We start from the raw sequence: 285,280 nt of genomic DNA, 5'->3' as shown, positions 1-285,280 counted from the left end.
TTATTTAATAAGCCGGGGTTTGTTTGTTTTTTTGTGGCAAATCTTGAAATGTAACACTTCCTGCCGCTCTAAAGCATCTTTCTCTCCACATACTGCAGAAGCTGTGTACTTGTGTGCACATCTGGCCATGTTCCCAGTGAAGGCCTGCCTCATTACCCAGTGTCCCTCTGTGCTGTCATGTCTGAAAGGAGGCCTTTGCTTTAATGTATAATACATCACTTGATCTCTGTTTCTGATATTGCTGCTGACAGGAGAGTGTGAAGGAGAAGCTGGTGCCAAAAGATGCTCTCTTTGGGATAACGGGTTCTGAGCTGCTTCTGAGCTGCAGCAGCAACAACAAAACATGTCTTGCATTGTTCCTGTGTGTTACATTGTCAGAATGAGTTCACTTGTTTTATTTTTGGCTCCAGAAAACAAAAAGACCCTGACCATCACTCTTTAACTGTCAGATTGTCGTATTCAACTTTCACGTATTGAAAGTGAAATTAAACATTACTATCAGGCAGGGATACTGATTGGCTGCAGGCTCTCGCAGAAACCAGGCCAGTCTCTCCCTAGCGGCAATATAGTAAGATTTGAAGCTTATGAATCAACAGAGAGTTAAATGTCTGTGCTCTACATTTTTTTATGATTTCTTTCAAAGTAAATGTATGTATGTATGTATGTTAGTACTTATTCCTGTTTAAAGGAACTTTGAACTCTGAATATTCTTTACGAAAAAACTGTTTTTTCTTGCCTGTCATCTCACAATGCCCACAATGACTTGCCTCTTGGCTGGATCCTTTGACCAACTGATATTAGACTGAAAATATATTTCTGTTGGTCACAGTACTTCATACTGTGGTTTTCTGAATCACACATAGCCTGAACAAAAAGTGAGCAGTTCAAAATGGTCTGCTGTGTCTTCCAGGTGAGAAAATGACTCTGAGCATCTCCGTTTTGCTGTCTCTAACTGTGTTCCTGCTGGTCATTGTGGAGCTCATCCCCTCCACCTCCAGCGCTGTACCCCTCATTGGAAAGTACATGCTCTTCACCATGGTGTTTGTCATTGCTTCTATCATTATCACTGTCATTGTCATCAACACCCACCACCGCTCTCCAAGCACCCACACCATGCCAGACTGGGTCCGCAAGGTGAGAAAAAGAACTTTTAGCTGTTAAGCTCTTCTTTCTTCTGTGTTTTACTGCCATCTGGTGGTAACTGGCTCAACATACCTGTATTTTCATGTTTTCTATGTGTGCTTTATTAACCAGTGGAAATAAAACCTTTTTTCTATTTTTCTCCAATAGGTTTTCATAGAAACTATTCCAAACCTTATGTTCTTCTCAACTATGAAACGACCGGCGAAAGAAAAGCAAAATAAACCAGTCTATACTGCAGAGTTTGACATCTCAGAAATCTCCGGCAACCAGGCCACTGCTGTGCATTACCAGTCACCTTTGACCAAGAATCCTGACGTCCGCAGTGCCATTGAAGGAGTCAAGTACATTGCAGAGACTATGAAATCCGATGAAGAGTCCAACAATGTAAAATCACTCTTTCATTTTAAAAACTTTGTGACATTCTGCTTTGATTCTTCTGTATGTTTTGATGATTGTCGTCTCCTCTTTCTTTTCTTTTCAGGCGGCTGAAGAGTGGAAATTTGTGGCCATGGTCCTGGATCACATTCTGCTGTGTGTTTTTATGGGGGTGTGCCTCATAGGCACATTAGGTGTGTTTGCAGGCCGCCTCATTGAGCTAAGCACATACGAAGCGTGAAAAATCCTTCCTCTACAAGTGACTAAAGGCAGCTGTGCTCTGTAAAGGCTAACACATGGGTGTGGAACAGCAAAACCAAATGATCAAGCATGGTTCTTCCTTCAATCAAATCCTAATTGTTTTAATAAATGATTCTTAAATCATTTGACTTTAGAATTCAAGACTTTATGATGAACTATAATTTAAATGCATCCTATATTAATTCATGAGCCTTTTATCATCTCGGTTTTCATAGGTTTTTAGGAAAATGTTTCTTTTACTCACTAATATTTGACTTTTTTCCTTTTGCAGTTAAGTTTGTACATGTGTGACACCCATTTTTAGTTTATTAAAAAAGATTGAACATTTGTGAGAGTCTGACTTTTTTGCTTGCCATACTTTTCTAGTAACACTTTCCAAATAGGAGCATAAACGTTGATGACGATGAATGAATGGTTAATTGTTCTTTTTGTCCGTAAACATGTGAAGAACATATTGAATTTTAACTAATATATCAAGATTTCTCTGTTTAAAATATTTTTCTGGTTTTTATTTGCTTTCATGTTTGTAAAAGTAATTTTTTTTTAGAGTTCCTTCCTAACCAAAAATTTATAACTTTGCTCTGTTCTCAGATTTTTACTTAAGTAAAATACATTTTACACTCATCTGTGCAAAATACTTTGAAACTGTGTTGGTAGATCAGGGATCTGCAACCTTTAACACTAAGCAAGCCAAATGGGCCACTTTCTTTTTAACCAAAACATACCTAGAGCTGCAAGGTTCCACCTCATACTGTAAGAAAAAAAAAAATGTTTATATTTTTTGTGGCCACTATACCATTCTCTTTTTTAAATGTTTTTTTGAAAAATTTACAATAAACAAAGTATGATGATATATAAGAAAAATAAGATACACAAATAAAATCCTCTTGCTGCAGATTTACTTGAAACTTAGAGAAGGTCCAGTCAAACATCTCTCAGAATATTTGCTTTGAACTTATTCTGATAATAAACCACTCTTACTGCAGATTAAACCTTTTACCATAATTTACTTAGTTTTCTGATGTGTTTAAAATCTAAACATAAAGGACCACTTGACAAAAACAAATTAACCAAAAATTACATGAAATTGTTGGCATTGAAGCCAGAGAGCCACAATGGAGAGATAAAAGATCTGTATGTGGCTCTGTAGCCACAAATTACAGACATGAGATGGATAACTCAACTCCAGTATGCAAGGAAAAAGGTTTAATTGCTCAGGATGTCTTGGAGCTGAAACAAGTGTAGTGATTCCATCTTCCCACTAATAGGTGGCGACACCCAACATGACGAGGGATGAGAGACGGCGTTAACTAAAACGGACTGAGAAAGGCGGAACAGTCTGTTGCTAGGCAACTCACCCACACTGAAGGGTGGGTGGACCCTAGTATGTAAAGCTGGCTGTCTTTGAGGTGAGATGAATGTTGAGGTCATAAAAGCACACAACTTGAACTTTTCAGCTCTAAATATGACTGTCAGTAACATATCTGATGATCCAAATGCAAAAAGCTACATTTCTGCCAGCAAACCCTTCAGTTTGTTTTTTTTCTCTTGGCTAGCAGGTTTTAACAAAGATACTTAGAGATAAAAACTTCAGGCAAAGTGATCCCAGAGATGGAAGGAATTTGCGGTTGCTGGTTTTGTGTTCTGTGTGCTCAAAGTGCAAACCACCGGGCTGATTTTAACTAAAGTCTTTACTTGTTATGTCAGTTAGTCAGTAAATCATCATTTCCTTTACATTTTCCTTATTTGTTCTGTCCAGCAGCTGAACAAAGACATAGGCAGAGAATCTTGTGTTTTGGACTGATTCTTTTATGTTTATATTAGGTTCTGTTTCATACAAATATGTATTTTGTTTCATTGTTGTTAATTCTTTCCCCCAGTTATTTGTTTTTGTTTTGCCTCAGATTTGATCAATTCTCAGAACTTCGAATTCTCAGTTTTTATTATTATTTCTGCTTCATCCTTATTAGTTATAGATCTTTTATTCCCCCACTTTTACCATTGAATTTTATCATTCTCTTTATTCTTCAAACCTCAAATCTTGTTACAAAAATGTCTCCCTTTTGTTCTTTGAGTAACCTTCATTACTTCAATCTTTCATGCTATAGTATATTATGGAGAAAAAAGTCTTCCTTAAAGCATGTAGTCTTTTTTTCTTTAATAAAATGTATTATTATTACTACTACTGATTTATTAATATTTATTATGTACTTTTTATTTATTGAGGATATATCCTTAACTACTTTCGCACACTTTCTGACTAACACGGTCCGTTAGGAGTTATAAGTTTAGTAGCTTCCACCACAATTTTCCTAAATGTTTCTTAGATCCTCCATATTTTGAGTCACATCCATCCTCAAAGGCTATTTTTCTCACATATAATTAATGATCTCTTCTGCAGTTGCAACTCTTGGGCTGCACCCTATTCTCACAGTTGTAATATTTATGGGTTTTCTCCATCTGGGACATTTCTTTATCCTTTATATGAGGCATGAGCGTCCAAAGCTGAAACATCTCCAAGGCTTTGGCACATACTCCCTCACTGAAAATGACAAATAACCTGAGAGTCTGTTCAGCAAAAGTACACTTTCAGAGTCTTTTTTTAATACTATCTCTGAATATTTGAAGCTTCCTTTCAAAAGGACCTATTTACCTTTCTGAATTCTGCTTTGCCTGCTTTTTTTAAGCTTTTTACCAAATTCTATGTCCATACTGTCTTCACTCTCTCAAACAACTAATTTACCCCTCTCCATCACAGTACACCCAGACCTACCTGGCTACTTAAGTACAACTTATTTGGAAAATGAACAATATGTACATACTAATAACATAGTTACGGCAAGTCACATATGGAGATCCACATGACCTGAAAAATGGTCCAATTCTTTATATTTTATGTGAGTGATATTGTGTAGAAGAAAAAAAAATTATAAATGAAACTATGAAACTAAATTGTGTGTTTCCAGCAGCTAATTCTGAAAAAAACTAAAAAAGCCTGAATATTTTGTTTGATGTAAACAAACTATCAAAAACAGATTAGGATTTTTTAAGATTTTAAATAAACCAATAAATGAATAAAGGACTAAGTATGTATGTCAATTTGGAGTGGTAATTGAGTGTAACTACCAAAAAACAAAATATTAAAAATCCTTAAAGGGGAAGTCCCTATAGCTTCCATGTTTCATCTTGATCTTAAATCATAAAAGTTTGAATGTATGTTTTTGCAAAATATTAATTTTACATAACAGATCTGGACTGAATTGTAATAAAACAATAGTATTTATTAGGCTTCATGCTGGTGTTTTTCGTCTTTTTGACATTTTAGAATGTATGTTAACATCATACATGTCCCTCAGCTGGGACTTCTTGCTGTGAAGCAAGAGCACTAACCACTGCTTCATCGTGCATCCCATCACTAGCCTCTCTTCTTTTTTTTTGTTTTTTGCCCCACAATAATAATGCAGGTATACTTTATACTTAGATATTTGCTGTTTTTACTTTTGTGGGAGACAATCTGCTTAATACAGCCTTAAATCTGAGGTTCTGTCCACTCTTTTGGCAGGCTAGATAATTTGATGGTGATTAGGGAAATGATAAAGTTATTGTCTTGAGTAATTGACAGTACTTCACCTCACAAAGAGAAGGTTAAAATGCCTCTGGTTTCTTATTAAGGATGTAATGGCTGACTCTCAGCCATTCCTTTAGTTTTGACAAAATTACAAAACATTAATTATTTTGCAAAATACATGGTCGATGGGACAGAAGATGCTTTCTTTTAGCGCTTGAATAAGGAATGCAGCCTCAAATGACTCAAACTGGACTAACATAGAAGTCAATTTTATTTTGACAGTCACAGCTTTATTAAAATACACTAAAAGTGTTGTTACCAAAGACTTTCAATGGTCAATTGGCAGAGTCGCTTATATGATTTCACAACTGACTATTTTTAAAGTTTCCAGGTATGCAAAGCTCTTTATAGACTTGATGAGATCATTGACAAGACAGAGGGCCGGTGGGTCTGGGCCATCATCAACTTGCATAAATTTGGTTCTATCCAGTTAACTTGGAGATCAAACTTCTTTGCTTCTTCCCTGTAAATGCCCAGAGCATTTTTTTAAGGGGCTAATGGATGTGCTGAGATGGTGTCGTCAGCATACTCCAGGTCAGGATGCATACACATGACAGTTAAAGTCTTACATAGAGCATTACCAGTGTGACATAACCAAATTCTGTGAATGAAATATACTATGAAGAACAATGTTAGCATATTTTCTTTTTGTTGAAAGTCATTTATGGGGTACTTATTCTTTTCTCAGCTTTGTTTTTGGAGAACAAAATCAGCAAATTTGCCTTTACAACTTCAGGTGTTGTATTTAAAATGTTGTGTTCTGAATGTAGTTCAAGTCATTTTACTTTGGTCTCTCTGTCAAAGGAACATTTACATTTATTAAACAAAACAAAGTCCATCCATCTGCTGTCTGTGCTTAATTTGTCCTTGTTCGAGTCCCAGGTGCAAATCCAGAAGCTATTTGGCAAAGGTAAGGCATACACCCTACATGTTGCCAGCCCATCACAGGGATATGAACTGAGGCAAACAACCACACTTGCTCATGTCCACTCTCCAAGAAGCAATTGGCTTTCTCCAATCAGTCCATGTTATTTGGCTTTGGGAGAAGGCCGGAGCACCTGGAGCAAACCATGCAATGGGAGAACATGCAAACTCGACGCAGAAATTATCCAGACAGCAGGATCCGAGCCAAGGTCTCCCTGCTCTGAGGCGATGATGCGCACCAAAACATGACAATCACACACTCCAAAGAATAGAGGAACATTCAGACTTTGATGTATAATTTTTACCTTGAAAAATAAAAACAAAGCAAAAAGAGCACAATTAAGACATTTTACCAAGTCTTTAAGTTGTTTAACAAATTCTTCTCACCGATCTCCACAGAAGTGGACTTAGTGTGGCTCTTGAGAACAAATAGTCATCTTTGTAGTAACTTGTCTTTTCCTTAAACAATTTTTAAGTGCAACCCACATATTTTTACTGCTAAAATACAGAAAGTCACGAGGATGTCTCAAATAGAGAAGTTAATGTTAAGCAATCTGTTTAGAAAATTTCCAACTACCTTCTGTTTTTTGCTGCAGGGCATATAACCTGTTTTTTCGCTCACTAAGGCAATTATCACAGTTGTTTACAGGTCTAAAGAAGGGGTCTGCAATCTGAGGCACCAGAGCCACATGCGGCTCTTTTATACTTCATTGTGCCGCTTTGGCTTTAAAGAAAAAATGCTCATGATTTAAATAAAGTATAGGCTTGTCAGTTAAATTTTGTCATCTCAATAATCCTTTTTTTAATGAGATGACCTAAAAATAGTTTTTTTTTTAAATTCCTTTTTTAACCACAGTTAAAATTACAATAAATTAAGAGACCCACTCAACAAACCTTGAAAATGCACAAGTAACCAAAATGATGGTTGAAGTTACTGTCAGATTTGTTTAAATCTCATATTCTTATCTTCTGTTGCACAATAGTACCTAGTTTTTGTTCAGAAGCAAAGTTCTTAAATTCGAGAATTGCAATGACGCATCAGGAGAGGGACTCTGTTGATAGTGTTTTATTTTGAAAGGAATTTATATTTGTTCCTGTCAGAAAAAAATAAATCAAACCTGTTAAAGCCGAAAGGGAAACAACAACAACAACAACAACATGTAATGAAAAAATATAACTTTTATTATTACTAAAAAATATTTAAAAGCTTCAGGTTATAAAAGAATGGTTTAATGGACACAAAAAGAAAGTGTATTTTTATGTAAAAAACCAGCTTGAACTTTTCAGCTCTAAATGGCTCGTTTAGACTCTTGGTTTTCTTTTTAGCGTTTAGAAAAAAAAATTTAAGTTAAGGGATAAAAACATCTTTACAGTTGTGTTGTCCTGAGCTCAGTGATAATGCAGGCAAACTCAAAAAATCATTCGGTGTCATAACATCCAACAAGCTCCGCCCATCTCTTTCCCCCTCATCCGTGATTGGTCAGAAGGTGTTGGCAAATCGGTTGTGAAAGCCGCTGGGCGGGGCATCGAGCATGTGCTTCCTGCGCACTAGAGAGCGCATTATCCCCCCCTCTGCTATCAGAGTGTGGCGTCGGAGCAGACGTGAGTGTTCGGTGCTGCGTGGTGGTTTATCTGCGTCCTTGAGGCTAAAGTGCACCTTTAGCATTCTTTAATTTGAATGCAAGCGAACAATGACCGACGGAGCGGACATTAGAGTGCGCAGTCTCAGAGGTGAGAGTGCCTTTTATTTACAAAACCCAAACTGTGTGGTTCAAAACTTGTTTACAATACTTTCAATTTGACATGTTAGGATAAAAACGTTAGGGGCTTTTAAATCTAAACAATATAACCTCCTAAACTCCTCTCATAGATAGAATAGACTTGTAGTTTATAGAGTGGATAAGATGTAACTGCCATCTGCTTTCTTCCGCTTTCTGGCTGCCTCTGTTTCCAGCTCTGTCATTATTATGACCTCAAACCAGAAGTGAAACCACTGAAAAACACCTGCAGGATGGAGGGCCAGAGCATCCTCCACAACCTTTCATTCAGGGTGGAGGAGATGTCAGACCCTCTGCCCTCCACCATGTCCATAGACAAGCTGCTCCCAGCTCTCCTGGAGTGCTTTGGGATCATCCTGTGTGGGTACATCGCAGGCAGGACCAACATCATCACAAGCACCCAAGCCAAAGGACTGGGAAATTTTGTGTCCAAGTTTGCCCTCCCGGCCCTGCTGTTCAAGAACATGGTGCTGCTGGACTTCAATGACGTCATCTGGCCCTTCCTCTGGAGCATCCTCATCGCCAAAGTCTCTGTGTTTTGCCTCGTGTGTGTTCTCACCCTGATAGTTGCCAATCCTGACAGTCGGTACAGCAAGGCCGGGCTCTTCTCTATATTTGCTACCCAAAGCAATGACTTCGCCCTGGGGTATCCAATAGGTGTGCTTTTTTTATCCTTCCTTCTTTACATTCTCTCCGTATATGCATTATCCCAAGCCCTTTACTGAACTAAATGCATTGTTCGTAGCAGCGTAAACAATCACTGCTTTCAAGGCCCTTTTTACGAGCTTTTTATCAGAGCTTGGGCACACAAAAAAGACAAACAAGAATGTGGTACAGTCTATGTATTAATGAGTAACAAGCCCTCTGAATGTGTTTGAATAAGGCTCAAATATAAAAACAACTGGAAAGGACCCACTCTGATGCAAACTGTGTTTTTGGTGTTGGATAGATTTTGGTGTTAGATGGATAGATGGATAGATAGCATTTCCGAGTATTTTTTTATTCAAATTGTTGTGAATCAGGGGCATCCACTTAGATAGATAGCATTTCCGAGTATTTCTTCATTCAAATTGTTTGTTGTGAATCAGGAGCATCCACTTGTAGGCAACTAGATCCATTTAGGCCTTTGTTTTCCTCGCCATCTGGGTCAGATTTGTACGGCTGGATTGCTCGCCATTTTTGTTGCACCGCTAATGTTAGGTTGGGAGTGTGCCTGTAAGCTAGCAGGAGAGAGTATAAACAAAGGGATGGTGAGAAATGGGGGTGGGCTTACTCCGCAACCAGGGGTCCCGCTGACAACTCAGGGGGGCAAATTTTTAAAGAACTACTGGCGCTCTGTTTTTACTTTTGTGGGAGACGATGCTTAATACAGCCTTTAAGCTGCATTTATGTCCACCCTATTAACAAACCGGTGTCCTAAAAGAAAGACACAATTTTGGCTTAAATTGGCAAAATCATAATTAAAGGCCACTGGAAACACTTTTAAAATAGATCAAAAGATGATTGGAGTAAGACTTTTATTGACTGATCCCTCAGCTTCTAAATCTTCTTGATTTATTTTAGAATCTATAACTGGAACTTCATATCTCACCGGAGTGTGTCATTGTGCTTTTATAACAGGGCAAGACTCAGAAAACAAACATGAAAGCTTTTCCACACAGCAATATTTATTAATCATTAATGAAGTTGAAAATGTTTTCTTTTTCCAGAACAGAAATCTTTTTCATTTTCACCTTTACTCTTTTTCCTGGTGTTTGTGTCCTGATGCAGCCTGCCCCCCAGCACTAAATGATGTTTACACTGCGGTGTTTTGGTAGAACATGCAAATGACCACATCCTTCTCTTTGGCTGGTCCCTTTTAATGGTCACCTCAACTAATCATCCGCCTCCATCTGACCTTCTCTTTATCCTCCTTGCTCAGACCAACCATTCTCATGTCCATCTTCACTACATCCACAAGCCTCCACTTTGGTCTTCCTCTAAGTCTTTTTCCTGGTAGTTCCAACCTCGGGCTCCTTTTAACCAACAAAATCACTGTTCCTCCTCTTGATGTGTCCAAGCCATTTCAAACTACTTCCCTGTCCCTCTGATGTTTTCACTCCTGAATCTATCACTCCCTAAGAGAACTTCAACATCTTTAGTTCAACTTCCCCCAGCTCTGCCTCCTGTCTTTTTCTCAGAACCACTGCCACTAAACCGGGGGGGTCAAAAACCAGGCCTCAAGGGCCGACGCCTGTTTTTTTTTTTTTTTTAAATCCTGCCTTATCTGCTGCTGATTACCTGATGTGTTTAGCCAATAAGGAGCTTCAATAGCAGGTTGGTTGGGTCCCCAGTCAGGATAAAAATACAGGCTTGTGTCAGGAAGGACATCTAGCGTAAGAATTTCTGCTAAACTACCGGTGTGAATCAATGAAAACAGATTGGCTGTGTCGAACACAAAAGGGATATGCCGAAAGGTGAAGAACAATGATAGGTTGATTGGAAATCATGTTGGACACCGGACCTTGAGGCCTGGATTGTGACTCCCCGCTCTAAACCAGCAACATGGCTGCTCTCATGTACCTTTCCTTTTATTCTTGCTCACGCTCTTGACGCTCTTGTCACACTTAAAACTTTCCTCCACCCATTGTAGTCTGCTTGCACACCCCTCTTTAACTCTTCCCTACACTCTCTGATGCTCTGGACTGTTGACCTTAAGTGCCTAAAGTCCACCCTCACCTTCTTCTCCTCTGCTCCTTGTAACCTCACTGTTCCACTTTTGTCTTTGCTGGATAATAAATCCTATTTTAATTTGAAAGAATGCTTTTAGAGGCATCCTTTAGTCATTATTTTCTTTTGTTTTTTTTTACTTTTACAACCTATTTTAAACTAATGCCTTTTTTTTTTACTCTCAGTTGAAGCCCTCTACCAGACCACACATCCAGAGTATCTCCAGTACATCTACCTGGTTGCACCTGTGTCCCTGATGCTCCTGAACCCCATCGGCTTTGCGCTCTGTGAGGTCCAGAAGTGGAAGAATCATGAAAACCACGAGCAGCACAACAAATTATGCATCCTGGGACTTGTAGTTCTGCAGGTTTTGAAGAACCCGATTGTGTTCATGGTTGTCATTGGGATTATCGCCCACTTTGTCCTGCACCAAACAATCCCCCCTTTCATGGCTGAGTTTGTAGACGGCCTGGCCAACTCCTTTGGGGGAGCAGCTCTGTTCTACCTTGGTTTGACCATGGTGGGCCAGTTGAGGAAATTAACCAGATCCACGGTTGTGACACTGATATTACTTACTACAGCAAAACTGTAAGTACAAAAATTCAAGTTTGAACTAATTTACATCTTTTTTTAAAGACCTACTCCGATGATAATGGTGCTTTTGATGTTTTTAACATGTTCCTGTGGCACTTATGCTGATAGAAAAAATTAAGCTTAAAATTACTTATGTGAGTATTTATTTATTAAAATAGTTGTTAATCAGGAGCAAATGGAACACATTTAGTTTGAAAAAGACCTTTTTTGTGATGTAGAGAATATGCTGGGTGGGAACACAGGCTCCCTGCTCTGCTCCATTCTGATACATTCACTTGTAGGTGACTAGATCTCCGCATGTCTTTGTTTTCCTGGTCCGAGCTGGCAGGAATGGGGAGGGGAAGGGGGGACGAGGTTTCCACAAGACAACGTTCCTGCCCACAACTTGAAGGCGAATTTTTAATGAACTACTGCTGCTCTGCAGAAACTATCTCCAAGAAAATTACCCTTTTTTTTTTTGCTAAAAACGTCATAACTCTAATTAAAAAAACACTGGGAACACTTTTGAAATGCCTGTAGATCAAAAGATGATTGGGTTGGGTCTTTAAGAAATGTATTTTACTGTATTTGCATGTTAAAAAGGGTGACAGGATGTTAAAGTTTAAGATTACTCAGCAGTTGCATAACAGCTTTACGTGACTTGTTCAGTTGCACTATATTTCACAACATTATCCAGAATTTCAAATTGAGGCTTCTGAGCTAATTCTCTTGAATTTCAGGCTGTTGATGCCTCTCATCTGCAAGGATATGGTGGATCTGCTGGACAACAACAGCACGGATGCTGCGAACCAATCCAGCCTGTCCGATTTCGCTTTCCTTTACGGAGTCTTCCCCACGGCTCCAAGTGTGGCCATCTATGCTGTTTATTATAATGCAGAACTGCAAGTGGTGAGTTGGATATCATCCTTCATGTCACCTGTTGCTGACTTACCACAGTACTTTTAAAAGAACATTTCTTTTTCTAATAGGTGACCTCTGGGATGGTGATCAGCACTTTTCTCTCAGCGCCTATCATGTATCTTTCGGCCTGGTTGCTGACGGTGCGCAAGATGGATCCCCAGCTGTTGATGAATTCCTTACAGACAGTCAGCTTCAATATGAGCATTGTTAGCCTATTCGCACTGGTGAGTCAGAATGTAAAAGTTCACAATGGCTGGCATAGACTTGTTTTCCAGGTTTTCGCAACTGTCAAAACTCTTTTAACCTGTTGTCTTTATCTCTCTGAGTTCACACCCATCTAACTTTATATTGGTTTAAAGCCAGATTCTCTTCGATGTCATGACTTATGCATTGATTTTCCAAATATTTTTGTAATACTGAGATATACAGGAAAGCTGTGAAGAAAAAGGAAAAGTCTGGATGAGCAGATTGTTGAAGTCATTATAACAGATCTTTTGTAAAAGCACAGTAATAAACAGGATGTGCAGCTTTGCAGACACTTCTATAAATGTGCGTTCTTCCTTATTCTTGGTAACACCATACTTTAAATTCCTGAAATGATACTATTTGCCGTGAATAATGAGCAGTGTTTCATTTTTTCAAACAGTTGTTCAGTGTTTTTTTATTTTGAACTACGTCATTTTTCTTTAAATTTTGCAGGCCATAGGTTATGAAGAATCTGATAATAACGTCGAGTATTTCTGCTGAACATCTCTGCTGTGTTTTATGTCTCATCATTTCATAGCTTTTTGTTTTTCTCATAGGTGTGGACAATTGCTGTCATGTTTTTAAGTAAGAAATACAAGAGGCTACCTCACATGTTCACTGTCAACCTGTTTCTGGCACAGGTAAAAAAGAAATCTGCCTATTTTCTGTGAAACAAAATGAAAATGTATGTTGACGACTTCACATGAATCATATGAATATTTGCTCTCCTGGGTTTTAGTTGCTAACTTGCATTGGGATGATTCAGTGGAACTTTGTGGTGAAAGAAGGAAACTTCATCGGGCAGATTCTGACTTTCACCCTGTTATGCACCTCCCTCTACAGTACTTACATGTGGCCAGGTATGCACACGTCCACTCCCAACAATCAAGCTCTCCTGAACTAGTGGAGCTGTGCTGATGTTTTCTATGTGTGATCTCAATGTTTATTGTGTCAGGGTTGATTGCGCTCTCAGTTCTGCTCACGAAAAAGCACGATGACCTGAAAGGATCATCTGGCTTGTTGGTCATTGCCGGCTGGGGGTAAGTCACTTGGTTAATAAAAGACTAAAGTCATACTTTTTTATTTTGTAAGCCATAACTTTTTAATTGCCAATGCATTATGTGTTTAGTTTTTGTTTGTACATCTGAACTATCCCTTACATATTGTTTATTTTATTGTATCATTATTGTTTTTTAATTCAAACAGAAATCAGAATAAGCGCAAGAGTTTAAAATAGAAAGTTAAAACAAAACAATGTGCTTGAAAAGGGGTGGAGAAAATCTAGTATGATCCCACCCCTTTTTACAACACCTTAAGTTGTGCATATTTCTATTTACAGTTTCTGTACAGAAGTGACATTTGATTATTTGTTTTTTGCTTTTATTGATCATTTCTAGCCTTGTAAAGTTCCATCAGTTTTTTGAACACATGTAAAAGTTTGCTTTGCTTTTGCTTTTTTAAACCTTCAACCTGTTCCATAAATCCACACCATAAATTGATAAGCACATTTTCTTTTTTGTAGTACGAATGCACTGCCTTTGAAGTTCAGCTGTTTTCTTAAATCCTAACCTCCATCTCTGTCCTTGAACATTTGTTGTATGTTTTCCAGAAAGGACGTTATTTCTGGCTTTATACATGATGAGTGCTGTTTTAAGTTTCACTAGTTCCCATAATTTCAATGAACAGGACTTTAAAAACAGTGCATTCATAATTCACCCAATGAACTATTCATATAACCTTTCTTAGTAAGATGAACAAAGACTGTTGTATTTCCCCAAACTTCTACGCTGTATTGTAAATATGGTAGTATTATGGATGAATATATTAGTAAACGTGCTTTGTGACTGAGTGTGTGACGCCTTTTTCCCAACACTGCTATGCTTTTAGCAAGTTTAGCTCTGACTTGCTTTATTTGTGGCCTCCAGCTTATTTTGTGTAATTTCGTAATTACTCAATTTCAGTCACTCTTTCCAAAACATGATTATCGATGGCAGCTTTTATTTCTAAATCTGCAGGAATATGGGGATTTCCAAAAATCATGAGTTTTGTTTTGTTAGCATTGAGTGAGAGTTTATTTATGTCAAACTATTGTTTTAGTTTCCCTAACTCTGTATTTACTATATTTAAACCTCCCCTGAGATTCTCTCCTGTACACATTGTACTTCTGTCTTCGGCTTTGACAAATATAAATTCTGTTTTTTTGCTGAACCTTTCTACGGCAGGATTCCATGTATTGTTACTGCTGCTCTGCTCTGCTCTGGTCAGAAACTGCCCAATACTATTGATCCCCTTTACTTCTATGGTAAAGAACAGGTAACAAAACCAACTAAATCTTCTTACTCCATAGCAGTGATTAGGAGTCACCTAAAGTTCTGCCGGATGTGTTTGTTTTCCATCAGATCATTTGCACCACGCTTGTCGTGAGTTTCAGCATTCTTCTTGGAGGAAGCTCTCTTGTGTGTCTCAGTAGAGGAAGCTGGACCCGAAATGTGCCAAGTGAAGAGGGAAACTCTGTGCTTAACTCCACAGAGGATCGTGTGGTTGAAGTCGAAGCAGAAAACCAGAATCTGATTGAACCAGCAACCCCATCTGGAGGAGTCAGAGGTACTTGGGTTTAAGCCTATAACAGTTGTGTTCCTTTAACACAGCAGACACATGCCAGAAAAGAAGCAAATTCAAACTGTTATTGTTCTCTGATGTATGCTTTTTGTCTGTTGCTTCTGTGAACCAATTCTGTAGAAAAAAGAACATGATAGAAGTTGTTTGTCATCATTAAGAAGAGGAAGCAGTTTAAGTCAACTCTTTGTTGCACAAACAGAAATGTTGTATCATAAAAGCTGCAAAAGAGTGCTTGAGTAGAACGTAATCCTATTTTTCTCAACTCAAGTTGATATTTTGTCTTTTTTGAGCTTGCATTGAAACAAAGCATGAAAATAAAGACGAAGAACTTTCCGTTTTGATACTTTATCAGAGTGCCTCGGCTGTGACTGTTCTCCACTCCCGCCCATGCCAGACATGATCATCAGCACAAATGTGACCGGCAGCACAAACGCAGGTGCGGCTTTTCTATTCGTCATCTCACCATTTGTTTCGATTAGAGAATCAAACTGCAGGCTTTTTAGAAATGGTGGTTTTAACATCTGCCTGCTGGATGTCTGTTCTGTCGCCCCCCTCAGTTCAGTGTGGGAACTGCTGCGAGTCAACCGACTGTCTTCTCGGTAAAATGGAGGAGTTCCAGCAGGTTGGAGATAAACAAGTGGTCCGCCATGTCCTCCTGTGTTTGCTTCTGACTGTGAACCTGCTGGCTGTAAGTAAATCAACTGCATTCTTTCACGCAGGTCTTCACAAACCAGATCCGATGCAAATAGATTGCAAATTCCTGCCCCTGTAACAAGTGTCTCTTGTGTCCTGAAATGACAGAACCTTTCCACTTGCATATGGCTGCTCTGCAACCATGCTCCCGGGAGACTCTACTTGGAGTTACTGTTTTTCTGTGCAATAGTCAATTATGGTCAGGTGAGTGTTTCAGCCGCTTGGATTCCTAAATCACTATTACAATATTTCAGATGTAGATAATTGTTCCCAAAGAGGAAAATGTATCCGCAGTGTTTTCAGCATGCAGCCGCTATTTACCCAAAATCCCAAAAACCTGTGTTGTTTTCTAGGGCAAAGTCTCTGCAGGATGGAAGTAGTACATTAGAAATTTACCTCTGAATTGTATATCTGTTTATATGCTGGCTTACAACCCCCCACCCAACTATACCGGTGCAACAAAAATGGTGAACAATATTGGAGCTATTCAGCTTTGAGCTTTTTAAGCCAGAAGCCAGCTCGGACGAAAAAAACGAAACACGGATCAAACGTCTACAAGTGATTGCATTAGAGTGGAGCGGAGCAGGAAGCTTCTGGCCCACCCACTGCTAAAAGCTTTTTCAAACAGCCTTTTTTTTTCTTCTGCTCCTGATTCACAACAATTTGAATAAAGAAACACTCATAAATGCAATTTTAAGCTTCATTTTCTTTATACAAGTCCTCCATCCTGAGAAAAATGCTAGAAGAACATGTTAAAATGATCATTTTCATCAGTTTGGTTTTCAACTACAGCCTGCCTCTTCCTCTGCACCACCTGTCCTTCAGGATGTTAACCTGACTTCTTACTTTTAGCTTACAGAGCTGATCTGATTGATGCTGCTGTCTGGGAATATGACTGAGTTGTGTTTTCTCATCCAGCATCACAATCATAGCTTTTGTTTTTTCTGTTCACAGGGATTTCTCTCCTTTGCACTTTTTGGGTTAGACAAGCATTTGATTTTACTCCCATTCAAGAGGTAAAGAGCATTTATGCTGAACCCAAATATAAGACCTCATTCAGATCCCTGATTTACTTTGTGTACTCCACAGAGCATAATAATATTTGTGCTGTTTTTGTTTTGTTTTCTCTGCTACTGTTGCCCAGGTTTTTCACTCGATGGTTTAGGAGGAAGCAAAAACAGCAGCCGGATTTACCCGATGACATCAGGATGACCTGCACCCAGTTCACCAAATACCACAAGCAACAGTGCTGCTGTGACATCGTTAAGAATCAAAGGTGAGCTAATGTGGCTTACGGCTGATTTAGCACAGATCCTTTAAGGACACATTCTTCCATTACCCACAGTAAATAAACACCTTGAAAGTAAATCTTAAAATGACTAGTTTGCGACTAAGTGACTTCATCAAGACTCACTTTAGGCTTTAGATTGTGGACAATCATTACATAATACTGACTGCTTTTTTTACTACATTTTTCTCAGTTTGAGTGTTTAAAGCTTGTTATTTAAATGCATTCTCACACTTGTCTATCTGCAGGATTGAAAGTTGTGTGATCTTCATTATAACAAAGTCTTAAATCAAACTTTATTTGTAGACCACGTTTGCGACTGATGTCACATAAAGTGCTTAACATTAAATTATCTTCCAATTTTAGAAAACCAAAAGAAAAATTAAACAGCGCATACAATGCCCACACCACCCCCCCCACCCCGACACACATGCAGACAACATAATGCACAAAATAATTCGGATCGCCTGCATGTCTCATTTTGTACTCTCAATCTTCATCTCATTATTTGCATGTCCCACTTTTCTCTCTTTACTCTTGAGTCCCAGTTTTGAAGGAGGACACTGATCGTCTCATGTGTTGAATCCGGCATTTATGGCAACCTGAGCACTTAAATCCATGACCATTTTGTGCAGAGGACAAGTGCAACAGCAGCCTTCCGTTCAGTTCAGTTCAGTCAAGTTAGAGACTCACTAAGGGAAAAAAGTAATATTTTTAATTATAAATTTCAATGAGGTTGTTTTTAATCCGAATGAACTTGGATTCCTTTCATGAAATGATCAGTGTCATCCTGAATGTGATCCGTTTCTGCTGTAACAGCTGAGAGCCATAATTTTTTCATTTATCCTTTTAATGTTTTTTTCATTTTCTGTGTTTTACATTCATGAAAAACGAATTTCAGCATTAAGTCGACGCTAGTGTTTCTTATTGAATTTCTAGATTAACAGTAGTGAGAACCAAAGCTGAACTTTTTGAAGAATTGTACACAAAGCTTCAAGCTAACTATCTCTGGTTTGCCTGGTCTGTCCATCTGCTCCAGTGGTTTTTCTAGAGGGCTCTGCCGAATATTACGGTACTCTGAACCAGAGAAGCATTACTGGATGTGAATGATGGGTTGTGTTTCAGGTGTGGGAGGAAAACAGTGATGAAGTGTTTCCTTGGCTGTGAGTTCGTGGATTGGCTGCTGCAGGTGGGCTTGGCTCAGGACCGCGGCGAAGCAGTGCTCTATGGGACACAGCTCCAGCAGGGAGGCGTGCTTCAGCACATCAAGGATGAATTCAGCTTCCAAGACAGTCCGCTATACTTTTACTTCATTTCATGAAACCAAAGTAAAACATAACATTTCTTTCATCTCAGAAGGCTTAGTGTTTCATTAAAAAAGGAGACCAGGAGATTTTAGTGGGAGGTGTTTTCAGAAGTTGAGAAAGGAAATACTCCCCTGGGAGTTGTGCATTTGTCCAAGGACACATCTATTCAACAAGTTTCCTTTTTTAAACCACAATACTTTGTTTATTTGACATTGTAGGACTTTACACCTGTGGTTGCCTCACTTTCAACAGCCAATGAGCTGTTACATGTGCACACAGCCAACTGTGTTATCAGAGCATCAAAGCCGTTTATTTTAAGGTGGATGCCAGATCTCTGTATTAGCAGGTATCTTACAGCATTAAAAAATGAACATAGATTTTGCTCATTAGTACACTGGATAAAATGAGGGATTATTAGTCCTTCAAAATACCCAAAAGGTCATCAATAATGCAATGGTTTTGCATGTCTTGTATGCAGTCAGTGCATGACTTATTCTTCATTTAAGTGCTAACGGGTAAGAGATTATGCACAAAAAAGTACTTGAAGTATTTAGGGAAGAAAGCAGTTTTCTTTCTTCTGAATCCATGGTTTCTAAGACAAAGGAAGGCTGGGATTTTTCTATTGACAGCTTCTTCTTTTTTTGGTTTTTGTTTGCAAGGCTGCCTTTCTACTAATGTGGTGTGATGCATTTTTGGAGATTTTTGTAATTAAACATTACTAAACATACTTGCAGACGTGTGAACTGTTGACAAGGGAAATTTCATAAATGTTTAATTATAAGATACTTATCATTTCATAACTTATGGCAAAAATTGCACACAGTCGCATTTTGAGACAGAAAAACATGACAGAGGCCTGCAGTATTTGTGGCTTCATAACATTTTTAGTTAAATTATTATGATTTTAATTATTTCTTTGCATTTACTGCCTAAATGTGGTAGAAAATAAGCCTATAGACATACGGTAGGTACTCCCTACTATAGAATTTGTGTTTTGTACTGCGTAACTATTACACTGTGATTAAAAAAACACTGGAGAAATTGCGCCAAAACTGCACAATCACCACAATGCAGCAGCTAAAACGCATTAAAATAATAGAGCATAGAAATGTTAACGGGAACTGTGCCTTCCAAGTAAAACAGGAAACAAAAACCATCTATCTCAGATTGTTATTGTTTTTGTTTCTTGTACATAAGGGAAATGTATGGTCTAACACCCGTGTTTGTGGCTGAGTCTTCATGGCGAACATGCACAAATGTGGATAACCAAAGGTTTCACATCCTTTTTAACATGAAATATATGTAAGAACTACTGTTGATCAGCCTTTTTTTTTCTTTAAAAAGAGAATGCTGCTGTATTTTTTTCTAACAAACAACAAAAAAGTGAATGCAAAAATAATTTCTCTAGCTTTTGTGAAATAAAATATTTTATTAATTCACAATTTGGTGCAGAGTCTTTTTTTTTTTTACAAAGTGGACATTTGTTTCAAACTATATGTATTTATCAATCTTCAAAAATTATGTTACAAAATAAATTTGTTGTTGGAACATTTCTGGTCAGTAGTTCATGTCTTAAACAACAGGACTCATTTGATTTAAAAAAAAGAAGAGTATTCATGTTGTCTAGAGTAAGACTTACTTAAATTTGTTGTTTTTATTCAAAATTGTGTTTAGGTTTTACAGATTTTTTTATTTTATTTTGATCGAACTTTAACTCAAAGCTAAAATATGAAGCTACATACAGTTTAGGTCATGCTTATGTCATGTTAAAAAGCTCAACTTTTGCTGTACAGAGAAATCTCCTTCTGAACAGACAGGGAGAAAAGGTCCACCAGAAGGTCCGGCTCATCAACGCTGCGTGACAAGATTCCCTCCATTTCTTTCAAGCTTTCCTTCTCCAGCTGCCTCATGCCTTCTATGATCTTCTGTCCTCTGTCCTATAAAGAAAAAAAAACTATATAACATATTCATTCTGGTAACATGTAAGACTGAATTAAACTGTGAAACCTTGTGGGTGTCAATGATGGCAGCCACCAGTTCATGTTTGACAAACAGTGGGTGTTTTCGGTCAGGCTTGCTCTGAAAGCGAGGTTTCTTTTTTACAGGATCATCTGGACCAAATCTGGGGGAGGAAGTCTCCTTCAGTAGATGAGCATTTTCCACGAAGATGAATGGTTTAAATACAGACCTAAAATTTTAAAGCATAAATTCAAATGCATTAACTTGTCTTTATTTCAGTGAATTCTGAACAAATCCTGAAGTTCAGTGTGGGACCTTTCAGGATCTGGAGTTCCAGTGAAATAGTGAACCGCTGGAAGAGCCGGATCAGTGGGGACCACAGACACCATACTTCCTGTTGTCATGAACATTCCCTCCATGTTTATGCCACTGTCTTTATCCCTCAGGATTTGCATCATAACTTCTGCAGTGATGTGACCTTCAAAAGGAAATGCGATCATTTAAACCTTTTTTTCCCCCAAAGTCACTCCAATGTTGCCGTATTGACTGCAGAAACCCACCGTTCCTTTGTTCCAACAGTTTCTTTCCCTCACAGTATCGGCTTCCAGCAGACTCGATTCTGGCTGTGGTCAAATAGGAGTAGACTGTGGCAAAGTTGAACCCAGTCTTTCCGTCCCACCAGCCATTGCTTCGGGCATACTCCCGCATTCCTGGATGCTCCTTGTCGATCTTGGTGGTAATGCAATACTGGTTTGAGATGTTGCGATTTCCACCTTCACAAAAAATTACATTTCTCAAAAAATCTTATTTTTTTCAATAAGAAAATAATTCAGTTCTTATTGTTTTTTAGCATAATATACAGACAATTGTTACCAAGAGCACAAATTTTATTATAGAAAGGATTTTAATCTTTTATATATTTTGTAAGAAATGCAAGTCCTGTAACATGTCAAATTATAGGAAGGACAAGTTATGATCTGTTATTCTGTTTTCATTTCCTTGTGGTAATTTAGTTTTATATGTTTAATATATTGTTCTTCAACTGTTTTATATACTTTAGATCAGTGTTTTTCAACCAGTGTGCCGCGGCACACTAGTGCGCCGTGGGAGATGGTCAAGTGTGCCGTGGGAAATTGTCCTCATTAACTGATCTAAAAACATTTCCCATCTCCAGGATTTCAGCTCTCTGTTCATCCAAACAGGCCCTGATAAAACACTGAGGAGTTAGGAATATAAAAGATGTAAAATACATTTTCTTTACGTTTATTTTATTTTATTAAAGACATTTTGATAAGAATGACTGTACAGTACCGCGATTCAGCTGCACCTTCGGCTGTATTTTGGAAAAGTCCCGTCCCTTTAACTGTCTCCACCAATCATTCTTGGGGAGCTTAATCACATGTCATCAGTCTGACCAATCAGAACTGGTTAAAGTCTTCACTTCCTTGTCCCGATTTAGCTCGTAAAGTCGCTCAGTTCTAACAAAAATAGCAGCTAAAGCTCGTCTTTAGCGGTGTAGCTTTGCACAGAATCCGGTATCAGACCGTGGAACAAGTGAACAAAACAATGAAGCTCCGAAAACCGATCTCCAGCCGTTTTATGCACTACATCTCCCATGATGCATTGGGTCATGAGATTGACAGCGCACAAGGAGATCTGTTGTTAAACGTCTTGAAACAACGAACACACATCAATCTGTTTTTAAATCTTCTAACTTAACTTTTATTGCATTTTTTAGAAAAAAAAACAGCTGCAGTTTCCAGCTATTTCTGTAACAATTATCTCAAAAATGCATGTGAGATTGCGGAGGGACTGTAGATCAATACAGACTATGAGTTTCTCCTTTTTTTTTTTTTTTTTGGATGCTGGTGTGCCGCGGGATTTTTTTTAAGGTTAAAGTGTGCCGTGGCTCAGAAAAGGTTGAAAAACACTGCTTTAGATCATTTGTTGAAAATCTGTTTTGTTTTTTTACGTTCTGCCGTTTATATCAATATTTCCTTAAACACATCAGTTTTTCCCTTCTTTGAATAATAAATATAGTTAGAAGCCTTTGCCACAAATATAATTCTCAAAGTGAAACATGGTGGAGGGAGCCTGGAGCTGTTTCTTCTGTTTTTGGCAAATGGAACCTTGTCTAGGTGCACCTAGAATAAGAAAGAAGAGGGCTTGTTCTGATGTTTTGGAGAAGGAAAAATAAATTTGTAGGTAACTCCCTGTGGGTCGTAGCTAGTTTGTAGTTTAATCAAAACAAATTTACTCAACACTTTATTGTCTGGATTTTTTCATTAATAAAAATCTGTTTTCTAACATGAAAACTCGTACTGTGGTCAAAATGCAAAAAGTTAGTGAAGTACTGTGAGTAAATATGATTCTAACAAAGTTTGTCAACTTTAGTAGGAAAAACTGTAACTGATTACACATAGATGGCAGCTGTTATATTTACTATCTGTTAAAAAGACAAAGAAGATAAATATTACTCCACTTGTGCCATTTGGTGGTAAACATATTCTGTTAAATCAGAAAATGAAGACAAAAAGGCATGAAATTTGCTTAAAAAATAGCCAATTAACATCCTAAGAGACAACCAATGCCAGTATGTAACTTTAAATCCCCTAAATTCAATTTTAATAAAATTAATTAATAGGAAGTTTGGTAGTCAGTGAGTGTAAGTAGACTAAATGTGATGGTTTAAAACAATAGACAGGCTATGTTAAAACGCTAAATACCAGGCTTAGAGGATATATATATATATCCCAATATTTTGGCTTTTTGTTTATTTTGGGTTTTAAAAAAAAAACTATTCACAAAGTGAAAAGAATAAATATGAAAAACGTCGGCTCTTCCGAAGGTTTTAGGTACCCGCACATCTTGTTACCTTGAATTTTCTCTGCTGCCCAGTACGTCCCAGATGTTTCCAACAGCCAAGCCTCAACCCTGTCTGATATGAGGAAGCTGTTGTGATAGGTGAAGCTACATTCATCCTCCAAGCATGATCCTCCCTGACCGTACTTCTCCAGCAGCTCAGTTATAACAGTCACAGCTTTCTCAGCTGTATCAGCTCTTTCAAGTCCAAGCCTGTATGATAGAAACATATATAAAATGAATACTGACACTTCTAATGAGTGTGATAAAGAATCTGCAGGGGGGTTTACCTGACTAGATCCATACCAAGAAGAGCTTCTTCACCATCAGCACTCTCTCTGCCCCACACTGCCTCATTTCCAATGCACACTTGATGTTCATTTGCTCCCATCTCAGCTCCCCATAACCATGCCGGTTTGCTCAACACGACTGCATAAGTGTGGGCAACCTGCTCAATCTCTATATATGTACACTTTTGAAAAACAAAAACAGTCAGAATAAAAAATTGTTACAGATTGCAATTGTCTCTGAAATGCAGTTCTACTGTGACAGGCTTTGTATGGGATGTACCTCAACTTTCTCCTCTGCTGCATAATCTTTGGCAGGAAAATACACAACCTCCTGCACTTCATCACTGGGTCTGTCTGAGTTTTTCCCAAAGATGATGTATGGCCCTTCAGTTGAAGGAGGTAGAGCAACAAAGGTATCGCAGGAAGATGGCAGCATTTTAACTTTAGATAGCTGAAATATAACAGTGTATTAGTAAACCTGTACCCCATACATGATTAATTTCATATTTTTGCTAACATTGTATTTAATAGCTGGATTATCCGGGAAAAACACATTGGAATGTCATAAAAGTTGGATTCAATGCAAAATACTGTCCTTCTGTTACTCTAAAATAGCTTAACTTACCAGTTTCTCTAGAAGAGGTCAGTATCAGTTTCCATTCCTGCACGATTTCATATATGACAACGTCCAACCGGAAGCAGTATTATCACGTGACTGAAACGAAGTCAGTGCTTTATTAGGAAATCAACGTTATAAACTGGAACAAAAAATTTATTTTTTCAATTTAAAGAGCTCAAAAAAATTATGTTACGCTATAGGGAATATTATTTAGTTTTTTTTAATATGGTTTTTAGGATTTTGTAAATGTCAATTACATTTGGATCCTTTTGATTGCTTAAAATGATTCGGCGGATATGAAGTCTCAACACAATGCTGACTTCGAGTTGTCCTCGTTGTTTACCTGTACTGGTTCCGTAGCCAGGCTTCATTATCTGAAAAAGAACGGGTAAAACCTCAACAACTGAACTGGAATCATGGGGAAGTCTTTCGCAAATTATATGTGTAAAAAGGATTTCCATCCTGCTTCAAAATCTAACATTAAAAAGGCAAGTCCAACTTTAATATAAGCTTTTCCTGTTTACGAGGCCAGAGGATTAGCTACTACTAGCCGAGCTAACTTGCTACTGGCAGAACAAGCTAACCAAACATTGATAAAATTTGCTACGAGCTTGTTTTATATTTACTTTATGATTACTATTATTATTAAATGTAGTTGTTAACTTTTTTTTTTTTTGCTTTATGTATTTGTTATATTTTCGGTTCACTAATCGTCAGAAATATATACGTACTAGCTGCTAATATAATTATGCCTATTATTAGCTAATACTAATAATAGCTTACAGCTGAAAAAGCTACGTTTTAAAACGCACCTGTTCAAAAATTCGTGCAGACTTATACATGTCTGTGTTTTACGTTATTATGTCCTATAAGATTGCTTTTATCCTAAAAAAAAATCGCGACACTTTGGATTTACTTGCGTTCGTTCAGTTCAGTTTCTTTATTTATTTCAAACACAGTGGTTTAAGACATAAGACAATACAGTGTTGTTGAAGAGAAATCTTTTCTGATCTCACCCTTTGTTACAGCACCTGACCTGATGTGCATAATTCAGGTTTCAGATATGTACAAAACATATGTAATTTGACCAGTGCTTTTATAAAAAATTGCTGTAAGATTAGATTGTATAACTTAGTTTATTTTATGATATTTAAGTAATCGCGGAATACCAATAAATTAGCTCTATTTTGGTCCTGCTTTTGTGATATAGTGAAGTCCCAGTACAGAGGTTTAGGGAGTTCTGCCTTAGCATGTTAAGACAATTGCATCCTAATACCCACTCTCTTTCTTTGTGTTTTTTTTTTTTTACTTTTAGGTATGGATGGCCGAACAAAAACTCACTTTCGATAAGCGGAAGCAAGAGGATCTAATGCAGGCATATTTGAAAGAGCAGGAAACATACAACAACAGGTCAGGTTAAAGCCTTATTGACTTCCAGAACTGGCTTTAAGCTGCTTTTGTTGTGCAGTTTGGTTTGATTTTATAACAGCACAAAACTAATAAATTTTTCAGATAAGATTGTATTTTCTCTGATTGTAGGTTGTTAATGGGAGATGATCGTGTTAAAAATGGCCTCAATTTCATGTATGAAGCTCCACCAGGCGCTTCCAAAGGTAAATGATCTTCCACATTTGTCAATATGTTTGTCAATTTTTTAATTGAATATTTCTTTGACATCTTATGTTTAACATGTACATTTCTGTTCTTTTTGCTGCTCTTCGCACATTTTACTGACTTGAAGAGGAGACAAAAGAGGTAAAGTTAACAAAAATCTTTATCAACTCACTTATTAGACAGAGGGGAATAATTCTAACCAAGTAATTCCAAGTGATTTTCACCTAAACATTAACAATCCACTTTTTGGTTTATTTTGTCATTGATAATTGTTTATTCAATAGCTGCACACAATTCTATCTGGCTTGTTTAAAAAAAGTGTGTTTCTGCAATAGTCATGACCAGACTGCAGCTGAAGAAAAACTCCTTAACAGCCTGTAAACATTTAAATACTGACTGTAACATCCCATTTAAAAAATACTTAAGACTAAAACAAACAAAATAATTAATTCAATATCTTTTTAGAGGCCAGGTTGAATGAAAAAAATGAAATGAATCTTGTTAAAGGAGCAAAATTTTGTCTTTTGTTCAGAAAAGTTTGAAGAGAATAGTGGCTACAGATAAATGTTTCATTCACAATAAGAAGGAATTAGATCATTTCCCCTTTGTATGTAGAAATCCACACTGTTAAACTACCCTATTTATGACCGATCACTCTTGTTTTCACCTTTATGACTAAAAAAAATTATCACAGTTTTGCTGTATAAAAATATTCTGCAAGTTCAGGGTTGTTTGAAGTTGTAATACATAACTATCTAGAAATGGATTGGCGTTATTCATGTCTGAAAGGCTTTCAGTTTCTAGAAGATGATCTAATGCAGATCCAGCTGCCATATTTTGTGTTCTCTTCAGACATTTTTTTATTATTATATTGCCCAGGTTATGGTGGTATATTGTCTTTAATCTTGCCTCAATTTAGATTGTTTTTCTTTTTTTAAATGCAAAATGTATACATCTTTTTTGAGTTTGCCCTCGTAGGACAAACAAAATCTATAATGTTAAAGATAATCTTATGTCCATATTTCTGCTTCTCAGGAGGGTCAGGAGGAATGCAAGTTTGAGTGGCAGAAGACTGCTCCCCGAGAGAAGTAAGTTCTAGATTCTGACACATTTTTTTAGAGGTTGCTTCAAGACTTGAGTTTTTGGTCATTTTATATTTTCATTGTATGTTTTAAGATGTATTCATGACCAGTTTTGGGGAGGGGGAATCAGCCTGGTTGCATATTTTATTTGCCAGGTCATAAAATTATCTTAAATCTATTAGATAAAGATGGCAAATCATTAATATGATATTTATAGTAAAGTATATTAAAATGCTTCAGGAAAATCATGAATCTGTCCTACGTGTTATCAGGATCCAGCATAGGTAGTCTCATTCAGTCTACTTCCGTGTCTTGGAACCAACAAACCAATTGAATGTGTACGAATGTCCCAGTTATGGTCAGAGCAGCCGTAGGCCTGTACTGGCAGCCACGCCTTTGTCAGTCTGCCCCAGGCCAGCTCTGGCTACACCAGTAGCTTATCATCACCAAGTATAAATGAGGAGTGAATCAATAATGGACGCTTTGTAAGTGCTTTGAGCGTCTGGAAAAGCACAGAAAAATCCAATCCATTATTATTAATATTATTATTAATATTATTATTATAACAATCCCACATAATAGAATAGTCATTGCCTTCTTGGAAAGGTTCTCTCCCCTTTAAACGGTAAAGCTGTTAATTCAACAAACCAATTACAGAGCAACCTTCTCTTCCTGATTGAGGTTCCTGAAAAGGCGATTTTCAAAGCGATGTTAGAGTTCTCACTTTAAACAAAGTTCTTAAGGTCTTTTGTGTTGAGTACTTGTTGCTTCAAAGGAACAGCTCTGTGACACAAACCTTGATAGCGGCAGAGGCTGCTGGAATTCTCCTGATCAGCATTTTCTTATCACGGACAATGAATCATGCTGGACACACTTAAAGATAAGGTAGCAAGAAAACACTTCCTGATCTTTTTCTTCTGTACACGAGAACCAGGGCCCAGCATCTGTCCCCCTCTGTGTGTTTTTTTTAATATTTCCACTGCTTTATTGTGTCAGATCACAAGTTGGAGGTATGTTAGTGGGTCACTGCTATGCTCAAGATGATTGACAGCTAACACCACCAGCTAATCTCACATGTTTCACTGCTGCACCTTTTGACTTTCATAGTTTTACACAAGCACTATGCTGCTTTTTGGTAGCGTTAATGTACTCATTATTTGATTATTATCCTGATTGGAAATGTTTGATATTATTTTTGACATTATTATTGGGGGGGAAATATCCTCCCATTCAGTTTTTTTTGCTGCTTTGTTTCCACCTACTGAAAATTAAAGTTGGTTAATTAATTAATTAATTAACTTATTTTTAAGGTCTTTTTAAGAACTTGTTAGTTTTACAGTGTAGTCTGTCCGTTCTTTAAGTTGATTAAACCAACATGTTCCCTGTTTATTTTTATAGATATGCAAAAGATGACATGAATATTAGAGATCAGCCATTTGGAATCCAGGTGAGTGAAGATTTATTCCTATTTTTTAACTGCTTTGTTACACAGGCAAACTGCACATTTGCTCTTTTGATTCAATTATCTTAGTCAACTCCTCTTTTTACGGAAAGAAAAAATCAAACAAATAAATAAACCCTGCTGCAGTTTCTTTCTTTTTGGTCTGGAAATACGATCTAAACTAAATGTAGTGAATAGAAACTTGTTTATTTTCTGTTAAATTTGTGAATTAAGTTTAGAGTTTTTGGTTGACTGTTGGTACTAATAATGCAAAAATAAGAAATATAAAATTAAAAAATGTAATAATTTGTCTTTTTTCCATTGGCTTTAGGCTTTAAGTATCTTAGAAAAAGTATTTTAAAAATAAAAATAAATAAAGTATTTACTTTTTTTGTAAATGAAAAGCTTGAAATCCTTCTTACCTTCTGATGCACTCAATTATTAATATTTATCTAAAAACTCAAACTTGTAAATTAACTGCAAACACTAACAATTCACCCTAAATCAAACCAAATGTGAAATCTCAGCCTTCAACACTGAGAGAGCCATTGAGGCTGATTATTCTGACCAAAACCCAGCAGGAACTGCTTAAAAAAATACAACAGTGCTTTTTATTTATGGTACTTTTAGGAGAAATGTAATTGAACTAAACACAGCAAAATAAAAACAAAGTAGCTCTTTTTCTTGAATCTGATGTTTTGCATTTGACAAAGGCTGTATCAAGTTCCTTTCAAAATATGACACTTTTTGCATATAGAATCATCCCGCTGCAGCAAATTTACTAATGAAAATTTTTAAACAATACAATCCAAAAAAGGACATTTTCTTCTGTCATTTCATTACCTACTACTCCTAACCTCAATATATATGGCTTCAATGGTTTAGGATCCAGTAGTAAAAGTATATAAATTACATACAAACATATATCTTTTCCAAGATATATACATATATACAAGAGCAACTAAACAATGTTATGCAGCTTTATGTGCTTTACATGAAAATAATAGTTTTGGTGTTTTTAACATGTTTCCATGGCATTTTTCTCACGACGGCGAATATATTCAAAGGAAAGTATGTTTAAAATTGCATTTCTGAGTATTTCTCTATTCAAATCATTGTGAATCAGGAGCAGAAGAAATAATGCAACTTGGAAAAAGCTTGTAGGTGTAGAAGCTACAATCAGTGGGCCAAAAGGACATAATCATAATTAAAAGCACTGGAAACGTGTTTAAAATGGATCACAAGATCTATGTACATGATCTATGCATTAGATCACAAAATAAAAAAGATGATACTTTGCTTATTTCACTTATCCCCTATCATGAATCTAACTTCAGCGATAAATGAAGGAACACTGTACTTGAGTTTAGAATATTTTTTTCCTCCTTATTAATCCCAAGAATCTATATTTACAGCATAGTTTTGGGGCCAGCATGAAAAAAGAAATGCATATATGAATTATGAGAAGTCACAATTTTACCATGGAAATTTTGTTTTTTCATGAATTAAACATTATATTTTCCCTCTTCAACCAAACATTATTTGTGTGTGTGTTGTAAACAATTGAGAGAAATAGGATGGACACCACACTGCTCAAGAATCGCTCCTTTGGCTTTTTTGTGATGTACAGCTTTATTTTAACAGTTTTGTGCCTTCATTCCCATAAAATGTAGACTTATTTCCCCTCATGAACTTTTTTCAAATATTTCTTTTTCTGTATGGTGGCCCTTATACTCTGTCGTATATTATGACGTTATTTCTACAACCTTTTTATTCAACAATTGAATAATTTTTTTAATTCATTTTTTATTTTAAAGGTGCGCAATGTCAGATGCATCAAGTGTCACAAATGGGGCCACGTGAACACAGACAGAGAGTGTCCTCTGTACGGACTGTCAGGCATCAACGCCAGCTCCATGGCGTCTGAGGAGGAAGCAGGTACCATTTTATGTGCTCAAGTATTCTTTTTTTTTTCTCTCATCAGTATAAATGGACCTTCAAACAAATGTTCTTATAAACAGGTTTTATTTTAAAAGCATCAAATGAAGCATACAGAATCCTTAAAGCATGCTCAGGGTTTTTACTTGCATCTGGTGGTGGTGCAGGGCTAGAGCGGTCGACCTCTGGTTGAAAGATCACAGGTTCAGTTCGCACTCTGCATGTCCGTGTGTCGACGTGTCCTTGAGCAAGACACTGAACGCCACGTTGCTCCTGGTGGTTAGAAGTTGGCGCCAGCGTTTGGCAGCAGAGCCTCCATTATTGGTTGAATGTGGGTGAATGGGACTGTAAAGCGCTTTGGGCCTTCTAAGAAGGTAGTGCTGCGCTTTACAAGTACACGCCGTTTACCATGTGCTTTCTGAAAACGCACGTATGGTGTGACTATTTGTGGTAAGAATGTGAATCCGTGGTTGGCGGGGGTCAGCGGAGCAGCTTTTTTTTTGTCTTCCACACATGCTGTGGCTCGTTTACCTCTGCATCATTCCTCTCAGGCTCCAGCTAAAGCTCACAGCCTTCAGCTGATTCCAAGTTCTGCAATCAGCGAGCTGAGTAGTAAAGTGATAATGTTTACCCTGGGAGAGTCCAGTCAGTGGGGATGATGATGGAGTGCCGTAATGGTTCCCCTCCTGTGCCGGGAGAAAAAAAATGTAATTATTGTGTATTCTGATTCCCCTAACTGCTGCTTTGGCAGTGAACGATATTGTATGATTTGCTCAGCCGGAAGTGGAGTGAGTTGATTTGGTGTCCCATTCTGTTAACAAAGCCGCCTTTGGAATTCCCGCCGTGGAGATAGTGGATGGTATACATCCCACATCAATGGGACTCTTAGGGTGTGATTTGTGCCAACAGGTCCGTCGATGCACCCCTCCGAGTTAATGGCGGAGATGCGAAACAGTGGGTTTGCCCTCAAAAAATGTGTCCTTGATACCAACTCTATTGTTTGCGATTCTACACAGGTAATTGTCTGTCTCACACTGTCATCGTTGTGCGAATATGATGATACACAAACGCACATCTACACAAAAATGTACCCAACAAAGAAAGGGAAGTTTTGTTAGGTTCTCAGGCTTCATGAAATATGCTTAGTTTTTAATAAACGTTATTTTAAACATCTATAATAACTCTAATTCACCAAAAGTCTTTCTTTTTTCTTTTTAGCAATATGTTGCCAGTGATGAAGAAGACGATCCAGAAGTGGAATTTTTGAAGTCATTAACCACTAAACAGAAGCAAAAGCTCCTCAGGTAAACAGGATTTCATTTCAGTCTTGCAAATTCTCAGATATTTGTACATTTTAGTTTTTAAGGCTTAAGGAGAAAATGTTTATGTCCAACATGAATGTTCTCATTGTTTTTATGTGTGCTGATTTTTCAAATATAAAAAAAAAGTTTACTTCTTTGCTGTTTTGCAGAAAACTTGATCGGCTTGATAAGAAAAAGAAAAAGAAGAGCAAAAAACAGAAGAAGAAAAGCAAAAGAAAGCACAAGAAGAAGCAGGAGAGCAGTGATGGCTCAAGCAGCTCCTCTGATGACAGCAGCAGTGACAGTGGCTCAGATTCAGGCGCTCACCGAAAATCCAAGAGCCAAAAGAGGAAGAAGAACAAGAAAGAAGAGTCCTGTCGGGATAACAGCTCTGAGAGCGAGCGGCGAGTCAAGAGTCACAAAAAGGCCTCCTCTCGCAGGAGCAGGTCAGCAAGCCCTCACACCGGACAGAAGGAGCCGAAAGAGGACTCTGGAGATTACAGACAAAGAGGAGTGGAAAGGGGAAGGAGCAGGAGTAGAAATCGCAGTCCCAAGAACAAGAACACTCCAGAGGGAGGTCAAGATGGAGGGAGACGCAGCAGCAGGGACAGGCAGAGACCCTCCAGCTCCAGGGCGGACCCGGACCGAAGCAGAAGCCGCGAGAGGGGCAGGGAGGGCCGAGGTAGACAGAGGCGTCAGAGTGAAGACGAGAAGAACAGATGGGAGGCAGAAGAAAGGAGAGGCAAAACAGCTGACAGGAGGAGCAGAGAGAGGAGAGAAGAACGAGAGGGAAGAGGAAGAAGTAGGAGCCGAAGTGGGGATAGAAGCAAAGAGCGAGTCAAAAGAAAACCCTAATACGTTCAAAGTTTTTTTTTTTTTTAGCTTTAGTCAGTTTTTAAAATGCCTGCAGCTCCTGTTTAAAATGTAAAAACTGTTGTTATCCTTTTCCTCCACTAGAGGGAAGCAGTAGACAGAAAATCTGCAGAGCGCCCTGCCGCTTGTTTGTCCTGTGAGAGAACGGGTTCACATTTATTACTATTGGAAGCAATTTTCCACTGATCAGTTGATGGAAAAATATTGGAGTCATTTTCAGTCAGTTGCTCACAAACATTTCCTGATGCTGTTTTGTCTTTCCCTGTACATAGAGGATGCTGCTTCATAAAGCATCTGAAAAATGTGAAAACTGAATTCAAAATGTAAAGAAAAAGAAAAAAAAATATTTTTGTTCTTAAATTTTTTTTAATGCTGCAATATTTATCATCCTGTATGAAATAAAAGTCAGTTTAATTTGGAAAACACTTAAGAAGATTTTTACCGGACTGTTAAATTGTGTGTTATAAAACATTTACACCAAATATATATAATTTTTGTTTTCAGACATTTCATTTTTAAATTTTGATTTTTTTTTGTGATATAGTTGTTAGGTTTCTAATTTCCATTACATTTTGTTGGCCTAATTCCAGAATGCGCGTCATTTCAATGCGCACTTTTGCGGCTCCAATTAGAATATTTAAAAAAAAAGTTTAATGCATACAATTTAACAAACATTGTAGAAACTAAAAAAAATTTAAATAATTTTAAATCCCTCTTAGATATTTAAAGGAAATATATCATTAAAAAAAATCAAATACATTTTAACAATATTTAATAGTAATTGGTTGAAAAAATTATTTTTTGTTTTTTTTTATTCAGAATTTTTCCAAAATAAAGTCGCATATTGTTGATTTATATATATCAAAAAAGGAAGTTAAACATATTGACTTTTTCTTATCCTTCGTAATTCTGCCTTTGCTTTTTCTCCGTTTTTCTATTGCATATGTCTAACAATTGCAGGCCGAAAGTCATTGTTTCTAACTGACATTTTCCCTAAAATCGCTGTGGCACAAAAGGAAATGACAATAATTTCCCTCGATTGCCTTTTGGTCAATTTAACATCATCCTTAAGACGGGAAGGGGGAGGGAAAAAAGGCTGTCTGGATGCTTTTCCATGACGTATTCCCACTCCTGGATCCACGCTGTAATTATTCCCGGCTTTTTCTTTAGGACTCGGACGCTGCGCTGGGTGCGCACAAAGAAGTCAGAGAGCATCCTTGAACCCTTTCAGTGCGGGGCCACTGATATTCAAATAACACGCAGGCACCATTTGACTGCGCCACGCAAGGAGCATTTCAAATTCTGCATTTGCATTTGACTCTTTGCCCCTTCTTTGACTGAAGTTTCTAAAAAAAAAAAAAAAACCCTGTTCCTGTATCTATGTGTGCGCTTTCTGGCGCAGAGAAAGCAACCGTGTCCTCCTCCTTAGCCCATCGATTGGTATGCAAATGAAAGCAGTTAATTTGGACAATTAGAATAAATATTCGGGGACCTTTTGTCAGCGAACCCCCTTGGAAACCCCCCGATAAAGTGAGACCGAACAAAAGATGTCTCGCAGATTAATTAGATATTTGATAAGACACGAATCCCTAATCGCAAATACAAGACACATGGGGCTGCAATGTGCTCCAAGTCATAATTAATACCATTTAACAAGATTTTCATTTGGGCATGAAATGTCTTTTCCGGAGCATTAAACATTGATTTATTCCAGGGTGGGGGCAATGAGAAAATGTAAGGACTTTTTTTTTAATGAAAAATAATTTTTAGAATTAAAAAAATAAAGAAAAATATGAATTCTGCACACAAACAGCCTTTACAGACCTTTTAATTACGATAAAACGAAAGTCTTATACGTATGACTTTATACAGGTAAACATTTATATATAGATATTTTTTTAGCAAAAGAAATAAAATGATTAACCGAAATGTGAAAAAGCCGGGTACATACATATCCACAAAGTGCGTCGAAAAGGAACCTCCCTGATTTCCAGGATAACAACACCAATAAAAACAATCAGAGCCTAACATTTACATGAAAAAACACGCAGGTGAGTCGTTAATTTACAAGATGAGACTGTCCCAATAGAGTCTTCAAACATCCATTTCAAGCTACCTTAAAAAAATCCTGAAGGCCCACAGCTTTTATTTTTTCTTCAGATGAATTTACGAATGAACTGCGCACGGCTGTGGAGAATATCTGTTCTGTAGTTTGTGAAATCCTTTCTGGAAATATTTTTCCTCCTGTGTTTTCACTCAAATAGAACCCGTTTTCGTGTCTTTTTGCATCTTTGATTCTTATTTTGTTTGGGGGTAGCAGCCTCATGGCTCGTCGTGCGGGGACGGATCCTTCACACTGATCCTGGGGTTCACCCCCTCCAGTATAAGTTCAGGGGACTCGGACCTCGGGGTCTCCAGGTTACTGGTGTCGGTGTCGCTGTCGCTGCCCTTTTTGCCTCCTCCGCCCGCCGTGTGCGTCTTGATGTGCTTGCTCAGGTGGTCGCTCCGCATGAAGCGCTTGTTGCACACGGGGCAGGCGAAGCGTTTCTCGCCGGTGTGGGTGCGCAGGTGTCTCTGGAGCTCGTCGGAGCGCGTGAAGCGTTTGCCGCAGAAAAGCCAGTTGCAAACGAAAGGCCGCTCGCCGGTGTGCCACCTCAGGTGCGCTTTGAGGTGAGACGTCTTCCCGTAGACTTTACCGCAGCCGGGGATGTGGCAGCTGTGGAGTCCCTTTCTGCGCAGGCTGGCCCCCGCGGGCCCCAGCCGCTCGGCCTCTTGGCAGTTCGGACAGTCACATGTTGCTCTGCCGGAGTAACGCCTGGATGACCTCGAAGAGCTACTTATTCCTGAGCTGCCTCCGGAAATCATTGCATTGGCGGCAGAAGCGTCTGTGTACGTGGGGATGACTGTTTTGAAGCCGTCCTGCGTTAACAGGTGCTGGCTGGTGGACAACAGGTGAGACGCAGACGGGCTGATCCCAGTGGAGCTGAACGCCGAATGGGTCAGCGACGAGAAGTCCGGGTTGTAGCCGCTCAGCTGGGAGTGGATGGCCTGGGGCGTCCCGGAGTGCAGGGAGGTCTGGAGGGTGCCGGCGGGATTCTGCACATCCAGCCACGAGCCGGGATTCGTGTGGACATCCCACCACGATGACGCGCCGTTTGCCACTTCACCGGAGATGGTTGAGTGGAAACCGGACTTGTACCACGACTCATAGGGGTGCGCCATCCCCACCCGCGGGTACAGAGTCTCTGCTGATGTGTGAACTTTGGAGATGAACGCTGACTGGCCGGATTCCTGCGTCGTGACGCTCGCGGAGTTGGAAAACAGACCGCTGTATTCTGTGGAAAACGCAGAGGAGGTCGGGGAAGTGGAGGCTAAGCAGAAGGCGCTGTTGCCCGTGCCGCTGGTCGGTGTTAGTCCTGTTGACGCGCGGCTCGTCGAGACAGTAAAACCGGGGAGACTGGATCCCAAGTTGCAGCTCGAGGAGGATCTTTTCCACGGATGAAATCCACCCTTTGAGAAGGCGCTGGAGTCGGGTAAAGTTGTGAGAGGACTGGTGTTGCCAATTTTGTTGCAGGTTGCAGCCAGCATCGCTAGAGGTGTCGTTCCAAATCGCGGCTCTTCCTGTGAAAATACGCATAAAAATTTACAATCAGGCGCCACTGGGTGGTTTTTATTCCGACACAGAAGCAGGAGTTGAAATGAAAACAGAAAGTCCAAGTTTTTCTTGAACTTTGCGCATAGATTTTTCATGAAGAAGAATTTGTGAACACAAAGTAGTTTAAATCGTTTAACGACTCAATAAATGACTCAGTAAGGAGGACAACAAAGTTTGAAAAGCCTTTGTTAACTTAGAGATGAACAATCAAAGTGTTGGATTGTGTGAGCAACACCTGGATTGTCAAGTTCTGACACCCTATCAGAAACACTTTACAAAAGAAATGCGCAGATTTTGTTCTAAAAGAAAGCAGAAAACAACGACTCAAAAGTGCAACTTTTGTGCGTAAAATGTGAAAGTCGGACTTACCCCAAGTATAGACGTAGCCATATCCAGGGTATGTGCTGCGATGAAAGTTTTCGCGGTGTCACTGCTGAATGCCTCCAATTTGACTCCGATTGATCGGATTGACTTAGACACACGCGTTTTCCTCTCCTGGCTCGCAGCTCCCAGCACTACCTAGTTGTAGCAAGCGTGTTCTTTGAAGTACAGCTGGAGAGGAAGCGCAGCCAATCTAATAGCTGCATACTTGGCTGGGGTTTTGAAGTCAGCCAATGAGAACGTCGACCGCAGACAGAAACACCAAAAACCCTGCCGTCAATCACGCGCCTCGCAGCCTCTCCTCAGACTCAAACACAAGGCACGATTTTATATTTTTTACGCATATAGTTATATTTTATCTGTTCCTAAACGAAGTTGCAATGAATCTTTTCATTACAGAATTGAGTTCAGACTTCACATCTCCGCGAGGTAAGCTTTTCGCGCATTTTAATGTCTGTGGATTGTGGCCGCACTTCTTAGCTCCAGGGTTGGACACTTCGGTGTCTAGAAAACGGGCTACACGGCACGGAAACACGATTTTATTATAAACACCCCACACCAGACACAAGATTAGAAGTTTTTAACATGGATCTTTATGTTTGTTTTGTTTTGTCGGTGCGTAATGGAGACGGCGCACTTTACGCGCGGTCGGAACCAGCAGAAGTGCAGGGCTTTGCTCCATCTAACATGATGTAAGCGTCATCGTGTTTATACTGGTGAATGAAGGCTGGATGAAGTTTTGGCAGACCATGCGGCGCGAGGCCTGAGAGCGCGCAACAAGCGCACATCGGCTGTGTAAAGCGGTTGTTCCTGAATGCGCAGTAGTGGGCAAAAAGCAAAAAAGGCCTGCGTGTTGGGACACGTGCCCTTCCACACGCCTCTGCTTACCTGTTGCAGCAGAGCAGGTGAGGGGTCAGTTAATTACATTGTTCCGTGATCAGCGCACAAAGCGGATCTCCTTTTACTACAATAAAGGCCGCCAATGAGATTTTCTTCTATTTCAATTCTACAGCAGCCGCGAGACGCTTTTTAATTAAATAGTGGACTCCAAAGGAGACAACGTTTGTTCACCAATTCCTAATTCCCCTACCCTCCACCCCTATTCTGAGTAGCCTATCACAATTCAATAAGCCATCATATTCCTCAGTTTGTTAAAACGCTTGAAGATAATAGCACAATGTAAAATTGACCTGCTCTGATGTGATTCATCATCCCTTTTAAAGTTAAAGCAATTTTCCAGAGAACGGCTTTGGTCGAAAGATGTGCATCACACTATTCAAAAACCGGGCAAATGGTGCTCTATAATAGCGCACGGATGCTGCCTGTAAACACAGACGCAATTTGTTCAAATACTTTTTTTTTTCTTTTAAAGCTCCACCTTTAGAAGGGGCGATAAAATCAGTCTCATCAGCATCTAAACGCTGCCAGGAATATTGAATCATTTCTGCAATCATGACAATTTGGGTGAGTGCTGTTAGCGGTATTAACAGTCCTTTTTTTCCAGATAAGCAGGGTTGATTGTTGCAGGAAAAAATCAGTTAATTCGAGTTTAAGGAAACTGAAATGCATTTGAACTCAGTGTAATTCGCTCATTAGAAATAACACCGCGATTTTCAGTTTACTTCAATTATTTTGAGGGGAACTGAAAATAATATTAGTGAGGCGTGGGCACAGGTGATTTTATTTTAGTCTTGATATAAAGAATAAAGTGACCAAATAAATTATTTAAAAAGTTAAATGTTCTTTAATAAAGTAAACTTTACATCGAATCATTTATTTGTTTTAGGCTTGTCACCGTTTTTCTTTTTTTTTAAAGACTGGAGAACATAATACTTCCTTGTCATTCAAGTGAAAATTCTCAGCTGAATCTGTCACCCCGAACTCTATTCCTGAGTACTTCTCCGTGGCAATTAGAAGCCTATTACAAGCCATTAGATTGATCAATGTACCTTAAACAATGGGTATGATTTATTTGGTCGAACAAAACGCTCTGCATATTGTGAGGGGTCTAAGTGGGGGTGCATCCATCAACAAAAGATAAATGATTAATTTAGACCTATTCATTTAAATTCTTCCTGGAAAAAAAAGCCACCCTCACTTGCCTCAAATCTGGAGCCTCGTTTTCTGCAGGTTGAACCAGACCTGCTGCTGGATTGTGGCGACGGGTTCTGGTTATGCCCCTGTGTACTTTAATTTGTACGACTGTGGAGGGAAGTTTATTTGAGGATGTTTAACTAATTGTTGTAATTTCGTGCGCTCATGTGGCTACACCTGTTTCTCTCTAAAGGGGGTTGGAGTAAACCGTGTGTGAAAGGGTGGCGCGCATTGACTCTGTGGTGCTGAAGCTGCACATTTACAGCTGTCTTGTATCCCAGAAAATGGGTATTTAGATCATGCCCAAAAAGATTTAGATCAACCCTTTTTGCTTTATTTGATGTTCTTGACATGGCGATGTCTGCCTTTAGTGCTCCATTTAAATTGTTTTTCTTCCTTTTTCTTAATGGTTGATATAAAATTGGATTTCATTTAAAGGCAGAGTTTGAGGATGATAAGATTCGCCAGTAGATATGCTCAACATAAATTCATGTAAATAGTAAATGTAGGATTATTGTTTATAAATAAGAGGAAGAGTTGTCTTCCAAAGTTCTCCTGCGCATTTTTACGCAGCAGTCCTTTTGAGGGAGATCTGCTATAGCCGCTCATCTGCCTTATTCCTTGATCCCATCCACAGCTAAATTTGGAGGTGCAGGTCAACCCCCTAGCTCACAGTGTCAACTTACGGGTTTCAGAAGCTGCGCGTTCTATTTTGAGATCCTGCAGAGTGCGTGGTCGCTCAAGAGTGCAGGCTGCTGGTTCCATCCGAGCAAATTTCCTCAGCTCATTATCAGCAAATAAATGTCCTTTGGCTGAGTTTGTGGCTTGCAGCGGAAGTTTAAAAAGGAACATGGCTCCAAAAAAGGTGTTTTGTCAAAAGAGGACGGTTCAGACTGCGTTGATTATGTAATGGCGAGCGCAGAGGCTGACCCCAGGCGTTTCGTTTGCTTTGTCGCATGCAGGCAAAGGGGGATGCACTGAAACCGCCACCGCTGATCGGAAGGTTCGGCACCTCACTGAAGATTGGAATCGTCGGCCTGCCTAATGTTGGGTAAGGGTCCCTGTTTGGACAGTTCAATAATAAGCCGCACGTGCTTGATCCTCCCTCTTTCCTTTTTTTATTTCTTTTTTTCCCTCTTTTCAATGACACATGAATAAATGGAAGGTGAGAAAACTTTCATCTGATAACTCGTGACTTTCTTAAGATTTTTGGTGGAAGAGATTCTTATAGATGTCAACCTTAAATAAATGTTATCAAACATTTTAATTACAGCTCATGAATTAGAGCTCCTGAAATATGTCATTTTTCATGGACATTAACTATATAACTTTCACAAATTTGATCATCCCAACACATAGTTTTAATAATATTTCATAGACAAATTAAAGTGTTGTTGCAGGTTTGATAGGAAATCACTGATTCTGTTTCTGTTCCTGAAGTTATGACTGAAAGATCCATCAACGACTGAGCAGCTTCCCACAAAAATAAAGATTTATTTTCTCTCCATTGCCTCTGATTGTTGCAGAAAGCACAACAGAATGCATCAACAACCCATATCCATTTTTTTGCCGCTGCTTATCACTTCTCTGTCAGAGAATTTGCTGCAGCAACAGCTCTGTGGGGGGATTACACTGACACGTTTCTGTCTTATGCTTCTAATGAGTTAAAAGGCTCACATGCCGTGTACAGATCAGAAAAGCTCACTTTGTCAGCGTCCAACCTCCTCTGACACATTAAAGCATTGTTGAGGAAAGATTACTCGGCGAACCGGTAGGTCTGTAGTCCTTTTCTGCGAAACAGTAGTTGGGTTAAACCCCTCAAAAAGCCACAAATAGATGGTGAGATGCTAATTTGTCCAAATAAAGATGGTGTTTTAACTCACTTGTCAGAATTCAGAGGATGTCATTCTAAGACGTGTTAACCCAAACATCAGCGGTTTTCTTTGAGACCAAGAAGATGATGTGATTTTGTTTACATCTTTTTTTTGTAAGGATTACTACAAAATGTTCCACTCTCTACTGTCCAGTGTTTTGATTTCTCCCAGTTTCAACCAGCTTTCTCAAGTCAAATTCACTGAGGCTGTGGCCTGCCATGCTGCATTTGTGTCAAAGTAGAACTTGTCAAGCCTCCTGTGGTTTCTTTATGAATGAACTGTGTTCAGATGCCAGCCAGCTGTTAGCTGGGTGTAACTTAACATGCTGCACACTAAGGAGCTGGATGGCTGCAGTTCTTTTGCTCATTTGTTGAAAAGATTGTGTGTTTAGTCACCTTACAGAAACACACCAAAAGACCCCGCTGGTAATGAGTTCAGTTCTGCACACGGGAGCCTTTAGCATCAGGTTCATTAGATTCACAGAATTAAGTCCAAAACTGTCTGTCTTTATTTTTTTAGGACTTTTTACATAAATACCTAATTAAAATTTATATTCAGGGGTTTGAATGGATGCATCTTTTAGGAAAAAAATTTTACAGTCTCACAGTGACAATGAATCAGTCAAGTTGCACAAAGATAACCAAGATGATAAAGATTAATGAGGCATTTGAGCAGAAAAGCAAAGACATTCACTTTCCAGTCTGGAAAAAATAAATTGAAAAAGGTCTGTTGGTCTCACAGTTTTGAACATCGGAAACATGCATGATTGTTGTGTTAAAAAGTCAATTTTATCCATTTTAAAAACATGAAATATATATTTAAACAATGCAACAAAGCAATCAGAAATTCATATTCAGTCAACATGAGATTTCAGAACAATGGCATCCACAAATAATCTGAGATTTTAGAACAACAAATGCTGTACTATTATCGTATGATTTTACAAGTGTAAAATCATACGATTCATGTCAAATGTGGAATGAAAGCTCACCTTTGTATTTAATATGTAAATCAGAGGTCATGTCTGACTTTGCAGTCATGTGACCTGTTGCCCTGTTGTTTGTTTTAAGCCCCCCACATTTTAATTTTCAAAAGAGTCAATCAGTCCCCAATGTTGCAGTTCCTCAAAGGACCACTAGAGATTGGGAGCAATTACCCACTGACTCCCATGTTTTAAAATTCAACTTTTACAATCAAAGAAAACGTAGAGTGCATCAGGTTTAAAAATGTTTCAGGTGTTCTTTACTTCATTATACATTCTACTAACATTTATATTTAAAATCTGTTTAATTTTTTATTAAATCTCAAGTTCCTGCATGATTTGGGGCATGTTATTTTGATTAGCAGTTGCATGGACCCAGGGAAGGTTTTAAATAAAACTTTTACTTTACTTTTTGTGCAATCTGCCATTTTTAGAACATTGTTGAGGTAGATAAACCCCAGTTAATATCGCCTTTCCATAAGGCGTCATTGCTTTGACTCCTCTTCTGATCCAAAACGGTTTCCATTTTTTTACTTCTACAGGTAATATTCAGCATCCTTTTACCCAAAAGGAAGTATTACTTACCAAATGATGCTCAACCTCCTCACATCATAAAATCTCAGCATGATGGACATCAGTGGGTTTTTTGAGACCATTGCTTTAGCAGGTGTGACATCTTTGGCATCAAACGTCTGCTTTCATTAAAGAGCTGTAGCTTGATGACGATCAGCGAATCAAGCAGCAATCAAGCGACTTTTTCCCCCCTAATTCCTATAGAAACATTAAAGATGTGCTCATGTTTCACTCTGCTTCACAGTTTGATGTGTAGGTTAAAAATTTTGAGCAGCGTAGCTACTATGCACATACATATCTATAGATGTTTTTCAGCAAATCAACCAACATTCAAGTGTACATTTTCCTATAGCGTATGTATTAAAATACACATTTATTCTGAGTGTAACAGAAATGTCTTTCCAAACATTTTGAGTGAAATAGCGAAAGGTTTGAGCATTTGAGCTGACTTTTTCTGGCTGCAATCACAACCAAATTGCTCAGGTCTTGAAAGAAATGGTTTGATTAGCTTCATGAATTAACACCAGGACTTTAGAGGTCAGAGGCAGAGATTATAGGGTTTAGTAAACGTCAAGCGGATTAACATGAAGATGGAAAATCCTGGATTATAGTTGAGTGATACAATTGATTGTGTTGGTATGTTTTAAGTATTCAAAGCTTTCCTCATTAATCTATTTAAAAAACCCAGCATGATGCAGCTTTTTATTGATTGTTTTCATCTCCATATGATAACATTGAAGTGTATAATTGGCATTATCGTGTTCTGTAGCTTAATTTTAACCCCTCCCCCCCAAAAAAAATATTTTTGAGTGAATTTTACAAACTTTTCTATGGAAGCTTATGCTCATCACATCAAACCGCTAGACTCCAACCCAGCACTTTCAGGTGATTTGACCTCACCGCTGCTTTTATTTCCAGGAAGTCAACCTTTTTCAATGTGCTGACAAAGAGTGAGGCTGCTGCTGAAAATTTCCCCTTCTGCACCATTGACCCAAATGAAAGCAGAGTGCCCATTCCAGATGAACGCTATGATTTCCTCTGCCAATTCCACAAACCTGCCAGGTATGGGGTCTCATCCTTCACACAATATTCACACCTCACATTTGTAGTCTGGGATGGTCCTTTCCCTATATGGTAAGAAAAATCACATAACAGTGTTCACATCTATCTCTTTTGTGCGATAGGATCATATACAATTGCTGATCCTTTTGTTGAAGAAAACTATCAAACACGTGGTCATCATACATGTTTGTAAAGGTTGTTTAAACAGACTGAACGGAAATTTCTTTAGTGCTTCTCTCCTCATGAGGGAAAAATCTGTAGGAACAGATCTACTTTAACATAAAGTTGCAAACAGAAACACATATTGAAAAGAAGATTTTTTTGAGATTTTTATTAGCATTTGGCCTACTATGTATGCCCCTTTGGAGGACAGGCCACTCAACAAGTAACGATTTTCATACAAATAAAGAATATAGCAATCTAGCAAGTACAGTAAAAGAAACCTTTTGAGACATCACCAAAAGTTTGACGGTGGATAGCAACAAAAATACTTATATGCTATGTTTACACCGGCCTCTGAAATCCTCACAAGCAATCACATTTAATGAAAAGTCTATAAACGCGCAAAAATGCAAGTTTCTGGCTTTTATGTTCAGAACTCTCATGTTCACACCACGTTACACAAGTTTCTATGACGCTTTTAAAGCCAAACCTGGTTGAACTTTGACCAATCATGGACTCAGATTTGGTAGTGACGTATGGATGGCGTTTCTAATAATTTACAGAAGTGCCAATTGTTTGAAAATTGATCTTGGTACCCAATACATCGATTGCAAGTGTATCACAGGCGATCAAAAATAAATGAACAAAAAAAGAAAAATGATTTAACAAAATTCGCTGTCAGCCAATCACTTAGCTGACACGAAGAACGGCTAATTAAACATCCTTTTATCTCTGAGACATACGTTAGTGCATGTGCCTATTTAACTAAACTAAATGCGACGTTCTACTAGCAGATAGAGTTTTGAATGAAGAAATACTCAGAAATACAATTCTGAGCTTAATTTTCCAAATACATGTCCTCCATTATAAAAAAAATGCCACAAGAACACGTAAAAAACACCCAAAAAACAAAATTTTAATCACAAAAGTTCTTTAAAATGTCAAGATGCTGACTATGTCATGGTCAGGTGACCAAGATAATTTACTGAACAGCAAGAGATGAAGCCACGACAAACCACCACCTCTGCTCACTCCATGATCAGCTTGAAATAAAACTTTAATTCACAGTGTTGGAAGAGGCAGAATCATGAGGGGACAAATGTGCACATGCACGAGGAGAGCATGCAAACTGCGCACAGCGAAAAAAAAACCCCAGCTGGGATTTGAGCCGGGAGCCGTCTTGCTGTGAAGCAACAGCGCTAAATACCACTACTCTGCGCCGTGACAAATGGCTGATAATGGACTGTACTTATAAAGCACTTTTCCATTCTTGTTGATCACTCAGAGCACAGTACAGTATTAGCACTGTAGCGCTGACTTATCAAAGAAAGAATTTAAAGCATAGCCAAAAGGGTAAAATGCATAACAGCATAAATATTAAGCACAAAAAAGCGAACAGTTCAGTAAAATGTGCACCATAAAAAATCCTGTAAATCTCTGTAGTAACTTTGAACAGGTTTGTATACAGGAAACAACACAAAATCAACTTGAATGAGAAAAGATAGCACTTAAGTTCCTCCTTGGTGTGGGAATTTTGTAATATGACTCCACAGATCTGCCTTCATCAGCAGAGAAGTGCACTGTTGTTTGTTCTGTGTGCCTGATATGATTGTGTGAAGATAAAGCTGTGATGAGCGCGCACTCGACTCTTCCAATATTGGCTTGCCAATATTAAGACACTCTTCATCTTGATTTTGTTTGTACTCATAGTGTAGAAAATATGTCTTGTTTTTTTTCCGTTTTTTTCCTCATAATTCCAACTAGCATCCAAAACTCAGCAACACTTGTTGATTAAGTTTTACTTATAAGACTGTAATGAGTAGGAGATGTAATAGGGAAGGTATGGGTGACGTTGTTCCTTTTTCATAAGAGTCATAGTAAATCCACAAAGTACATGTTTTTGCCCATGATTATAACAGCTGGTTAAAGACCCACTCCAATGAAAATGCTGTTTTTGGTGTATTTATTTTTCTGATTCTAGAGGACATATATAAAGAAAATTAAGCTCACAACTTTGTTTCTAAGAATAGAAAATACGCGGGGCAGGCCACAAGTTCTCTGCTTTGCTCCATTCGAATGCATCCACTTGTAGACGATTAGATCCGTGGACGTCTTTGTTTTCCTCCTCTGAACTGTTATCTGGATAGCTCCAAAATTGCTCGCCATTTTTGTTCCACCAGTAATGTTAGGTTGGGGGTATGTGGGGCTGTAAGCTAGAGGAAAAGAATGTAAACAGACAACTCAGTTGAGGACGATGGGAAGGGAGGGTGTGGTTGCTCCATACCAGCACTGCTGCCCACAACTCAGAGGTGAAATTCTAAGGATTTACTGCCGCTCTACAGAAACTATATTCTAGAAAACGACACTTTCTTTTAAATTTTGGCTAAAAACAGCAAATTCATAATTAAAAGACAACCAGAACGCTTTTGCTTAGAATATAGTTGGAGTGGGTCCATAAGGAAAAAGTCTGGTATTCTAAGCTGTGAGTTGATTTTAACAGTAATGATGATTATAAAAAGAAAAAAGCATTATTTAGATCTTTGTGTTTGTATTGTCTCCTGGCTTTATTTGAGAGAAAGCAGTTATTTGGGCCGCATTCCGTATGCCACTCAGAAAATCACATCAGCATGAGGTAAACACATACACACCAAATGACTAATGTTCAAATATTACCAGCTTTCCGCTGACCCCATGGTTTCCCAAAGAGCAAAACTGAGTGTTTACACTGACTGTAGATATATAATTGAGTAATTACAACAGACTCTAAAATTAGGCTTCTGAGGCACAATAAAGTGTAATAAATTAAAGGTGTCTGTATAAAGTGAACGAGCAGAGCCACCTCAAAATGTCACACATCCCTGGGACTCCACCATCCACCATGACCTCCATAGTAAACAAAGCAAAAGACGGAGATCTTGGCTGGAAATACATTAAATTGTATGTGAGAAGCTATTTAAGTGGCCCATAAGCAAACAGCTGATGCTGGATAAAGACTGTACTAACTACAATACAAAGAAAGACAAAAGAAGAAAACGATTATAACTTTCACAATTGATAAAAGTTAGATTTAACGTGAGATAAGGAAATGCTAAGTGATGCTCTCAATCAGGGATTAAAGGTAATTTCTTAAACATAAAATAAAAAAGATAATCACTTCTGTGGTCCTTATCAGGACAGAAGTTTCTTATCTTGAATGATCTTTTAATTAATACCAAAGCATTGTCCAATCACATATAATTTAAAGTGAGAAGTAAAGGAAATAAAACTTTTAGATGCTTTTTTAGAGACTTACTCTGAAGAAAATAGTTTTGTTTTTGTTTTTTTACTTTTTCTTCTAGCATTTTTCTTTTGATAGAGGACATATATAAAGAAAATTAAGCTAAAAACTGCATTTCAGAGTATTTCTTTATTCAGATCATTATGAATTATTGGCTGACAAAAAAGGATGTCATGATCTTAATTGAAAGACTGCTAAAAACGCTTATAAAAAAGGGACTTAAAAAATGTTTTTTCTCTATTTTTACAGCAAGGTACCAGCATTCCTCAATGTGGTTGACATTGCTGGCCTGGTGAAAGGAGCCCACGTGGGCCAAGGCCTTGGAAATGCCTTCCTGTCCCACATCAGTGCCTGTGACGGCATCTTCCACATGACACGTGAGCTATTTGATGCATTTCCCCACAGAGATTATATCACAAATGGAATAAACCACTACAAATGTGTGCAAAGTCCTTTGATACGGTGTGAGGAAGCGATTCCATGAGCAACATTTGGTCCTGCAGAGACTATGCAGCCAGAATTTTCACAGCAGATGATATAGTTTCAGTGAGTTTTGTTTGTGTGGTCGCTACCAAGATCAACATGACGCTTTAAATGAATGAAGTCAGACCAAACCTCACATTCCTACTGGGAGGCACTGTGACTGTGGTTCAGGCTTCTCACAATCAATGTCACAATGTGAGGTTTGGAAACACCACTTGTAGGAAGGAGCAGCACTCTTTATTATGGTATTCTTCTGCTTTAAAGGAGGTATATCCACACATAAATTACATTTACTGTGAAGACGTTTTTTTTTTGACAGACTAATGAATTTCTGTTTAAATCAACATTTTTAATTAGCTTTATTTGCTATAAATGCAGACATTTCCGCTTCAGGTGAAGGGCTTTCTCTTTAACAAAATGTTACACATTTGAGTAATTAAAAAACATCAGGTGAAGGAAATAGGACTCTTTAAAAAGTAGATGCTGAATTAGTTTGCTGCTTGTGTGTTGTCATTGACTTCTCGACCGTGTGAAAAGAGCTGTGATTACTTGGTGAGTCAGTGGAGGAAGGTACAGAGCAGGGAGATAAAAAGAGGTACGGCTATTTTTCATTCATTGTGTCAGAGTTATCTTTGTGTATCACAAACCGATTTCGTCTGTTGGAGTGCAGTTTTCTTGTTGCTGTTCTGCACATGTAGGAGAAAACGATGATATCTTAAGCACTAACACGGCCATTTGAGTTTCTACATAACATTTAGGAATATTCACCTCTGATTGGTTGATTGTAAAGCAGAGGCTGTGTAGTTTCTTGAAAACCTCCAGAAGCTCCAGCACAGTAAAAGCAGCAAAGACACATTAGCTCATTTGATCAAGAACAATTGAGAAAGATTATTTAAAAAAAAAAATGGATCACTTATGGCTAATAGGAGGACAAGTTTTTCAATGTTCACTTTAAGGTCCGATCAAAGTTTTTGGTATATTAATAATATTATTATTACTTCTATTACTATTACTATATTTTATAGTACAGAAAAAGTCAACTCAACACACTTTTTACACAATTTTGCTTAATATAAAACACAACAACATTTATTTAACCTCCATTCCCTTGATGTTAATTCAAAGTGCACCCAGAAGAGTGGACTGTTCCCGTCTTTTTGTGGATGCTGTGTAAATTTCATCATTATGGAACCAAAAGGGGTCAAACTGGTGGCATCACTTGTGCTTGAAACATTGGATGTGTAAAAAATGTGGCAGAACAAACATTGCTTCTGTCACAGCGAGGATGAAACAAGGCTGATCCTGTGCTTATGTTTGACAACCTGAACACTCTTCAATCACTGTGACCAAGATCTCTTCTAACGAGAAGTAGAAGACAGTTAGACAGTCCTGAGACTTGCTGTGAGGAAACCCTGAATCCTCTCTCAGTTTATTAGAATTGGACCGAATGAGCTTGATGTCACCCATAGAAAATAGTTTACTTCATGCTCCAACCAAAGGAAGTCAGTTCAGTCACCTTTTTTGTTCATGATACAAACCCCGTCGTGTTGGAGCCAGGCAATCCAAGTGGGTCTGAGTCACAGTTTCCGTGGCAGCCACTCTCGCAAATCAGAAGTAAGCTGGTTGGAATGGCCACACCCCTACTGCTTGAAAGCAGACTCAGGACAATCTGTCAATCAAACATTGTGAAAACTTGTCGTGAGTCCACATACATTTTTTGACACATCTGATCGCGTCAGTTCATAACATAAAAACCTTGCACTACAGAAAAAATATCATGAAAAAAATAGAATTAGCAAAAACCTCTTAAAGAAAAGTATCAGATCAAAAATTGTTGTTCTGACAAATATAATGAATAAGTAAAGCTGTTTGTTTCTAAATGGAGGTCTGTGGGATATTGGCTTCTTAGGGCCAGTGGGTACATCCTTCTTGGTAACGTGAGGAGGGAGGGTTACTCAGTCCAGTTATCATTTACAGTCAATGAATGGTCTTGACTTGATGACTGTGTGCTGCACTGTGGAGAACATTAGTGGGTGTTTTCTTGTGTGTGCGCCTTTCTCCTGTCTCATTCTGTGAAACAGAAGACACAGTTTTAAAAAAAACAAAAAACAAATTTTAAGTCCACTTTGACATCAATCTAAGTGGGAAATAGAGGAACCTTTGCCGTTCATTGTGAAATCTTTTCTGCAGTTATAAATACTGCATGAAAAGTAGAGAACTAAAAAAAACTGTCAGTTTCATATACAAAGTTTTATTACATAGTCTCTTTGCTTACATCTTAAATCACTGCAGTTTCTTTGGGTTGTGGTGCTCAGTCTTGCCCATACAAACAGCAGGCGTTCCACCTCTGTGTCGCCTCTGTGAATATCTCTGGAGGCGTCACAGAGATGGAACGAAACTCGCCGTTCTGAGTCTCACACAGAACAAAGTCGACAGCAGCTCCAGACTCCATTTTGCTAAGCATTAAAAGTTTCAGCTGGAGTCACAGTAAAGTAAATAAGTGTGATTAGTTTATTTACACAGAGATAGCCTCCCAAAAAAATTAGAAAGCAAAGATGCTTCCTAACATTCATCAGGACTTTCAGGCTCACTTTAGCCTTTTTTTCTTCCTTTCTCTGCACAAAGCAGACACCAACGGGGTGATTATGTTGTAGTTTATTTTGAAAAACAATAAATCTCACATAATATTTTATTGTATGTTGTTATTTTTACATTCATACATAATAGGTGAATTTATTGAGATGGATTTTCTTATTTGTTTTGGTACAAAGGAGCATTTTGTGTAATATATCCTATTTTATGTATGTGCACAATTCAAACGGGTGTATGCGCAGCTTTTCCTGGCATGCCAGTGCTTTCTCTCTGGTGAAGTTCTTAGAAACAATGTGGCTTGTTTCACAAGTTAACTGTTCCACATAGCCACTTTTGTTTCCCTAATTATGCCAATCTATGCAGAGTGCCACAGAGAAGCCACTGCTTTTATACAGCTTAATTATATGCTTGTGGGATCACACTTTTTGTGTCTTGAGTGGTATATTCTTTTGTCTGAAAGTTCAGAGCTGCTGTATGCTGAAAGAGTTTCCTTAACAGCTCGCTGCTGCTGTTGTGAGATTGCTTTTTGCCAAATGGAACTAAAGCAATCGAATCTTAATTTTTTTTTCTTATGAATTTAGTGTTCTTTTTTCGCGATTGTCCGCTGCGAATACTTCTCTGGAAATACACACATTGGATTTTCCTCTCAATCTGTTTTGCACATCTTGAAGTTTTCATCCCATAATGATTTTGAAAATCTTGCATCCACAAAAGATTTGCTGTCAACGACGTGTTGAAAACCTGTTTAAGAGCTTGATGACATCCTGAATTATCTCAGATGGGCTAAACCCTCACGGTGCTCCAGCAGTGAAAGCGGGTGGAACCTCACTGTCTGAGACAAGACAGAGACACGTTCTACTTCACCTACTACTCTGTTTCTCACAAGCAGCTCTGCCAGCTCACCTGGCCTTATTCCCAGATGTTTCCAGCAATTAGATGACTGAACGCTCACACAGTGCCCCTAAATCACTGCTGGAAACCGTGGTTCACGGTTAATGAGGACTTATTTATGCTTGCACGACACTCCGCAAGAATCTCGCCTTAAGATATCACGACTTTTCATCTTAAGGGACTTTCTGTCATTGTGGCTGTCTGGTATTTTGGGCTTTGACTTTTCTCTCACTGTGACATTCATGCTGTCAGCACATGCATTCCTGGTTAAGTCAGTGCCCCGCCTGACAGAACTGTTCCTGCATTTATGAGCAGAAACATGTTGTACATTCATTGAAGCTCTTGCCTGATCATTTTTAACTAATTAGTTTGCTTTTCTTGTGTGCTTATCCGTTAATCAATAGTTCTCTGTTTTGCTCCAAACCAAACTCCTGTGGTTTGGAACTGGCAGTTGGACAAATCCAACATCTAAAGATGCCACATTGCACAGTTGGTTGTTGTTATCAAACCAAGTTAATTTTCTGTTTTATTTAATCTTTTGCTTAAAATAAAATAGTCTATTTTGTTCAAATTAAGTTGATTCTGTTTGCAAAGATACTATTGTCCGGACGTGGATCAGTAAAGCCAGTTTGTCACAAGGGAGTCCATTAAATTAGCACCTAACCAATAAAATAATACATTTGTAAAAGATTTAATTACCTCAATTAATCCAGAACATTACAACCAAGAAATATAATGAGGATCATCTAAAAAAACAGACATTATAATTTTTTTCTTTTCAGCAAATTCATATTTTCTGAGGAGCAAATAAAAGCTGTAGATACCAAAATTCAGAATACTTTTTTCAAAGGGTTAGGGTTAGGGTTAGTAACTGGTTTGGGTTCTACACATGCAATCAGTTTTTCTACACCAAAAGAACAACAAAAGTTGCTTCTTTATTTTCTGTTTTACTGCACCGTTCAGATGCCGTCCTACATTTCACTAATTGCTTTTTAACCACAGGCATTACAAGCGAACCGGATTGACTATTTAGACAGGTGTGATTTACGGCTGGTTTTCCTCCTCACTGACGCCAGCGATGCTTTGATATCACTCATCGGCTTACAAGTCGTCAAATCTGACAAAGGTCCAAAACACCTCAGGCAGCCCTGCTGCTCTTGTCAATGACTAAAAATTGCAGACTGCTGTTTCCTTTGTTGAAGCAGTCGATGACGTTCTTATATGTGTAAAGTCAAACTTGTGATTATATGATGAAGGTATACAATTCCTTGAAGGAAACCAAAGCTCTGTGTTTTTTCTGAAAACAGAACATTTTGCTCTTGCTATCTAAATTTATTTCACAGCCTTATTCTGATGTATGAAAGATCAAATCCATATCCATGATTGGTCAAAAGTCAAAAGACTGGTTTAACTTACAGCGTGCGTTCAATGGCCACCCTTTTGTATGTAGAGCCCGAAAACAGACTTAAACATGTGCAGTGACAGGTGAATGCATGAGGTTTATACTCAGATGCCTGAAATGCACATATATGCGCATTTACAAAGTGAATTAATTGGTAGCAGTCTCAAGAAAGTGCTTTTCCGAGCGTGGTTTGAACGTAGCATTACTTGTTAGTACTTGCTAAAGGTACACTATAGTGTTTGTGTGTAATGCACACACGAATCAATGCATGTGATTCATCTGAAAGTATCAATGCAAGGAGCAGTAAAAAATAGAGATTAATTCAGGATTTTCTTTATAGATAAAAACATGGGGAAAAAATTAACTTTAACAGTTGTTTCCTCCTCTAGAAGGTCTTCCTCATCAGACAGTGGACAGAAATAATAGCTATACATCAAGTCACACTGCTATCTAAATTTAATGTTTCTTGTTTCAAACAATACAATGTTGTGTAAAAAGGTGTTACAGTATACGTTCTACCCCCTACAGATTCTGTTACAGGCTGAAGCTTTTTGACAAAGTTTCTTTCTTTGCAGAAGCCTTTAAAATCATGTTTAAAATCATGTTAGCGAAAGAAAAAGGAAAAACATTGGTAAACAGAATAATTTCCAATACACCGATTAAAATTAAATCCATGTTGTTTTTTATTGACTGTCGAACTTCCAAATGATCCTCTGATACACAGCTACGCCTCCCTCTAAAAATAAAACACCTCCCACCAAAATTAGGAAGAATGAAAAGATATATACACATCCCAGAGTCACTGCATTTCTGAACTGTTCTCTTTACTAAAAGAGATGAGAGGTCTGGAATGTTTATAGGTAAACTTCAACTATGAAATATTTAATAAAATAATGCATGTTATCAAATTTAAAGATTTTTAAACAATTTAATTGCAGAAAATGAATTCAGCAACTTCAAAACAAGCAAAAAATCTGGTTACCGCAGATCTGTTTTCTTTTAAGAAGCTCTCCCATCCTCCACTTGATACCTTTATTAATAACAACAGTTAGAACTGGTTATCTGAATAAAATACACCTGGCCACGCACGGAAATAATTGGATGGCATTCTATATCATGAATAAGACCAAAAGCGCCGTCGAAGGTTGGGATGAACCAATCTACAATAAGAAAACAGTTTGGAGAGACGAGATCGACTGTTGGAGCAACCATCCGAAAATGGAAGGAAAACAAGATCACTGACAATCTCCCTCTAGCAGGAGCTCCAAGTAAAATCTCATCTGGTGGGGTACAAATGATACGGTGAGGAAACAGCCCAGAACTACACGGGGGAACTGGTCAACGAGATGAAGATAGTTGAAACCACAGTTACAATGGTTACCATAACCCAAAATGTCCAAATGGATTCAAATCCTGCAGTTCTCCAAAGATCCCCCTGATTAAAACAGCACATGTCCAGACCTGTCTATAGTTTACCAGAGACCATCTGGATGATCCAGAGGATGATTGGGAGAATGTCATGTGGTCAACTGAGACCAAAACAGAACTCCCTTCCAACAGAACTACGGTTGGAAGGGAAAGAATGCTAACTTGCATCCCCAAAACACCATACCCACTGTGAAGCATGGGGGCAGAAACATCGTGCTTTAGAGCTAATTTTTTGCTAAGTGGAAAGGACAGCAAATCTGTAGTAAAGGAAAACATGAATAAGGCCATGTATGATTAAATGTTGGGCCAATACCTCCTTCCATCAGTGAGAACACTGAGGAGGAAATGGGCCCAGATCTTCCATCATGGCAATGATCTGAAACATATTTCATGAAACAAAGGAATGAAATGTAAACAGCATTTCAAGGTTCTGGAGTGGTGTAGCCAGTCTCTGGACTTCAATCCAGTAGAGAATCTGTGGAGAGAGTTGAAAGTCTGTGTTGCTCAATGACAACCCCAAAACATCACAGCTCTTAAGAAGATCTGCATGGAGGAATGGACCAAAATAGCAACAACAGTGTGAGGAAAACTGCTAAAGGAAGTGTTTAACCTCTGTCATTGTTAATCCGGGTTACATTACAAAGTATTGAGGTGAACCTTTGTTACTGACCAAACACTTATATATCACAACATTTTACAAATGAACACAAAAAAATCAAATGTGGTGATTTTCTGGATTCTTTTATTACAGAAGTGCATCTACGATGAACATAACAGAACTCTCTCTTCAATTTGGGCAGCTTGCAGAATTGATGACTGACAAATTTGGCCTCACTGGATGCTCCCTTTGAGATTTTTTTTAATGCAAAGTTTAAACCTTTTTTGTTTCTTCCTTTTTTCGATTTAGTTGAGTTTTTTTTAAAAGTAGACTTCTCAAGTTTACGTCATCTTCACCATCCTCTTTTTTGCTTTTTTGCTTTAATTTTTCTGCAAAAAAAGCAAAAAAGAACAAAACACCACCCGTTCTTATAAGTGTACTTTTTTAAAGTGATGAAGTTTTTAAATTGTATCAGAGTTGTTAAACAAGAAATAAGAATTTCCTTTATATCTGCCTTTGTGACCATTTGAAATTGTTTGCTTAATTTCCCCAGGTTTTATTTTATTCTTGGCTCAAAAACAAAACGAGTCAGAAAACAATCTGGTCCACACTACACTTTATGATTTCTTTTGTTTATGCTGCTCACTGTTTTTATTTAATACTCCAGCTGTTATGTCTCAATCATTTCCTTTTGGGTGTTTTGAGTCTGTGCCGAGGTGCTGTCACAGCATTTCAATTAGCATTTTTGCTCCAGTGAGTATGGAGAGTTTTTGTCAGCCTCCACTCATCGTCAATGATTAGAGAAAAACGTCCGTCTTGACTGGAGATCACCACAGCTCCAGATAACATGCTTGGTGATTGAAGGTCGCAATATTTTGAATTCTAATGGCCATGCAAGATGAATTGCCTGAAATAGACTGTAAAATCTTTCTGCCCCCCCCCCCCCTCCCCCCTTTTTGCTTGCTCGTCATGAAAAGAACCAGTGGGAACGGTAGGACCAGATGATCATAGAATTATTGGATGGTGATTCTACACCCTTCAAAAAGGGAGTTGCTATGGAGATCTCGTTCCAAACGGGGAAATGATTCACCTTTGAAAGGCTGGAGGGCCTGAAAGCTGAACACATCATTGTTCAGGTGGCGGTTGGTTAGGAAATTGGTGGTGTCTGTGCAATCAGCAGCGCAATAGCAGTTAGCTATCTGAAAAGGTTTGTTCTCTGAATGATGTGGGACAACAGTGCTCTGCATATGACAGTTCCTTTCACACCAGGCACTCCTTCTCAGCAGTTTAACAAAGTATGGAATGACAGAGGTGAAGCTAATGATAAGGGAATTAATACCGTGTTTTCACTCTGCTGTCACTTCAGGAAAACCACAGACTTCCCATGATGTTCAACTTCCATCTAAAAACAGGTCAGGCTTGCCTGAGCAAATCACTTTTACATATGGAGGTTTTTTTTATTTTTTACGAGAGGGAAATCCAACATGCTGGAAGGATGCACCTTAAAAAGTCAGTCTAGTATGAGATCCACCCTTTGAGGTACTTATATTCATGGGATCAAAAACTGTGATTTGAGTGAGAATGATTTTTTTGAAAGATGGGATCATGAAGAAGACTTGAGTGTATCTCTAAAGGGCTCAAACCCACCATTTTTTGGTGTCAAACTGCTTTCAGGAGCCAATGTATTTGCCGTAATTGACACACACACAGAAACAAGGCTGCATATTGCACAAACTCTGTTACAGAAGAAGTATGCCACAAATTGCAGCCAATTTCACAAATCCAAAAAGAAAAATGAATGTCGAGCAGATAAATCCTGAATGAACATAAATACCTTTATGTGTGTTGCCAGTGTTTTTGTCCCAGGAAGACATCCATAATGTGCTCTTCCTGACAGACTCATAAAATAGCTTTTACGGCTCTGAATACCAGGAGAATTGCGGCACTGAGTTTGCATGAACATTTTAAAAGCAGCTTTAGGAATGCAACTTCTTTAGATGTGCACTCATCCATCCAGCATGTGAAAACACGCACAGGAAGCAAGAAGTCAATGAATACTGTAATTTAACTGAATTATGTTGACCACATATCCTCCCAGGTAGCAACTTCAGAGAAGACAGCTGAATAGCTGTTGATCTCGACTTGTCTTCACGGGCACCTGACAAGATATATACATATATATATATATATATATGTATCTATATCTCTATATCTATCTATATCTTTATCTATATCTATACATATATACATATATATATATATATATATATATATATATATATATATATATATATATATATTAAACTCAAGATAAATGTCTCTTTTTTATTTTCTATTACTTTGAAGCATTTAGACGTTTCTGGATTTTCATCAATACACCTGCCTGCAGTGCTGCCATAATCTTATTTGCCTAATACTTAACCAAGCCACTGAATATGTGCTGTCGCCAGAGACTAAACCTATTGTTCTACTATAAAAGAGTTGCACTTGTTAATATTGTCTTCATACATGTCTGCATACACTGTTTGAATTGAGGCAATAAAGTCTGAATCAGCTAAGTGTCCTATTCCACCTTTTTCCGTCTTTTCTTGCGTGTGTCTTTGTGTGGCACCACAGTCTCATAGGAATCGCCATGGCGGCAACCGGCTTTGACCCTGCCGCTGAAGGCCTAATTGTGAAGATTGCTTCATCAGATTTCTCTCTTCTCTTTTTCTGTATCCATTTGTTGTCCAGCTTTAAAGCCCTGAATAGGAAGGTGGTAAAGTGGATGTGAGTGTTAAATTAAGCACAATGAATTGAGGAAAATTACCTTGGAACGAGAGGACTAAATAGTGAGTGCTCAGCTGTGTCTGCTTTAAATGTCGAGGTTTTTATTTTTAGCTGTTTAATAGCTAATAAAAAGCCACAGAATATTTAAAAGCAGTTGAAAGAAATTGGATCTACTTTAAAACTTTTTTAAAAATTCAGAAATTTTATTAATGTTTCAACTGTTAACATTTAATACCAAGAATAGTTTATTAATGGTGTAACTCTTTCAGAAACTTCTTATTATTCATCAAACAAAACTGATGCATGCTTGTTAAAAGCAATGCATCAAACATGTTTATCCTAATTGTGCTTAATGTATATGCATTCCACTAACAAAATGATTACTTTGCATTATATCTTCTGAGCTCATGCAGACACAATAGCAAATTTTCATCCCAATCAGTGCTGAACAGGGAGCTGCTAAATTGGAGCAGCAAAACAATAATTCCACTGATTAGCCCCTTTCTGTGTGGCGTAAGTGAACTGTTTATACTGTGGAGTACCTCTGCAAGAGGAGAAGAACCAAAACAGCCTGATTAGGCAAAGACTAATTGAATAAGTTTATTTCACCATGAGGACAACTCCAAGGATGACAGCTTGCACAAAAAGTCTGCAGCTAATGTTGATTTGCATGAGTAATAAGGTGCATGACAGCTGTCTGTCATTTTTTATGTTTAGATAGATTGTGAAACCAGACATTTTATCTTGCGTAATCTGGCAAACAACGTTCAAAGAATTCATCTTTTGCAATCTGCAGTGAGGAAAATGTCTTGCTGTTTGTTTAAGACATGCTGGTTCATGCAAAAAGCTTCCTTATTGCTCAACACGGCTGCAGTGATAAATCTGAACCACATAAACATAAACAGGACTGAGAAGGCAGATAGTCTTCAAAGGCACTGAAACAACTTTACCAGATTTTATCAAAACACTCTGCACGTTACTCGTGGATAAAGATATATGTCTGTGTAATGAGTGGATGGGTGGTTTTCATAGCCAGTGCCCAGTGGATTTGTAATTTTTCTGAAGCAAAAACTTCTCACTAATGCTTTGTATCACAAATGTGCCTACTGTGTTGAGGGCTTTAAAAGCTTTTTTATTTTATTACAGAATAAAACATGTTTATTAAAAAAAAAACAAAAGCTTCAGAAAAGGTTTTAAGCGAATTATTAATTACATTTAAGATGCCCTCTAGCTGCTGCGCTTAGAGCACCAATCCAAAGCTACACCACCCTTGGCAATGCGCATTTAAGCAGCCGCTTACAACAAAAGGTTGATATAAATGTGTGTTTCGAGCTTCCAGGTTCGCAAAATATTGCGTTCATGCGTAACTGTGCAAGTTTCTGTGACCATTTTCGGGCTTTTCATTCAGCCATTAAATGCTCATTGCAACTTAAACCAATTAAATTATTTCATTTATCATTTATTCAATCATCTTCTAATCTGTTTTGTCCCTTTCTGGGTCACGGGGCTGCCGTAACCTATCCCAGCCACTTGTGGGCGAAGCCAGGGGACACCCTGGACAGGTTGGCAGTCTGTCGCAGGGCCACAATCACATACCCATGCACTGTCACATCTACACCTATGGACAAGTCAGAGTAACCAGTCAACCTTTGAAGCATGTTTCTGGATGGTGGGAGGAAGCTGGAGTCCCTGGAGAAAGCCGACGCATGCACGGGGAGAATATGCAAACTCCACACAGAAAGGTGCCCCATTGGTGTTCTGTTTCAGTTCCCCCCGGCCGGGACTTGAACCAGGGGCCTTCTTGCAAGAGCTCCAACTAATGCGCCACCTTGCAGCCCAATTGAGTTCAATTTTGTTAATATAGCCCATCACAACAATAGTTATCTCAATGGGCTTCATACCTGTAATGTATGAGAACACAAAATCAGTCATACAATTCAATAGGTAATTGCTAAACTAAACTAAACAGACTAAGCCAAACTGCATCCCTGGCCTTAGACCGTCCTTCTTGGTAAGGAAAAACTCCTAAAAATTCCCAGGGGGGAAAAAGAGGAAACCTCTGGGATGTCCACATGAAGGAGGGGTCCTCTCCCAGGACTGACAGGCGATGAACCAGAACTCTTAGAAATGAAGTAGCTTATCTAACTCTACAACTAAATGTTTAAATAGTGTAGATGGACTTCATCCAAGGTCTAACTTTGACCTACTAGGAACTTGGATTTGGTAGTGACGTATGGATGCCGTCCTTTTTAACATATGGAAGTGCCAACATTTTAAAAATTAATCATGGAGGAGAAATTAATAATTTTTGTTTGTGCCCGGCTAAAATTATATGACACCAAGCCTATCATACATCGGAATAGAGTTGTTAAGAAAAAGCCTGGAGCAAGATTGGCGAGATTTACACCGCTTTGACATTTCGCACCAAGCTCCAACTGTAGGTGGCAAACAAGCGCTAGTCAACAGTAGCAAAAGAAAAAGAAGAAGCCCTTCCCTGCTTGTACAGTGTGAATACGATGGGCTAAATGAGTCATATGCCGTGGTGTCCATAGCTTGAGACAGATTTATGTGTCTCAAAATGACAAAACAAGCCACACTTAAAGTGCTGATTTCAACTACCATAATTATTAAACAAAAGAATTTCATTTCAAACATATAGTCACGATTTCTGCTCTCAAACAAAGTGCTAAACTGTTGTAGGACTCAAAAGGAGACACCCAGAAACAGACAATACCAAGGTATACTTTGAACTTTTTGTTTCTATGTTGTTTTCTTCCACACGTGTGTTATTGTTGTCTTTAATCTTGACCAGGTCTTCTTTGAAAAAGTGATTCTTTATCACTAAAGGTATATCAGGTAGAATGCAAGTTTACTAAAAAAAACAAAAAATGATTGATTACACTAAAACATCTCATTAAAACAATGTAGAAAGATCTCAGCACAACAGAAAGATAGAGATTAATGATTCCTCCTTTTCTTGAAGTGCCATCACACAGGAAAAATCTGCTGTAATAAAAGCTAAAAGCGTTCCCTTTGGGAGTGCAGCTTCTTTCAGTTTCCTAACTGATGTCTGGCACAGCTTAACAAGTAACCACCAGGGCCTTGTTTCACAAGCAAATTCTCTCCAGAGCTTAATGGTCCAACTTTACAACAAAAAATAAAGACACTTGCAGATTGGTACAAGAAACTTGAATCTTTGGTTTAATTTATTCTTTCAACAACTGTACTAAGGATGTTTTTGATTTTGATTCGTTATAATTCTATAGGTATTGCCTCAAGTGCCACTCTGATCATTCTTTACATGCTCTCCCGCTAGCTTATAATCCCAACCTAACATGACCAATATTTGAGCTATTCGGCTGTACAATTTTGAGCCAGATTCAGCTCAGACTAGGAAAACAAAGTCACACATGGCTCTATTTGTCTGCAAGTGGATCCATCAGAATGGAGTGGACCAGGGAGCTTGTGGCTTGCCGCTGTAGGTCCTAAGTCACATCTACAAGCTTTTTCTGACATCATTTGTTTTTTGTCTGCTCCTGATTCACAACAATTTGATAAAAGAAGTGCTTGAAAATGCAATGTTGAGCTATATTTTCTTCATGCAGGTCCTTCACCATGAGAAAAACGCTACAAGAACATTAAAACCATCATTTTCATAAAAGTGGGTCCTTAATATAAAATATGTCAAAGAATTCAAACTAAGTAGAATAAATGAGGAAGTCTTCCAAATTTGTTAGTGTCAGAAGTCAGAGCTCTGTCTCCCCCTCTGGTCACCAGCAGGAACTGTCTCCAGAGTACCAAATGCACTACATCTCCCAGCAGCGCCTGCACACAGTTCCTGGATGCCACACACCTGACTCTCATTGGCAATCACTCACAGTACATTTAGGCACTGTACTTAGCTTCACTCAGTGTGAAGCACCGTTTGTCCCACTCTGCCTGCATTAACCAAGTGTTATATCTGAAACTGATTTCCTGAACCTGTTTTGTCTTTGACTCCGTTTGTCTGCCACCTTACCTGTGTCTTGCCTGAGTCCTGACTACTCCTATTTCTTCTCTGATGCTCCCATGCTCGTTATTGACCTTTGCCTGCCTGACCCTGGTTTAGCTTTGTGGTCATTTAGCTGAGCTATTAAACCTGCTGCATTTGGAACCAGTTGTCTGCCTGTTCTTAATAATAATAATAATAATTGATACTTTATTTATCCCACAATGGGGAAATTCTTCTCCGCATTTTGACCCATCCCCTGGGGGGAGCGGTGAGCTGCAGACTAGCCGCGCTCGGGGGCAACAGCTGGCTGGGGAGAGCGGGGATCGATCCGCCAACTCTTCGGTTGTTGGACGACCTGCTCTACCGCCTGAGTAAATAATGAAAAAATAATGAATGAATGACAACAATGAATGAAAAAACAAAGGACAAATCCATAAAGTACAACAAATTCCATAAAGTACAACTTTTTCTGCAGTGCAATGTGATGTTCTATTTAACATGAGTCTAGTAGGTCAGGTTCTAATTATTGATTAAAATGACCAAAACATCATGGTGTCACATGTAGTTACCAATAATGAATACTGGTCACAGTTATTAATCACCATGTTTCTGTGTGTGTCATTGCTCCAACTCACCTAGATGTTATCTTGCAGGGCGTCACCTGTCAACAGTTCTTCAGACACTCAGGTGTCAACAGGTGAATGTGAATTCATCGGCTCCACAGTGCACATTCCAGACATTTTCCTGGACGCTGTGGAGCCACGGAAAGAGAGTCATCGTCCTCCTAAAGTCATTTTTACTGTGCAATGCTGTGACACATCATACGTTTTTCTGTCTTGAGTTATTGACGCAATTAGCAAACTATCATAAACGCCCTGAGGTTCAAAGCTTTTGCATCTAGCTGTGTCAAACGGAGAAGTTAAACAATGTATCGCTTGGACTTAAAAGGAGTAGATTTAACAAAAACATCTGATGTTCAATCAAAATAATTAAACATGATATGCACAATTTGGAGATTCTGATTAAAAAAAGGTTTAAAAAAATGTATAAAGTCAAACAAATATAATAGAGTTAGGCTTGGGTTTTCAGGGGTATGATAATGTAATTTAAAAATCTCCTTGTCAGTGTTCACTAATACGGAAGAGGATGAAAATGAAAAAAAGGAAAAGAAAAAGGGCATAGAAAATTCTGACTTCTTTCTCAGAATTCTGAGAATAAAGTCAGAATTTTCTTTGCCCTTCTCTTTCTTTCTCCACGGCCCTAATCCTCTTCCGTACACTAAACATTTGATATATTTGGACTTATTAATTGATTGCTGCTCATTTTACAGTTTTACTTCTCCTTTTCTCCCTTTTATGTACTATATTCATTTATTTCCAATTGGAGGGCTTAATCAAAACTTTTAAAACACTAATATCATTCATTTTTCATTAAAATTGTGAAACTAATAATCAGGAACATTCAGAAAAATAATCCACCACAGCTGTTCATGTTAAGGGTATCAGTGGCATTTGACAGATGTACACCAGACCCCCCCCCCCCCGTCTCTACTCCCCTTTTATCCCCATCCACCCACCCTGACTACTAGAAGGAGTCCTTAGAGCTGCTGGTTGCTAAATGGTCCGCTTCAGAGCCTCATTACCTAATCATGAGCACAGCCACAGTTAAAATGCAAATGATTAGGAGAAGGCTGTCTTTCATTTGTGAATTGGGACATTTTTTCCCTTTCATGATGCAGCATTTTATTTTGAAATGGAGAAGGAGAAAAGGCATGGCCAGATGCTCTGCACATCACGCACACTTGTCACACAGCCCCAGTTTTTTTCTGCACTTCAAGCCATTTACTTTGACACCTGCAGCTGGTTTCTTAGATTTCTGACACTTGAACACCAGAAAGAGGAGGGAGGGTCCTTTGCTTATATTTGTTATGACTTTTCTAGGGCTCCTGCGGTGCCGTTTAATGTGAATGTTTATTTTCTCCATGTTCTCACCAAAAGCTAATGATTTTCTAGCTCTGAATCCCATGTATTTCAGTTTTTTTTTTTTTTATGTGAAAACGTCAATGTCATTGATTCGGCTGCTCTGATCCTGTAGTGTATGCAGTCACAAACGATTCTTAAAAACGGTGTTTGGTGTCGTTGGGGATTTGCTCTATGGTTGTGTCCTTTATCTGCAGGTGCTTTCGAGGATGAGGATATCATCCACGTTGAGGGGACAGTGGACCCGGTGAGAGACATGGAGATCATCCACGAGGAGCTTCGGATGAAGGATGAGGAGATGATCAGCCCCATTATCGACAAGCTGGAGAAGACAGCCATTAGAGGCGGTGACAAGAAACTCAAACCAGAATATGTGAGTCAATGTCCCAGCAGGCCCTTTGCTCCCCCTCACAGTAAGCCACAAATAATTACCCTCCCACACACATGGCCAAGAAAGAAAAAAAAAGTGTTTTTTTTTTTTTTTTAAATCTTCCTCCAATAGGTCTCCCCCCTCCCCCTGGCCTATTTTTCCCTCTCTGAGATTGAAAGTGATCAGGGGTCAGGGGTTTTCTGCTGTAGAATCATTAATAGAGAGTTACTTATTCAGCTGCTGACCCTGGGTCACAGCTCTGGGCTAATGAAAGTGTTTCTACACAGCTCTTTTCATCTAAAGTAATACTCAAATCATGGCACAGCTCTTGCTCATGCTTATACTCCTACAGCAGCTTGAGAAATTGTTTAAGGCCATGCAGTTGGTGACATATATGCCTATACCTCGCTGTGAATACCATAAATGTTTGGAATATTGTTTGACAGAGTATTATTTCTCTGTCCTCAGAGGTGCAGGGCAAAATAGAGGGTAAGCGGAGGAGAGAAAAAAAAAACACCCTGCTGGATGTCAGATCAAAATATATGTCTTTTCACACATATTCAGATGGATGTATTGTTACTGTAATGAGGCTGAGGGGCCAGCTTTGGCAAATGTTACACAATGGCTTTCCATCAGTGAAGCAGTATAGGATATCAGTCAGCATGCAAGGAGGGCCGGGGCTTTCACATGAAGCAGCATGCCCAATTTCAGGCCCCAACACACTGAGGCTCTGACCACTCATTACGCTAACGAGAGACGCTATTTCACCTGCTGCAGACGCCCCTGTGACTGTTTGGTTCCCTTCAGACCCCCCCCCCCCCCTTCCTTCCTTACAGCAAGCAGCACTTCCCAGCACCCCTGTAGCCCCAAAGACACAAGCCATTCAGGCGAGGCAGGTGGCCGCTTATGCCCATAATTGCTAACAATTTTAGGCAATGAATAAAAATAATCTACATTACTTGTCAAAGGTTGTGCACGCGTCTGCAAGTGTGGATCTATAGTAGACCTCTTTCCATGGCAAAGAATGCCTGCTATCAAAGGATCCACTAAGCTTTTACATTGGAGGCATTGTGTGATTGTCTCCCAGGTTGAGTCTTGCGTTCCACATGCTTATCTGTAGGCAGGCTGAAAAACAAACGTTTATTTTCATACCTTTATTTTTAGAATGAATGTATCAGGAAATGTGCATTTTAAAGACACAAGCTGGAGTTTTTTTGTTTGTTTGCTTTGCTCGGGAGGGCAAATGAAAGGAAAACTGCACACATTTTTCCTCTTTGCCTGTCTTTAAAAACTGAAGAATTTAGCTACATGCATCCCAGATAAAGTTTTAGGGATTAAAGCAGATTCTATCAGATTAGATTAAAAATTTGAATGAATGGGGATAAGCTGCAGTGCTGCTTGTTCTTATTTTGTGAGTGCTTGCTGCGAAACTAAAAAAGTGATAGAAATTTGTATATATAAATCAACAGAAAAAAGCTGGAAAGTTGCAGTTTTAGACCCTTGTCTTTAGAGTCTTGTCCTTTTAAAATATATTTCTACAAGTAAGGCTAGACAAGAAGTGTCCCCATGGGTTAGACCAGGGGTCGGGAACCTATGGCTCGCGAGCCATATATGGCTCTTTTGATGGTCACATGTGGCTCGCAGACAAATCCTTAATTATACTTTTTTTTTTTCATTAGACCAGTCCTTCTCGGGCGCGATGCAATGCCAGAGGCGCGCAGTAGTAGCGGTGCTTGGAGAAAAAACTATCAGTTTACTGTTATCTATTATTTCACAGAGTTTGTACCACCCGGAAACCTTTGAATTGCCTCCCTGAGGAAGAGCGCGCAGTTTTGGGGACGGGATGTGTGAGGAAGAAAGCAGAGGGGGTGGGGGGTGGGGGGGGACCGGCAGCAGGTGAATCGCGCAGAGATGGTAAAAACGTAAACCTGCTGCCCGTCACTCCTGCAGCGTGGGTGTGTGTTTGGTTCTATGTCTGTCTCACATCTAAAGAACATTCAGACCTACGATCACGTTTAAAGTCTCAACGCCTGCATGAAGCAGAAACTCACCACGGATCAACCAGACTAGACCATCAGCAAAACTACCACGAGAAATACTCATCATTTATTAGCAACAGTATAACAATGTTATTAAAAAGAATCCACAGAGTTATTGGACTTTAAAAATGTTGAAATTACATCAAATGCACACATTCATTTGTATATTTAGTTTTAAACAAATTGTCGCGGACTGAGTTGGATGGCTGTTGGGCCGCGTTAAAAGTCTGGAGTTCATTGAACGCGTCAAGCAGAGATCTGATTGGCCCTCAGTTCTGTCGCTCAGCCTGTTGTTAGGTAGTTTGGACCAATGGGGTTCAGCTATGGGCCGAATAAGGGAAATGGGAGGGCTGACGCGGCAGGAGCGAATATAAAGTTGGGAGAAGCGCTCTCGTGTCGGCGGGAGAGATTCAGGAGTTGCTGAATTAATTGTACGGCGTTTGTTGCGGTCTACAGTAACCAGAATAAAGAACCCTAAAAGAGGTTAAGTCTCCGTGCCTCAGTGTGGGAAAGGGACACTACATTATTGTATGGCTCTTTCGAAATTACATTTAAAAATATGTGGCATTTATGGCTCTCTTGGCCAAAAAGGTTCCCGACCCCTGGGTTAGACTGACTAGTAAATAAAAAAAAGGGGATAGATGACTGTGTTATTTTGGGATAAGTGAGTGAATAAAATGAATGAAAAATAAGTTGCTAGTTTGAGTTTTAAAAGCACTAAAAGGCGAAAACAATCCTCTGTTAAACTACTATTATATTCAATTTGTTGAACGTTTTGAGAGATCAAAATGGATTCTATTGTTTGATGTGAGTTAATGCTAAATGTGTGCACGTGCAGGGTACAAAGCTCATATGTATGCACAGTTGTAAATCCATTTTGCCAGCGCTGTGTTTACATCGTTTTTATCCGAATGAATCCTCCAAATCCCTTTGCCCACAAAACAATAATAAGAAACCGGCCCACCAGCGGCGCTTCATGGTGGCTAGCGTATGTGTTTGACCCCTGTGGGACCTATCTGCCTTTTATTAACACCTGCCTGTTAGACGAGCACTGCACGGCGGCTGCGAGCTGATGAGGGAAACCTGGAGCGGGTTCAGCCTGTGTCACCGGCCGTTTGCTGTTTCCATTTCACAGATGATTAATCTCTCTGTGAAGACTTGGGCCGGCGCGGGCGGAGTGTATGCAGCTCTTCCTGCGCTCTCTCCCGCTGGCTGCACTCTGGCTGCCTGACTAAAAGGCCTTTAGAATTCCTGTGGAGAGAGATGTGCAGAGAGTGAATGCAGCTGGCTGGGGGTCAGTGTGTGGAGCTTTTTCTGCCATTGTGTAATTGAGGCTCTGGCAGGATTTTTTTCCTCAGTTCTTTCAAAAGAGAGTATGATTGTGAAGTGCTGCAAGGGTTTGAGGAGGGAAAAGAGGCAAGGGGAGTGCTGCACGGGGTGGGGGAGTTTTTATATGAAGGGGGAGGTCAAGTTGACAGGAACAAAAAGAATGTGTTCCGCTAATTTCTCTGGGGCTGGATCAACAATAATAGGCTCAATTTCTTTATTACAAATTTTATAACTACTTCCCTCCCATTTTCCCACCCTTTTCCGCTTCCAGATCCTGTCAAGACCCAGTCCTGCCTGTGGTCTCAGCCCACAAGTGCATCGGTAATGAATGAGGCATACATTGCTGGAAGTGCACAATATTTTCAGAAACAGTAAATAATTAACCCCTTTACCTCACAAGTGCTCATCAGCATGACTAGATCCCACAAAGTGCGGAAAAAAGGGCCAATAATTTACACCTCAACTTCAATTTTTCCTGACCCTTTTCATTACACACGAGTATTAATGTATATATCTGAGACACCCCCAGGGAGAATTTTGTCAGGATTTGGAGAGGGGAAGGGGGTCTTGTTCATGCCATCCCCGTCAAAGCCAGGCCACTCCTGCCTGAATGGGAGCAAGAGCCATTGTTCCTTTTGGCATCAGGATGCCATGCATTTAGGAAATAATTACCCCATACCCTGCTGGGTTTATTCGTTTTCATCTCCTTTAATAGCTTCTTGTTCGTTCTATTTTCACCCCAAACAGGACATAATGTGCAAAATAAAGGGCTGGGTAGTGGATGAAAAGAAGCACGTCCGTTACTACCCCGACTGGAACGACAAGGAGGTAAGACTTTGATGTTTCTGTCATCTTGATCAGTATGATCACCTCTTTGCCTTAAAACTTAAAATTTTCTGTCTCGTTCAAGCAGAATCCAAATGTGCATAACTTTTTTTTTTTTGGTTATACACTTTTTTAAAAGAGAGGCCTAATCAGAAAAAAAAAACACTAATTATAAAAAGAAAATCAATAGAAAATAATAGCATTTAAAAATCATTTTTACTTATAATAAGATATCAAAATCTAGAAACACTGTTCCACACAAGTATTCCAAAAGCGAAGAAAGTTGACTGTAAGAAAGAATTACTTCAAAATAAATGTTATACAACCCAGTAATAAGTATGTTTTGCTAGTTGAAAGCAAATTGTTTGTATCTTTTGAGTTTGAGTGTGGTTCATTTTGATTACAGTGACTAAAAGCGTCATGAGTGGAAATTAGTCATTTTTAGAACAAAATGAGTAGATGATCTTAGTACAAGTTGGCCCATCTGAATAAAGTCTCAGAAAATCCAAAACCAGCACTTAAAACCTAGATCTCCCTTATTGTTTTCAATATAATGACAATTAATGCAAAACTTGTCTACATTTATTGAACTTTAAGGTAATATCATCGAAACTGAACCAAAAATTACAGTGAAATTTGAGTTTTTTGGAGTCTTAAATCAAGTTTTTCTATTGTCAGCAGTTTGGAGCAAAAGGATTTTGACTCATTTTAATGATAATTTCCTTATTTCTAGATCCTAGCTCTTAATGAAACAAAAGATTGCGCTGATTTTGGGAAAATCTTGGAAAGGTGTGGAGCAAAGATGAGCTAAAACAACTCGATATCTGGTCAAATATGATGACTGTCTAAAAAAAAATTTTTAAATCTTTGCAAGGATCAAATAGTTTGTAATGTAATAATAATATTTAGGCAATGTTTATGGTAAGTTATGGATTCACAGAGTCGTGTTTTTTCCACAGATTGAAGTTCTGAACAAATTTTTGTTCCTGACATCAAAGCCGATGATCTACCTTGTTAATCTCTCCGAGAGAGACTACATAAGGAGGAAGAATAAATGGTGAGTCCTTAAAAGACAGGCTGGCACTGATTTGCAGCACTCACCAATCATCACCACAATTTCTCACATTAATTTACGAAGGAAAGTCATGTTAAATTCCTGCGCTCACTACCACACTAGATCTGCAAAACCCAAAGCTACAAGAAAAGGTTTTTTGCCAGCCCCTGTGTTTTCATGTTCTGGCATGTGAGGCTGGCTGTGATCTCCTGCTGGCAGAAACGGTCATATCTTTGAGAGAGGGATCTGCCTGGAGGTGGCACTAAGTAAACTTGAACACAACATTCAGCTTGTGCACTTCATTAACTCGCATATGGTTTTCATTTTCCATCAAACTTTCTGATTTCCATAGGAAATCAAAGACGAGGACAGGCAGTGACAACAAGAACAAACGTGAACATCTGAAGCCCAACCAGGGATAAATATCGTCTGGGGGCGACCAGTGAATCACGGAGACAGATGCCGTCTGAAACGCTTTGCTCTAAATATTTGTAATTTTTGTTTTTACCCTCGCGTGTTGACGGTGTTGCTTTACGAGCGTGTCTTTACAGCTATGAAACTCCCACGTTCAGCAACACTTCTGAGGCCGTCTTGATGTCAAGACACATGTGCACGCTTTCTGTTAAAGAAGTTCACAGAACTTTCTTTACTAGAGCAGATTCTCCTTTAAAAACTGAAGATTCTATAGCTCTTTGCCTTCAGGGATCTAGAAGGATCATAATAGGATTGAATTAGGTATATCTATGTGACCTACTTTTGTAGCTATTTACTGTCAATAACAGTAGTTTTCCAATTGCGTTCACACTTGCACTGTCATGTTTGTTTTATTCTTTTACTTGGCAGCATTGTGTTATTAGAGAGGTTGTTTACCTGTGCCTGTTTGCTGAAAATCTTCCTGTCACAAAAAGTAAGACTGTCAGACGGAGGGAGGAGGAAATGCTCATAAATCAAATGATTCATGACGAGTGGAGCATCCGTCATCAGTAGGAAAAGATGTTTTTTTTCTCTCTGTGCGTGCGTGTTTGACTGCAAGAAATGCCATAAATCTTAGTGTGTTTTACGCAGACAAACAGGGGTGCTCAGGTGTCCCGAGGGCTGCGCCATGAACAATGCCGACATCAAAGTGTTGATGTTTGACAAGTGATGAGTCACTTCCCTTGTCCAGAGAGGAGCTCACACCTGTATAGAGATGATTACAGGTAGATCTCGCTGGCCCTAATTGTACAATAAATGCTGCTCTCAGCCCTAATGGCACCTAGTCTGCTGCAGAGACGCCAGACTGCCATTTGGCTGTCGCCATGCCTCCGTGTTTTTCCACCAGTTGAGATGATGATATGGTTAAAGACTATTTAAAGCAAACAGAAAGACAAATTGCAATCTCATCTTGAATGTGTTAGGGAAAAGACGGGGAATTGTAGAGTTAGGCAAATAAACCGTTTTCACCTGTTTCACCTGTTTTCCGTTCAGGCCTTTTTCAGCTGTTCACCTCCCTGATTTGTTCTTTTTCTAGAGCTGTACTGTTCATGAAAACATTCTGCACAGCAGGATTCAAGTTATTGTTGGTACTTTTTGTAGGAACCACCAGAAATGTAAATACCATTGGATATTTTTTCATTATAAGCACCTAATAAGAGGTTATAACGACAATTATGGTGACACAGCTCCACCCTTTAACACCCAGGAATGATTGCATTTGCCTTAAAAAAACACTGTGGGCCTGTTTGGAGTATGGGAACCACATACCAAGCTGCCCTTGTTTAGACAAGAATACACAGTATTAGCTTTAGCAAGCCATCATTAATGGAGGGATCAGACGAGGAGCAAGTCCTCCTTTCATCCTCAGGTTCTCTGCTGGAGACAGAACATCATTTACTGTTGAGAGGAGCACATGGATCCAATCCTGTGCAGTGCATGTGTATGAGAATGCGTACATGTGCATGTTTGAAGTCTGTTTCAGAGGCGACTCCATGCTCATTTGGATGCTGGTGTAATTGCGGTGTGGAGATCAAAGGCACGCCGGCCGAGTGATGTTGCAGAGGAGACTTTACCACACAACCCTCTCCGCTGTGCAGAGGGGGGCCGCCTGCTGCTTACCGCTCCCTTCTCCCCTCTAGCCATGCACTGCCCCCTGCACATCCCCGCTCGTAAAAAATGATTAAGGTTGCATTTGTCATGTGTTATGACTGAGAGGCATTGCGTGATAGGGAATGGCATCTAGAAGAGTCTATCAAGAGGCTTTCTGCTCTTTTTCCAGCATCACTGAGCTGGCTGGAAGACTAGTTTTCTCCTCGCCACAGGCTGTAGTTAGTTTGGTGGAGAAGGTCGTTAAAGCACAGTTGATGCATTTTCGCCTGTCATGCAGAGTATTGTTTAACATGAGGCTCAGCTGACTTTTAATTTTATTTAAAGGTTAATTAAAGGTATACTTTCAATTTTCTTCTGAAAAAAGAGAGGAAGAGTCCTCTTAGTAATGGCAAAAAGCACGCGAGTACACTCCAGCTACATATATGTTGTGCTGTTTTTCTTCCTTTTTACTTTTGTCACCTCTTTTTTTCCTACATTGTGCATTACAGTAAATTGGTGCCTCTTAAGTAGATGAGTTGACCTTTAAGGAAACCAGCAAGCGTGACCTGTCAGTGAATGCCTTTGCCAAGTGGGTTCTCCTGGTGAGTGTATGATCTGCAGGGTACCACGGCTTGGAGCTTTTATAAACTCTGTGATGGCCTGGGTTTGTTTGTCTGTCTGCCTCATGTCATTGTCTGGCTGTGGTGCAGGACTGAACATCTTTCTTTTTTTAGCTTGTACACATTTAGAAGAGTTTTCAAATTGATTCTGGGATTTATCTCTTTCAGCATCTCATGCTCATTCATCTTTGTTGCATTAGGAAGGCTTGTCTCTTCATGTCTTACATCAGGAATCCACAACAATCACAAGGCAAAGCCTGTCTTCCACTCAGCCCAAACTGACATTTATATTTAGATTTATCATTTCATTTTTTTAAATCCATTTTGGTAAAGTTTTGGTTGTGCGATTCTGTTAAAAAAAAAACATGATCAGGTTCTTTTCTGGTTTTAATATTTAGTTTTGTTTTCTTATTTAATATAATTGTTCCAAGAATTCAAATCTTTTTTTTTCTTTACAGCAATAATTTAGGCATTAAACCCTCCCTAAAAATATGTTTCAATTTCACCTTTTCATCTATCTTGCAAGCACGTCTTGAAAGACGAAAACCTTATCATCTTTAATTGCAAAAAAGATGAAAATTAAATTTTTTTCTCATTAGAAACTTAAACAAATTTTCAATAATAATAAAGATTTACCATATAAATACACCTGTTTTATCCAATCAAAATGTGGATTCTTGTTTTAAGTGTTCCAACAATAAAGTGTATTTTACTGTTTTGTAAATGAATGCATTAGATATGCAGACAGTAATACATACTTTGACCTGTGCATTATGAACAATATGACATAAATCACAAATTTGAAGCAAAGCTGTTAAAGCTTAAAAATAATGAGAAAGTCAAGTTTTTCCAGAGTTTCATTCTCAATTGTGCCTGTAGGGGGAGCTTTACAGTTAAAGAAAAGGAAGCTGCAGCATAACAGTTTGAACTCTGGATTTCAGCAGGAATCTGTCCTGAAACCTTTGCATCAAGCACCTCACCTTTTTTAACCTCCAGTTTTATTAGTTACGAAAATGTTCCTTTTTTCTGACGTGTCTCTAAGCAGTAACCCCCTTCTATCAACATCTGATCACATCTTATTTTTTTAATTTGTGCACTATCATCCTTCTGGTTTGTGAGAAATGTTTTGTCTGTCCTAAAAGAAGCTTTTAGCCAGCTTTCAATGGGAGAAAACTACTGGAACAGCTGTATAATAAAACTGAAACAGATGTAAAGTCCTGTCAGCCCAGTTAACCCCGCCATCGACTCTCCACGGTCCAGGTAATGAAAGGACACAGCTGACATTTACCACGCCACTCTTTGTCTTTGATGTGTTTTGTTGTGCAGACACAGTTCTGTTAGTCTAACTAATTAGACAAAGCCTAAAACGGGCCGAGGGCTTTTTCTGACTTTTTTTCTGTCATTATGACGACAGAAGCGACTTCTAAGTCCAGTTTAGTTAATGACTTCCCTCTTTTTTTGTCACACTGAAGTCTGGGAAAAGGTGAGTGAAACCCCTACAAAGCACCTTTGCAGGTTCTTCTACGGCTACGCTGAGAAGGTTTTACCTGTTAAGACTGCAGTTTGGGGTTTTTATGATGCAAGGAGTTGGGGTATGTCTGTCGATCCATTTTCACTGTTTTGTGCTTTTATATTCCTCTGATGAGGTTAAGACCATGCAGACATGTCACAGTAAGTAGCCTGCAGCCTCTGTCGCCCTAATGAGACAAATAAATGAATTTAGTGTTGCCACATACAGCTCCTGAAAGCTTATTATCAGGATTATAGTTGAAGTGATATGAATAGGGGAGAAGAAGAAAAAAGATGTCGGATTGGAAGGGGGCATGGTTGGCTGATGTTACATGTGTCCTTGATTACCTTCCTTCTGCTTTTATTCTAATAAGTGGCATTCTTTGTTCTCCTTAGGACAGCTAGACAGTCTGACACACGATGAGAATAAATATTGCATGTGGCAGACATTAAGCTGTCATCCTGGAAAAAAGAAGAGATGGAGAAATCCGTGTGGTGTTCTTCAGCACTACACTTTGCCTGCTCTTGTCACAATTGTCACATCTTGATGACTCCCCCCTCTCCCTACCCCAGCCCCCTTATTTTCTCTCGCCTAGTGAACTGTCGTGAATGACAGGATACCCCATATAGAGAATTATTTTGGGTGATGCAAAGTGTACCCCCCAGCCCCCCTCAGCAGCCCCATAAACAGCCTTGTTGCTTTGATTATGTCATTTCAAGAACTATTTTGTGAAGACAAAACAGGGACTCTTGGTGGCTGTGGTTTCATCGGCTTTAAAAGCCGATGAAACAAGATTTAAAAGATTTAATGGGTGCAGTTATCAAAGAAAGGAAAGTTGTTTTAAAAAGCTTGTTACCAGCACACCGTCAAGGTTTGTTTGAGGGCTGATGTAAGATGATGCTCTTAATTAAAGCTGCTCCCATTGTGCGTGCACCACGTTCTGTTTCCTCCAGCTCGTGGTAATTGCTTTGAAGGCAGAAAGACGTTGATGATATTGGCGATGGTGTGTGCGTATGTGTCAGATCCTTCCGGCTCCTTCCTGAAAGGCTGATGTGTAGCGCTTTTCCGTACGGCTGTGGCCACAGGGAGCAGAGAGCGTCTGCACTCTTGTCGCTCAGGAGCTCTCCACTGGGAGGTTGAAAAGCATCCCACAGAGCCCCCCCGACGCCCCAGTCTCAAAAGGCAACATTAGCTCATACCTCTCATTTTTCTCCTTTTCCAGAGGAAACTAAAAGGCGTTGGGGTTAGAGGATGTGTGTCGGAGCCTTCTTACCCCCAAACCTGCTCACCTCTGCAGTCAAATAGAGAGGACTTTGTGTTTATGAGGATGACACCACACTGGTCAAAATATGACAAATAGCTTGGCTGCATCTTTTCTGCAGTGCGAAGCCTTTTAGCATTGGCCAATCAATCAATCAAAGCATTTTGATCTATCATCTGAGTTTCTGATTGATTTTGAATGGACAGGTTAATTGGGAGGCCATTTTTTACTAAATATAAAGCACTTCATGGTTTCTTCCTCCATGGAAAAAAAATACTGATGCAATAGAATAGAATAGAATAGAATACATGTGACAACTCTACAGAAATGTTGAATTTGACTTTCGACCAATTGTGCTGGACTGCAAAAAGAAGCAGCCTAAAAGAAGAAAAAGAACAGTGATCTTAAGAAAAAATCGCCCGAAAATAGTAAAATGATCTGTCCATGCAGGAAGTCATTTTTAGTTTACAAGAAAATTTAAAATATCTAAATCTGGAAACAAGGAGTTCCACACAAGCATTCATAAAGAGAAAAATAAGCTAAAAACTAAAATTCAAGATAAAATTATTTAAATTAAATGTTATACAGCCCAATAATAAGTATATGTTTTCTCGTCCTATGCAAATTGTTTTATATTTTTGGAGCTAATTGTAGTTCATTTTGATTACAGTGACTAAAAACTATAGTGTAATAAGTGGAAATGAATCATTTTAGAACAAAGTGTTATTAAGTCGGTCCATCTTAATAAATCCTTATAAAATAGAATAAAAATGCACTTATTCCTAGAACATAAATCTCCCCATTTGTTTCTAAAGTAATGACAAATGCCCAACTAACTTGCCAACCTTTATTGAACTTTAAAGTAACAAAGTTTATTTTGCAGTGATATTTTAGCCTGTAGTTTATTTTGCAGTTAACAGGCCCCCTAAAAAACTCATTAAATCCAAATATTATTATAATAACTGCTGTGTTTATTATTTGCCTCATCGTCGAGGAAACCAGTAATTTATTGTATGTTAATAGGATTAGATTTTTTATATAAAGCCCATTTAGAAGGCTGCAGTTCATTTATAAAGCATCCGGGTTTTTTATTTTATCCAGAACAAGCATGAAAAAGGGCTGTAGGGCTGTACATTATTTTGTGACGGTGTTTAAAGTCCCACTCCAATCATCTTACAATCTATGGTAAAGATGTTGGTCTTATAATTATTATTATGCCGTTTTTAGCCAAAATTTTTAAAAAATACTGGATATGGTTTCTGCAGAGCGGCAGGAGTTCATTAGAAATTCACCTATGAATTGTGGGAGCGGGACTGTAACCCTCCAATGATGTCCCATCATTCCTTTGTTTACTCACTCTACCGCTATCTTACAGCCCCTTACAACCCCACCCTAACGTTACCGGTGCAACAAAAATGCTGTGCAGCATCGGAGCTATCCAGCCGTACAGTTTTAAGCCAGATTCCAGCTAAGATGGGGAAAACAAAGAGGTTAATGGATCTATTTGTTTTCAAGTGGAGCCATTGGAATGGAGCAGCGCAGGGAACTTGTGGCCCGCCGACTGTAGTATTTTATGTAACCCTAAAAGTTTATTAAATTGGTATTTTTTCATCGACTATTGATTCACCTGGATTTGAATAAAGAAATACTCAGCAATGCAGTTTTCTTCTTAATTGTCTTTATATGTGCCTTACGTCATGTGAAAAACGGCACAAGAAAAACACCAAATACACAATTGTCATTGGAGTGGGTCTTTAACACCGTTTCTCTCAGGTTAATGCATCTACCGGCACCTTAAAATGTACATGTTTATAGCCAAGACAATAATTAGATTTTTCTTAATTTCAGGGAAACATACTAGTAACTACTTAGGTTTACCTCAGGTTTCATTCAGTTGCCTCTGAATGGAGCACTGAAACTGGAGGTGGTCACACCTTTTTTATGGGCTTAACTTACTTGGTACTCATTAATAAAAGCACCTGAGTGTATGTTAAACTCCAACTGGTATTATTGTCTCAGGTAGCAGGTCCTGTTCTTTCGAAAACCCTTTTGTTTTCTCCTCCTGAGCTGTTTATGCAGATCAAAGCTGTGACAAATCCCAGGGAGGCCCCGGGCAAACGCAGGAGCTATCCTCCCTCAGAATTCCCACACAGACGGCCTCCAAACAGCAAACCCGTTGGGCCGAACCATGAAACCCGAGTTAGCATAGGCTAGCTCCTCTGCAGTAGGTGGCAGCGTTTATTCTTTTTTTTTAATTAGCTGCATGATCTATCAAGTTTGGAGTTCTCAGAACCACTGTCTCAGTTTTGAGTCCAAAGCTATGGCAAGCCTTTGCAAGGAAGGGACCAGGGATGCCACCAGAGCTTATGCAGCAACCAAAACAGCTTTATTTTGGACTCTGGCACTGATCAACTGCTGTGCAATGAGGAGGCACATAGGTAAACTTGGGTCGAATTTGAATTCTGTCCCTACCCCTACGGCTTCTCCCTACATTTAGCCCTCCAAACGGAGAGATATGGAAATCTTAAGATTGTGAAACAAGTGAAGAAATGTGTTTCTCATCCCTCCCACAAATGTGCCACGTAGTTATCCCTACTAGCGGAGGGAAAACCTGCCCCAAGCTAGTCCCTACCACTCCTCCATGAAAAGCATTTCGGACACCACCACAGCTTTAAATGCCTCCACAACTGGAGAGGTAGGGAGAAGCCGTTGGGGCAGGGAAAGAATTTGAAATCGGCAATAGGCCCTGCTTTAGAGAGCCCAGTTCACCTGAAAAGTTAAATTTTTTGACGGTTTGCTTATTATTTTGGAAGTTTTTTACCCAACATTCAGATTTTCCCAATCAAAGAAAAAGTTAAATTTGAAGCTTTTAGGAAATCACACGTCATCTTTTGCTCCAAGAGACATTTAGAATTCCTCTCACACTGACTTGTTTTACCATAAATACATAATCTATGCGTATTTCAGATTTATAAAAGTTTGATTAAAGTATGTGTTCAAAAGCAGTTTTTTTCTCTTTGATATGAAATCAAAAACCAAAAAAAAAGAAAAACACACACACACATCTGGCTTTCTTTGAGCCTTCACGCTGGTGAATGATTAGCAGAAATAATGTCCCTGTCACCCTTAATCACATTAAAACGTGGTTAACATTTAATTTTTCCCACTTGATATGCAAAAATTTCCACTTGATTTGCATTAAAGGCCATTGGAATTCCATTATAAAAAGAATAAAAATTTCAGGCATCATTTGTTCAGAGAGGGAAATGAAGACCAGAAAGTGCTGAATCTTTCTATTAACCAGGCAGTCAGAGATGGTACTTAGAGCAGGGACATAATGGGAGACTGACAAGACACATGCACTCATCCACGATCCCTCTTATTCATAAGTTGAGACTCGTAAAAGCTTTTGAAAGTTGTCCCACAAAACAATATGGATCTATTTTCTTTAAATCAGTGGCAGAAACAAAAATCCCGCTTTCTTAAAACTTTGGATGAGATATTATGCAGATCTAATGGTGACATGCCTCGATGCACACAAAGGCGCTTCGAGAAAACACATTTACTCACACGGAGTGACCAAAAGAAAAAGGGAAACTGTCACATAAAGCACCGGATGATGAGGCACAAGCATGTTTGTCACTCAAATAATTGGAAGACGTATAAATACATATTGCCGAGCAGCACTGGGAGGCGGCGGTGACGCTTGCAGAATTGGTTTTGGAAGTCGTGTTGACGGAGAATCAAAGCTCTTAATTGACAGTGCTTTGTTTCTGGAGTTGAGGGAAGGGGGTGTTTTCACGTTCCCATGGCAAGGTGTTTGTCTGGTCCCGTGTCACTCAGTGCAAAGACCCAGAGACCCTAGCGCTCATTTGCAGCTCACATTCTCCATCTCGGCTTCATATTATTAAAATCATCCCTCAGCCTTCTACCAATAGCCTCTTTGTTACTCGGCTGGCTTGGCTCAGCTCTGTCAAGTCTTCACCAATTACAGTCTCAGGTACAATGGTCTATTCAAACGATCACAGCCCTTGACTGGTGTGGAGAGAGTGATTTCTGAATCATTATTCAGCCGCCTGTAGAGAACGTAATACCTGACGAATGCAAATAATGTGCCACCAAACAGACATCTGTGCTGCTAAAAGTGACAAACTATGGCTGTTATTATCTCAGATTGGATTTTTCTCCTCTTGGAGTGCCTTCCATCTCTTGTGCTTTCAGGCTTTCTGGACTATTTTGCTTGGTAGGACTTTGGTTGCCACCTTATTGTTGCAGCAACCAGACATCAGCCCTCCACACATGATGTGAACAGAAAAGAAAATATGAGGCTATGGCTCTTAATAGGTGTTCATCTGGTCAGAGAAACAAACTGACATATGTTACATTTCAGACTTTTGCTGAGAATATTCAATTGCCTTCGTCCCCGTCATGCCTTACGTATTGATAATCATTAGGTAGTGGTAGTGATGCGGTGCTGCAGATGATAAAGCAGCGACATAGTTATCGAAGCAGATGTTGAGGTGGCTTGGATCCTCCCTGTTTTTGATTCCTACAGGCTTTAAACAGGAAACTCGGATTACACATAATGACAGGGACCCCTCAGAATCAATCTAGCCCAGGAGCCGGCGTGTGAAAATGGATTTGTCTGATGCAGTTTCTTTGCTGTCTGTCCAATCCCAGCCTCTGAGCTAATCTCATAATTGCCCTAACCCCCTTGTATTGTTCTGACTGAGAGTTTGCCATTAAATGTGAGGATATCTTTGTCCTGCAATGTCAGGTGTCCTGCTGAACAGGAGGGAAAGAAACTCAGGCTGTTGAGAGAATGACAAAGACGTTTAATCGCTTTTTCTTTTTTCCTTCCGTACAACTGCAGTTCAAATGTCAGGGTTGTAGCTTTGGCAGAATGATATATGTGTTTACACTAGGATAGATTTGATCAAATTTTGATAAACAAATTTGTTTCTAATTTGAAAATTCTAATTTGTTCTCCTTATGTGGAACACTGTACTTTAGTCAATTTTTTATTTACAGACAACAAAATTAATAATAAATACATTTTGTGTGTTGTTTTTTATGTGAGAAGACAGGTGAATTTGTTTTTTAGTCAAGTAAATCTGTAGATTTTACTTGATGATAAAATAAAACCATACAAGTTTTTTCTGTTTAATGGAAATGTTCAAAGCGGTTTTTGGATGGAATTTAGGACTGTAACTTTATTTTATTTAACTTTCTAAAGGTACCAGTACATGAGAATTTAAAGGGGGACTATGGCTTTGATCTGTTCTTTTTTCAAGACATTATCTTCATGTTTTTCCATTCACTTTTGTGTAAATTACAGAATTTTGTGATTAGCAAAATTACTTGTTCTGAATTTTCTAATGGTTCTGTCACTAAATTATGTTGCGAACAATTTTTTTCTTGAAAAAAGAATTCTTGGTAAAACCATTTTTCTTACCTTATTGTCAGATCAGATTTTTTTCGTGCTTATTTAAAAAAAGTCTGCCAATGGGATCCCAATCTTGGCCTTTTTTTAAAGGGCCTGTTTTTGCAGTGAGCATTTAAACTGACACTCAGGCTTAAAGAATAACAATACGGGTCATCCATCAGTGTTCAATTGTTACAACTGCTCTGAAATTGCAGATCCAAGAAAATCCACAAAAATAACGAACCACATTCATTTTGTCCCCTATAATATGAGAGGGCACTCCAATGAAAGACTCTTAAAAAGACTTTTTGACAGCAGGGCCGGATATAGGAATGGGCAAGGGGGTGTAACGCCCCCCTAAATGCTGTGACTGCTCCCACCAAATGTCATGGCCGACACCCCCCCCCCAATACACACACACAAACAGTGTGTCAGTAAGAGCGTTTAACATAAAATGTATTAGACATATCAAATAGATCAAGGAGAAGATAGATATATGAATAGATTAACTGATATGATTTTAGTTTAGTTTTGTTAGCATCTTAGGGGGGGATATGACACCCCAAATTCCCCATTTTTCTATCTGCACCCAATATTGTGGCTGGCTAAATCTGGGCCTGTTTGACAGCATGCATACAATGCTTCTGACAGAGATTTTGATGAGCACATCCACAAGTGTGGAGAAAAAACATGCAGCAACTCTTTCATTTCATTATTAGGTAACTACAATGTGAAAAATATTTTACATTTAGCTGCTGTATTTGTTAAAGGTATAAAACTTGAAAAAAAAATGTTTTTCTCTACCGTCATGTTAAATGGGTTGTGTGTCTGAGTTTTATGTACATAAACCTGCTGAGAAACAGCTTTTAAACTGAGTCATGCCAGATTGTTCTTTAATCTTTTACTGTTTAATAAATCAAATCAAATCAAAAACACGTGTGGCTCTTTAAGTAAAAAATGTACGTGAAATATTTTCAAACAGACAAAGCAGAATCCTGCAGGTTCTCCGCTTCCAACCAGCAAGCTCCTTCTCTGCTGATCGCTTTGTGGCTGCTGTTTCCCATCAGGTTGGTGAAAATTAAGGAGTGGGTGGACAGCCACGATCCCGGAGCCTTGGTCATCCCCTTTAGTGGAAACCTGGAGAGCAAGCTACAGGACATGAGTGAAGAGGAGAGACACAAGTACTGCACGGAGCAGAAGACGCAGAGGTTAATTAGCATTCAGTCTCCCTTCACTTTATTATCAGCTGTGTCCTATGCACTCCTTTAATTGCATGTGGTGATAGAATAATAAATGGCAGAGTAATTACCATTATAAAGCAAAGGATCCCTCTTCTTACTGAACAACTCAGTCAAAGGGTTTTCCTCTAAATTAAGTTTTTAACCGTCATCTGTCATCTGTAGGTATAATTATAACCTGGCCATTTTGGGGTTCATTGTTCTCGCGTGAAAAACCTCTTTAGAGAGCAAAATTATGACAGCAGAGGTATTATTCCCCCCCACCCTGACTCCCAACACAGAGTGAAGCAACGGGTTAAATTTAAAAAAAATGTTTGATGAGTCTTCCAGCATTCTAATTAATCACAGAAACCATTGGAGAGTTGAGCGTGTGAAACAAAGTGACCCATCTCGTTCTTTTATTGAGTTTTTAGGAATGAATGGCATCTTTCAGCTGGTGTCTTCAGGGATCAGTGGCGGTAAAAAACACTAAAATGGTTTGAATTTGTCTTTTGCCAGCGCACTCAACAAAATCATCAAGACGGGCTACGCCGCCCTGCAGCTGGAGTACTTCTTCACCACCGGGCCAGATGAGGTCCGTGCGTGGACCATACGGGTAAGAACCACCCGCAGACTGTGCACGCAGACACAAACAAACACACACAGACAACATCCCATGTTCCACCCTGCTGGCATCTTCCCTGATATCGCACACTTTCAACTTTGTCATGGTTGTGCTTTAGCCAGTCATTACAGACCAAGGATAACTTCAATTACTGCTGAGCTGCTGAACGGTGAAAGTGGGGGCTACATTGATTGAGGAGGGCAACAATTGATTTTGCCCATTACGTCCATGAGAATGTTTCCATCCTGTGCAGATCTGCCTGTCCTCCTCCTGCCGCTGGAGATAAGGAGGCTGCGTATTGTGCCTGCCTAATCTGTGTGACGGAGGTTGTCTGTGCCAAAATTGATGTTGCTTTTCATTCGACTGTTTGTGGGCTTTGCTGGGGGCTCCTCCTCCCAGTGTGTCTCAGTTTACTGAGCCCAGCCCGCCAAGACTTTGTGCAATAGGATCACAGGATTTACATCAATACAAATGTTAGCTTTGCATGTTGGTATTGTGTTTTTCTTTTTGAGCAGGTAAAAATGCAGATGTAATTAGGTATTTCAATGAGCTTCATTCTAGAAATGCACATAAGTGGATTAAAGTAACTTCTGAATAACTTAAAGAAGGAGAAGGGGCTTCTTATAGCAAACCATTTCCACTCTTTCAACCAATTTTAAATCAGACTTTTACAATAAAGAGCTTTTTGATTCTATAACTGTGACATTTCCATTTGCAAATAGAGTTGAATTATGGAAAGGCTTTGCAATTTTCCAAAGTGGGATCTATTCAAAGAACTTGTCAGCAAGCAGAAGGTTATTGTTTTGTTCTCTGAAAAGAAGTCTGTTCAATGTTCACTTTTCAATGGGATCAAAAGCTTTAAATAAGTAAAGTCTTTTTTTTTCATTTTTGGAAGCTTCTGCAAAAATGTAAAATACTGTTTGAATTGGGAAATAAAGTTCATAATTTCTCTAAACTTCTGTACATTGATGCATAGATGTGGTTTTTTTCAGTGATAGGTTCTTTTTCATGACTTTCACAGTGTTCTGTATTTTTTGTCTCGTAGTTTGTCTCAGTTTGCAATGAGCAAATGCAACTAGAAAAAAGTAAAAGCATAAAAACGAAATACTTCTTGCTGTTGTCGACATTTAGGTTAAATTAGAAGACATTAAACAGTTTATATGAACACTACCAATTTTTTTAAAGCTCAAGTTTGATTCAATCTAAAAAAAAAAAGTAATTGTAACTATTTATTGACCAACATTTTTTAAAAACAAACAAGAATTTTAATTAAAAAAACACAAGATGTAAGTTTTGACCTTTTGTTGGGTACATTTCAGCTTTATAGGTGTATTAGTCACAAAAAGGTATTTTTTATCCATTCTGTACGGCTGCCCTGAAGTTTAAATCACACCAACAAATCACTCAATGCAAAAACATTTTAAAGATCACAACGACAACTAAAAAAGCAAAAAAAATAATTAAATTTTAGAAATCAAAACAAAGTTCCAGATACCAAAACACAATTTCAAAAAAATGAAACAAAATAAAAATGAAACGTTTCAGAAAACTAAATTAACTGAAATGCTAAAAAAACTAAGCACAGCAAGAAACCAGAATACGTAGGTATACTATGGGACATCTCTGATTGGATGATGACATTTGCCGACCTTTTAAGTGAAAGTTATCTGGCATAAAGCGATGTTGGATATCTTCATCCAATCCTTATTATTCCATAGAAGGTCTACTGACCTTTTCTGGTATCTCATTGTGTTTTGTTTTAATAACATTTCATTTCTGGAAATTACTGATGAAACATTTTTTTATTTATTTGTTTTGCTTTTTTATTTGTCGTTGTGATATTTAATCTGTTTATGCGTCTGGTGATTTGCCAATGTGATTGGCACATCAAGGCCACCGTAGTTTTGTCGTTCAGCAGCATCATAAAATGCCAAGTATTAATCAGTCCATGTACATTCGGTTCATTTTAAAATTTTGCGAAATATTAGTATCTTTTCTGCTTCATAACATTTCCAAGTGTCTGTGTTTGCTTTGTTCATCATGATCGGTGTTTATGAAAAGTCCTAAAACACCTCAGTGGCATCCAAAGGAGTCTAGTCCTTCGCAACGTAAATAATTACAGCCATCCTTGATTGTGTGTGAGGGGCATTCAGTCAGGTAAGCATCAGTGAGTAACTATATTAAGCCAATACATCTTGCATTGTAAAAACTGCGCTCAGCAATGTCTGCTCCTAAGTCCTTTAACATGCTTTATTAGGCAGCCTCGAGGTGACCATTATCTATCAGCCTGCTCTGCATAGCTCTTAACTGGGACAATGTGGCTCTCTTGTAACGCTCTATATGAAAAAAAAAAATCCCACCCTAATCTATTTTTTTCTCTGCAGATAGACAAACCTTGATGCTGATTAATGGTCGTTAAACTCACAAGTACTCCGTCAGTGAGATTGCAAATAGATGGTAATGCATTAGAGTCATTAAATACGCATCATTCTTGTGGAATGAAATATGTTGACCCCAACTTGATTATATACATAATTAAAACTGCTCAACAGCTTCCTGAGCAAGGAGCTGCTGCGAGCAGGTCGACAGGCAGGAGTCGTAATGATGCACAGCAGCCACGTCACTCTTTTGGGTCATTTGTCATTTCTGCACAGCTTTTTTTTTTTTTAAGTGTGTGCATATAAATAGCACATTTTATCAGTCAGCAGTTATGCTTTAAAGGGCACAAGAAAGTTTTAAGCACAACTTAGAAAATGTTTTTTAGACATATATATGTATTAAAAGTGCATTTCCTTCTAAAAGCAAGTTAAAAATATAGCATACAGCCTGTTTTTCCCTTGTTATGCATTAAAAATCTGCCAATTGAAATGGTAAATTTGTCTTGGTAAGATTTCTTAAAAGTGGTTGTGATGTCCTGCCTTTTTATGACAAATGTAACTTTTGAAATTAGCAATAAACACTCTGGTAATTGGACATATTTTATAATAAATGTGTTTTGCTTTAAAAAAGAGTTTTATATATTTAACGTAGGTGTATTTTTAGCTTTCCTCCCCAAATATATCTTATTTCAAGCTCTACAACAGTCCAATTTATTTCTAGACCATAATCATCTTGAATTAAGATTAGAATTTCCTGTTAGAATACCTTTTTTTAAAGAATTTTATATAAACTATGATTACTTTCAAACATTGTGTCCTGTTGTTATAAGTCAAATTTAACTTTTCAATTTTCTTAAATCAAGCACGTTTTTTTCTTGAAACAAGAATTTGTCTACAAATAAAACAATTGCTTCAAAATGCCAATTCTGAAAATGTGTGTTTTTAACATGTTCTTGACACATTTATTTGATGTTGGAGGACATATATTAAGAAAATTAAGCTCAAAATTTAATTTCAGAGTATTTCTTTATTCAGATCTTGGTGAATCAGAAGCAGACAAAAAAACGCCCTTGTGTATTTGTGACGTAGAAGCTACAACCATCAGGCCACAAGCTCCGCTCGATTCTGATGCATCCACTCGCAGACCGATAGATTCATGTTCGTCCACATATTCCTCGTCTGAGCTGGCATCTGGCTCAAAACTGTACAGCTGGCTAGCTCCAGTATTGCTCCCCATTTTTGTTGCACCGCTAATGTTAGGTTAAGGGTATGAAGGGCTGTAAGCCAGTGGAAGAGAGTGTAAACAGATGGATGATGGGAAGTGGGGCCAGTAATACTTCGCGCTACCAGTCCCGCCCACAACTTAGAGGGGAATTTCAAATCAACCGCTGCTGCTCCTAGAAAGTGACCCAGGTTTTTGGATTTTGCACAATCATATTTAAAAAACCACTGGGACTGTGGATAAGATTAAAAAAAAGATAAGATCAGAACAATTTGTTACATCTCACTTAAATGTAGGAAGTTTGTTTTGTCTTATTTTAAATGTAATACTATATTTAAACTAGTCAAAAATCTTTGGTGTCACTTCGGGTTTTTGCAGTGCATTTGACTAAAAACCAATGGGCAATATTGCATAAGGTTGACTAACCAAATGCTGGTGGTGTGACAATAGTAAAGCCTGTTGCAGTGAGCTCTATACCACCCTGGTCTCTTGCTGCAACATTAGGTCTTCTTGCTGTCATGACCAGAGAGCTGAGCAGCGACCCACAATGAGACAAGATTGCCTGGACAGAAATCAATACCACCACGGAATGGGAATCAGAAGGCATTGATAGCAGCGCTGGGTCCTTATCTGTGTCCAGACTGCCCCTACCGGGGCACAGCTGAGTGGAAAGCTATCCAGAAATCAGGAGCGAAGCAAGAATGCTCCCACCTGAAAACACCCCCAGAGTGATCTCAGGGCTATCAGCCTATCAAACACCATGTCGCTTGCATGCTGTAATCCATCTTCTCCAAAACAATTCATTTGTCCTTTCCTTTCCTTCCTCATGACAGAAAGGAACTAAGGCTCCGCAGGCTGCAGGGAAGATCCACACCGACTTTGAGAAGGGCTTCATTATGGCTGAAGTAATGAAATTCCAGGATTTTAAAGAGGAAGGCAGCGAGAGCGCTGTCAAGGTGAGCAGTCAGAGTGCCAGAGGAGATGAGGGGAAGTCTCCTGTGATCAGTGGAGCTGACAGACACCACACAGCTCCAACTGAAAACTGCTCTTCACCTTTACTCAGGGGAAGAAATTACTGCACACACTCCAGCACCACTCCTGACAAGCCAGCTGGCTCTGACTCTAAACACTGCCATTGTGCTCCAGCTGTGCATATCTTTATCACAATGTGTCTTAACTGGCTGATAGTCGTTCCTGCTTGTGGCTCAGACAGAGGAGGCACTTCTCTGCGCATTTGTCAGAGCGACACACTGTTAGCTTGGAGCTATGTCTGGCCAAACCCCAAGCCGCTGTGCAGTGACGGCAATATGAAGAGGCAAGTTAAATAAAGTGTGAAATTCCTCAAATAAGGACGACTTCATGGATGGGCTGCACAGAAATATGATGTACATATCTTTTTATTATGGCAAGAGTTTGTTTTGACCTTTTGCCTGTGCTGTGGATTGTTCATGTGCACACTCCTGTCAAATGTAATAATTGATTTCATGGCAAAATTGTGGAGACAATAACCGGGCCACAAAATGCATTAAAGAGCCCCCCTCCCTCTGTAAAATGTTGACGCAGAGTCAAAAATCCACTATTAAAAACACTGTTTTCTGGAAAGCCAATTGACATCGCAGTTAATTAATTTAAAGTATCTTACTTGTCTGTGCTTGCTCTTAGGAGGAGTAGCTTTAAGCCGTATGTACCCACATACACAATGAGCTAATGTAATTATCGTGACACAAAGGCCCCTTGAGGCCCAGAGTGGAAGGAAGCACTAAAAAAACATTTAAACCTCCTTACTATTCATAAATATTTGATGCTCAATGCAGCAGCTTAGTATTGTCCCCACCCCTCACAAGCTGCTGACGGCGAATAAAATGAGTTGGCCTCTAGGGGGTTCCAGCGTTGTTATCCGAGGTTCAGATCTGAGTGTCGGGTCCTTACTGCATGCTCTCCTGCTAATCCCCTTTTGGAGCCTCAGAAGAAAAAGAAGCATTTCTAACTGTGGCATTAAGGTCTAGGCTGTTTAATGCCAGTTGTGGGAATAGGCTGCCTGCATAGGGCCGCAGTATACGGGGATATCACATTATTAGTAATCATATCTGCTTAAGCCAAGGTTGCTGCTCCAGATGGCTGCTTTCAAGTGCAAATGAACCAGTTAGACATGTCTGGTTTAATACATACTCAGGAATCACAAATAGCCATTGATTTTTTTTTTCTCTGTCGCACTCTCCATCCAGTGTTTCTGGTGGTATTGAGCTTGGATTAAATGGTCTCCTGAGCCTTTAAAGGGACATCGATTCTTCTAATTAATTGTGCACCGTGCAGAACCAGAATGCATAAACCTGTCTTTATTAGCACTTCAAGTCAATTATTTTGAGTTTGCAGAGAGAGAGAGAGAACAAACACTTACTGTATACAAGAGAAATGTTAGAACTTATTTAGTTTCCTTGGGAAGTTTCATAATGCTGTAATCAAGACTCATTAACATTTTGAGCTTGTGCACATGAAACTGAAATGGGCAGAAGAGAGGATTACTCACTCAGTGGGAATTCAGGCCCCCCATGAGCAAACATGCCCACGTCCGCGTGTATATGTGTGTGTCCAGAAGAGACAGAAAATAACGTGTGCAAGTGCAGTTTGGTTATGGCAGAAAGAAATAGCGGTATTTGAATATGTTATAACTATCAATTAAAATAAAAGGTTTTATTTAGGATATAATTTTGCTTTTCTGTTGTCCTACAGGCGGCTGGGAAATACAGACAACAGGGAAGAAATTACATCGTTGAAGACGGAGACATCATCTTTTTTAAATTTAATGCACCAAATGCACCAAAAAAGAAGTGACAGTTTGATTTATTCTGTCTTTATTTATTTGCATCTTTCTTCCTTTTGGGGGGAAGAGCTGAGACACCTCTCCACTTTCCACCTTTTTGGTTGCCCACCTGTCAGTTCTCATCCCTCTGGTGCCAAAGCACTGGTTCCGTATGGTTCTGACAGCAAGCTATTTAAGCCCAGGACTGGCCCCCCCACTCCAGAACCGCAGCAACATTTGAAGAAGCGTATTACTCTCTAGATACTTCATTAATCTCCATCACAGGTGCCAGCAGTGACACAGCTGACAGTGGGAACAATGCCACCTGCTCCTCTCTCTGTTCTGCAGATAATATGTGTTTTACAGTAGGCCAGATGTCTACACTCAATAAAACATTTGACAAAACCAGCTTGTGTGTGTTTTGGGATGTCTGTATTGAGAGGGAGACTGCATGGGGACAGCGATAGCAGTCCTGCCGACCACTGATTAGAGAATTAAAACACATAACTGACACTGACTGTATGCTAAAAAGGGGACAAGTACAATTAGATATATTTTAATGATGCTGATTTTGGAAGGACAGAGGCAGCAGGCAGCAATCTTTGCCAAAAAGTAGCCAATTAAAATGATTAATTGTAAAGGCACTGCACAATTCTTTCACTGTTTTCCTGTATTATTGAATATGCTTGCCCTCATCCCAACTCCCTGTTATCTTTCTATGGGAAAACAAACAAGATACATATTCATTAACATCTTCTTTTCTCCAAAAAGGATATATTGTTAGATATTCAGTATAGGATGAAAATAGAAGTTGACATAGTCTACAACTACAACCAAAAACGATTTCTGTTGTCTGAAGTGGTGTTTTGCTCTCCCCTATACTTTACGTGAAAGTGTTTGTGAAGCATTTATGCTGATGGAATTGCACGGCGGCAGCTCCAGAGTGAGATTGTGTTCTTGCCGGGAGTCCGGACAAAACAGCTGTAGATCAGCAGCGCTTTGCTGAATGTCTTGTAGCCATTAAGACTGTGGAGGAGGGAAAAAATGCCCATTTGATGAGAACACAAAGATTGAATAAAAATGGTCATTTCACCCAGAAAATATTGCATATCCACATTTTGAATAGGACGGTTTACAGAGCCTGTGCCAACTTTTTGAATGCACTGTGTTTGTGAGAGAAATCAGGTGGATTATAGTCTTTAAGGTTTAGGATCAATGGCAAAGTGTTGGTGTTTATTGTCATTTTTTAAAAAAAAAACAGACAATTGTGTACATCTGCACCAAATAACAATAAGCATTTTTTTATTGCTTTCCGTAAACCACTAATTCTAATCAAAGGTCCCAGCTCTCATTGGCTTTATAGACTTTTTCTACAGGCCTCGGCTGCTTTCTCTAAGTGAAACCATATTCTTCCTATCTCAAACACAATGGCTGCATGAGACAAAACTGTTTTTGCATTCCTCTCTTGGTGTTGGTGGTGTTGGCCAACCTAAACCCAACAAAGAAGATTGTTCATCCGCTGTATATTTGAGGCTCTGGGATATGGGTTCTTTCCAGTGGTCTGGGTTTTTAAGAATTTTGTTTTTCATAGAGTGTCAGTAAATCTTCTTTGAAAAAGTAATAAAGTTATTTACAGTCATAATGCTCTTTTTTTTAAAAAAGAGTCTCCTCAAGCGGTGTCAGTGCTGAATATCAAAAATGTTACTGTCAAGAAAGAGACGAGGTTTTACAAGATGACTCCCGACATCAAGAAATATATTTAACGATGAGGTGACTTAGGTAGGTTTAAACACAATCGCAAGCGGACACATGAACTCACAACGGGGAAGAGAATCTGTGGACGTCTTCTGTCATCGTCATCAATCAAGTGGTGCCACTCCGCCCCGAGGCAAACCACAGAGGCATCACACCATGAAACAGCGCAGAGCAGAAAGTTGGCTTTAAAACACACCCAAAAAGACAGACCTCTGCCTGCTGTCGTAAATTACACACTCACCAAAAGACCTTTAAAGAAATCATTAAAAAAAAAAGAGAATGTGTGAATTACAGCAAACAAACGTGGCGTTTTTCCTAGACGCAAGGGACTGGATTGGGAAATGCAAGTTCTTACAAACACACTGTATGGTGTTATTACAAAGATGAAATGCTCTCTATTTTGGTTGACAATGAAAGTGTTGCAATATACTGAAATGGTTGCTATTGTGTTTTAACTCTCGCTGACACTTAAATTCAGCACAAGGAAAAGTCAACAGAACCAGGACTTGACAAAAATAACACCTAATGTTCACACTTCATGGTTTATGCAACACGTTCCTCACACACAGAGATATATTATGGCAGCACAACATTGTGTTTGTTTGTTTTTTACTGTCAAAGGGATGACATATTCTCATTAGATAAAAGAATGCCATAAACAGTCAAAAAGTAAGTAAAGACATAGATGTTTCTACATGATTCTTTCAAATGTTTACTGAAATCATGAATGAATGTTTTCTGAAGATCATCAATCATTACTAGGCCCTGGATTTTGTCACTTCAAGAGAATCTATCTGATCAGAACCGGATTTAAAACACTGTAAAACTATCAAATGAATGAACTCAGTAAGGGTGGGATTATATAAACTTGCTTCTTCCCACTCCTTTTCAAGCAATAAATCAAACTCTACTCATACTTCAGTTAATGATCACTGTATTTAATTAAGCAAATGTGAATTAAGTGATGTTTTTGTTTTGTTTTCTGTCTTTTAAATCTATGCATTTCATCATTTCTGTAATGAGTTTGCTAAATATGTGTAAATTCTTTATTGCGTTGACTACAATGCTTGAAATAAATCAAGAAAATAAAAATAAAAATCAAATGTATATGATCAAATGTAACAAAGAGATTTAAAGGTTGTGATTACATGGATGTCTTTTTCACAAATATGTTTTTTTTACTAAACTTTCTTGCTTATTGCTAAACTTTACATGTCTAGAAATAAAAAAAAATTTTTTACTAAAACATTCTAACTTCTAGTCCCTTGATAAACCTTGTGTGCCCTTTACTGATTGTGAATATCTCTGCAAGAGTTAATAAAGGTTGTCCAGATGAATGATGAAACCTATCAGCGTGTAATAAGATTAAAAATCGATTTCCATTCAATTGATAGTTATTAATCTGATTTGCAAAACATTACACTGGTATGCTGAGTAGTTCAGTTCAAGATAGAACTAATTAAAAAAAAAGTACGAGAAAAGTCCATTTTGCAAACATGGGATGTTTATTGTGTGCAATAGGAAAGCGTTTTTGCCAATCACCGCAAGCTCCACAGAGAGGTGGGTGTGTTTATGTTGGCCTGGGCGCGGTGCTGGCAGCACAGACTCTTCCTGGAAGGGGCTGTTCCTCCCTTATCTACATCCCAATGTGAGAACCCACTCGTTTTCGTGGGTTGGGATGGGCTGGTGCTCCAAGTGCAGGTTTTCAGAGGAATACTTAGAAATGCATGAACGGATCAAAATACCGCTTTTGGGTTGTTTAGAGTAAGGAATGGACATTTTACTACAACTGCAAGCTCAAAAGGTTTATTTGATATAGGCCCTTTATTACGTAAAATGGTCAAATAACATATCAACAGAACCAATTCTAAAAGTTCTGCAGCATGTTGGGTTTGTTTTACTTAATAATAACATATTTAAAGTCTGTCTTAAATTAAATTTGTGTTTTTTAACCAGTGTGTTGCGGTACACCGTGTGCCATGAGAGATTGTGAGGTGTGTGGGAAATTAACATGAAAGAAATGTAAAATAAAACGTATGTACCTTTGTTTATTTTTCTCTGGGGATTGGATGAAAGCTGATCCATGATTTGTGACATATGCAACCAGAAAATCAGACAAAAAAACAATTATGAAGCCTCCAGAGTTTTGGGGTTTTCTAAACCAGACTTTTATTTATGAAAAAGACCATGACGGGATTTGAATTCTAGTTCTTGCCTTAGTTTGGTGTTTTTCTTGCATCTTTATTCCTTGGGTGTGCGAGTCTACACTTTCTAAATAAACTGAATTGAACTGAACGGAATTAAAGTGTTGTGGATTACATTTTCTTGCAATAATCTTATATGTGGGGGATTTTATACATTTTTCTTTTGTTGCTAAAATAAATAATTGACACCATTAAGATATTAAAGATAAGAGGCTCTAGATTCGGGGAACTCCAAATCAAATTTTTGTCTGATTTGACCAGTTATTTTGTAAATACAGAGAAACAGCAAGCTTCTAAGGATTCCTGAAGGCCTCTAAGTTAGACCCTTAATTGCATGAATCTTGAACAGTATTTATATACATGTCTTTAACAAATAAAGAGGATTCCCAAAGGCACACTTGGAGTCATAACTTTCTCAGTAAAACAGAGACAACCTTCCCCTGCTGTGAGTTCAAAAAGTGCATTAAAAACAATCTTCTAAAAACCTAAAATATCATTTGCTGCAAGAAAGTGTTTGGCTTTTGCATTAAAGACAGATAACAAGTAAGTCTACACAGTTTTAACTGAAATTTAAAATAGTTTACAGAAGCCCTCTGCATAAACTTGTTTTAGGAGATTTTCTGATGCGTTTTGCTTTATGCGTTTTTGCTTTTTAAAACTATGAGAAAAAAAAGGATTTAAAAATCTCCTTGGCTATTGTGGGTATTGTACATTGAGGATTCTGCTCTTGGATTTTTGTGACCTTTCTTAGGTTTTAGTCATGCTCTGTTTTCCTTGTCAGTCTCCCCAGGTTAAGGAAAGGTTGATCATCCACAGCTGTCTTAATTGAGTTAATTATCTTCAGTGTATTTAAGTTTCTACCCCCCCCCCCCAGTTGTTCATTGTCTGGTCATTAGCTTTGTCACTTTTTTGCATTTTGGGGGCATTCTTGGTGTTGTCATTCAATGGGTTCCTCCAATTTGTGCTACTCTTGACAGAACTTTATCATTTAAAACTAAAAACATTATTTTATAAGGTGGATTTATTACGTCTTAATAATCTAAGTCTTGGGCATTTAAAAAATGTAAAACTCAAATGGAACATTCTGTTTTAACACCCAATGTAATTTTAACATCTACTACTGAAAACAGATTTTAAACCATATGCTTTTTGTTTGGAAATAAATGCAACACATTCAGACTTATAAACTAACACAATTTTCAGCTCAACAGTGTATAACTTTTAATTGTTACTATTTTAGACAAAAATTGAACGAATGTTTCTATTTCAAGTGCTTCAGAGTTGGCACTTGCAGGTATTTGTTATTCTGTCCACACTTCTCCATGCTGCACCACTTTCAATTTTCTCTCTGTCCCATTACAGTGCCTCCAGTAGGGCCGTTTCTCTCTGTGGGGTCACTCTTGTGGACTGGCCTTCATGAAAACAACTGTCAGTATGTTAATATCAAACACTAACAGCCATTGTGGACTCACTCGGATATCTATACATTTCTGCAATGTGTCATTGCAGCATTGTCAACTTCTAAAATTCCCCCTCAACATGGTTGTGACATAAAAAAAGAATTTTCTGCATTTAACTTATTTTTTGTTAGTGTAAAATTGTATTTTTGTCACTTCTTTTTGAAGATAAACAGTACGCACAACGTGTGTCTATGCAGTGGGTCTTTATATCAGACACTGAATCTTTATAGGTGCGCTTAAACTCCCACGGAGAAATTGTTGAGAAAACTTCACAGATTCCTCTTATGAGGTGGAGAACACAGTCTGTCAATACATTCTGATTCACTTTGTGCACAGCTTCTGCTGGAGACAACATTCTCTGCCTAAAGACAAACATAATGGAAGTTTCATGTCTGTGTAGGCCACTGCATCCATCACCAAGCTGCATTTGTATTGCTTTTAAGATATTTAACTTTTCCCTTTAACTCGGAGGTCTTTGTAGAAATTGTTGATTCGTTTCCAAGGACTCCTGGAGTAAGACAGACGCAGCTGCAAGGTTTTTCTAAAGCTGTTTCCATTGGCCTCTGTTTACCTGACACTTGGATTGACAGCAGAGTGATTGGAAATATCCACCATTCACTGCAGTGAGCTCCTGAGTGCATGGAAAGTGCTTTTGTAGTCTGGCTGTAATGGGCCAAGTTTGAATTGAAGGTTGGGAAAAATAGCCTCACTGCAGTCGCGCACCGTGAGGAACTGACACACCACAAATAATACTCAGAAGTGGGGCTCTGATAAAATCACCACCACAGAACAGATACAATAGCGCAGAGGGTCTCATTTCAATTCACTTTCACAATGTTGTAATGTGCACAGTCAGATGGAGACGAGAAAAATCCACTCATACACATTCTGGTCAACAGTGCAACTGTGGAGAAGCACAAAAATTGGTTTTATTTTTAATTAAAAACATAAAAAAACAATACACTTAAAACAGACAATAGATAACAGAATAAAAACTACTGTTGGTTTTCTTCATTATGTTGGAATTTAATCTGGTGTATTCAGCGGCTGTTTTAAAATGTTTTTTAAATCAAGCTTAATTATAAAGTTTTGCCATTTATACATACGTATGCACTGTATAGTTTATATTTGTATGTATGTAAATTTTAAACTTCCTGCTCTTTTGAATATTAATTTAACATGAACAGTCAAATAAATCCATCTATATATTTTTGAGGATTAATCTTAAATTTACTCTGATTAATATCATAAGTGTAACCAAAAATGTAAAATTTAAAACTTTCTCAGTGATGTACTCCGTGAACAAGTAAACGTACCTTTCTGAGTAAATAGGGTTAAATAATTTGTATTAAAAAAATATCACAAATGAAACGCAATTTTAGCAAAGTACAGTATTCGTTTTGCCCCTCAATGTAACCAAGGTTGCTTCCACCAAAAATGATTGGCAGGTCAAGTGACCAATAATAGTACAGGAAGAGAAAGTGATAACCAATCAGCTTCAAACAGAACGGTGGGATTTCCTGTGTGTGACGCAAATACTCCAGGCAACAGTGGAGGCCCCACCCTTTGTGTTGCTTACAGTCCGTCAATCAAAGTTCAACAAAATCTGACGGATATCCCGCATTTTAGATCGTATAAAGTCTATTTAATCCGCCGGTCATGTTCTCGAGCTTGTGACCACCTGGACCCTGCGTTTTAAAACAAGTCAAGCAATGACTGGTATGTCATGTCTATTATTCCTCACCTACGTAAGGCTAGCGAGCTATGTATGTCGGGCATCATTTGGCTAATTTAGCTCGCTAGCAGGCTAGTATTGAAGTTGGTCGGTGAGACCGCTAATCATCGCTGGCTAACTTAGCATTTTGTAGCCAACACTCGTTAGCGGAGCTAGTAAGGTTAGCTTTTTAAGGTCTCTAACTTGTCAACTCTCCTCTCATTCACTTCAGTTAGTGACTATTAGTGTGACTTTGCTGTTTTGGGGATATTTGCGTTTTTGTACTTGTAGTTGTGTAGTAGTTCATGATGAAAGCTTTGCGGCGCGCGCCTGAGCTGTACGCGTCTCAGGTATGTTTAATTGACATTAACGTTGGTATTTTTTTCTCACCTTGGCTAACGGACTCTCTATTTTCACGTCTCAGCTCCAGAACAGCCGCTGAAGGCCGATGATATGGCTGCCTTGGATGCTGATGGAAGCCAGAACGACTTTGTACAGGAGGAGGAAGACAGGGGGAACCAGGTAAGACCCCCAAGACGCTTGTGTCAGAGCAGCCCATGTTGTGATTTGTTACCTACAAAAAGTTCATGTATCCGAAACTTGGAGGAAGATTACAACCTAAAGCATCACAAGCTCCATTCTTCAAAACCATTCTAGTTGTTTTGGGATACATCTGACAAGTCAAACAAGACTTAAACTTATTAAAATAGTCAGTCGTTTGGCCTAAGTGGTTCATCTTAGAAAGTCATATGATTTCCCACATCTAAGACGAGTCCCCTTCTTTATAGTCGTGACTATTTATCACCAATTTCCTTTAAAGCTGCACAATATATAAAAGGACATTCAACCTTCACCCTCTACTGGACTCAACGTGGGTCACATTCATGGGAATGGGCAGATGCGCAAATGTCAACAGAGGTGGAAGTCAGCCCCTATGTTATTTCTAAAACCATTTCAATGGAACTCAAGTTCTCTTATCATGGAGTTTGACATTATTTTGAATTACTGATATTTTTGATAACAGTTCAGTCTATGTGATTAAATCTGGATTTAGTGAACTTCACACATAGTTTGATGATGTTTTAACAAACAAATGTTTGGGTCTGATGTCTTTGACCTCCAAAATTGACATTTGCATTTTAAAATGTAAAGGCTGTTTTATGATAAATAGCCATCCTATTTTGTGACCAGAAAAAACAAGTCACCAAAACAGAATATATATGTTCTCACATGATAAATCCAATTAATGCATCATAGAAAAATTCAATGTAAAAAAACGTAGTTGGTTTCAGGAACAGACGTAGAAAGATTTTTAGACAACTATTGTGAGGGATTGCCAAACTAAACATGTTTCCATTTAATCTTTAATTTTTTCTGATTTTCTATCCGCTTGCTGCCTGTCTTCTTGTACCACACAAATACACACACACACACACATATATCCTATGTGTATTTTTAATTTTTTCTAATACATTAGTCCCTGGTTATAATGCGGATAACTTTTGGCGGCCTCACAGTAACAATTTGCAGATTAACAAAAACATTTTTTTGGTTTTGTGTTGTTTTGTTTACTAGACATTGCGTTCTGCATCCTGATTGGCTGTAGACTACTGTCAATCAATCTCCTCCACACCTTTCTTTTGTACTGTACAGAATGCGTTCATATTGCAAAGGTGATCCTTGTCTGTCTGAAAAAAAGTGCATAAAGTTTGTAGAGACACATTTTACAAGATAAAATCATCTATAAGAACTGCAAATTTAAAAAAGAATATATGAATTTGTTGATTTCGCCTTTTGAGTGTTATTTTTAGAACATAATTCCAGCGATAAACGAGTGAGGATTGTATTCCTGTCAGCTACATATGCAACAATTCCATTTAAATAGATCCACTTTGTGTCCACTGCGTTTGTTCAACTATCTCAGTCTCACTATCTACAGATAATATTCTATATGAACGGGCTGCTTAATACTGACAATGGGCATCGGATGTCTCTAAACCATGCAATGTTGCTGTTCTCACCATCATCTTGTGAATGTTATTTTACATTTACTGACAATCTTACTACTATTTAGAATTTTTCTGCTTTACATGTACCAGCCTTTTTGCCTGACTTGTAAACGGTAAAAGGAAAAGAGCTAAATGTTCTGTATTATTGCATTTAAAGACAGTTACATCTCAAGCATGGAGTGGTAGACTTAAATCCTGCTGTTCTCTTGTTTTCAGTCAATATCTGTACATTTTAAAAGCTGAAAACGAAATATTCAACATAGTCCCTGAACTTTGCTGCATTTCTATTATCCAGTCTTTCGATGCGAGATGAGCCAGTAAAACTTTCCACTGTCTGTCCATCCGTCCAGAGGTCTTCTAGATGCTCTTTCATTCTTTATCAGCTGTGTACTCCTTAACATAAATGATTTTATTAAGTCTTAGGGTTGGAAAAAATACTCAGCAAAGCCGACAAACAGTTTTACTGGAAAAGTCTAAAGAAGTCACACGATTTTACAAAAACTCAGGTGTGTATTAAAATTCAGTGGGGTATTTCCACATATCAAAGCTTTTTTATGTATTTGTTATTTTTCAATGTAATATTTTATTCTTCTTTTGTGTTCCCAGTCCTATAACTTGCAATATTAAACACAATGAATGCTTTAATACTTTGGGTCACTGGGGCATTGGTGTGCATTTCTTTCCTTGTTTTGCAAAAGAAAGCAAAAACTTTCATTTCTGTCCTCTTTGTTCCTAAATGAATACTTTTATTTTTTGCATAATTGTTAAAATATTCCTCTTTTTCTTTTTCAAGCCGTCCGATCCATCTGCACAGCTCACTGGAACAGACAGGTGGCAGGTGGTAACCCCCACCACAACAGCAAAGGATGACTCTGGAATTATACAGATCCAAAGTCAGGGAATCTTAACGTCAAACGGACAGTATGTTCTTCCTCTCCAAAATCTACAAAGTCAACCAATCTTCGTGACGTCGGGAAGGGACGCCTCCTCTGCCAATTCAGTGCCTAACATTCAGTATCAAGTAATTCCTCAGATCCAGACGGCAGACGGGCAGCTGAGCTTCTCCGCGTCCAGCGTGGAGGCTCAGAGTTTGACTCAGGACGCCACAGGGCAGATTCAGATCTTGACTGACGGCAGCCAGAGTCTGGGTGTGGCCACATCTGCAAGCATCCTCAACAACAATCAGAACCTCCTTTCACAGACTGGTAATGTGCAGCAAATCCAAGGGGTTTCTGTTGGCAGCTCCACTTTCACCAACCAGGGCCATGTTGTTACCAGTGTGCCTGTGGGCTTGCCCGGGAATATTACCTTCCTTCCTATTAACAGCGTTGACTTGGACTCCCTTGGCCTTTCGGGGGCTCAGACTATAGCAACAGGAGTTACTGCTGACGGCCAGCTGATTATGGCGAGCCAGCCTGCAGAGAGCTCGGAGAGCCTGGCCAAGCCAGAGGACCACCTCTCACAGACACTACCAGCAAGTGACTCGAATGCAAACTCTGAGATGTTTGGCTCCTCATCTTCATCTCAGCTGCATGCTTCAGCAAATGAGAATGATCTGCTGACACAGGACAGTTCTGCAGGTCAGACCGACTCCTCTGCTGCTATTGAAGAAAGTTATGCTCAACAGAACCAGGAGCAGAGCGTGCAGGTGTCTTCAGCCCAGCCGGTCCTCCAGCTTCAGCAGGTGCCTCTTCAGACCACCAACGGTCAGGTGGTCCAGTCCATAGCATCAGCAGGCGGGCAGAATCTCCAAAATGTCCAGCTGATCAACCCGGGGACCTTCATCATTCAAGCTCAAACGGTCACACCATCCGGTCAGATACAGTGGCAGACCTTCCAGGTCCAGGGAGTTCAGAACCTCCAGAACCTCCAGCTGCCCACCACGCCACCCCAGCAGATAACCCTGGCACCTATGCAGACCCTGTCTCTGGGAAACATCAGTGCAGGGCAGATTCCCAACCTACAGACGGTCACCGTCAATTCAATGGGCCAGCAGGAGGGAAACCAGGGCGCCGCTGCAGGTACTATGGCTTTTTACCATTATCCGCTTCAACCAGCAGGTTTTTACATGTCTACTTACCTCTAATATTTTTTTAAAGTGAATTTGGTAGAGCTTTTTTATTTTATTCAAGCCCTTGTCAATTACATCACATCTATATCAAAATCAGAATTACTTTATTGATCCCACATGTGGGAAATTTGTTCGTTACCATAGCCAATGGTTATTGTAGAGCTGAATTTCCGGTATCTGGCAGTTTTGGAGCGGAGCTGTCTGAGCCTCTTAGAGAAGGAGCGGAGCTGTTTGTCCAGAACCGGGTGAAGAGGATGGTCTGGGTTGTCCATAATGGATAAGATCTTGTTTAGTGACCTCCTCTGCATCACTGCTTCAAATGATTCCAGTTTGCAGCCAATGACAGAACCCGCCTTCCCGATCAGCTTGTTCAGTGTTTTGGCGTCACTGACTGCAATGCTGCTTCCCCAGCAGACCACAGAGGAGAACACGACTGGTAGAAGATCTCCAGCATCTTGCTGCACACGTTAAAGGAACTCAGCTTCCTTAGGAAGTAGAGTCTGCTGCAGGCCTTTTTGTATACAGCAGTGCTGTGGCTCCTCCAGCCTCCTCCTATATTCATTATTATGTGCCATTGCTGTATTAATTCCCGTTTTCTCTGCTAATTAAATTTGCTTAAAACAAGTTAAATTTGAAGAGAAGCTAAGGAAAGCACAACTTTAAAAATCTAATCAAACATTTTTGTATACATTCGTTAATTCATTTTTTGTTTAGTTTTACATAATTGGAGCTGTCAAAGCACATTATTGAAATGCCTCATTGGAACATTTTTATTGGAAAAGTCCACATGACTTGCTTGATTAGCCGCTTTCGAACAGCAGTCACTCTTTATTTGTGCTAAACCTGTTCTTGTTCAGCCGCCTCGGTCCCCCCGTTTGTAATTCATACAGCATAAACAAAGGCTCAGCGATGGATCAGCATGCTCTCGCAAACAGCTAACCGCTTTATGGAATAAGTTGAGTGGCGTAATTGCCGTCACAACGTCGTGCTTCAGCCGCTGGGTTACACTTCCCACACATTCCGCCCTGTAACTTCCTCTGTAGACACGCGATCTGAAACTGCAGAGATGCTGAGCAAGGCTTTGGTTTGAGCGTCCTCCACAGAAGCTGGTGGTTTGGATGACGCAGACATGGGGATGTCCTTTTGGGGACTGCTTTGACCTGCTTCACTGAGCTGGGCTACACAGTTCAGACCAGGATGGTGCAGTTGCAGGAAAATTGGATCAAAGCCCCCATTAAGTCTCACTTTTCAATGGTACGATTAATGTTTTTATGAGCGATGCAAGAATTCACTTACCCCACAATTTGGTTTGAACCTCAACTTTTGGGTCAAGGTTTTGTTTCGTCTTGATGAAGGATTTGTGTATTATAAAACAACAACAAAAAAACTAAAAATACAAAAAAATATATATTTTAAATTTCTAATAAGTACTTGAAACTAAAAAAACACCTTTCAGTTGGCTTATGCCAGACATGTCCAAAGTCCAGCCCGTGGGCCATATGCGACCTGCTTTAAATGTTTAACGGCCTGCAGGCTTCTGTCATAAAGTCAACATCATGTGACCCCCACTTTCTAACAGCTCACATTTCTTAATTGTGATTGGCTAAATTACGTTGTAAGTTGTCATAAATCTGTGGCTATTTGACCTTAAGAGCCAATCGAAAAGAACAGATTCAGTGGTTTCACTGCTCAAAACCACAATGGTTTGTAGTTCTGAATAAGATAACTGTTTGTGTTATTTTCCTGTTCACATAATTTAAATGGAGATGTTTACAGTGAGCATTTATGGGTGAAAAATTTACAACATTTCATATGAACCCAGATTGTTGACTAAAGTTTTTTTTCTTTATTTAATTTCTGGCTTCCAAATATGAAATTCGCAGTAATTTTAGTAAAACATGTGTTTAGGTATAATTCTGTTCTTTTTGTGAAGAAGTAAAACATTAAAAAAAGAAAATCAATTGTTTATTTGTATTTAATGTTTCTATAAGGGTTCAAAGATGGTCGGCCCTCAAACATTTTCACCTCACCAAATCTGGACCAAGTTTGGACAGCTCTGGCTTACACTAAACCTACACAAAACAATATTAAATGTATTAAATTGAGCACACCACACGTGTTTGACATTTTCAACGTCAACTATGGAAACATAAGCTGTAGGGAGGAGTCACTTGCACGTGATTCAGTTTGGTTTTAAACTGGGAATTTTGACAGCCGATCACCACTGCTCCAGTGTTCTTAAGTGTTTTTGTCTCCAAATCCTAATCTGCACATCAACATTAAAAAGTCTGGATATTGATGTGAAAGCTTTTTGTTATTATTTTTTTTAGGCAATTAATTTACAAAAACAGGGGGGGGAAACTATATTCTGTTTTGGGTGAACCTCCTTTAATACTCCTGTTTTCTACAGTGGGAGGTTTAGACGATAGTTATGTGTGTGTGTCAAAACCAAACCAAGCTTTGGAAGCCCAAAAGCTAAACCAGCACTGTTCAATAAGATGCAAATCAGGTTATTGGGATTTCCAACGTAACTTTGCATCGCAAAACTTAAAAGTTGAAAGCTGCAAGGAGGTGTTGGTCTCATAAAAGTTAGCAATCGTCTCTTTCTTGGGGTTTTTGGCTCTTACTTTGGGGTTACTTAGAGCTCGGGTTGCTTTTATGATTTATTTTCAGACATTCAGATCAAGGAGGAGCCGGACTCCCGAGACTGGCTCGGCACAGACTCCACACTGAACCCAAGCGATCTGTCCAACCTTCACGCCAGGCTTGTAGATGACGATGACCAGCTTGGCCAAGAAGGCAAGCGGCTGCGCAGAGTGGCGTGTACCTGTCCAAACTGTAAAGACTCAGGTGGCAGGTAAGAAACCCGTCTGATTGCGTTACTAGCTCACATAGTCGTGGAAAAGGAGAAACGGGAAATATGTATGTCTGTGTTCCTCAGAGGATCCGGCACAGGGAAGAAGAAGCAGCACATCTGCCACATTGTGGGCTGTGGGAAAGTTTATGGAAAGACATCACACCTGCGAGCACACCTGCGCTGGCATTCTGGGGAGCGACCTTTTGTCTGCAGCTGGATGTTCTGTGGGAAGAGGTTCACACGCAGCGATGAGCTGCAGAGGCACCGGAGAACACACACTGGTACCCGTCCTTTTTACTGGTGTTTACGTGGCAACGCATCAATTAAAAACCAGCAAATCATGTTAATTTATTCCTGCAAAGGCTGCTTAACTGGCCTGATTATTGCATCCATGCCTTAACGTACTAAATTGATTAACATGCGAGGCATACTTGTGGGCAGCAGAGCATTGTTGCTGTAGAAACGGTAGTTCAGCTTTTCCAGATTCTTTGGAGTTAAGATGCTTTTCATCCTCCAGTAATACTTGGTACAATTTAAAATTTGATCTGATAGAGATGAAACAAAAATTGTGCAAATTGTGATTTGCAAACAAATTGTAAGGATTTCTTTTTCTTTTAATTTCAGATTTATCAAGAGAGAATAATATTCGGATAATCTGCAGAATAAAATATTAAATTTTACTCAAAGAAAATCAAAGGTACACAAAGACAACAGAGGACTTAGACTGAATTCATGACTACAAAAAATAGAATAACTGATGGAAACATTTTTGCTGAAATGTTCATTAAAGACTTGTTTAGTGTATTCACATCTTGATTCTATTGCGTATGTTTTTCTTTTACTGAGGGGGAAGTAAGCAGGAAAGATGCTTCTGGTTAACTCAACTATTCAGTCATTTCTACTTTTCCTCTTGTTTTTTTATCTGGACTCCTGCGAGAAACTAATTTAAAAGATCAAATTAATGCAGAGGTTGAGTGGTTGTGACTGTTTTCTCTGTAGGGGAAAGAAAGAAAAAATGCAAGTAATTAAATATAATATCAATGTAATTAATCACTTTCACGGAATAAATTCAGTTTGACTGACAGCTACAGGATATTTAACTAAAAAAGGCACGAACTAGACAGTACATAAGTATATACCAATAAATGTGACTCTTATTTTGGCGGGGTGTGGGTTAAGCAGCCATCTGTCAGTTGGTTGGGGTTCAAATCCTCGAAATAGTCATTGCGTTCCTGGGAAAAACACTTAATCCTACACTTCCTCCAATTATATTTCGGTTCAAATGCTAACACAGAGTAAATCTGTTTTAATGAGGCGACTTAGGCTGGAAAAATGCAAAATGCTGAAAACGACAAAAAACATCAACTTTATATGAGAACTAGACCAAGTAAGTGTGACATCACCCATTCAGAATGGCTTACTTCCAGCTCCAACCATAGGAAGTAAATTCAGTAACCATTTTTTCCTTATGTGGACACCGCCGTGTTGGAGGCAGACGTCGTGAGTAAGCACTTGGTTAGTCTCGGATTCATCGCATCTATGGCAACCACTCCTGCCATTCACGAGTGAGCTTGTTAGAAGTCCACACCACAATCACTGAAGGCGGGCTCAGGAGAATCTGTCAGTCGAAGCATTTTGAAGGTTGAATGTGGGCGGGGGCAGCAGGTACCACATTCATTTATTGAGAGAGAAAATGTGGGGCGGGGGTAGCAGAGCTAGAATAGTCATTCTGGCAAATAAAATGGCTGAGTAATAGCTGTTTATTTCTTAAAGAAAGTCTTTAGAAGACTTTGGGATTTTGTGTTTCTTGAAGCCGGCACGTACTTCCTGTTTGGAACGCCAGGGGGGAGGGGTCAGTCAGTCAGTCCATTTCTCATCTACAATCAATGGCGTCAACCCCTTGAGATCGTTTTAAAACAGACTTTAATGCACTTTTCCCTGTTGAGACAGGCTTCCAGAAGAGCATTATCAAACATATATATCTTATACATACTATAAGATCCGTAAAAAAATTCAATATAGTTTGTTTTATTTTTTATTTTTATCATTCTGACCTTTTTATTTTGTAGTAACAACTTTTTTTGTAGGAGCACCTCGTGACAGCAGGAACACTTTTCTAGCAGTATTCCCTTCTTCTACTGGATAAATTCCAGCAGATATTTGCCAGTCTGAAGAAAAATAATGTGGCACATTTTTATGGGGTCAAATGTAAGACTTCTGTTTTTATTTTATTTTATTAAATCTCTAGGCTCTGTGGTCACAGCACAGCCACGTCTTAAAAACATGTCCTTGTTAATGCAGTTAGTAATAAGGACTAAGAAATCCAGCTTAAAAACCGGGAACAACATAATTATATGTGAATCTGATGGCTTAATGGCAGGACAGACCATTAGAAAGGATGCATTCACTTCATCCTGATATTGTTTTGCTCCACCATGTCATTGGCAGAGTGAGGCCTCTGACAAGTTAAGCTATAGTAGCGTTTCATTACGCTGTCAGCTGCAACTGTTGGCCATTGCAGTTACCTTTTCAAGAGGATCTTTAATCTTTTTAGCCTTCACTTAAAAATGATTGTATTTAGTTTTGCCAAACTGGCTCTGGGCTCCTCCATTAAAAAATACAATTTTTAACAAGACAGATTAGTTTAACAACAAAATCTTTCAGGTTGAACTTTTGAACTCCATTTATCTGCTTTTTGTGCAGAAATCTGAAGCCGAAATCCGACATCAAACTTTTGCAAACTCTTTTTCTCCCCTTTTTTCTGGCAGGCGAGAAGAAGTTCGTCTGCCCAGAATGTTCCAAGCGCTTCATGCGGAGCGACCACCTGGCGAAACACATCAAAACCCATCAGAACAAAAAAGGCGTGAACTCTGGCGGCGCCGTGGTGGCCTCGATGGAATCGGCAGGTTCCTCCGACAGCATCATCACCACGGCAGGCGGGACCACCCTCATCCTCGCCAACATCCAGCAGAGCTCCAACAACGCCCAGGACATCCTGGCCAACGCAGAGATCCCCCTGCAGCTCGTCACCAAGGTATCAGCCAGCGAAGTCATGGAGTGATCAGAGCTCCACGCATGAACTTCTCATACTGTATACTTCTACCTACATTTTTACTGAAGTTTTGAAGGAAAAATATAAATATATATATATATATATTTTAACACAGACGGTCATTTCATGTATTCTTAGTTTTCTCTGAGGAAAACAAAGGTTAGTGGAGACTAAAAGGTAGGAAAAGACATTGCAGTAAACACAAGGAAATGCCTTATTTTGTACAATAATGTGAACTTGGAAATGTAGGTTTTCAGTTCAAGTCAGATGTTCGTTCTGTCTTCTTTTTCCTAAAAAGAAAATTATTAATTTGGGTTAAATTCTTTGTTATATTTTAACCCAAGTTTTTGTGTTTTCTGGTAAATGAACCTAAACAGCAAATCATCTTTTATTAAGCTCAAGTAAAGTCTTTTTGTTTTTTGAATTTTTTTAATGGTTTCCGCTCACAAAGCTCCTCTTACCTTCAGTCTGTTTTTATGAATTTGTTTACTGTTTTTTGAAGGTAAAATTGGAGGGAAAAAACAACAACAACAAAAAAACAATCAAATGTTTTGTAATTTCTGTAGAACGTATGCTGTTGATATGGCGCATTGTTTGCTTATTCAATATTTTTCGACTGAACTGCTATTTATAGTAGGCTTTACAGAGACAATGCGTTTGTGATAATAAGGGGTCTGAAATATTTCAAAGCTCGCCACTATGTGTAATTCAAATGTGTTCTTTTGTACCCTTTTTGAGATTTTCCAAACAAAACTGGTACCATGTTGTAATATAGTGAAGAAAAAGCCATCGCTTTGGCTGGAATTGCCAAATTTGATCCACAACTCAGGGTCTTGTGACTGCGTTGCTACGAGCGGAGTAATCGACATTCGTAGCCTCTTTGGCCATGGTGGGTTTCTAATTTTTCTTTTTTTTCTAAATGGTTGTAAAAAATGATAACCCTGTCGTCATTTTACTTTGACACATCACGTTTTATTTATGAATGACGAGCCTGTGTTTGTGTTGGAAAATTTCCACAATTGTTTAGGTTTAGGTAATCCTATCAATTAAAAAGAAAAGATACTCAGATGTGGTACTAATTTTAGCGGCACTGTTCTCATCACTTTAATCAGTGTTCCCCCTTTTTTATATTAAAGTACTAAACTGTTATACCTATTGTTAGCAAATACACATCTTTTTTTGGGGTCGTTTTTCACTTTAACCGTGTTACATTCCCCCTTCTTAACCATGTTATGACCTGTTCATCTCCAAATTGTTCAAGAGCAAAAACAGAATCTTGTTTTTTTTTGTTGTTTTTTTGGGTTTTCTTGACAGTTTTGTACTGTGTTAAAATGCCACCTCTACACCCATCCAGCCCTCTGCCAGAGGTTTCTGACTCAATCATCCTTAAACCTACGGCATCTTTTTATTCTTTGCTCAACTTTGAACGTTTTGTCTTTTCTCAATTTTCTGTATAAATATGTCGATATATAACATCAATATAAATCTTTGTTACACCTGGATGTCCTTTCATGTTTGTGTCATTCTGAATTGTATGAATATTTTATGATATTTGACTTCAAAACAACCAAACGTTTTAAACAAAAGGAGATTACATTGTGCGTTCTCTTGAAAAGCTTTTCAGTGGACAGTTTGTCTCCTCTGTGCACTTTACAGTTGGGGTTAGTAGTCCAGTAGATGTCACTACAGCCAAGGGAGCAGGAACAAGATGATGTGTGATCCTTTGACCTTTTTATTTTATTTTATTTTTTTGAGTGGTCGCTATGAAGATGGATCCAAAGTTGGAAATAATCCAGGTTCTCTGCTGCTGGATGCTAATCTCCTGCTTCATGATTGAATCCCAGGTGCAATCAGCTCCTTTTTATTGGTTTGTAAATTATAATTCTTAAAAATGAATAATCACCACTATGTTTTATTTTGAAATTTTTCCAGATCAGGATTTATCAAAAAATTTATGACATGTTTTTTAATGCCCTTTTTATGATAATTACAGCAGAAATTCCTTTTTTTCACTGTTTTTTTTTTGGCTGCGTTTTTAGTTGCTGAAAAGTGAACGTATAAATGTTGCCCATATATTTTTAAAAGGCTTTTCCGCTTTGTGAGTCCTTTCATTTGCATAATTTAATGAATCAAATTCATTGTAATGCAATACCAAGCTCACCAGGAACATAGAATGACAGTTTGAGTTAATGAAATGTGTTAACGGTATCATTTACTTGTATGTTAATTAGCCCAATTAATTTCCCTTGCTTGGTAATCTGAATATTGTAATAATCCTTGCTCCCCTGCAGGAATGAAATCGATGAGACTCTGAGCTTTTGGGACGCTGGGAGGGAGGATTTTTCTCACTTGTGTATTGTTGGAGGTCGAGTCTGGAGTTGAAATGTTTTCAGGTCTGAGATTCGGTTAAATATCAGAAATGCAGATGAGGCCTAAAAAACAATTTAGAAATATGCATAACTTTGTTTGCTGGTTAATGGAGAGCAAAAGTTCTTGAAAGCAACAACTTGCTCCTGGAGGAGACGGACCGCATGACCGCTGAACCCGATGTTGTCCTTTCACCTGGAAATAAGAGCAAGAAAACTTTGTCAGCAAAGTATTTTTGCTGCTTAGTGTCTCTTTTTGCACACCATTCTCCATAGATTGAAGAAAGCGACGGCATAAAATTGCATCTTCTAGAAGAAATCTAGTCAAATGTATAAAATCAACTCATTTTTAAAAGGGAAACATTTTTTGACTTAGATTTACAATGCAGGTTGTTTTGATTTCAACATTTTTTATTCTTTGAATTGCCGTGTAATTACACGTGGTGCTTTCCTTTCCAATCCCCAGGTATAAATACATTTTTAAAAAAGTTATTCAGGAGAGTCGGACTGTAATCATGCGGTTATGTTTTCGACTGCATCTGTAGTAGAATTGATAAATGCTATTTGGATTATGGTTTTTAACCGTTGGAAGGTAATGTGAACTGTTGGCAGTAATGACTTATTTCATTATGCCGCCTCAAATATAAGAGGGACTGCTTCGTCCACAGCCATGCCCAATTTTTACTGTTTTTCGCCCAGTTTTTGAAGGATAGGCCTGCAATTTTTGCAAAATGACTATTATTTGCCGTTCTGGAGGAATCAACAACTTGAAAGTACAGTGTGCGATGAATTGTTGTGCTTAGGCTGCTGCATTCATTTACAATATGTCTTCTTTTCCAAAGCCGCTAACCAAATTTTAAAGCAAAAAATGTCGTCCTTTTATTCTCTTACAGATACGAGCTGCAAGTCTGCTAAAGTGGAAAGCACTTACCGTCCAGGCTAATGCTTTTGTTTACAGCGGGGTACTTCCTGTGCATTTCTTTTAAGCATTAGTTTGAGAAAAGCATCAGAAAATAATAATAATGAGAAAAAAGTTTGATCGTCTTGGCTCTGCCATATTCTTGCCCTTGATCAGCTGCAGAAGTCAGACAACACCCCAGATCGTTTTCCCCCAGCCAAGGAAACGCAGCGTGAGACAACTCAATAACCTGATATTCTCTATCTTCTGAATGTGGCCAATTTAGCAGAAGGTCAGCGACTTTCTTGCTTCTTTTTTTTCCCCTTCTTCTTTTTCATACACCACAGACTATTAGGTGACCTCCTTCTGGAGCCCCAGCACGACCAGAGAAGATATAAGTTAGTGTCACGACAAAAAGTGCTCAACAGAACTGGATTCCTCAAGGTGAACGGACATCTAAACAACTCATGCAAACCCTATTCTCGTAGATGATGATCAAATTTAGCCTGTTTTTAGTTGTAATTATTCATATCAGAGTGGATTTTAGCTTTAAAAAGCTGCACTGCAGTGAGGATCACTGATTTCCACCATTATTTTTAATGCTGAGGTCACCTTCATTGCTTTAAATCAAACCCTTAGTCCTGGGAAATTATGGTCTGGCTATGTCCTATTTCAAGAGGGAGGATCTTAGATCAGAGCTATCCTTACCGGCTTCATTTTCAAATTTCCTCTTCCCGCTGTTTTGCATTTATGCCACAAATGTTTTTTTTTCCTATTTATTTTTAGATCCAACTGTGAAAATTGAGTCGACAACAAAGATGCACCTTCTTCAGAATTTCCTGCATTACGGAGCTGCACTCAGACGCTGTGTGTGTCTGCTTTAGCGGGATGGCAATTGCATAAAATTACATTACGGATCTATGAGAAGATTAGCAGGGATAATTTTCCGCCAATCCTCTCAGCAGTCATATAGTTTTCATTCTGTCTGAAACAGCTCTCTCCATTGTGCACCTCAAGGTCAGACGTTTTCAACTTCCCTGGATGCGAGTGGGGGCCGAAACTGCCGGCACACGCTCAATATTTTGTATTTTTGTGACAAGAGCTGGCCTTCAACCCATTTAGAACGATTTGAGATCTGAAAGGAAACGTTTTATATCTGAAAATGTACATTAAATGGTGTCAACAACATCCCGGAGGTCAGAGTAGAGTCCCCATGGAGACTAAATCTGGCTGCTGCGCACAGAAGGCTCAGCCCCCCCCTTCCTCTCTGAGTGGCGTCTCTGAGATGGCTCTCAGTTTCTCTCGTCATGTCTCTGGCAGCTTTGACACAAGTAATATGCATGCAGGCTGACAGAGGCTGGGATGCGCGACAGAGACAATGATGTACATATCATTTTCCTCGGTGACTGATTGAAGACTGTAATCTGTGCCGGACTTTCCCTCTGATTACAGACGTCTCAGGGCAAAACAAGGACTCTGAGCTGCCAATGGGCACTGTGCTCATCCAGGGCTTTCAGCCTTCAAGAGTACTGAAGTCCGCCTTTAAGGTGAGCTCAAGTTTGGTCCCATTTACACTATTGTTACAAGTGTCGGATAGAATGCATCTGCTAGATAGTGGTCAGATGCTGACAGTCTGGAAATGACAAACACAGATATGTGTCTTGACGCCCAAGGTCATCCTACTTCAAGTGCAGCCACAGGTTTTTAGTGCAACTTCCAGAGAAACACGAATTTTACATTTCCCTCTTCTCGTGTTTTGCTGCTCAACAGACCAATACTAACTTTTTCCACCAAGATCTGTCATGGAATTGTAGAATGAAACACACCAATATTTAAAATCCCCCTTTTTTTTCTTTTTTTTTGCATTACATGTAGTGCAACAATCTCACACCTGATCTGCTCTCCACCTGGCTGTGTAACCTTGCAAGGTGCACTTGTGTCTTTACGTGGGGCCTAACACATTTCCCTGTTGACAATGGGTCAATCTTTTACTGAAGGTACCTAGCCCATTACAAGGTTGGTCTCTAGGGAGAAGGTAATGGGTTCTGGGCAATTGACCAACCTGCCATGCTTTAGTGCACCTGCACTGAGTAAGAGCTGTCATCATTACTACTTCCTCTAACGTTCCTGCGCACCAACCCAGACACTCCCACTTTCAGCAATATTTCACTTTGGTGGATTATTTTCATTTTACATGCATCCTTCCAAGTGGAAGTAGGCCTAAAATCCAGAGCATTAAGATGATATCTAACAGGCACTTGAGGCCCTGAATAGTCTCCAAAATTCTTACCAGCGATGTTTCAACATGAACTTCTGATATTGGAGCTCAATCTTTGCAAAAACGGAAAAAAGTAAGAAAATGATTCATACTTCACATTTAAAAAAAAAAAGCTTGAAAAGTGAGTCTTTATTCATTCCAAAGACATGTATCCTTTATTTAATTTGGATTGTTCAAAAGTGATTGCCAGACTGTATTGTCTGAAAATATTCATTAGGTAGTTCTTTGAATAGTTCATCAAAGTGAATCAAGAAAAATAACAAGGTCCTGCATTAGTTAGTTAATCAAGACTTGCTGCAGAAAAGCACCTTAAATTAAATTTTTCATTATTACATTCCTTTAGTGTTGCACATTCAAATGAGTGCCGCCAAAACACAGACAGTGGAGGAATCAGAATCGTGGAGGTCAAAAACATCACACACATGCTGATTACCGTAGCCTCTGAAATCTGGACTAATCAACTTCTGTGCCACGGTAATTGTGCTTTACTTACATTAAAAGCAAAAAAACACAAGCATTGCACTAACTTGCATCATATAATGTCAACTGGACCTCTACAGTAAGCTTAAAAAATGAATTTAGTATGTTAAAGTGAGTCCTCTATAATCATTTTTATTAATACATTTTATTTAGATTTCATTTTTAACATTTAAAGCAATCACAATTTTTTCTCTCAAAAGAAAAATAGATAAGGGATTAACTTTATTGCCACCTCTACCTTAAAAATGTAAATCATGTTTTTTCCATTATTAGGGCTGCACGATATGAGGATATTAGTGATCGATATTGCCATGACGATTTAACTTGCGATACATGAACAAATGACAAAAAAAATATATAATTTAAAAAAGTAATAAACAGGGTCCATCTGATTGGTCAGCAACTTGAGAGGGTCCATTCAATTGGTCAAATGCAAAAAGGAATTCATTTGATTTGTTAAATGGTAAATGGCGTATAGTTGTAAAGCACTTTTCTACCTTCTTCAAAAGCCCAAAGCGCATTGCAGTCACAGTCCCATTCACACACACATTCATACACTGATGGCTTCACCAGAGTTCAGTGTCTTGCCCAAAGACACTTCGAGACAGGAATTGAACCTGCAATCTCCCAATCAGAGGTCTATCCCCCTACCGCTGCATTTAAATACTTTAAGCTGCCATAAGACTTTTTTTAGTACATTTTAGCACCTTCTAGGTGATTTCAGCACCATCTGCCACTGCTAGGACTATATTAACAAATCCAGCTCAACATGGTAAACCTTATAGCTTAATGCTTTTCAAGTTTCAAATGAGCATGCTTCGCAATGTTTTATTTAAAAAATTGTTTGATTTAAATAAGACTTCTCATGATTTATTGTTCCAAATTTGATGAAAATGCTCTGTACCAGCAAACTGTCAAAAGAGGCTTCTATAAAGGTCTTTAGAATGGCTAATTATAAAATAATTTACTTAACTTCAAGAAAAAATGTAGTTTAGTCGACACACTACTACTACAGTTTGGTTTAAATTAGTATTATTATTATTATTTTTTTTTTATTACACAGAAACCTATGTTGTGACCGAGTTCCTTTACTCCTCACTACATAGCTATCTAGTGTGTTTGCTATTTTTTACAGCTTTCCGGATCCGGATCTACAATTCCAAAAACGAGTGCCTTAGAAATCTCCCAGAAGTATCTACCAAAATCCAGTCTGTATTAATGCCCACTAGATTGAGGAATATTGACCACAATGCATTGGGTTTGAGCAATATCTGCGGGGGAATAAAAGTATTTAAATGTATTTTTTTTTGTAACTATTAACATTTTCATCATTAGAACACAGTGGATTCCTTAATAGTCTTTGTAAAATGCTCATATTGAATAGGTTTTTACTTTGTGAATTTGGTAACATCACATTTGCCATTAAAAAAAAAAAAAAGTTGTGCGCATATAGCTTAAATTGCTTTTAAAATGCAGGGCACTAGATAGTCCCGCATGATATAGTTTTTTAGTAGTTGGCGATTACGGATGAAATTCAGACATGGCCCTAGTTTTCTAGTACGAGCAAGCATTCTCAGATGATGTTTTAGCTGCCTGTATTCACTTAGCTTCCTTTCCATATAGTAATTACCTTTTTTCTACTTTTTCTCACAGCAGTGAATGGGCAAAAACAATCCCTCATTGCTTTTTTGTTAGTTTTTTTCCGTTTTGGCCTGTTTAATAGTTTCTTTTTTTTCTGAACAGTATCTTTGTTTTTGCTGTGATGGTGGGTCTCAGCCACCATAGTTGGCGAGTAGTAAGGGAATTCGGACTTAGGCTAACATAAATTGACTTTCTTTGCTAAAATAAATTTGACTTTCTAATTAACATAGTTTTTTTAGTTGACATAAATTAGCCGTCTTTGCTAACGTATGTTTGACTTTCGAGCTAACATTGACTAGCTTTTTTGTTTTTTGTTTTTTTGTGTTGCGTTTCTTGCAGTTCAATTGAATAAACTAAATGAGGCAATGGTAAAGTAATTAAATCGTTCCTCTTAAATTTAACTGACGTGTGTTTTAAGGGGCAAAGCAAAGGTAAGAAATATTTGGATTGCTAAAAACTGTATTAATTAAGCTGCAAACCCTTTTTTCACTGTACTAGACAAGTATATTTCACTGATCCAACATGTCTTCTACGTTGTGGTCATGCCAAATATTCTAGAACCTAATTGATAAACTGAAAGCAATGGAAAACGTTATCGAGATAAAATGCTAAAGAATTAATATTTGAATCAAAAATGAGCAAAAAACTCAGATGCAGACTTGCATCAACAGTTCTTGACTTGGAGATGCTTTACCCTCAGTTTTCACTTCCTCCTCCCACTCATGTCTTATATCAGTATTTGTTGGATCCAAAACGACCAGCCTTGAAAATGAAGGAGAGGAACTTTACATTGTGCCAGAAAAAGGAATGGAAATTGCGGGCAGTGTCAGATAATTGAGCTTGTCGTAAGAGACATGTTAATAACAGATGGAGATGCAGAAGACTTGTCACTCCGTACCCTGGGTGACAGACTCTCTCTGCTGTTGATGAGCTGTTTTAGAAGGGAAATTGTTCCACGCAAACACCATCGTTATTACAAGCTGGCAAGCTGTTCGCCTGTGTACCCAATTCTGTTCGAACTGACAGAATCCAATTGACCGGCACATATTCATGCACTTTATTTTCTTTATTCTCACCAACAATGCAGATAATTACTGCACCAAAGACTGAAAATAGAATTTCACAGTGTCCCAGAAAACAATGCCGGAGCTGTCTCAGCAACATGTCTCCTGAAATTGCTGTGACTGGGAGTCTTACTGTAAGTCAAGCAGGAATCCAATATTACTTGTCAACTTAAAATCCACTGGAATCATCTTGACACGTCTCTGTTCTAAAGCACAATAAAATAACTTGTGGTTTTCAGACTACTGAAAAATAATACTACATGTAAACCGTTATTCAATAAGACATCAACAATGACTGTTGTGTTATTGCTCAACCTGTTTTCGTAGAGTGTCCTGTCATTGGTGAGCGCGCTCAGTTACCATCAGTCACCATTTCACATTTTTATCTCTGGTTAAAAAGAGAACCATCAATGACTTTGAACAAAAAATCTCCCAACCGCTTCAAATACAGTATCAACATTTGAACTTGACTTGTCATTGGTAAGCTCCACTTTAGGCTTCTGTAGCAATCAATGGGAGACTGATCATGTCCTTTGTCTTGTGGCCTCTAATGGTTGCTAATCAAGTGCCAGTTGAAGGGTACCTTATGTTTAGTAAATGTCGGATTTTTGGGACTGTTAAATTTGTCACTGTTTTAATTTTTCTTATGCAGAAACTTAAGTAAAGACATTGAAATGGTAGCTTATCAAAAGTTCTTTATTGTCCTACTTTTAAGTTTTGTCATTATTTTGCGATTTAGTTCACAAACGTACCCTGTTTTCATTTACTATCACTTAAATCATGACATGTATATTTTTTGTAACTTGCGCCTCAAATACTATATATTAAACATAAAAGCTAAATAAAGGTACCAATCTTGGAAATATGTTGGGGCACTTCAAGATTTCAAAATTGTAATTTGAAAGATTTTTTGTTTAAAATCAACTTAAAAAGCTACTTTGGTTTGGTCATAAGGTTCGTCTCACCTAATGTTCGTGTCTGTGTTTGGATCATCGATCTACAATTACCCTGAAGTGCCAAATACTTCAACAAATCACTTGAAGCAAATACATTTTAAAGATCGGAGCGAAAATTAAACAGCAAAAAAAAAACAATAAAAACATTACATTTTGGAAATCAAAAAAGAATTCCAGAAACCAGAACACAATTACCAAAAAACTGAAAACAAAAGTAATTTCCAGAAATAAATAGATTAAATGTTAAAAATACAGAACACAAATAGGAATAGGAATAGGAATAGGAAATCAGACGAAATCCAAAACTGATGACGTTTAAGTTTGGACTTTTTCCAATGCGCTTTTCAATCCTTTTTTTTTTTTTTTTTTACAGAAACCATAAAAGGTAGGTATTATGCAACATCACTGATTTTATGATGACGTTTGTCCATCATTTCAACCAAAAGTTCTTTGGCATGAAGTGATACTGGATGTGGTCCAAACTTTTGTTAGTATGCAGACATTGAAGACACATTGAAAAAAAATAAAACTCAAACATCGTCATCTGATCAGCAATGTCCTATAGTACCTACCTTTTCCGGTTTCTTATTGTGTTTTGTTTTTTTTAACTTGTCCTGTCCAACAGCTGGGCAAACAGATGAGAGCTGAAGGCCTCTTGTGTTGGACATATTTTACTTTAGCAACAGGGGTTATGAATCTTCTGACAAACCAGAGGTATGTCTGAATAACCCCCTTTTGTAATCGAGGCCAAACTTTATTCATTTTAATCATATTTGAAAATCTTTTGTATTGGACTGGACGGAAAAGGAAAGAAGGGAAGAAGAGAGAGGGATGTTAGGGGGGGGGGGGGGGGTGTAAAACCATGAAGCAGCATAAAGCAACAAGCTACTGGATGTTTATCATTACGGTAAGGTTCAGATGTAATACTTGTGTTTCGTTTTTAACATTTCATTTTGATTTCTGGAATGTATTTTTGTTATCTGATGGTTCATTCGAATTTTCTTTCATTTGTTAGTAATTGTGTTTTGTTTTTTAAAATGTAATGTTTTTTATTTATTTATTTATTTTTTAATTGTTGATGTGATCTTTAAAACATTTTTGATTGTGTGATTTGTTGGTGTGCTTTGCACTTCAGAGCCAACGTATCAATACCATTGAGTTATTGCAACCAATGCAAATGGGACTTTTGTCTACACAGCTTAAATTACACAATATGCAGAAAGTTTTTCCCAGGAGTCGGAGAACATCTGCTGAGTTTGTGTCCCTCTGCCACCTCCAGCAAATCTCATTAATAGGGCTCCTTTACTGTTGCCATGTCAGCGTGTCTTGTATTTTTCTGAACTTTAACTTTGTTGTGACTCCCACTGTATGATGGGTGGGGGGATGATGTGTGGCGGCCATGCTTGGGTATAGGGACAGTGCAGCGCCGCCGTCCAACAAGTCGTGCGTTATCTGAGGGAAATGTGTCCGTCCAGAGGTGGGGGCGTCTTTGTGTTGTCAACCAGGCCACCTCTCAGCCTTTGTGCCAGTAACAAGCTCAGCTCAGGCTCCAACGAAGCGAGAAATTGTAAACTCTCCGAAGAGGCCGAGTGAAGAGATAAGGGCTCAGTGTTTGCTGGCAATGCGCATGGGGATGAATCTGATACGGCCGAGTCCCACACCAGAATGGGAGTGATGATACCTCCCCTTCTATGGAGAGTTATGTTCAATCCCCTTTACCAGTGTATTCACTTGCAAATATTCCTGTCACCATTAATATGTATTAACATCCTTCACACACTGTTCAATACAGATTTATCAGACTTTTTTTTTTCTTCCTCCTGCTCTGTCATCTCTGCTCTTGAGCCACGTCGTTCTGCACACTGAAAGGACCAGCATGTGCTGCTGATGTTCGAGCATAGCAGAGATACTGCAGACGCTCCTCAGAGCATGCTGCCGTGGCATGTTTTTTTTTTCTTTCAAATCTTTGCTTTATATTAGAAAAATATTGCCGATTATATGTAACTCAGAAACCTATTGTCATCTGATATATGCTTACAGTAAAAACCTCACTAAATATTCTACATTTAAACATAAAAAAACAAGAAAAATGTGCGCATTTTTCATTTTTATGTGTACTATCTTTATTTACTTTTCAGGAATCATTAAAATAATAATATATTTATGTTTAAGATTATGTTTAATCTATGCTTTAAAATCATTTGTTATACTTTCCATATTTTCCCATCTCATTTTGTTCAATTAAAAATAAGTGTGATATTCAAATACATTTTTTGTATTTTTGCTTTAGTTCTTTACACATTTAAAAATAATTAATTTGTTGTATATTGTAACAGGGAAAGCTGGATTTGTGGATTTTTTTTCTCGGTGGTTTAATCCAGACAAAGCCCCGAGAAGCTCATTACAGCCTGGTGAGGCCTTAAGTCTTTGCTGTCTGCATTAAAGCAGCCAAGAAGTGTCTGTCAGCTTCCTGGCAGAGCCCAAATCAAGCTGTCAATTACTGGACGAGTTTATGGAAATTACATGTTTGTTAACATGCTGGAAAAATGTGTTCTGGGCTTGAGCAGCGTGTGTTCAGAGAAACAATTTTGCTCTGAAATCACCTTTCAAATGGATGAAGGTGATCTTCATCCGATCACAGATATGAGAGGTGTTTTTAGCCGCCCCGTCTTGGTGTTTCTGTGGAAAAACCCAAACAGAAGACACGGGTCTAAGTCAGTGAGGAAGTTTAAAAGTCACAGCATATTATTATTCATATCATAAATCTTTTGTTGTTTTGGCAGCACAATTTGCTCAATTTTTTATGTATCTTTCACCTCCAGCTGTTGAAAACCAACACTCCTCATTGTGTTTAACACACCTAAATTTCAATTTTAGCTTAAAAAAATGAATCTCTCCACTCATATGTTCTGTCTTCATGTCAAAACATTAATTGAGGAGAAAAAAATGTGTATAGCTTCACTTTAAATTGATTTGTGAAAATGTGTCCTCAAAAGGAAGCCCCCTCTCTACAATTCAGCGTAATGTCTCCGAGGAGATGTTTAATGTCAATTTCCGCTCCGATTTTCTCCCACATAAAGGCCTTGATTTCAGCCTCCCAATGATCATGAAATTGAGCCAATCGACATGCATGTCTCGGGTGTCTGGTCGAGCTCATCTTAGACAAGGTAATTTTGCCAGAGCAATTACCATTGTAATGTATTCCAAAGTCGGGGCATTTGCTGCTGCTTAGGTGAGCCGCTGACGGCATGTTTTGATTTTTAAGCAATTGTGCTTTTCACTCCAAGATCACGCCACGGTTTGCGTCTCTCCTGATATAAAAAAGAAAAATCCTTGTTGATTCCATTATTTCACATTAACATCAGACTAGGAGCCATGTTGAAATGCAGCAGCGAGTTCTGGTGAGCTGTAAATAAAGATGGGCTGGTGGGTGAAGAAAAATCCAGGCGTAAAACCTCTGCGGGCCCCTGTGGACCTCACATTACCCGTCATGAATGATGACAGCGTCCCGGAGAACGTTGCGTGTTGGACTGTCATCACACAATTACTCTCACTATCACTGGCCCTACATCTCCATGTAATTGTTGTGGCACGCTTAACAGTTCGGGTTGTGTTCTCAGTCATTGGTGCTTAAACGCCGCCACAGTTTGGTTTATCAGAAGATGACGATTTCTGCAGCTGTCCTCTGAGGGCCTGTCAAACAGCATTTTGTTCTACGGGAGAAGTTGTCATATTCCTTTGTTGGCTGCCGAAAGAGCATCTTTGAGTGCATCTGTGAAGATTCTCAGTCACCCAGGTCTGCTTCAGGCAGGATTTCTGTTCATCTGGACTCCAAAGGGTTGATTAACTGTGTTGGTAAGGCATTGATTTCAGATGAAAAGTTATGAACCGGATAATAATAAATCCTGTAATAAAATGGTTACGGGTGAACAGGGGTGGGATTATATAAGTTACCTTCCTTCCACTCCCTTTCAAGCAATATTTATAAAAATGTCTAATTATCCTAAGTTTGACACGTCTTTGAATGAATGTATGAATGCTTATTGTATTGTTTTGTCCATTATTTATTGATTGCTTGAAATAAACCATTTCAAATAAAAAATAATCAAAAATTAAGGAGACGTCTCGCTGCTCATCCCAGTAGTTTCTTTAATACTAGCCACTCGGAGGGGCAACAGAACATCGTCTACATCCACCTACTCAGTCTCTGAACTCATCAGTCGGTTTGCCAGTGACATCGGCTGTTTACAATTTTGTAGGAGTTTGTCTAGTTTTCATTCATAAACTAACATGAGGGTTTCGAAAACACTTTTAGCTGTGAAATTTTTTTGTTTAAATCCAAAACATCAAGAGGTAGTGCCATCCCTTAAAATAAATCCTTAAAATATTGTAAATAGTTTAGTCGAGCTTCGCCTGTTCTTTAAGACATTTTAAAATATATTTTAAACCAGTTCTTGCTTGATTCATACATTTCAATTTTGTCTCTACATGTTGTACCTTTGTTAAAGACATAAAAACTATTTAATCCCAGTTTTGGTGATTTTGTGGTAAAAGAAATATTCAAAATTTACTGCTAGTAATTGACTTACTTGTGAAATTACTGTGTGTATAATGAAAATGTCTGTAAAAAAGAAGCTGGGGCTGTATTAAAAAGTATCAAGAAAAAATATCAAGACTTATCACAAAAAACACTTTTAAAGATAAATTAATAGATCAAACTGTAAAGTAGTAAAAATGCTCAAAAAGACTTAAAAAATGGCTACAGAACAGAATTATTGTATTTTGTCGATAAAAAATACTACTAGGTTGTTCAGTTATCATTTCTGAAGGTTCTGTGTTTTTAAAGAGTAGCAACTGCAGTATATTTATTTTGGAGTCTCTGAAATCATTTTGTAACACTTTTTAGCTCATGTTTATTTTTCTTTTTGTCCTTTTCCTTATTGATTTTCATATGCATACTTATGCATACAGTTTTCTTCAAAAAAGCTGCCTTATCCTGCTATTGTAATAATCCTAATAAAAAAACTCTGTGCCTGAAGCAACAAAACAGGCCCTAACCATTATCCTCCCACCACCATTATCCTTCCACCACCATGCTCCCTTCTTTGTTTTATTGTAGCCAGAATAAAAGTAGAAACCCACCTGCACAGCCCGAGCAGATTAAATCGCTTTAGGATCATTAGATGTATTTCTAGATCTCCTGCTGTTAGGAGGACTTATTGCCACTACAATGTTTTCCTATTGAGTTACAGATGCTGTGTTGAAAAGGTTGAATGTAGAACTAATCATTCAGGAATAGTTCTTTATGTCAATTATGAAGCGTGTCTGACATGAGTAGCTATACAAATCCACATATAAGGCTTACTATAAACTTTACTGTCTTTTACTTACCGGTCCTTTATTGTCAAACCAGGGAGTTTATGTCGCAGCTCCTGCGGCTGCTGTTGGGTGTACGACGCCGTACACCCTGGACGAGTCGCCAGTCCGTCACAGGGCAACACAATCACCCACAATCACCCACACACACTCACACACGCCCCCTAATAAATCCTTGTTTTTCAAATGTTCTGCACCAAATTTTGACATAATAAATAATTTGTCTAATCTAGTAATACCTAACTGACTAGGTCCTGAGTCAGTAACTGGTTGATAGGTTTAAAAAAAAAAAGAATATTTTGAAAAATTTAAAAAGATCCCTTTGGATAGATTTAATACTTCATACTTCTTTTTTAGGATTTATAAAATTATAAAATTGCTATTTCGTCTTTGTAGATTCAACTGTTTGCATGTCTGGAAACGATCCAAACCTGCAGGCCGGCGCCTGAGAGCAGATTGAGTTTAACAAGCCAGATGGGTTGTAATCGTCTGATCAATCCAGTGTTTGTGAGCTTTTATGCCTTTTCTTATGATTTGTTTGTCTTCCGTGCTATTTCCTCTGCTCAGCTGCCTTCCCTTGGGGAGTGCCTGAGTTGGAAAAGCTCGCTGTCTGACCGCCTTCGTTTTTCCTCCCGATGTAGAGTCACATTTTCCTGCTTTTTCAGGCTGGAGATGTTCTTTAGTCCATCTTTAATTAGGTTCATCAGAGCAGGATTAGCGAGAACTCCCTTTGTCTTAAACTTCAAACATATAGAAGGTATAGGCAGCTGTTTAAACTTTTATGAGACGAAGGCATTGTTATTTTCATGACTCAAGGAACAGCAGGCATTCTTTCCAATCAAAACTTGAGAGTTGGTTGCTGCTCAGACGTGAAGAGGTTAACCCTTCACATTCGGAGGCCCGTGGCTGGTTTTCTTGCTCTCCTTTACTTTATCACAGTAATTGACTCTCTTTCATGGCACTTGTGTTTCTTTTCATAGGTATATAATGCACTGGATAGATGCTCAACATGCTCAATCACACAGAACTAATTTGACTGTATTGTTTGACAAGGGTTTTCTTGGGGCTTGGTGTGAGGGAAATGCAATCTACGAACAATTATGTAATTTTCTGAAACCAGTGTGGGGCAGGTAAGAAGCATTTTAGATTTCTACAGGTTAAATGTAATGACCACTTTTAAGTACTGAATTGCAGAGTTTGGAGATTTCTTTTTTTTTTTAACTGAAACTTTTTTTCCCCTCTTTCTTAAAAAAAGGTGAAATATTGCAAAGAGTTCTAACCTGCGATGTCCGTACTTGTGTCTTCATCAAGCTGAAGGCAGAATCCGCTCACAACCGTGTGACACGTGGACTCGATTTAACGTCAATTCCCCTCCACATCAGTGGGGTAACTTTAAAAAATGGGTTTGGTGAAAGATCCTGAAAGTGCAGCAGCATATCTGAAGCAGTGAAGTAAAAGAGAAGAGCTCAAGGTTGCGGAGGACTGAAACCCATCTTGAGCTCCGTCGTTGGAACCCCCCTGTTGGATTTTTATCGCCCCGGTATTTGTTCTCGGCGTCAAATTAACAGCCATCCTTGTGCCATTCAGTTTCCTTTCCCGAAGACAAGGCTTAAATTTGGTCTAACTGTCTGAATTTACAACTCTTCTATTTTTCACACAACAGAATCGATAGAAGGAGCGAAGAGGAGAAGATAAAAATTTATGATGTCTTGCAATTTAATGGTTGAAAAGATGCAATTTGAAAGATCATAAATTGTGAAGGAGCTCATGCTTCATTGCACTTGATTCAGTGCTTGCTGTTAGAACTTGATTTGCGAGTGTCTGCAAAGTGTGATTAACGAGGCGATCAATGTGCAGCGCAGCACACTATGGCACTCCTAATGCTCTTCATTAGAATAAATAAAATAAATTGACTGCAGCTCTATGAAAACTCTGTAATGGTTAAAAATCAAAGAATGTCATCCCCCCCCCCGGCTACGATTTAGCTTCTCCCGGGCTGCATCCACCTTGATGGCCTGACAGTCGCGTCTCTGAACCGGCAGGAGCCCCCAAAGGAGCTCACCGGGACAGAAGTGAAAGCGAGCGGCGTGTCGGCGGGGGCCTCGTGCTACCGCTTAGCTTGACTCTTCGTCAAAAATTAAAAGCTGAATGCTTTTATTTCCCTTGTAGAGACATTAAAATGTATTCCACTTGGTCTGATGTTTTCTTTCTAGACGGCTCCTTTCGGGTTGGGCGGGTTGGGCGGTCGGACTTGGCTCCACCTGGACCATTGTCCTTCGCCATTACTGTTGGATTGTCCTCAGCGCGAGCTGTCACGCAGTCACTTAACGCAGCCACTCAATTGATTTCTGGCCGCATCGGCCGTGTAGTTGTTCAAATCAATTAAGTAACCAAGCAACGAAATGAATTTGTAAATAAAGCAGCATCGATGTTTTCATCTTTCTCCATTAAAAGCAAATTATCCACTTGAAGGTTTGCTAGATGATGACATCTTGTCTCTTTGTCTCTTGTGGGATTATTAAACGATTATCCTGCATGTAAAAAAATAAGAGACAGCGCTGATTCGATTTATGTTACAGGCTTCCTGATGGTCTTGTGACCCCGGAGCTTGATGGAGTCCATAAGGTCAGTCACCTTGTAGCTTTCTCCCTGCTAAACATCCTCTAAGGTCCCATTTGATTTTGTCTGTAAAACACCAGTTCTTATAAGTGAACTGCAGAGCGTTTCTCCTTTAAGCCTGTGTTTTTTAATATGCTTTTAGAGGGTTCGTTTATAAAACTTTATTGATCCCGTCGTTTTAGGAAAACTCAATTGTTGCAGCAGCTCTGCGGATCAGCAGCAAAGGTGCAAAGACAAATAAAATGTGCAAAACAACTAAAGATGATGCAAAAAAAAAAACTATTGTATACACAAAAAAGAAGTCAGAGTTATACAAATCTTAAAAAACTCTCGTAAAAGTGTAACTGACTTCTGTGTTTGAGCAGTTTTTTTTCTGTATTCTGGCTCTTTATGTCTGTTTTTATTGTTCACACCTGGCTTTAGTTAATCCACAAACCTGCTGCTGGTTTGGACCTCCTTTAGATTACTCGAATAGGTTATTAGAAGCTGCTCCATCAGTCTATTTGAAGTCCCAATGGTTAAAGGATGTGGTTTTGCCATGCCTTTGGGTCCCGGTCTTATTTAGTATTTAGTTGCCTTTGTTTTAATCCTTTTTTGTGTGTTTTTGTTTATGGAAATGTTTTGATTTATTAATCTTTCTGCTCGAACTCCAGACTCTGGTTTTCTGTATGTGTCCCCACAGTAACCTCCGATTACCTGAAGCAAACTGATTGACTTAATTATATTTAAAAATAAAATAGTCAAATTTTCAATGAATAACTTTGGAAAAATGTGAATATTTTGATTTAAAAAGTTCAAAATGAATAAATGAGGCAACAGAGGAGTGAATTTTTAAAGGTAATGTAATGGATAAAAAGTGTGAAAATTCAGGAAGAAAATTGTTTTGGGGAATTTCAGGGATGGTTACTCAGTAAATTAATTCAAAGGTGACTTTTCTGCTAATAAAATAATGTAGGATTTTGTTAATTTTGCCTCTAAACATAAATACGGATCTTAAGTTAAAATCCTGAAAACATTTTCAAAATCATCAAATTTCATTAGGTTAAACCTTAAAAATGACAAGTGTTTATGCATTTATATAAATAAAACCTTGTCACAACAGTTCCCGTTCCCTCATTGTCCAGTTGGTCAGTATGTTCTGTTTCTCTTTTCTCGTCTAGGGACGGCTCTACCTGTCCGTAGTGGGAGGAGCATCTCTCGTCTCCTGTTTGTTGCAGATTTTGGCTGCAGGTGGGGTCAAGTTTCATAACATGGTAGCCACTGATAGATTTCATGAGAGAGTACTGGATGCCCAAAAGTAATTATGGCTGCAACCCGATATTTGTGTTGTTTTGTTCTCTTGGTGATTTCCCCAGGTGTGTCTTTTCAAATGCAGGACAATGTGTGCAGTCATTTTTATATTTGTGTTTTCCACCATCAGCCAGAAGACTGCTAATAATCCACCAAGGCTGTGTGGTTTTTCTTTTCCTTCTGAAAGGTAAAGTGTAAGCAGCCAAATAGGAGGGTCAGCGCAGAAACAAAACAGATCAAGTTTTCTTGTTTTGCAACTGTGTTTAGCTTTGAGCTGAATGTGTTCACCAATAAAAGACGGCACATTTTCTGATTAAAAATCCCGCTGCATGGATAAACAAATGCTCAATTCATTATGTACATTCATTATGTATTGTACATGATTTCCAAAATCCTATTCAAATAATCTTTAATCATCTAAAAGTAAACTGAAATATTTTCTTTGTCATTTGAATTTTGTGGCTTTACGTTTAAGAGGATTTAAAACTTAAAGAAAAATTTAAACTGTGGGAGTTTTACTGTTTATTGACAGGTAACTTTTATTTTCCTGTCTTTCTATTAAAATGTGCTTTTATTTTTATCCAGAAAAAAGCTGTTTTAGTTTTTGCTGATTGCATTTTACAAAAGATGCAGAAAATAACCTCATTAGAAAAACTAAGTATTGGTTTGCTGCTTTTATACAGAAACTCTATGATGATTTCTTTACATCTGAATATGCTAATATAATATAGTTAATCAAATAAAATAGTGTATAAATGATATGGTCGTATGGTTTGTGCCCGCTCACCATTCCTTTCCTCACCATTTATTTCTGCCTGCTGATGCTCTGTCAATGCATGAGATGCAATTGCACTTTTTAAAATAATAATTTCACTATTTTGATGTAAAGCTTTGTTTTATTTTACACCTTTGCACGAATGTTTTTTTCTTGTATTTTTATTTTGAAAATGTTCATATGGATAAACAAAATGTTCACACGAAAGCTAATTCAATCCTAACAAATGTGTTGTTGAAGGTTGTTTGTGGTTCAGTTCAGCCAGTAGGAGAGGTGTAAAAGTAAAACTGGCACAGTAGACTTTAGAAATTAAGAAATTCTTCATAAAATAAAAATGAGTACTTTGTGTTAAAGTTGTACCACTGATTACAAATATTTCCAAAAGCTGTTTGGTTTCTCCCTGTTTACAGTTTTCCTCTGGTTTCTGCTGCTCTCCTCCCTGCACGGAAGCTGCGTCCGCCGTCGCTTTGTGCTTCATAACAGCACAAATTCATTGATTTGAAACTTTGGCATCACACTCCTCATCACGCTGCAGAACAAAGAGCCGGGAGGGGGCACATGGCAGTGGAGCTGTGAATAGACCTCATCAGTGAGGGTGAGGGTTCACATCCTTATATTAGTTGTATTGCAGTCACCCTTCCTGACCTAAGGCAAATAAGCCACTCAGTGCAATTATTTGCAATCACTAAAGGTGGGATTCATTATAAAAGATTTTTTTTCTTGCTTGCTTCAACATAATTTCCTATTGTTCGTGTAAAAACTGGTAACCAGAAGAGCATTTCAAGAGTTATCGAGCAGCGAAGGCTATTTTATTTATTTTTTTCCCTACCGCCTCAAGTCTGAATAAACTTTAAAATTGTGAGATAAAACTCAGCATTATTGTGCACTGACCCTTGCTGGGGGAGAAAATGGTAGGCTTCTGGAGCACATTATATTGGACATGATTTGTAAATATGAGCTTTTGTAAAGCAGCACAATGCCTGATCATGAATATTTCAGCAGTTACACATTTTGTGCTTTTGTAATACTTGTGTAATGTATAATGCCGCCAGCATGGGGTCTCTGATCAGGGATACTTCATCTGAAAGAAAATCTTCTTTGATCAGATGAACAATCACTCCAAACTTTTCTTGGCTGTTTATCATCTGTATTTATTTGATTACAATTTCAAAAAAAAAAAAAAAAAAAGCTTGGTTTTCTTTGGCCTCTGATGCCAAATATAGGACTAATTAGCATCTCCCTCACGCTGCTATACATTTTTTCGCTCTGCGTATTTCAGCCTTCTAGATAGTAATGCAATTAACCAAAACACTTTTCTTTTCCTGCACAAAATTGCTGTATTAGATGTAATTAGAGGCTGAATGTTGGATCAAACTTATGGAATCCATCCATTAAAGCTCCTCAGAACTTCTTTAAGTAGCTAGAGTGTGCATCTGTGCTTTGTGTACAGTAACACAAATATGCAAATCATTTGTTGGAGACTTGGAACATTATTGGTCTCTGTGATTGTCTCCCTGCATCCTAATGAGAGCTCCTCGTTCTGATTGGATCTGAGTTCTTCTGTCCGCTTCTCAGCTGTTTGCTGGCTAAACAACAAACAGCAAACAGAGAGAGTTGCACTAAAAGGACAGTGACTAAGCAGACATGCACCCAGTTTGAATAACGTAATGTTTGTTGAGGTTGAGTTTTAAGATGCAACTCTTTAAAGAAAGAAAACCAGGGATCTTGTCCGAGTCTGAAATATTTATATATATATACATAAATATTTATGTATATATATATATAATATGTTTATCGAAGACACTTGGAATTTAACAATAGAGATATCGAAATCCCATCCAATAATAATAGACAGAGTGGACCTGTGAAGGGGGCCTGTTCTGTTCTGTCAGACTCAAAATAAAACACAAAAGCCACTCTACACAGTAAACGTAAACAGCTTTTTGAAACAAAACTCAAAAATTCAAAAGCAGTAAGCTAAATGTACAGGTATTGCTGACATTTTGCTAAATGCTGAGAAACATTAGAGTAGATTGTTTCCAGCCCTGCTGAGGAAAAACAGAAAGTTCAGGGTAACAAAAAAGATGAGGATGATGAAAGAATTCAAACTCATTTTTGCTGATTTATTAGTCTTACATCTAGACTGACTTTAAGATTGTTACTTTTTTTTAATTATATCTGATCACATATTAAAGTACATATTAATGCAATGGTGATACTAGTCCTTTTTTTATGTAAAAAGGTCTTAAATAGAGCTATACAGGAAAAAAGTCTTTTCTTTTTTGAAGTTGCTGTATAGGTTGTTATTCCCTAAATAGTTTCAACATAGAATACTGCAAATATCTACAGATAATTTGTGAATAAATATATAATTTTGGCATAAAAGATGCAATAAAAATACCTTTTAAAAATACTAGACCATGAATGAATGTGTGTGAAAATTAACAGTCAGATGTTCTTTTGCTCAAAAGTAGCTCCATCTAAATAAAAAAAAACGTTTTTACTATATGATTCAATTATTTTTACTGAACATCATTCAAATACGAGAATCACATTTCCACCTAATCTAAATAAATCATTTGATCAAAATCCTAATATTTGAATTCTACTTACTGAAGTAGCACTGATTTATTTTGATGGACTTTCGGGTTCCAACATGATGCAAAACGAAACCTGTCGAATATATACGGTTGGAAAAAAAAGCAGTGTTTCCCTAAAACCAATTTTTCTCCATGCAGAGTAAGATCTAAATATTTACTTGGTCAAAGATTTGACAGGTATCACAACACCAATGAACATACATCATTCTTGAGTGAGAAGGATCATATCTTCTAACATAATACAGAAAGGCCGGATTGTTTTTAGCTTCTTCAGTTAAAAAAATAATGGCAGTCATCTCAGTAGTTCATGTATATGGGGAAGTGTGACATCACAGACCCAGATCATAGCAGAGTAATCCAGACAGATTATTATAGAGGTGGAGTCTGAGGAGGATGGTGGTTGTTCCTTTTCTGCCCCTTGAAAGCTTCAAAGACGTTCAAGACACAGAAAGAGCAGTTTTTCTGTTGTTTAGTAGATCATAAAGATATAATGTAAATTCAAACTTGTAAATTCAAACCTAAGACTTGGATCATAAAGGAAATCCTCATTTAGGTTGGAATTAAAGGCTTAGTCCCCCTCCGATCATCTTTTGATTTATTTTGAAAACGTTTCCAGTGGTCTTTTAATTATGATTATTTTTAGCCAAAATCCAGAAACCTGTCTTTTTTTTACGACGTTTTGCATAACTGTAGGATTTCATCAGAAATTCGCCTCTCATTTTTTATTCCCCTCCCCGTTGCTGAGAGTTCTCTGTTTACACTCTCTCCCGCTATCTTACAGCCCCTTACACCCCCAACCTACCATTAAATGTGCATCAAAAATGGTGAGCAGTGTCTGAGTTTTGAACCCAGATTCCAGCTCGGACGAAGAAAACAAAGACGTAAACGGATAAATTTGTCTGCAAGTGGATGCATCAGAATGGAGCTCGCTTCCCCCAAGTGTATTTTCTACGGCACAAATACGACCTCTTTCAAACGCCAATTTTTCATCTGCTCCTGATTCACAATGATTTTAATAAAAAAAATACTCAGAAATGCAAATTTAGTTTAATTTTCTGAATGTATGTCCTCCATCATGAGTGAAAAACACCAAAACTCACTTTTCATTGGAGTAGGTCTTTAAGGAAACGTTACCCGTGTCTTTCTTTTTTTTTTTTGGATTCCACAGAGCTTTGCCTTTGTTTCATATTTGCCCTTCCTTGTAAAAAAAAAAAAAAAATCTTTAGTAAACAGCCTCCACTGAGCGAGGAAACAGCTGAACCAGCTCCGGCTGCCGTTTTAAAATCCTGAGAGTTTGAGGACTTGTCCTGGCATCTGTGCAAAAAGCGGTGGCAGTTCGATGCGTCACAATCGCCTCTGATAAGTTACAATGGAAATAAATAATTCATGCTGGAGGAAATGAGTCTAATTAGCAGGCAGTTTGGGTTCTTTGATAAAGCAGAGGACTAATTCTGAGAAGGGCAGGAAGCTCTGTCATCAGTCAGCCCTGAACAGATTAGCATCTATTATGAATGAGGGACGGGCAGCCTGGTGAAACCAAGTGTGTCCGAGACACAAACTTAATAACTCTTGTGATGGGACGAACTTCACCGCGCCCCCCACCCCACCCCCCACCCAGCTCTTCAACAGCCCCACCTCTTTTTCCCTCTCATCACTCAACACCCTCATCCTGCAGGTTTTTGTGTGCAGGTAGCAGAGACTCGCCCCTCTGTCCATCACTGCGACAGCTGGGAAAATACATTGGTTATGTGGCGCATTAGAAGAGCGTCCGTGGCGTTTAACGGCACGCTTGAACACAGTAGGGATCTGGTGCAATTTTTCCCTTCCTTTTTAGATCAAACCACAGCAAATCTGTATAAGACCCACAGCAATGGAAAGGTTGTTTTTAACACATTCTCATGACATTTTTATCATGATAGAAGACGTAGTGTATGCAAAGAAAATTAAGTATTTCTGAGTATTTCTTTATTCAAATAATTGAGAATCAGGAACAGACGTAAAATGCTGTTGAGGTCATTTGTGGGCGGGTCACCAGCTCCCTGCTATGCTCCATTCTGTTGCATCCACTTGTAGACGGCTGGATCCATGGACAACTTTGTTTTCCTCATCTGAGCTGACATCTGGCTCAAAACTGGAGCGCTCCAAAATCGCTCGTCATTATTTTGGACCGGTAATGTTGGCTTGGGGGCTGTGAGGGGGCTGTCAGTTAGCGGGAGGGAGTGTGGGAAGGGGATGCAGGCTGTCCCGCCCACAACTCTGAGGCGAATTTCTAATAAAGTGCTACCCCTCTGCAGTTTCTTTTTAATTTATGCTAAAAACGGCATAATCCTAATTAAAAGACCACTGGGAACGCTTTCAAAATCACTCAAAAGACGATCAGAGTGAGTCTTCAATAGATTTTATCCTCACAATCAGCAAACTTGCAGCCATTGTTGCAGTAAAAAAAAAAAAATTTCTTGCAAGAACAGCACAATTGAGAACAATTAGGACTGAAACATTGGTGACAAGTAAAGGTCCTAGTATCAGGGGGACAGGTGGGGGCGTGGCGGTGCTGTCACACCCCACAAAGAGGAAGATAACCAAAAAAAAAAAAGCTAATAATGACACTTAATGAGCTTGATTGAGTTGATTTGTTATGGAAAAGTGAGGCCGATGGATTGATTTGAATAGGTAGAGAAGACTATTAGAGCTCTGCTCCTCAAAGGGGTTGCGGAGGAAAAATAAAGACCCCGAATGGAATCTCATGAGAAATATTGAAGATAATTAGATAGATTTCCTTCTAACATACACGGTTCACTCAAGGACACGGCGGCTGAATGATGAATTCTTCGTATGCTCTGAAGAAATGGCTGATTATTTTCATGTTTCCAACAAGTGCAATATGTTCATACAGTATATGAATGTGGCTGAATGCTATAATGGGCGCAGTAATGACTGCCAGATAATTATCCCTCCCACTCAGACTTGACGGCTGCTGAATTTCTTTCATTTCACCACATAATTGTCTGTGATTGAGCGGCAGATTTTATATACTTTGTGTTCCTCCAAGCAAAGTTGACTTTCCCCGATGATGGTGGCAGATATCATGAGGCCTGACAAGCCCCCCCCCCATAAACAACAAGCAGTGGTGAACAAAGTTCTCCTGCCTTTTTTTTTTTATGTCTCTGCCAATTTTCCCTGGAAAGCCACAGAAAGTCAAATGAAGGGAAGTTTAATTAAGTAAGAACCAGTTGAGGAAGATTTCCAATCATGATCCTTAGAATGAGCGCATTCAGTGCATTCATCTCCAGGCGATGTGCTCTCTCTTTATCCAAGTGTGTTCTGGATTCTCCAGAGGGACTCCAGCTAATTGAATACATTAAAGCGCAGAGCCCGGAGGCTTTATTTATTTTTCTACTTTAGTCAGACTTGTTTAAAGGAGACCAACTGCTGCCGTCAGGCCCCCTTCTAGAGTTTAAATGGTCTCTGGACTGGGAGTGGTTAGAGCGGTTAGAGACGAGATCCAATGTTATCCTACACCGACCTTATTTACAGATAGTCGAGTTTGTGCGCTTGGCACTCATTCAAATGGGAGTCTATGGTGGTTCAATCCAAAAAGAAAACATTTTTTACGTTTATCTGTTTCCAATTTGTATTTTATATTGAGTTGGAAGGGAATTAGTGGAGTTTTTTTTTACTAAAATAATTAACTTTTTTTGGTAAATGTGCAAGTTTTCAACTGAAGTGTATTTCATTCAAAATATAAAAACTTGTGTTTTTTTTCACATTTGTCTAAAGATCAAATGATACAACTTTTCATATCCCTTGCTCTGTTAAAATTACCAATTCATGCAAAACTTCTTAAAAATATTCGGTTAAAGCAAAAGATTTGATTGGGACCTCATATTAATGCTGTTTAAAGTAAAACTCTGCTGTTCCTGAGTCTGGATGAAGCAGGAGCCGCTGCTTTGAAATGACAGAGTTTACTCTGTAATAAGCGACCTGACGGCCGGACCTCTGGGGTTTGAACGCCATGTGATGTGTGAAATTCAGACGGTGGCATTCTTCCCAGAGGGCAGCGGGATCAGATCCCCGGACGATACTCATTAGTCAACGTGCTCCTCACCTCCTTTGTCACATTTATCACCGCCACACAGAAAATTTACTCGCACAAGCACATTATATGCTCATTAATAACCTGGTACAACATTCATCTTGCAGAAAGGAAATTAATTCCCCTGCTCTCATGCACTTGTTCATTTTAATGTCAAATGTCAGAAATCGTTTTCTTTGTTTGGCTAAGCCGGTTCCAAATGTCCCTTCAATCATAGTTTTTTTTTTTTAAAGGCAATGGGGCCTTTTTCCATTTGGTATTGTTGCTCTGCAGGGATGTTCAGTAAATATTATGAAAACTTTCCTTTTCTCATAATCTTAAAAACTTTGCAGACAAAAAAAAACATTTCAACATCAACTTAAGACATTTAATCTGAATACCTGGATGTTTCCACCAAAAAAAAAAAAAAGACCAAAGTGAGACTAAAAATGAACAAGATAATTAAGAGCCGGACATTTATTGAGCAGGACTGCACTCGATGAATAAAGATTCATGCTTGAGTCCCGAATTTAAATTTTTACAGAAAATGTGCCCGATGTAGGCAGCTTTTAATCACCTTACTGACAGGAATAACTGCTTTCATTTAACCTTGACTGAAGATCGTGAATTCTAAAGCATTTAATTGGATACATCATTTAGCAGAATGAACAGAGCAAATTTTCACCAATTCAAAGGCTCAGATTGACAGACAGTGGCAGTAAGACCCACCACAATTAAAGCTGATCTGTATTCAGTGGCCCTGTCAACCATCGCCATTAGTGATGTGACTGTTTGATCATCTCTGCAGAGAAACTTTGCTGAACTTCACCTTGTTTTGAAAGGACGAGACGTAGCATGAAAGATGATGGGGTTGAGGAAGCAGTGGGTGGGGGGCTCTAACAGATAGCACACACACCCTTCTCGGACCAAAGCTCTCTTGGATGCACGCCCCTGGTTGCAAAAAAAAATTTCTTTAAATGGACGTTAATGGGACAAAAGAAAACAGTGCAACTCTCACGTCATTATGTTGATCATCTCCAGCAGCGGCTTAATTGAAATGTTTCAAAATCAGGAAATAACGACGCCGTCTTTTCTCCAAATGTAGAAAGTAATGGCTTTGTCTCGTCACTCTCAGCAGACAATTGCCCCAATGATGTGAAAAACTGTGTCAAGTGCTTCACGGCGAAATGTGCGCCAGACACTTAATTGTTTTCCTGCCTTTGACTTCTGAGAGAACAAATTCAATCTGTGTGCCAGACAGCTCCTCTGTGACTGCATCTAACCAGCCAAAGCATGTTTGCTTAAGGAAACCAGCCCCAAGGTCACGTTTCTCATTTTGCAATTACAATGTTCTTGAAACCCCATAAAATATATTGTGTTATTTAAATGAACATAGCTTTGGGATGTTTCTAATAAGCATATCCCTCTCCAAGTGCAGTCTGGAGACTCCTGAGGGAAAGGCCTGAAGGGATTCTCCAAAATTATAGATTCACTTTGTCCTTTTTTTCTTCTTCTTTTGACCCACAATTCTGTCAGAGGAGAATAGAACGTCTCTTCTGGGGTCATCAGGCAGACATCTTTATAGTTATACCATGAAACTTCATTCCCCCCATCATTGTAAACATTTTTGTTGTATGAGATGAGATGCAGATTCACTGCAACTTTAACGGCGGGAGTAAACGAGGCAAATTAACGGGATCTCAAATCTGCATAAGATCACTCACCAAATGCTCCTCAAAGCAAACACTTTTATGGCGTCCTCGTGAGAAAAAATCATCCCCCTGATCTTGCAGCTGATGACAGACGCTGACGTGTTGCAGCTGGAGTTGATCAACGTCAACATTTTCCGAGCTGAGGAAAGCCATGTTAAGGGAAATGCAGAGGCCAAATCACATCCACTCGACTGTTGTTCATTCTGCGCCGCCACAACACAAACCATGTGTGCTGCTTTTTAAGTGGGGAAATAATCTTAAGATTACAGAGTGGTTTCTGGTGCTAATTGTCTAAGAGCTGTTTTTCTTTTGCTCCCATTAATTCTCCCCTCAAGAGCTCGCCCCAAATGTTGTTTTTTATTTATTTATTTATTTATTTTTATGGGAGTTAGTCAAAGTGTTAGCTGTGAAGAGATTATCTGATGGCAAAAGTAATGAGGGAGACACCCTTTCTGCACGTTTGAAGCAGGACAGTCGTGACGGCAGACTTGAAGTGCTGTGAGGAGTAGTCTACTTTGGAGGAGAAGCACTCTGCCTGTTGATGTGCCGTTTGCTCAGCGAGGGGAGAAAAAGCCCAAATGACAAAAAAAAATAAAAGTAAAAGACAACTTCCACTATTCGATAAGCCGTGCTGCACTCAACCACATGCACATGAGAGTCTGAAAGAAGAGAGACCTCAACCCTGAACATGAAGCTGCACAGATCTGCCCGTCATCCCTTTGCAAAAAGTACTTCAAGTTTGTTTTATTAGGTATACTCATATATATATGTAAATAATACCGGTTTAACAGGAATCTGGAAACTTCACCTGCACTGTTCAGTATCCAGGTATTTATCTCTGAGTCACACTGGTTGAATTTTTAGCAAAAGATGTCCTGGATCAATTTTAGGTCAGTGAATCTGATCATTAAAAATTAACTAATATTGGCTATGAATCGTATCAGCAACCATGAAAAAAATGGTCAAATGAATTGTTACACGCCTAAAGAATAGATATAGTAAGTCAATTAGCCCATGTAGGAAGTATACAAACTGAATACTTCTTTAGACCAAACTGGAACAATATATAGATAGTATATAAAAAGTTAACTTTCAAGTATACCCTCACGCTTTTAGTATAAACTAAATATATTTGTAGTAAAATTAAAAAGACCAATTTTTGCTAAGGACTGAAACCAGCTTTAATTTATGACCAAAAATGCATTTTTAAACTCACTTCTGTGGCGCAGAAAAAGTTTTTTTTAACCTTCCACAACACACGAGCTGCTTTATTAACTTCAGCAAGTTTGATTCCCATTTCTTTTCTCGTTCACTCCCACATTTCCTCCCCTGTAATGCTGCTGAATAGGTCAATCATCTAAGAAAGGGGGAAAAAAAGTAAATAAATAATAAGGGTGGAGGCTGTTGAGGTTGGTGGGAGGTGGGGAAAAAGAAAAGTGCCACTATCCATTTATCCCACCCTCAGTTCACCTCACAACCCAGCAGAGGCCGCGCGGACCGGTAATGGCGGCGCGGAGCAGAGCAGCGTGCGACCGTGCTTTCAACGTTGATTGATATTGTTGGGTTTAAGGCTATAATATTAAAGGCACGGTGCATTGTAAAGGCCCCCCACGGGAGATTTGGAAATTCTTTGCAATGAGACAAAAAGGGTACACCCTAAGCATCACACTGGCAAAGAAAGTCGGTAAACACACTGCTGGATAATAGACCAGCTATCAAAAAAAAAATGGCAGTCTGTCATTTTGAATAGACTCATAGTGCCACAGTGTGTGGTCAGCGGAGACTTCAAACTTTCAGCTTTAACATGCTCTCCTCTTCATCAGTGCGCTTTTATAAAAGTTGAGAAGAAGTGACCTCAGTCATGAGTGCAGATTGAGAGGTCATTATGTGGATTTCAAGTGTTACTGATTTGTTTTCACAACGTTTCTCTGTGGATCCAGACCAGTGAAAGTCATCCAGAGGCTCATGTCCGCTACCCCGTGTCCTGGATTCATGGCCTGCAATGAATCCTCCATCGAAGGCTCTGAAGGAGAGAGTTAATGGAGTAAAAATTAATGAAGCACGTGAGCACCGCCATTTCTGGGCTGTGGGCTCCTCCATGCCCCATTTATAATGGATGATCCCAATAAAATCAATCCAATGTACCAGTTCCTACCGAGGGTAAGAATAGATTTTGCAGATTACACTTATGATCATAATCAACCCTCCACTTTCTGCCAGTTCTGACACTCCGAGCAGCTTCTGAACTCCTTCAGCTTTTACGTTTCAACCCCCCCTCTCCATGCACAGACAGTCCTGTCTGGGTATTTATCTCTGATGCTCCCACCCTTCTGCCATAAATAGTCCCCGAAAGTTTCCGTCACACCTAAGAAGACTTTTTAACCTCGTTTTATTCGATCAAGTTATATATGTGCAAGTTAACGTCTCTACCACTATAGTTTTAGGAGACTTGCTGAAAGTTGCTTCAAAGCAAAGTGGACAGAGTAACCTGTATTAGAGCTCCCCCTTCAGGCAACAAGGAGAACTGTTCATTAAAATGTGAAACTGACTTGCAGGAAAGCATCAGCGTTTCGAGCTTATCCAACCATAATCAATGATAATTTTTTACAATAGGCATTTTCAGTCTTTTTAGCATCAATTCTCACTGATTTTGGAAAAAACTGTACCCAAAAAAGAAGCTGTGTGACTTATAATAATTTGAATTCTGAATTCTAAAACCCCTACACCTTTAAATGTATGTTTTCTCCAAACTTGTCGTCAAAAGTTTGTTTATTATATTCGAATTGTGTCTTGCTAAATTGTGCATGACACAATTAAGCATAATTTGCACCGCGTCAGATCTGCTTTGTCTTTTTCCTCTTTTCAGGTTTGCCAGCTGTGCTGGAACCGAACAACTCTGCCATGCAGCAGCCCCAAGCAGTGCACCATATTAACATTCATAATTACAGTTTAGGATATTTACTAAACGCCTGACCTCTACCCCACCCACCCCCACTGGAGATGCAGCAGATCCAGTTCAGAAATGAACCCACTTTCGGACACTGAGGAACTGTATTGCCGAGTCGAGCCGCCTGATGTGCTTTCCCCTCCACCTCCATGAACAATTCTGTATTTATAATGTCATCTTATCACACTCCCCTTGAAGGCAGCAGCAAGTGCACTTATGCCTTCCTTTGTTAGGGTGAGTTGGCAATTTCCTGTGAGATGGAGCAACTGCAGGCAGCCCTTTTCTTTGATAATGTCCCTGACACCTGGACGAAACTGCTGTTTCCATCACTTTCCAGGCTGGAACAGGAGGAAAGGGACATGTCATAAGCCTTCTGCCTCCCAGAGTCACTCACTATGCATTTAACAGCACTCTCCTCACTGTACTTTACAGGATGTAGAGGTCAGAGCCAGTGGGGGATTCGTGTGTGGAAAGTCTTCTTGCTGAGCTGCATCAAAAACGGGAGCAGATGCTGCGCCTCCTCTGTTCTTTTAAATGTTTTGTCTCTTATTTTCACATTTTTTTTCCAAGCATCATGATGCATTCGGATAATAAAGTGGTCTTACATGAGGGTACCATGTTTTACCTTGCAAAGCTGGTTGTTAAGCAGTGAGCCTGAAAGGGGTGTTTATTACCCCGACCTGACAGATTGATTCTAAATTATAATTAATCAGTTGATTTTGACCCTTGGATTGTGATTGTGCCCTGTGAGTTTCATTTATTCAGCTTTTTTTCTTCTCCTGGCTTTACTACAATCACTGTAAACCTGCAGGACTCTTGAGCAAATTAACAGTCTTTATGCTACCCTGCAGCCATAATGAAAATATCAGTCAATCAAAACCCATAATATGCTGCGAAATTCTGCCTCATATCTCTGGAGCTGCATACAAATTGAATGTGCAGAACGAGTTACCCTGCAGTACTCGAGGAAAGTCATATTTAAAAGCCCCACTGCACCGGCTGTGTCTTTCTGTATCGCCTTCGAAGCAGGGCATGCAGGGAAATGGGGTCCATCTGAGACCCGTCTGCATGTCCAGTGATGCACAGCTGCTGGCTGTGCGGCCGCAGTCGGAGCTGCATGCTGCTGCTCACTCTGCCGTGGAACACGGGGGCACTTCAGCCCCCCAGACCCTCCTCACAGGTACCCCGCAGCCCACCACCCTGCACTACTCATTTACTGCTACACTGGTTTTCATAATTAGCGCCGCAAGGCCTCATTAAATCTGCTTTAATGAATAAATATTGTATTTCATAGCCTGATTACCAGATCAGCTCAATGCTTCTATGTTGTAAACAATTACTTCCCTAAATATTCATCACCCCAAAGTGGATGATCATTGGTATTTAGCACAGGACTAGTACCTTCAAGTGCGTCTTTATTATACTAATAATAGTTTGGGGATTTTTTTTTCTCGCAAGGAGCAAAAAAAGAGGCATTATAAATTATAATGCATATTTTTAGTAATTTAGCTCATCAATATTTGGTGAATAATGCACCTCTACAAGAAATCCAAAATGACAAAAAAAAAGATCACAAAATTGTAATTTCATTGGAATATCAAGACTTCTGATGTGTTTCTAATCTTCTCAGGGGTGGACATCCCAGAAAGTTCACCCAGAGGTCAAAGCGTTCATTGCTAAAAGGTGCTGAACTGTAAAAAGACCAGGAGATAAATGTCAGACTCTATTAGTTAGTGTGTTAAATATTACTGGTCATGACAGCTGCTGGTGAAAGACTGGCTTGTTGGCAGAGATTTCAAAGAGGAAAACCTCTTTCCTTGTAAAAACAAACAGAAAAAGAAACAACTGTTAAGGATGGTGGTAGAGAGATGATGATATGGGCTGAACTTGCAATTGTTTGTGCTGAATTTAATGTTGCATGAGCAATGAAAACAGGCGGAACGCTTGCTTCATGTTCCTGTTCACCTTTTTGATTTAGCTCAAGACCTGCTGGTCAGATGATTTGGATGTTTGTTTGGGTTTGAATAAAAAACCTTATATGTGAATTTTTCCTTTTCATAATATTTTTTTAACAGGAAAATAAGGAAAATATTCCACAACACAATCTTGTCTCTTTTATTGTTTTCTTTCTGAGGAGCTGCACAATCACAAAAGCACCTGAGCCATCCTTTATTTAATCAACTTTTAAGTGTAAAAAGCGTCCATGAGTCTTTGACTTAGACATTTATATTTAGAATATTGGGGATCACAGCATCATTTATGGTCTTAAAGGCCTGTGTTACCTGCTACCGCTGCATGTTTACTCACGAGCTACTCAAGTGTCGAAATACTCTTATTTTGAAAGATTTGACACTCTTTCAGATTAAAAGTTGGAATTTGTCTTGCTTACTTTTTTAAACATGAACAAAGAAATATGAGCTATTCCTGGTCCAAAGGTTTGGTCTCAAATTAAAACATCGACGATGTCCAATTATGAATATTCATACATTTACAAGTACAATAAATGCGTAAAGGATAAATAAATAACCTGTTAAATGTTATTTCACCACATATTTGATTCTAAGAAAAATAACTCTGAAAGCAGGTCTGTATGAATGTCCAACAGTATGAATTACAAATGAGACACAACTCAGAAATGTCAAAATAATCTTAGTGTTTCCATCTGCAGACGTCTTGATCTTTTAATTTTAAAATCCTTCCACAGAGGAGACTTTCTACTGAAATTTCCAACCTTAAACAACAAAAACCCTTCATTTCAGAAAACAAGTCAGCCTTAACAAGCTGAATTCATTAAAACATTAAAAGTTTCAGTTTTGGTGATTTTCAGATGTTTGTTTTCCAATTTTGCCCTGTGAAGAACTGGCGAACTGTCCAGGGGTGACCCTGCCTTCCCCTTTCAGTGGCGAGGATAGGCTCCAGCAACACCATGGCCCCAAATGGGGATTCTGGATCCAACTTTTATTGAGCTCAGCCGTTAGCTCGGCAGCCAATTGAACATAAAAATTCCTGTTTTTACATCGTTTCTTTATGTATTTCCAGGGTTTCCATGCAGGGTTTTGCAGAAAAATGGATGATCTACTCAACAGAGAAGTTCAGTAGATCATCCATTTTTCTGCGAAAGAGCAGGTAATACCATTACATTAAAAAACGTATGAAGACAACTGCTTCTTTGTGTAAGTTGTATCTGGTTACCTTGTGCATTTTTTTGGCGAGGCTGCTAGATTATCTGTGGTTTTTTTTAAGAAAATAACATTTATTTACAGTTTTTGATTCTCTTTCTCCTCTCATGAGGATTTCTAGTCCTCCCTCTGTCCTGGAGTCAAGTTAAATAAGAGCAAGAACTCTATCCTGCACTTTTGAACTCTTTAATGCAAAAATGTCAACAGCAGACTCAAAACTTCATCTGAAATATTTTACAGAATTATAAACAAAACCGTTTGATCAAGATCAGGTCGAAGCAAGAACATCTCAAAGGTCACTGCCCCGTCGGCTGGAATGGAGGAGCCGATTTCTCCGTGGGCCATAACTCTACCTGCACTCTGATAGCACCTTCAACCAGAGAACGGCGGAAAATGAGCCGGAGAGACTGGAGCAGAGCGAGAACGTGCTTAAAACGGGATCAAATGATTTACAGGTATGAGATTCCCATTAAAGTCTGCTAATTGTTTCCACACCATTAGTGACAGTTATCTAATGAAGGATATTTAAGCAGGCGCTGTAGTATATCACAGCTCTGGATTTAGTGGAGGGAATCGGTGGCCCTCACTTTGTGCCCTTTTCAAACACCCCCCCATATTACCATATTACAGTAGTCAGATTACTGCTCTATCACCAGATTCTTTTTTTTTTTTTTTTGAGGAAAATCAACTTCAGGGCTGCATGGTTGCACTCTCGCCTCTTACAGCAAGAAAGCCTAGTTCAAATCCCAGCTATGTGGCTTTTCTCCGGGCCCTCAGGCTTCCTCCCATCATCCTAAATGTATAAGGCTTGATTGGTGACTTTCAAATTGTCCCTAGGTCTGACAGTGCGTGGGTGTGTGTGACCCTGCGACAGGCTGGCGACCTGTCCACCTTCGCCAAACAGTAGCCAGGTAAGGCTCCGGTGACCCTGTGACCCCAAAAGCGATAAAGCGGGTTTAAGAAAAAAAAGGATGGATGAAAATCAATTTGTATGGTTTGTAAGTAAAGATAATCTCAAAACGTGTCCTCTGGAGGATGATTGGAGTCATTACATTTAAAACAATGTAAACAAAGGCTTTCCTAAAAATGCCTGAAGCTGCAGAAATAATATGAAGGGATATTTACAAGCATCTTGGAATAATAAGAACTTTTTTAGGTAAAACTCAGATCGCAGAGCAGATCAGACATTTTTTAAGTCGGTATGCTTTTTCATCTCAACTTCTCAGCTGTAATGTGAGATTTAGGCCAAAAAATGGAACGATCAATAGGATCATAAAACACAAGTTGAAGAGGAAAAATGCCAGACGGCTTCCTTAAAATGTCAGTTGTCTTTAAACAAAAAGCTTTTTTTGTGTGACGGCGGTTCAGGTTCAGGTTCTTCAGCGGCCCGTCTGGGTTTCACTCACTGCTTTCCATTTCCAGTTCTCTTTTCAAGCTGCAACAGAAACAACAATTATCACTCTCAGATTTTCCAAACATGATTTTCTTTTTTAAATAAATGGTCAGAGATACTTTTTTTATTACCTTTTCAAGTAGGCGTGCACATTGTCGTAACCGTGGTATTTAGCCAGGTAAACCAGCACTCCTGTGGCGCAGCGGCCCTCCCGTGCACGACAGAAGCTGCAGTTACAGATGCCTCTGCAGGGGGGGCACTGCCAGTCCTGCAAAAATTAAACAACTTGGTTACATTTCGTGCATTTTATCACTAGAGAGGGCCCAATCTGATCACATAATCGGAAATTAGGCCAATCACGATTTAAGATCGGATGCTGCATCCCGGTCAAGCTTATGATTTCAGATAAACATTCTACTAGAAGTAAGCATGTGATGAACGGAGCGCAACATTTTATTGCTGTGAATTGCAGCAGAATACAGCAGTAGTTTGAGCAGAACTAGGACCAAACCAGTTCAGTAAAGCTAACGAAGTATTCACAGACTCAAAAACTCTTTTAATAAAAGGTATAAAAATGGCAGAAAGTGTTTGTCTTAACCCAAACAATTACGGTGGCCGACGGGGCTCACACTACATACAGAAGAAACAACGCAACGGCATTACTGGCAGCACGACATAAACCGCAGCACGAAGAAAATGACGGAAAAAGAGGAAATGAGGACATTTTTTTTTCCTACCGGCAAAAAAAATAATAATTCAGTTTCAAACTATTCAGTACGACAGTTTTAGGGCCACCAAAGAAAAAAGGTAAAATTATCTAGTATCTAGTGAGAAAACACCCTATTCAAGTCCAAATATCACATAGTTCTCAGGAGTGCCGAATAGTTTGAAACAGAATTTTTGTTTTTTGCAGGTAGGAAAAAAAGTCCTCATTTTCTCTTTTTCCGTCATTTCCGTTGTGCTGCGGTTTATGTTGTGCTGCCAGTAATGCCGTTGCGTTGTTTCTTCTGTATGTAGTGTGAGCCCTGTCGGCCACCGTAAACAATAGACTCCAAAGGCTTTAAAAAAAATGTTTTATGAGTGGTTAGATGGCTTTCAAGGGAGCGTCTACAAAGTGCAAGCTCAGAGAAAGAGTGGGAGAAAAATTCTTAATCTCTCAAAAACAACTAAAGAAATACCCATAAATACTCATTGTCATATTTATGCTGCATCAATAATTCTAGAAGAAAGTGATTTTAAATATTTAATGAAGATATTACGCCATTAACAATTGATGGTTGCACTATTTTTGCTTAATTGTTTCAAGGTGCTACAGAGAAGTGCTCGGTTTAATCGTGAAATGATAAATAATGTTTAAAAAATTCTAATCAGAGGTACCTGAATCTTTTTTTACTAAATGTGTTTGTTTTTTTTAATTTGTTACAAAGTCAGATCAGTATTCTTAAAATCAAATGGTTCTGGATCGGATCAGGGCCACAAAACCTGATTGGGGCAGCCCTCCTTTTGACAAATGCTCAACCCCCCTCTTTGCCCTTACAGGATTCAGCAGAGCATCCCGGACTTCCTCTCCATAGCGGTTCCGAAGACACGGGCCACAGAACTGCCCCCTCACACCGACACACTCCGGGTTACGGCAGTTTGTTTTGGTGTCGGTGGTCTTCTGTCGACACTGGTGACAAGTGGATCCCTGACAACCAATGACAACAACAAAAAATGACCACAAGTTTCCCGCGGTTACACAACCTGCAGGTGTGCGAGGGCAGACTCACAGTGGAGCTGTTGTAGACCTTCTCCCGCACGTTGTGGCAGATGTTCTGCAGTTCCACCTCGCTGATTTCCTCGACGGGCCGCACCACATGAGGGATGGCCTTGGTGCCGTTGTAGGACCGCCGGCGAGGCTGCAAGAGACGACAAAAGCTGTGAGCGGTTTGTGAAACGATTCGACTCTTTCCAAAACACTAGAGGTGTCGCTTACAGGCTCGTCCACTTCCTCGTAGTAGCGACTTTTGCGGATCAGGCTGTACTTGTCTTCAGACTCTTCCTCCGGAGGCGGGGTGGGGGGTCCGTCCACCAGAGAGCGGGAGCGTGTGTGGGGGCGGGATGTGCGCTCTGGATTTCTCCTAAAAGCTCTTGGAGTTCCTGAAGGCGTTCGAGGTGCACGTCTGGGCTAAATAACGTAATAAAATGACGAATTAATAAGAATCCTGGAGCTTCGTTTAGAAATGAAAGATTAAAATTAAAGACCCACTCAGGTGAAAATTGTGTTTTTAAGATGTTGTAAAGAAAATTCAGCTTAGAAATGCATTTCTGAATATTTCTTTGTTGAAATCGATGTATAGGCAAACAAAATAAGGCAAAAATCATATTTGTTACTTAGATAATACACTTTATGTCTTTATTTTCAACATCTGAGGTGGCCTCTGCCTCTAAACTGTACGATTGGATAGCTCCAATATTCCTCGCCATTTTTTTTTTGCATCAGTAATGTTAGGTTGGGGGTGTGAGGGACTGTAAGCTAGCAGGAGAGCCCTCAGCAACGGGAAGAGGAAAGGGGGACGGGCTTGCTTCTAGCCAACACTCACAAGTTTTGGGGATTTTGGCTAAAAACGCCATAACCATAATTAAAAAACAGCTGGGAACGCTTTTAAAATAGATTAAAAGATGATTGGAGGGACTTTAAGAGGATTTGGAATTCTGTTAAATACCGTTGTTGATGCTGAAAGTCCCAGTCGTCCATCAGAAAAAATTCCAGGCACCTTTTTTAGCTCTGCCATGAGTTTTGCCAGCTGTAAACAACAAGTGGGAACAATTTGAATTCAAATATTCACCTTTTATTGTTGTAGGTAAAATACTCTGGTTAAACAAAAGGTGGGGACTGTACCATTTCCTTGTTCTCCTTGATATTCAGAGCTCTCTTGTTCATGAAGTTCTCCTCTTCTCCCTCGGAGTCCGATTCCTGCTCCCCAGCCTGAGGCAAAGGTTCAGATGCGGGCCTCTTCCTGTCCGACCTCTTCGCAGGAAAAGTCAAGGCAACCTTCAGGACGTTTGATCTTCGGCCTCTTCCTGAAGGTTTTACACTCTGAGGTGAGAAAAAGAAAGAACTCGGTTAAAAGATTCCACAAAAATCCTGTTAAAACGACGCTGCGAATGCAAATCCTACTATTTTCTGCATCTGCCTGCTGATCACGTTCTCCTCAAAACCACTGCAGGTGTCCTCCTCTGAGGAGACTCCAGGCATCTTGGGCTTCTCCGCAGTCCTCCTCGTCGGTCTCAGGCGGCTTCTCTGTCAAACATACGCCCCGGCTGCATAAGTCACAAGCAATCGGCAGGTAAACAGATGTCATCCAACTATTTACTGGGGTGGTACCGTATTGGCGAAGCCTCCATCAGAGCCAAAGCTGTCGCAGCTGTCGTCTGAGGAAGAGGAGGAGGTCTCCATTGGAACCAGAGGGACACTACGGAAGCCCCTTAGACTCATCCTGGTGGCAGAAGGCTGGACTGCAACTTTCTGTGATTAACAAGCAGGAACTTTAGGATATTTATTACAGAGCAGAACCCTTATGTGCACATAACAGTGTAGTATCACACTAGTATAATACTTTGATAACAATTGTTTTCAAAGCTGAATATTAAAAAAACTCTTTTATTATAATTTTAACATAAGAAAAGTACTTTAAAACAGTAAAACTCTAATGCAATATGTAGTTTTCTATAAGGGTGGTGTATTTCCTGCATTTATGTTGTTTCAGAAACGTCTGGGCGTGGCTTAGGTTTTGCTCATTTTGACTAAAACCTCGAAAAAAACGACAAAATGAATAAAAGCACTACGCCTGCGCAGTAACCACACAGAACATGCACATTTGACGTCCTTACCTTGGAGCGGGTTACAGGCATTTTCACGAGAGATCGGGTCCCACGAAGACACGTGAACACGCCGTGCAGAGGCTCTGCAGTGAACAAAGTGGGAGCTGGAGCTGCCTGCGCGCACACGTAGCCCGTTCATTTCCCGCGCCATCGGAAAGTCCTGGAAGGTCCATAAAAACGTTCACGCAAATACTATAAGGATTTGTTGCGAAATTGTCTAAACAAAGTTGGAAACACAGCTCAAGAAATTTAAATAGCCTAGATATTATTTTCATCATTTTTCAGCGCATTAAAAACGTTACTGATTGTGTTAATATTTTATCTATCTTTCACTTTCTGACTCTTGGCGCGAACGTTTTGCTGATTCATTTGCATACAAGGCGGGTAATTTGGTCATTCTTTTCCAGATCTTATCAAAGTCCTCCTTTCTGGTTCAGGTTGATGGCCTTTCCACCTTAAATGGCTCTCACACACAAATACTTTTCACCAAAAACGAGCCTCCAAGGATCCAAAGTTTGGTGGTTCTCTAATCACAAGCTGTGTTTAAACTGTGCCAGAAAGAACAAAAAAAAAAAAAAAACACATAAGAAGGGGAACTTTTAACTTTACAAAATCCTCACAGAGTATTTTTCAAGAGAAATGGAAACATAGACTTATTGAATCTCATCTTTTGTTTCAGCCAATTGTCCAGAATGTGAAAACACATGATGTCTAATTATCCTAAGTTCTTGGCTCCTCATCCTCAAGAGGCAGAGCTCCAAAGTACTTCACAAGTCCCACTTAATTTTGTATAACTTTATACTTTGTTACATAGGATTTTTGGATGTCTTTGACAGCCAAAAGTTGATTTGTTGCTTGAACTTAAATCTTTGATTGCAGAGTTGATCAAACTTCCATGTCAACTTAAGATCCATTTTAGTAAAGTAAAAGATGTCCCTCATAAAGTGTCTTCTGATCAGGACAATCTTAGAAAACCTTTATTTTTACACCTCAATAATAGTTAACCAAGATAGCAACTAGACTAGTTAATAAGTAATTGTTGCAGGTTGTGAAATAGACAGACAGACAGATGGATATTTCCAAAAGTGGTTGTAATAAAAGGGAGCAGCATCAGGATGACACACCCAATAATATACTTTCTATAACTCATAGTTTACTTAAGTGTGTTTTTCAAATGTTCTTGTTGCATTGTTTTGATGATTGAGGACATATGTAAAGAATATTACGCTTACAATTGCATTTCTGTGCATATATTTATTCAAATCATTGTCAGAGTAGACGAAAAATGCGTTTTTAAATATTGTATTTGTTATGTAAAAAAAAAAGTCCTGGGCAGGGCACAAGCTCCCTGCTCCACTTCATTCTGATGCATTCACCTGTAGACAAATAGATCCAAGTACGACTTTGTTTTTCTTGTCCAAGCTGTCATCTGGCTCAAAACTAAGTGGCTTCAGAATTGTTTGTCGTTCTTGTTGCACCTGCTTGTCCTCTGGCATCTATTGTTCCGGGGCCTTCCAGCTTTCTGGCCTGGTGCGCCCACGTTGGGTGCATTGGACTCCGCGGTTGGGGGGGCTGTGGGGCAGGAGGTGCCGGAGATGAGTTGTACTCGTGCTGCTTAGATGCTGAAACCTCAGTCAACGGATGTCGCCTTCTGGGTTTTCCCTTCTTTAGCTTTTTATAATCATGTGTCTTTTATTTGTGTTTGTGTATTTTATTGTGAAGGGCTTAATTTATTTTTTATTTTCATTTCACGTGTGAGGATTGATGTTTTTGTGTTCTTGCTTGTTTTTATGTACAGCACCTTGAGCTGTTCTTTTTCATGAAAGGTGCTATAGAAAAAATATTAATTTGAATTTGTATTTAATGTTAGGTTGAGGTCATTAGAGGCTGTTAGCTAGTAGGAGAGCATGTAAACAGAGAGCTCTCAGCAACAGGGAGGTGAGGGGTTGCTCCACTCAAACAGTCACACAACTCGGAAGCAAATTTCTGATGAAACTGTGTCTGCAGAAACTATGTCCTAGAAATTGACAGTTTTTTTTATTTTTTATTTATTATTTTGGCTAAAATAATCATAATTGAAAGACCACAGGGAACACTTTGAAAATAGATCAGAGTTGGTCTTTAGGGACTGGGGGAATTTAGAATATCTTAACGTGGGACCTGTTTCTCTCTTCTCTCTGTTTCTAAGAAATTGGACTCCAATCGGTTTGGTCCCTTTTCATGTTTCCAAAATAAAAAACTTATAGTCAACACCACAACAAATTGTTAAAAAACAGCAGGCATCAAAAACTTAAATGGTAGACATATGGCTTAGGCCTGTTAAAGCTTCCTATTATGTTAGCTCTCTGTTACCATGCATTTTGGTAACATGACAGTATTTGAAATCATCTATAAAACACAGTAAAACCATTGGTTATCCTCTAAATAGTTTTTGATCTCTTGGTTAGCTTCTTATCCCTGAAATTATTTATGCTTCTGTTTTTGGTCTGGGCTTTATTAGTCTTTTATAAGCACATATCTGAATTTCAATGAAGTCCCTCAAAATGACCACATTGATAAATTACAGATTGCTGTATTGCCATACTATCACTAAAGAGCATTACATCACACCTCTTTTATACTTTGCTTAATTTAACATGATTAAAAATAGTAACATTTATGGTGTTGGGGTCAGCTTTGACCCATATACATGAGATTTAAGTATAAAGAATTTATGTTTTTGTCATTTACAAAACTTGAAAATAAATATGAATGAATGATCAAGCGAAACAAGTTAGAAAAAAAACACAAGATCTGCAAGAGTAAAGAAACTATTTGATTTTATTGAGAGAAAGGTTATTGACAAAGTCAAAAGGCCTTAAACCAAGAAACAAATTGTTTGGTACTTTTAATGTTTTTAAAACATTTAAATGATATGGGATAATGTAACTGTTCATTTAATTATGACTTCTTTTTACGCATGACCTTCCACGCCGCCACCGGTGAGACGCACCCAAAGCCCATAATGCCCATGCATCAATCCAACCATGAATTTAGAAACTTCATTAAATGAAGAGGATGAACTTTGAGAGGAACTTTTGTTGTAAGCAAAAAGAGATTTTAATTAATAAAGCAGCTGAGGGGAATATGTAAACATTTCCTTGATAAAAGTGAATAAATAGAGAAGTCATCAAAGACAATAAAGCTTTCAATAAAACCTGCAACATTTCTGTAGAGAACAGGAAGTGGACACGATTCAAGCACCAAGTGAAACAAAAACTTTTTCCTTTGTTGACATTTTTTGAGTTATTTTGCTCCCTGTAGAGTGTGAGCTCCATGTCCCGTATAAGAATGTAACGGATAAGTGTTTGTACACATAGAATGATAAATAGACTCTGAGAATAAAATCTTTAAAATAATCTAAAAAGAGCAAACTTTCTTTTTTTTTTACACAAATAAAATAGTTTTCTGTAGCATGATCAAAATAATGTTTAAGTATGAGATTGGAAAATAGTGGTTTATAAAAGTGTAAATTGCATTTTTAGGAAAGGGGAGGTCCTTAAGTTCTCCCCCCGGCCCCACGCCCTCCTCTGCTGCCCCTTCGAGCAGGTCGACCTTTGGCTGGTTTGTTGTCCGGACGTTGTACTTTTTTTGGGCGCTCCACTTTGATCCAGCCTCCATCGCTGGCTTTGCCTACCTCCTGTTCCTCGCTGGGGTTTGCCGTCACAGACAGTATCCCTGGGATTATGGGTGGGGGGTTCTGTGAGGAGAAACTGTAACTGTTGGAGCGAGGCCTGCCTGGCTGCTGTGGGCTTCTGCCAGTTTTATTTTGAACGTAGCCTCCTCTATTACCAGTCCATGCGTTCCCTCTGTTCTGCCTCCCCCCCATGGCAAACGCATTGCCGAAGTAGCTGCTTTTGTGGCGGTTGTAGATTGCAGCGGCACTGCGGGGGCGCTCTCTTTCTAAGGTGCTTTCGGACGTAGTGCTGGAGGGACTGCTGCCCTTTGACCCCAGGCTGATGGGTGAGAGTTTGGCCGATAAGCTGGCGGTTGGCGAAGAGCTGCGAGAGTCCGACCAAGGGGTGGCATGGAGGCGGTTTGGAGAGCGCCGCACCGCCGCGGCGTAAGAAGACTCTTGACTTTCATGTGCAGAGAGGAACTGAGGAAGCGTGCGGGCGTCAGAACTGGTCAGAGGAGTGGTCTTCTGCTGTGAATTCTGGGTCATCATCTGTCTCTGCCTGACATTGTGCATCCAGTTGGGATCAATATCTGAAAAAGAGGCCACATGGCGTTTTGTTTCGGCAGGAATAGCCACCAGTAGCTCGTCAAAAGCTGTCTGGGTACCTGAATGTGTTTTTTCGCTGGCATTCCAGTCGTTGTGAGCTGCGGCCGTCTCAATCACCAGCTCCACGGTCTTGATCTCATCCTGCCCACCACTGTGACTCCACTCCACCGAGCAGCTGTGTCTAGTACTCTTTGGTGACTTGACATCATTCTAAAGCGTTAAAAAAAAAATCAGGTCGAGTGACATTTAGTATTGAAGGGTATAATTATCCCAAAAGGTTCCAGGATTTTTGTGGATGGATGTAGATTTGCCTTGTTTTGTCCCTCTCGCTGAAATGACTCACCTCGTAATTAACTGTGTAGTCCAGTCTCTGGTTGTGCTGTAACCCAACGATCCATTTGTCCATCACAAACGGTGGCTGCAGCGTAAAACCATCAGAACGTTAGAAATCAGCCTGTGACAGGTGGAAAAGTTAGGCTTTGTCAAGTCAGATCACAGCACCGATATTATTTAGCAACAAAAAAAAAAAAGAAAGAAGAGGAAGAGTGCTTGTAAAGCTGTTTACTGACAATTGCCCCAGCAATACCTTAGTCATCCTCATGACCTCCACATCCTTTCTGTTGGCATTAAAGGTGACGTCTTTGATGTACGTTACTGCAATTTCATCTCCATCCAGCTCCAGGTACACTTTCCACTTGCAGTCCTTAAAAAAGAAAAAGAAAAGCGATCAGGTTAACGGAGTTAGATCAGGCATTCAGCGGAAAAGTGTGGAAAGTTTCACCTCATTCTGTGAAGTTGCTTTTTGCAGCAACACAAACCAAGAGCACAACCTACAGGTAGTTTAACGGCACTAGCAGGTTATTGGGTGGCAAGTCAGAGCAAGCAAAGAACTGAAAACAAGGCACTTTTATCAAAAGTGTGCAAAAAAAACTGTAATTGGATGGAAATGTAATGAACTGATCCTAAAGAAAGATTTATGACGATAGTTTCTTTAAGATTTAAAACCTTTGATGTTGCCTAAAAGGATTATGGGTAAGGCTCTTGCTTTTAATGTGAAGAAGACATAATTGTTCGTTTCTCATGAAGTGATGCAGACTAAATACATCAACCTGGGAGGCTTAAATCTGAAGAATTCTCCAGCCCTCTTCTTCTGCATGCTGAATGCTGACAAGGCTGTAATGATTCCTCCGATTCCTCAGAGCCGGAGCCACATGTCACTGCTTAGCCACGCTGGGGTTCATGGCACAGGCCAATCCATTGTGTAGGGATCACACAGAGAGACATCAGAGGAGTGGCAGGAACACACTCGTCCGAGGAGCCTTCGACCTCCCTTTCATCTCCCCCGGGGGGCTGGAGGCGGCTCAAAGAGGGAAGCTCCAGCAAGCCTCTGGCTCAGAAACACACCAGTGGCCCCGTGCTGGCCTGGTGTCGGCCCTGGACGGTCACACCGGGGATCCCAGGTCCACGCTGGTCTAATCTCTCCAGCAGAAACAATGTCTGGTAATGATGCCTACAACCCGAGTGCGTCTAATGACAACTCATACATAATTCAGCACCTTTCACTTGGCTGCACGGTGATATCCTCATTAGTAGGGGACCCTCAGTGGCTGTCAGATGGTGTCCGCACAATCGCAGGCCCTCATTTTGTCTTTGAGAAGTGCAGCTGCTTCCATGACATCGCCAGCAAAGAGGGGCAATGGGAAAAAAAAATGCAGTGCGGGTTTGTTTTATTTAGTGCAAAAAACCTTCCAGTTTGTAAAAACAAGGCTGACACGGAACCTGACACCAGGCAGGGGAAAATAATTAGCTCTCATTTTCTCAGCCTCCTGTTTCCTTCTCCCCGCTGTGTTTTCTACCCACTAAACCACCACATGTCAGAAGAAATGGGAGGCAATTAGCAGGCTCGTTTCAGCCCTGCCGAACACACTGAAAGAGGACTATTTATGATGGGACAATGAACAGCTGAAAGATTAAATAACGTTTGCCTTTTAAAAGAAAATGACTTCTGGCTAAATGGGCTATTTTTGATTAAATTCAAACAGCAAGTGAAGAGCCACCCTTTTCTCCACAGTTTGAGAGTCTAACAAAGAGCTGCGAGCGAGTCGAGGTGGATGTGAAACAAGACTGAGAATGAAATGTTTATTTATTTATTTTTTCTTTTGGGGGGGCTTAATACATGTCTAGTGATGCCTTCATAGCCAGAATAACAGGCACTGTCATAAATCCTCAAACGGCTTCAGCAGCAGCAGCGGCTGACAGAAAGTATCCACTATTAGCAGGATGTTCAAAGCAGCCCGTGCACTTCTTTGTGATATTCATTAATTGTGGGTTTCACAGAGCCCACGAAGAGCGGCGTCAGATGCTCACAGCTGCAGCGTATGCTGCAGTCGCAGTCTCAAGAGTGCCTCTGCAAAACTTACTGAGGCTCCTGCTCCTGGTTTCCAGTGGTATCCAAACACCAACTCCAGATTCACTGTTTTACTCTGCTCCACCTCCTTCTCCAGCTCATCCTGAGGGTAAGAGAATCGATAAAGGACCTTTGTGTGGGCCAAACAAAAACATCTATAAAAAGGTGTCATACCTTCAAGAGTGGAGGGAAGTGGACGAAACCAAGATAATCGTTGGTTAGCTTTTCTATTTCAGCCTGTTGGACAGAAATTTCTCCATAAATTTCACGTAATAAACCGGTTAAGATCACCTCCTGTAAAATGGAAGTTAAAGACCCACTCCAGTGAAAATTGTGTTTATAATAATATCTTCTTGTGACCTTTTTTCTGATGATGGAGGACACTAGGCCTGCACAAAAAATCGCAAACTTAAAGCTTTGGCCATATCAAGCTGTGCAATATGCATATTGCAAAGGACAATTGCGATAAATGGTTACCTTAAATGGGCTTTAAGTGTTTAACAAATCAAATAAATCCCTTTATGCATTTGACCAATCAGATGGAGCCCTTTTATGATAGATGCTCACCTCCCATGTAGACTAGAGTTGATTCATATTTAAATTAAACTGTTGCAGTGAAAGGGAAATTATGTTTTTAGTTGTTTTGCTATTTGTTCATGTATTGCAAGTTATATCGTCATCGCAATATTGATCATTAATATCCCAAAATGTGAATTTTCCTCATATTGTGCAGCCCTAAAGGACATATATTAAGAAAATTAATATCAAAAATGGATTTCTGAGTATTTCCTAATTCAAATTGTTGTGAATCAGAAGCAGCTGATAAAAAACGGCGCCAGTAATGTTAGGCTGGGTGTGTGAGGGGCTGGAAGCTAGCTGGATGACATGTAAACATAGAGCTCTCAGTAACAGGGAGGGGGAGATTGCTCCACACCAACAGTGCCGCCCACAACTCGGAGGCAATTTTTTAATGAACTTCTGTATAAACTATATCCTAAAAATCAACACGGGCTTTTTGATTTGAGTGGGTGCTTCAACAATAGATCAAAAGATGATCAGAGTGGGTGTTTAAAGGAGCTGCATTGCATGCATTTGTTTACCTTCAGGTGCATGGCGTGGCCTTTGGACTTAACCCCCATATCCCGCATGTCACCATCAGTGAGGAGCAGCAGGCGTTTTCCTGTGATGTGATTATCTTTAAAGAGGTCCGCGTAGCGCTGCATGTCGTATGTACCGACCCCTGAAACACAAAAAGTGCTCCAACTAACCAGTTTTTTTATTATCATTTGTGAACTATTGTGGACGGGGAGGGGGGGGGGGCACATACCTGTGCCAAAAACCTGCTGCATCCAGAAATACTGAAACACAGAAGCAGCAATGCCTTCCATTGAGTAAAATCAATGTTTTCATGCAAATCTGTGTAAATACGACAATGATACTGACCACCTGCTCCTCTGTCCAGGTATATATGTCCAGAGTGGGCAGCAGCTGCAGAGAAGGAGACATTTAAGTCAAAACAGTAGATTATAAATGACTGTTGACAGTATTAGTGTCCTATTATAATGGATCCTAATCCTAATCCCAATTTCAGCAGCAATCCAAATGTAAAATAAATATTTGCTTTCTGTGTCTTTACACACAATTTTCTTCCAAGTTGTAAAGCTTCAGAAATTTTGTTTCATAAATTTTCACATCAGTGGAAAAAAAATCAAACATGATAAATTCAAATAATTTGAAAAAAATCCTTTATTGCTCATTAAATGCAATCAGGCATATATTTGCAAGCTAGAATAAAGATTTCCTGATTGTGATCATGATGTCTAATGACAGAAATAATGAAATGGAAAATTGGGGAAAAGATGAGTAAATGAATGAGTGATTTTCCTTCTCTGTCATCTTTCTGCTGCATCCCGTCGCGGCTCAGATTCTAAACTACTCATCAGCCGCGGTCGACAGACTCCACCATACATTCAAGCAGGGGATGCTGCATTGAAAAGCTGCTCGTCTGTAGCGGTAAACAGACTCAACTTCACCGGCGTAATTTCAAATTACACATTTCAATTTTGAAAAAGTATATTTAAAAATACAATAGTAATATTTACTTATATCAAATGCACATATAAATCTTTAAAAATGAAAGACATAGTTTCATTCCGTGTAGCAAATGTGTTAAAATGAAAGATTTATAATACCCTTTTCTGTTGTTATCACTTAGGGTTAAGGTGGGTTGTCATTAATTTTGCTAGTTATTGCTATTAACCTGAATATAGATACAATGGCACTGGTACAGAATCCACTAGAAAGAAAAACAGTACAAACTTAGCACTTTCTCTTTGGACAGGTGCTGAATATTGTTGTGAAGCATAAAATATGTGCTTCAACCTTATTCCAATAATAAAAACAGCTTATAGCAAACTTTTTTTAAAACCAAAATTCAGCTCAATAGTTCATATTTATGCTTTATGAACAAATAAGGAAAGACAATTAGGCTATTCATGTTGTGTTTGCTGACAGACAACCTCAACCACAAATTCATAAATTATCGGAAGTTTAAATAAATTTTCACAAAGGGACCCATATGTCATCAGATTTACAGTGGATGGGTAAAGGAGTCACATGTGGCTCCAGAGCATCAGGTTACAAAACTAATCAGAAAGAATTAAACTAAAAATGCAAAATGATTTTAGAATTTTTAAAGTTAAGGTGGTAAAAAGCACATTTTTAAAGCATTAATTAATTGTAATTCTTTTAATTCTATAAATATATTGCCACATTTATTCTCAGCTTACTTTTTGTGTAAGTAAATCAAAATAATCAAAACTAGCTCTTTAATCTATTTTAGATTCATTTCTTTTTACTAAAACAGACCCCCCCCCCACGCTTCAGGTGTCTGGGTTTGACAAATCCAAACAAAGGTAGGAATCTGTTGCATTAAGTGTGATTTGTCTGGGACTTGATAACACATGAGTGGAGATGAGGTTTAAAGCTGAAGTATCACAGCTAATGAGCAACAATACAGGGATACAGAGGATTACACCCTCATGAGACTGACTGATTACAGACAGCAAAGGGAGCAGTTTAATGGGCCGTGAGCATGTCCTTCCCCCAGACAAAGCCTAACACCTAAGTGAGCACAAACACTAATGCAATTTTCGCCGCTGCAACATGCAGGTCTGGAGGGTAATTTCTAGTTAGGACCCTCTTTATGTATATTTAACTCATTTCTTTGCCATCCTAAGGGGAAAACCTGTGCTCACAAGCCGCCAAACGGTGGCTTGAGAGTATGGGGATGTTTTAAAATCGAGGTGAGATAGAAAAAAAAAAGTCGTTTTCCATCCTGGTAAGAGACTGCGTTTCAACTGCACTCCACCACATCCAGAACAAATTGGCCAATCTTAATGTCAGCAAAATGTCACTTCATCATAAAAGCCCGGCCTTCTCCATGCAGCTGGCTCCCAAAGCTCTTTCTTCACAGCATGGCACCATACATCCCAACAGCAGGCTTACAGTAGATGACATCCATAATATCCCCAGGTGGAGGGTTTCAAATATATTTGATAATTGTGACTTGTGGCCCTGTGCAGCATGCAGCCATTACTGGATGTGCTCCATGCAAGTGTGACAAAGTACTAGCTAATGAAAGTCCATGACAATTAACAACAGGACTTAACAAGCGGTTGTGCTTCCCCTTCGGCACATCCACATGAACTGGGACGGTGGATGCAGCTGCTGCAGCCGCAGACTTTCACCCCCAGCATCCCAGGCGCTGATTTTGTGTCCAGCTGACACGCTTTGACCTGGAGGAGGTCTGCTGGCCCAGCCTGTCGGCCTGCATGTCAGAGAGCAGCAAACATGTCCTCAACCCCCATTTACCAACTCATTACTGGATGTTATGATCCAACATGAAACGGTGCTCTGTTTGATCCCTCGCAACGATACGACAACTTTGCTGTTTTTTTTTTTTCCCTGCATGCAATTGGGAGTGAGGAGGCACAGACAAGAGGAGACCAAGGACAGAGAAGAGGGAAAGAGGAGGTGGGACAGGTTTTGATGCAGACATTTGGAAATGGTCACACAAAAAAAACCAACAATTTGAAGTGTACCAGTAGTAAAGAACTATTTGATTTAAATTATTCAAGAGAACAATAGAGAAATATTAGATTAAGCAATACACTTATTGAAAGATTTCCAATTCTAATATTATGCTAGTTAGTAAAATCAATCTAAATCAAAGTGATCTTAAAGATCTGTTCATGAAAATCATCTTTTTGCCGTTTTTATAATGTTTTGGTAGCATTAAGGTTAAGATTTCTAAGTATTTCTTTATCCAAATCATTGTGAATTGGTTGCAGATGAAAAAATTCCGTTGGAAAAAGCTTGTCGATGGGACAAAGGACCTACAACGGCAAGCCACAAGCTCTCTGCTCCATTTTGATTCATCCACTTGTAGACAAACCGATCCATGTGCATCTTAGTTTTCCTCGTCTGAGCTGGCATTTGGCTAGAAAATGTACAGCTGTAAGCTAGCAGGAGAGTATAAGCAAAGAGATGATGGGAAATGGGGGAAGGCTTTCTCTGTACCAATGGTTTCGCCTACAATTTACAGGGGAATTTCTAATGAACTACTGCCGCTCTGCAGATACTACTGTATATCTAAGAAAATAACACCGTTTTTTTTTTTTTTTTGGCTAAAAAATGGCATCATCATAACTAAAGGACCACTTGAAACACTTTTAGAACTTATAGAAAGATGGTGGGATTTCAAACACGCAAACTAGACAAAAATATGTATTAATGACACTTTTTATTCTTTTCATTTATTGACATGCTCACTTTTTGTCTGATCTCTTCCTCTTATTTTTGTGTTGTTTTGGGGTAATAATCATAAAGTTGTGTGTTTGCAAAAAAAACACACAAAAACAAATATGAAACAGAAAGCTGCATTTGAATGCGAAAAAACGGATTCTTGAGATTCAGTTCAACCTCATTTGGCATCTCGATGCAAACCGCGCATGTAAACGCAGCGCCGACATGTGTCTCCACAGACCATAATGTTCCAAAACATGCATCCCTTTGCTTTTTGTCACGCACCTCCTCATTTTCATTTAGCAGCTTGTCGCTTCTCCCCTTGATGTCCTTGAGAAGCGGGAGATGCGACAGGCCGCCACCCTCCACTCAACAGCTCGGCTTGGAGGTGAAGGTGGACCAAAGTGAAGAGGGAGTAACTCACCGGGCTGTTGGACTGCTCGATGAGTTTGCGTTCCCACATCTTTAGGCGCCTCTCTCGCTGCTTCAGCTCCTGCTCTTTACTGCTCAGGTCTCTCTCCAGTTTCTTCAGCCTCTCAAGTGTCGCTTCAATCTCGCACCTTCACACAGAAACATTTAAACACCTGAAACGCTTTGATTTTTCCAGTGAAATGCCAAATCACATCGGCTGGTTTTTATTTGTATTTTGCTCTTTTGCTGTCTAAAGTGATCCTAAAGTTCTTCATGTCTGCTGCAGTAACATGAAGTAATTGCGTTCTTTCAGAGGCAAACAGAAAAGTGCAAATTGATTTGAAAAAAACTAGTTCCTCTTTCCCGATTTTGCTCAACATCCCTTAAAGTAAATATCTTCTTTGGACAAATCAACAATGTAGAATCAGTCAACCCTAAAATGTATTGAAGTAAAGCTTCAAATTTTTTCAATGAGCGAATAATACCCAGAATTCCCAGCTACACAAAAGTTGCTGTTTAAAAAAATATAATTGAAAGTGTTTTTAGCATTAGGTCATAACTTAAACAGTTATGCAAGCTTTAGCAAAAAACATCCATCCATCCATCCATCCATCCATCCATCCATCCATCCATCCATCCATCCATCCATCCATCCATTCATTCATTCTTCCATCCATCCATGCATATACTGACACACATGTATCACAGTTTAGGACAGTAATGATTTCAAATCCAAGAAAAATATATTTCTATGGACAAATATTAGAACCAGCAGAGCTTCAGAGCAGTGACGTCTTATTATGGAGACATTATTTTGTCCAGCAGGGGGAGCAGCATTTTAAAAAAAAAGAAAAAAAAAGAAAGGTTTTCATATTCCTGTAAAAACATACAGCCCAGACAGGAACTTCAAGGCTTGTTTTTCCAGATCTTCCACTTCCTGTCTTGAAGTTTCCTACGTTAAACTTGGAAGTTGCGTTTTAACTTTGATCTGTTTGTCAACTGCTGAGAATTCTTGATTCTCTAAACAGCATGCTCAGTAATCTGTCAGCTCATAGTTTAGAATTTGTTAAATATTATTTTTAGTCCACGAAACATTTTCAAGTGGAAGAAAAATCAAGCCAGTTTGAATGACCTGCACTGCACAGAATCCTATTTTGGCTGAAGCAAATATCTGCTTGTTTAACTATCAGCCAAGCGGATCAGACTAAAAGCCTCTTCATTCTCTGGCTCCTGACAGACGTCTTGAGATCTCTGTCGGTTTTTCTGGGTTTGAAACTCCCTCTGACCTGCTCCACCTGCAGATGGCTGCCTGGACAGGATTTCAGCAGCACGACTTCTGAGGAAATAAGCCCTGGTGGCGCAGACAAGGCCCACAGACAAGCATACGGAGAATAAAGTGACAGCTGAGACTCAGGCTGTGCCGAACATCATCAAACCTCCAGCTGCTCAAACAGGCCAATTAAACACTTCTACTTGAAAAAGATAGTGATTATTTTTAGGATCTTATGGGTAAAGGGAGGAAGTATATCCAGATGGATCATTCTTTGGGGGTTGTCGTGTCTTTATGAAGCTATCAGTGTAATTATTAAGGATCTATATGCACAATCTGAACTTCTTTTCTGTGCTTCGTGGGCCCCGTCAGTCACATTTCCACATCATTCTTTCAAAACCGTTGCACATTTCCTAAGGCTGAGGCAGTTTAGTGGTGAGAAAATGGGGATATAAATACATTTGCTGGCTGCAGAGAGTAGCGGATCCCGTTACCTCCATTCAGCCTTGTTGTGAAGGAAAGAGTTGCACTGTTGAGGAAGTTTTGTGTCTTTAGACATGGACTCCAAAGTGGAGAGGATGTGCTTGAAAATCGGCCGCTCCTGCATCAAGGTAAAACAAAAAAAACATCTTCTGTCCATGCTAATTGAAATGAAAACACACATAGGGGTCGTTGCAGGTTTGACTCACTCTTGGCTCCGTTAACCAGCATTTTCTCATGAGCTCAGCAAAGCTGACAGGGCAGCTGCTCGGGATGGTTAACCTCTGCAAAAACACAAAAACAAAACACTCTTTAGTTCCTCATCCAGTGCAGTAGTAATGTCAATGATAGATATCAAAAACCTGATCGAGCATTGAGAGTAACAGCAGCATCGCTGGAAAACCACAGATACAGACATGTTCATGATGATAAAAAAGGTATAAAATCAATCAAGAAGTAAATAATCGGTTTCTGGCAAACTTTGTTAGTTTCTCTTCCTGTTGTTGTACAAAAAGACGTCCAATCACAAGCATGCTTCTCACAAGTTGGGTTGATTACAGCTGGCTAAGCATGAACCACAGTGAGTAATGTGTGCGCTAGACTTTTGATCATTCTTTTTTTCACAGCACTTCAAACAACACCTGACACAATTTTTTTATCTGCAAAGAACAAAATAATCTAAAACCCTGAAATGCCAGGTTTTCGTGTATAAAGCTGTTATGCTGCAGACGTTTTGTTTTTTGTTGCTTGAAAAATAAGTGCCAGTAAGAAAAAAAAAGTTTCTTTGTTAAAAGGCATTTTTATTTAAAATGTTAAATGACAACCGAATGATAATAAATATATAGATTGTAATAATTTAGGAATCGTATCCCCACAAAGTTCGTTGAATCTTTTATGTATCAACTGGCGGTCCATATTTCGTGACACACATCGGTTCATGTGAGGCGGAAAACATACACACCCTTGACGCACAGGATTGTGGGAGTTTTGGCTCCTCTGAATCCCAGGTGAGAATGACTGTTTAAATGTATACTTTAAGACAAAATTAAGTAAGGACTGAAGAAAGTTTTAGAAATAAAAACTGGACAGAAAGTGTCAGCTGATTAGTGGATTCTGTGAAGCCACCAGAAAACAAGTTATCTTGTGTCTTCTTCTGCTTTTATAAATAAAAAATAAAAGCAGCATATCTCACCTGTCTTATTATGCAAGATATAGAAAAGCATTGTATTTATAATGTCTTTTAAGTACAAGAATGACAAAGTTTACTTTCATATTTCAAAAAGCTGTTAACCTTTCTGATTTGAGTTTAAGGACATTTTCTAAAAAATGATCTAAACAGACACCTGCAAAAAGCTCCACTCTGTTATGCTGATATTATTTTTCTGTTTTCTGAAACAGTTCATTAACCAACAGCAACCACACTTATGTCCACAGTATATTATGATATTATTCATTATTTAATTCAAACCAATGAAAGTGAGGAGAAGCAAAGAAAGACCCAAGCTGGGATTTTAACCGAGATCCGCCTTGGCTATTCACGTCCATTGTCATTCTTTTTTTTTTTTACAACAGAAATGATTGATCTCCAGCACGACAAGAGAGGTCATTTCTTTGACCTGCTTTAAACTTTACGTGAAAACCACCTCGTTCTTCTCCACCACCAGCCAGGCCACCTGCAGACCTTCCAGCCCGTTGAAGGGGATCTCTCGAGTGAGCATCTCCCAAAGAACCTGAAACACAAGTCAGAAGTTAAAATTAGACGCCTGTCTTTTCAAAAGAAACATTTTTTCTAAGTGAAGTATACCATCTTATAATCCCCCCCAAACTCTCACAGGTTTAAAGCAAATCTTATCAAGTCCAGCTGCTGTGGAGAGCTGCAACATCTGTCCCTTGAAGAGGACACAAATTCAAACAGCTATCGTTTTTAAGAAGCCTCATAGAGGAGTCTTTCTGCAGTTTTGCATGAATTAGTTCAGTAAAAACCAGAAACTATAAGTGTGCTGTATGTTTGCTACAACACTAAATAGAAATAGGCAGTTTCAGAAGTTCCTGTTTGTATGGGCAGGATCCATGGAAGCAAGCATTAACATCAACAAAGATGAATCCAAGAGATGCCGCATAAAAAATAAAGATATTACATTTGTGATAACAAGAAGTCTGCGTAACGGTCACATGTTTTAAATATGCAGCTTGATCATTTGGATTTCATCAGATTAAGCAGATCAGAGAGAAACACTTGCAGGCGTTTGGGATAATTTACTATCTTACTTTTTGTTAAAAAATGTTTCTATAATCTATATTTTAACTTTGTCTGAGTGCATTAATGTCTTACAAACTATGTGCAGTCTAAAATGTTCACTTTAGAGCTGATGTACAACACTTTAGCGGTCATTTTTAGACAATTATCAAAGCTATTAAGCGCTAATTGAAAGCAAACAATCATGATTAGATATTAAAGGTTTGTCAAAAGTCATAAAACACCTTTAACAGTTTAGGTTAGTAGAGGAAATTTACCGATTTTTTTTCTAAGAAAACTTCCAAATGCATTCAGAAACTTTTAAGAGCAAAAAACAAACCTTTGTAGAGGGTCCACTCCTGAAAAGGTCAAATGTTTTTGTTCACTTAAGCAAAAGAAAAAGAGGCGATGGTGCCTGAGAGCTATGAAGAACTTAAGTGCAATTTCCTGCAAATGTATTCGCCCCAATTTCAGGGGCTCTTTTTCCTTATGTAAGTTGGACTTTTAAGTTTAGACTGACTGTTCAGTTTGATTTTTTTTCTTTGGAAGATGAGTTCTTTCCCACATTTTCAATCAAATTTGTTTTTTTGTAAGTTAAAATAAATGTACTTTAATCAAATTTGATGTATTTATTTGCAAAATATGTTGGTAATTGCCCTGCGACCTGTCCAGGGTGTCCCCTGCCTTCGCCCACAAGTGGCCAGGATAGGCTCCAGCAGCCCCATGACCGCGGAAGGGACAAAAACGGGTTTAGAAGGAATGAATGAATTTTGGTAATGAAATCAGATTTTGGTAAATATTTGAGGTTTTTTTTTAGACGTTCATCCCGTTCCACATTTCTGACCTCAACGGTCAACTGCAGACGATGAGTGTTAAAACTTTATGCAAAGTTTTTACAAATATTTAAATTTTTTTTAAATAAAATCTGCTCTTAATCAAATCCACAATTTAAGATGACTTATTTCAGCTCCGCACTGTGAGCATAATTTGAGCTCATAATTCAAACAGGATATAAAACGCTCACCTACAATAATTAACAATTAATATTTAAATGATAGAAGCTGAAGGATATTCCCTTTTGCAGACTGTCGCAGCTTTTTCAGTAAACGCGGAGGCAATAATGGCGTTCTGCAGCTTTTCATGTTAGACGGCTCTTCAGTATTGAATGCGTGGCCATCCTTTGCCACTCACCACTCCATAGGAGAACGCGTCACAGGTCTCAGACACAGGGAGGCTCTGGATCACCTCTGGAGCCATCCAGGGAAACGTGCCCACCAGGGACATGTGTGTAGTGTGGGTCAGGAACTTGGAGGCCCCAAAATCACAGATCTGCAAGGAATCACCATCAAGAACTTTAACACAAACTTCTTTGTCTAGTGAGACGTTCTTTGGAATTAAAGTAACTAAACTCGGTTAAATTAAAAACCCACCTTCAGAATTTTGTCCGCAGTTACAACAACTTAAAAAAAGGGAGAAAATGAGATAAAACTGACTTTTAAAATCAACATCACAATGTTCAGTCGGAAAATAAAGGAGCTGCGGCGTATAACAAACATGTTACCATTTCTGGATTTAAGGTCTCTGTGGATGACTTTGACTGGGGCCTCTGAGTGTAAATAATGCATTCCTGAAGCAGAACATGAGCAGAGGATCAGAACATCACAAACACAACTCATCACAACAAAGCAGAAACAGGGAACAACAAGTAACATTCTTTACTGCTTATGAACTCATTAGCGTGTGAAGAGCAAACCTCCTGAAACATTTTATTAAAGTCCCACTCTGATCATCTTTTTACCTAAGTGTCACCATGTGGTCTTTTAATTATGATTTTGACATTTTTAGCCAAAATTGAAATAAACGTGTTATTTTATAGGACAAAGTATCTGCAGAGTGGCAATTTCAGAAATTTGCGTGAGAGTTGTGGACGGGACTGTTAGTGTGGAGCCCCCCCGCACCCATTCCCTTCCCAGTTGCTGAGAGCTCTCTATTTACATGCTCTCCTGCTAGCTTACACACTTCCCCATCCTGACAATAACAAAAGATGGCGAGCAATATTGGAGTTGTACAGTTTTGAGCCACATGCTCAGATGAGGAAACCAAAGACGTACATGGATCTAGTCGGCTACAAGTGGATGCAACAGAATAGAAAACACCCAAAGCACTATTTTATCAGAGTGGGTCTTTAACACCTCCTGAAAAGAAAAAAAAGTTTTCACTGTTTAGCAAATGGAAAGCAAAAGTATCAGCAACAAGGTATGCAAAATCCTTGAAGGGGAAAAAGGAAAAATGCAACAAAACCTGTTAGATATATTTATTTTTACATCACATCCCTCTAGAAGAACAGCTGCCACGTTAGAGTTCTACTCTGTCTTTTCATCATAAATTTCAAAATTACCTCGAGCGATTTCTGCAGCCCACGTCATGATCTGTCCAATGTCCATCTCCTCGCTCTCCTCACTGGAGAGGTAATCATAAAGGGAGCCACCACTTGCATATTCTGAGGAGCAAAAAAAAAAACAAGTTACTGGAGGGAAACTAATTATTAAGATATATACACATGTGCTTGGATGGCTCAGTTTGTGTGTAGGACGTGGGAAACCGGGGTTGGCTTCCCAGGGGGCGCAATGAACTTCATCCAGGGGGGGTCCTCAGGAAAGACCCTTTGCGCTACTGCCTAACTATTTAGCCACAAGGGGGCCCAAGTACGGGTCCCCCTGTGCCGGCCCCCAGTCCGGGTAAAATCAGGAAGGGCATCCGGCGTAAAACTCTCTTCCAAAACCACCAGTGAAAGCTGATTCGCTGTGGCAACCCCTGAAGGGATATACCCAAAGGTGAAGAAGAAATGCGGTTTGATCTGTGTGCAAAAGAATGAGGAAACACAGCAAAGGAACATTTCCACTAAACAAAAAAACAGAAGCTATGCCAGTAAGTTTCTTGAATTAAGAACAAAAGAGCAGCAGCTTGAACAGCAGGAAGACTCTGTTTGTGTATAATAACCTAATCATATCCCACTGCAGTCATGTAAACTTACACAGGCGCCAAGACCGACGCCAAATTACCATCATAAAAGACATCTTTTTTTTTTTTTCATTTTGATCACCGTAAGCCTGGATTTTATGCGAGTCTTGTGCAGACAGCAGGCCAGCAGAAATGAAAACCGGTGCAGCGGATTTCTCCGCCACCGTGCACCTGTGCGCTTCTGCACTTTGCACCTAGAAAGTCCCACATTCCAGGAACAACATGACAGCGCCGCGGGTTGTAAATTCTTATCCAGCCTCTGATTTAAAGAAGAGACGGAACTCTAACTGGCAGACAATAAATCACCACCATTCATTAGTTTATGAAACTGCTGAGTCACTGCAAATATTACCAAAGTCCAGCAGGTGGATGAAGACAAACAAATGTCCAACAAGAAAGAAAAACCTGCCCAGATTGATGCTTTGGGTCAACATAGTGAGAAACTTTATGACAGAGCTCAAAATGACCATAAACACTTTGAATTTAATTAGATTCTGTCTTCACAAATAAAAGAACACCCAGCTGCTGCATCATGGAGACAAAACACATCACAAGATTTTGTCCAAATGTATATTTGACTGAGTTTGGCCAAAAAATGGTCAAATGGAAAACCAGCTTTACAGCATTTTCTGTTGTCAGATGTCAACTATGTATTTCCTGAGTTTGATTATCCTTGTTGTACATGAAGGTTTTTTTTATGTGTAAATAAATAAACAAAAAAGAAATAAACAAATAAAAAGCTGCTTTTTGAGCGTTTTAGAGAAGATCGCCTGGGATCTGCTTCTCCTGCATGTTAAGGTCACATTCCCATTCATTCTTGGGTATTTTCGTCCACAGTCCCCTAAATGTTTTCACAGAGATCTGCACCTTTCAAAGAGAAACAAAGCTTTGTTTGACGTTTGGTCCAAAATGTTCATTTCACAGATTTTCACATCAAATCAACTTTAAACGATAACAATTTCAAACCCAGTTTGTGTGAAATGTACGTATCTTTACACAATGTCGTAACTGAAAACATTATACCGTATTTTCTGGACTATAAGTCACTCCGGAGTATAAATCGCACCAGCCCAAAAATGCATTATAAAGTAGAAAAAACACAGATAAGTCGCATTTTGACGGGAAATTTATTTGACAAAATCTGGGACCAAGAACTAATAAGTTCCACAACCTCATATGACATAATCATAGCAGACTGTTTATCTCATAATTTCACAGTAATTCTTTCTCATATTTATTTATTTATTCCTTTCATGAAGCATCATTGGCCAACTAATACTCTGTTTTCATCCTGTATTTGTAGAATATAGTCATTTTTATTGCATTTCTGAATCTATGAAATCATTGGAAAATAGAATATTATGTTCTTAGCCTTCAAGATCTTACTGTAAAAAAAGTTTGCTGATTCTCTGAGTCACTTAACATACTCTTAACACTTAACATACCTCATACATCAAATTGACCCAGGAACATCATCTCTGTACCTCAAAAATGAACATAACAGGAGGGTTAACAATGTATTTATTTCAATTTATTTCTAATATAAGTCGCTGTGGAGTATAAGTCGCACCCCTTGCCAAACTATGAAAAAAAGGGCGACTTATAGTCCGGAAAATACGGTAATGATGGAAACATAAAGATGGAACAGAGCATCACTTTTAAGTTTTGATTTCTGAAAATATCTCAACAAGCAAAACCGGCCGATTGTTTTTTTAAAAAGTGGTTTCCTTTTTCTTTCCTAATCTTTGCCTTTCTTCCTTTTATTTTTTTTGTTGGGGTCGTTGCTGTTTTGATTTTAGGCTGATGGTCTTCAGACGTATTTACGAGCGAAAAGGCCACCACTGTGTTGTTGTTTTTTAGCAGCTTTCTAGCTAACTTTTAAGCAAAAGCTTGATTGGTCGATTATTTATTAAAGGCCACACCTATTCAGGCTTTTCAGGTTGCCTATGTTTTCTACCCATTTTATAATCTGGTGGATTAAAAAAAAACAACCCACAAATGCCTTTCTGAGTGTCTGTCAGAAACACTCCTTGTTTGCATTGAAAAGCTCTCCAATAATCTGCAGCTTGTGTCAACAGATTCTTTCACTAATCTTCTCATGTAGCCATGTGATACACATGTTATAACAGATAAAAATGTTTCAACAAAGGCATCAGAATGTATAAACTTACCAGTGACAATTCCATAGTTGGGGGCTTCAACAATCGCACCGTAAAACTGGATGATGTTTCGATGACTGAGGATGCTGAGGATTTCAGCCTGAGCAACAAACCAAAGCACATTTTACTGTAATAATTAAGAATCCAAGTCAATATGATTGCTAGTACAAATGAAATGAGCTCATTTGTAACCACACTTAAATTCTGATGATACAGAAAGAAACATTATAGTCAAAAAAAGATTATAACTGCATATATAGTATATGCTGTAACATCATGTGGTAATGGGTTAAAAAAATTACACAGTATTTACACAATTAAACAATTACGCTCAGTAAAAAATAAGAAATTTTAGAAAAATATCTCCTAACTAGCATGCAGAATTTCTGCAAAGTTGTTAAGCTGCTTTGCCTTTTGTGGCCCTAAAGAAACAAAAAAAGCTAACTGGAACATTTAGATAAATAGCTAAAAGCACAGAAGTGAACCAAGAAAACATCATTTTATAAAAATATTATGTCTACAACAAATGAATGATTTAAACACTGTTCTGCAAGTAGAAAACTCAATGTTGAGCTCAGTCCTACTCATATAACCTCTGACAGAAGTATTCAGCAGGATTTATGTGTATTTCAAACCATAAAACGCACTTAAAATCCTTTATTTTCTCGAAAATCGACTGTGCACTTTACAATCTGCTGTGCCTTGTGAATTCATTTTGGTTTCTTTACTGAACACAATACAATTTTATGCCTAATGTGGTGCTTAAAAAATGTTTTAGTACAATGTGGTAAATTATGGCGCATTGCAGCTATCAAATTACCGTAGTACAATGTATTGTGTTTCAACTAATAAACTTTGACTAATAAAAAAACTTTGACTAATAAACTTTAACTTATCTGACTAATTATTGTGCTTAATGTGCCTCATAACCCGGTGTGCCTTACTTAAGAAAGTACATCAGCTCTAATGGTAAAAAAATACCTGAATTTTTTACGCATAATCTGATTAAAGAGAGCGTTTTTACATTTTGTCTTGAATATGCTCACAAACATCATAACAGTCACAAAGCTAAAAAACAATAACACTTTATTTTAGCCTTACAACCAGCCTTAAAAGCATTAATGATCTTTTCTACTATCACCAAACGCCAGTTTCAGCTAAACTGTATAGACAATGATCCGTTCTTCTAAAGTCACACTGATATCTCCTGCTTTGTTCTTTGTGGAAGGAAGGTGCCAGCTTTCTTTCTTTCAGGAGGATGTGGAAACAAAAGCAGCTAAAATGTGTTTAAATCTAGAGGCTAAAGCACGTGAGCGTGATCTGATATTATAGTGAACCTTTAAAAGCCTTTCGGTGTCTTTTCAGTCCATGTTGAGCTGATCAAAAGTGGAGCACATGTAAAGATCTATTAAGACATAATTATTGTACAAAGGAACTCACGTGGAACGTTTACTGAATAAAAAAAAAAGAACCTGTGGGACTGAGTTCATTACATTGTAACAAAACACTGTAATTAAAGGAACAACTAGTTCAAAGTGAGAGGATCACATTCTCGTTTTAACATTTTCACTGAACAATCTTCTCTTTGTCATTGAGTGAAAATGAATGAATATCAGTGACCTTTTCACAATTTCATAAAGAAAACCATTTTCTGAGCACATTCGGGCCGACAACTCTAAGACATGTTCCTTCAAAACAAGAGCCTTCCTTTTATAAGGATTCTAGATGGGTGGGGGGGTGGGGGCTGTAGTATGTGCTTTCATTTAACAATAATGTGTTGTTGTTTTTTTTTTTTCGTTTTTCCGACTGGAGGAGTTTATAATGACCACACGTGAAGGGCAAAGAAGTCGCCACATCCAACAAAAATAGGGTAGCAATTAAAATGATTACCACTCTGACAATTAAAAAAAGTATACGAACAGCCCCAGCAATCACGGCTCCTACCTCGTTTTCAATCTTCAGCAATTTTTTCACCGCCACCTCTTTGTCCCGGGAGACCCACTTGGCTCGATACACGCTTCCGAAGCTGCCGCCGCCACAGTTCTCGAAGAAGTGGATGTCACCGAAGTTGATCTGCACGAAAGAAACGCTGGGAGACGACATCTCATAATGGCAGCTTCAACTCAGCCTCTGAGGAGGGGGGGGGGGGTCACTAGGGGGGGGGGAGAAAAAAAAAGTCACTCAACAAAGTCCATCCAAGTTGTCGGTGCAACAGCAGCCCGACTGCACCCGCCTGATCCTACAAGTCAGTTTATCTTTGAGTTGTTCCTCATTTTCCACCTCCAGCCCTTATCAGTGACAACAAGCTCAGGCTCCAGCCAATGCGTGCACACACATATGATGCAGTGACCTGCAGGATCTACTGCTGTGCTTGGTTTAAGCACTGCACATGTGACATCACGCATGTGATGGTCGCAAAAGAAAAAAAATAAGAGATCAAGTCATCATAGCAGTCCGATGTGTGGAAACCCTTTGAATTTGGCTACGATCATAGAGTGTGGTATCATGTTCTCATAATGTTCCCTTTGGATTCTTTTGATGTGGAAAAACAGTAGGAAACTGAAATGTGAATGGATTATCCACTGATACTTGTTTACTTGTTTCTTTGTACTCATATTTAATTTTGATTATCTTGAAAGAAAAACAAGGAATCTGGAAAACTTCAGCTGCACTGTTCAGTATCCAGATATTTATCTCTGAGTCCCACTGGTGATGAAAGATGTCCTGGATCGATTTTAGGTCAGTGATTTGGATCGATCAAAATGAACCAATATCGATTATGAATCATACTAGCAAATAAAAACTATGATATGAATTGAATCGTTGTGCAAATTAACTGTTAAACCCCTTAATTCAGTTGAACTCCCAAAGTAAATGTTACAATAAAAGAGTTTTTAATAACTACATCATTTCATTTTTGTTTAAAGTCACAATTATCTTTTGATATATTGTAAAAGCATTCCCAGTGCTCTTTTAACTGCGATTTTGCCCTTTTTCAGCCAAAATCAAAAAAGCTGTGTGGTTTTCTAGGACGTAGTTCCTGCAGAGCGGCAGAAATTTGCATCATCATCTTTACACTCTCTCCTGCTAGTTTACAGTCCCTCACAACCGCAAGCTCACAGTACAGGGGTAAAAAAATGGCGGTGCCATCCAGCTGTACAGTTTTGAGCCAGATGCCAGCTCAGACGAGGAAAACGTACATGGATCTAATCGTCTGCAGGTGGATGCATCGGAATGGAGTGGAGCATGAGGCCTGCCCATTGTAGCACCTATGTCAGAGCTGCAAGCTTTTTCCAAACACATTATTTTTCATCTGCTCCTGCTTCACAACGATTTGTAATAAAGAAATACTAAGAAAGGCGGTTTTAATCTTAAATTTGTCCCCCATCATTAGAAAAAAGCTACGAGAAAATGTTAAAAACACGATTGAAGAAAGTCAAACTGATGAAGAGAACAAAAATGCTTAAAATTGGAAATCAAATTTGGTGTGAAAAAAATATTTATAGGCCATAGTGGCCCTAACACCAAATGTACCAAATCCACCCCAACTGATCATCACACCTCCTGTTTGTCCACCGCAAAAATAAAAGCATCTAGTAAAAAAAAAAAAGGAGGAGGAGTGTGTGTGGGGGGATCCATCATTAAAGGAAATTGTAGCTCTGTTATTGTTCCTGGGTTTTCCATTTACAGCAGAGCAATTACGGCTTTTAAAAGCCAACAGCCTCGGTCTTCATTGGGATTACTATCCATCACACTAAGAAATGCCTCCATTGTCGCAGAGGGGAGCCGCTGCTTTCAGCTGATTTACTTGTATTCATGCTATACTTAGCTACAAAGCAATTTGCTAAGTTGCAGAGAGCAACCCCCCCCCCCCCCCCCCTCATTCTGTCTGACCACTCAAGAAACCAGGGTTACTTGGATATGCCCCCCCCCGCCCCCTCCTGTCAGTGTTGCTGCCTCTCATCATCTAACAGCAAACAACGCTCAACAATGAGACCTGATGGCCACTTCAGAAAGCTCAGGTTGTTGTAATCAGATCTGAACGGAAAGTCTGCGTCTGCATTAAAACATAATGTGACACCAAAAACATAAAAGTTACGCTTTGTTTACAACAGGATTATGACTGTGGTTTAAGCATATTTAGCTTCAGACGACAGGCGTCACGCGCGCGCGCACGTAGCTTTAGCAATACAATGAATGAGTTGAATTATGTAGCTAAATAGTTTTATTAGACCGCGTTCTATACATACATACCACCATAGAGTAAAGGTTCGGCTTTCGGAGTAGCACGTTGTGGGTTCCGTTCACGCCGGGCATGAGCCTGACCTCGAAAAGCGACTGCAGTTCCGGAAAGTCACGTGTGGAGTCTCCCTTTTTTTCTCTGCTCTCCCAGTGAAGTTTCGCTTGTTGCATAGTTTGAGCAACAAGCTGTTTTATGCTGTGTGGCAGTTTTCCGGCTGCAGTTCCCCTCCAATTTGAAGGCAACAGCTCCCCCTGCTGGATGAACGTTGAACAACCCCACATGGCACTTGAGCCACACCACAGAGGAAGTTTTTTTAACCCCTCCCATATTTCAAAGTAATATGCACTTTGTCAATTGACAGTTTTGCAGTTGATTTTGCTTTAATTTCATTTTTTTTAATTGTAATACTGAATTGTAATTTTTCTTGTTTGAAATATAAATTGTGAAGCACATTTTGATATTGCAAGCCTGAGTTAGTCATTAACACGTCAATTGCAAAAGGCATTTTCATATTGCATGATCAAATTGCAAATTGAACTGTCAATTGAGAATTACATATTACTTTGAATCATGGATGAAAACATGTCCATTCCCAATAAAAAACACCCCTGTGTCTAAAAGGATAATTTCAATGCAGCAAATGTAGTAGTGAAATGTCAGTAGTGATTTCCTAAAAAATAGTTTAATTTAATGTGCAAGATAGCCAGTTTTTATTGTATACAAATTAGTTATTAATCAGCAAAACAGCAATCTGGTCTATACCCATGTAGATGAATTCAATATTTGTAGCATTTACTATTTTGGCAATATTAAACAAATTCTGGAAACAAAAACTTATAGCAAAATTTTAATAAATATATTGGGTCCTGTTGTTATTTATGTGTTTAAGGAACAATGAGATTTTAATTTTTACACAAGTTTCCTCAAAAGGGGAGGAAAAAATACACATTTTGTTATTCCATTAAGAAAAGGTTTGCCCAAGACAGACATTAGTTTTTCTCCTTACATTTTCTCCTATTGTTTCAAATATTGTAATTCCTCTCATCTTGGTGTAGAAAAATGTAAAAAATAAAAGGAAAAATATATACATATTTATATAAAAGCAAAACATGAAAAAGAAAACTTAATCCAGTACACTAATACATCTAAAAAATTGTATGTGATACAAAAAAATCAACAACTTTAGATACTTTTTAAAAGAATTGGGTTCACATAAATAATCATTACAGTCATCCATTTGCAAAAGTCATCTTAAATATAATAAGCCAGTTACAGCACAAAAAAAAAAGGAAGAATATGTACAAATATTATTTGGTAAAAGATTCAAAACACTTGAAAATGAGTAACATTGAGATTTAGAATTTTGCAAGCATCATGTACTCAACATCACAATTCCCATCCTTCAATAAGATCTTTGTCTTTTTCGAGGTTTGCTGGAGTTTGAGATGGTTTCTGTGTTGCCCCAATATGAGAGGTACTTCATCCGGCAACAATTACTGTTGTTGAAAATCCCAAATTACAGTAATAAAAGACTTAAATAGTCAGCCAACAGCTTTTGAAACAATATGTCATTATCTGGTGCCTCATTAGGTCCTCCATGTGATTGGAGTAAATTCATAATAATCTGAGCACATGTCATGTTGTGAAGCAGCATTAGAGGGTAATATTTCTGTCCCTGAGTGGTTTCAAGACCTGCGGGGCTCAAGTCCATGAGACAGCTGAGTTAATATCCTTTGGTTGTCAATCACGTTGAACTGACGAACATAGGTCCAAACATCTGGGTGGTGCTTGCTGGGCAGTGGTGCATCTTCACCTATTTCGTTTTTAAAGATTGGAGGGGTTGGACAAAAATAATGAGGTGAAACATGGACAAATCTGAAATATTTTATATACAAACACCTTTTCTTACAAACACATCTCTGCAGTTTTGACCAATCTTTATCGCGGAACTTACTGAATGTCTGACTCCTGCAGTATCTCACAATCTTCACCGTCTTGGCTATCATCCGCTGTGAGACAGAAAGCCGCAATCAGCATCAAATTCTCGCTGCTAAAGACAAATCGCACCGACTGAAGGACGACGATCTTGACCTGAAAAAAACTTACCATTTTCTCAAAATTGACCAAATTGTCAATAAATGTTTTATTGCCCTCGTGGGTGAATGTCATGTCTGTAAGAAACAAGAAAAAGAGAACACCAATTTTGGAAAAGATGTTGAAACTGTTTTTGGAAAAACATCCAATAAAAACACGTCAAAGTTTCAGCCAAGGGCCATTGAGATCAATGTGCGCATCTGTGTGGTTTCTGTTGTGTCTCACTTATTCTTACAGTTAGGTCTAAAATGCAAACGAAAAGTAAACGTTTTCTTAGATAAACATTTTGGGAAAGTATGGAGGTTTAAAGTTAGTGTCAAAAAAGTTTTTTATGCTTGTTTCTAAACTGTTTGAGCAACTACAGGATTCTTTTATTTTGAAACGGCATAAAGAGCTTTTCACCAAAGGAAAGCTGAAATATATATATATATATTTTTAAAAAATGCAGAACAGATTTGTACTGGGCCTGCTTTTGCTCTTTTAATAGTTAACTCTTAGTAATCTCTGAAGTCACCGGTGAGTTTGCTAATCACATTGGTTGTTCGCAGTGATGTAGAAATGAAACCGACCACCCAATCAGTATAGTTTTCATTTAAAATCATAGTAGATCTACTACTATGATGGAATCGACCTGGATGAATGAGAGTCTTCATAGACATTTTTCATTTAAAATTTACAGTGGACGTTTTAAAAAGTTATTAGTTTCAATATTTTTGGTTTAAAACAAGCATAACAAGAACTATATGACACATAATAGTTGCAATAAATAATCCATTGGAATAAACCCCTAGAAAATAGTCTAGTGGAAGTTAACCTGTTTTTTTAAGCCATTTTTCACACTATTTTGAACTTATCTTTCCTTTGTTTTTGGATTTATACATTTTCATTTTGTCTCTGCACGTCTTATATTTTTAATACAACATAAAAAACAGTTTAAGCTAAATTTACGAGATTTTGCAGGACAAATTGACAACATGTTCTACCCAGAATTGAGTTTTTATGGACAGTTCCAGGTTCGTCGTGGAAATATTAATGAACAACATCTGTAAAGTGAAAAAAGACAATAGGGTTGTACTAAAAAATGATATCAAACAGGATTGTCTGTTATTAACTTTACCTGTTACTAGTTCTAATTATTAGTAATCAATAATTTAGAAACAGACTACTTTACATCTTCTATTTTTCAATTCAGGTTTTTTCTAATAACAAGTGGGCCATAACACCTATAAATGACCTTCACTGGAAATGGCTTTCACCTTTGATCAGCAGAGGCATGAAAGGAATGACGGGAGGCTCCAGCTTTGAGAAAATCAGACGATATGAGCGGTGGTTCCTCGATGGATCCTGCAAAACAATTGCATTGCTAAGACACTGTCCTAAACACATCACAGCACAAATTAAACCTAAGCAAACATTTTCCCGCAGTATCCAGAACATAAAACACATCTATTCAAATACATATTCTCTAAAAGTAAAAACTTTCAGACAAGGTTTCTTAGCTTACCATTAAGTTCTCAAATTCTCCGTAAAATTTTTTGAATTTGCTGGGAAGTTTCTGCAGAAACAAAGAGCAAAAAGTTGCCAACTGGCAGTGAAAGAGGGAGCAGAAAAATCCACAGGTACCCACCTCCCAGGTCTGACTCAGTCTGCTCACTGCTGGGTTACTCAATCCCATGATAATGGCAAAGAACGCATTTAGATTCTTGTAATCTTTACAGCTAAAACATAAATGCAAAAAAAAAAAGTAATTTAATAATGGCACAAACAAAGCAACAAACCGGGGCTGCAGAAAAATACTTACTGAGCAGCAATCTTGATGAACTTTTTAAGGAGCTGCACTCTCTTGCTGATTTGAGAACACAGGCAGATCTCTGTTATCACCCAGAACTGAATTTCATTAAACCTCCTCAGGAATAAGTCCAGATTCACGCTGGTCTTATTGATGTGTTGCCTTCCAAATGTGTGGTAGATAAGCTCCAGCTGCCAAAAACATAATCGATGTGTAGGAATAATTCATTTTGTTCACATAAAATCTACCTGTTTTTTTCAGATACTTTTATTACTACTACTACTACTACTACTACTACTACTACTAATAATAATAATAATAATCCCCAGAGTTATTACCTCATGTACACAGTGGAAAAGCTCCCAATCGTATGAGGTCAAGTGGTAAGCCACATCCTTGGAGCTCATCAGCTCAAAGCTGCTTAATGACCCAGAAGAAGGACCCCCCTGCTCAGATAAAGGAGTCTAAAAAGGAAATCAAAAAAAGAAAAGAAAAAGGTTTGTGCTAAATCTACCAAAATACAAAAATGCGGCTAACATGTACAAAAAAAGCTACAGTATATCTATTTCTAATATGTTGCACATGTTTAATATATGGAGAGCAAAAAGAAGTGAGAGTTACGACGATATGCAAGAAAAAATTGGGGTTGTTTAAAATTTAAAATTTTATTTTCTGTTGTGATTTGAACACACCAGAGAATCCAGCTGGTCCCTCCGACAGGCAAAGAGACGTCCGTTTACACTGAGCGTGGAGAAAACGGACACATCGTTTGGCTTGAAGATGGTTTTCTCTGTAGAAAAAAGTACAACAAAAAAAATCAAGGAAAACTTATGGACAAATGTAGTTTATCAAATAATTGTGTACATGTCTGTTTAGAAAAAAAGAGGTTTTGGTTATGTTAGATTAAGATCTATGCCAATAATTTCAACAATAATGATGAAAAGAAAAAGTAAAATATTGTTCAGGTATTAGGTTAATAAACACAAGCTTTCTCTTTTTTAACAAGCCTCATGTGTATATGGATACCTTTGCTTATGGTGAACCAAATATATTTACCGGTAAACAAATTCTCAGACAGTAAAATATTTTATGTGCAGAAAGGATCAATAATGATTTGGTGAGCTTTAGCAAGATACTGCGTTTTGATTTTCCACAACAGATTTGGATTTGCAAGTTTAGTTGTCTTATCTTGAGGATTAAGACTTCAGTTGTGCTTCAAATGATAAAGCTGATATTTTTTAGAGATAAAAAAAACTGAAACGTTTATTAAAACCTTTCTAAAGAAGGCAGGAAAGCGCCAGAAGCCAAACATTTTTGCTGTTTTAATCACACAAAAAGACTGAATGCAGTCTACAGTTTACTGGTTTGACCACCTAAAAACTGGTGGCCTTCTCACCTCCAGCTGAGCTCAGGTGGACCAAGTTCAGTTCCTCCACCGACCCCAGCTTATCAGCAACAGCACTGATCACCTCTTGGACCGAAGCGGCCACAGGGACTCTGATGGTGGTGTACGTGTGGTCACAGCAGTAGACTTTGAACAGAACTGAAGGTTTGAGCCACATGAAGTTATGATCACAGAGAAAAATCCTGTCACTGGTCCGATCATGCAGAGAGTTTACCTACTTTCATCACTGCCCCTGATAGGTTGGCGTTTTTGTGGCTTCTCTTCTCCCAAACTGAACTGCCGCAGGAAGACTTTGTGCTGTGGGAGAATTCAGCAAATCCAGGTTCTCAAATATATATCAAAGAAAAAAAAACACGAGATGTTTGATAAATCAAAAACAGGAACATTTTTGACCTACCTTTTTCTGGGAGGCCATGGCAGCTTCAGCACTTTAGAGAAAAATCATAAATCAAACTTTAACTACCAAGTTTAATGATCACTGCTAGATATTCAGAAGTCATGATTCTGAATGTTTACAACAGCAGAAATTCTGATTCTTGTCATCATGTTCAGTGTTTTTCAACCAAGGGACACTTTTCTTGGATAAAAAAATTCAAGACACAACACCAACCAAAATGTAAAAAAAAAAGAAACCCTGATCAAAGTGTCCTGCAAATGAATCGAAAAAACTCAAAGAAAAATGTATTTTATGATTTTTCACATCTCTAACAAGATGAACACATAGCAGTTGATATTTAGGTTTATATTTCAGACAAATTGTGAATTAATGGTACGAGCTCCAAACTTGGTATGGACGTACCCCTCTTTCAGAAAATCGTTAGCCACGAGAAAAATCCAAAATGGCAGCCATACACACTCAATTGTTACAAAAATATTCAATGTCTGTTTGCCCCAGTCTCAATAAAAAAGGGGCTGTTCATGCACAGTCTTTAAACTTGAGGGGTACCTATAAAATACTGTTAAATATGTATTAAATATATAGTATATATATTTAAAATCTTGGCACACTGGTTGAAAAAGACTGATCTAGAAGACCAAATGTGTGCATACCAGCGCTTTACAACTCTTTCCAGTTCTGTCAGCTGATCCCCAAGGGCTGGAAGCCACGTGGCATCATTAGATGCAGAAATAAGAGATTCCTAAGCGAAACATGGTGATTTGTGAGAGCAAGGACATCTCTACATGAGGGCAAATGGGCAAAATGTTGTGTTAAAATAATGCACCGGCATAATTTAAACATCTCTGCTGCTGTTCTATTTATTTCCCTTTCATAACAGAAGGTTTGGACTGACCTGAAGGAAGGCCACGTCTTCCTGTTGCAGCTGGTCATCATGAACTGTAGCCCACTTCATGATCATGCAGATGACTCTGCGTTTGTTGTTCAGTGCGTAGTCCAGCTTCTCCTGCTCTGAGCCCTGAGAGGCCTGGGCATGGTAGCTGCACGTCAATTTAAGGACCAAAACAAATCAAGTCTCTGATTTCAGACAGATTTCATTAAAGGGGAGAAGCCCGGCGCCGTAAAAGGATACTGTGCTCTCAACAATGGACACAACTGGCTGTTTGGTACGAAGACACAGTGCATTAGCACAAAGTCATCTAAAGCTGAGTCTGTGACGAGAAACAGAAGCTCAAGTTAAAGACCCATGTTCCAAGAATACATCAAAGAGACATTTGAACACATGGCCCCATCTCTGTCACCTCTGCAGGTGAGCTAAAGCCATATGCACCCACATAGATGGAGTAATTAGATCAGCTCTGTGATGTTTGGCTAATTATAGATAAGAGCAAATGGGTGAGTGCAGAGCAGTCTGCAGAGGACAGAGGAGGAAGAGCCTTCACCAGCTCATATTGAACATGAACAAAGTGACATTCTGGTGGGGACGTGTTCAACAGTACCTGATTCGGTGAACTGCAAATCCAAGCGCATCATTTTGAGAAGATGTTCCAAAATCTTCTCAGGCGTCCCGGACATCACCCTGTATCTGTGGAAACCAAGGAGCAGAACACACCCTTGACTAATCAAGCAAAGCTGGCTCATAATGCTTAATGGCACTGCTATGGCCCTTGACTGATTTGTTTTACTCCAGCTTGTCTGTGATTGCTTCATTTTTTAACAATCATATTTACAATCAGTGCTCTCGGGCAGCTGAAGATGAAGGGACAAGTAGTAGAAGAGGAGCCATAAAAAACAGAAGAGAGAAATGAATGGGGGGGGGGGTCTTGTATTTGAAGGTGAATGAACACAATCCAGTTTTGGTTGTTTTTATTACTTGATAACAGCATGACAAGAGGGAGGCCCTGTCCTTTCTTCTCATGGGGCAGAATCTAGTTTTGACACTCTCCTGTGTGAAGAGTGGAGTTGATTAGAGGGCAACTCTGAACAAGTAATTGTGACTTGCCAGGCCTTCTTTTCCCCTCAGGAGTCAGGCCATCATTACCATTAATAGGTCTGTGTGTATTACAGCTGCTGCGGTACAGTGACAGACGCCTCTAATAGGATAACGCTCATCTGTTGCAGAGCACCGGGCTCCTCTGGTTGCAGGACTAGCAGCAGGTTTTCCTTCTGCTCATCCCATTGATGTCAATGTGTTTTATGAGGGGTGATTTCACATAGGTTTCTTAAATTACAGAAAGAAAAAAACATTGAAGAGGCTGTCAGTCAAGAAATGACCAGTTGTTTTAAAGTAAATAGTATGTTTTGCTCATTCATCACAAAGTGCCGAGTGGTTTTAACGTCAAGAAATTGAGACTGTGATGTTTAAATTTAAAATAGGTCTTAAAACAGCTTTGTCTGATGCGTACATTTGGTGTGTTTGTAAATTTACTTGTAATGGACTGCAGAGGATCCGTCGGCGGAGTTTCGAGCGCTGCCCAGAGTCTTTTCCAGCACCAGGACATCCTGACCGTGCTCCTCAAGACGCACAGTGTTTGCCTCCACATCCTTCACACAAACACATAAAAACAAGTGTTCAGAAGAAGGTTAATGAGGACCTCATTTCAGACACAAAAAAAAATGTATGTACAAAAATTGAGAAAGGCTTTAAAAGTTACATTCATTTTCTTTCCATTTTTTTGGAAATGAAATAAACCACTTCCATTTTCATTTTCAAAATAATAAAATAAAAATCTGCAATTTTTAATTGCAAACACTCTAAAGTGTTAAACTTATTTTTTCCTGGCAAGACATTAAAAAAATTCTTAGAAACATCAACATTAAGCAGTTTTTTTATGTACGTTTTTCACATAATTGTAAATTATGTGCAGCACGTCCATTTTCCATCTAAGAAAAGGTTTTAGCCCTTCTTTCTACAAAGATTGGCTGAAAACCATTACTCTGTTTCAAACCATTAAGCTTCTACCACCGTGCTTCACAGAGATTTTGGTTTTTGTACTTGTATGTTGTTTGTGTTTAGTTTTTGTGATGTGTTCTTCTGCATTATGGCAAAAAGTTACAAATTGTTTTGTCTTTAAAGCGTGGTGGTTTGTTTAGATGCAGTTTCAAGCTCCAAATAACCCAATATGACATCATTGTATCAGAAAAACACCGGAAATGTGCCATGTGGTCCATTTACTCTGTGGCTTATCCTGCAAAATGTTCACTGTAGCGAAAAAATGGGTCTGGGTTCTTATGGGTTAAAACACTTTTTTTTAAATTAACTTCTATTGCCTTAAACATAAAATACAGGATTCTAATTGAAACTGTCAAAGTCTGAGATAAAAATATATATTTTTTGTGTATTCAGACCTTTGTAAAACTACTTTGCTATTTTAGAATTTTCCCAAATGTTTTCCACAAGTAAAACAATCTTTTATCCTGATGAAAAATAAAACATTAAATTATGAGGAATTTATCTTCATAGACATTTGGTGGTGGTGGCTGCCACTTACCTTCCTTATTCTTTTTTCTTGAATTAGTGTGTCTATATTTCTGCTCTTTTTCTGTATTATTAGCTACTTTTTTATCTCACAGTAATACTGTTTCATTTTTTTTTAATGCCTAAAAGGTTTTTATGAAACTGGTGGTCTATGATCCACGTTTCCACATTTAACACAGACGCTCAGTTTAGTTAAAACATCAAAAATGTGTTTTTTTAATAATGAAACTTTGAATTCACTGTTAATAAACCCACAAAACCAACCTTTTATCATCACATTCAATATTTGATGGAATGATGGACGGTGGGTCGAACTCAGACAACTTCTAAGTCTTTTTTTCCTTCTGCTGTCAGTTCAGTTGCTATGGTGACAAATAAATTTCCCACGTGTGGGAACAGTGGGATCAATAAAGTATCTCTGATTCTGATTCTGATTCAGCGCCACAACTCTTCTGTGGCATCACCGTGAGTTCACCAGCAGGGGGCGATGGTGCTTCTCAGATTCGAATGAACCGCTTGCATTAACCTGAAACTCACCCGTAAAATCCTGTTAAAGTCCTCCTTGTCCACTCTCAGGAAATGACAGTTGTCCTCTCGCAGGACAATGGAGGCAGCGCGTGGCGCATCATTCACAAGGGCCAGCTTCCCAAAGTCATCTCCTTCATGCAGAGTGCAGACAACACCCTGTGGGCAGTGATCAGTTAATGACACACTTATAGGCATTTCAAAACAGAAGAAAAACTCACTTTCCCATAGATGACAACGTCGACAGAGCCCTTTAAAATAATGTACCATGATGTACCCTCATCTCCTTGGTTGAACACTAAAAAAAAAACGTTAAAAAATATTGTTTGGATTTGATTGTAATAAATGTATTGACGCCTTTGCCGCTCACTCCCATACTTACACACAGTTCCTGCCTTTGCGTGGGACTCAAAGATAAGAACTCCTGCCAGCTCCCTCTTTACCTGCACCAGCCACATGGACAGATTGTGAAAGATGAGTTTTATCACAACCAGAGGAACAACCAGAGGAACATGCACAGTGGTGTGTCACCCTCTTATGGATATGGAGGACTCACAGTGGTCGACAGATGAGATAAGGCCTTGATGTTGAGCAGCTCTTCATAAATGATCTCCAAGTCATCTGCTGCTCGGTCAGATGATCTAGAAAACAAAAAGGGAGTCAAGAGACTGCCGTGCCACCACAATGCTTTGTTTTGCCTTTGTAAGAGCTCATGCGGAGACATACGGTTTCCTCAGAATCATCCGCAGGTGAGCATCAGGTCCAGTCTGAGACAGGAAAAGCAGGGCCTCCTGCAGCTCCTCCTGGCTCTCCCCCTTCTCTTCTTCGCTAGGTAAAGGAGCATCCTCCCTCTCATCCTCAAGGAAACGGTAGAAAAGATACTTGTCCTGGAAGTTCATCTCCTGCTCCACTGCAGTGATCACAGCACAGACAGCAGTTCTTCCAATGCAAACCCTTGATTTAAATGTTTGCGGGTGCAGGCCCTCTCACCATGATTGAGAACACCTTCTTCCAGCAGCACCTGCCACATGCCCACAGCCTGAGGACGGGAGTGGACGCACGAGCTTTGCTGCATCAACCAGTCCACCAACTCAGTCCCCACACAGCATTGCCTGCAAACACACTTTATTTATGTTTTGTGTATTTGGAAATTCATCCGAAGCTGTTTTTAAACTTGGAGAACCCAAAAAACAATTTATGTCTGGACCTTTAAAGTTCATTTGACTGTATTTTTAAATTTTGGGTAGCAGCAATTACAATTGTCATTTTATATATATATATATATATATAACAAAGCAAACTGTTGAAAAATCTGGTTCATTTTTATATTGATCTTTCATGTGACATTTGATTCACGTTGTAATGGAAAATGTTGATTTGTCATGAGACTATCATAATTTAATAACAAGTAAACATAAAAGAGTGATAAGTAAGCAATGAAGTAAGCAGACATTGTACTGATATGGATATGTTTTGGTTGTTGCTTGAGAAAAAAACTTTGCTGGATACTTGTACCAAAAAGAGCTTTTTCCTATGACTTTAAAAAACCTAACACATTCATTCACGTAAAGATTTGTATTAAAAACATTGTTTCTTTTATATGCAAAAATATATCAGTGAGGGTACAGAACAAAAATGTTGTTGTTTGGAAAGGTGTGGTAGCAATAATATCAGTGCTATTGCTTGGCTAGGAAAACTTTCTTTTCTAGAAAATGTGTAGTAAGCCATTTACTGTGACATTACATTCACGTGAACATACTTTTTTATCTAGCTTTGTGCATTTTCCTCCTCTAATATTGTAGTTCTGGTAGTTTCCAAAGTCATTATCTGTCAGCTCCCAGCTAACCTGTATGTCTTCAGGTGGAACTTTCTGTCTCGGATCATGTGAGGTGCCTTGGAGAGGATGGCGTTCCGCAGAATCTTCCCGGCATGTAGGATCTTCTCTGACAGAGTCTGAGCACATGCAGAGGCTGAATCACATCTCATTTGAAAAAGTCTTTCTCGAGCCAAACACACACTGGAAATATGCTGTTTCCTACCTGAGACATGCATTTAGGCTGAGGTTTGGCTGGACTCTCAATGAGAGACTTCTGCAATGAAACGCAAAGAGCTAAATTTGTCTCAAGACAATGGTTTCCTGTAGAACACAACAGTCTAGTTTAATTACCGGTTGGAGAAATAGTGGTAAGAAGATTTAATTACATTTATTGAGGCTCTCATTGTTGTAAACTGCTGGACAGCCCAATTTCCCTGCTTGGAGTCAAATTAAGTTTTTGTTACTTTCCATTCTATTCTATTCAAAATGCCGAATTTAAACTGTTGACTTTGAATCACCAGCTTCAAGCGCTCTGGAATTTTTCCTTTTTGCATTTCTTCTGAGTCACTTCCTTCTGAGCCTCAGCCGAAGCATCAATTTGCTCCAAAGGCACACAGATCATTTCAAAATCTGCAATACTGTCATTTTTTTTTTTTACCTCTTTTATTGGTTTCATGTCTCCCACTGAGGCAGGAAAAATCTATATTTGTGATTTAAAGTGCAGCATGTCTCAGAAAGCAGAGCAGTTTCGTGGAGATTTTAAAGCCTCATGTTTAAGTTTTCAGTTTGTATGCTAAATTGGATTAGCACTGCATTTGTTTGTTATGTAACAGGAAAACAACTAAAGATTTCTCATTTTGACATCGCAAATGTGCTGCGAATGAAACACAATGCTAAGTGACCATAAATCTGCTTCACTGCCTCGTTATCATGCAGGAAATCACAGCCGAAAAAAACAGAGAGAGGAACTGGGATGGAGACAGAAAGTCCTGTCCCTTTGTTTAAACTTTCTTTTTTAGTGAAAGGTTTTCAAACGTAACGACACATTTGAGCTTCATTTTATCATGTTTTGTGCTGTAAAAACCAGAAAAAAGAAACAAAAGTTTGTTTCGCCTCTTTTGTGGGCTTTTGTGTTCGATATTGTCGGCAGACTTACTTTATTTGGATGTTTGGAAAGTGGAACAAAGGGGATGTTTTCCTTATCAGGGATTCCTGGTTAAATAAAAAATACATAAAAAACACTCAAACATGTTAAACAGAAAATTATCAGAAAAACAATGAATCAACAAACCTACAGGTGAGAATCATAAGCTATTAAAAATTAAAATGTTGAAAAGAAAGAGCCAAATTCTAGTCCACAAATATTCCCTGCATATTTTGAATTAATTCACATTTTTTTCATAATTTTTGACTGTTAACACAAGTTACTTAAGCATACAGTATGTTTCAAACACCAAAGTAAATGCCATCTAGAGATAGTTGTTGCTCTCTTTTCTTTTCATTTCTGAATCTCCTTCTTGACAAAACTTGGTCCTTAATTTCAATTTTAGCAAATGCAAATACATGATGACCTGATATACTGTAGCTGGTGGAAAATTTAACAAATCTCTTACGGAGATTGTTTTTCAATATCAATGTGCTTCAAACTGCAGATGTAGACCAAAATAAATAAAGTGAAGTTATGTCATACTGTGTATCTCCAGTAAGAAATAAAAAGCAGTCCATAGCTTGAAGAGTGAGTCATAAAACTACTGGAAAATGTGGTGTCAGTAGGGGAAAAGCAGCATAAAAGGGCCCATCAGTGTTCAGAGGTCTAATAATGGATTGACTTGGTAAATAATACCGCCTCGAAATGGGAACCTTTTATAATTACAAGACATTCTTAGATGGTTTAGTCTGATCTCAACTGTGTGATGTTAAAGCAAAGACCTGAGACTGTATTTCTGGGTCATCCACATTTTTTACAAAGAGGGCCAGATTTGGTGAAGGTGGAAATATGTGAGATCCAAACATTCAGCCTGACATTATTTTTACTATTTTAAAAACATTACATTTAAATGAACTAATGAACTTTTTTTTTTTGGAAATAGCATACTTTTCATTTCTTCCCACAAATACATCTGGATATGATTTTACCAAAATCACTGTCAATTTGTCAAGTTTTTGCACCGTTCATTCCTAGTTAGCTGGTCGTACATTGCATCTGGCAGTGCCTCTTCAGAGTAATTATGAAAACGTAATGTAGCCAACCCAAATTAAGAAATCATGCACAGTTTTTATAAAGTTCTGGGGGTTGCTTATTTGTTAATTTTATGAAAGAAGCCTGCGGGACGGTGGACATTTAAAAAAGGGCTGCCCTTGCCCCACAGGCTGGACTTTGAACATGCCTGCTGTGTTTGGGCCTTTCTGTTTGGTTATTTGACTTTATTTTCTGTCCTGATTTTCCCACTTTCTTGTTCACAACAAGGTTGAGTTGACCCCCCGCATCCGCTTATAGTTTTAATAATTCCCTCGCCATGCATTAATTTTCAGTTGCCAGACATTTTGTCTCTCTTGTCTCCTTCGTTCTTACTTTTACAAGCATTTGTGTTTTTTTAAGTTACATCTTTGTGTCATCCTTTGTGTTGTTTTGCATTTTCAGATTCTTGTGACAACTGTGCACTTTTTTCAGCGACGCTATTGGTTTTTGGTGGCGTTCTGTTTGGAGGTTTCCCCCTGTCGGTCACACCTGGTTCAGGTTGATGATCAGACACAGCTGTTTTCATTTCTCTTAATTACCCTCTCTTTCTGGTTTTCAGCTTTTCATTGTTAGGTTACTTCTAGATTGGTTCTTGATTTTTTAAAGAAGTACTAGTTTGCTGAAAGAATATAGTCAATATAGTGTTGTCTTTTCTTCTGTTTTTTTTTGCAGTTGTGTTTGGTAATCCCCCACTGCTGCTCACACTCCTGCACAGTAGGTGGTGGAAATGCACCCTGACGTTGGCGCCACCTGTTGTTTTAACAAGAGGATTGTCAGGTCATTTTTATGCCACCTTTTGTTTTTGTGTCCTGCGTAGGTTAATGTACTAAACATTTAATGTTCTGCCTTTTCTCCTGCATTTTGAGTCCTCATCGGTCACAGTAAGGCTGTGTCCAAGCATGTCTGTGGTCCAAGCTCACTACTATTCCCTGTTTGGTAGGGGTGCCCGAATCTGCGATTTCAAAATCCAGCCTACTGAAAAATTCCTCAAAGTCTCTGCAACAAACCAGTTTGAACAATATATTTGCAAATATAGACCACAATGCATTGCTTCTGAAAAACTCATCAGTTGACTGAATGTGTGTGAACATATTTTTATAAACCATCCAAGTTTACTTTATCATAACACAGTGGATTCATAAATATATTTTTTATTTTATTTTCTTATTTATCAGGTTTTTATTTTGAGAAGTCTGTGACATCATACTTGCATTTGAAAAAAAAAGAAAAAGAAAAGTAATGTGTCTGAATTGCATTAAACTCCCGTACTAAATAGCCTTTTAGGATTAGGGAGTGAATTCAGACACGGCATCAATTTCAGTTTGCAGTTGTCAAAACTGCTTCCATCTCAGTTATTTGCTTCTCTGTATGTTGGTTTACAGTGATGGACAGTGCGAAGCTTCATGAAACTACAAACCAGTTGAACCAAATGTGTCCACATGGCAAAGCAAAGTCCAAAACTCCTTTGTGCTTTGTGGTTCCAGGTGAGAATGACACTGCATTTGACAAACACATTCTTGGTGTAATTTTACGAACTTCTTCTATTTTGTTGCTGTGACAGTTATTTATATTTCCAGAGCTTCAGGCTAACACAAAGACAGGAGAAGGACGTCACTGACACTGATGTAAGCTATCAAAGCTATACGTCGGTTACATGTACAATAAACAACCGTTCTTTTTTGATTTCTTAAGATGTCAAATTTTTCAAAGGAACATTTTGTTAGAATACCCTGATGTCCTTTATCCAATGACAGTGATGCTTTGCAGCTTCACCAGCAATGACATTGAAGGGGAAAAAGAGGTGCGAGAACAAAAAATATTTTTTAGCCTCTTAAATTTATTTATTGGGGGATAAAAAATTAACAATTTTATGTCAGAAAATGGCTCAAGACTAAACGGTTAAATCAAACGTTGACGTGATGACAGTCCTAAAAAACAAAAGACTTCTAGACCCTGAACATGTTTTCTGCAGAAGTCTGTGGTTTTAACCACCAAGTCCAGTAAGGTCACCAGCGAAACCAAAAATAGATAAATAAATAAAGAATGGTATTCTAACAAAAAGATAAGCATCAGCAATATAGATATGCATTTTGAAAATAAATTTGTAGCCACGCATTGTCTGTGCTGACTCTGATGTTATCATAGTCATGCACAGTGTCAAAACTGTCTTGTATATTATTACACTTCTTTTTTACTTGCGTCTCTTTTGTAAATACTGCTGGCGATGCTTGAAGTTCTCCCAAAGGGATACATAAAGTCAATATAATCTAATCAGTTTAGCTGCATACAAGCTTAGCCTTTTGACCGAAAAACACAAACTTTTCTTTTTTATCTCGTTTTTTTTTCTCAGCCGAACTGTTTGACACAGCCACACTTTGTTTGTACAACGGAGTTTTGGCTGTGTCAAATGCACTTTGTCAAGAGCAAAGTGTTAAAAGGTGAAAAGTCTGGGCTACAGCAAAGAGAAGTGTTGAAAACATGTTTAATTTATAGAAACCCAGCGGTTAGACTGCTGGAGATTTGCTGCACATCAGGAGGAATAGGCTCCGCCAGCATAATTTATAAACCCTGAATAGCTGACATGACAAAAATTCTGTCAATCAGTAGCAAAAAGCAGATTGTCTTAGAATGTATGTTAAAGATTTTTGAATATTTAAAAAGCAAAATTTGTACCAAAAGAGAAGAGAAAAGGGAATGAATAGTTTCTGAACGATCATTAAATTTGTATGACCAGCTGCTAAATCAGCAGATTTTATATTCCCTCTGCACACTACTGTTCGTGTTTTTTATGGGACGTAAATTTAAAGTAAGTCAAAAAGAGTTTTACTGAATAAAACAAAAATTGTATTCAGTTAAGTTACAGCAGAGAAGCATAAAAAAATAAGAAGGTGTAAGTCAGGGGAAGGTCACAACACCAAGTCTGCTTCATATGAACTGTGTAGATGCATTTAGGTTCAGATTTTTAAGTTATGATAATTACGCAGCATAATTAAAAAACGTACTTCTTTTAAACAAGTTAGTTTAAGCTCTATTATAGATTTGAATGTGTCAGTCTACCTGGCATGAAAGATATACGAAATCAGCTCAAAGAAAGGAAAAAAGAAAGAAGAGAAAAATTGCAGCTTCACTGAGATCCCTTACAAGAAAGAAAAACACTTACTGTCTGAGCCACAGGTGCTTTCCATCACACCATAAGGTGGAACGAGTAATCCGGCCATGCAATAGTAGAATTTCTACCACAAAAAAAAGACAATGTTGAAAACGTTACTTACACCTCTAAACAGCTCTAGGACATATAACACCATGTAAATAATCTATGATAGAACATTGAGTTTGCATTACAGGGATGAGCAAGAATAGTAGGAAAAAACATATTTGTTCTGACATTTTACAATCCAACATGAAGCACAGAATCCAAAAAACAAAACGTTCAATTTTAAGTCATTAGGTGCTAAAGGTTTTTTTATCACCCTAAAAGTCAACAAAGAGGAAAGTAAAAACGTTCAAGTAACATTTTCTAAAGTGCGCGTCCACTTGTGCTGTTTTCTTAGCATTTTTCATAACGCTTAACAAGATATTTTATTATATCAAACTCGTGTGCACATGAAGTAAAATATTGATGCAGCTGTAATGAATAGTCAACTAATTTACTCTTAAAAGTTTGTCAATGCAAACACTTTTTTTCAATCTTGTACCATTTTGTGTTTTGAGGTGAGAATGTACTGAAACAGGACAGTCTTGTAATAAACTATTACCGTACTTTTCACAGCAACTCAATAAACGTAATAATAAAGTAGAAGAGCAGTAGAAAATCTCAATTAATTTACAATTTCTTTGAATCTGATGGCATCCTTTTATGAAAGTACTTCATAACAGATTGTGAGATTTGATCTGAGGTGTGTTTCAGTGTCTTTAAATAATGTTTTTGTGGAAAATATATAATAATAATAATAATAATAAAAGAGAGTCCAACACACATCCGCATCTCTACATAAGGCATAAATTTAAAAAGAAAACCCGATATAAATATAAAGATTGGACAGCAATGCACAGGACCAATGACAGACCTGAAAAACCCATAACACCACACAAGAATGAACATTATTTATATTTTGCACCTTTCTTTGTGTCCCTACAAAAGCCTCCTGGCTTACATTAGTTCTCTTTATGATGCAGTAGCCTTGTGGAGAAATAAAATCCGTCGCATCCTTGTCCTCCAATATGAGCCAAAGTCAGCAGGAGTTTGTGGTGTTTGTTGACATTTCATCCGCATTACTCATAGCATGCAAACGTTAGCAGGGGTCAGAGACTGATGATCAGAGAGAGGGGATGGAGTAAAAAATGCTCTTGTTAAAAAGATAAAATAAAATCCTTCACTTGTAGAGGTTAAATTTGATTTAATGGCCATTTTTTTCTGTGGATTTGTAATGTTTTCTTGTCAAGGGTTTGATTGAGCAATAATATTCACCATTGTTCTGACATTGTGCAAAATGCAGAAATCCACAGGGCAAATGAAGCGAGACAATGTTGCCATGCCTGCAGTTTACTGCTGCTGTGACATGCAGCACAGATATTACGTAACACACAGAGTACTGCACTCCCACATTCATGCAAATGCAATGCTTTTGATGCTCACGTGTCAACAGAGAGGTGGTTAGTTGTTGAAATTATAGTTGTGTGTCTTGACTTTGTGGGGCTGCTGACAGGCCGATTCAAACTGTTAGAATGACTGTAGAAGGCAACCAAGGGAATTTCTAGAGAGAATGTTAGACTTTATTTGTGCTAAATACCCCAACAGCAATGAATTTTTTAAAGAGACTCTCCAATGAAAATGGGGTTTTGGGTGATTTTAACATGTTTTTGTTGCGGGAAATGCAATGTAGTAAGAAATATATTTGAGTATGAGTATTACTTTATTTAAATCGTTGTGAATCAAGAACAGACAATAAAATGCAGTTTGGAAAAGAGTAAATTTATGAAAATACGCTGGGCAGGCCACAATCTGCTCTGAGCTCTCAGCAACAGGGGGGGGGGGTTATTCTGAGTTTATACTGTGTTTATACCACAACTTGGAGGCGAATTTCTAATAAACTATTGCAGCTCTGCAGAAACTATGTTCCTTTTTTAGTGTTTAGTTTGCGCCTCCACAAAGCTCTCCACTTCCATTTCAAGTGTTTGACCGATCACAGAATGGTATCAATTTCAGCCCGAGCGATGTGATTAAAACAACCCCATATTTGAGTCTTTGAAACCAAACTTACACTGCTGTACCAGAGACAAAATTTCCTGTTTTTTTTTTAGAGAACAAACCCTTTTTAAACCAGTTTTGCAAAGCTGTTTAACAAATATCCAAATAGGCAGGTGAGAGAGGGACTTTAGGTGGACACGCCCTAAAACCCCCAGCTACAAACAGAGCTGTAAATGCATGCTTCACAGTGGACCTTAGTAGTTCAAACATTTTCTTTAAGCTTTTGAAAAGCCGAAAGTCGTTAAAGTGAATATGCACCTATGTATGGTGCACAAATTCTTGTGTCGTTTTCATCAACGCTTAGTCAGCAGCTCGTTTTTCAGGTATTTTGTGAGGACAGAATTTGTATTTTACCTCTCCTTTCTTTCTTGCAAAAAAATTAAATAATTCAGCAACTTCTATAAATGTCTAAAAAGCATTGCAATTGCAACATCTACATCAATAAAGATCACAGGTTTGTTGAGAAGATTCATGACTTAAAATACATCTGTGATAAAAAAAAAAACAACACCAAATCGTCATTTGCTGCATGCAGATAAGCCATAGATCAATAAAAAGTCAATCGTGGGTCACTCAGGATCAGGCTTGATGATCTCTGCTTAAGTGAGGTCAAAGTTAAGGCAAGAATCCTATTTTTTCCCTAATGGCAATGTACTCAAAGGTCTCATTTAAATGAAATTCGTCTCTCTGAGGTCATGTTATCGCTTTAGCGGTGCTTTAGAGAACCACTCTCGGAGTCAAAACTCTGTGTCTTCAGCATTTTCCAATGAGCATCAACTTGAATGAGAACCTTTCCGGATTCTATACTAATGAATTTAGTCAGACCTTTAAATGTTACTTAAGAATAATTTATTCATGCAAAATAAAAAACTATACATTTAATCAATGCAAACGTGTTACAACAGTTAGATCACTAATCCTGTCAATCTTTCCAGACAATTGAAGGATTTAGGATTAGCGAGATGCACTTAAACAGAGGAGCACATGATCAAATGAACTCAAGCTCTCTGAACCAACAGAGCTGAGTTCCCTGAGGGGCAGAGCCCAGCATGCAGGATGCAAGTGTTGCTTTAGAGGATTAGCACCACTGTCAGGTGAGGAAAGAGCACTCCACCTTGTTCTTAACAATGATAATTCTGGCATTATGACAAAGAAACTTTCACACAATGCTGTTAAATATCAGATATTTATCAATTTTTATTGCATTGTTTTCTTTAAAAAAACCTTTAGCTCTTACTTTTTATTTAAAAGAAAAAAATTCATGTCATTGAGCAATGTACGACATAATGAAAGCAAACAAAAGGTGGATCATTTTCACAGATAAAAACAGTGTGGAGTTTCAGGGATTTCTTTTTGCTTCTCTGAATCATGACAAATAACAGAAATGCAAAGTGGTTAGATTTCATCATTTTTAAAGCAAATCACTAAAAACTAAGATGAACTAAACACAACATATGTAAAACATACAAAATAAATAAAATAATCTTTTAGTTTGATCAGTTGAAAGAAGTATTTTATACGACTTAAGGTGCATAAAAATATATTATTTTTACAATCAAATGCCATCAAAGCAGGTATTTTCAGTTTGTTGGACAGAACAGATCAGAAACTACTGAACGTGTGAGGTAGGCTTTGGTATTATAGAGACAGAAGCCCTTAAAACAACCTTTAAATTGATTTAAAATGTCACAGACGTTATTTTATCCCTTTATTTATTAGATTGACAGCTTTGATTTTTATTTTAACCTTTGTGACTACGTTTACAGTCTTTCTTTGTTTTATAAATCCTGAGAATCACCTGTTTCCATCATCTGAATTTATAAACGAAATAATCCATTTTTCTCCATCAGTTATTGTCAATCTTACATAATGGGAGTATGAAGCCATTTGTTAGTTTTAGTTCCGCAAACATTTACACTTATTTTATCATCAGTAACTTGAGGCACTTAAATAAATCTGTTTATTCCACAGATCTTCTATCTTTTAAAGAATGAAAAATTGTTCATTGTGATATGTCTATTTTTCTGCACATGCGGTTTATACAGATATGACAGATATGATTTTGCTGTCATCTCTTATTGCTGCCTTTTGGCTCTGGTTGAACAACATCTCTTGTCTTTTATAGAATGTTTAAATGTAGATTTGCCTTGCAGATGGTTTTTAATGTTGTCAAATTACACAACAGATGAAAACAGAGTCTTGTGTCATCTTACTTTTGGTGCAAAAGCAGATCGATGCCACTGTTTTCCAAGTTCTATCTCTGTTAGCTCAGTTCAATCTGTGTCTCAGAGTTTAACGCTTGAGTACATGCATTGCAAACCATCACTGTGCTTGAATGCACGCCTGTGAATGCATGCCTGTACTTCAAACCATTTGCTGCATAATATTACATAAACAGGATTATAAAATCTTGATTTTTTTTAAAAGATAAATCTGAATAATTTACATTTAACTTTGTTCAACCAAGAAAAAAAGGACATGGCTAAGACATTAAAATCAGTTTTTAAGAAACTTGTAAAAACTCATCTAACATATTTCTTAGTAAAAGACTAATGCAACATTTGCTTCTGACCTTTTAACTACAAATGCATGCATAAGTAGTGCAGAAGAGATTACCTAAAGATCGTGTTTGTGTCCCATAAAGCCTGTTTTTGTAGAAAAATCTGGAGGATCCTCCAAACCACTTAATCCAAGCGTTATCAAACTCTCAGAGCGTGTGCTTCCAGTTTTTCTACTCCAAGAGACTCACGCTGGTCCACAGGTCCAACATGATGCAGCTGGGCCTTGGAGCCACTCTGGGAGCAGAGTGAGCAGACTGTGCCAGCCCGCCAGCTCTGCAGAGCGCTGCTCAGCTGCTGACTTCTTCTGAGCAGCAGTTGCTAGGTGATTTCTCAGAGCATGCTCAGTCTCTGCCCCTCCCTTTGTCTGTCACAAACCCAGGTTAATCGGTACACACAAGCCAGAAGATCTGCAGCTTTTACAACGTCCAAACACACCAAGGGTCCTGCCTAAGAGACTGATTGTTACTGAAAACCAATAATAAAGAAGTGGGATTTTAGAATGTTCTGGGCTTGCAGCTGTTTAAGGAAATATTAAGTTAAAATGAAGATTTTTAATACAAACAAACGTAATAAAAATTATTTTGATTTTGTAATGCAACAGCTTATGGATGTGTCAGCCATAAAAGTGCTTTGCTTTCAGAAGAATAAATTAACTCACTTTTATTTTTAGTTTTTATCTTCTACATACCTTTTTCCACCTAAACGTAACTATAAATAATGGAGAAATTATGCACATCACCTGTAAGCATAATTTACAAATAATGTATATACATAATATGCATGTTTAAGACTTTATATCTATATTAATCACAAAAAAGCATAGATTGAATTGTCAAATAAAAAGTCAAATTTTAAAAAAGACAATTAAAGTTACTCAATCAGTCAATGGATGAAATATCAGGGGGAATTTTTTTTTTTTTTTTTAAATAAAAGATGTGTAACTTAATATATGTTTTAAGGTGAAAATGTGTCCACACAAACAGCTGAAAAACTCCTCCTTAAAACATAGTGTTAGGATTCACTTATAAACTCCTGATCCAAGGGGCCATTTCTCTGTCACTCAGGAAGTTCAGTACAGCAGTCTCCTCAGTCTCTGATAAATAACAAGGTTAGCGATAAGACCACTCGCTCTATGTCCTTGAGAGGAAGAGTAAACCAATGCAGTCTTCCTGCTTTAAGAGGAGGAGGGTGATGAAAGGTTTTACGTCTTTATCTCTGCTTCATATTTGGACAGATGTTGTTAAAAAAAAGAGTAGTTTTAACATTATTACATCTATATAACATTATATAGATTGATTATTTGAAGATTTTTTTTCTGTTTTCTTTTAAACCTTAAATGAACAATGATATTATTTTGGACACATAGAGTAGAAACAAATTGCAAAATCATCCTAAAAGTATCCTAAGTTTGACACATATTTGTCTGAAAGATAAAACTGCTTGTTGTATTGTTTTGTGCATTATTCTTGCTTTAAGTGCTTGAAACAAACCATTTCAAACAAATCAAATTCAAATCAAAATGGCTATACTGATGAAAAACAACAGCTCTATTCCTCCACAACTTTTATAAGAAAATCTGTAGGAGAGACCAAGACACCGTCAGATTTCTTTGCCTGACATCTATTTATTGACTCTTACTAAAGTCTGACAGGAGAGGAAACACGTCAACAGCAACAAGTTTAACTGGACATTATCTGGGGTCAGATTATTAAAATACCCCTCAAAAAGGCTGTTGTTTGTATAATTATTACTCAATAAAGGATATGACCACATGGTTTTCTTTATTATTGTTTCTTTTAACAGAAATATTAAAACTGTATTGATTTCAGCCTCTCAAGGCTGCATTATAACTCTAAAATAAAACTAACCAAAACCAGCCTTGTATTTTAATCTTTTAAGTTAAAACAGTCTGCATGTTTAATGTAGAAAAGTGCTGCTTGAAGAGAATCAAACTTCTGCTTCAGTCACTCCAAGTCTCCAAGAAGTTAATTTTGAAGTTGCAGAGCTCAAGGCTTCAAATCTGGAATTTGTAATTACTGTATAAAGTTGGATTAGATTTGACATGTTGCCATCCACAGACATACACGTCTGATATGATAAAGATCAGTCCACAGTTAAGACTTGCATGGATATCCCTTTATTCAATAGACTTCGGTTTAGACTCCGAAAATATACTTGTTTTTTTTCTGACCAACCCCTCACCCGGCGCTCAGAGGGCATGCTGCATCTCTGCTGCTTCCTGTTCATCATCCGTCTCCACTGACGGCCCATAAGGCTGCTTCCACAGACACACACCAAACTCTCTCCATTTGCCATCCAACAGACAAAACCCAATCACATGAAATGCAGTGTCATTAAAAACATACAGAACAATCAGAAAAAAAGAAAAAAAAAACCTTCCCACAGTGCTTTACAAGATGTCATATTAGGGTAAAAAAACAGAATCCTGCGGAGGTCACACAAAGGTCAGAACCTGCTGCAGCACAGCTTCCTTACACGCCAAAAACCACAAATTACAATTGTGTTGTTTCAGTAAAAGCGACCATCGGAAGCAGGAAACAAAAGGTTAGCCTGGGCTGATGATCAGCACATCTGAGCTGTGGTCAGCCCCCCCCACCCTTGCATGCTGCGTTTGGCTCATGTCTGCTCTGTTAAACAAACACCCGGCTGTGCACTCCCAGACTCTGAATCCAGCCTCTGTCACGTGCAGAGCCGCAGAAAGCTGCTGCCGTAGTATTTGCAAGAGTTAGCAACATGAGGAAAACCTTTTTTAAATGTCATGCATGAGATATTCAGGTAAGGCAGTTATCAATGTGCTTTGGTTGCACAAATAATAGAATCAGTCACTTATTTACTTCTAAAAATTGTCTCAATTTTCATTTGAAAGGAAACTGAGGGAATCTGCAGTGATGTAAAGACACATAAGAGGACCTGGTGCTTCATTAGAGTAATCCAGCATGAAAACACTTGTGCAACAACATGGCGTGCAAACGGCTTTTCCCTCCAAGCAAACGTGTTCACCCTGACATCCATTCGTAGTCCATCTACAAATCAGGAGGCTGCATTTCTTTACTCACCATAGCTTTCAGGCTGTAAGCAGTGAGAGAACTGACCTCACACAGCTTCACATTTTTCATGCACCACAAAACACAGCTCTGCCTAAACCAAGGCTTTCTGCAGAAGCTGAATGTCAACAGAAACGGCCACTGTTAAGACAACCAGGACAGCTTGTTGGAGGGTAATCCATGTAGATTTTGATCTAACAGTTATAGCATCAAGTGTAAATGCTGAAGTTTTAATTAAAACAAAGAAGAGAAAAAATGACCTAAAGACAACATTTGGTGGTCAAAAAACAAACCTAGATAAAAGCATTTCAGGAAAGGATTTGCTTTAGTTGAATTAGCTGAATTTTAAAATGGACCAAAACAAAGTGGAAAATGTCATGTTATCTTTTTTTATTTTTTACTTAAATGCATTTACCAAGTTAAAAAAAGACGTTCAATAATTTGGAACCAAAATTAGTGCCTGATATTTTTTTATGAAACAGTTACACAAAACTCTAACTTCTTGTCTTATTTTCTTTGGTTGCCATAGAAAAATAATTCAAGGATTAGGCATCAGTTTTTACATTTTTTACACAGTTTGACATTAAAAAAATTAGTACAAAGAGGTATTTACACATTAACATTTAATTTAAGCTAATAGACATATAGTTACTTGTAGGCCATTACTAGACTTAAAATTTAGTTACAGTAATTAACATTTAATAAATTGATCTGAAATAAAATACAACTTTATTCATCCTAAATTATTGAAATGAATTAAATGTTAAGTCAATGCAAACTTTCTTTCATGCTTTCTTTGTGTTGCAAGTTGAGACATTGGGTTTGATTGTATTCAATAAACTAAACTAATAAACTAAATTCTTTGAACAAAAAATAAACAAAAATCTTAATTAAAAACATTGCCTTATTCTATTCATCACGAAACATAAAGACGCATATCAAAAGGTCAGCACTAAGATCCCTTTTTAAAAAGTTCTTTCATTGTGTTAATATTTCACCACAAATTAAAATCAGTTTGACAAAACGTTCTTGGTTTGGGAAACGGAACCTTTAAATCAAAGTTAGAGACAAACCTCACAGCAGACGTTAAAATCGTCCGCTTACGCTTTTGCTGTTATCCACAGCACAGGTTCTGCCAGATCAAAGTGTCCAGAACTCTTCTGCCCAAACTCCCACAGACAAAGACTTCATCTGACCTGTTGATGCTCTGTGGTCTAAAACGAAAAGAGCTGCCTGTCTCAGGAAACCAACCCCTGTGTAGAGGGGGGCTGAGACGAGTGATGACAGTTATGTCTACCATGAGTTAAATTTACATTTTACTTTGAAAAAAAAAAGTTTTTGGTCATAAATAAAATAAAATTTTCAAATATGTTGAAACAGTTTACAGAGAACTGACTGATTAAAAGGTGAAACATTTGAAACTGCCTGTTTCATTTATACTGTGCTCCCATCTGCTGGTCAAAAGATAAATCACCAGATTGGTGAAAAAGACGAACTGACTTTTTTTGGGAGGACATTTTTATAGTTTGAGGTTTTACCTTTCAAATATCAAATAAAGTCAATCAACCAACAATGATTTTTTTTATGCTCCTAGCCTGATAATTCATAAAATTGATGATCTCTAGTCAGTCTCTCAGGGTGGATCCATATGCTGCCAGGTACTCATGCCAGTCAGTTTCTATAGCCAGTATATGTGGATCATGTTAAGTGCTCTTCAGTTCCTTGCAGTTCTTCCTGGATGTCAGTCACTGTAATGGTTGCCGGATACTGTTCCAGGAGATCCTTGAGTTCTGCTCTTTAGTCCACTTGCCACTGAGCTTTGTTGTATGTGATGTTTCTTCATCTTGTAGCTTTTCCAGCATTGTCCAGTCTCCAGCCTTTGTGGACCTGTCTCCAAGTTTTAATGATGCTTCTGAGGGCACCTCTTTGATGGTTGAAAAACAGCGGATTTATCCTCCTGCCTCCATTTCTCTAGTGTATATCTTCAGACAGAGAGCTAAAGTTGTGAGTATGTCGACGTTTGGTTGTACCTCTCAAGTTACGTTCACATCACCCTCGACAACACACGTTCAAGCGGCCACCTCCAATGAAAAGTCTGTGTACACGTGCATAGATGCGCGTTTTAGGTTTCAGCGCCTAAAACTCTTGCATTCATGCGCAGCTACGCAAATTTCTAATACAGTTTTCGGGCTATGCGTACAACGGTTTCTTCAACGGATTTAAATTATATACAACGGACGGTTGCTTCCACGAAGTGTGTTAATGTCTGAAAATCCACACTTCAAAGGCCATTAACAATTTATTACACAATAAATAAATACTCTATCAGTTTTTAGTACTTCATTCTTATTTGTTTGGTTTAGATAACTTTTTTCACAAAAAGTGGACAATTAGCAATGTGGTGCTGCGCTTGTCATGTTACCGTGACAACACGCAGCTTAACCGGCTGAGCCGCCACCGACCTTGACTCAGCGGTAAAGGAAAGCGATACATATGCTGATCGTCACGATATGTTAAAAAAAATATCAGTTCAGAGAGAGAGTTTACCTCCTACAGTTGTTTTTTTGTCCACATGATGAAGCAACAGTTTGTCGTAACCCTTGTGCTATCCTAGGCACTTTAACATTGAGAGTTGGGTCATCTAGACCCACTAGACAGTGCACTGAACCTTTTTTCTTCAATGATTTGTGATCTTCACTGGTGTCCATGGATTACATGAAATCTTTCCACCTTTATCCACTTTTGTCATGGTAGGGAGAACACGTCAATGTAAGGGTGGGGTCATCTAAGATAAAGAAGCCAGCGCAGTGATATAGAACATTTAATGTGACCTGAACTTCTTTTTTAGGCGTGCATTATCACTGTGCATTTTCACTTTTTAATCCACACCCAGCAGCCAATCAGAATTGAGTATTTAACCAGACTATGGTTTAAGAGCTAGTAGACAATAGAAAAGAAAAAGAAGAAGAAGTCTCTCCCTGCTTGCCCAGTGCATTGACAGTAAATAGGAACTGGACTGAACAACCCCTCCCCCCTCACATTTCAAACAGGAAGTACCCTCTGGTCCCAAAAAACTGAAATCCCACACACTTCTATTGAGAAATAAACAATCAATCAATTTTTTTTGTCAGAATAACCATTCTTGCTAACATGTTCTTGGTAATCCTATTTTTTTGTCATGATATTTTTGCTGTAGCGCAACTTATTCAAGTTTTAAACTTACCAATCAGTCACCTCAGTTGGTGGCCTCTCGTCAGATGTTCAAAGCATTTGATGGACAGATTCTCCCAAGTCCGCTTTCAGTGGTAGGGGTGTGGCCTTCTAACGTGCTCACTCCTGATTAGATAGAGTCTTTGCCAGAGAAATGTAGACGGACCAATCATGTCTTACTGAGGACATCTGGTTCCAACATCACAATGGACATATCGCGGAAAAATGGCTACTGAACTTACTTCCTTTGGTTGGAACAGGAAGCAAGGCATTTTCTATGGGTGACGTCACACACGATTCATCCAGTTAAATTATACAGTCAATGGTACAGTGTGGACACCATGGGGTAAATGAGCATTCAAGAACACGCTTCAAATGCCCGCTGTGTTCGTAACTTTAGATATCCCTTAATTCAGTTCCAATACCAGGTGGACATCTCTGGGCGCTGCCTTGATCTTTGTCTCCAGCTTCTGTTTCCGTGGAAAGTATTACTTCTCATGTGTGGTGTTAATTTTGTAGCCAAGCAACAAACCACTGTTGCTGTTGTGTACACCAGCTCAATGTTCTTAGTGATGGTTGTTGTAGGGTTTCGTTGTACAGAGTCCTTTGCACTTATTGAACACACTGCTGCCTTCACATCCAGAAGCTACCTTCATTTAATCTTAGTAGTTGCCTTCAGACGTCTTGACCGCTCCTTGTTGTATCTCTTCAATCTCTAGTAATCACAGTGTCGGAACTTTGAGCTTCCAGTTTTTTTCGTGTCACCCGGGATGTTGCATTTCGAAGTAACCATAGCTCCCCACATTCTCCAACTCCTCCTCCCTCTGGGGTATCTGGTGTAAAAGCTTTCCAGCACTTCCCAATTTTCACCTTTAGTCCAAGAATGTTTTATACCAGGAGTCCATTTCTCTCCTAAATGTTTTGTTTCTCCAACAGACCGTGGCAATACGAGCCAGCATGATTCTTTCTTTGCGTGTTATTGGTAGGCAAGGTGCCCCTAACCAGGGTTCAATCCTGGGTCTCCCAGGAGTCGGGCCAAGTTTTACTTCAATGCTACACTAATGGGATTTCATAAAAAAAAAAAAAGAATCAAAGTTTTTTCCGCATTGCATTTTAAATGGTGAATGCTTGTGTGTCTACTATTTAGAGTTGAACACACTGGGTCAAAAAAGGTTCATCAAAACTCTCTGCCTACAATAATGAAACATCTACAGCATTTTGCTTTGCTAGAAGAAGTGCATCAATGAACCATATCACATTTTATCTTAAATATGATGTCTGAAGACTGTAATGCAGACTAGAAAAGTCTCCAATCTTATTGTAATAGTACAGATGGAGCCCAGCTTACCTCCCACAGAGACCTGAACTCCTTCTGCTCAATGCGTAGGAGTTCGCTAAACTCACGAGTGACAATGGTAGCGTGCCTGGGGGTGTTATCCAGGATCGACTCCCCAAACGCTGTTCCAGTCCCCAATGTGCAGATGGTGACACCATCCTGTGAAGAAGCAACCTTTGAAGGCTAAAACAGCAGCTGGACATGAAAAAGGTAAATTCAATATATAGAAAACTCCCTCCTGAAAAATAACTAGTTTAGTGGATACAATATTGTTAGACTGGTGAGCTACCAAAGCCATCCGATCAGGGATTTGATTTTAGAGTGTAAAATTAGTGATATTATTGATAGCCACTATTATAAGAAGTATAAGGACATTACAAAAAAGGTATATAAACCACTTGTAACATTTTCCTATAAGCAAAGTTAACTGTCAGATAACGGGAATGACAATCACTTAAAAACTTTTGAGGGTCTTTATATTCATATGAACATCCCTGTTGGATGCAATTCACTACAAAAGTAATCTATTACAGTAAAAAATTACTTTTTGCTATAACTAATGAGTTTGAATGATATTTTATGGATTCCAAGTTCATTAACTTGTGTATTACAACCGACTAACTAACCTCAATTGTAACTGAGGGGGGACCACAAGGTGAGAGACGGATTCCTTTTAAAGTAAATTTAAATTGTAATCTGTTGTGTATTGCTGCTTGGAAGTAATTTACAGGAAAATGTTTTTTTTTTAACTTTCTTTAAGTGATGTGAATATTTAATGCCTTAACTCTCAGAGGAATGGATGTGGTATTAATTAGCAGTTACAAGCTGCATAGGTGGCTATTACACCACATAAAAAAAAACACTGTCTATTATTAATAACCTGTCGATGCTTCTTAAACAAACATAAATGAGCACAAATGTGCATTCCTCACTTTTAATGCATATAATTAACATAAACTGTTTTTTACTCTTCTATTTCTATTTCTTTTACAGTCTATTCTGTTTAGCATCCTCATTGTTTACTATCTTGTAGGCAGATTACTACATGAAATCCACACTCACCACCAGTAGGTGCACTTCTCTCTTTTTTGTGCATCTAAGATAAACAAAAGGATTTCATCCAAACAAACGCACTCATCGTGAAGAGATGCAGAATTGATAAATATTCAGCATTTATCTATCTGACAACAGCAAAACATAATAGATAGATAGTTAATGTGGCTCAACAACAAAAACTTAAAAGAAAGATTTTAAAACGACTCCTAAATGTGGAGCAATGGCAAATTTTCATTACTGAATAGCAGTACACAAGAACCATTGCAGCTGTTTGAATAACATTGCATTGGTATTTATCATTTTGTTTCATCTATAATATTTGGAAATGATTTGGCATTACCCTGGTCTTTCTAAACTGATGGACATTTTTGGACTCCTCCATCTGAATTGGTGCATTTGTACATTTTTTTATTCAGTTTATGAATGATTATTATCCAACCGGTACTTGCTTTAACTGTATATAAAACCCCTGAAGTTGAGATCGAATCAATTTTAGTGAAACCTTACATAAAAGTTTTGTAGCTTTAATTTATATATTTTGTAGTTATACCTGATAACTTGAGGTCTCAGACACTTTAACATCCAGCGAGCCAGAAAGTACAGTGTACCAGCTAGTACCAATGTCTCCTTGACGATACACTTAAAAAAAAAAAGTGACAACATTTCAGCTTGACTTTTTTGTTTAAAAACAAGTTTGTTTATAGGTCAATGCTTATTGGTTTCAACCTACACATGATGCCTTTCTCCAAGCCCTCATAGAAGCCACACAAGCAGATCTGCTGCAGTAAACTGGGGTTAAATCCTTTAAAGGCCTTAACCTTTTTCAGACGAGCCAGGATTATGTCCACATCTTCACTTGAGCGTTCTTCTGGTCTGGAGAAAGAAGAAGATCCAAACAATTAACATGCAATTACGGTAACTAACAAATAGATTAAAGAAAGCCTTCTTTTGAAGCAAACTTCTGAATCTCTGTGTGAAGGAGGAGTTTAGAAGCACACTGATCGTCCAGCTTGATTCGTTTGTTTCTAAACTAAAATCCTGAGCTGGTTTGATATTTTTGGAATTTTTTATAACATTTGGTAAAGTCATTCCTTGAGGATTCAAAGGATTCAATGGGGTTAATTGTCGTATGTATAAGGAATCGGGTTTCCCTGTACAATAAGATGCTTACTTTGCTATTCACTCTGAATGCCATAAGGTTAAAGGTTTACTAAAATAAAAGAAAAGAAAAGATAGGGAAGGACATGAGGTTAAAGGTTAAATAAAATAAAAGATGGGGTAAGAAATAGAATAGTGAATAGTGATGTTCAAAAACACAAAAAAGGTGATGCATTTTTCCGTATCCCCATTGTGTGGTTTAGTCTAACTGCAGTTTTGTCAAATGAAGTTTCATTTTTCTTCCAGCATGCAGCGGACAATTCAGTCTTTAAAGTGCATCATCCAAGAAAAGCCCATTTGTAAAAGGTTGTAAAAGTAAATAAAAGGACCTTGAAAGACCATGTCAAATCAGGTTTCCAGAAAAAAGGGACATTAAACACATTTCAGCGTCCTGTAATCTTATTTTTAACTTTATTTTTATTTTTTCCAAATAAAAATAGATGATTGTCTTATAAAACAGTTTATACATAATCCAGTAAAACACAGCTCTCAGTCTTTGTAAATGTTTTAAGAAATGTCGATCACAGATAAACTTCATTCCACGAAAACCATTAAAATAAGATGTTATTTTTCACCTGAATTAGTTTTTAAAATGCTCTTTATTGAAAGAGAAACATAGTGGTGTGTTTGATTGCATTAGAGTTGTCTGGCTCTTTTTTTTTGGGGGGGGGGGGGTGTTCTAATATAGCTTAGAGATAAGTTAATGTCCCATTTGACAAAATATGAAATTGAACATCTGTAGGGATGTAGACACCAATATACTAACTGGATTTGACTATGATTCAAAAGTTCAATATTTGATATTGGATTCAGCAATTGTTTGTTAAAATGTCAATTTTTTGTCTGATTTCTATTCTAAAATAAATTTTGTTAATTTTTTAAAAATGTTTTCAAATAAGTGACTTCAACTAAAAAAGTGAAACTTTCATTAAAAATGTTAAAATTCTAACTTGTAAAAAAAAACAGTTGTGTTTTTTGGCTCAAAAGTACAAAATAACTGGTTCAAAAATTTGATGAATCAATGTTAAAAATTGAATTAATCCAAAGTTGTAAGGCTTGCCCTATAGCTCAAAATAAAAGCCAGCCTTGTTATGAAGCTTGATGTCACCTTTGAGTCCAAATAGGACATTGTCACCTTCATCATCATCATCATCACTTAATGCATGCTGAGCTTGAGAACGGTCAAACTGATTTAAGGATTCTCCTCATGGACTTTAGCTCAGCATTTATAGTCATTTGACTCCTCAACCTAAAAGGTTTACGGAATATGCACCAGTATTTATAGCCTAAAACTAGGGGTGTAACGATTAATCGATTTAATTGATTAATCATTTTATATTCCTACGATCCAACCAGACAGATCTGTTTGAAGCAAGTTGTTCATTGAATTGACCTATACAGTTATCATTTCAAACTGAAATAAATTGATTTTATCGATTTTGGAAAACACCTTATGGATTGAGACACGGTAGGTTTATTTTACTCAAATGTAAAAACAACCAAGTGCATCACAGTGGACAACACACACACATGTGATGGAAGCAAAAAGTGATCAAGTCCAATGTGTGGAAACACACCGTCCAATGTGGTCGAATGTTCTTCTAATAATGTTCCGTTTGTATTCATTTTATGTGGAAAAACAACAGTGGGCTGAACTTCATGAAACTAAAATGCGAATGGATTTGACATTAATTCTTGGTTACTTGTTTGTTTGTACACATATTTAATTTACACATGATTATCTCGCAAGAAATACAAGGAATCTGGAAAACTTCACCTGCTCTGTTCAGTACATATGTATTTATCTCTGAGTAACACTGGTTGGATTTTTGGCTAAGGATGTTTAGGATCGATGTCAGATCAGTGTAACGAATCATCCAAAATGAATCCTTATTGACTTGTCAACCACAAATTATGATATGAATTGAATTGCTAAAATGAATCCCTACATCCCCACCAAAAACCATTTCCAGTGGATCATCAGTGCTAATCCATTCTGCATGTTGGTGCAAAATTACAAATAAATAGCTGCATCTGACTCTGTATCACTTCTCCATGAAGAATGCACCCACAGACTGCCTGGGGCATTGGTATGCCGGCCCCACAGCTGAGGACAGAAAGCCTGCAGGATTTTCAGCACTGCTGAGGATAATGATCAGTTACCCTCAGCCCTCCATGGATGGTGTCACTAGATCCTGCTGCATCACAAAAGATGGAGACATCACAGGACACAATTTGATTCAGGCTCATCACCTGTTTCAATTACTGTCAAGACTCATGAAATAAACTTTCTGATGAAACAAGTGCAAACGAGCGCTTGGTTTCCTTTACATTTTTTTTTACACCAAACACCAAAATGTTTGTGCCAAGATAAAAAAATAGCATTTTTCCTTTCTACTTTTTTTCATCCGACACTTCTGAATTACCTTGACTCACCTGGAATCACACGTGTTTCTCTGCATTTCACTGTAAAGTTCACCAAGATGGCATTTGCTCAAAAAAGGTGAGTCACAGGAACCAATTGATTCAAGTGGAGCAGGTGGCTTCCAGCATCAGCCAGGGGATATTGCTGTGTAAACACATCTGGCACACTGCATCACTCAGCTTTTTATAGCTGCTGCACTTTGGACGTTTTCTGTATCCCTTCCACTCTATCTCTCCATCCTGGTGACCTGTTTACATCTTAGCCTGTCACACACATGAAATGTTCTTCATTTTTTTTCTTGTTTTGTGCGCCAAAGTGTTTCACTCCTTATCATTTCCAAAGACCCACCAAGTGCCTGTTTTCCTCCGTTCCAACAACCCGATTTCCATAAGCCTTAGATTATTTTCAAGTTGTGCAGAGGTCAGATGAAGGTGTGGTTCTTGAATCATTTGTTTTAGAAACTGAACCAAATAAATGAAATAGAAAAGGGTTCTCAAATGACTGGGGTCAAAGGGGCAGTAACCTTGGAGATGGCAGAAAAAAGATGCTCATATTTAGACTCCTGCGCTCTACTTCTGCAGAAGAAATTCAACTCTAACGACAACGCAGCTGTTGAAACATGGTTAGAGTGGTATAGCCCAAATCTTACATCAAGTGGGAAAACAATTGGCTAAGAAATGGATTACCTCTTGTCCAAGCTATTAATCCAGTCGGCGGTTTGGGAGGAATGCGCGGAGGTGCGTGCAGCAACCATAGTGTGATCCTGCCGAGACTTCTGCCGTTGCTGCAGGGAAGGAAGAGGAGAGGAGGGCTGGACCAGCACCAGAGCTTCGTCTGCCTCGCCTCTCCTCCAACAGTCCTTGTGCTCGCCTCAGAAATGAATTCTGAAGGAAAGGAAAGTGTAGCTCAAATCAAAACTCTGTTTATCTATTTTTTTCCTTTTTTTTTCTGTAGAAGCGCTTGAATTGCAGCCAATTATCCTGTCAGGAAGGCTATTTTTCCATAAAACTTTTTACCAGATGTTTGGACAAACTAAGATGTTATTTTTGTAATATAATGGATGAAAACTGTGAAACACCCAAAGCTTACTGGTGCAAAATATTAAAAAAATTCCAACATGAAAGGATATTATCTTTCTCCCAAAAAGGAGATAAAAGATATCGTTGTTGTTAGAATCAGAAGTCCATAACTGATGGATGGCTGCCTCAGCCTCCTCCACTAAAGCTTTTGCCAGAAATTTGAACAAGTATCATAAAGCATGCACCCCGGCAGCACAGTTCTAGTGTGCATGACATGTTAGAAAGCAGAGACAAAGACAGGGCATCATGACTTCGTGGGATTCAAAAATTTGATCCATCACAGTTCACAAAATCTCCTTCACTGAACAGTTTAACTGTTAGATCTTAAACATTCCCATGATGATCACAAGGAAATCAGCTAAACTTGAAAAAGGCAATATGATGAAATGTTAATTGGATTCTCCTTGTTGCCTTGGCAACGAACCATAGAAAGGAGTGTGGTGATGTGAGTACACTAATAAGAAAACAGTTTGTGTTCCTTTTATCGTTGGTTTCTTGTCCATTAAAACCCAATGACTTATGCTGATTACTGGTATTTTGGTAAATAATAAAAATTTAAAAAATATTTTTTTAAACTGATCTCATGTCAAAAGCAGCTTCCTTGAAAATGAACTTATTGTTAATATGTTTAAAGGAAGCCTTGTTACAGTGAGCTAAGCTAATAAAATGTGACAATAAGGTTTTTTTTCTTGTTTTAGATGTTTTTGTAAAAACCAAAAACGTATTTTGATTAAATTAGTTGCAGTTCAGTATTTCAGCACAAGATGGCAGCATTGTCAACGTTTTTGGTTAAAGTAAGCATTGGAGGATTTTCTACTCTCTTCAAGAATAGAAAATGTTCATATTTAGTCGAAAAATAATACACAAGTAGTAAGTTATTAGTATAAGCTACATATTGAAAGCTTAACTTTAATTGCTTTGGAGTTTTTTTTCCCTCTGCCTCTGAATCCAATTGGGCCAGTCTCTGTTCAGACTTGAACATGCACAAAACAAAACACACATTCCTGTTTTGTTGCATGCCATAAAGCCACAGCCAAAATAAATGAAGACATGGCATGACAGTGTGTTAACACTGCAACATTAAAGCCATCTGTTCAAAAATCAGTGAGAAAAACTCAAATTGCACAAAAAAATGCATCAAGATTTTTAGGTGTCCATCCGTCAGCATGGGCATTATTTTAGTTGTTTCAAGGAAATTTGTTGTAATTGTTTAGAGAAGCTCATAATTTACAGAAAAAAAGAGACTCGGCTGCGGAGATGGTTTTGCAATGCCTGACAGTTTCAGTAATGCCCAAAAGTTCCAGTGAATGCTTTGAGCACATCACCTGTTAATTTTTCCATTTTCTTTTTCTCATCATTTGGCTTTGTTTGACTTGTTGCCATAGTGACTGTTGGCCTGTCTGTGATGTTTCCACAAGCCTGGCTCTTCAAACCTACATTTGCTAGGAGAATGCTCGCACAAGCTGGAAATGGTAAACGTGGACATTTGCGACCCTCGTGACCACCACATGCAGTTTTACTTAGAGGTTTTGTTGTATCTAGGACTTCTGACACGTGCAAACTTTCAATACATTTTTGATTAAAAAGCAAAGAGTAAGGAAAACGTGTTTAATTGTGGTAATGTTCTTGGATTGTGTTTTAGAGAAGCAAATGCAGAAAGAAATCTTTCGTAAACAGCAGAGCCAGTGTGCCAAAAGTGCTCCACAAATGAGCTTGTTGAGAGGTCTTAAGTTCACATGGTGGCCAAATGTCAGTGGATTTACATAAAGCGAATGAGCACCAGGCTTTTCTTCTGAAAGGCGTATTGTGCAGGAACAAAACGGGGCTTACATAAACTGTGGTCGTGTGAGAGATGTTGGAAGAAGCTGTATAAAACTTACATATCAGATAAGCATGTCTCAGATGGAATGTGAAGGCAGATAACTCCAGAGGAAATGCCGGAGGACTGGGACTTTTCCACATGTATCTCTGAGTGATTCAAGTCAACAAGTTTACAAAAACTGGCAGACGTCTCAATCCTTTACATGAGAGACTCACATAAATCAGGGCACAAACCAGCAACCAGGGGGGCAAACTGCATGCAGTATCTGATGTTTTATCTTTTTTTCTTTTGTTGAATTGAAGTTGTGGATGGGATTGATCCTTTGGCTGCACAAAAGATGCAGATGCTTGAGAAAAGCAGCTGACATATGGGTTCTTGCTTATCAGTAGATACTACAGATAAAAGACACTTCTGCAGTTTGCTACAAGAAGTTCAGATGTTTGATGATGATGTTCAAGAACCACAAAACCTGACCTGAATCCATCCATCCATCAGTCCTCCGAACCCTGTTTGTACCCTTTCGGGATCACAAGGTTGCTGGAGCCTATCCTGTTGGGCAAAAGCAGTGTACACCCCGGACAGTTTACCAGTCTGTCATAGGGCTTTTTTCTAACTTGGGTTTCAAAAACAACTGCTACTTGATGCAAAATTTTCCTTGATTTTTTTAAATTGAAAATGTTTTTCCAATGTCAGGAAGGAAATCAAATACCGCGGATGGGCAAACTACAGCTCAGGGGCCCTGTGCAGCCTGTCAAGCTATGTAATCTGGCCTTCCAAACTGGACTAAATTTTGATAACCATTATTAATGTTTTATTTTCCCTGTAGTTCTAGTGTGTCCCGATGTAAATGATATAAATAAATTGACTAATTTTTAGGTACATATAATTCTGCATTCATTTGTTTTTGGAAGATTGATTGTTTTTCTGACACTTTTTATGTTTTCATTCAGACAGTCCTATTTTTTAAATAATTCCAACACCACCTGAACGCAGAATTTCTCTAAGTTTGCATTTTTTCCTGAGGGACATCAACCCATTGGTGCAGTTAGCTCTGAAATAAGAACAAATGTCACTGTTTTTAAATAAAAAATCCCAAATCTTCTGTTTTAGAACATATTTATTCATTTTCAATCAAAATTGAAGCATGTTTTCATCCACATTCCATGTTATTTCTTTCTCCTATGAGGTAGATCATCAAAATACGCCATGCTTCGGTCATGGTCCGGCCCTCCTGTCAAATTTTGGAACCCTTTGTGCCCCACGAGTCAAAAAGTTTGCCCGCCTATGAGCTATACTGTTACTAAAATTCTCAAAGGCAGAGCTTTCAAAGTTAAATACTTTTTTTTTGGTGCTAATCAGTTAACCAAAACACATTGGGGAGAAATTCATTGTACCTGGTAAAGTGCCATTAAGGCTGCATTCATCACAAAACATTATGTATCACCTTGATGAGTTGAGTCAACAAATTGTTTTTAACTTCAGTTCAATTCGGTTTTATTTATGTAGCTCAATATTACAACACAGTTGTCTTAACAGGCTTAACTAATTGTACAAAACATAAAAATCAGTTATAAAATACAATAGCTGATTGCTAAACTAACCTAAACAGACTAAAGTAAACTGGGCATCCCTGCCCTTAGACCCTCCTTCTCCGTGAGGAAACACTCATTAAAAAAAAAACAGATTCCAGGAAAGAAAAAAAAGAAACATCAGGGATGTCCACGTGAAGAAGGGGATCCTCTCCCAGGACAGACAGGTGATGTATCAGAACTCATGTTTGAATAGTCCAGCAGATGGGCTTCATCCAGATGGAACTGGGGCACAACTGGAGGGGGGGGTTGTGAGACGAGCCAAGGACAGGAGCAAAGACGAGCCAACTGGAATATGGATTCACTCCCACTCACCTGGAGGGGAGTGGGAGAGAGGGACAACACATGAATAGCACTTCACCAAACAGAGGAGAGGGGAAGTAAATGAGGATAGAGGTCAGAACCCCAGTGCACCATTTTCCCCCAGCTTCTAACTTCTAGCAGCCTACAAACAAGTAATTGTTATTGTTATTCAAATTTTATTTCAAATTTTTGTTTTTAGGTTCACAGACAGGAAGTTTGCTACAAGATATCCGTTTAACAAATCATTTCTGTATTAACAAAACTTAAAAAAAAAAATCAAAGTTACTGGGGACAGTGAGAGCAGGTCATATTAGGTTAGGGGGTCTTGTGTGTATGATCTATAGGGTCACTTAGACTTAAATCTATATTAAGAATTTCTACAGCGTTAAGGACAAGAGGATTTTGCATCAAGATACTTTTTTTTTGCTAAGATTGAATAACTTTTTATAGAGGAAACATGTCTAAAACATCTTGAGGTGTCATGCAAGGACCATATAAACTTGCAGAACTACGGCAGAGAGCCATCTCAAACAAAATAGATGCAGAAGTAAAAAAGCAGAATCCAACCATCAATGATGTTATTAATAACAACACAGCTATTCACTGTTTTTTTCCTTTTCTTTTTTTTTTGTAAATAGTCAAAGAATGTATGATAATTAAAAATGAGATCACATGCAGTGAATTTTTTGAACTGCTAGATGGAGGGGCTTTGGATAATTGCTATGTTTAGGGCTGGATATCCCTACTACAGAATTAATTTCACAAGTTCATGATTTAATTTACGATCCACCAATGTCCAATCATTAGTCAGCTTAAAAATAAATTCAAAAAAATGATTTTCAATCTTTACATCAAAACTCAATAGATAATGGTTATGCGGGAATTGGATGTTGTTGATGTCTGAACCCTGTGATGACTGTAATAAATGGCTGTAATTTATAATGTGATTGATGGTTAAAAAATCTCCAGTAATACATGTTTTTGGCAAATTTGAATGGGTATTTAGGAATAGGGTTTAATAATCTCCTTTTCCAACATTTTCTTCATTCGTTTTCTTTCTAATTCTGTCAAATGAAAACTCTTTTTCCCCCTTAACCCTCGTGCTATCTTAGATGACCCCACCCTTACATTGACGTGTTCTCCCTACCATGACAAAGGTGGATAAAGGTGGAAAGATTTCATCTAATCCATGGACACCAGGGAGGTTCACAAATCATTAAAGAAAAAAGGTTCAGTGCACTGTTTAGTGGGTCTAGATGACCCAACTCCCAATGTTAAAGTGCCTAGGATGGCACTATTATTACTATTATTATCAGTGTGGGTATTCATTTGATGTCTTTATAACACATTTGAAATAAATAAACTAAACTATACTTAACTAAAATAATTAATTTAGGTGGATTTTATTTTATTTCCGTTGTGTTTGATTATGAAACGAGTTTTCCCGGGACCAGTGAATCAAACTAAACATCTTTCATTCATAAAATGTACACATTTTTTTCCTGTACTTTAAATACATGTGATCAAAAAATAAGATGGATTTGATGAATACATGTTTTAAGTTTTTTACATTTCGTGTAATAAAAAAAAAGTTCAGTACGTTTCGACTTAATTAAATCAATTGAGTTTTAAAAGCTGGCTCTAACTAGAAATCAATCAAATTAAGAAAATAAAAGAAAATAGTTTTGGTTCGGTTTATTAGTTTAGAGGTAATTAAAAAGAACAAGGCTGCACTGCTCTCCTAGTCGTTCCTCTGTACTTTGCTGCATTTTTATTATCAGGCTTTTAACCTTCATGCTACACTTCCTCTTTTGTTTTGTTTCAAGAAAAACACACCTGGCCAAAGATACATTTGGCTTTACAACGTATTATTACCAAAAAATAAACAACTACTTGATCAGCTTTTCCTATAAAAACAAGAAACCCAATGTGAACATAGCAAATGACCCACTGAACAGCTGACTGTAATGGAGAAGGAAGGGTTCCTTTGTTCCTTGAAGGGAAGTCTTTCACAGGTTCAGCTGCATTTCTTCTATGAAAATGAGTTTTCAGTTGACTCGCAGAGGACGTTCGGGTCTTAGTCAGAGCTGGTTCCCACACTTTTGTCCTCCAGCTCTCAGAAACACAACAGAGGAACCAGGAAACAGAAAGAGGAGCAGTAGGTTACACAGTCCTGGAATGTGCGCGCGCTCCCGAGCTCTCCGTCGAACTCACTTGCTGCGCGCGCGCGCTCCGCTCTCGTGCACTCGCAGCAGGTCTGGAAGAGACACAGGGAAACGCGGCTGGAGCGGGGAATGATGGCGGAGAGACAGAAGACCCAACAACTTCTTTAAAAGAAAAAAAAAGACAGTAAAACCAGGTTCTTGTGCAAGTTTTTTTTTTACCCGAGACGATGAAACGGACAGGTGAGAAGAAGCCGCCGACGTAGTTTACTGACGCGAGACTGATATAATATTCAGTCGTTGAAAAGCGACAATGAAGTGTGTGTGTGTTTGTGTACTGAGAGACACAACGTTCAGGCGTGTGTGTGACTGTTGGCCTCAGAAAGTTGAACTTTGTTTTGTCATTTGTGTCTAATGGCCTCGGAAACTTTCAACCCGTTGATTATGGGGGAGTAGATGAATGCTAGCGTCGATGTTGTTCGCTTTGATTTGGACGCGTTAGCTCTGGATCGCGGCTAAGTGCAAAGAAAACGAGCAAAGTTAGTTGCTAGCCAGCCGTTAGGCTTTCAAATGAACGCTTGGGGTTGTTTTCGTTTTAGTTTTTTTCAAACGTGCAAACAAGCTAGTTTTGTTTCGGGAATCGTGAATAAACCGACAAGCTGGTGCGTCGCTTTGAAACTTTTCCCCACTTTGTTTTCAGTTAAGCCGGCGACGGTGCTCCAGAAAACCTCCGCCTGACCCACTGCACCGCTGCCGCGAAGCCACCCGTAGGTTCCCCATCAACCTGCGCGCTCTGCCTTTAAAACCATTGGATTATTGTGCTACGGCTAATCAATAAGAAACATGATAAAAGCGGAAACTAAAGGGGAGAGGACCCTAAGGAGTGCATCCCCTCACAGAAACTCCTACAAGTCTGACTTCCACGCCATTAAATGCTCCTTTGATGGACTAAAGCCAGAGGGACCCTCCAAAACCCTTGCAAATGGATCTACGGACACCCGGGAGGAGTCCAGGGGGAGACCTTTTGGCACCAGGGTGAACAAGATAAAAAACATTTTCCTACAAATGGACGGTCAGCTTCAGGAGGCCCAGGAGGGGAAGCCAACCCTTAAGTCAGATGTTCCCCAGGCCTCCCCACCAAAGATGCCGTTTCCTGTTGTCACTCAAAGGGTTAGCTTCAACAGCGCTTCAAGCCCCGAGTCGCACAGTGCTGATAAAACATCCAAAGGAGAAGATGCGGAGATCGACAAGGTGGCTTTGGCAGAAAAGTTCTCCGTGACCAGGAAGCTGTTTGAAAGGGGCACCAAAGAGCCGCCTGCAGCCGAAAAGCAGACTCCAAGCAGGGTGGTAAACCGTTTATCCCTCGGAAGCTCCTCTGATGATGGGAAAAGTGGAAGGAGAACTTCAGGATCCATAGAAACTCCTAGTAAATCTGAGCAAACTGTTGCATCACCCCTTAAAAGTCCTTCAGAGGATGCAGCTGATGATGCAAAAAAGCATTTGTCCAAAACACAGTTAAATGTAGGGCCTATATCAATGCGCTTGGAAAACCATGCAGCTGAAAACGCAGATGGTGGGAAAGGAGGATTGTTGTCTTCTAAACACAGTACCACTGAACGCACGCAGCCGGCTTCTGTGATGGAAGCCTCAGAATTCTCATCTATGATGTCCAGTAAAAGCAAGGACAGTAAATCTGCTTCTTTGGGGTCGAGCGTTGTGTTGAAATCCACAGTCCATGGTAGCAGCCCAACATCTAAATCTGATTCTTTGTCAACTGATGCCACTCACAAACCCCACTCAGCAGAGGAAATTGCCACAACCACCCACGGCAACAAGCTCTCTTCTGTCAATGGCTTAAGTCGGACATCTGTTGGTGGGGATGGAGGCAAATCACATAGCACCCCCCCAAGGGATGGGAAACAGCCTTTTCCAACAGCTGATGGCCCGCAGAACGCCAGCAGGGACAAAACCCCCGAAAGAGCCCAAAGGGATGATGATGTAACGCTTAGCCCCAGAGGGGACAAAGCAACCAGCCAGACGTCGTCACCGAGCTCCAAAGGCCCCGGCACGGTCCGGGCTGAGCTGGTCGTGGTGCAGAATGAATCCTCGGAAAGTGAAGAGAACGAGGAGGCAAATAATGATGATGACGTGTTTGAAGAGGAGAAAGAGCAACAACAGGACGACGACGTCAGAAGGAGCTTTACGCCAGAAAAAGTGAAGCTCGACACAGTTAACCAAGTCACTTCGCTGGAGGGAATTAAAAAAACACAAAGGGCAACTGATGTGGTTGACGAGGCTTTAGTTCTGAAAGAAAAGAGAAGAGAAGACAGTTTGGCTGTGAGTCAGGATGATGAAGATGAGACATTAGAGGAGCAGGAGGACCTACAAAGTCATGGACGAGCTTCTCCTATAGTCTGCGGCATTGAGAATGCAGCATTCATGGACGACAAGGACGTAGAACAGATGCTGAGGGAAGAAGAGGAGGACTATGAAGATGAGGAAGATCAAATGTATAAGGAGGATGAGTACTGCTATGAGGCCCCTGGTTTGTCAGAAGAAGATGAGCCTCCCTCTAAGAGAAAAATTCAGTTCTCCACGGATCCCATTCTGGTAAGTGTTTTGTTTACATCTAAAGATTTGATGCACTGCTCAAAAATCTTCAGTACCTTTTATTAAAAACCACAGTCTGGCTGTTAGACTGACTCAGCAGTTGGTGTCTGACCTGGGTGTTCCCTGCAGACTCAAAACAAATCAGTGGAAGAGAAGAGTACCTGCTTTGTCTGGTGTGTTCACGTCAAAGCTGCCGGAGTGCATCATCCTATGAGATTGGCTACAGCTTCAAAAAAGAAAACAAACTAAGAACTACTGTTTGTTTAATTTTGATGAAAGAGGAAGTGGGTTGTTAAACCGCCTCTCTTATCTCGGCATAGATGATAAGTTTGGTTGTGGTTGTTTTTGTTGGGCTAAAACATTGACCTGTTTTAAATCCTTTTTTTGGTGTGTTTCTGTTTTTGTTTTCTTGTTAAAGACACAAGTAAAACCTCATGTTTTTGTAAAATGCATCTGTGCATGCTCACTCATCCAATCAAAAGCAGGATGGAGTCAGCAGCTCAAAAAAATGCATTCGTCTGCTTTCATGAGCATTTCTATGGATCCGATTTTTCTATTATATATGACCTGTTCCTGCCATGCAGGCACTTATTTTGAATGTTTGTTGTGGTATATTTGTGATACAAGTGAAAGCCCCTCAGTGTTTCCTATTTCCTCTGTGAGTGTGTTATTTATGAAGTTAGGGAATCCCTCCATGTTCAGCCGCCTGTTCTGTCCGCTTTGGGGAATCGCAGAACAAACATTACAGCTGTGTAGGCAATTAAAAGTAGCTTAAATAGGTCCAGAGTCAGTCTCATGGATGCTACATAACCCAAATGTCAACAGTCAAGCTAAATTGCAAATTCTATTAAAGTTGACAGTTTTCTGGTTGATTTCTAAAACACTTAAATGTTTTTTGTAAGAATTCTTTTCTTCACTTTTAACTTTTGCCTGTAGGGGCTATAAAGAATTTGTAGAGCCGATCCTGGCAACTTGTAGGCGAAGGCAGGGGACACCCTGGACTGTTCGCCAGTCTGTCGCAGGGCCACAATCACACACCCAATCACTCTCACACCTATGGACAGTTTAGAGTTGCCAATTGACCTATGAAGCATGTTTTTGGACAGAGGAAGCCGGAGACCCCGGAGAGAACCCACGCATGCCACGGGGAGAACATGCAATCTCCACACAGAAAGGTCCCCTGTTGATGTTCTGTTTCAGATCCCCTAGCCGGGACTTGAACCAGGGGCCTTCTTGCTGTGAGGCAAGAGTGCTATCCCTCATATTGACAGTGACAAACCAAACTATTTGTGATCAAAGAAATTTTGATGCATTTAAAAAAAAGAAAGATTAAAGCCGAAAGAGAGAAAGAAGAATAGTTTCAGTGAAAGGGGTAAGGGTGAAAGGACAAGTCATATTTTCCACTATTGATTTTCTACACTTACCATATCTTATTTAGCTAGAAAATAACAGAACAAATCACTCCCGTGCATTCCGCACAGTTTGCGACCTGCTCGCTGTTTATACAGACTTTTAAAATGAGTTATCTGAGGGTGTGGATTCCCATCCTAGTCATGGGGGGGGTCCTGGGAGAGGGGACCAGAAGCTGGCCTGGAGTGGAGGGGACACAAACAAAAGTTAAGCTTCGACAAAAATAGTCCCAACTGTACAGTTGTATATTAAAATAGGGTCCTAAACTCTGGATTTGTTCACAACTCCCAGTGAAAGACTTTCTGCGTTGTTGATAGTCTGATTAGATATATGTGCCAAATTTGAAGTCATGTTTGTCCAAAATTATACTGTTTGTCAGCTAACATTTCTATTTCTAGTTGCACCTACAAATGCCTGATTTTCCACAGGCAACTAACCTGCCCTGGTACTGAAATTAAATGGGCTTGTGCTGGAACTGACAAGGAGACAGGAAGTGCGTTGTGCTGCCTGCTCACAACAGGATTGGGTTCCTAAGTAACCCAAGAATCCTCGACAGAGAACTCCTGTGTGGAAGAAAGGTCTTCTTTGTGTAGCAGAGGATAAATTGGCTCTAAACACGCATCAGCCTTGTCTGGGATGAAAAGAGAAATTTGGATAAGAAGGGATTCAAGGCAAATATTTAATGCTTACTGCAGACAAATACACTTAATGGGCCTGGCACTTGAACTGTTCCATGTTATACTTGCACAGGATTTAACCATGTAAAGTTAAATTTATTGACAAAGATTTTTTTAACTTTCAGGGCATTTCGAGAGAAAAAACTACTGGAATCTTTAAAATACATAGACAAGTCTGATTTGTGTCAATTTGAGTCTTTTTGTGTGTGGATGCATGTAGATCCTGCAGTTTCACTGTACTTACTGATTGTGGTGCAAAATAAGTATTACACGTAGCAAAGTTGTAATTTCCCTTTAAACATTAAATTAAATCTATTAATAGGAATAATGTATTGACCTGTATCTGTAACAAAACATGTCATACTTTGATCTTTTTTTTTATTATATTTGAGTGTTGCACCATTTTATAACACAATGTAGTTTTAAGAGTAATTTAATCATTCTTGATCACGGCTGTTGGTCTGTTCATTTGCTTGGTTGTGTGAAAACCGCATCGTCATTACCGAAGCATTTATCTTGGAAGTCTGAGGCTGTGTTGAGTCATACCATGTGACATGCAAGAACATTTTGAATGTTGGAGTCGACCATTACCACTAAAGCTTAAGATCTGCACCTGTTGCCCCGCACTGCCTTCAGCCAAAGGAAGAGCGCTTTTTAATTAAGAGGCTGCGTTGTCCCTTTTTGAGCACACAGGGCGTGGTCAGAGACGGTTTGGATTCTTCTAACCAACCTTTTGGTGCTCACACTGTACACATTAGGCCAGCTGTTTGCCTTGTCCTGTAAATGTTTTTTTCCTTCGTCCCCACAGTAAAGAGTTAAGTTATTTTACAATCTTGTTTGTTAAAAATTTGCAAAAGAAAAAGTTTAAATGTCACCAAAGAATTCAGACAACCTAAACCAGTTTTTTTTGTTTGTTTGTGTCATGTAGCAAGCTTCATAAAGATGGAACATGTTTTGTGACAAACAGTTTATCATCTCTTGTCAGCCTTGCACCAATGTGAATTCAGACTTTTCAAGTTTATGTCACCTTGAGCCTTGATTTAAGGGCAAATAATTAATTTTGATTAATTTAGTCTTTGGAAGTCGAGGGCCTTTTTGGGAATAAATAATTAGTTGTTCAACAGTTTTGAGTTTTACAGAAAACAAATTACTGGTACTTATACAGTTGTACAAAAAAAGCGTATTTGGTTACAGTACTGGCCCTTACAGATAAATCACCCTTTTATTATATGTGTTTATCTTGCTAAAATTTAAACATTTTAATTTGTCTGACTTGGCCCAACCCACATTTAACAAAAACAAAAAATAAAAAGAAACGCTGTTATGAAGACGCCTGTGGGTGATTAAAACAAGGCAGAATGCTGTTGTGGCCTGTCCAAGGCTGTTTATTAAACCGCTTGAAATGGAATGAGTGTTGAGATTTTTGTAATTCTTTGCTTAAACATTCAAATATTCTTTTTAAATAAAGGATTAAAGTTATAATGTGTTAGAATTCGTAGCTGGTTTTACATGAAAAAGAAAGCATTTGTAGGCCACTGATTAAAAAAAAAAAAAAAAAAAAAAAACCAGTCCAACCAGTTTGTGCTCTTCCTTTCCTGGTTCGGGTCATGAATCACCACAGGGATGTTTAGGGCAAATTTGAATACCGTTGTATTGGTCATCCATTATACTTTGTTGGAGCTGGAGCACATGGTGTCAAAAAGTCAAAATATAGTATAGTTTGTTGGACTGAAGGCTGAGCTTTCCATGTGACTGGATGCCATTTAAAACTTGGACAGGTTTATTCAGCAGTCCTAGCTCTAACCTGCTGCTGCTCTGTTTTACAGATTCAGGTAAAAAAGAGAACCTTTGAACTTTGAGGTTTGTTTTGGCAACTGTTTTCAATTAAAAGTTGTCAGTTTGTTCATAACACTGCTAGATTTGATTTTGGATCGATACAGATGCATAGTTTTAAATATGAAGTACCGAAGTCAACATTAATTCTAAAGTAAGAAAAGAAAGGCCAACAGGAAGTACACTGTGTTCACTGTTGTGTCTACTCAAATTCTAAAATCTGAATTTGCTTTCATTTCTTCTCCAGCTCAGTCTTTACAGCATGCATGATTTGTTGCCTTTTTGTAGTTCTGTTTAGATTACAATTACCTCTTTCCAGCGATCAGCCCATACTTTTTTACACTGACCTTTTTTTTTTTTTCGTTTGCTTTTCCATACAGATGCTGACTCATTTCCCACACTGGTATTCTGTTATATTGAGGGGAATGAGGGAGGGGTGGAAAGTGTTTTCATTTTGGGTGTGGGGACATGTACATCTGTGCATTTAAAGCTCACATGCGGTACAGAAAAGATCATCAAAGTTGGAGAAGATGGATAGCAAGCCCACACATCTTGCTCGTGGGTTGTTTTGGGGAAGAAATGGAAATGTGATAAAAGCATTGGAACCTACTGGATCCAGATTAGAGCTTGAGAATTGATAAAGTTAAAAAGAGAACTTTTGATTATTATTTTTTTAATATGTGACTCTGTAATGGACTAGCGACCTGTACAGAGTATACCCTGCCTTTGCCCAACTATTTCTGGGATAGGCTCCAGCAATCCTGTGGCCCTGAAAGTGATTTAGCCTATTTGTAAAATGAATGGCTGGATGGATTTTTTTAATGAGTTTAAAATACAATTAGTAAAGATTTTTTTAGTCTGCTAAAGAGTTTGTGTTCCTTTGAGCCAAATGATGTTATTGATAAGAAATGTTAACAACAAAGATGATTAGAATATGGCTCAGAAACCGTTCAAAGTAAAACACGTAGTTTGGTGTTAAAGTCTGTACAATCAAGCCATTATTAGCTACTTATTAGAACATCAGTTGTTTATTTTACTGTCTTTCATTTCAGAGTAAAACAGTGGATATTTTTTTTTTTTTAAAGGGAGGATATTGACATTTTTGATAAGTTTAAAAGTCCTTAAAGTTCCAAAACGGAAGATGAAATAATTGAAGTGATTCACTTTGAAACCAAAGTTTAAGAGACTTGCTTGCAATGTTGTGATTTTTATCTTTCCTTATAAACACTTGGCAACAAAGATGACAATTACAGACAATGTTATTCCTGTGGTTTACTTCAGAGTGGTCTTTGGCTCATCAGCACCGTGGAATCAAACTTATTCTGCTTTTGGGTTCAGTTCTTGTTAAGGAACTGACTATGTGCTCTGTTTTCAATGTCAGCATCTGTGCTGTGCAAAGAAGAGAGGAAGACTTGGAGAGAGAGGCATTTTTCTATAGCTGTCTTCAGGTCTTGACTTGTTGCAGAAATATCTATGATTACATCATGTAACCTTACAGTACATGCCTCAAATTAGTCTAGGAAAAACACTGGATTTGGCTGCTATTATAGTTTGCATGGAATGAGAATTGCATTTTGACACCTTGATGTATTGTTTAGCTTAGCATACTTAAAAGATGACCGTTTTAAGTCAACAAAAACCACGTTTTCTCCAATCAAAGTAAGGATCTTGTTTTATGTATCATAAAATAAAGTTAAAGTTGTTTACTAGTTGTTGAAAATGTCAGTGGAAAATGTTTTCCTCACATGTAACCAGTCTAAGGGAGCAAGGAACGGCTTTGGAAACTATTTTGAGATGGATGCCATTGTATTAAGTTGACATAATACTGTTAGCTTTTGAATTTACCACCTAGGATATCAAATGTATCTCAAAAAACTTTTATTTTTTCACAGATACGTTTAAATTGAGCAAACAGCAAATATGTTTGTATAGGTTTAATTTTAGTCAATGAAGAAATAGCAAACAATATGCTTTCATTGCAGTCTATTATCTGCTTACGTGGATTTCAAACAGAGCTTTTTCTTCTCCCATCTTGCATGTGTTTTTCTTCATCTTGAAATAATGCAGGGCATCGGTGACCTCTGCAAAAGCTACGGTTTCTTTATATTAGATAAAAGCTTCACAAAGTGTAGCTGTCTTGTTATCTTCTATATTCCTATTTTTCTCGTTCTATTAATCATCCTTCCTATTTTTATTTTAAAAATTCAAGGAAAACAGTTTTTTTCTATAGATGTTGGTCAGTCAAAGCTTTTAGTACTCTCTTAGACGCCCATTGGAGGAAAATGAATCAGAATCAACTTTAAATTGATTCACTCAGCAGCAGTTTTATGATGCACTTTTTGGCATTAGACGGGTCATTTTGACCCCATACAGATTAAAGACTACTAATGGCACAGCAGGGGGCTTATAGTGGCGACCCTCTGTTAGGTTGACTTCTCTAATCAGGCTTTAGCCTCTGCTGATGTCTTCTAAACTCTAATCTTCTTGCTCATCTATATTATTCTTCCTCATCTTAGGATGTGATGAGCACCTATCATGTTTTAGTAGAGGAGTATTTTGCTATTACAAAGATTACATTGAATTCTGCAAGTCTTGAAACTGTAAACTGGCAATATTATGTTATGAGTTTAGTTACAGATGCATGTTTTAGAAATATTAATAGGATTTTATGTTGAGTATAGCTGCTTCTTCAACCTCAACAATTTAAGGGTTTGTCTGTAAATAAGAGGACAGAATTTTATTCTTCTGAAACATTTATTCTATAAGTAATTTACACTATTTTTAACTTATGTTTACATGTGAATATGACAGAATTTGAAAAAAAAACAAGCATCTAAAGCTTTACAGCTGATGATCCTTGAGTAAGTGATGAGCTTACTTTCTTGTCATTTGTATTATTTATATACTAATAAACTTTTACAACATGCAAACGTGAAAATGAGTTTGTGTTGCATGTTTTGCATTCAAAAGGTAACATCAAATTTAGTAACTAGCAATGTCATTTTTGAATAAGGAATTAAAACAATAATTGCTACAAATGGCCAAGAAGCCTGCAAAGAGGCCCTTATGGTGCTAATGTAATAGTACATTTATCAGTGGATTACTTCTTTTAAACAATAGGATTTTACTCCTTCCGTTCTCCAATTTATTGCTTTTTAGATTTTAATGTTGTCCCAGCAAATATGACGGTTGTTGCAAACAAAAAAGCAAAGATGCAAGAAAGCAGTTTCATTTTTCTCTCTCCTCATTCTGCTAACTCAAAGCTGCTCTTCACGCATATTTCTCTGCTCGAAATGCAGTCCTCGTCATCAGACGGATTTTTGTGATTTAGGAGGCAGAGATAGTCTGGTATTTAATCTCTGGTATTCAGGGTAAACAACACAAGGTGTTTCATGTTCTAACAAATGGACTTTGTGGGGGGCTACATTAAAATGATGGAGTTTTTCCTTTTTCTTAATCTATGTCTTTATGAGCAAAAATAGAAAATGGTTTGTCACCTCCAAGCTTTCTCCAGATGTGTCCTACTTCCCACATGGTTCAGGACTTTCTTACTGCAGATGTCTGTTTTTTTTATATCAAGCAAAAAGATGAGCTTAATACATGTTGGAAATTTCTCCTTTGCTGCTGTATTAAACATTAGATCTGTGGGGTAAAAAATATATCGAGGTGTTAATGCTTTATGAATGAGAGGTTCAATTGTGTTTGTGTTTCAAGTTATCAAGTTACAAAATCATTATATTCCTGAGACAAAACTGATTGCTTTTCACTCATCAGCAGAAAAATGAGGAGTTTCTGTGGGAAATTTACTCCTGTGCTCTTTTGGACAAATACAGATCTTCAGCACCTTCTCCAATGAAGACTATGATCGGCGCAATGATGACGTTGATCCAGTTGCAGCATCTGCAGAGTATGAGCTGGAAAAGAGAGTGGAGAAGATGGATGTGTTTCCTGTGGAAATTCAGAAAGGTAGGTGGTAGACAAACATTTTAGTGATCTAACTTCAGTAGAACTGCTCTCTTAGGTGTTCAGACATATTGTTTCCCAGAAAAAGTCATCTCATTGGGCATAAATCAGATCTTTGCACCATGAAATATTAAAAATGTTTTCCCATCTTGCTTCAAAACTATTCCATTTTGATAGATGACAATTAAACTCTAGTTTTTAGTTGAGTGGTTTAAAAGTGGGATAGAGAAAAGGAATCCACTAAAACGGCTGCTTGAAGGTGGCATTGCACATGTTGTGAGTTCAACAATATCTTTTCTCTGTCAGCCGACGCAATATTTCTATTATTTACACCACAGCCTTAAGATTTGACTTACTGACTTTCTGCGACTCATATTAAAATGTGGTCGGTAAAGGTTACCATGGTGATCGGGTCAAGTAAAAAAAAAAACAGTAAAGCTCTTTAGTAGCATGGGGTATTAAATCCACCACTGAGCTCAAAAATATGGCTTATTAGGCATGATCCCCCAGACAGAAGGGACAGATCTGGAGCTTTGACTGTGCTTAAAACTGCTGGGCTCCATATAAAAGCAAAAATGTGTATTTTGTGTCTGACTGGTAGAATTTCTGTGAGTTCAAATTCTGTTTTAAACAGTTTTTTTAATAGCTTGAAACGTAAAAACATGAAGTACCAGATCTCCTTTGTATTTAGTGTTGTAGGAATTCCTTCTTTTGAATGAGTCACCACTGCATTCTTGCACTCAGGTTCTGATAATGTAATATACAATGGCCTCATTCTCACATTCAATCTTCAGTCTTACACTTGGTTTACATTTTGTATGAAATGTCTCTATTTCTAATCCTTAGATAACCACAATGTATGAAATACTACAAAATATAAGTTCCGTCTTCCCCTTCCCCACTTTTTCTGTTTTCAGGAGACAATGGCCTTGGCATTAGTATCATTGGAATGGGAGTTGGAGCTGATCAGGGTCTGGAAAAGCTTGGCATTTTTGTGAAAACTATAACCCAGAATGGAGCTGCTGAGAAAGATGGACGGTAAGTTTGAACTTTTAATTTTATTTACGTGTACACAACTCTAGCATCATATTTTAGAGCAACCCTTAAATGTTCTTCCAAGTACCTAAAGTATATCAAACACATAAAATGTACTGGGTTGTAATTTTGAAATTGGCTTTTGAAAACTACTAATTATAGTAGAAATGTTTTAATAACTCTTAACTTGGAGAAAACAGTCTTTTTGTACTACACGAAATCTGTTGTATTTGTCTTCTGTTCATTTGTGTGCATAACTCCTCAACTCCCCATGATAAAATCTTGAAAAACGTGTTTGTATCTGTAGAATCCAGGTGAATGACCAGATAGTGGAAGTGGATGGTGTCAGTCTGGTAGGAGTCACCCAGCTGTTTGCTGCAACTGTCTTAAAGAACACCAAAGGCACTGTCAGGTCAGTTTAACTCTTAAACAATGTTTTTATGGTAAATTTATTGTTGATAAATATGGTCTTTTAAATTAAAAAATGGTTTACAGATTTATTAAGGTATTTATTTTTCTGAGCAGATATTTAGACTTTATTTAGATGTTAGATATTTAGATGTAACAAGTGCTCTAATGTATTTATAAAAAATTAAAAAAAAACAGCTTCCTGATTGGTCGAGAGAAGCCAGGAACTCAAAGTGAGGTGGCCCGCCTCATAAGCGAAACCCTGGAGCAGGAGAGAACCCAGCAGCAGCACCAGAACCTGGATGACCCATATGAGCACTCCACCGAGGAGGTTAGTTCACCTATGACATAACTGTGTTTCAAGCAATGGTTGTGGCACTGTTTTATTATTTTAAACAGAAGATTTCCACTTCCATCACTCGAAAAGAATCGGATATCAAAATCTCCAGTTCAAGAGGTTCAAGTGTAGTTTTCATAATTATAGAATATTGTGAGGTGACTCTGCAGTTGTCCTAGCCCCCTCCCAGTTCTATCCCACTCGGCTGAACCAGGAAATGAGCAGCTGGCTGTGAGTAAGCCATGTGTCACCGCTCTGCCCTGTTGGAATATGTTCTTTCAGCTGCCATCTGTCTGCCAGAGTTGTGAAATGTTTGCTTTTTTCAGAGTTCGAGCCACCACAGACTTGAACTTTTGCAACAGAGAGAGACTGCGCAAAATAAATAGGATTAGCAGGAGCAGAACCCAAACAGTTATCAGTGCAGAAATGGACTCTGTGGACTTAGAATACAGGTTCTTCGCTTTAATTGTATTTAGTCTCATGAACTTGTCATAGTTTTCTGGAGTCCAGCCTACTGCTGTTAGCTAAAAACGTATTGATTCCAAAATTCCCGCCAGTCTTTGGTGAACAGTAGGCGTGTTATTGACACACTGCGGAGCGTGTTCCTGGACATTGGGTGGTTTTCAGATGACATGCATCCAGTGCAAAAATTTTTCCAGGAGGAGCGATATGACGAGGAGGAGGACGTGATAGAAGAAAGGATTTTGGGATCCAATTTTTCTCCAGGGCGGAATGTGGAGGTTTTTGAGCTCCCTGAGTCAGAGGCCATGTTCATGCCAACCAACATGGACGGCTCTCAGATGTCTTTCAGATTCAAAGAGGTATCCCAGTCTGTTAATTGGTCTTTTATCATTCAGGGTAACGTAATTAACAGAGTTAACCAATTTTTATTTGTTTTTGATTCTTTTCTGCAGCTGCAACTTAAACACAGCATTGCAATGGATGACATTAATCAGCTAAAATTAAAGGTATGGCAATAATGTATCAGTGAAAACTGATATGTATAGTAGTCATCATTGTCTCATTTATGACTTATTTTTAAGTCTCAAAGTTCTTTTTTCAATACAATGTTTGTGATAGAAAATGAAGTTAAAATCAACGCACAGGCTGTGTGACAGCATATTGTCATGCCTCTGAAGCAACATTCCACCTTCTCTGTAGGTGCATGAACTGGAGGAGGAGAAATCTTTGTGGGGGACCAGGGTGTCTGCCCTGGAGCAGAAGATTGACGACAGTAACGACAAGATCCAAAAGCTGGAGAGCTACTGGCTGGAGGCCCAGGCTGTGTGTAAGAGCGTAAACGGACAGCTAGCTGAGACCCAAGCGCAGTATGAGACTTTGGACAAGAAGTACAACAAAGCTAAGAAACTTCTGAAGGACTATCAGCAAAAGTGAGTCTGAAGTTGTTTTGTTCAGGTTGGTTTATTTGAAGAGAAAATGAAAAAGCAGCTGTTGAGTAAAAATGGAAAATGAGACGCTTGAAATCACAGATTTTATGTTTATTTTGTTTATTCTGTTTGGAAGTTATCTGAACCAAACTGGATTTTATTAAAAGTAACAAGTGTGAGCTAAAGTTTACATGATAGTAACATGATTTTGCTCTTTAGGGCAACTGGACTCTATTGCTGTCTATACGCCAAAGCGAAAATATCTCATTTTCAATATTTATTTTATAATTAAAGTTGTGATATGTTTTGCAGGTTTTGTTGATTAATGCCACAAGGTCATTTTCAAGTTCTCAGTAGATTGCTTTCCCTCTGTGTTTTGATTTTGGGCGGGTCAGTTTTGGTCAAAGTGTGTTGTTTGGCCTGAGGTTTAAAGGATTTCTTGCTAGATCCTCCTGAGTTTCCTGGACACATGGGATATACAGAGCCGGTGTTGAGCTGCAAAAAGCCCTCCCTTGGGAGAGCGCTGCATCTTTACTGTCAATGACATCATGGCAAGAATCCAAAACGTATGTTTTTAGGCTGTTTTGTTATGATTTCATTAAAAAATGAATCACCTGGAGGCAGAATTAGGAAAAAAAGTGCATTTTCTGTCAATCTGGCTCCATTAAGTAAATCTGTCCTTTTCTTTTCTCAGCCAGTTTTAGTTTGAGTTTAGAGCTAGATGACATTAAAGATGTGTTCATACTATTTATAATTTATTTGAATTTCATTCTCTTAAACTGGTTCAGACTACGGGTGACTGGCTGACTGACACCCCTCTCCTCATAGGGGGTTCAGGGGAGCTTTTTAGCAGTGCTAAAGAGAAGAAAGAACTCATTTGTGATAGAAAAAAAACACTTCAATGACCAAATGCCAAAAGCAGAGAGCAGAGACAGATTAGAAATCAGCCATTAGATCTTTTCCTTGTTGGTTCCTTCTGAACGTTTACCGTAAATTCCGGGTTATAAAGCGCACCCGATTACAAGCCGCACCCACCTATTTTAACGTGCTCAAATGTTTTTGTACATACACAAGCCGCATCAGTATACAAGCCGCTGCCTCGACAAAGCGCGTCCTGACTACCAGAGTGTGCATGGCTCATTACCACACTGTGGGCAGGTACTGGCCTTGTCTCAAGCTCATGTATCTAATTACACCCACTTCTGAAACAGCATGCACCTCTATTCTGTTCACAAATTCCTCAGTTATGGTTTTTTTTATTTGATTTTTTTTTTATTTTTTTTAACTTATTGACAAACTAGGTATCATACATAAAATTACTAACAGTAACCATATAATCAACATTACATCCCTCAGTTATGATGAGGAAATTTACATCCGCGATCCCCCATTTCCCATGAGTCTTAGGGGCTAAAGGCGGGGCCAACGCCCGGCTCGCCACACTGTTGTTCGTGTTTAAGAATGAGCAAGGAGCAGCAGTGCATGGAGGGGTGAAAAGGAACAGCTCTCCTTCCACTTGTGTCGCGGCAGCATTATGGTACTAACGGGGCTGGTTAAAAAACATCAGTAAAATAGCGCGCGCCTCAGCGCGGCGCGTTCGTCAGAAGCTTCCTTTCACAACAAACACTTGTTGCTCCCCGGACGCCTCTGCGCTCCGCGCTCGCCAAGCGGGCTCCTTGTCTCCCCTTCCTATCCGAAAAGCTCACATGGTGGCTGTGAGCTTTTCAATGCAAAATTCCGCTCAGTCAGAAACCGTAAAAACGACCAAATGGATTTGTGTTTCCAGTCGTGTCCCGACAAAATAAAGGCTGATGTTATTCACACATATTTACGTGCAGCCAGCCGAGTCACTATGACTCAGAGGTAAATACACTTCTGAGCATGCGCTGTTCTCTCCGTCACGCAGCTGACCGGCATTTCCATTTACTGATGGGGGATTTTTTCACGCTGCTTTTAATGATTGCTTTTAACTTGAAAGCTTTATCATATTGTAGCGGCGATCAAGTGCACGTTGGGTCTAATGGCACCAAAGGATTCTGGGATGCGGCCGGGCATGCGTGTTTCTTTTTGTTGAACCATGACTGAAGTGTCTAAGACCTGAAGTGACCTCCATGCTGTTTGGCTGCTTAGAGGTGTGTTAAAAAAAAAATGACTTGTGCTTGGTGGTGGATGGCGCATACAAAACCATTCACCGAGCCCGAATGTTCGTACATGGCGGCCGCCAATCAAATCCATAAATTAGCCGCGTCACAGAATAAGCCGCAGGGCTGTGAGCGCAGGAAAAAAAGTAGCGGCTTGTAGTCCGGAAATTACGGGTAGGTATTATTTCTGCTCAGAACTCTTACAGTTCTCATTACGCCTTGGTTCTGTGTGTTTTAGGAGACAAATGACGTACTGATCAGTGTGAGGGGGGTTTCCTGCACAGCCAAATATTCAGATTCTTTTTATCTGTGCAGTCCCTGTCGAGTCAATCGTTGTCCTTTGCAATATCCTTAGTGAATCATTCAAATTCAAATTCAACTTTATTTATATAGCGCTTTTCATGCTTCATAGCATCTCAAAGTGCTTACCAAAGGAAAAAATAAAAAAAAATAAAAAATAAAACAAATAAGATAAAAAAATATATATTTTAGTTAAAATAATAAACAAAGTAAAAAGAATGTAATAATAATAAAAATAAAAATAAATGCAAATAATAATAAAATAAATGAATTAATAAAAACACACAAAAACCCAACACATACACATCCCTCCTTTAAAATAAAAACAAATAAAATTAGCTGTTAAAATTTTATAAAATCAAATAAAAACATGTGGACAAGTAAAAACTATGTAAAAGCTTTACTAAAAAGATGTGTCTTAAGTTTTTTCTTAAAAACCTCCACAGTGGCTGAAGCCCTCACGTCCTCAGGCAGGCTGTTCCACAGGCGAGGTCCACAGTGTTGAAAAGATCATATGTATGTGTTCACTACATTGATGTGATGAGTAGATTCTTCCACCTTCTGGGTTTCCAATCACGCCTAGCTGTCATCCGTGTACCACGGTGTTGGTGCAGCTTCATTGAAGGATGGCGCTATTGGGCATACTGATGATCCCACGGCACAGATGTGTTTTTGCCTCTAGAATTTCTCCTAAAATTGGAAATAGGTGGTGCTCAGGTAGATGTCAAGCAGATAACAAATGTGTTCTGATGTCAGCTTGGTTGTTTCGAGCAGGACTGGGTTTTGTTCCAGTCTTGTCCTTTCCGTTTGTGTGGCCGTCATGGTGGGGAATTCAGGTGAAAAAGTTGACTAGGTCCTGGGTGTTGATGGTTTATTTTTTTCTTTGTGCGTTTTCTTGTTTTAAAGAGGCCCGCCTTTTTGTGATTCTCTTCTAATGGAACATTTTTTGTTTCTTCCAAAGAGAGATAGACTTTGTGAAGAAAGAAGAGGAGCTGAAAAAGGTTCTAGAGGAAAAAGACAGGTGGTATAAAGAGCAGCTGGAGAACCTACAGAACAGAGTAAGATAATAATAGAGTTTGCATGCATGCAAATTTGCAAAAGAAACTGAATGTATGCTGATTTGTTCTTTCTTTTTTTTTTCTTGTTCCTCCCAGATTCCTGTCCTAGAGGACAGAGAGGCTCCAGGTGTGGAAGGTCAGAGTGGTGAGGATTCTGCTACAGAGGAGAGACGAAGCAGCCAAGACTCGGTTACAAACACTCAGTCTACTGATTCGCTGCTTGGTACAGTAAAAATACTCAACTGCATTTTTTATGTAAATGTATCACTTTGTTTGGAGGGTTCTAGCAATCCTGTCTATAATATTTTTAGAAGAATTCTAAAAATTCAGCTTTTTAAAAGGCAGCTGAAATCTGTTACATTTTTGTCTACACAATCAAAACTAAGAAACTGTAACACTTTTTGTTCAGTTATTCTAAACAGTAGCAAGACTGACTTTAAAAAAGCAGACAAAGATGTTTCCAGTCCAACATACTTATCTTTTATTATCATATAATGATAGGAAATGATAAGAAATGGTTTGAAAGAAGATTATTGTTTTTGGAGGATTTTTTTGTTTATAGATTTCCCATCTAATCCAGCTGCATCAGTCTCTATTTTAATACGAGAAAAGTAAACATTATTGTAATTATGTCACGCCAGTCTAATGTCTGAACATTTTAGATATCAGATGTAACATGTTTTCCATTTTAAGTGAGCCATCATCAAAGCATTATGGTAGGCAGGTGCTGAGTAAAAAAATTGAAAAGAATTTCTTATCAGTTGATTTTTACCACAGCTGGTTCCACATTTGGCTTTAATTATGAAAAAATGTTAATTATTTTGATATTGCTTCCTGAGATTGCTTGCTTGAAGTGTTGTTAGACTTTTGCTTTAATCTATTAATAACCGTCACTATAAAGTGGCAAAGTAATTCAGTTTTTTTTTGCTTTACTTGTCATCTTCTCCTGGGGTCCTTGGAGCCCACGAGGAAAAAAACTACATTAAACGCACACCTAGCATGGATTTAAAGATTATTTAGCCATGTTGTGTCTGCATACCTGAATCTAATCACTAATGATCGTTTTACAAACTTCTAAGCACTAAGAATTGAACTATTTTAGATTAGCAGGCACACTCTGGGCAATTAAAGTATATTCTTTATGGAAATTAGTGTTGCAGTTTTGGAGCTGACCACAATAAATCTTTTTATTTTTTTATCTATTTATATTTACAAAGATAAAAACTGTCCTGCAGCTTCTGTCCACTACTCGTGCCCTTGTGGCTGTATAGTTGACATGTTAGTTTGAGGCTTAAGGACTCCTCTGGGCTGCCCACTAATTGCCAGGTTGATGGGTTGGTCCTCCACTCTTCCACATCTTGAGAAATCCATGGGAAAAAATGGTTAATGCCGATGTTGACCTTGTATCTGCAGCTGTGTGTCAGTGCTTGAGTTTGAACTGTAAACATGCGTGTCTGCTGTGGGAGAACATTTTGAAATGAAAGATAAAAGTTTTACATGAAGGATGCCCCTTTCAGACAGAGTATTACCAGCTGCTGTTCACACATTGACCTCACAGCTTTAGATTCTGAGCATTGTGGACATACTTTTAATGTTTACGCTACATCATAGCTTGTGAAAGAAAAAGTCTTTTAAGGTTCACCTTAACTTTCTATGCTACAGCACGTTATACGGTCCAAACATTCAGGGCAAAGGGCTTCAGCTCATGCTTAGTGTCTCTGACTAGCTCTTCAGCTCTATAATCCTGAATAACCTGTTCAGACTTAAATGCTGCCCTGATTAATCAACATGACAGATGTTAAAGAGCCAAAGTCCCTGGAATCAAACAATGTATTGAAAAAAATAGGCTTAAAATAAAGATAAATGCATCCTGTTTAAAGCTACCATTTGTTTCATATAAAGAGAAGAAAATAAAGGAATGAAAGGATTGTTTTCCATCTCAATTTATGAACGCGTCACCTGTCAGTCAAATGTTTTACCTTAGACACTTTTTAAAAGTCCTCTCTTTTAGATCATTCCTGAAGAGTAAGGATTGTTATCCATTAACTAGAAGTACTTATTTCCTGCGTACTGTTATCAGTCTCTGACAAAAATGGGAAGGAATGTTGTCTCATTCTGCTGCTGTAACTTGAGGTTTATAGGTAGATCCGTGCGCAGCTGCTGTAACAATCGCACTCAAGTCTGGACTTTGACTCAAATGTTGCAACACAATCATTCTTTTCTTTTTTACCAATGCTGTTAAACATTCACAGATTTTTGAATATTGTCCTCCAGTTACCTAATTTCCCAAACTCTGGATGTTGGACTGAAATATTTTTTACTATGGTGGCCAGGTTGTGTAGATTCCTGTTCTCAGATGTGTGTGATTTGGGAAAGGTTTGCTGTGCGTTTGGCATGACCAAATATCTTGTTTCTTTTACCCTTCATCGCATGCATTAATTGCTAGTGTCCAGGCGGGGGAGCCGCATCCTTGTGGCCATGGCATTAACTCGTTTGGCTTTTATTTCTGTAGAACAAGAATGGATCGAGTCCATCCCCGAAACCAAGCGCCTGGACACCAGCGTACACAGAGCCAAAGGCCAGTTGGCTCAGATGGCTAAGCGTCAGCCTCCATCCCGGAGCAAACTGAAGGAAAGCTTTGCTGTGGCTTCATCCTACTCTCAGGTGAGCCAAGAAATCTCAGCATTAATGCAATTTGAGATTCCTCCCACCTAAGACTTATGACAATGTGGTAGCCTAGAAATAAAGCGCTTGCAAGATCACTGATTTTTAATAAGGTGTCTAAATAAAAAACAAATCTGTGTATTACAGGAAAATTCAAATTTGCCGCACAAAAAAGACAAACTTCCACTTTTATAAATAGCTTTCGTCTTCTCTTCCTTGTATTGTCCTTTAAAATAACAAGCTTGGTCCCTGCAGGAAACGGAAGAGGAGGACAAGCAGGAGGAGCTGGATTCCTCCAGCAGTCGGAGGTCCACTGGGGAGAACCTGCTTCTCCCAGTTAGCGCCTGTTATCCTGGGAGTGGACGGAAAGATGATCCGAACATCAGCACTGACGCAGTCAGGAGTAACGTGGAGCTCTCCAGCAGCCCGTCTTTGTCCCCATCACAGGGAGAAAGTCCTGAAAGCAGCAGCCCCTCTTTGTCCCCTCCCAAACACGCATCCTCACCCCAGTCCCCCACCAGCTTCATCCGCAAGAAGAGGGAGTCCAAAGGCAAGACAAAGGAGCCGAAAGGTTTGTGATGTCCAGGGTTGATCCTCACAGGAACCAACCCTTCTCAAGAATGATTTTGACTCTGATTACAGAAGACTTTGGTGAAACTTCTCAAGGAGGAAAACCCAAACGGCGATTTCCAGATTTTGGGCAAGTATCTGAACCCATCACCTTAAATCAAAGTTTTTGTTTCATTTTCTAACCTAAATGTTTCTGATCACGCAAGCAGGGGCCTCCGCAAGTCAGGTGGAAAAGGAAAGAAACACGACAAAGAGGCTTTCAGAGCGTCTTTGGACAGCAGGTTTTTATTTTAACAACTTTGATATTAATACATATGAAGGGCCTATCATCACGTTTGTTCCTCTAGATTTGTAGCTTTCATTGCCAGTTCTCAACACACATTTAACGTTCCTATTTCTGGAATGATCAGGGGGTCTGCAGAGTTACTGGAGGAATCTGGAGGAAACTTGTCTCCTGCAGAATCAATGACCGCCATTCCTACATGCATACCCTTCTCCTGGTTCGGAGACAGAGAGAAGGATAAAGACAGAGAAGGTCCGTCCTCCAGCAGCAGCTGCAGCCTGCCGTACACCGCGAGCGAGCCCAGCGGCGAGCAGAACCATGAACGCAGAAACAAGGTACAAGAATCTTCACTGATATTATGTTTTGTGTGTTCATCCTTTAACAAAGTATGGAGGACATCTGTTTCTTCTCCAGATGAGATTGATATCCAACAAAAATGAGTCAATTCTGATTTTAAAAGGCCAGAGTCATCAGAGTCATCAGTTCCCACACCGGCTTTCCAAATGAGCCTCACTTTGTAACATTTTCTATAACAACTTCAGTCAAACCGATAGTTAGGGGTTACTTTTCCAAGATCAGAACTATGTTTTCAGTAATGATAATTACTGAAAATGCTTAGGGCAGCACTTGGATATAATTATTAAAACTTAAATTTAAGTCCTTAGTCATTCACAGAAATTCTGTGTCATGTTAGAAGCTACATTTGCATTTTTTTAAATTCTTTTTTTTAAAGAAAAATCTTGAAAAAATTCTGGACACATTTACAAAAGCTGAGTTCCTTTCATTCATCTCTAGTGTTTTGTCTTCATCCACCATTTCTTTTTTTCTTCATTTAATGCTCCGTTAGATCTTGAATGTCTTATTTATTTGAGAAAATATAATGTTATTCCTTTGTATGAGAAGTCTGCAGTGTTTAAGCTGTGCACCGATCTGCTAAACTGCACACTGTGAGGAGAGGGTCCAGCTTTGTATGAGTGTGCACACCGGGTTCTTGTCATGTGGGAAAAACCCTTTAAATGTGGCAGCTCAGCTCAAGATTTAAGTGCTTCTTTATGACCAGTTTCTCTCCCCAAAACTCAGACTTTAGAAGAGGAATATTTCTTCCAGTTGATGTTAATCTGCTGTGCGTGAATAAGGTCTACTAAAAGCACAAAATGTGAACTTAAAAAAAACAACCCATGTCATTTAAGAGGAGGAACATTATTTCTGGCTCTTTTTGTCTCATATATTCTTTTTGGCGGCAATAGTTCAGGGTTTTTGATGCAGACTAACACATTCAAATGTAAATATCTTGCGTACAAGATTTTTGCTCATTTTTTTCTATTTCTACCAGCCTCTTCTGCTCTGAAGTTGCACAGGATTCTCTGTAATTCAGTGTTTCTGCTTCTGTGTTGAATAATTGTGTTTTTCCTCAGTGCATTTCTCATGTTTCCTTTAAACAGACAAATCTCTCCTGGTCTTCTTTATTCAGTCGCTCGTTAGATTTGGTACAGTATACACGTTTTTCTCCCTCTGATTTTTTTAGAAAGACCTTCGAATGTAACTAACAAACATAGTTCCAGATTTTCTAACATTTGACACACCCCAATAAATTCCCTCATGCTTTCTTTTGTAGTGAGTATGTGGTAGTGTTTGAAGATTTAGTTGTGTCTAAACTGTGCTTTTAATTCCAAGCTGAGGTTTTGATTAACCCGTTTTTTTTTAACACATTCAAGCTTAATCAAAAAAAACTGTAACATGCAGGCGTCGAAAAGGCCTTTTTGCCGAAAGCAGACTTTAAATCGGCTCTCAGCTGCTGCAGACCCTTGGCTTTACCAATGAGTGTTTTGAGAAATGTAATAATAGTGTGGATGCGGCTTACGCTACACGTCGGGCATGTGAGACGCTGGTTTAACTTTTGACACGCACTCAATTGTCACAGGTTTTGTGTGTATATCCCAAAAACAGGCACAGAAACCAGCGAAGACATTCTGAATTCGGAAACTGGAGACATGCATTTATGTGCGTTGACATGAACTTTTCATTGACAGTGGTCGCTGGAACGCACGTTTTCCAAGGCCAGTGTGAACGTAGCATCAAACGTGAAAGATAAAAGCAGCCATATCGTGGATTTTTTCACTTAATGTTAATTTTAGAGAAACAGATGAAGAAAACAGAGACTGCAGTTCAGATCATTGTGGCTCGGTATCTGTTCCTTCTTCACTGACTTATTGAGCGTTTTCAGGGTTTGACATCAATGTAGATCTTTCCATAATCTCCATGTTGTCTCTTCTTAATTATAAATGCGACCTCAGACCTTAGTTTATCAGTGTCGTTTAGTTTTCCTTCTTTAGATATTTTGTCCAGTTAGTTGTAGTTTAGAGGATGGTTGTGGTTTTGGGGATGGATCAGTCGCACCGTAGATTCTTTTTTTCCGCTTCATATCACTTGTTTTGGATCAAAGTCAACCACTCCTAATGAATAGCAGACAACCGTTTCCATAGAAACGTGTCTCCTCCTAACCCTCACATCATTTGTTTGTTTGCTTTCGATAAAAAAACAGAAATCGTACTGTTTGCCTCTGTGTTTCTTTAGTAAATGCGTTCCTTGTTTCCACTTGTTCCAGAGTTTGTCAGTGGTAGATGATTCTAACCCTGCCAGCCACAGTTCAGACATCTCTGGGTTAGTTGCTGAACCCAGTCTGTCTGGGCGCTCACACACTTTAATCTTCTCTTCCAGCGAGGTGAGTGCTCTCCTTGTTGCTCAGTTACAAAAGCCGTGTGGGACGCCTTGATGGGCCTGAAAGGGGACATTCTCAAGCATGCTCTTTGAGCCGGCCTCCCTTTCATTGCACAGATTAAACCATGAATGGAGACAGAATATGAGCGCTGCATGTGTGTCTTCAAACTTGGCATTTGTTTAGTGTTGCAATAAGTCTTTAGTGTTGTCGGCTGGGATGTTGATTGTATTTTGCTTCCGAACAGATTTTGCAGCTTTGCTCCTCGTTTTGTTTTGTAGTTTTGTTGGTGTTTTTGGTGATTGCACGCTAGTTCTCACTTTTCCTTCTTTGGGTGATGTACATCAGCAGAAATTTGACTTCTATGCGCTGTATTTGGCTTTAATATTTTAAAATGCTCTGTCTGCAGACACTATTTTTTTACATTATTTTAGATAATGCTTTTCTGTGAGCAACAAGAGTGGATCCGAAATGTATTTGTTCTTTGTAGACTTTGGAGGATGAGCCAGCAGCTGCGGGTAAAGACTATCAATGGCACAACCGTCCGGTCAGCGAGTGGACCAATCAGCAGGTCTGCCACTGGTTGATGGGCATGAACATGGACCAGTACACGGCAGAATTCACTGCTAAAGCCGTGGATGGCCAACAGCTCCTGCTGTTGGACAGTGACAAGTTAAAGGTAAACCTAAATCCAAGGGTTGAATAGAAAGTAAACGGTGTTTTGCTCTTTACCGCCACCTGGTGGCTGAAACATATATGTGGATTCTGATTCACGTTTTTTATGTTTTTCCAACTTTAGGCTCTTGGTGTTTCCAATCAAAGTGATCGCTCAACTATCAAAAAGAAACTGAAAGAACTGAAAAAAGCCCAGGAGAAGATGGAAAAACAGCGAGAGAAGAGAGAGAAGGAGAGTCGGCGTAGCGGGAAGCTGCCCGTCCCTTCTGACTCTGTCTGCTGAGGTATCCCACTCAGAACTCTGAATAAAGGGATCTGAGGAAGTCACACAGAAACATTCTTTTCTGGAACTGAATGATGGGGCGTTTGTGTCAGGAGGTCCCTGCACCTCAAACTTGTCAGCCTGAACCTTACTGCTAGGACTGATGGGATGCTAAGCTCCGCCCCCACTAATGAGTTTACCGGGTTTATGGTGATTCAAAATTACCAGTTGGAATTTGGGCATCTGTCAGACCTGAAACCATCAGTCCTGAACATACAGATGCTGTTATTTATGTTCATGTTGTCCCTTTCTGTTTTATTTTTCTCCCAAAATCAGCGGCAATTTGAAACAGAAGTCATGAAAGGTTTGGTTTGTGACCAAAAATCCAGATTCCATCTTTTTATACCACTGAAACGGCAAAGACACTATGATTTTTTTTTTTTTTAATTCTGATGTCATGTTCTTTAAATTCACATCCACAATGATCTTTGTTTTTTTAATCATTTAATATTTTCGCTGAACACCTGATTCCATGTTTGGCGCTCTGCTAGAACATGTAAAGTTCAGATAAAAGCACTATATTTGTCTTTTAAGCTTCAACGGGCAGCAAGGTTTTAAATGTATAAATACGTTGTCTACATGTGCCTGTTAACTGCATATCTGTTTTTTTCCTTCCTTTTTTTTACTCAAATTCCAATATTTGTTTTATATTATTCAAATGTTTCTACTAAGTAGAATAGCAGAAAAAAATGATTTAGCAGAAAAGAAGCAAACAGATGAGTCTGTTTTGTGCAGAAAATAACATTAAATCACAACAAAAAAAACTGTTTTCTGACTTCTGACAGTCAGAAAACCGTTTTTGGCACCTGCAGCATCAATAAACTCACTTTTTATTATCTTTTGTGTTTGTTTTTTGAATGTAGGTAATAAGATTGACATAATTAACCCATACACTATTTCATTCATTTCCATTTCTTCATAGTCTTCAGTTGTAAACGTTTGATGGGTTTTAGTTAATTTATCCTCTTTACTAAGGATTCAAATATTTTATATGAAAAAGAGAAAATAATTGCTAATGAATACTTCAAGCCTTTATTCCCAGCATTGATTGTGTGAACTTCTATCACGCACACACTCACTTCACCATCAGCACAGAAAATGCAGACCGTCCCAAACACACGTCCTCATCTGCTGTTTCAGCACTCCTCATTCTCCAAAGGATCTTTAAAATATTTACATGAAACACTTCATTTCCACTGTGCTGAATGGAAATGGTAAACTTATCATAGAGTAACAGTATTGGTTAACTACAGCCTACCATGTACAGGTAATATTTAGCTGAGGTTAACTGGAAGGTGCTTAAGCTCATTTACAAACTACCTGGAGGAAAAATTAACAAAAAAAAAAAACACACACATTCATCCCCACTTATCTGTTACTTAACAGCTTTAGAAATCTAGACTTTTTGTGTGGCAGCGTGTGCAAAATTCCCTCTACTGAGCAAATCAACATTTTATCCTAAAAACAGAAGATTTAAGTTGTTTTTTCTTAAATACCCAAACCCAAAAAGCAGAAGAGGAATACCCCAACAGCATAAGACAGGACGCCACACACACAATGGAGACAACACACAACTGTGCAGTTTGACTTAAAACAGCGGCTCTCAAGCTTCCAACAAACGGCTCAGTGCATTCATGTTATTTTTCTAAACTATTTGACCTCATCAGAGATAAGACTGACTTTTGTTTGTACTAAAATATATCCCTTATCCTTCAGAAGGGCTTCTGCCACATTTCTGCTTCAAAAACTACGAAACGTCGTCATGTCCTTGGGCTCTTTGCTGGGGACGCACCAGTCGTCCGCCTCGTGGATGGTCTTGTAGTGCTTCCAGGCGGATTTGTTGTACACAGGGAGCCTCTCGATGGACTCTGTGGACAGCGCCTGAGAGGAAGAGGAAGGTGTCGAATCGTGCACGGCCTTCCCTTTGCGCTACACAAAGAAAAGATTTACCCGAATGTAGATGACGGCATCCGTCCCGTAGCCTTCCAGAGAGTAGAGCTTCAGGTCCCCTTGAAAGTACCGCGCGTACAGGCGAGAGATGGGCAGGCCGTACCCGTAACCAGCCTGAGGGAAAAAACGCCACAGATCTGGGATTATTAGAGTAAACCCACAGACTGAACTCAGTCCTTCAGGAAGTGAGTATGAGGTTTAGATGATGTCACCTAAAAGTGCCTAAAATTCATCTGATTAGACTAGACTGATGGAAGACGGGTGTGGTTGGATTATTAATCTTAACAAAATCGAGGCTGAATCATTCTGTTCCTTATTCCCATCTTTTTTGAGGTTTTGGGGAAGCGTTGAACTTTTTGTCGCCACAGCTGCTGTGTGTTTGGAGCCAGTGCTGTTGTGTGGGCTGTCGTCATGCTGACCAACAAGCTCGCACGTCTCCAGAACATTCTGCAGGATGGACCGCGGAGCAGAACAATGCCTTGCTTTGCACAAAGGCTCCAGTTAGAAAGCCTTTTGTTTCTGCTGTTTGGGAAAGTTTCCAAACACAAGACAAACGATGCCGTCCAAAACACTTCGCAAAGAAGGTTAGCTTGTGAGATAAAAGAACTTTTAGGTGTTTGTGTAACTGCTGCTCAAAAGTTAAGTTCTGCAGCATAAAAATAAGAGAAATGACTATAAAAGTGATGGAATAATCTCCAGTTTTTTAAAGAAATTTAGCAGTTTTCCATTGGTGACGTGTAGACGGACCAGAGGAGCGCCGCTGGAGCCGTCGATGCTGGGCCGTGGGGCGGTGGAGTACGTGTACGTGAAGAGCCGGTCGATTTTACGCATGGGAACGCCGCCTCCACGATCGCTCACCTAACAAAGAAGGAAAAGTCTATGTAAGAACCAAGAAACATGAGAGAAACGACGACGAGGCTTTGGCTGGGAGGAGGCTGCTTAGCTTCACCTTCACCGTCAGATCCTCTGATCCCAGAGCCACCTGTGCCTGGATGGGAGGACACTCCATTGTGTCTCCACATAACTCCATCGTGGCTCGCATTGCGTTCTGAAACGACGGGTCACAAAAAAGAACGCGGGGCTGAACAAACTGTGCCTTAAGAACGAGGGAAGCTGTTTAAAAAGCTACTCTCACCTTGAAAAGTTCAAAGACCATGTGATACAGGTGAGACGGAACGTAGACTACAGTTACTGGACTTCCCGGCTCTTTGGCTGCGCTCAGGACAGAAAGATGCTCAGCAAACATGTTTATTTTAGTAATTTATGCAACTTTTAAAAGGATAGAATCTTAATAAGTTGGAGCATCTTCAAAAAAATATTCTGTTCTGGTCCTTAAAGTGAGTTTCAGACATGAATCCGAGAGAGTTCATGATTGTCCTCCTTTGACACTTTTTTGTCTCCAACAAGGTTTATCAATAAAGCTTTTACAGCCAGTTATGAATAGCAACAGAAGATGCATCAGAAAGAAAAGAATTCAAACTATTACCATTGAATTCCTCCAGGATCAGGTCTGGAGAGTTCATGTAATAGCGGTCACAAAGGTTCCTTGCGTTTTCGTAGGCATCTACAATGAAGGGAGTTTTTTTTTTTTTTCCATCATTAAAGCAAAACATCCTCTGTAAAACAGTCTCGTTACATTTTCTCTCTTTTATTTGGCTAATAATAAATCTCACCTTTGATGACTTCAGTGACGTGACAGTGTGGATCAATACTGCCGATCTGTTTGGGATGTGCAGGATTCACTTTCCCTCCAAACAGGAGAGCTGAAGGAAACGACCCGAAAAGAAAGGAGTGATGTCAAAGAAACACATTTTTTCTTAAAATTTTATATAGTCACTATTTTTTATAGAAATATTCAAAATGTTGGGGTTCTGCATAAAAAATTAGTTATTTTCACTATAATGATGGAATTATTGTTTTTATTTTACACAAATTAGATTTTCATTGATTTCAAACTGATCAAATTAAAAAATAAACAAGTGTTGCAATGAATGACAACATGCAAAGTTTTAAAAAAAAAAGGAAGTTTAACAACTTATTGAGTCCAAGCCCCAAATTTTAAACTATGAAAATGTAAGGGAGAAAAACATGTATAATCCTTTAATCAGAAAGCTTGAAATAAAAAGGAACTCATTAAAAAAAAGAAGGTAAGGTTCTTCCGTTTTTTTTTTTAACACAAGCGATGCTAGAAAAAGTAAAAGAATTGACATCCACTAAAACAAAATTCTAACTTAAGCTCAAACCGTACATGGACCTTGAAGATTAAAACACTAAAAAACAAATCTGTTTCCTTTTTTGTTGGCTATGAAATGTGTGTTTGCTATATTATCTCTATTTTTTGTTTGTGGATCCATGAAGAAAGACTTTTTTAGTCATTTTAATAAAAATGTCAGTCATCATGGTGTCAGATAAGCCCCACTTTTTCTCTGAATTCTGACTTTTTGTTTTCCCTGGTTGATGTTTCGTCAGTTTTGATTATTTTATGCTTTTCTAGTCTTTGTTTTCCCCCTTCATTTGAATTCACTTCCACGTGCTTTTGAGCAATACAGCAATGAGGTGAACACCTAAGAGTTCTGTTAGCAAATGTTTCACTCACTGTGCTGGTTCAGCAGCATCCTGATGGATATTCTACTCATGTAAAACCGATCCAGAAAATACTGAACGTTCTGGCTGACGACTGGGTCGGTGCCGTAGGTTTCCTTATACTCCACGACGCCTTGAGCCATGGTGGGAATCACATCGTTGTGGCGGTTTCGGATTTTGATGACTGCATCTGTGAACCTGATCAAAAACCCGTTACAGGTTGAATGTGTAAAACCAGACTGTAGAACTGGTCCACTAGTAAAAACGACTCACTCATGTGTGACTTTTTCATTGTCTGCATTTTTGTCCTTGAATTTAAGGATGTCCTGGAAACTTTGCATATACCTAGGGATGGAAAATATCCATAAACGTGTGTGCAAACAGAAAACTCATAGGAAAATATTAATAAAAACAAAAGCACACCAGCTTTGGACCAAGCTAACTGATGAAGTTCTCAGCAGATTATCTGGCAGCAAATTAATTTCCTTCATGATGTTTGCCAGCCTCACAGGGAGCTCTTGTCTGAGGAAGGCGAAGGATGTTTTCTCACATGCATTTTCAGAACCTGAAGGAAGACAAAAACATGGAGGACTTTCAAAAATACTTTAAAGTATCCTTTAAAATTCCAACCATAAGCTAGAATACACACACATAGAGAGAGGGGGAGTAAATTACAACTATATTTAAAGCATCTAAAATTCATTTTACCAAAATCCAGAAACTGCTTCATGGATAAAGGCGAAGGAGAAAACTTTGAGTAATAGTCAATGTCCTTCCCGACCGCCACGCTCTTCCTCAGGAACCTTAAAAGCCTCATGTTGCTCTCCGGCCTCGACTTGATCAGATTTCAAACACACACGACACGTCCGAATTCTTATGGCGCACGCGGCCACAACAATAAATATGTGACGCTTGTTGACACACTAGCTTGTTGGCTAAACTCAGCAGTTCGCCCGCACGTTTGCGATTATCGACCGTGTTTCCACTTGGACTGAATTCCTGCTGCAGGCATGGTCACAGACGGACTAAAGCATCATCCCTCACTTCGGACGTCCTCTGTAAAATTCAGTCAAAAGTCAACACGGCAAACGCACCCACTCCGCAGCTGAGCTAGCAAGTTCAAAGAGTTGATTCGACGCCGAGAGAACAACGCAACTATTTTGCAGTAGTCTTTATAAAATAAAGATGACAACTTTTATGCAATTTAAATAGATTATTCTTCTGCTTTTATTTTATGGTGGTTGGAATACAACTTTTGGGATGTTCGCCACCTACAAATTGATCACTTTTGGTTCCTAACCCGCATATCAGATGGGTTAGATTAGACCGCTAAAAACACCACTAATGTAGAAAGTAATACATATTTGCGTGACAAATAAAATATATGTTGTTTTACTTTAAAGCGTTTAACAACAAAACGAATTTATATAATTTTAATTATTTAGCAAAATGCAAGAGGAATTATTAACATGTAGTTCATATCTACGACACTAAAAAGTGCGTTCTGTGCATCTCTTGTCCTCTATTAACTCTTTGACTGGTTGAAATGCCGTCGCTCTGATCCCCAGTGCTTGTCTGTAAGGTTAAAAAATAAAAACCAATCAAATGTCAGCATTTTTCATTTCGGCACAGTAATTTGGTGTTAAGGATGTCAATCTAAACTAGAGGGTGGGGCTTTTTCTCTGACAGACAGAATTGAGGGCAAAATTGCATGTTGAAAGTGGCGTCACTTCCTTTAGCTACAACAGAAAGTATGCTCAAAGAAACGTTTGGTCAGTTACCCACGTTTTTTTTAAAGATGCTTCGCTAGTATTATTATATTTACCGGCACAGTGAAAGAATTAGTTATTAGACTATGATTTAAAATATCCGTGGCTAACGTAAGAAGTCCTCTCATTAGACGGTTTTTCTTCGGTGAAGCTAGTTGAACCGGCAGCTCGTGCTAGCGACCCGCCAAAAACTGTGGTGAAAGATACCATTTTGTTCGTAAGCTGTAAAGTCATTTTGTTTTTATCAGAGGAAGAACATGAGTGGCGGATTCAACTTCGGGCAACCTTCGGGTTTTGCCTTCGGAGCGCAGAAGACCACAGCGGCCGCTCCGGCCCCGGGCTTCAGTTTAACGAACTCCACGGCTGCGGCTTCGGGAACGGGCTTCTCTTTTGGCACTCCGACTCAGAGTCAGACCAACGCCAACCCGACCGGTGGCTTCAGTTTTGGCGCACCGGCTAAGAACTCTTCCGCCGGCGGCACCGGCTTCTCCTTTGGCACACCCAACGCCGCCGCCGCCACCGGCACGTTCGGCCTGGCCACGACTACCCAAACCACCGCCGCCACTGGGTTGACCTTAGGCTCCTCGGCCGCTCCAGCTGCGGGGTCCGGCTTCACCCTGGGCGGGATGTTGTCTTCGCAGACGAACAGCGCCGCTCCAGCGGGAGGGGGCTTCAACTTTGGGGCTACCTCCCAGGCCCCACCCGCAGCGACAGTTGCACCTACAACAACCACCGCATCAGGTGGCATGGCTTTCGGAGGGTTCAGCTTCGGAGCGCCGAAAGTCCAGGTGACCTCAGCTGCAAGCACAACCATCGCAGCGGGGGGAGGAGGCTTCAGCTTCGGGACCCCTGCCCCCTCCACCCTCACCCAGCCAGCCCCAGCAGCTGCAGCTCCAGCAGCTCCAACCCAGGGTGGAGGGTTTAACTTCGGAATTAAACCCTCATCAACACCAGCTCCTCCCGCATCCACCCAGTCAGCCCCCACCCAGTCAGCCCCCACCCTAGGCCTGTCTCTGTTTGCGTCACCTATCATCACAACCTCTGCAGCAGCGCCAACTTCAGGTTTTACTTTGGGTGCAGCTCCAGCGTTGTCAACCAGCATGGCAGCATCCACAGCTGCAGGTACAGCTCCATCCTTCATGCTCAAGCCTCTGGGGTCCGTTGCCAGCACAGCAGCAAACACCGGCTCCACCACCACCACAACAACTGCAGCTGTCACAGCTAATGCCACCGCAGGCTTCACGCTGGGATTCAAACCTCCGACCATCTCAAGCTCCACAACAGCCTCCACAGCAACAGCCGTTACAACCACCACCACGGCCCCTCCGGTGATGACCTACGCCCAGCTGGAGGGTCTCATAAACAAGTGGAGTCTTGAACTTCAGGACCAAGAGAGGCATTTCTTACAGCAGGCAACTCAGGTCAACGCTTGGGACAGAATGCTGGTGGAGAACGGGGAAAAGATCACGTCTCTGCATAAGGAGATGGAGAAGGTGAAGCTGGACCAGAGAAGGCTCAACCAGGAGCTCGATTTCATTCTGTCCCAGCAGAAGGAGCTGGAGGACTTGCTTTGCCCTCTGGAAGAGACTGTGAAGGAGCAGAGCGGAACCATCTACATGCAGAACGCAGACGAGGAACGCGAAAGAACATACAAGCTCGCTGAGAACGTGGACGCCCAGCTGAAGAGGATGTCACAGGACCTGAAGGAGATCATTGAGCACCTGAACACATCCAGCGGGCCGGCAGACACCAGTGATCCAGTAAGATCTGAGCCTTTTTTTTTTAAATCATATTTCTCATAAAATCAAGTCTTCTGCTGTTTTAATCGCCTTCCTTTCTTTTTGAATCCTTTAGCTTCAGCAGATTTGCAAGATCCTGAATGCTCACATGGATTCGCTGCAGTGGATCGACCAGAACTCTGTCCTGCTGCACAGAAGAGTGGAGGAAGTGTCCAAACAGTGCGACACCCAGCGCAAAGAGCAGGAGAAGACCTTTCGTCTAACCTTTGACTGATTTGTTTTTTGGCTCAGTGCTTATTTTTCCCATTTTGCTTTGGATTTTCTCCTTTATTATACTTCTATTGTGTGTTGCAAAACTATTTTAAATGCAATCATCTTTATAATTGTATCTACCTGAATAGAATGATTAAAAACAAATTTTGAACTTTTTTGTGTTTTCACATCCTAATTTTACCTGTTTTTTATCTATATTTAGGATTGAAAAACATCTAATGACAAGATTTGTTTCTTGTTCTAAGACTGATGTTACCCCTTGTGCTATCTTAGATGACCCCACCCTTACATTGACGTGTTCTCCCTACCATGACAAAGGTGGAAAGATTTCATGTAATCCATGGACACCAGTGAAGATCACAAATCATTGAAGAAAAAAGGTTCAGCGCACTGTCTAGTGGGTCTAGATGACCCCACTCCCAATGTTAAAGTGCCTAGGATAGCACAAGGGTTAATACTTGCAAGGTGGATTTTCAATTAGGATGTTTTTGCTATGACACTCGTTTGAAGGGGAATTGACTTCAGCATTTGTTTGAGTTTTGTCAAAACAATGTTTTAAACTTAATTTACGGAGAAGCTGAAGATGTTTTTTTTTTTATATAGAAAAGGAAGATTCATTAGAAATAATTCTTTAAATTGTTTTATATATGACAAAAAGAAGCAGTTACACCCATAAAAACAGTCTTTTTAGCACATTCCCTTTGGATTGAATAAAAATAAAAACAATCCGATTCAGTGATGATCTAAAGTACAGTGGATGCTACCTGAACATCACAGCAGTGAGAGATTTCAACTTGACGGGAACACAGGCGATGAGTAAAATGACATCATTCCACAGTGATGGACTTGTACCTTTGCATAGATTTGACAACAATAGCATCTCAGCTGTAAACCTGTTATTACGAACCTTTGGCACCATGTTTTTTTTTATACAAAAATAAATACAAAATGTGCAGAAACCATAAAAAACAAACAGCACATAGAAAAATATATCTGTACAGTGTCAAAATTCAAGGTACTGAAACCAGTAAATCCTGGATTTACACATTAAAAATGATGTCAGCAGAATGATTGATTATTTATCGAACAAATGATCTCAGCTTTCAAGAGTAACTTTCACTGTCCATCCATGATGTCATCCACTGCTTCTTTTCAGTAACATCAGGTTTGAGTTTTGCATCTTCACGCTCGACACTCTCCTTCCTTATCCGCACCGCGTGGTACTGAGGAACGCTGTCGTCCTTCTGGGAGCGCTTGAAGAATCCGCACTGGTGACACAGGCAAAACATGAGATGAAACAGGAAGGCAGGTGTGGATCCTGACATTAAGCATGCTCTTGCTTAGCGTATTTTTGGAGTCCAAGCAGACAAAATGCTGACAGGCCGCGCATCGACAGAACTGTGCACAGGAAAAGCACCGAAATGTGGGCAAAATTCAGAGACACATGTGGCACCACTGGAAAGCATATTTTGTCAGTGGTTCATTCATGCTGGATTGTTTTTAAATGACTTCTATCGTGTGGTTAGTAAAATTTGAGTCCGGCTGAATTTGTCCCACATCACATCTGCAGATGGAGCAGAAAGGTAAACTCATGAGCAACTGCAAAAGCACGCTTCATGCTAACGTTACCCCCGTTCAGACAGAAAGTCAGGCCTCAGTGAGTGTTTCTTGTTCAGAAGGCTGTTGATGGATATCTGCCCTGTGACTGGCAGCCTCATATTGATCTTTATATGCTCTTTTGAAGAAACCGCACTGAGGAGGAGCAAGGGCAGTGGTTAGGAGCGATGCTCTATCATCCTCAATTTCATCCAGTAAATGGACAGTAAAATAAACTGCCTTTTACCGTCCATTTTGTGTTGTACCTCTTCTAGTATTTTGCACAGAAAACTTGGAGAGAAAAGATCTTAATGTTTTGTGGCTTTGTAATAAAGTTCTTTAGGAACAAATATTCAAAAAAGAAAAAAGAAAATACTTGATGTTGTAACTCTGATCCGTATTGGAAAGCCAGAAAATATGAATGGCTTTAAATACATTAATATTAATATTATATATATATATATAATACATTTAATACATATAAATTTAGATAAATAATTAATATGGATATAATAAATACAATGGAGAATCATATCCCCCCTGTGACGTTGAGAAGCCCAACTACTTAAAAACAAATATTTTGCATTATCTTTCACAAAAATAGGGACTTCTCTAAAATGACATTTAATTACAAAATATATTTACCAAACCTCAAATAAATTGTTAAAACTAATTGTGAAGGAACTCGTGTTCTTTGGTCTTTTCAGACAAAAAAAAACGTTCATCACTACTTTGTGTTTATTTCACTATAAAAAACTCTAAACTATTCAGTAAAGTCAAATAGATTTCATTTTACAGCTCCCTTTTTGATTTGATTAAAAAACATACTTAATTTTATCAGCAATTATATCATAGGAAAGTATTTATTTAAAAATAATACTTAAACATTTAATGATTTTAGAGGGTGAATTTGCCTTTTAATGGGCAAAAATGTGTGCATTTATATATGTATTGATGTATTTATTTAAATAAGCAAAAACGTTTGTAATAAATGTTCTTAACACTAACATAAGGCATTGTTTTATCTAAGAAGTAGTTACTTTATAAAACAGTTGAAGTGTGAAATAATAGAGAGCAAACAACAACTATGTCTTTTATTTAATTAAATAAGAGCGATATGTTATGAACTGTAAAATCAGTCAAATGATTCATTGTGCTGATCACTTTGGCAGCCATTTTGAGTTCTTTTAGGTCCATGTGAAATATGGCAGCTACATTTATAACAAAAATCAAAAGATTCTGTTTTGTCCTGCAAACAACATACAGAATGTGTCCTCTTACCTTCCAAAGCATAAATACCATCAAGGCCAAGATCAAGATTCCTGCGAGAACAGCCAACAGTATGACCCACCACTGGACGACATACTGCGCCACGTCGCTCTCTGGAGACACGGCCACCGTTACCTGCCACCGTTTTAACGCCACAAAAAGGCCATGAGATGCTATCAAAGCTGTAAGGGTACATTTGTCTATGTAAGAGATCAAAGACTCACATCTATGTTAGGAGATTTCAGGATCACATTTTTGACATCTGTCTGAAGCTCAAGAGAGGCCTTCACCAACAAACGGGAGGTTTTTACGGAAGCATACTCCTGTCCAAAACAAAGATGCTGCTGTTTAGCAAATATAGTAAACCAACAATGATGATACACTAAAAACATGGAAGAAAAACATTTGTATTTTTTACCTCTAAAAACGTTGAGTTCCACAGACGAGTTCTCAGCTCAATTGTTGTACCATCAATACCCAGCAGAGTGCACTGTAGATGTCCCCAGTGGATTCCACTCTCCATAGACTGTAGACAGGAGAGAACAACAGCTTTAGCACATCACATCAGGGGGGTATTCCAAAAAGCAGGTTATGTGAGTTACCATGGTAAGTTTGAGGCTAAGGAAGCGTATAACCTCAGCTTTCGGTTCCAGAAATGGAGGTATGTTTCAGGGTTTGTCAAGTTGCCATAGCAACTCATGCTCTGAACATAACCTGGGGCCTCATTTATAAAACTTTGCGTAGGATTTGCGTCAGAAGTGGCGTACGGATGAAACATAGGACGTGCGTACGCAAAGAAATATTCAGATTTATAAAACCGTGCGCACGCACATCCTATGCATCTTTCCCTTAATAAATCACAACCGATTCTAAATGCAGCGCAGCTTTTTGCGGCTTCATGACACGCCCATATTTGACCATAAATAGTCCGTGAAACGCCCACAAATGAATATTCATTGATTGCGGAACCATGGCAAACACCGAGAGGAAATCAAAAAAACGTAACTTCACTCAATGTGAAGTAAAAGTTATCGTTGGCGAGGTGGAAAAGAGGAGAAAAGTGTTGTTTGGAGGGCACAGTGTGGACATTACTAATGCCAAAAAGGCACGTGAGCGGCAAACGGTGGCGGACGCCGTAAATGCTGTAGCCTCACAACCATTCGAGGTTGTGAGGCTACAGCGCTCCATCGGGGGGGGGGGACACCGGAGCGCCAGATGCATGCGCCGGGGGGACCGGAGCGCCAGATGCACCGGGTGACACGCGTGGTTCCTCCGAGTGCTCCTCTGTAACGCCGGGCCCAAAAGCCCGCAGAGGTCCAACAGGACGGCTGGAGGAAGTCAGAACCGGCTCATAAGCCACTCGTCCTCATTTGCCAGCACGTCTTCTTGCTGTCTAAAAATGCGTTCACTCCGAATTCTTCCATTTGCCACATCTTCTAAGAGCGTAAGATCAGCCATTGTGCGTCATTACGCATTGTGATGGGGCATTTTATTTCCCTCCATTTAATTGCATCTGACAAGCTACAGATGTCGGTAATAATCGACGTGGAAATGGGAAATTGATCTGCGCAAATGTAATTTCTTGTTGCTTTCTGAATGGTTGAGACATACGCCATACATTGTTTTATCAAAAATAAAACAAACTAAAGGCATATGCATGAATACCATACTTCCATAGCTTATGAAGAAATGTTTTGCTCTGAAAACAACTTTCCCCAGTGGACAATTAGTACGTCTGTCCGTCCGTCTGCACGCCCACACCTTTGTCTGCTCCTCCAGACGGACACACTGACGAGAATATCAGTTTTGTACATTATTTCGTTCTGTTAACTATATTATTTATGAGGATGAATTGCACAACATGCCAATATTGCAGAACATATTTCACTTTTCTTTTTCCAAATAAGTGTTCATTTGAATTTCTGTTGTAATTTTCGTTTGATTGTTTTGTTTGTTTCACTGCTGAACGATCAAACGGGTGTTTGTGTAGGCTGTTAATTGTAAGACTTGCTTTGTGAAGTCTTCATGTTATTTCTGAGAGGCAGGATTGTCATTTTCACTTTCACGTGTTTCTTCCATCTGCCGACGGCGTCGCCGTTTCTCATTTCACCCGTTTTTGTGCGTACGCCTGGGTCAGAGCTTGCGTGGAGAACCGCAAATTTTCCCGTCAAGTTTGCTTTTTATAAATCTCAACTATTGCGTAGAGAGTGGCGTACGCCTTCTTTTGTGCGTACGCAACGTTTATAAATGAGGCCCCTGGTCTGGAGCAGGTTTAGTTGAAGGTCAGTTGGTTTCAGAGAGGTGAAGGAGCATGGTGTGTCCATTTGAAGATGATTTAGTGGATGAAGAAGCTCAGATAATACTTTTTCCACCATGAGAGGGTGATAAGAGCACGTATGGATGTTGGAAAGATAAGCTTTTTAACATTGATCTAACTTAATTATTTGCTTCAGTTAAGATAAAAAAATTGGTTTTAGTTAAGTCATCTTAAAAATAACACGTAGATATCAAACAGTTATTTTACTTTCATTCAAATTAATTCAATTACGTAGGTATAACTTTGGTGCTGCTGTTACATCGGCACAGCACGGAATTGTGGGCTACCATTTCCTTTGCCAGTCTGGACAGATTGGGGTTTAAGTGTGGGTTTTTGACCAAATATGTTTAGCTGTTTTACTGTGTTTTGCTGGGTTATTTTGTCCTGTTATGTTTAATTCTTTCTGTAGAATGAGTGAGAGGATGATGAGTTTATTTAGCACCACTAGTACTGATTGATGCTACAAATAGTGAAGTTAAAGTTAGAGTCATAATAATTGAATAAATTTGTCATGTTGCAAATCCACATTAAATCATTTATTTTAATGTTATAAATATGAGAATATCTGTGGCCTCAAACTTAGACATACGAGAGTTCAAGAAGTATAATAAATTAAGATGGAAAAACATTTAATTGAATTGGAATAATGCGTTTACTCTGTCCGTTATTTTGCTCCAAGCAGAAACTCTTTCTTTTGCTGATGATGCAGCCGTATTACTTTGTTGATGGGCGTATAATCTTCATACGCCGTCATTAAAATCTCAGACTCCGTCTCACTGAAGTGTAGCGCTCTCTTTTGTTCTCCACGCGTTTCCATGGTGACTCCAGAAATCGGCGATCCATTGAGAATGTCTTTTTGTACTTGCCGTGCGCGCGCATTAACTCAGGGTTACCAAGTCGAGCGTAATTACACTAACTCATATCCGGTTTTTTGGAACCGACATACCCAGAGTAAGCAAGTTCAGACAGATTTCAGCCAGAGTTCAGGGTTAAAGTCAGGGTAGTTTAAACATGCTTCCTGGAATACCCCCCTGCTCACAAATGAGACTGTGCATGTTAACACCCCAGCTTACCAAAACATTGTTTTTTCTTCCAAAGAAAGACGATATTCTTCCACTGGTTTTTTTCTCTTCTTTTGTGATTTTCTGATTTGGTTCAGACACGGAGGACTTCTGGAAACATATTACTGAACATTATTCCAGCACTCAAAGAAAAGCAGAAAGTCAAGAGCAAAGTAGCGCTAACAAATGTGATCAATTGAGGATCCAGAATACCACATGGGTGAGTTTGAGGCTGTTGATCTCAGTCTCTGGGGAGCAGCGGACTTCATTCTGTCCCTTAGTGGAGACGTTCATCAGGTACAATAGATATTTCCCCTGCTTGTTTAATTTCGGCCACTTTATGTGCAGAACAGCCCGAACAGAGGACTTCCACAGCAGGTTTGTCAGGTAGTGGATCTGAGGAGAAATTCACTTAAACGTACAGGCTGGTGTTCTGTATTTGACTTAGGAAGGTTTTCCAGAATCAAACTCACCCTAACAGTGATGTTAATGAGACTTCCTACATCTTCCTCAGTCTTCATTGCGCTTTCACCTGTCACAACACCTCCAAAAGAGACCTGGGTGGGGCTGGCTTCACTGAGGATAAAAGGAGGCATCTTTATCCTGCAGGTATTTTTGGTTGCTTCTGCAGAAATAAACCTGCAACAACATACTCACCCACTGACAGACAGAGGCAATTCAAAAACCAGGGTGCTCTTGACTTTCAAAGGTGGAATTTTCTGGTTACTTGTCCTGGAAATTTTAATAAAAAAAAAAAAACATACATGAGTAATTGTAGCTCAAAATGTGCAGAATTTTGAAATGGCAAAGTAAATAAACTGAATAAAACTTTAAAAAATTGTAGACAAGTTTTAAATGGTCTCTTTTTATTAAAAAAGTATAAATTGTTGTGTCAATATTATCTACTTTTAAGTTTAAATCTGAGATTTATGACAATTAGACAGCTACAGTGAGGCAAAAAAAAAGCCTTTCAGTCACAGTTTACTACAACGGAGTATTAGGGCCATCAAAAAAAAAAAAAGCCACCCAAAAAAAAAAAAAAGTAAAATTACGAGTTTTTATCTCGTAAATTTAGGAGATAAAAACTCGTAAATTTATGAGAAAAAAACTCGTAAATTTACGATATTAGTGAGCATAGAAGTGAGCATGCAGAGCAGCAGGTGAATGCCGCGCAGCAACAGAGCAGACCGACTAAACTTTGTTGAACAGGTGAGCTGAATGAGCTTGAACGTTCCAAATATCTGGAAGCTCATTTGTTTGATTTACAATTTATTAAAGTTTTATTTATTGATGGTTGGTTTGCAGGATCCCTGCAGCCCGATGAAGCCATCGGTGTCCCTGCAGCTTTCCACTTCAATCCTTTCTTCCTCCACCCAAAACAAGATCTCTACGTTTGTGTGACGCTTCGGTCTGAGGAGGAGGATCACTTTTTTTGGCATTTTCAACGTTCTAATGCTAATATAATAGACTGTTTTCATTCATCTTTGTTGTTTGATGATATAACGGGACGTTTACTTCCGCATTGGTGTTCGGATCTGATGACAGGTTCATGACGTAAGGTGACAGATGAACTTCAGGGTTTGTGAATGAAAAGGAGAATAAAAGCTGCAACGATCCTCTGCACCCAAACGTGTCTCTGAGCTCCTTATTTTACATTTGAAACTCCGCTTTATTGACACTGAACCCCGGAAAACCGGCTCCACTGACAATAATCTGATTTTGAGTCGCCAAAGGTTCAGAATCTCTTTGTTTTAAACCGATAATAAACCTGGAAATAAAGCTTCACAAAAGGCTCCACATCTTTCATCTTCAAGCGATGCTCCGATAAACGGACAACTTCGGTGTTTTCTCCTTGTGTATGACTTTTCGTAAATTTACGAGATAAAATCTCGTAATTTTACTTTTTTCTTTTTTTTGGTGGCCCTAATACTCCGTCGTAGTTTACAATTACAATTACAACATGAAAATAATTTAATGTAAATGTGTCATTTTTCAAGGAAGAATTTATAAAAGCAATTTTTTAAGCATGATTTAAAGTCATTCTACGTTGTTTTTATTGATTAAAGATGTAATGTTAGTTTCATCTTTGTTCTCTGTAAATCACTAATCGTCACTAATCCTCTGTGACATGATTCTTTTTTTGGATTTCTTTATTAATAAAATAGTAACACTTGTGTCTTGGTTTACATCCTACAGTTTTGCCTTTGTGCTCAGATGTTTTTTTGCAATCGGAGCCTTAGACACATTTAATTGTTATTCTGGCTGTGATAAACCCCATTTGACCACATTCAAACATGATGCCGTCCAGCCTCTGTCCCCATAAGTCTCGACCTAAAGCTGCATCAAACTTCGTACCCACTTCAAAACCATTATTTCTTTCCAAAGTCATACAGACATTTGTTTATTTGGTCAGTTACTGGATAATTTAAAATTGAATGTGTACACATTCAAGTACTACAACAGTAGTTTTAGAGTGTGGTTCTCGTTTCTTGGAACCTCAGATCCTTTTTGATGGTTTAACTTTAGAGTAATGTGTGGGTGTGTTAAACCAGTTCAAGTTCCAGAAAAAGAAAAGACTGTCTCGGTTTATCTTGACCAGTACGTCTCTGAGGCTGAACCCCATTACATTTGGAGTCACAAGGATCCGTTTTAGGACCCCTCATGTTTTCTTGTGTTCACTTCTCTTTACTGGTTTTCTATTCATTTTAGGATCCAGTTTAAGATTTCCTGATCGTTTTAAAGGCTTTAAATGATTTGGCTCCATCATGTTTACCATGGTCTCTTGGTCTTTACAATGATCAACATTTTTAGAATGAACTTAATTTAACTCTTTAATGCATTGTTACTGTAATCACTATGTTGCTGTGTACAGCGGTTGCTGTCATTTATGTTCGATCATACGATGATTATTGCATTACTTCCTAGCCTTTTTTTGTTTCTGTCTTCAAGTGCAGCACTTTGAGGATTCTGTGGCTGTTGAGCTATATGGATTAAACTGACATCAAGAAAGAATTTTCTGCAGTGGCACTACTTACGTTTTGAGCTGAAGATCGATCTCAAACTCAGTGGTGTCAACGGAAATGTTGTTGGTGCTCAGTATGATGTAAAACGTAATCTTATGGAAAGAAAAAAAAAACAAGTAAAACACATTTTAAACAACAGCATCTGAGTGATGGAGTGAGTGAGTAGAAGGGTGTGGATGTGCTCACCACTGAGTCTCTCTTAAGTGGATTCCCCAGCTCACAATCCACTTGAGAGCTGTTCTGACCAACACTGCAGACGACCGGATTATCCGTCTAGAAGAATTAATGATGGATGATGATTATTTCAGTGTATGTCCAAAGAGAGGCTGGCCCACATTATCAGTAAATCCTTGGATCTAAATGAACCTGATACATAAACTTGTGAAACAAAGGTTGCTGACACATTTGTAGTTTGCTTTCAGAATCAATTACCATGAAAAAGTATGTGAAGCCCTACACGGACCTGAGGACCTTTATTAGTTGTATTTTTAACTATTCAGAGCTTCAGCCCAAAGTTGGTGTTTTTTCTTGTAATTTAGACAAAAGATGTTGTTTTTATAAGAAATGTCAAACATTTTGTAAGAAATATAAAAAATGTCTGCAACACATTGTGATTTAACTATAAATCAAACATTTTGTTCATATTTGTTTTTTTTAATGGAATCTTCAATTCAGCACAGTTCTGATAATTTGAAGGTGTTTTTCAAAATGTAAATTAAGAGTTAATGTAAAAACTGTTTAGGAGGCATTTGTGAGCCCTTAGAGCAGGGGTCTCAGACTCCAGGCCTCAAGGACTGAAATCCTGCTGGTTTTTAAGAAATCCTACTTCAACTGCTGCTGATTACCTGGATCAGGTGTGTTTACAGAGGAAGTCTGCATATTTATTGAACTTTTGATATCAGAACATATCTGCTTAACCCTCTATTGTACTTTTAAACAAAAAAATTTGAAGAAACTAGAAACTATTTATTTTTCCTTTGTTTTGTGTGAGAGTGCAGTAAACTCACCGCAGCTTTGACCATTCTAACTCCAGAGTACTCCAGGCCACGTGGGAAACTCCCCGCAAGCTTCGTCTCATAAGCGTAATCCCCACCACTGTTTGTCACATTCACAAGCAGAGCCAAGTCTTTCCTCTCATAATTCAGAACAAACTCTGCCACATTGTTCTTGCTGCAGAAAAAAAAAAAACACAAGATCAACAGGTTCAGCTTTCAGGAAGGAGAAAAACAACTTTAAAACATTAAAAATACATCCTCCTTACTTTTTGCTAAGGGGGACGAACTCATTGCTTTGTTTGTAGTGCAAACTGCAATTCATTTTCAGGTTGCTGTAGCAAATGTAGCTATCCTGACATCCCTCCTTGACAAAAACAATCTGTAACAACAGAAAACCATCATACCCTCATGTCAACAATCCAAATTCTGCAGTTGCATATCATTCTATACCTGAATGACACTCGTGTTTGGCTTAAAGGGGTCCAAGATTGGTGCAAGTGAAGGAAGGCCATTCTTTGTGGTTTTCTCCATTGTAGGAATAATGTCTGCAGACACCTCAATAAAAATTGGGCGCACTTTGTCTTTTATGTTGTCCTGCACAAAAAGGACACAACAGTGACCTCTGGAAACAAAAAGCCTTAAAACTTATTCAAACATAAAATATAAATACTAGAAGAACTGTTGTATATTAGTATAGGATGATACCTTAACTATGGCTTTTAATTCAACATATCTTATTTCGTTTTGACTCTGGAGCTCCACTCTTCCATCACTCTGAAAGCCTGATTCGTTGCTCAGGAAGACTCTGGGGGTCAGTCCTAGTTTTCTTTGGAGTTCATCCGCCTTAATCGAATAATTAAGAGCTGTTACATCAAAAGAAAATCCACATAAATTTAATAAACATATGCATCTGTACAATAATGCACATAATATTGTTGAATTTTACTTTTATGCTTACATAGAAATGAGTTATAGGTTGCAGGTTTTGTCTTATAAGAGAAGGATGCATTCACAACGAAGCTGTGAAGAAAAAATGTAATTAAATTAAAAGGCAGAACGTTTTGAGTCCTAGTTTTACTCAAAATGATCATTTGCCCAAATGATTAATGATATATTAAAAAGTACCTACCAAATGTTGTTGCCACACGTTTTATTTTTAAGGTCGATTTCACGCACAGATGTCTTAACATCTATATTAATGGCAATGACTGGCCTTGCCCTGAAAAAAAAAAACAAGTTTGAAAATTACATTTTATCAGGTTAAATTTAGTGCCACTATTAACTGAATAGTAATCAAAGTCTCAGTGTGAGCATTCACACAAATACCTGTAAATTACAACAGCATCTGCCAGAGAACCCACAGCGAGGTCTGGATAAAAGTTTTCATCTATGTCCATTTTGCCTGCCAGAGAGTATCCAAAAAACCGAATGTTGTTTGCTCTTCCAGTTAGGACCTGATAACAAACAAAAGAAATTATTGCCAAAATACAAATAAATATAATAAAATTGATAATTTATCAGGGGGTAAAAACAAATTAAAAAAATATATATTTATAAATGCCTATAATAAATAAATGATAAATGAAATGAAAGCCAACCTTTCTGGTAAATTATAAGTTTGAACCTGATTGCTTTGATTAAAAGGTGTATACTTCTATAGTGCCTTATCGACTTTCCTTGATAAATATTTTACAATCACAGTCCCATTTTCCAATGCACACAGGCATTCAACTCTCAGATGACAGCTACACTGCCTAACACCGGCATGAACCTACCAGGAGCACTGCTGGGTACAGTGTTTTGCTCAAGGGCAATTTAACACACGGGTAGGCAATGCAGGAACCGAACCTGTGAACTTCCGCAGATGCAGGATGCCTTCATAAACCAAATTGGCAGGAACCCAGATCCAAATGCTGCTCACTTAGGGACGATATTCAAATCCAGGATCAAGTAAAAACCAAAAAGACTCACTAACCCTCTGAATTAGGCGCAGTACCTCATCCTCATTTCACTCTCATGTTTGACATTCTGTTAGACAGTTTACTACTTCATCATGAGGGTCTCCTCTTTAGTTTTAAACTTTATTTCTGACACATCTAATGCAGCACTTGCATCATTTATCGCCTTTACAGAATTTCACTTCTGCCCTTTGTCCAGTGAACCAACAACAACAACAACAGGGTTTCCATGCTCAGTCTGCATCTCAGCCTCACATTAGAAAACAACTGATTATTCGACCAACAAATTTTCTGCGAATCAAACCTGCCAGTGTGAATAGGCCTTAATAATTCCTTATTCTTCCTACATATAGCTTCAAGACGTTATTTTAGTTAGAATGTCTCAGCTGCTGGCCTGCTGCTTCACAACAGTGCATTTTTTTTCTGTCCACCTTTAATGATAAATCTTAATTTTTAGCGTTTCCACCTTAAGGCTAATGTCTTTTTAGTCAATATGGGAAATTCTACAACAAAATAACAATCTCCTGCAGCACATCTCTATCTAAATGCTGACCTCGTTGATTTGTTGATGTTGAAGTGAAAGTTCAACTGGAGAATTATAATTTAGCTAAACAAAAAAAAAATTAAAAGTTCAGTAAAGCAAAACAAAGTAGGGGGTGGGATTTTATAGGTTTGCTTCCTCCCACTCCCTTTTAAGCAATCTATTGAACTTCTTGTGACAACCTTTTTAGTTAATTGTTTCATTCTGTCATGTTCTATAATAATAATTGAATTCCTTGGAGAACATATGAGTATTTTCATATCAATTTTATGACTAACTTTCCTATGTTATATATATTTTTGTATGGATATAAACCTCTGTTGGTTATCTTGTTTATACATTATTCTTGCTTTGATTGCTTGAAATAAACTATTTCCAGTCCAATCCAAAGTTAACCAACCTGAGCAGGGGTGGTTTTGATCTGATGTGCAGAGCCAAGATAAATATAGACCTTTCCGGCACCCTCATCATCCAGTGGAGCACCAACAGCAATATCTGTGTTTGAAAATATTATGTTGTTTTAACTGAGGAAATGAAAAAAAATTTGCATCTGCAAACAGACGCACTTACCTTTATATGAGTCCAGATTGATATCCCCAATGTTCTCCACCGCCAGCCCAAACATTGACTGTTTGGTCCCGTTTAGGCGGAGCGGAGTAACTCTTTCCCACCTCCCTTCTTTGTTCATATAGACATAAACAGCTCCCCCGATGTCGCCATCCTTCATGAAAAAATGGGGAGCTCCCACAACTATGTCTTCCCATCTACCGAAAACAGTTCAATTACGTTTTTGTGATGGGGATACTTACTTAAACAGATCCCTTATCTAGTAGAAAAGTGTCTACATTTGCATACAATTAATAGAACTGACTCAACAAAATATAGGCTGATGTATCACTTTGAGATTAAAAAAGTTACCAACCCATCATTGTTGAGGTCAACTACAGCAACGTCATATCCAAAGGAGGAGGCCAGTCTGGGCCCTTTGAAAGTGTGGACTCCCACTAAACTCCCTTTGTCTTCTTTTCTCAACAGAACCACAGCTCCACTGTGGTTGGCTCTGGGTGCTCCAGCCACCACCGTCACCACACCGCCTGGTAAAATGTGACGTCCTGAATCCACAGAAAATCCTGAAGAAAAAACAGTAATTTTCTTTACTGTGATAAAAATATAACACAGTGTAAATGTTGGTCCATGAAGGGTAATGTCAGCAGAATAATAAACATTTAATCAATCATTTTCCATTTTTTTTAAAATTGCATCCATTTTTTTACATTTATTGATGCTGAAACTCGTTGTATGAGAAAGTCTGGAGTGGCATAAAAGAACATTTGAGAGCTGTAAAGGCCCGTACACACCGGAACGAATTTCGCGCGCGATATTCGCAGACGTTTAAGACAGTGGTGAGATGTGTTGTAGGTGTGACAGAGGAGCTCAAGGTGGAGTTGAAACTGCACCAATTATCAGCTTTGACTCCCTTCTTGCTTGCTGGGGTGATGGACAGACTGACAGATGAGGTTAGACAGGAATCTCTGTGGACTATGATGTTTGCAGATGACACTGTGATCTATAGTGAGAGGAAGGAACAGTTGGAGGAACATCTAGAGAGATGGAGGAGGAGGAAAATTAGTATCTGAGTGTAAATGAGAGGGACTGAAGTGGAACAGTGAGGTCACGGGGGAAAAGGTGAAGAAGGTAGAGGTCTTCACTGTAAGTAGGGTCAACAGTCCAAAGTAACAGAAAATGAGGAAAAGAGGTGAAGATGCATGTTCAAATAGGTAGCAATGGGTGGGGAAGATTTCAGGTTGTGATGTGTGACAAAAACGTGTCAGCAAGAAGGAAAGGAAGGTGTTGAAAATGGTGGTGAGAGCAGCCATGTTTTTGGTTTAGAGACAGTGGCTCTGAGAAAGAGTAAAAGAAACCAAAAGAAAAGCATCAGAAGGCACCCAAAAAATCTTGTCAGTCATCAAGATAGAAGAGACTACAAACTAGTCCGAAGTGGTGATTAAAGGCAATGACAAACCTACAACCAGGAGGACAGAGGACGCATGCAGGTTGATTAAACATTGATTTACAATTTGATTAGACCTCCGATTCAACGGGATCTTAGATTCGTTTATTTTTCACTTTCTACATGCATAATTAGCGATTTAAACTGAACAATGGTTGAACTTTCATCATAAAAATGTAGGACTTGCATGTAAAGAATTCAGCAAATAACCCAAACAGAAAATCTATTCAAGGACTTGATAAATCAATATTGCATTATCATAGCAAACATTCATTTGATTACTGTAAATTGATGTTTTAACCCAACTCTAAGTAGAAGCAAAGATCGACCTGAACAAGGCAGGATCCTGGTACAGTTAGGTATGATGGGCTAACAGCCATGCTGTAGTAAAAAGGGAATGACCAGCTTATAAAAGTATAGAAATAAAAGGTTGGACAGATTTTAACCACCAATAGATTTGGTCTGTGAAATAAAACAACTGTTTAATTGAGGATTGAATTGATTTAGATCAGCAGCTTCATGATTTCTGTGGAAGACATGCATTGACCAACCAGTAGGAGGAGCCAGTGTAACAATTGAAACTTCATCTGCTACAACTTTGTTTACTAAACAGATTTCCTTTTTCCTCTTCATTATTTAAGTAAGACTTTGTGCTCTTTACTCTTAAGTTCTTAACCCCTTTTTTAAACAAAAACTAAGAGAGTGTCTCATCCTGCCGCTAATTTTGCATGAAGCTTGCAACTGAGAAGCCCTGTTTGACATTAGAAAAACATGGCATTTCTATAAACCTGAAAAAAAGGAGTAAAGGAATTTGCAGATAGAGTGGGTAGACTTGTCAAGACAAGCTGCAAAAGTTCACATGAAAAAAGAACATAACAAAACAAAATAGCTAGAATCCACCTGATTGTTGGACTCACCTATTGATCACTGAATTCAGATCATTCCAGTTGTTTGAAATCACTTAGCCATGCACTTTCTATGCTGACTGACTGGGTAAAGTTCTTATTTCAGAAATTCTTCAAAATACTATACAAAACCACCAACAAACCATCCTCGCCTTCAGCTGGGATAGGCTCCAGCAACCCCGTGACCCTGATTAGGCAGGTTTGGAAAATGGGTGGATAATGAAAAACTTTTTCAAAAGTGGAAGCTCTGCAAGAATCTATGCATTTAGATAGACTAAGTAGGTCAAAAACTTGTTTGTTTTGTAAGAATATAAACTTACCAAGGAAGCTGTTAGCAGGAACTGGCACAAGTGTTGCATCCAAAAGACTTGCATCCCCAACTTCATACGGGCCATCATCATAGATCTCCATATCTATTAAAGTGTTGTTCCTGTGCTCCATGCGTACAACTCCTGGGAAGGATTTGAGAGGCAAAACCATCAGTCAGAAAACATAAGCTTAGACGGCACTTCATGTGTGAATCTCAACAAAGAGATAAAGAGAAGTGTACCTCTCCAGTTGAAAGTTCCAGGGGCTCCAAAAACCAAATAATGACTGACGAAGGCAGCCGCCATGCCCTGCTGGCAGTATCCAAACTTTTCATGGCTTCTGTCTCTGCCGTCACAGAAGTTCCAGTTTCCACCATCCTCATCTGCATTTGGGTCGACGGTCAAATCTTGACTCAAGACGTAACAGCGGCCAATGATGGAGTGAAGCTCGTTGGTATGGCCGACTGTGGTCCGCCTCTCATAGCGATGAGCGCACGTCTAAAATAACAAAATGCGGCTGTCTTTATTTAAAAAAAAAAACCCCCACAAAAGGACACTTAGAGTGATGGTACAAAACACTGAGTCACTCACCACAATCTTTCCCCCCGGCCCCTGACTCTGTACAGTCACACCCATCCACTGATCTTCTTTGCTCTCTCTTTTCGGGTCCTCTTTAATAATTAAGCAAGAAGACATAAGAATTTCTTCCCTCCAACCAAATAACAGACAATAAAAATCATTCTTCTCACCCTCATTATCAAATTCAACACGTTCACAGGTATTGGACATGCTGATTTCACACTTGTAAAGCCCTCCTGTGACCTTGGATTTTTGGCTTCCCAAAGCTTTGGCTTTTGGGGCACCAATCAGCAGTCTGATGAAAGATGAAGACAAAAAGGATTTGTTATTTTGTTTTGTTCATGTTTTCTGTGGATTAAACTCAGCAACCACTTTGCTTTGTGGCATTCCTGCCAGTGCAGCTGTTCCTTAACATGCTAACAAGTCAACTGAACTCTTTATATCACTTTATATCACTAAGTAGCTTTGGAACAACTTTGCTAAGCTCAGCATTTAAATGAGCAGCGTGTCTTCTTCTATGTTGCTGTCAGTAGCGAATACTGATACACAAACCTACAGTGCCCTCTAGTGGTTATTGCTTTTGAATTTTTTTTCAATCACATATAAGTCATGGTCAAACAATGCAAAAACTGCAACTCATACCCAAAAAAATAGAGTAAACATCCAAATTTAACACAGAAGGTACAAGCAATAAAAAAATGTGATTATGATTTATACTTCTAAAAAAATGACTTACTTCACCGGATCAAAGTAATATATGATACAAGCTGAAGTCACCAGTGGCTCATAGGGAAGATGCCGCATTCTAGGCTGTCCTGCATCAGTTTTACATCAATTGTTGTTTGGGTTTATTCTTTTTGTAGTTTTTAATTTTATTGTTTAGAGCCCAAATCTTTTTTTAATTGCAAAAGGAGGCAGTCTCATGACAGGAGATTTAAACTGTAATTTTTTCTTGTTAAAATGTGTTGTTTTCTGAACATGACAGGCAACGTCTGTGCACGGGTCTGTTTGTCTCAGAAGCAATGCAGCAGAAAGGGGAACCAGAAGGCTACATTTTTTTCTGTTAACCCTCGACCTACATACCACTAAGTCCCACTAAGGTTTATAGTCTCACAGAGACTTAGCAAACATGAAAAATCGCAGTGGTTTAATCGATTATAATTTTAAATTGGTGTTATTTTGCATGTACACACAGCGATGTGAGAAACGCCACTTAAATGCATTCATTTGACTGTCGTCACAAATTCTTCTGAAATATGTTTTTCATGTGTCCAGCTTTTGAGCTCTAATTACATCAGTCTTTTACTGCAGTCAGATGACAAACATGTTGGTATTTAAACTTGTGAAACAGTTTTAAATTAAAGACAAAGAGCAAAACTACAAACAGTCCAACCACAAATGTTTTTGGCAGCAGTTTTCTTCTGTGTTCATGGTGGGATTTGCTTAGACGTTTGTAAATGTTACAGTGAAACAAATTTCACTCAAATTAATTTATTGATGTGTTGTTACCATATGATTGCTATCATAGCATGAGAGTCTTCATAGACACATATGATTGCTATTGGTTCTCAGTTTAGTGCAGACTCACAACTCAGATTTCTGACTTTTACCCTGTAGATGCAGCGGATGGGTTACTACAGACTGTGTTGGTGTGTTAATCTTGTATCCTTGGTTGGGCGTAGGCCATCAGCACCTCCCGCCATCGTCCTCTGTCCTGTGCGATCCTCTCTAGATCCCTCCAAGTGTGACCGGTCTGCTTCACATCAGCTTCCAGGTCCCTTCCCTATGTGTTTCTTAGTTTTTCTCTTCCTCTGGAGATTCCAGCCTGATGGGTGCCTGGTTTGGCGCCTGGTTTGTTCTTCGCTAAAGCTCTTGTTGCTGTTGGTTTCTGGGCAGTGAATCTTGAGGATTCTTCTCAGACATGAATTGAAAAAAGTCTGTGATCTCTTGATGGTTGCTTTTGTTCTTCTCCATGTTTCAACTCCACACAGCAGGAAAGACTTGATCTTTGAGCTGAACAGGTGAACCTTGGTGTGTGTCATGATGACCTCAGATGCTCTTGAGGGTGATGAAGGGTGCCCTCACCTTTCCAATGTGGGTTTTTATTTCCAAATCCGTTCCTCCCTGTTGGTTCACCACATTGCCAAAACACGTGAAGAACTCCACTTTTTCTAAGTTGTTTTTGCCAAGCTTCACTGACTCTGTGCTGGTAGAGCTGATCTTGAGGATCTTCTAGGGGTGGATATGGAGGCCAGCTTGGGAAGAAAAATAAGCTAGACTAGACGTTTGTCCTGCATTTACAGACTGATGGAGATTATAGCCATTATCAAACAAAGAAATGAAAAGGAAATTTTGATTTAGGTCAATTTAGAAAATAATAACAAGGCTGAATATTATTTCTGTCTCTTTTTTTATTTTTTCACACATTCCTAACTCCTGCAACCTGAGACTCTTTCATTCCTCTATTGTTGCTCGTTGGCTCTAAATGAAAAAGCTAAAATTTTAATAAATAATAGATTATTTAGGTTTTTTCATGTATGTTTAGATTTTTTAATTTAGGAGATCTTATATTACTAAAGTAACTTATTTTTTGAGTCTCCAGCAGACATTACACTAAAATCCAGATTATTGTGATTTACCACTCCTCACAAACTCAAACAGATAACTGAGATAAAGGTTTCATCTACTGAGAGCTGTTCATTATTAGGAAAAACTTAGAGCAAATATTATCTTTTGCTGGCTAGTCGCTGTACACAGGAATAGTTCTTCAAGTATAGAAGTGCATTTACATGTATAGATGTTTTTAAACTGAACTCAACACCGATGTTGTCATGTTCATATCTAACAGTAAAAGCAGAAAAAGGTTGAAGGCGCAATGTCATGACGATAAAACAAATGCCTAGTTTGACTGTCTTGCATTTTTAAATCAAGTAAATTTGATGCAGCAGGAGGATCTTATTTGACAAAACGTGCATTTTATTTTGAAAGGAACATATATGTGCAGCTGTCTAAAGTACAAGAAATTAAATTTGTTTTAAACAGAAATATTTTACACTGTATTCGATCAAATATTGTAAATATTTAAAAGCTAAATATTAGAAATATATGGCTTAATGGTGACAAAAACATAAATAAAATGTGTTTTAGTGAGGTTTTGCTAAAGTAAATGGTCCAAATGGCTCTTTTAGTGTTTAGTCAAAGGTTGCAGACCCCTGGTCTAATCCTTTGAAATATTAAATCACAGCTCAACTCTGACCCTACACTGCTTGTTTCCCACTTGCTGTTGAGCACCTGGATCAAGGTGTGTTAAGTCAATAAGAACTTCAAACAAACTCTCTTGGAAATTTAGCAATGTATGCACAGCTAGAAAACAACCAGGGTGTAAGAAGTTAGGCCCGGTTAGGTCAATGGTAGGCAAATGGTATACGCCGTGTATTGTATAGCGCTTCCTAAAGGCCCAAAGCGCTTTACAGTCACATTTCCATTCAGACAAACACACACAGTCACACACTGATGGCCCTTCCACTGCCGAACACTGGCGCTCCAAACACAGCTGTTGTGTTGGAGGACACTGTCCAGAATATTTGAGATCCAAATTTCTGAACGAAGAGGGCAGTGACCCTGCACATTGATGTTACTGCTTTCGTGAAACTGTAACGCTTCAGAGATGTTACTACAACTCAACGCAGATGCACACCACAAACACACACCTGCAACACCTGGCAGACTAAGATACATCATTCATCAGAATGAAATAAAACAAAATCAGAGTGACTGTCTCACAACTGTGACCCAGATTTGAGTGACAGCAGGCATTGAAAGGATGTGAAGGTGACCTTTTCCCTTATTTATTTATTCTACCCCACAGAATTGTTTGTTTAACCCCCATTCGACATGCACGGTTGAATATTTGCTAGGCAAGTAATTTGTAAAAAAAACAAAAAAAAACCGACCAATATGGAGAATTGTAATCCAAAGAAGGGACCATTCTGGGACCACCTGCAAAAATATTAAATTCCACCCTTTTAGCCCTCCGCTAACTCCTACAATTTAAGCTTTAGTCAAGGCAGCACCAATACCACATTGTTTTACCTTTTTCTTACAATTCCAAAACTGCAACACTTTCCTCTGTAGTCAGCAAAATCAATGCAACAATGTCTTCATAGGAGGGAAAGGAAATCCCCCCCACCCTTCCCTTCTGCCCCCCCCATGCATTTTCCTCTGTGACCCACCTATTGATCTGTGGGGCGACTCTGTTCCTCCTCAGTAGCGGCACAAAGACTCTCTGGAGTGAGGAAAGATGCAAGACCGAAGACCACACCTACCTACAGACTCATCAGAAAGCAGCACAACTGCAGATCTAACAATAATGTCAATAGACGGAATACTTTTTGACTTTTGAAGGCAAACATGAGGTTTGTTTTTCAGCTGGCAATAGCTTGAATAGCTGACAACCTGAGTGTGGTGATCTGTTTGTTTTGTCACTCAATTAGAGTGTTTTCCAAAATACCTGTATTGTAGAACGTTAGACAGAGAAGAGTCAATCTGGAGACGGGAATTTCTCTAAGAGTGTTTCTTAAACCTTTGAGACCATGCGGTTCTGACCCATGCAAGATTTCAGCAAATAATCTGCTTTGACCAAGATCAAGCTGATAGACAATGGAACCACAAATACAATGAAAGAAAACCTAAAGACAATGAGGCAGGGGTGGTTAGGCTACAGCCTGTTAAACTATTTATTCTGGCCTGCCAAACTAGAATAAATTATATTGATAGTCTTGATTAATGTTTCATTTTCCCCGTAATTATGGTGTCTCCCCAAAAATGGTGTTATAAGAATAAATGGATCTTTGCTTAGATGCAGAGTAACTTTGAACAAGTAGTGTTGGAAGATCTGTTGTTTTTCTGACATTCTCGTGTATTTTCCAAGTCTGACAATTATTTTTCCAATGATTCCAACAGCGCCTGAATGCAGCATTTTTTTTTTCCTGAGGCTCATCCACCCATTGGTGTAACTGGCCACAATTTTAAAATAAAAACTCAAAAATGTTCTGTTAAAAAATACTTATATCAATTTTCAATCAAAATTAAAGCCTGTTTTCATCCAGATTCCACGTTGTTTCTTTCTTTTATCAGTTAGGTTACCAAAACACTTCACATAGCCGCTCCAGGTCTGACCCGTCAGTCAAATTTTAGAACCATTTGTGGCGAACGAGTTAAAAAAGTTTGCCCACCGCTGCAATAAAGGCAAATGCCAAATAAAACTTTCTCGGTGTTTCAACATAAAAGTTGGTTTCTGTTTCACACATCTGACAACAGTTTCAACTCAAAGTTTTATTATTTTTATAGTTTTAATCATGTATAAATCATCAAGCTGGCTTCCAAACGTGTAACACAGGCTATCAGAGACTTTCACAACTTCAAAGCGGAGCAAGAAAATATGTAGAATTTAGAGACGACGTGAGGACCAACACTGACACTCACATGCAGGTGAGGCTCCAACTCCTTCATGTGTTCTTTTTTCCCAAAACCAATCCAGTTTTGAGGATTTGTGCTCACTTTTTGCTACAAAAATAAAAGTAACAAGTTTTACCTCAGTAGAAAACAAAAGATTAAACTGTACAGTAAAATCCAGATAAAAAAACCATCTCCTCTATGAATGACTGCTGAGTTATTGACAACTGAAAAATCCCCAAAGAAACTTTTTGAGAAGAACAGTTATTTCTCTAACTGCTCGGCCGTTTGCCCAAACTGTGAGTGATCCGTGCAAAAATGTAACATGTCCACATATTATTACAGTTTTCGAGAAACTGAAACAGCTCTTTAACTCTATTCCAAGCCGATCTCAAGGGTGAAACTACAACCCATCACCCAGCAAGTCTCTCACAGTGGTGTAAAAGGAAAGGCACAGTGAACGGTTTGGCTTTACACTATGATCTCACTGGTCTCTGTTAACAGATGTGCTGCAGTGCTCTCACAGCTGTGCACTCAAAGCAAGCAGCTGTTCTAACTCCTTCAGTTTACGCATTGTTTTCAGACTGCTGCCGACTTAAGAATAGCTGGAAACGCATCACAGAAGAAGCTACGTAGATGAAGAGACGGATGACTAACATGTTTGCCTGTTCAGCTGCATTTGCTTGAAACCTTGCATGGATTGATGATTCACCGATGCGTTAAATCTATCAGGTTACACGTGAACAGATGGCCACGCATGTCCAGTCAAATGGCATTTTTCTGTGCTTGAACTAATAGCATGGCTAATCCTGACCCTTAGCCTAATGCATTATTCATTGAAGAGGTATCTAGGATCCTCCTAACAAATAAAGATCTACATAGATATCCACCACTTGATGACACAGCAGGAATTATGATTGAAGCAGAGACAGCTCTTTTATATATTACAATATTATTGGTGATCACAAATCTGGTTGAGACATCATGGTGTGTGGAGTCCCTCAGGGTTCGAATTAGGAACCACAACTATTCAGTGACTACCGTAAATGCATTGTCTGAGACATTTCATACCCATAAATATAACGTCATGTTATAGATTTGCAAATGACACTAAATTTCATTCAGCGTTATCACCAAAAAACATTGCTTCTATAAACAAACTATGTCAACTCCTAGGCTGAAACAAACACAAAACAGAAGTTGCTGCTTTTGGAAACAAAAAATGAAAAATTAAAAGTCACAGATGTTCCTGGCTCAGCACAAAGATCAAAATTTAAGGTAGAAGGGTTGGTGTACATGGCTTAGCTTCAGAGCAGAGGCCATTAAGCTCCAAAACAAACCCAACTTGATTTGTCTTTTTAAACAGAGAAAACTGGTCTTACCAGGATAAATAATTGCACTATTTCCATTGTAAAGTCCCTTCACAGAGATCCAAAATATAATAATAATATTTATAAATCCCTAATAACGGTTTAAAAATGACTTTATGAGCCTCAACAGAAGGCTGATCTGAATGCTTAGCTCATCAGGCTCCCCCCTCTATGTAAAGAAATATAGAACTAAATAGAAAATCGTCAAAACATTTTATTTGATAGGTATTAAAACAGTTGTGGAAAAAAAACATAATATACATGTGTTTATTTCTGTCAGGGGCGGACTTACCAATAGGCAAATATGGGAAATTAGAGGGGGCCACTAGAGGGACCCCAAGCCGAATCCTTAGAAAAATGTCTAAAATAATTTCCATTATTATTTAAATCTGTCATAAAAATCCCAAAGTAGAACCACTGCACAGGCCCCCCATGTTATTGTTTGCCTCACGCCCCAAAACTGCTCAGTCCGCCACTGATTTCTGTTGTACAACAAGGCTTTTTTTACATTGACAAGGACTCACTTGTAAGTAAAAAGACACCAAATGCTGCAGTTTTAAATGCCTCTGTGCTTAAAAAGGTGAAACGCAAATAAAGCTGCCATGCTTTGAATGAAAGAGAAGCCTCATTGTTCATCAGAGAACGGAACAGAGAAATAGAATCAAAGCTAAGATGTATTTCAGCTCATCTTCAGGCATTATGGTTTCACTAAGAAGTGTTTAAAAAGTGTTTCTGTTTTTGTTTAATTTACCATAATGTTTGTATGCCACCGTTTTTTCAGCTGCCAGTGATCCTCATCAAACACTTGTTGGAGGAAGAGCAGTTACAGATGCAGGGAGTGACACGTTTCTGGTTTAGGCAGCGCTGCTTATTTCCTTTGTACGTGTGCTTTGCTGAGGTTTCTGTTCAGTTTCTGTCAGACTCGTGAGAAAGTTTCAAGCAAAGTTTATGGCTGAGCAGAAGCCAGCCTCTACAGCAAACAGTGCTCTGTGCCATGCAGTTCCTAGTTTTGTTTTGCAGCAAGCTATGAGTGCTGGATAAATGAACTACAAAAGAGATTGGTAACATTTTACACTTTAAAGGAAAGTGTTCTATCCTGCTGCAGATTTTAATGTAATTTTTTTAATGCTTCAAAGGGAGATTAGTAGCTCATGTGTAATTGGTTGGTTGAGGCTCAAATCCCAAGCTTGACAGTCAGCAAATCTTTGAGCAAAACACTCAAACCTGCAAAATGTTTTAGATCAAAGCATCTGCTAAAGACTCAATGTAAAAAATTGAATGGGAAAAGTTGCATTTTTGGTAAATACATTCTGTGTTATCAGGATAACAATCAATTGAGTGTTTCAGGGCACATGTTTAATTGTTCCTTAAACACTTCTGAAGGTTTTACTACAACACGTGGTCGTGGTTTTTGGACTAGAAGCCGATCAACATAACATTGACGTTTTCATCTTCTGGGTCAGTAGTTTAAAAAATGCTGAGTCAAAAGGGAAGAAAAAAAATGTTCTACAGAGGAAGTGAAGCTACTACATGCTGAAAGTAAAAAAAAAAAATCATTTTGCTCATATTGCACTGATGACATTTTACATGAAACTTTCACAGATGTATCATGACTAAATCTGGCCCAAAACGTGTGCGTCAATTGCGTCGTTTTAATGTGATATACACGATATAGAAGGAAACATCGCTGGTACGTGTGTGCAAAGTCCGTTGGACATACTTTGGAAGCCACAAATTTGCGTATGTATCTTGCATAAAATCTGTCAAAATTGCACAAGATTAACATAATAATTGCGTATAAACTATGTTAAATACGCATAAGCTGCATAATTCTCAACTCAATTCACGTAAAGACTGGTCGGCCCAAACCCTTGGCGGACATCTGTACACATCTGCAAATGACGAATGAAGAAACACTTATGAGTCACGTATATCACGCATGTATCACCACAATTTCATACGTGGAAATGTGCAAAATGTACATAGTGGCTGTGTGATACAGCCATTACACATACTAGCATGATTTTCCCAGTGGCAGCAGAAAACAAACTTTTCCCTCAGTATTACCTTTCAGATTCCTGTTTATCCAGCATGCATAACATGAGGGTAACATTTTTGATTCTAACTTTGCTGTGCCAGCTGCTAGACTTTTGCATAATTTCATTATTTATATTAAATTTACCTTCCACTGTTGGAATTTTTGGTTGGATATTGACGCAGTTTTCTTCAGCTTATTCTATTTCTGTCATTGTATTGTGGATTCTTGTCTTTGAAAATCCTGTTTGAGTTTGCTGTCTGCGTAAAACTACGACTCCTTACATATTCCCTCTTTGCTTTTGTTAAATCACCAGAGGAAAAAAAAAAGATAAAATTCCACATGGTAATCTTTATCATCAGCTTGTTATCAGGACATATCATTTCTCTACATGCTGCAGTGGGAATTTATTCCTGCGTGTAGTATGACCCCCCAGTTTATCTCTACTCATTCAACTTTCATCAACAAGCATCCCACAAAAGCATTAGGAGCTGTCTGAGAGAGATAATTCTGCAATGCATAGTTGGCAGCTTTGCAAAAACAATAGGGAACGTAAAAGCAAAACCTGTGATTGAACTTTAGTATGAAAATTCTAAATAAATCCCTTAGATTATCATTTGGTCTAATGGTGACCCCCCTCAACCATCCAAAACCCTTTTGTTGGAGCCGAGTAAATAACTTTCTTCTGTCACTCAACTTTTCCTCTCCTTAAGTTGCAGCTGCATTTACATAACAGTTGCAGCCTTTGTTTCTGCACTTGTTCTATGCCTTCTTATTGTTTCACATTCAAAGCGTCTCAAAGGGGGAGGAAAGTACATCCATAGAAAATAAGGACAAAAATCCCAAACAGTAACAAAATGGGCTTTTAAAACTGTTTGCAAAGATTATTCCTTAGTTCAAGAGGACAAAGTAGATTCAGAGAGCAAAGAAAGATTTAACTTTCTTAACTTTCTGGTTTAACTGTAAGAAAATATAAATAGGTAGAGAAGGCTACAGTTGTACATCAGTAAAAGTAGTGTTACTTCAAAATAAAATCATGTGAAAAATGACTTAAAAGATGAAAAGTTTAACTTATTCTACTGTTTGAGAAAAAAATCTACTCAAGCTAAAGCAAAAGCCCAACTAAAATAAAACAAAAAAGTTATGATCATACTGTATCTATTTATTTCCTACCTAAATGTCACTATATATTCGGGGGAAATAAGAAAAAAAGTAAACCTGAACTTCCTCATCAGACATGAGCTTTCACATCCCAGAAACAACGACACAAACACACAACCAGAGACAGAATCACAACTTACAAGACTTTATGATCCGGTCTGAGTTGTTGGTGGAAGGTGAGAGAAAGGCCGAACAGGGTCCCGGGGTCCCCGTCCTTCCTGAGGGTATTTTGGGGGTCCAGGTTGAAGGCGAGCACCGGTTCCAGGACATGCAGGAGCAGCAGCGCCGCCTGAGCCTGCAGCAGCATGGCAGCGCGTTTCAGTACTGCGGGCCCGGAGCGCACAGCCGCAGGTCTCCCTCCCTCCCTCCCTCCCTCCCTCACTCCTGCTCCGAGGAGGCTGAGGGAGGCGCAGCCGCGTGTTTAAGCGGAGCGGGGACTGGACTGCTCCACAGCGCCCTCTATGGTCACCCGTGGCAATTCAATCAATTTTTTTTTAATTGAGACAAAAAAATATCAATTTACCAAAAAATACGAACTAGATATGTTTGTTAAGGCCTATTATATAACTTTTTTTTACACAAGTGTCATTTTAAAGTCCCGAGCTGTACTTTAATGCAAATTTCTAATCAGCCAATCACATGGGAGCATCTCCATACATTCAGGCATGTAGACATGGTCAAGACGATCTACTGCTGTCCAAACTGAGCATCAGAATGAGGAAGAAAGGTGATTCAAGTGACTTTGAGCGTGGCATGATGGTTGGTCCCAGGCGAGCTGGTCTGAGGATTTCAGAAACTACTGATCTACTGGTATTTTCACCCTCAACCATCTCTAGGGTTTACAGAGAATGGTCAGAAAAAGAGAAAATATCCAGTAAGCGGCAGTTCTGTGGGCAGAAATGCCTTGTTGATGCCAGAGGTCAGAGGAGAATGGTTAGACTGGTTCCAGCTGATGGAAAGGCAACTGTAACTCAAATAACTACTTATAACAACTGAGGTCTGCAGGACAGGAGAGCCTCTCTGAATGCACAACACGTCCAACCTTGAGGCAGATGGGCTACAGCAGCAGAAGACCACACCCGGTGCCACTTCTGTCAGCTAAGAACAGAAAACTGAGGCTACAATTCACTCAGACTCACCAAAATTAGACAATAGAAGATTGGAAAAATGTTTTCAGGTCTGATGAGTCTCCATTTCTGCTGCAACATTCAGATGGTCTGGTCAGAACTTGGCTTCAAGAGCCTGAAAGCATGGGTCCGTCCTGCCTTGTGTCAACAGTTCAGGCTGCTGGTGGTGTAATGGTGTGGTGGATTTTTCTTGGCACAATTTGGACCCCTTGGTACAAATTAAGAATGGTTCCAATGCCACAGCCTGATTATTGTTGCTGACCATGTCCGTCCCTTTCTGACCACAGTGTAAGTGTACCCATCTTCTGATGCCAACTACCAGCAAGTTAAGGCGCCATCTCATAAAGCTGGAATCATCTCAGACTGGTTTCTTGAACATGACAATAGGTTCATTGTGCTCAAATGACCTCTACAGATCTTTACCCAACCGGGCACCTCTGGGATGTGGTGGAACAGGAGATTTGGACCATGAATGTGCAGCCAACAAATCTGCAGCAACTGCAGATTTTCTTACACTTTCTTAATAAAGGCGGTAACACCCCAGAAATTGATTTTATCAAAACAGTTTAATAGACTTGTTGTGAAAATACTTGTAAGTTAAAGACAAGAAATCAATCAAATTAGTTCAAAGAAAATCTTCATTTTAAATTATTCATTGGTTCAGTCATTAATAAACACCTGCTGGTGCCATAAATAATTAAGTAGGCATCAGTTTTGGGGGCTTGCATTGATGTGGGCCATCTTCCAGAAGGCAAACAGAAATCAGCTGCAGTGTCCGCTCACTCGACCCAGTGGAACTGCTGGTGTTGGAAGTGGTGTGAAGCCTGAACCAGGCTGGGTCGTGATCACAGCGCAGAAAAAAAACACAATGTGAGCATTGTTGGAGCTCAAGAGTCCAGTGACTGTGCGGCCCTGTATGCGTGCAACATTGGCAGGTGGGGGCTGGGGTGTGTGTGGGTGGATAGAGCAAGAAGGGGAGGTGGTGGACGGGTCTTAACCACATAATTGCAGAAGTCTTGTGAGGCTTCAAGAGCAAAACATGTAAAAGGCATCTCTGTGACTGTGGCACTTTGGCAACAAATGTTCGGCGCTCCTCACTGAGATCATCCAGTTGACCCACTTCACAGTCTCTGCTGATAAAAGGGTACTTTGTGTGAGTTGTGTTTTTGAAAGCCAACAAATGTCACTGTTTCTGATGAGTTTTTGTTGTTCTTTCTGAAATTGTCTGGTTGAAATTAAGAGGGTTTGAACAGAAACTTATTTTCTTTGTAAATGAAAAAAGAAGTTTCTAAAACAGAATGGACACTGGGAAAGTTGTTTACTTAACATGCTTCTTTGTTAGTGTGTTGTACAAGTCTGGCATTGGTGGATTTAGCTGCAGACCCTTAATCTACACGGGGAAAAAAAATATGTTGAACAACCTTCTACATGGTTTTTGGAGCTTTACAAATTCAAAAACATTGAAAAAACGGGTGCGGAAAATCAAACCAGACAAAAAAGTTCAGATATCACCAAACGTTGTTGATCTTGTAAGATGTGGAGCACTTTTCCATATACAAGAGTTTGCATTCAAAGTTGAAAGAACATTAAAGCCCTAAAAAGTCAGCACCAATCCACTGCTGTGTTTGAGAAATGGGCTTTTGGTGCCCATTTCTTCTTTGAGTTCACAGAAGCTGAAAATACAAGTCTGCTGTTCCGCTGGGTGATTGGGTAACATTACCTGAGAGCAGGTGAGGCTGTCTGGCTTTGTCTTGAGACAGTTCAGAGAGAAGAGAGTAACCAGAGACTCAGAGTAGAAGGACTCCTGCAGGTGACAAGGCCTTTCTTGTTGATTAGCCGTGCTTGCATGAAGACCAGAACAAAGTGTGTGGCCCTCAAAAAGTAAACCACTTGCACAAGTAATAAATTCCATGGATAGGCAGTAAGTCCAAGTGAATTTAAAATATTCGAAACGAGTTGTTTTTGCATTACAGTGACTTTTTCCTAGCATTGCAACTAAGACAAAACAACCAAGTATCTTTGTATTATGGCAAAGTCTCAATTGCAGAGGCTTGAACAGGAATTGGATCCTAAAGAGCAGAAAGGGGATGAAAAACCAAAAGTCTGCCTGTGTGCAACACCTGAGGATTAAGATACTCCTGCATCATTTAAGAGAGGTTAACATATGTGGGAGTTCACAGTCAAAACAGTGTGAGTATCAATAAACGACAGCTACCAACAGACAAGCTGCTGGTTCCTTTTGAACGATCTGATTCACTGACCTAAAATTGATTCAGGACATCTTTAGCGAAAAATTCTAACTCATGTGATTTAGAGATATATACTTGGATACTGAACAGTGCAGCCAAAGTTTTCCAGATTCCTTGTTTTCCTCACGAGATAATCAAGTGTAAATAAAATATGTGTACGAACAAACAAGTAAAGAAGAATTAAGGACAAATTCATTCACATTTTAGTTTCCTGAAGTTCAGCCTACTGTTGTTCTTCCGCTGTACGGTAATGTCTTTCCTAAATTCAAAGTTTTTTTCATGATGGCTTGATCGTGTTTTGCTGCCATCATGTCTGTGATGTCACTTGGTCGTTTTTATGTTATAGTAAAAAAAAACCTACTGTGTCTCAATCCAAATTGTTTCAGTCAGTTATTCATTACACTCCTATTAAAAACCAATGAAAACCAGGTCTGATGACCATAACAGAACAGAGCAACAACAAAATCCTAAAAGTACAAAAACAAAAGTATTAGAATTGGACTCTGATTCTCATGAGTGTCTATATGAATGCAACAGTACACTTTAACACAAATATGAACCAGTAGATTCACATTTAGCCCCCCAAAGGAATGTATTTTTTACATTCCAAAATGCATTCTATAGGTGAAACCAATTTAAATTGTATATAGACTTGAATGCCATAAAGCATTCAACCCATTGTTTCCCTGTTTTCTCTTTATTTATTTATTTATTGTAATATCTGTCACGATTAATTTGCCGCTCAACCCCTTTTACAATTTTTCAGCTATTATAACCATTCAACTATTAAAATGTTCAGCTATTTATCTAGCCATCCCTTTTCTTAACCCGCTTTGTCCTGGTCGGGGTTACAGGGCTGTCTGGGCCCAGCCTGGCCTTCTATTGGGTGAAGGCAGGGCACACCCTGGACAGGTCACCAGCCTGTGGCAAGGCCATAAACCATAAACGTATTTCAGTTTTTCAAATGAATTTGGCATGCATGTCATGAATCTTCTTGAATATTTAGAGGTCTATTGACTTCAATGCTATATTTGTAAAAAATATTTTTCTTTTCCAGCAGAAAATGAGAGTACGGTACTGTTTAAATACCACAGTGGGACAGTTCTGCCACTCCAAAGTATTACTGAAATGTAAACCTGTCAGACATAAGGGGTGACTCATTAACATTACATGCAGTCCTGAATTAAACTCATTTGGAAGAAGAGTAGGATACCAAGCCCAGAAGCTGGCAGCAAGCAGGGAGGCATGCACAGCTGACCAAAGCTGCCATCTGGTTTGGCAACACTGAAATTCTTTAAAAGCCTCAATAAAAGATGAATCTATGTGTTCTTTTTGCCAAAGATGTCTGCTATTTTTTTTCTATTTAATGTATTGCTTTAAATAAAAGCATAAATTCTGTATGTTCAAACAGCTCAGTTAGACTTTGGAAACACTAAACTTCAAGTAAAAATGGGACATTTTTCAACTTTTATGTTGATGCTGAAAAACGTAGATATTGAATTTCTAGATGACAGAAGGCTTTGCTTCCTAAATTTCACGATTTGACTACAGAAAAAAGAATTTGTTGAAGAAAACTGTTATCAGAGACGCAGGAACCCCAGAGAGTACAGCTGCCACAAACACTACAGCAGGTGGTGAAGAAACAAAGTCTCGTTCAGGAGCACTGGAAGAAAGAGGGAAATCCAACTGTTACTTTACAGTACATCAACTTTCAGCACAACAAAACTTAACCAATTTATGGCATTTATGTTAAGGAAGGCAATTTGCATTCACTCTTAATTTTTAGCAAATCAGGAAAGCAGCAACTATTGTTCAACAATGGACACTTAAAGATGTCCTCAAGGTGTTTTTGTCAGGCTTACATCCAAACGACTCACTACGTCCTTGAGACGAATGCAGAGACTCGAAAAAAAACCTCCAAATATAGCAGAAACAAAGCGATAGTCTCTCAGATACAGGAGGGAAACATCTCTGTTTTGCAGCAGAAGCATCCAAAGGCAGAGTGATAACAGAGGTTGTGTCTGCATCAGTGACCCTGTGAAAGCATGCTGTGTGAAAGTTAGAAAAGTTGATCCTGCTCCTGTTGTGACAGCGCTGGGATCTTTTGTGAGGAGGCCATCCGCACTAAATCTGGTCCACTCCCCCTTAACACAAAGGGCCACCACTCTTTATGGGTCCTGGATGAGGGGGGTGCCACTAAAGTCCTCTGTTAGAATTCCGTTGTTAGCCCTGGAAAAGTGAGAAATCATCTCTGATTAAACATGAATATCAAGGGATGTGTTCTCACTGAAGAGCGCCCTCATTGTGTGGCGAGTTTTCATTGACTTGGAGGAGCTGCTTCATTTTTCAATTGTAATTATTAGTAGTTTTTCATGACGGAGAAATAGGTCAAGGTTTTTTTCCCTCACAAACAGAATGAAAACCCTTCAATCGGGTCCATGAGGAGCAGCAAACCTTCTTCTACATTTTGTGCTGGAAACCAAACATTTCCTTCCACAATTGTTTCTGTCTGGCTGTGCTCCTCATTCAACAGCCTTTGCTCTTAAAAATAGCTCCTTTTCAGGGGGGGAAAAAAAAAAAATCCGGTGTGACTAATTGTGAGGAAACACATGCTCAGTCGTGAACACGCTGCTGAAGCTTTCCAGCTCGTGTCCGGAGCCAAACGTGCTTAACCTTTGATCAAGAAAGGTCAAGAAACACTTGGTGGATCATTTCCATGTTTTTGAGACGCACATGGGATGATGGCATTGTGAAGCTTTGATGTGCTCACAGTGCATTGTGAGGTTTGAAGACAATGGAGGAAGAAACCACCTGCTGTTGGACTGAGAAAGTGTCTTAGGCTGAAGATGAAGAACGTTTGCAGACCTGGGGTTTTCTCTGAAGGGAGAGTTTGCCAAGAGTATGAACTTACAGCTTCAGGTGACCCAGCAGGAAATCCATCAAGAACCAAGTCAGCATTTAATCCTCGTATTATCCTCAAATGTTTCTCACACATTTCACCCTCGGGATCAATTTGACCCCAGGGATATTTGCCTCCTGAAAATTATGTAAATATAATTGTTAACCAAGTTTTTGTGTCAGGCACATTGTTTATTTGTTGAATACATAAATAACCCCGTGATAATGAAATAGATCAGTGGGTTGACCTGTTCTCTAGTGCCACTATCAGAAAAAAACTTTTAAATTAGAATTAATATATCTTGAAAAGTTTTTTTTTATAAATCTTCTCAAATTTACTGTCAACATTGATGACCACAAGAGTAGAAATCCTATTGGTTTTGGTGATGATATGACCTTTGCTTTAGTGCCACCATCAGGTCAAACTTTCAGTTTTAGAGTTAGTCAATCTTGAATATCTTTCATCCAAGTCTTTTCTAATTTGGGGTGCACATTCATGACTCACACAATGAAGCATATTGACTGATGTTGGTGACCCCCCCCCCCCCCCCTTCCTCTTATAAACATATTTATTTACCTATTTGTATCTCCTTTTTATATCATATATTCGTGGTTGGTCACTATAAAGTCCCCATGGTGTGGGAAAACTCTCGTGAGAATATTGTTTCCCCCTTCCCTAATGTCACGTTGTATGTATCCCTAATGTAACGTCACCAAAAATGGAAAATTATGGTCCCTCTACTCACTTCAACGACAAGGTAGACGTGCTGCTAAGAGTGTGTTCTGCCAGACACATAGTCAGCCATGTTGAAGACAAAGTCATTATTCGAGCTCTTCATATAGCCATCAATAGAAAATGTTTTACTTAAATGGTAAAAAAAAATGGCGTATACTTATATAGCGCTTTCTACTTCCCTTGAAGGCCCAAAGCACTTTACAGTCACAGTCCCATTCACACATTCACACACTGGTGGCAGCTCTGCTGCCGAACACTGGCGGCAACCTTCCACCAGGGGCAAGGTGGGGTTCAGTGTCCTGCCCAAGGACACTTCGACACTTCGACAAATGGGTGGGAATCAAACCCACAATCTTACAATCGGAGGTCGACCGCCCTACCACTACACCACGGCCGCCATTGAGATGATAATTTCAGAGGGGAGGCATGTGTAGTTGGAAAGACTAGGATGTGATCAATTCACAAGACTACATAAGCTTCCTCAGTTTGGCTGGAGCTTCACAAGCCATGTTGTTTCCCACATGCCCACACAACAAGAAGAAAGAAAGTTCTGGTGAGAATAGTTGTTTTCCCCACCCCCTGTTATGTATCAACTCAAAAGTATCAACTCTGTGTGGGGATATTAGGTCACACACAGACAGACAAGTTTTACTCAGCTAAAACAGCCTGGGGTCAATTTGACCCCAGAAGAACACCAATGTATGCAATATGTGTTTAGCACATTGAAAAAAAATATCATCATGATCATTTTATGATTAGTTAGTTATCCCCATCAAATTAGGAAAAGTCATGAAATATGAAGTAAAAAGAAAAAGGTTAACTATTCCTTTTTGAATGACAAACATTGACTTGGGGTCAAATTGACCCCAAGGATAATAGGTGGGTTAAAGTCGAAACCTGCTGAACAAACACAGTGTAGATGCAGTAAACTAAAGAAAAAATGCTTAACCGTTTTCACCAAACTCATGTGCTTTAATGGACAAAATTCTCAACAAAAATTGAAAAATGTACATTTATTATTTGGACTAAATAAAAAAAACGTGCACAATTTACAAGACAAAATTGCAAAAATGAAACAGAAGAGCTTTTAGAAAATGTTACCTGGCTGTTTGGTCCACAGCAGAGCTCACTTTCTCAGATTGTCTTCTGCATGTAGAGGATCCGAACAAACACAAATTCTGGTCCATTTAAAAAGGCCAGCAGACCTTTTGCTGGTCCAGCTTGATTGTAATTAAATTACTTTGTGAACCAATAAGCGTAAGACACTAAAGAAAATGTGCTCCATGCAATAATTTTCTGAAAACACAGCTTACCACATGAATCTAAAATATCTCAAATCACAAAAAGGTTGAAAAATGTATTTCGAGGAGGTGATGGTGCAAGAAGATTTTTAAGAAGTGAAAAGCATTGGTTAAATAAAAGCATGTTTGTAAAACACAATTACAACTATGAGCTTACATATTGTTTTACACAAACCTTTGTTTGGATTTTTCTTTTGTCTGTTTTAAGCTGAGGAAACTTTTTTCCTGGTTCTTCAGTTTTATTTAAAACAACTTATTTACTTATTTACAAAGAACTTTACAGCCACAGTCCCACTCAGACACACACATTCACACACTGATGGTGACAGGGCCATGCAAGGCACCAACCTGTACAGGCAAAGCGGTAACTGAACACGCAGGTTTCTGATCAGAGGTTGACCCGCGTCTGTTCCACAGCCATCATGAAAAATCCTTATCTATCCCTTCATTCATCCATTTTCCAAAGGCACTTAATTTCCACAGGGAAATGCTGGAGCCGATCCAGCCAGAGGAGGGCCAGGGGTTGGTACACCCTGGACAATGACAATATCATTACAATTAAAGCTTCCAGATCTTGTGAAACTATTCTAGTTTTCAGATATCTGAGAAGTGCCACCTCGAGAAAACTGCATCAAAAAGAAAAAAAAGAAGTAGAAATATTAAAGCTGCACTTGAATATTGCACTTTAAGTTTAACAAAAATTGATCTTTGGAATGAAAAAAGACGAGAAACACTACAGCAACTCCTCATACTATACCTTAATGAATGAAAATAAATGAGAATTATTCATTTATTTAAATTTGTACTTTTACAGGTGTATCCTCCTCTCTATGCAGAAACAATTGAATCGGTTAGTTCAAAAGGGGCCCTATTTTCAAAATAGAGATATTATATATTCTATGGTCTTCAAAGGAAAAGCTATCTGCTTATGTGCAAAAAAAAGTCCCAAGTCTGTTGTAATGTATTGACTATGCATGACATTTAAAATGCATTTAATGCAAAATTACTGTTTAATTCAAGAAGGGCCCAAGTCCAGAGACTTTAGTTTGCTAGTCCTCCGAAATTATAAAGGTGAGGTGCTTCATATTATAGCATTTGTAAGCTATGAACTGGTGCTTGATCTGGCTAAAGTATTAATCATTTGGTATAGCCTCCCTTTAAGCTATGCAATTTAAATTATTTCCTGGAAAAATAAACCTCTTCGAATTGGGCCCCTTTTGAACTAACCGATTCAATTGTGAAAAAATCAAAAAAAAATGTTCACTTCTCCGTCAAGAAAACACCCAAACAAGATGCAAAAATAAAGGGTGGGCAGCTAAAATAACAATTCTGAGAAACATAGCTTCTTTTAACTCTTTTTACATTGGTCATATCAACATGCACTTATTCATGTATCATCATAATCATTGTGGATGAAGCTTTGGGAGAAAATGTTCACTGAGTTTATTTCTGATTTTGAGTTTTCACCTTCGTCCTGTGTTTGCAAGTTGTATGAATTTTCTTCTGTCAGTTTAAACCGTTTAAACCGTGCAGGTCACTTTGATTCTAACTTAAATGTCTCCAACAACAGTGTTCACTGTCAACCCATCACACTGCAGATCTTAGCTTTTGTTGGGAGTTTCAGCTTTCACACCATAAAAGAGAACAACAGCAGAAATCCGAAATCAGTAACTTCTCTAATCGTCAGGGGCTGCTATCTTGCAGACGGACTTCCTGTTTTGTCTGACTCCTCAACACAATATATCGACATCAGCCAGTGTCGCCACTCTCCAAGAAGCTTTATCTTCAAACACTTTTCAAAAGCACAAACTAAAATTAAACCAACTGGAATTTAGTTGACAGAGCGTATTATAAATTTTACACAACAGAAAGATCTCTTGGATATAATCAGCCATGTGTGCTCTGTTAGTGCTAGGCAAAAATGAAGAAAAAATGCAAAAAAAACAATATATCTATATAGATATCTATATCTATATAGATATATAGATCTATATATATCTATCTATATATATATATATATATATCTTTATATATATATATATAGATATATATATAGATATAGATATATATATAGATATATATACCTATATACATTGCAGCGTTTTTTAACCTACTACTGCCATTAAAAGACGTAAAAGTGTGCATCATTTCTTCTCAACCCAATTTTGATTGAAAACTAGAAGAAATTCAGTTACTTACATTTTCTTATTCATTTATTTCTCACTCATTGTTTTTGCTTTTTAAACTCCTGTAAAAACGAAGAAAGAGGTGGAAACTGCATGAACTTATGTGCCCTCATTTGCCATCATTTCCATGTCAGCGAACAATGGAAAGACCCACTACGCCAGCTGCTCTGCTGCCGAGGGGAACCTTAACATTCATTATCCACCAACTCAACACTTTGGTGTGCTGCAAAGAAGTAGGTAGTGACTGGAAAATATGTTAAGGTTCAGGTTTAACCAACAAAGTGTTCAAATTGATGGTTTGTGATGGAGGTGTGACCATCCTTTATAGACTGTGGCTTTGACAGCCTGTGCAGAACTCAGACTTTGCTCTACTAATGAACAGTGACATGCAGCTCCCCTGGCCTATGGTGGGAAAGGGCTGCATGTATTTGAGGACAACAATGAACTGATAGAATCCTCCCTCGACTGGATGGAGGGTTTTCTGCAGCAGAGCGGCCACACGCTCTGGCTGACAAAGGGCCACAAAGATGTGCAGCATGGCATCAAGCACTGAACGATGACTCACTGTCTCACAATGGCAACTGTTTGAGAATCTCGGGCAATGAAAGAGAAAGGCGTACTTCCTCATCACACAGTTGCACAATGTCAACACTCTGCAAGGTTACTGAAAGGAAAACTGGAAGTTAATGTCTAGCAGCTCAGAGGACAGGGTGTGCAAATAACTTTCAGACTGATTATGATGACCTCAAACAAAACTGCAAGGGTTTCCTGGTGTGGACTCAGAAACAACAACACAAGAAAAAGAAATTGGATTTAAGTCCCCTGGAATTCAAAATATTCCTGCTTGGTTGTATTATTCCAATATGTTTGCTTTGTTTGAATGCTTTTTCTTTTTTAGATATTTTTTGTGCTCTAGCTCATCTTATTCTGAAAAGTGTGCTGACTAAAAGAGAAATTTATTTTTTCTTCTTCTAGTTTTTACTTTTCCCTGATGGAGAGGGCTGTTAGTAAAGAAGGAACTTTGCTGCCATCTTGTGGCACTGAGGGGAAGTATTTGTGTGCCATAGTTTTCAGAGGTGGGACTTCATGAGGTCGAAGCACGCAACTGCAAACACGTGGGTCTCTTCACGCTGCTACGGAGTCATTTAGACACAAGTCAATGATTTTTGGCATATGGGTGCTTCAAAAACACCCACAAAAGAAGTGAAGCCAATGCACAAGAAAAATCCCTTCAACGGCAGGGGGCGCTGGAGCAGTTCAAGATCAGACAAAGAACCAACATCAGCACCTTTGAGGAGAAATGTTGGCGAGTTCCCCTTGTTCATCCGTTTCTCTCTTATGTGCAATGTCTTTTGCAAATATTCAAAAAGAATAATGATTTATAATAAAACTACAGACCTGCAGCGGAGCTTCTGCATCAATTCCAGGTGGAGCCAACCTCAGTCTCAGCGAACTGACCGGTTATCTGCACTCATGTGTGTGGCAATATGCTAAACTCATTTTTTGTCCAGCTTTGACACATAGGAACCAGACGTTTTGTCCTCTCCCTCATGTTTCTCCCCGTGTTATTTTTAACTCCATTGATGGAAAACTGCCTGCAGACAACTGGAAGGACAAGCCTGAACAAATAATGGAGGGTGTACGCGGTGGGGAGTAGTCAGTGGTGCAGCCTTTGCCCATTGGTTGCCTCAGACACAGGAGCTCTCCCTCGCACATAAATGCGCTCCAACCGCCGACCGTAGTGTATCATCAAAGGCCGCTGCGAGAGGAGCACGCGCTCCGCTTCTTTTTTGTCACAGTTTGAGCAGGGATGCGCTTTGGTTCAAACAGCTGAGTCGTGTGTGGTGGGTTTTATTATTTTTTAGTCGACTTGATGCGCAAATTTTGATCAACTTCAAGATGACTGGGGTTTTTGAGAACCTAAACACCGATATGCATTCCAACCAGATTACCTCAAACAGTTACCACAGCTTGCACAAATCGCAGGAATCTCCGACCCTGCCGGTGTCCACGGCCACGGACAGCAGCTACTACAACGGCCCGCAGCCTGGACACTGCACCGGGACTCCCTTTGGCCAGCTGGGCTCCTATCAGTACCACAGCAACGCCACGGGTTCGGTGCCATACAACGCAAAGACCTACGAGCTTGGTTTTAATTCGTCTTATGGTGCATACAGCTCTTATGGATCCACGAATTCTCCCACTCCCCCTGCAGATAATGGTAAGTGGCTGGAAATTTAAAGCATGTGCCGTTATATATATATATATATATATATATATATATATATATATATATATATATATATATATATATATATATATATATATATATATATATATATATATATATATATATATATATTTATTTGGGGGGGGGTGCCAAAAACAATATTACTGTGTAATGAAAATGCCTCTGGATAATGCGTAAAAGCGCAAAGCATACGTAGGAACATGCTTTCTTTTCAAACAACACCAAACTAAATCAACGTCATTTGATTTCCTGTTAAAAATGAAACAGTTTTCAGTAAGATTCAGGAGAACACATGTCTTATATGCACAAAATAAAAGCAGAACAACAGCTCAAAATACGTTTTGGAAAGGAAAAAGGTGAAATCCTGACTCGTAACGTTAAATGCATTTGAATGTTTCCTCAGAGAAAGAAGAAAGCGAGCCAGAAATCCGGATGGTTAATGGAAAACCAAAGAAGGTCAGGAAACCTCGAACCATTTATTCCAGCTTCCAACTGGCTGCACTTCAGCGGAGGTTTCAAAAGACTCAGTATCTGGCTCTGCCAGAACGGGCCGAGCTGGCAGCCTCACTGGGCCTTACGCAAACACAGGTGGGTACATCTGAGATGTGGCTACGTGTTCTGCGAAAAATCCACGTTTGTGAGAAGAAATTAAAGCTGACAAATGGACTTTGAATCTGGAGAGCGTCAGCTAATCCGTTTTTCATACGTGTCTATTTCAGGTCAAAATCTGGTTCCAAAACCGCCGCTCCAAGTTCAAGAAGCAGTGGAAAAGTGGAGAAATTCCCCCAGAGCAACATGTTGCTGCCAGCGAGTCTCCTCCGTGCACGTCTCCGTCAACGACCGCCTGGGACTTTCCACAGACTCAGAGAATGAACAGCATCAGCTCGAGTTTACCTCAGAGCATCAGCCCTCCCAACACGACGGCGCCTTCATCGTTTTTGACAAACTACTCATGGTACTCCACGACGAACTCTACCACGCATCTGCAGTCCCCTCTGGTCCAGCACCATCATGGCTCTGCAATAAGCGCCGGGACGATATTTTAGGACTGGAAAAAAAAAACACTGGGGTGAAATCGGGCAACACCGGTGAAAAATTAAAATACCAACACCTTACACATTTGCGCCTTTGTGCGCAAAACGCAGCAAATGGCTGGAGTAAGGTTCCTAGACCTTGCCGGGTTTCTCCCCGTTAGTAGACACAGATTTTGACTGTTATTTTTGTATTTATTTATTTCTATTTGTGTGAGGGATGAATGAACCACTACTACCCAAAGCAATGACAGACTACATGGGCGCAAGCTCACCTTTACGCGGACGTCACTTTTTTTGGGTCCTTTCTTGTGCAAACAGCAGCAGGACAGCCTTTCACAGATGTAGCACAAATTACTGTATTGTGCCTTTTTTCAGTATGACCTCATCTTCTCGTGGGGGGTGGGGGGTAAAATTGTGTACATTCTACAGTTGATTTAAAAACGTTGAGGGGGAGGCTAAACAGACCCACGCTGTAAATATTTTACCACAGCTTTATGATGTCTTTTTTTATTAGGCTTTCTGGAACAAATTCAATAATCAAGTAAGCTACTGATTCCCCAACACTCTGACTGGCTTGTATTTAGTTCAATTTTGTATTTTTGTCTTATTTATTTTTTAGCAGTGTTCCATATGGCCAAACCTTATTTAAATAAAATGTTTCCTGTGAATTTGCATCTGACTTGCTCTTTTTTATCTCTATGTTTCTGATGTAATTTTGAAGAATGTCTCCCATTTTGAATGTTTTAGCTTATTAAATATAAAAAGCTGATCTTTACATGAACAATGTTTTATTTTATTTATTTTGGGTAATTATCTATTTTAATATTTTTAATTATAAGGCTATTTCATTATTTGTTTTTTCCTAGTTTTGTTTGATTCATTTGGTAATTTCTAAGGCAAATAATGGCCCAACAAAACTATTTCCAATACTTTAAAGTGTGGTAATATTTTTCTAAATGAGCCAGGGCTGATCCAATCTGCAGCCGCTCTTGGCACGCCGCAGGGGAAGATACGGGTGGGTGTGTAAAGAGCTGGAGCTCCTCAGACTCCGTGGAGTCAGAGAGCCGCTTTCCAGACGTTTTATGAACTCAGCCTGACTAACAAGAGAGAACAGAGACAGGAACTTCGTCCAAGACACCCTGGAGGTAAAAAGCTGCGGCATCATGGAAACATTTCTCACGTCTCACAAGCAAACCCTCTGATCTCTGAGGACGAGCAGGTTGACCCACATTATTCGTGTGAGTCATGTAGGGCCTCCGGGCTACACGGAAAACAGGCGCGCGTCCAGAAGCTGCTTGTAACATTTCCTCTGGTGTAATATGAAACACACCAAAAACATATTTTGGAAAACATCCTTATTTAATTCCATCAAACTTGGCGTTTTATTGAGCTACCACAACCTTAAGGGTGGGGCTAATATCCATTCCCCATCAGTGCGCGCGCTTCCCTTCAAACAACCACAGGCCATAAAGTGGGATCGTTTCCTTGTACATAATTAGGACTTAACTTGTCAGCGGTTGCTATATCTGCATGATGGAGCCTCCCCCTCCCGGAGAAGGGGCTGACAGTATCAAACAGGCCCCCAGAACGCAGCCGCTCTGCGTGCACGCGTCTGTTAGAAGCTCCGTTAATTGTGTGGTAAAATACGTGCATGATCAGACTGCCTCATGCGCCAAACCATGACAATAAAAAAAGAAAATAGATTGTTTTTTTCCCCTCAATATCTATGATGTAATTCATGTTGCAGGGTTTTTTTTTTTGCATTTTTCCCAGCAACTTCTAAATGCCATTGCCCCCCACCCCCATCCTCATTTAAACCCTGATCTGTAATTTCATCCACATTTGCTCTGGTTGGAGCATTCTGGCTTTCAAATGTGAAAGCCTGCAATTACTATATAATTCTTCGCAATTTCAGATGTCCTAATATGGGGTGTAATTTTTTACACAAGACAATTTCCCGCTATTTCAAGCATCAACATTGTCAAAGTTGTATGTGCATAATAAATGGGAATATCGGCGCATAGTTTTTAGCCCAACATCTTGACTCAACGATAATTATATCCGTGTGGAGCCTACGTGGAATTAGTCTGAATTGCATGGTAACTGCTGCTTTAAATTTTAAAAAAATTGCTCATAATTTCCCCCCAAA

General features: G+C 38.8%; 15 protein-coding genes across 28 annotated transcripts in view; 8 read left to right on the top strand and 7 right to left on the bottom strand.

Annotated features, from left to right (window-relative positions):
- Positions 1-2,106, top strand: part of chrna1 (cholinergic receptor nicotinic alpha 1 subunit) — a 7,844-nt gene extending 5,738 nt beyond the window's left edge. The window contains exons 7-9 of the mRNA XM_020713072.2: positions 911-1,134; positions 1,291-1,527; positions 1,625-2,106. Coding sequence (XP_020568731.1) covers positions 911-1,134; positions 1,291-1,527; positions 1,625-1,759 — 596 coding nt within the window. The 3' untranslated portion in view covers positions 1,760-2,106. The remainder of the gene's footprint in view (positions 1-910; positions 1,135-1,290; positions 1,528-1,624) is intronic.
- A 5,714-nt stretch (positions 2,107-7,820) lies between these two features.
- Positions 7,821-19,201, top strand: gpr155 (G protein-coupled receptor 155). Its single transcript, XM_004081924.4, has 16 exons — positions 7,821-8,062; positions 8,286-8,766; positions 11,004-11,406; positions 12,132-12,300; positions 12,381-12,536; positions 13,116-13,199; positions 13,298-13,418; positions 13,514-13,598; positions 14,781-14,871; positions 14,958-15,162; positions 15,530-15,613; positions 15,735-15,865; positions 15,979-16,074; positions 16,825-16,886; positions 17,015-17,146; positions 18,284-19,201. Exons 2-16 carry the CDS (start codon positions 8,343-8,345, stop codon positions 18,477-18,479), a joined length of 2,439 nt encoding a protein of 812 aa, XP_004081972.1. The 5' UTR covers positions 7,821-8,062; positions 8,286-8,342; the 3' UTR covers positions 18,480-19,201.
- Positions 19,202-20,094: 893 nt separating this feature from the next.
- scrn3 (secernin 3) lies at positions 20,095-24,306 on the bottom strand. Of its 2 annotated transcripts, none has more exons than XM_020713060.2 (8): positions 24,202-24,306; positions 23,857-24,027; positions 23,577-23,758; positions 23,300-23,499; positions 20,985-21,197; positions 20,740-20,902; positions 20,473-20,653; positions 20,095-20,402 (listed from the first exon to the last, which is right to left on the bottom strand). In XM_020713060.2, the coding sequence occupies exons 2-8, from the start codon at positions 24,010-24,012 to the stop codon at positions 20,241-20,243; spliced, it is 1,257 nt and encodes a 418-aa protein (XP_020568719.2). In that variant the 5' UTR covers positions 24,013-24,027; positions 24,202-24,306; the 3' UTR covers positions 20,095-20,240. The 2 variants fall into 2 exon arrangements, with proteins under 2 accessions (XP_020568719.2, XP_020568720.2); XM_020713061.2 differs by having other exon boundaries at positions 20,473-20,587.
- Positions 24,307-24,497: 191 nt separating this feature from the next.
- Positions 24,498-32,871, top strand: cir1 (corepressor interacting with RBPJ, 1). Its single transcript, XM_004081923.4, has 10 exons — positions 24,498-24,683; positions 25,511-25,605; positions 25,735-25,808; positions 25,937-25,950; positions 26,845-26,897; positions 28,290-28,338; positions 30,150-30,270; positions 31,180-31,286; positions 31,489-31,574; positions 31,742-32,871. The coding sequence occupies exons 1-10, from the start codon at positions 24,612-24,614 to the stop codon at positions 32,424-32,426; spliced, it is 1,356 nt and encodes a 451-aa protein (XP_004081971.1). The 5' UTR covers positions 24,498-24,611; the 3' UTR covers positions 32,427-32,871.
- Positions 32,872-34,255: 1,384 nt separating this feature from the next.
- On the bottom strand, positions 34,256-36,688 carry sp9 (Sp9 transcription factor). Its single transcript, XM_004081761.4, has 2 exons — positions 36,469-36,688; positions 34,256-36,065 (listed from the first exon to the last, which is right to left on the bottom strand). The coding sequence occupies exons 1-2, from the start codon at positions 36,487-36,489 to the stop codon at positions 34,767-34,769; spliced, it is 1,320 nt and encodes a 439-aa protein (XP_004081809.1). The 5' UTR covers positions 36,490-36,688; the 3' UTR covers positions 34,256-34,766.
- Positions 36,689-36,799: 111 nt separating this feature from the next.
- On the top strand, positions 36,800-87,784 carry ola1 (Obg like ATPase 1). Of its 2 annotated transcripts, none has more exons than XM_023951097.1 (11): positions 36,800-36,909; positions 39,537-39,625; positions 42,922-43,065; positions 46,754-46,881; positions 62,835-63,010; positions 67,123-67,203; positions 68,160-68,257; positions 80,202-80,342; positions 80,871-80,967; positions 85,410-85,532; positions 87,307-87,784. In XM_023951097.1, exons 4-11 carry the CDS (start codon positions 46,875-46,877, stop codon positions 87,406-87,408), a joined length of 825 nt encoding a protein of 274 aa, XP_023806865.1. In that variant the 5' UTR covers positions 36,800-36,909; positions 39,537-39,625; positions 42,922-43,065; positions 46,754-46,874; the 3' UTR covers positions 87,409-87,784. The 2 variants fall into 2 exon arrangements, with proteins under 2 accessions (XP_023806865.1, XP_023806864.1); XM_023951096.1 differs by lacking the exon at positions 36,800-36,909 and adding an exon at positions 39,288-39,439.
- Positions 87,785-94,331: 6,547 nt separating this feature from the next.
- sp3 (Sp3 transcription factor) lies at positions 94,332-106,000 on the top strand. 2 transcript variants are annotated; one of them, XM_020712954.2, is made up of 7 exons: positions 94,332-94,514; positions 94,801-94,859; positions 94,934-95,031; positions 97,312-98,539; positions 101,263-101,446; positions 101,531-101,727; positions 104,215-106,000. In XM_020712954.2, exons 3-7 carry the CDS (start codon positions 94,963-94,965, stop codon positions 104,505-104,507), a joined length of 1,971 nt encoding a protein of 656 aa, XP_020568613.1. In that variant the 5' UTR covers positions 94,332-94,514; positions 94,801-94,859; positions 94,934-94,962; the 3' UTR covers positions 104,508-106,000. The 2 variants fall into 2 exon arrangements, with proteins under 2 accessions (XP_020568613.1, XP_004081808.1); XM_004081760.4 differs by lacking the exon at positions 94,801-94,859.
- A 32,914-nt stretch (positions 106,001-138,914) lies between these two features.
- On the bottom strand, positions 138,915-144,128 carry cdca7 (cell division cycle associated 7). Its single transcript, XM_004081759.4, has 10 exons — positions 144,018-144,128; positions 143,512-143,652; positions 143,305-143,427; positions 143,026-143,223; positions 142,850-142,930; positions 142,120-142,311; positions 141,914-142,042; positions 141,682-141,831; positions 140,276-140,412; positions 138,915-140,186 (listed from the first exon to the last, which is right to left on the bottom strand). Exons 1-10 carry the CDS (start codon positions 144,036-144,038, stop codon positions 140,150-140,152), a joined length of 1,209 nt encoding a protein of 402 aa, XP_004081807.1. The 5' UTR covers positions 144,039-144,128; the 3' UTR covers positions 138,915-140,149.
- A 2,676-nt stretch (positions 144,129-146,804) lies between these two features.
- map3k20 (mitogen-activated protein kinase kinase kinase 20) lies at positions 146,805-169,593 on the bottom strand. The gene is made up of 20 exons (XM_011489908.3): positions 169,317-169,593; positions 167,007-167,214; positions 165,075-165,162; positions 162,281-162,382; positions 161,444-161,509; positions 161,313-161,341; positions 161,074-161,211; positions 159,290-159,376; positions 157,856-157,930; positions 157,661-157,767; positions 155,910-156,045; positions 152,123-152,167; positions 152,007-152,037; positions 151,780-151,919; positions 150,854-150,916; positions 150,693-150,782; positions 148,859-148,975; positions 148,616-148,690; positions 148,332-148,482; positions 146,805-148,256 (listed from the first exon to the last, which is right to left on the bottom strand). The coding sequence occupies exons 2-20, from the start codon at positions 167,163-167,165 to the stop codon at positions 147,547-147,549; spliced, it is 2,409 nt and encodes an 802-aa protein (XP_011488210.2). The 5' UTR covers positions 167,166-167,214; positions 169,317-169,593; the 3' UTR covers positions 146,805-147,546.
- A 403-nt stretch (positions 169,594-169,996) lies between these two features.
- On the bottom strand, positions 169,997-203,916 carry LOC101160608 (rap guanine nucleotide exchange factor 4). Of its 3 annotated transcripts, XM_004081920.4 has the most exons (31): positions 203,794-203,916; positions 200,255-200,397; positions 200,075-200,163; positions 198,481-198,627; positions 186,209-186,281; positions 181,966-182,021; positions 181,033-181,083; positions 180,840-180,946; positions 179,984-180,105; positions 179,720-179,903; positions 179,550-179,634; positions 179,376-179,436; positions 179,215-179,291; positions 179,006-179,152; positions 177,419-177,534; positions 176,490-176,575; positions 176,123-176,201; positions 175,886-176,030; positions 175,644-175,732; positions 174,991-175,021; positions 174,812-174,890; positions 174,585-174,731; positions 173,881-173,978; positions 173,527-173,652; positions 173,201-173,379; positions 173,027-173,117; positions 172,904-172,954; positions 172,656-172,743; positions 171,412-171,476; positions 171,260-171,314; positions 169,997-171,118 (listed from the first exon to the last, which is right to left on the bottom strand). In XM_004081920.4, exons 1-31 carry the CDS (start codon positions 203,859-203,861, stop codon positions 170,991-170,993), a joined length of 3,063 nt encoding a protein of 1,020 aa, XP_004081968.2. In that variant the 5' UTR covers positions 203,862-203,916; the 3' UTR covers positions 169,997-170,990. The 3 variants fall into 3 exon arrangements, with proteins under 3 accessions (XP_004081968.2, XP_020568794.1, XP_020568793.1); XM_020713135.2 differs by lacking the exons at positions 198,481-198,627; positions 200,075-200,163; positions 200,255-200,397; positions 203,794-203,916 and adding an exon at positions 194,996-195,131; XM_020713134.2 differs by lacking the exons at positions 198,481-198,627; positions 200,075-200,163; positions 200,255-200,397; positions 203,794-203,916 and adding an exon at positions 190,913-191,491.
- Positions 203,917-210,170: 6,254 nt separating this feature from the next.
- LOC101160368 (neurabin-1) lies at positions 210,171-235,290 on the top strand. Of its 6 annotated transcripts, none has more exons than XM_011489781.3 (20): positions 210,171-210,305; positions 210,763-212,672; positions 220,426-220,558; positions 221,473-221,593; positions 221,898-222,002; positions 222,197-222,329; positions 222,995-223,156; positions 223,250-223,303; positions 223,497-223,726; positions 227,126-227,222; positions 227,319-227,445; positions 229,735-229,886; positions 230,142-230,457; positions 230,529-230,586; positions 230,663-230,737; positions 230,867-231,074; positions 232,182-232,226; positions 233,345-233,461; positions 233,946-234,134; positions 234,255-235,290. In XM_011489781.3, exons 2-20 carry the CDS (start codon positions 210,906-210,908, stop codon positions 234,411-234,413), a joined length of 4,248 nt encoding a protein of 1,415 aa, XP_011488083.2. In that variant the 5' UTR covers positions 210,171-210,305; positions 210,763-210,905; the 3' UTR covers positions 234,414-235,290. The 6 variants fall into 6 exon arrangements, with proteins under 6 accessions (XP_011488083.2, XP_011488084.2, XP_011488086.2 ...); XM_011489782.3 differs by having other exon boundaries at positions 230,666-230,737; positions 234,255-234,434; XM_011489784.3 differs by lacking the exon at positions 232,182-232,226 and having other exon boundaries at positions 230,666-230,737; positions 234,255-234,434.
- An 872-nt stretch (positions 235,291-236,162) lies between these two features.
- Positions 236,163-240,121, bottom strand: pdk1 (pyruvate dehydrogenase kinase 1). The gene is made up of 11 exons (XM_004081758.4): positions 239,694-240,121; positions 239,409-239,550; positions 239,259-239,330; positions 238,999-239,183; positions 238,076-238,165; positions 237,889-237,966; positions 237,538-237,614; positions 237,352-237,450; positions 237,150-237,260; positions 236,403-236,516; positions 236,163-236,333 (listed from the first exon to the last, which is right to left on the bottom strand). Exons 1-11 carry the CDS (start codon positions 239,800-239,802, stop codon positions 236,193-236,195), a joined length of 1,218 nt encoding a protein of 405 aa, XP_004081806.1. The 5' UTR covers positions 239,803-240,121; the 3' UTR covers positions 236,163-236,192.
- Positions 240,122-240,695: 574 nt separating this feature from the next.
- nup62 (nucleoporin 62) lies at positions 240,696-242,921 on the top strand. The gene is made up of 2 exons (XM_004081757.4): positions 240,696-242,514; positions 242,609-242,921. The coding sequence occupies exons 1-2, from the start codon at positions 241,012-241,014 to the stop codon at positions 242,765-242,767; spliced, it is 1,662 nt and encodes a 553-aa protein (XP_004081805.1). The 5' UTR covers positions 240,696-241,011; the 3' UTR covers positions 242,768-242,921.
- Positions 242,922-243,390: 469 nt separating this feature from the next.
- Positions 243,391-269,692, bottom strand: itga6 (integrin subunit alpha 6). Of its 4 annotated transcripts, XM_023950515.1 has the most exons (26): positions 269,490-269,692; positions 259,500-259,624; positions 259,342-259,421; positions 258,993-259,248; positions 258,763-258,894; positions 256,449-256,656; positions 256,097-256,290; positions 255,927-256,021; positions 254,354-254,481; positions 254,157-254,246; positions 253,986-254,047; positions 253,733-253,890; positions 253,478-253,621; positions 253,294-253,406; positions 253,040-253,202; positions 252,219-252,305; positions 252,045-252,124; positions 249,667-249,741; positions 249,483-249,585; positions 249,223-249,405; positions 249,022-249,120; positions 246,050-246,157; positions 245,856-245,954; positions 245,644-245,766; positions 244,396-244,518; positions 243,919-244,034 (listed from the first exon to the last, which is right to left on the bottom strand). In XM_023950515.1, exons 1-25 carry the CDS (start codon positions 269,654-269,656, stop codon positions 244,414-244,416), a joined length of 3,177 nt encoding a protein of 1,058 aa, XP_023806283.1. In that variant the 5' UTR covers positions 269,657-269,692; the 3' UTR covers positions 243,919-244,034; positions 244,396-244,413. The 4 variants fall into 4 exon arrangements, with proteins under 4 accessions (XP_023806280.1, XP_023806281.1, XP_023806282.1 ...); XM_023950512.1 differs by lacking the exon at positions 244,396-244,518 and having other exon boundaries at positions 243,391-244,034; XM_023950513.1 differs by lacking the exon at positions 244,396-244,518 and having other exon boundaries at positions 243,391-244,034; positions 249,022-249,117.
- Positions 269,693-281,589: 11,897 nt separating this feature from the next.
- dlx2 (distal-less homeobox 2) lies at positions 281,590-283,801 on the top strand. Its single transcript, NM_001104820.1, is given in 3 exon segments — positions 281,590-282,067; positions 282,501-282,685; positions 282,817-283,801. Coding segments are annotated over 3 exon segments (834 nt in total). The 5' UTR covers positions 281,590-281,745; the 3' UTR covers positions 283,144-283,801.
- The last annotated feature ends 1,479 nt before the right edge of the window (positions 283,802-285,280 follow it).

The sequence above is a fragment of the Oryzias latipes genome, chromosome 21 (assembly GCF_002234675.1).
Source record: "Oryzias latipes chromosome 21, ASM223467v1".
Classification (NCBI taxonomy): domain Eukaryota; kingdom Metazoa; phylum Chordata; class Actinopteri; order Beloniformes; family Adrianichthyidae; genus Oryzias; species Oryzias latipes.
The sequence above is the reverse complement of the archived record's forward strand: the minus strand, read 5'-3'. Positions and strand labels throughout refer to the sequence as shown.

What these genes read in the sequence shown, in the direction of transcription:
- gpr155 (XM_004081924.4), top strand. Translation starts at nt 8,343, where the DNA reads ATGGAGGGCCAGAGCATCCTCCACAACCTTTCATTCAGGGTGGAGGAG. An exon ending in ACTTCTATGGTAAAGAACAG is followed by an intron (nt 14,872 to 14,957) that starts GTAACAAAACCA and finishes GTTTTCCATCAG; the next exon opens with ATCATTTGCACCACGCTTGT. An exon ending in CCCATCTGGAGGAGTCAGAG is followed by an intron (nt 15,163 to 15,529) that starts GTACTTGGGTTT and finishes ATACTTTATCAG; the next exon opens with AGTGCCTCGGCTGTGACTGT.
- scrn3 (XM_020713060.2), bottom strand. Translation starts at nt 24,012, where the DNA reads ATGCTGCCATCTTCCTGCGATACCTTTGTTGCTCTACCTCCTTCAACT. An exon ending in ACTGTTGGAACAAAGGAACG is followed by an intron (nt 20,903 to 20,984) that starts GTGGGTTTCTGC and finishes TTCCTTTTGAAG; the next exon opens with GTCACATCACTGCAGAAGTT. An exon ending in CCATCATTGACACCCACAAG is followed by an intron (nt 20,403 to 20,472) that starts GTTTCACAGTTT and finishes TTTTCTTTATAG; the next exon opens with GACAGAGGACAGAAGATCAT.
- cir1 (XM_004081923.4), top strand. Translation starts at nt 24,612, where the DNA reads ATGGGGAAGTCTTTCGCAAATTATATGTGTAAAAAGGATTTCCATCCT. An exon ending in CAAAATCTAACATTAAAAAG is followed by an intron (nt 24,684 to 25,510) that starts GCAAGTCCAACT and finishes TTTTACTTTTAG; the next exon opens with GTATGGATGGCCGAACAAAA. An exon ending in GGCGTCTGAGGAGGAAGCAG is followed by an intron (nt 30,271 to 31,179) that starts GTACCATTTTAT and finishes TTGTGCCAACAG; the next exon opens with GTCCGTCGATGCACCCCTCC.
- sp9 (XM_004081761.4), bottom strand. Translation starts at nt 36,489, where the DNA reads ATGGCTACGTCTATACTTGGG. An exon ending in TGGCTACGTCTATACTTGGG is followed by an intron (nt 36,066 to 36,468) that starts GTAAGTCCGACT and finishes GTATTTTCACAG; the next exon opens with GAAGAGCCGCGATTTGGAAC.
- ola1 (XM_023951096.1), top strand. An exon ending in CAATTCCACAAACCTGCCAG is followed by an intron (nt 43,066 to 46,753) that starts GTATGGGGTCTC and finishes CTATTTTTACAG; the next exon opens with CAAGGTACCAGCATTCCTCA. An exon ending in GCAGCGAGAGCGCTGTCAAG is followed by an intron (nt 85,533 to 87,306) that starts GTGAGCAGTCAG and finishes GTTGTCCTACAG; the next exon opens with GCGGCTGGGAAATACAGACA.
- sp3 (XM_004081760.4), top strand. An exon ending in AAACCAGGGCGCCGCTGCAG is followed by an intron (nt 98,540 to 101,262) that starts GTACTATGGCTT and finishes ATTTATTTTCAG; the next exon opens with ACATTCAGATCAAGGAGGAG. An exon ending in GCACCGGAGAACACACACTG is followed by an intron (nt 101,728 to 104,214) that starts GTACCCGTCCTT and finishes TTTTTCTGGCAG; the next exon opens with GCGAGAAGAAGTTCGTCTGC.
- cdca7 (XM_004081759.4), bottom strand. Translation starts at nt 144,038, where the DNA reads ATGCCTGTAACCCGCTCCAAG. An exon ending in TGCCTGTAACCCGCTCCAAG is followed by an intron (nt 143,653 to 144,017) that starts GTAAGGACGTCA and finishes TGTTAATCACAG; the next exon opens with AAAGTTGCAGTCCAGCCTTC. An exon ending in GTGCACGCCTACTTGAAAAG is followed by an intron (nt 140,187 to 140,275) that starts GTAATAAAAAAA and finishes TTTCTGTTGCAG; the next exon opens with CTTGAAAAGAGAACTGGAAA.
- map3k20 (XM_011489908.3), bottom strand. Translation starts at nt 167,165, where the DNA reads ATGTCGTCTCCCAGCGTTTCTTTCGTGCAGATCAACTTCGGTGACATC. An exon ending in ACGCGTTCTCCTATGGAGTG is followed by an intron (nt 159,377 to 161,073) that starts GTGAGTGGCAAA and finishes CTTGTGTTTCAG; the next exon opens with GTTCTTTGGGAGATGCTCAC. An exon ending in CACAACAAGGCTGAATGGAG is followed by an intron (nt 156,046 to 157,660) that starts GTAACGGGATCC and finishes TTCTGTGTGAAG; the next exon opens with GTGCGAGATTGAAGCGACAC.
- LOC101160608 (XM_004081920.4), bottom strand. Translation starts at nt 203,861, where the DNA reads ATGGTTGCTGCACGCACCTCCGCGCATTCCTCCCAAACCGCCGACTGG. An exon ending in GAAAGAGTTGTAAAGCGCTG is followed by an intron (nt 175,022 to 175,643) that starts GTATGCACACAT and finishes TTTTCTCTAAAG; the next exon opens with TGCTGAAGCTGCCATGGCCT. An exon ending in GACTGAGTCAGACCTGGGAG is followed by an intron (nt 172,955 to 173,026) that starts GTGGGTACCTGT and finishes TTGTTTCTGCAG; the next exon opens with AAACTTCCCAGCAAATTCAA.
- LOC101160368 (XM_011489781.3), top strand. Translation starts at nt 210,906, where the DNA reads ATGATAAAAGCGGAAACTAAAGGGGAGAGGACCCTAAGGAGTGCATCC. An exon ending in TCCTGTGGAAATTCAGAAAG is followed by an intron (nt 220,559 to 221,472) that starts GTAGGTGGTAGA and finishes TTCTGTTTTCAG; the next exon opens with GAGACAATGGCCTTGGCATT. An exon ending in ATGAGCACTCCACCGAGGAG is followed by an intron (nt 222,330 to 222,994) that starts GTTAGTTCACCT and finishes AAATTTTTCCAG; the next exon opens with GAGGAGCGATATGACGAGGA.
- pdk1 (XM_004081758.4), bottom strand. Translation starts at nt 239,802, where the DNA reads ATGAGGCTTTTAAGGTTCCTGAGGAAGAGCGTGGCGGTCGGGAAGGAC. An exon ending in GAAGCAGTTTCTGGATTTTG is followed by an intron (nt 239,551 to 239,693) that starts GTAAAATGAATT and finishes GTCTTCCTTCAG; the next exon opens with GTTCTGAAAATGCATGTGAG. An exon ending in GATCCTGGAGGAATTCAATG is followed by an intron (nt 237,615 to 237,888) that starts GTAATAGTTTGA and finishes TCCTGAGCGCAG; the next exon opens with CCAAAGAGCCGGGAAGTCCA.
- nup62 (XM_004081757.4), top strand. Translation starts at nt 241,012, where the DNA reads ATGAGTGGCGGATTCAACTTCGGGCAACCTTCGGGTTTTGCCTTCGGA. An exon ending in CGGCAGACACCAGTGATCCA is followed by an intron (nt 242,515 to 242,608) that starts GTAAGATCTGAG and finishes TGAATCCTTTAG; the next exon opens with CTTCAGCAGATTTGCAAGAT.
- itga6 (XM_023950512.1), bottom strand. Translation starts at nt 269,656, where the DNA reads ATGCTGCTGCAGGCTCAGGCGGCGCTGCTGCTCCTGCATGTCCTGGAA. An exon ending in TCAAAACCACCCCTGCTCAG is followed by an intron (nt 254,482 to 255,926) that starts GTTGGTTAACTT and finishes GTTTGTTATCAG; the next exon opens with GTCCTAACTGGAAGAGCAAA. An exon ending in AACCTATAACTCATTTCTAT is followed by an intron (nt 253,891 to 253,985) that starts GTAAGCATAAAA and finishes TTGATGTAACAG; the next exon opens with CTCTTAATTATTCGATTAAG.